The 288,358-nt window shown below is 42.8% G+C and overlaps 7 protein-coding genes across 19 annotated transcripts; 5 read left to right on the top strand and 2 right to left on the bottom strand.

Annotated features, from left to right (window-relative positions):
- The first annotated feature begins 71,946 nt into the window (after positions 1-71,946).
- On the top strand, positions 71,947-84,241 carry LOC129812763 (pre-mRNA-splicing factor syf2-like). The gene is made up of 7 exons (XM_055864609.1): positions 71,947-72,055; positions 72,449-72,544; positions 77,484-77,609; positions 78,396-78,513; positions 79,480-79,570; positions 80,078-80,176; positions 83,737-84,241. Exons 1-7 carry the CDS (start codon positions 72,038-72,040, stop codon positions 83,900-83,902), a joined length of 714 nt encoding a protein of 237 aa, XP_055720584.1. The 5' UTR covers positions 71,947-72,037; the 3' UTR covers positions 83,903-84,241.
- A 6,468-nt stretch (positions 84,242-90,709) lies between these two features.
- On the bottom strand, positions 90,710-95,778 carry rsrp1 (arginine/serine-rich protein 1). 5 transcript variants are annotated; one of them, XM_055864604.1, is made up of 6 exons: positions 95,503-95,776; positions 95,136-95,188; positions 94,433-95,024; positions 94,124-94,305; positions 92,987-93,067; positions 90,710-91,079 (listed from the first exon to the last, which is right to left on the bottom strand). In XM_055864604.1, exons 2-6 carry the CDS (start codon positions 95,163-95,165, stop codon positions 90,921-90,923), a joined length of 1,044 nt encoding a protein of 347 aa, XP_055720579.1. In that variant the 5' UTR covers positions 95,166-95,188; positions 95,503-95,776; the 3' UTR covers positions 90,710-90,920. The 5 variants fall into 5 exon arrangements, 3 of the variants coding, with proteins under 3 accessions (XP_055720579.1, XP_055720581.1, XP_055720580.1); XR_008753072.1 differs by having other exon boundaries at positions 91,058-91,079; positions 92,987-93,472; positions 93,675-94,305; positions 95,503-95,778; XR_008753073.1 differs by having other exon boundaries at positions 91,058-91,079; positions 92,987-93,469; positions 93,675-94,305; positions 95,503-95,778.
- Positions 95,779-95,845: 67 nt separating this feature from the next.
- On the top strand, positions 95,846-106,356 carry LOC129812762 (transmembrane protein 50A). 2 transcript variants are annotated; one of them, XM_055864607.1, is made up of 8 exons: positions 95,846-95,915; positions 99,712-99,784; positions 104,342-104,452; positions 104,551-104,663; positions 104,795-104,862; positions 105,135-105,227; positions 105,355-105,415; positions 105,515-106,356. In XM_055864607.1, the coding sequence occupies exons 2-8, from the start codon at positions 99,761-99,763 to the stop codon at positions 105,558-105,560; spliced, it is 516 nt and encodes a 171-aa protein (XP_055720582.1). In that variant the 5' UTR covers positions 95,846-95,915; positions 99,712-99,760; the 3' UTR covers positions 105,561-106,356. The 2 variants fall into 2 exon arrangements, with proteins under 2 accessions (XP_055720582.1, XP_055720583.1); XM_055864608.1 differs by lacking the exons at positions 95,846-95,915; positions 99,712-99,784 and adding an exon at positions 100,571-100,698.
- Positions 106,357-117,261: 10,905 nt separating this feature from the next.
- LOC129812760 (macoilin-2-like) lies at positions 117,262-142,747 on the top strand. The gene is made up of 11 exons (XM_055864603.1): positions 117,262-117,538; positions 131,439-131,580; positions 131,942-132,068; positions 134,689-134,812; positions 135,524-135,702; positions 137,454-137,991; positions 140,041-140,199; positions 141,377-141,559; positions 141,666-141,786; positions 141,949-142,123; positions 142,270-142,747. The coding sequence occupies exons 1-11, from the start codon at positions 117,459-117,461 to the stop codon at positions 142,470-142,472; spliced, it is 2,031 nt and encodes a 676-aa protein (XP_055720578.1). The 5' UTR covers positions 117,262-117,458; the 3' UTR covers positions 142,473-142,747.
- Positions 142,748-149,213: 6,466 nt separating this feature from the next.
- LOC129812759 (low density lipoprotein receptor adapter protein 1-B-like) lies at positions 149,214-206,987 on the top strand. 5 transcript variants are annotated; one of them, XM_055864601.1, is made up of 10 exons: positions 149,214-149,502; positions 189,108-189,250; positions 190,558-190,670; positions 192,654-192,768; positions 193,204-193,276; positions 198,325-198,420; positions 202,006-202,100; positions 202,925-202,959; positions 204,829-204,860; positions 205,782-205,923. In XM_055864601.1, exons 1-10 carry the CDS (start codon positions 149,418-149,420, stop codon positions 205,826-205,828), a joined length of 834 nt encoding a protein of 277 aa, XP_055720576.1. In that variant the 5' UTR covers positions 149,214-149,417; the 3' UTR covers positions 205,829-205,923. The 5 variants fall into 5 exon arrangements, with proteins under 5 accessions (XP_055720576.1, XP_055720575.1, XP_055720574.1 ...); XM_055864600.1 differs by having other exon boundaries at positions 149,215-149,502; positions 202,006-202,139; XM_055864599.1 differs by lacking the exon at positions 204,829-204,860 and having other exon boundaries at positions 149,218-149,502; positions 205,782-206,987.
- A 23,643-nt stretch (positions 206,988-230,630) lies between these two features.
- On the top strand, positions 230,631-240,658 carry LOC129812493 (uncharacterized). The gene is made up of 6 exons (XM_055864111.1): positions 230,631-231,046; positions 233,426-234,955; positions 235,194-235,918; positions 237,037-237,137; positions 239,064-239,163; positions 239,360-240,658. The coding sequence occupies exons 2-6, from the start codon at positions 233,498-233,500 to the stop codon at positions 239,487-239,489; spliced, it is 2,514 nt and encodes an 837-aa protein (XP_055720086.1). The 5' UTR covers positions 230,631-231,046; positions 233,426-233,497; the 3' UTR covers positions 239,490-240,658.
- Positions 240,659-247,137: 6,479 nt separating this feature from the next.
- On the bottom strand, positions 247,138-272,935 carry LOC129812758 (fibronectin type III domain-containing protein 5-like). Of its 4 annotated transcripts, none has more exons than XR_008753070.1 (6): positions 272,393-272,935; positions 260,515-260,630; positions 259,737-259,938; positions 251,995-252,102; positions 251,422-251,630; positions 247,138-250,957 (listed from the first exon to the last, which is right to left on the bottom strand). XR_008753070.1 is itself a non-coding variant. In XM_055864595.1 (6 exons), the coding sequence occupies exons 1-6, from the start codon at positions 272,463-272,465 to the stop codon at positions 250,898-250,900; spliced, it is 693 nt and encodes a 230-aa protein (XP_055720570.1). In that variant the 5' UTR covers positions 272,466-272,932; the 3' UTR covers positions 247,138-250,897. The 4 variants fall into 4 exon arrangements, 2 of the variants coding, with proteins under 2 accessions (XP_055720570.1, XP_055720571.1); XR_008753071.1 differs by having other exon boundaries at positions 252,019-252,102; positions 272,393-272,933; XM_055864595.1 differs by having other exon boundaries at positions 251,497-251,630; positions 272,393-272,932.
- Between the last annotated feature and the right edge of the window lie 15,423 nt (positions 272,936-288,358).

The raw sequence follows: 288,358 nt of genomic DNA, 5'->3' as shown, positions 1-288,358 counted from the left end.
AGGTGGGGATATGAAGAGACTTGGAAGAGGCACGAGAGGTGGGGAGATGAAGAGACTTGGAAGAGGCAGGAGAGGTGGGGATATGAAGAGACTTGGAAGAGGCAGTAGAGGTGGGGAAATGAAGAGACAGGAGAGGTGGGGTGATGAAGAGACTTGGAAGAGGCAGGAGAGGTGGGGAGATGAAGAGACTTGGAAGGGGCAGGAGAGGTGGGGAGATGAAGAGACTTGGAAGAGGCAGGAGAGGTGGGGAAATGAAGAGACAGGAGAGGTGGGGAGATGAAGAGACTTGGAAGAGGCAGGAGAGGTGGGGATATGAAGAGACTTGGAAGAGGCAGGAGAGGTGGGGATATGAAGAGACTTGGAAGAGGCAGGAGAGGTGGGGATATGAAGAGACTTGGAAGAGGCAGCAGAGGTGGGAATATGAAGAGACTTGGAAGAGTCAGGAGAGGTGGGGATATGAAGAGACTTGGAAGAGGCAGGAGAGGTGGGGATATGAAGAGACTTGGAAGAGGCAGGAGAGGTGGGGATATGAAGAGACTTGGAAGAGGCAGGAGAGGTGGGGATATGAAGAGACTTGGAAGAGGCAGGAGAGGTGGGGAGATGAAGAGACTTGGAAGAGGCAGGAGAGGTGGGGATATGAAGAGACTTGGAAGAGGCAGGAGAGGTGGGGATATGAAGAGACTTGGAAGAGGCAGGAGAGGTGGGGATATGAAGAGACTTGGAAGAGGCAGGAGAGGTGGGGATATGAAGAGACTTGGAAGAGGCAGGAGAGGTGGGGATATGAAGAGACTTGGAAGAGGCAGGAGAGGTGGGAATATGAAGAGACTTGGAAAAGTCAGGAGAGGTGGGGATATGAAGAGACTTGGAAGAGGCAGGAGAGGTGGGAGATGAAGAGACTTGGAAGAGGCAGGAGAGGTGGGGATATGAAGAGACTTGGAAGAGGCAGGAGAGGTGGGGATATGAAGAGACTTGGAAGAGGCAGGAGGGGTGGGGAGATGAAGAGACTTGGAAGAGGCAGGAGAGGTGGGGATATGAAGAGACTTGGAAGAGGCACGAGAGGTGGGGATATGAAGAGACTTGGATGAGGCATTAGAGGTGGGGATATGAAGAGACTTGGAAGAGGCAGGAGAGGTGGGGATATGAAGAGACTTGGAAGAGGCAGGAGAGGTGGGGAGATGAAGAGACTTGGAAGGGGCAGGAGAGGTGGGGAGATGAAGAGACTTGGAAGAGGCAGGAGAGGTGGGGATATGAAGAGACTTGGAAGAGGCAGGAGAGGTGGGGAAATGAAGAGACAGGAGAGGTGGGGAGATGAAGAGACTTGGAAGAGGCAGGAGAGGTGGGGAGATGAAGAGACTTGGAAGAGGCAGGAGAGGTGGGAATATGAAGAGACTTGGAAGAGGCAGGAGAGGTGGGGAAATGAAGAGACTTGGAAGAGGCAGGAATGGTGGGAATATGAAGAGACTTGGAAGAGGCACGAGAGGTGGGGAGATGAAGAGACTTGGAAGAGGCAGGAGAGGTGGGGATATGAAGAGACTTGGAAGAGGCACGAGAGGTGGGGAGATGAAGAGACTTGGAAGAGGCAGGAGAGGTGGGGATATGAAGAGACTTGGAAGAGGCAGGAGAGGTGGGGAAATGAAGAGACAGGAGAGGTGGGGAGATGAAGAGACTTGGAAGAGGCAGGAGAGGTGGGGAGATGAAGAGACTTGGAAGGGGCAGGAGAGATGGGGAGATGAAGAGACTTGGAAGAGGCAGGAGAGGTGGGGATATGAAGAGACTTGGAAGAGGCAGGAGAGGTGGGGAAATGAAGAGACAGGAGAGGTGGGGAGTTGAAGAGACTTGGAAGAGGCAGGAGAGGTGGGGAGATGAAGAGACTTGGAAGAGGCAGGAGAGGTGGGAATATGAAGAGACTTGGAAGAGGCAGGAGAGGTGGGGAAATTAAGAGACTTGGAAGAGGCAGGAATGGTGGGAATATGAAGAGACTTGGAAGAGGCACGAGAGGTGGGGAGATGAAGAGACTTGGAAGAGGCAGGAGAGGTGGGGATATGAAGAGACTTGGAAGAGGCACGAGAGGTGGGGAAATGAAGAGACTTGGAAGAGGCAGGAGAGGTGGGGATATGAAGAGACTTGGAAGAGGCAGGAGAGGTGGGGAGATGAAGAGACTTGGAAGAGGCAGGAGAGGTGGGAATATGAAGAGACTTGGAAGAGGCAGGAGAGGTGGGGAAATGAAGAGACTTGGAAGAGGCAGGAATGGTGGGAATATGAAGAGACTTGGAAGAGGCAGGAGAGGTGGGGATATGAAGAGGCTTGGAAGAGGCACGAGAGGTGGGGAAATGAAGAGACTTGGAAGAGGCACGAGAGGTGGGGATATGAAGCGACTTGGAAGAGGCAGGAGAGGTGGGAGATGAAGAGACATGGAAGAGGCAGGAGAGGTGGGGATATGAAGAGACTTGGAAGAGGCAGGAGAGGTGGGGATATGAAGAGACTTGGAAGAGGCAGGAGAGGTGGGGATATGAAGAGACTTGGAAGAGGCAGGAGAGGTGGGGATATGAAGAGACTTGGAAGAGGCAGGAGAGGTGGGGATATGAAGAGACTTGGAAGAGGCAGGAGAGGTGGGGAAATGAAGAGACAAGAGAGGTGGGGAGATGAAGAGACTTGGAAGAGGCAGGAGAGGTGGGGAGATGAAGAGACTTGGAAGAGGCAGGAGAGGTGGGGATATGAAGAGACTTGGAAGAGGCAGGAGAGGTGGGGAAATGAAGAGACTTGGAAGAGGCAGAAGAGGTGGGGATATGAAGAGACTTGGAAGAGGCAGGAGAGGTGGGGATATGAAGAGACTTGGAAGAGGCAGGAGAGGTGGGGATATGAAGAGACTTGTAAGAGGCAGGAGAGGTGGGAATATGAAGATACTTGGAAGAGGCAGGAGAGGTGGGAGATGAAGAGACTTGGAAGAGGCAGGAGAGGTGGGGATATGAAGAGACTTGGAAGAGGCAGGAGAGGTGGGGATATGAAGAGGCTTGGAAGAGGCAGGAGAGGTCGGGATATGAAGAGACTTGGAAGAGGCAGGAGAGGTCGGGATATGAAGAGACTTGGAAGAGGCAGGAGAGGTGGGGAGATGAAGAGACTTGGAAGAGGCAGGAGAGGTGGGGATATGAAGAGACTTGGAAGAGGCACGAGAGGTGGGGATATGAAGAGACTTGGATGAGGCATTAGAGGTGGGGATATGAAGAGACTTGGAAGAGGCAGGAGAGGTGGGGATATGAAGAGACTTGAAAGAGGCAGGAGAGGTGGGGATATGAAGAGACTTGGAAGAGGCAGGAGAGGTGGGAATATGAAGAGACTTGGAAGAGTCAGGAGAGGTGGGGATATGAAGAGACTTGGAAGAGGCAGGAGAGGTGGGGAGATGAAGAGACTTGGAAGAGGCAGGAGAGGTGGGGATATGACGAGACTTGGAAGAGGCAGGAGAGGTGGGGATATGAAGAGACTTGGAAGAGGCAGGAGAGGTGGGAATATGAAGAGACGTGGAAGAGGCAGGAGAGGTGGGAATATGAAGAGACTTGGAAGAGGCAGGAGAGGTGGGAGATGAATAGACTTGGAAGAGGCAGGAGAGGTGGGGATATGAAGAGACTTGGAAGAGGCAGGAGAGGTGGGGATATGAAGAGGCTTGGAAGAGGCAGGAGAGGTGGGGATATGAAGAGACTTGGAAGATGACCTGGCCTCCACAATCACCCAACCTCAACCCAATTGAGGTGGTTTGGGATGAGTTGGACCGCAGAGTGAAGGAAATGCAGCCAACAAGTGCTAAGCATATGTGGGAACTCTTTCAAGACTGTCTGAAAAGCATTCCAGGTGAAGCTGGTTGAGAGAATGCCAAGAGTGTGCAAAGTGCTCTTCAATATAAAGGGTGGCTACTTTGAAGAATGTAAAATATAAAATATATTTTGATTTGTATAACACTTTTTTTGGTTACTACATGATTCCATGTGTTGTTTCACAGTTTTGATGTCGTCACTATTATTCTGCAATGTAGAAAATAGTAAAAATAAAGAAAAAACCTCAAATGAGTACGTGTGTACAAACTTTTGACTGGTACTGTATAAACAACAGACAACGTAGGGCCTTTATTTTAATGGCAGCACTGATGGCAGGCTTCAATAGCCAAGTATTGATCCTGTATAACAGTCATAAGGAGAAGGTTATTTTACAAAGACAGAGTGAACATCGTGTTTTTCCCTCTGATGTAGATAATGAATCTAGTTGGGGAAAAACACTACATGACAAAGTGGCTCTGTCACCTCAGCACGAGTCGAGCGGCGCTGGCTTAGCTGGAGCTCCTCTTATTTCTTTATCAGGACCGGAGACGGGCTGAGCGCTTTCCCAGAATCTTTCAAGCTCCGGCGGGCTCAACGGCTCATCCATCACCAGAGCAGCTCCATGGATTTTTCATTTATGTCAGGAGTCAGACATCAGACCCCAGCCCCATTGAGTTTCAACATTCGTGTCCCAACACCTGTCAATCGCCTCACATAAACACAACGGCAGCGCCTCTCTCTCTCTCTCTCACTTTTCTCCTCTTTTTATGAGGAGTGAACTCGTTTTTGAAATTGTGACGTGATCTCGGGGTCAGGACTGCAAATCAAACACATGTTCCTGCACTCACCCAGACAAAAGGAGAGAGAACACACTGCCCTTCCAAAATGACACTGTGTGTGTGTGTGTGTGTGTGTGTGTGTGTGTGTGTGTGTGTGTGTGTGTGTGTGTGTGTGTGTGTGTGTGTGTGTGTGTGTGTGTGTGTGTGTGCGTGCGTGCGTGCGTGCGTGCGTGCGTGCGTGCGTGCGTGCGTGTGTGTGCGCCTACGAATGCTTGTGCATACTTGCTTTAATTCTCCTCCAGGCAGCTCCACGTAAACATCAATCCATGATTGTCCATTTATGGAGAATATAGCTCCCTTATGATAATGTCAATTAAAACCAAACCTGTCACATTAGACAGGCAAGATTACGGCTTTCTCCTTTGAAGGAAAACTTTTCTGAATTGGCTATAAACAATATCAGATACCTGCTATTACATTATTTTCGCACAGTCATGGACTGCAGTGTCATTTTGGAGTGCCCATTCAGGGGCTAATGTTGTTGACAGATTTACTTTTGGAAGAGATCTGATACGCTGATAATTTTTCTCTCAGTCTTTTCAGGCCATTTGAAAGTGGTTCTGGCACAACAGAGCATCATTCCACAAACATTTACTCTAATAAGAATCTGATGACTCAGGGCAATGTAGCCTCATTTCAAAGTTAGCTGAAGCTATTGTGCGGGCGTGTGGCTTGGCCATGACTAGAGCCATGTTCTGACAGCCTCTATGGATCCCCCCTCCACCTTCTTTACCAAGGCTACAACACCTAGGGGAGAGTGGGGTAAATTAAGCCAAAGGGGTAAGTTGACTCACCCTTGTTTTTAGGAAACCATACACAACATTTCTAATTTGACCAAATATTCAGGAAGATGTCATCATTTCATGAAATCTGTAGGAAGAAACCACATAGAAAAAGCGGTAAGCAAGTTATGCCCAAAAAAACGATTTTCACCAAGTCAAACGAATGTATTATGTTAGAGGTTTCATGGTGCTTGTATCTAAACCAAAGTTGATAATTTTAAGATTGTAACGGCTCTCTTTCGGTGAGTGAGTTGACCAAGGCGCAGCGGGTGATGAATACATAATGTTTTAATGACAAGACGGAAAAACACGAAACGAAATACACTTGAATGATTTACAAAAATAACAAAACGAACTAGACAGACCTAAACTATGAACTTACATGAAACGAGGAACACAATAAACAGGAACGACTGACCGAACGAACGAGACGAGACAGTCCCGTGTGGTGCAAAATACACAGACACAGCGACAATCACCCACAAACAAACAGTGAGAACCTCCTACCTTAATATGACTCTCAATTAGAGGAAAACGCAAAACACCTGCCTCTAATTAAGAGCCATACCAGGCAACCCAAAACCAACATAGAAACGGAAAACATAGACTGCCCACCCAAAACTCACGCCCTGACCATCACACACATACAAAACAACAGAAAACAGGTCAGGAACGTGACAAAGATTGTATATACTTCAGTTGGGGTCTCTATAAGCTTCAATATGAGGTCCTAAATCTAGCATGAAAGTGCATCCTTGTAGCTGTGTGGGATAATATAGTCAAAATGTTTGCCATGAGGTGAGTTGAGCCAATGGCAAGCTGAACATATTTAAGTATTTTCTTCACATGCGTAATGCAAGGCATTATCACTGGGATATGAGGTAACAACAGGGCCTGGCCTATATTAAAAGTGTTTCTAAAAAGTACAAAGTGTTTGTTAGGTTTAAAACCTGTGTTAAAAATAAGCTTAAAGGTTATTAAAAAGACTTGGCTCAAATCAAATGCATTTATAAAGACCTTATTACATCAGCAGATGTCACAAAGTGCTTAAAAAGAAACCCAGCCTAAAACCCCAAACAGCAAGCAATGCAGATGTAGAAGCACGGTGGCTAGGAAAAATTCCCAAGAAAGGGAGGAACCTAGTAAGAAACCTAGAGAGGAACCAGGCACTGAGGGGTGGCCAGTCCTCTTCTGGCTGTGCCGGGTGGAGAATATAAGAGTACATGGCCATTAAGGCCAGATCGTTCTTCAAACTGTTCAAACGTTCATATATGACCAGCGGGGTCAAATAATAATCACAGTGGTTGTAGAGGGTGCAACAGGTCAACACCTCAGGAGTAAATGTGAGTTGGCTTTTCATAGCTAAGCATTCAGAGGTAGTACAGCAGGTGCGGTAGAGAAGGAGAGAGAGAGGGAGGTATAGATAGAGAAAGGGTCGAAAACAGTAGGTCCGGGACAAGGTAGCACATCCGGTGAACAGGTCAGGGTTCCATCACCACAGGCAGAACAGCAGAAAATGGATCAGCAGCACAACCAGGTGGACTGGGGATTGGGACAGCCAGGAGTCATCAGGCCAGGTAGACCTGTGGCATGGTTCTAAGGCTCAACAGTCCACCAACTTAACTACCCTGAGACAAGGCTGAGTATAGCGCACAAAAGATCTTCTCCAACGCACAAGCCTGAGGGGGGCGCAAAACCGGACAGGAAGATTATGTCAGTGACTCAACCCACTCAAGGCGATTATAGCGGGAAAAACAGCCTGGACCGATGTAAAGCACCCCTCCTAGGGACGGCATGGAAGAGCACTAGTAAGCCAGTGACTCAGCCCCGTAATAGGGTCAGAGGCAGAGAAACCCAGTGGAGAGAGGAGGACCCGGCCAGGCAGAGAGCAGTGCCTTGCCGTTTACATTCGCACCCCTCGACCAGACCACACTCAATCATAGGACCTACTGAAGAGATGAGTTTTCAGTAAAGACTTAAAGTTCGAGACAGAGTCTGCGTCTCTCACGTGGATAGGCAGACCCTTCCATAAAAATGGAGCTCTATAAGAGAAAGCCTGTCCCCATACCAGTGAAAATTGACATTGTGTTTCTGAATGACATCACCAAGAGGTAGAATATAGTGAAAACAAAAGTCATCCTAAAACAGAGCCTTGAGGAACACCAAAACTTGCCATTGATTTGTCAGAGGACAAACCATCCACAGAGACGAACTGATATCTTTCCGACAGATAACATCTAAACCAGGCAAGAACTGACGTGGAGCTAATTCATGCTAATCACAACCACAGCTCCCAAGTCATTAAACAAGAACAGGCATGATTCCTGCCTGATTATCTAGGCAGCAACTTTCATGTTGGTTTTGGTGTTGTTGACTTGGCTTCGAGGAAAGTAGGCTTCTGTGAGAATGTTAGATCTGTGATAAAGCTTTATTTGCATATAAACGCTGTCAGCGCCAAACTCAGGTCTATACTACTATGCTGACTGGTGTCACGACTCCCAACGAAGGTGGCTCCCCTGCCTGTTCGGGCGGCGCTCGGCGGTCGTCGTTGCCGGTCTACTAGCCACCACCGATCCCTTTTTCCTTTTCGTTTCGTTTTGTCTTATTGGTTGCACCTGTTCCCTGTTTCGTTTCTTGATTTATGTCTATTTAAGCCAGTTAGGTCCGCCTAGGTTTGTGCGGGATTATTACTCTGTTGGTTGTGGATGTGTTTTCGTGTTTGTTTTCTCCGGACTGTTTGGTCCTGTGTTTGGGCTGGTTTGTTTTATGCGCCCTGTATTTTGGCATGACTATTTTGTGCCGGAGAATAAATTAGGATTTACCAAACCCTCTCCTCTCTGCGCCTGACTCCATCCCACCACTCCTAGTAAACTCTGACAACTGGTGATTCAAACAATGCGAAGGGGAGGTGTGTTTGTATGCATGTGTGTATTTCCTGTTATTCCTCTATAAATATTGATGAAATAATGGGTAGTTGGGAAATGGCAAAGCAAGTATTGATGACTCAGACTCCCTTATTTGGATGATTTATTTGTTTTCCTTTATCTATTCTCTGCATTTAGGGCCAATAAGTACACATGTTTCTGAAGAGCCCTACTGTTCACTTTTACACTTCACTCCTCTCTCTCATCCCATCCCTCACTCCCTTGGTACAAACGCACAGAAGAACAAGCCCTCACAACAGCCGGCGGGCCTTACCAGCTTAAATAGCCCTGATCAAAACCAAACTAGAAACAGGTGAAACCAATAAGACCAAACCAACTGAAAAGGGGATCGGTGGCAGCTAGTAGACAGGTGACGACGACCGCCGAGCGCCGCCCGAACAGGAAGAGGAACCGCCTTCGGTGTGATTCGTGACACTCTCTTAACTTTCTATTTTCCACTCCCTTTCTCCCGCCTCCCTATGAAGGTGTTAACATAATGAACATATTGAATTTGTTACTGAGGCCAAGTCTTATTTCCCTCCACTACGTGTAAATAAAATGATACCCCTTTTATTAAAACATATTTAGAAAAATGATATGATAATTAAACAAATTAGGAGTTGTTTATGGGGCTTGGGTTATGGTCACGTTTGAAGCGGTTTGGCTGTTTGGAGGGTCTTGTTAACCGAGACTTTTAAAAAGCTGAGTTTTGAAGCTCTGTCATTTGCCATGCACTCGAGCCCAATCCTCGGGCTCCTGGAAGGCTGAGGGGGACATGATCAAATTTAGCAGAAAAACATACATTCTCTTCTCTATTTTGTCAACCAAACTCCCCTCATAAATAGATAGACACACTTCCTTTTTTTCCGGAAGCTTCACTTTTCACTTATTCAACCCACTTGAACATCACCCAAATGTGTTTATCATGTGCATGGTCATATGTAGCTCTGCTGGCAGCAGTGGAGAGGTGTAGTTTATGTTTTTTAATGTATGCCCATTTATGAACCTGAATCAGTCCTTGGAATAATACAGGTTGAATAAAACCAGTATATATGAAACAATTATGAAATAAAACCAGTATATATGAAAGCATTATGAAATAAAACCAGTATATATGAAACCATTATGAAATACAACCAGTAAATATGAAACCATTATGAAATATAACCAGTATATATGAAAGCATTATGAAATAAAACCAGTATATATGAAAGCATTATGAAATAAAACCAGTATATATGAAACCATTATGAAATAAAACCAGTATATATGAAAGCATTATGAAATAAAACCAGTAAATATGAAACCATTATGAAATATAACCAGTATATATGAAAGCATTATGAAATAAAACCAGTATATATGAAACCATTATGAAATAAAACCAGTATATATGAAACCATTATGAAGTACAACCAGTATATATGAAACCATTATGAAATATAACCAGTATATAAGGCAATAGTGCCAAATAGTTTTGATGAGGAAGTTCATGACGTTTTCTTTGACATACAGTTTTAATCCTATTATGAACCTTTTATTCGGCATATCTTCAATATTTCCATTTATTTCCAGTTATTTCCTAAATTCAAAAAAATCGGAAATAAATAAACGTAAGTGTAAAAATAAAATAATTGGTGTTCTTTTTGTATCTATCCATATGTCTGCCATAGGTGAACAACCAATCAAAATTATTATCTGGCCCCAGGGCCCTAAGTGAGAACAGTAAGTTGAGACACCGACTGAGTACTTAAAAATTAAACAAAGCGTCCGCTTATGTCGCTTATGGCTGGAGCCGGCCCTGTCTGGCCCAGCTGTCACTCAGTGGCTAAATAGCATACTCCAGATGCATCAATTTTTTATTTTTTTATTTCACCTTTATTTAACCAGGTAGGCCAGTTGAAAACAAGTTCTCATATACAGCTGCGACCTGGCCAAGATAAAGCAAAGCAGTGCGACAAAAACAACAACACAGAGTTACACAAGGGATAAACAAACGTACAGTCAATAACACATTATAAAAATCTGTATACAGTGTGTGCAAATTAAGTAAGGGGGTAAGGCAATAAATAGGCCATAGTGGTGAAGTAATTACAATTTAGCAATTAACACTAGAGTGATAGATGTGCAGATGAGGATGTGCAGGTAGAAATACTGGAATAAATACTGATTTGCAAAAGAGCAGAAAAAACAAAAAGCAAATATGGGGATGAGGTAGGTAGTTTGTTGGATGGGCTATTTACTGATGGGCTGTGTACAGCTGCAGCGATCGGTAAGCTGCTCTGACAGCCGATGCTTGAAGTTAGTGAGGGAGATATAAGTTTCCAACTTAAATTAATTCCAGTCATTGGCCGCAGAGAACTGGAAGGAAAGGCAGCCAAAGAGGTGTTGGCTTTGGGGATGACCAGTGAAATATACCTCCAGTGAGCTGAGATAAGGTGGAGCTTTACCTAGCAAAGATTTGTAGATGACCTGTAGCCACTGGGTTTGGCGGTGAATATGTAGCGAGGACCAGCCAACGAGAGCATACAGGTCGCAATGGTGGGTAGTATATGGGGTTTTGGTAACATAACGGATGGCACTGTGATAGACTGCATCCAATTTGCTGAGTAGAGTGTTGGAGGCTATTTTGTAAATTAGGTCACCGAAGTCAAGGATCGGCATGATAGTCAGTTTTACAAGGTTATGTTTGGCAGCATGAATGAAGGAGGTTTTGTTGTGAAATAGGAAGCCGATTCTAGATTTAATTTTGGATTGGAGATGCTTAATATGAGTATGGAAAGAGAGTTCAGTCTAGCCAGACACCTAGATATTTGTAGTTGTCCACATATTTTAAGTCAGAACCGTCCAGATTAATGATGCTAGTCGGGCGGGTGCGGGCAACGATCGGTTGAAGAGCATGCACTTAGTTTTACTAGCATTTAAAAGCAGTTGGAGGCCATGGAAGGAGTGGTGTATGGCATCGAAGTTCGTTTGGAGGTTTGTTAACACCGTGTCCAAAGAAGGGCCAGAAGTATACAGTATGGTGTCGTCTGCGTAGAGGTGGATCAAAGAATCACCAGCAGCAAGAGCCACATCATTGATATATACAGAGAAATTATAACAGTGTGTGAAAACTGGGAACTTGACCATTCAGGCTCTCGACAACTTAACTTTTTATGGATTGAATATGAACTATGAGCTGGAATGATGCATAACGAGCAGCTCCTGTCCAGTATCATTCCTTTTACCCCTGTCAATTTCAAAGAATGCTTCACTGACCACTGCTGTAAAGGTGTCTCAAGTTAATGGGCTTCTATTCACACTTGAGACTGAACATAACGAACAAAAAGCACTCATCACAAACAACATCCTTCATTACATCCAAGAGAGACTGGTTTAATAACAGCAAATAACTCCCACACGTCATAAAGTTGTAGATCACAGTAATGTTATCATAAGCGAGTGGAAACAGATTTATACAGTATAATAAACAGACTAACAGCTTTCTACTGGCATCAGATAGAAATAGATTCACAATATATTATACAGTTTCGTAATGTTTATCAATATTCAGAACACAGAAAGCACATTGAAACGATTAAACAACTAAATTATTACAATCAACCTTCATGTACTGCTAACATTAGCATCCCAATTCAGTGATGAGGAATGACAGCCAAACATTTGTTGAAATTTGGTGGTTTTTGTAACGATAGAAAAAATCGATTTATACATTTTTCTTTGGCTTTTTTCCAACGGGTTCATCGTCGTCACTACTTTGTTCATCCTTATACATCTCAGACAGACATTGTTGATTGTTGGCACTTTTGTTATGGTCAAGCAATGCACATACAAAAGAGTTGTCATTGTAGTAGCAGCAATAAGTTGTCACGGGAATTTTTTTCAGAGAATTAAAAACGTTTTCTCTATTTTGACTTGTGTCATCACCATAAATATGGTCGAAGACGACTGCCTTATAACCGTTGTCTACTTTTCCGAAAACATTTTTCAGTGGTTGGATGATGTTTGACACTCTTCCTTCTAGGCATGACTCCCTACAAGGACTGTTGTGTGTGTAGAGTATCAAACACTTTTTATTAGACACTATGTTAAAATTGTATTTCAGTTCATTCAGTACGCGATATTCTGAATGCTCCTCTTCTTTTTGAGGTGCTATACCATCCTCTATATATGTGAATAGAGGAATAGCTGCAGTGACCCCACCTGTGTTGAACACATCGCTATTTGCCATGGCTTCCACAACCTCCTTAAAGTTAACATTGCTTCCCTCCATCTTCCCATTTTCACATTCATTTTCTGTTAGATGGAGTGCAATTGTGAACTGGCCGCCCCTGTATTAGAAACCCAAACATACAGTAAATCAAATGGTTGAATTGGAAACATTTAAAATTAGCATTTAAAAACTTCTTAGGGATCAGGCCCCTTTTTCTCCATTTCCGCCTGAATGACGTGCCCAAAGCAAACTGCCTGTAGCTCAGGCCCTGAAGCCAGGATATGCATATTATTGGTACCATTGGAAAGAAAACACTTTGAAGTTTGTAGAAATGTTAAAATAATGTAGGAGAATATAACACAATAGATATGGTAGGAGAAAATCCAAGAAAAACCAACCAGAATAAATGTTTTTGAGACCATCCTCTTAGAAATGCAAGAGAAAGCTCATATTGTAAAATAGCTCCCTGGATGGGTGTCAGCAGTCTATGTTCAAAGAGTTTAAGAGTTTTTGTGTGAGGACACAGTTTTGAAAATCCGTGTCTTCGCGCACCATGATGAAGTTGTGCACCTGCTAAAATCGGTTTCCTATTGAACATTCTTCTATCCGAAAGATATATTATAGTTTGATTACATTACATTGAGGAGTAAATACAAACATATTTTGACTTGTTGAAACAAAGTTTAGGGGTAGATTTTTGGATTCCTTTCTCTGCAAGTTGAACGAGTGGATTACTCATATCGATGGCGCCAACTATATGGACTTTTTGGCATATAAAAAATGATTTTATCTAACAAAATGACACTACATATTATAGCTGGGACCCTTTTGGATGACAAATCAGAGAAAGATTTTCAAAAAGTAAGTGAATATTTAATCTTTATATGTGAATGTCTGAAACCTGTGACGGTGGAAAAATATTTGGATGTGGGGCGCCATCCTCAAACAATCGCATGGCATGTTATCGTTGTAATAGCTACTGTAAATTGGACAGTGAAGTTAGATTAACAAGAATTTAAGCTTTCAGCCTATAAGACAATTATATGTACCTAAATGTTTAACTGCTATAATAACTATTTGAATTATGCGCCCTCCAGTTTCACTGGAAGTTACCCGCTAGCAGGACACTGAATTTGCGTTTCACCCAAACAGCGGCACTTAGTTTGCTATAAAGCTAGCTGAGGGGTGGGGCTGGGGAAATGTAACCACTCTCAAAATGAAAGTTGCAAGGACTTGACAGTCCATGAGACCAACCAAGATCGTTTAAAACATACTTTGAAGCTACACTGTACATTGTTTTTATAATGACTCAAATTACAACAAAAACCTGAACAATTAAATAAAACAACCTTATAGTTTGGGTTATAATAGGGTTATGTTATATTTAATAATCATTATTTAAAGTATCCGCTCACAAGATTGAGAATAATGTTATCTGTTATAATAAAGGTTATTTTAATTGTCACATCAGCAACAAAAAACCAAGAGCAATAAATGTAGATCCATGCAGAATTGTTATAATCCTAATACTGGGTAGGGTTATTATATTCCTAATACTGGGTAGAGTTGCATTAATCCTAACACTGAGTAGGATTGGTTAAACCATGGAGTTACATTGCAGATTGCAGTGTAAGAGGTTAACAGACTGTAAAGCCAAAAGAAAAGTCATTGTAAAAAGCCTTGTCAGATTATGAGATAGAAGCTCATGGTTGCTAAAAGTAGAAACAAACAAAAATTATATTACCTGGGCTGTTTTAGTTTTGCGTCTTCGTTCTTTTTCTTCATAAGGTTTTTCAAGTATTCATGATTGAACCTGAATAGGCAATATGGTTATTATCACCACCACAGCAGTAGGCAGACTATGTGTACTTCACAGTAAATTACTGTGTTGGCACTACACGAATCAACATGCGAACATTAAATAATATACATGACTTTATATGTTACCCACCTTGTGTGTATTACGTCTTCAATAATCTTTTTCACATTCTCTATTGATAAGTCTGACTGCCCTTTCTCCACAAAGACACTGATGAACACCAGTAAGAGAACGGAGATCTTGGCTTCTTTGATGAACATGATAGTATACATCTCTGCTGAATGACATCATTAGAAAAACAGACTCAAGCAGAGTTCAAGCAGGGTCAGGGTTTAAAAAAAATGAAAGCTACTGTCAGGGTGCAGTAGGTATTTGAGCTCTCTGAAGAGGTTGGCCGTGTTGTGTTAAACTCACCAGCTGCAGCTTCTACTTCAATTTGAATCTCAGTACAGTTGGTTAGATCTCAGACACCTGTCTGTCTCTGAGGTGAGGCACAGCTTTTATTCCTAACAGTGACAGTGTTCTCACCAACAAGGGCAGAATGTATGCCCAAACATGGACTCAGATGAAAATATGGAAAATATGACATGCCTATCTCAGTTATCCTTAATGGTAGCCTACCATCTGAGACTGTTAAAACATTTGCATACACTATTATTACCTTACACAAGACTACTGCCTCTACTTTCTTCATGTGTACTATAGTATAGTTCACAGAGGTCACAAAAGGGTAGAAAAGGAAGAAGAAAATGTAATCAGGGAAAGAGAATGCTAAATTATCTTCCTACAGGTGTAGGAACTTAATTTTTTCATCCTGTTGCAGAATAACTTTCCTATAATGAAGAACATTTCGAACTTGTAGTATATTTGAGGTTTAAAAAGGCTTCTGAAGATTATAATTTCCTCTTTGAAATTACAGACTTCATTTTCCCTTACGAAAAATGTATTAACCTCTACAGAAATGTCTATTAATTATAATCCACATAATAATTCACATTTCCTGTTGCTACTGGATTATTTTCCTGCTTTAGCAAACTGGCTCAAATTAAGGTCCTACATCTGTAGTTTATGCACATAGAACTTAATCATAACTTTAGAAATGCACGATTAACTCAGCCTTGACTCCATTGGATGTCATCCTGTAGTTTGTATGTCTACAATACATGACTGACAGTCCGTTTAAGACAGTTGCCGATCCACAGTCAACACATAACACATACATTGGAGAGACGTACCTTGGCTTTTTGAATATAAATTGTAATACTGACTCACTAAATATAGGGGATTATTTCTGTCTACACTCTCTTGTAGAGTCTCATTTGGTTATTGAGGTACAGTAATTGTACATTTATTGTGACAGACTTTCATAGCTAACGCAAGATTTGGTTATAGGTTCCACAATAAGGTCATTATCAACACAGCAGTGTAAGTCTATTGTACCAGCAACTTTACTGGTAAATGAGGATGGTGTGAGGGTCATTCTCTGTCATTGAGCAACATTACTGCGTCATATAAAGTGTTGTTTAGTTTCGAATAACAAACAGTTTTGTCTGTAACCATAGTGAAGTCGTCTTGTGTGGAGGATTTTTCTCCCTCATCTCATACATTTGGTTAACCTTTATCTTACATCAGGTTTGTTGTTACAGGCAACAGCCCAGATCAGGCCTGAAATAAGTGGTTCATGGGAAATGAGTGCAGCGAGCTGGTTTGGTTGGCTCCAGTCAGATGGCATTAGCTGAAACAGCCCCACTAGCACAGCTTGGGGGTATTTTAGTCTCCTATAGTCTATAGTCTCCTGTAAATGCCCCATTCAGGTCAGTATCCCCCCACCATCCTAGTAACATCAGCCAGAATTCCTTCACTTCTATGTACACAGGAGGACCACAGTCAAGCCTGCCAGCTGTTAACACGCAAGCACACACAAGTCTATATACAGTCATTCTTCACTCAGTTTGAAGAATATAAATATACGAGAACACACACATATCATATGATTTGGCACAGGGGTGTCTCTGTGTTGGCAGATGAGAGGAACGGAATGTGTCAGCATGGTGCCCACACGTAACGTTGTCGCCCAGGCTGGCATTCCTCTCAGCCGGGAAGTGTACCCAGTGAACAGCAGGAAAGGAATGTAGACAAATATCTGTCTTTATTAAACAATACTACTGCAATTAAAGTCTCTCTGTCTCAGACCGCTCTTTATACATCTCCCTCTAACACTCCTCCCCGTCCTTGTCCTCGTCCAATGCTGATCTGATCTGGGAGATAAAGGCTCATTAGTGGCAAGATCTGACGAGACAATGATTATCACACTGTTTCACAGGGGAATTAATCATAGTGAGGAGGCAGCTCTCTATATCTCTCTCTTTCTCTCTGGCAATGAATTTCGCACATGCAGAGCGCCATCACCAAGACTAACACAGAATATTTAAGCAAAACCCCTATCCGGATGTTTCTGGGATAAGACAAAACAACAATACTATATTTTTGGAGCAGTGTTTGTTTTGTGGAACATAAGGAACTTCACTGGAAATAGCCGCGGGAAGATAATTGGGGGTGGGGATGCTGTGATTCTTTTTGCGGTTGGGGGAGTGCAGAGGCTATGTCCATTCGCTAATACAGGACTAGTAAAGACCCTGTTTACTACTTTTGTGGGAAACATTTTTTCTACATTTTTATTTAAATGTAGAATTTTTTTTAGGGGATGCGTCTGCATCCTCAGCAACCTTTCTTCCCGTGGCTATGCAATTGGACCTGTTGAATGGAGAGAGAAAGGTTTCCCTCCAACCTTTTTATGCAAGTAAAGTACGTCAGATATAAAATGGCATGACAGTCCTGATGGAAAGAGAACATTTGTTGGTAAACTTTCCAAATGTTGACAAAACAAAAAACGCACAAAATATTCTTTGAGCAATATTAATATAATAACCATATTGAAGTAAACATGGAGTCACGCAATGAAATCTTGTGTGGTCCTCCTACTACGACTCATCAGGAAACCATGCAGTTTATTAGGCTACAGATGAAATAAGTTATGATGAACTTCACAGGGTGGTGAAAGTGCAATGTGATGAGCTTGATGCTCCTTTCCAATAAATATTGAGTGTCTTATTCTGGTGACATGATGATCGCTGCCGTTTGACAAATAAAAATAATCTCGCTCTTTTGTCCATAATAATCTCATCATGTAGACTATATCTGTATCTGCTAGCTGTTGGCTAGAGTGCACTTGCCAATACCAGAGTGGGCACACGCACTATATATCGCTGAGAAAACCATCAGTAGAGTTGAAAATGCGCTGGAGACCCATTTAACTTGTATTTTTTTACGCGGTACATGTGAATTTAATTGCTAAATAATTCGTTTTTTAAACCCCTTTTTCTCCCCAAATTAGTGATATCCAGTTGCGATCTTGTCTCATCTCTGCAACTCTTCAACGGGAGATGCGAAGGTCGAGTCATGCGACCTCTGAAACATTACTCGCCAAACCGCACTTCTTAATACCCGCCCGCTTAACCCGGAAGCCAGCCGCACCAAGATGTCGGAGGAAACACCGTTCAACTGGGGACTGAAGTCAGCCTGCAGGAGCCCGGCCTGCCTCAAGAAATCGCTAGAGTGCGATGAACCAAGTTAAGCCCCCCCGGCCGAACCCTCCCCTAGCCCGGACGACGCTTGGCCAATTGTGCACCACCCTTTTGGACTCCAGGTCACAGCCGGTTAAAACATAGCCTGGGATCAAACCCGGGTCTGTAGCGATGCCTGAAGCACTGCGATGCAGTGCCTTAGACCGCTCCGCCACTCGGGGGCCGCAAAAGGTATTTTTATGTGACCTACGTCCTCACGCACAGCCTTTTATCAGCAACAAGTCCATTTGATGGAAACACATATCTGGTAGGAAAATGCACATATTGTTTTTATGCAGATTCTTTTATATTTGCATGAAAATCTGTTGCTAATTGGATAGAAACCTAGCTAGTGACATACTTTCTGTGCATTAGCCCAAATGGTTTTTCAAGCTAAAGTTTGGAGCCATCAGGTTTGGAAAGGTTTGGAGCCATCAGGTTTGTAAAGGTGTGGAGCCATCAGGTTTGGAAAGGTGTGGAGCCATCAGGTTTGGAAAGGTGTGGAGCCATCAGATTTGGAAAGGTTTGGAGCCATCAGGTTTGGAAAGGTTTGGAGCCATCCGGTTTGGAAAGGTTCGGAGCCATCAGGTTTGGAAAGGTGTGGAGCCATCAGGTTTGGAAAGGTGTGGAGCCATCAGGTTTGGAAAGGTTTGGAGCCATCAGGTTTGGAAAGGTTTGGAGCCATCAAGTTTGGAAAGGTTTGGAGCCATCAGGTTTGGAAAGGTGTGGAGCCATCAGGTTTGGAAAGGTTTGGAGCCATCAGGTTTGGAAAGGTTTGGAGCCATCAAGTTTGGAAAGGTTTGGAGCCATCAGGTTTGGAAAGGTTTGGAGCCATCACGTTGGAGCCATCAGAAAAACAAGATGCACAATTACACCCAACCATTCTTTAATTCATATTGCCTACTTTCTCACTCTGGACCAGTACCACTCCAGATGTGAAAGTTTGATATAGGAGGTTGGCACCCTGACCCTGGCGTTGAACCCTACATATGAGCATTCTTCAAGATAGATCGCTCTCAAGGTCATGTATGGCATGAATGAAGCAATAACCATTAGCTGTTCCTGTTTTGTACAGTAATAGAGATAAATCGTCATAATTGTACAGTTATATTATTTTCCTCTTACTTCTGCGAATTTGTTGTATGAATCGTAATTATATCAATGATGACAAGTAATTTTTGTCCAACTATCCCATTTCTATTTCAGTTACCTCACTGATTGGAGCGATTTGCATGTTCCATGTAACAGGGATACAGCTTTCAGGGTATAATTCCTCCATTAATATTTAATTGCCATCAAAGTGTGTTTTCAAAGTCTAGGGTGACGTTCCAGCCTTCCAGCCCAGTCACCATAGAGCCAATTCCGGACCAGGACGCGGAACGTGGTGTGGTTCCAAAGAGCTGTGTTTTTAGTCATCTTATACCTCTCTCCTCCCATGCTGGCACCTGTAGCGCCTCTCCAGCAACAGTAAATCACGTGACCATTTCCTTGCGAGGAAATCCTAATCCCCGGGTAGATCCGCGGGGCGAGGGCCGCTGCACCAACTCAAGACATGTTGTAACCCGAGGCGACGGTATTAGGAAGGAAAAACGCTAGAAAGTGGTCCCCGTGCGCGATTTGTTTTGTCATCAATGCTCCATTAGTGTCACTTTATTTCGCGCTGCCCCTCCTTCTCCCCTCATTGTGTTTGAGTCAATATCGGGAAAGCCTGCCCGTTTCTGCCCAAATGGTTACAATATACCTTCTTCACACCTAAAGAGCTGACAAAGTTTATTAGGCTGACCTGCGCTTCAGGAGTAAGAGCCATACAGATAAATCGTATCTGCACCAGCTATGTAATGTCGAGCCCCAAGCCCAGGGAATAGGATGGGGGGTTATCAGATGAGGCAGGAAGTTAGGGAGCAGCCATCTTGACGTGCATGTATCACTCATAATAGACCATACACGCAAATAAGATAAATGCAACATCTTCGTAATTATTGGGACAGTAAAGCATTTTTCTTATTTTGGTGCTATTCTTCAAAAGTTTGGATTTGAAATCAAACAATGAATATGAGGTTAAAGTGCAGACTGTCAGCTTTAATTTCAGGGTATTTCCATCCACAGAAATTACCGCACTTTTTGTAAAAAGTCAAAAGCATTGGGACAAATTCACTTATACTGTATGTATATCAATGTCTTGGGGTAGAATATTTGTGCATCTGTAACTTTCTCACTCATCATTATTCACGATTCATTCAGGATGATCCGTAATCATGGTAGCATCCACATTAATGTAGAAGTGTTTAGAAACAGATTATTTTCTATTCCTATTTACAATAAAAGTGACTCCATCCATTTCTATTGGGCACAAAATAATCTGAAACACAACCAAAACAAACAGCAAATGCATCCAACAAATTTGTGGAGTCAAAGCTTGATGTAGTCATTGCGTGCTATGAATACTACTTTAATACACATAAGTGAATTTGTCCCAACAATTTTGCTCCCCTTAAATGGGTGACTATGTACAAAAGTGCTGTAATTTCTAAATGGTTCACCCGATATGGATGAAAATACCCTCAAATGAAAGTTGAGTGTACACTTTAACCTCATAGCCATTGTTTGATTTAAAATCAAAACTTCTGGATAGTATAGAGCCAAAAGAAGAAAAATAAATCCCTGTCCCAATAATTACGGAGGGAACTGTATGTCACAGGAGGTTGGTGGCACCTTAATTGGGGAGGGCGGGCTCATAGTAATGGTTGGAATTGAATAAATGAAACTCATCAAACACATGGTTTACATGTGAGCTGTCCTCCCCTCAGCAGCTCCCTGTGGTCTATGAACACCACACTACACACACACCCCCCCCCCCCCACACACACACACACACACACACACACACACACACACACACACACACACACACACACACACACACACACACACACACACACACACACACACACACACACACACACACACACACACACAGCAGGGGCAGTAATAGATCTCTATAATACCCAGCCCTAGAGCCATCTCAGTAGGTCAATAAATAAAGCAAATAGCATTAACAATAACTCAAACTATATGATTGGGGCTCTAATATGATGAAATTAGTATCAGTGTTTTAAGGTTTGGCTATTTAGGCGAAATCCTAAGCCAGAGAGGGAGTAATTTGGACGTAGGGAAATTGATTTTGACCATCAGCACTCTCTCATTTTCAAACAGTGCCTGCGGCTAACCAGGTTTATTTATGCTAAACACATTACACAGGTAGCTTCTCCTTTCCTCCACAATGATTATGTGTCTCGGTTGAGGAATTGATATTTCTTGCAAATAAGAAAATTATCATATTGCATGACTGGCCAGAGGAAATTAAGACTGGCAGGAGTCTTAAGACTGGCAGGAGGCAAGGAGTGAAACCTAGAAGTAGTTATTGTATTTTCATTTTTGTGAAAGGTGACGTGCAGGGATCAGATTTCTCCTGCTATATTGGAGAATGGCTCTCAGAACTCATCAATAAGAATACAGTGATACAGGCCACAGTAAGTGGTGCAGGAGGGACCTGGAGGCAAGAGGGAGTGGGCCATCCATTTCAAAGTGATAAAAAGTGCATGCCATTTTCTGAATATATTTATGATTCTATAAGAGAGTTAGGATCATTTTTGTTGCTCATTTGACCTTCTCTCATTTAGATATACTTTTCCAGAGCCTATTTGAATTGGAATTGGCCCTTTGCCTGCTGTTAAAGCGTGAGATAACCTGCACTGACCATTAGGTACTATCTTCACAATGAATGCTATATCTTAGCTGGGACTTTTATCTGCTTTTCTAGGCAAACAAGTCAATTTATGAGTAACTGTGATTTGGGCTAATCAGAGCAGGCTATGTAGCTTTTAAAATGTGTCATACCACCTTACAAGTAATTTACTGACTGTATTGTACCTGCAGAGAAACTTTATTTGCAGTATCATGTATAAATTTCAACCATGTTTAAAAGGGACACGAAAATACATATACATTAGAAAAGGTATTCTTTATGATGATATAAATTCATCAGTATGTACAGTAGGAGGATCAGCCTGCTGTTCTTGATGAGTGGGCAGAGCCATTCAAAGAAAGGATATCATACGTGGAACAAATGATAGTCTAGGTTTTCCTGCAAGCTGATGTCTACTTCAAATCAAATTGTATTTGTCACATACACATGGTTAGCAGATGTTAATGCGAGTGTAGCGAAATGCTTGTGCTTCTAGTTCCGACAATGCAGTAATAACCAACAAGTAATCTAACCTAACAATTCCACAACTACTACCTTATACACACAAGTGTAAAGGGATAAAGAATATGTACATAAAGATATATGAATGAGTGATGGTACAGAACGGCATAGGCAAGATGCAGTAGATGGTATAGTGTACAGTCTATACATATGAGATGAGTAATGTAGGGTATGTAAACATAAAGTGGCATAGTTTAAAGTGGCTAGTGATACATGTATTACATAAAGATGGCAAGATGCAGTGGATGATATACAGTACAGTATATACATATACTTTGGCCCTGATGGGAGTAGGTCAAATTCATGGGGATGGCTTGGGTCAGAAAATAATTTCTGGGCTTTGCTGAGGGCCCTAACCTTAAAGCTCTTATCCAAGCCTGTCTGTCAGACTCCCAGTACCTTTCCTGCTGTGGTGATCATTCTTCTCAGCATGTTCTTTTGAGTGAAAATTGCATTACCAAATCACCAGACAATGCAAACGGATACCCCATTCATCAACCGTCTCTCTTATCAGGCTCAGCCAGCCGACACACCACTGGAGAACAGTAATCATAACAGCAAGCCACCACGCCACTGGAGAACAGTAATCGTAACAGCCAGCCGCCACACCACTGGAGAACAGTAATGGTAACAGCTAGCCACCACACCACTGGAGAACAGTAATGGTAACAGCCAGCCGCCACGCCACTGGAGAACAGTAATGGTAACAGCCAACCGCCACGCCCATGGAGAACAGTAATGGTAACAGCCAGCCACCACGCCACTGGAGAACAGTAATGGTAACAGCCAGCCGACACACCACTGGAGAACAGTAATGGTAACAGCCAACCGCCACGCCCATGGAGAACAGTAATGGTAACAGCCAGCCGACACACCACTGGAGAACAGTAATGGTAACAGCCAACCGCCACGCCCATGGAGAACAGTAATGGTAACAGCCAGCCGACACAACACTGGAGAACAGTAATGGTAACAGCCAGCTATAACTTCTTACCATACTATTACCATGTTATTACCACTTTATTCCGTGCTGTAATGTAAAGTGCTTACAGTTTGTTATTCAGAATTTAAGTTGAAGTTGCTGTAGGCTACAACTTTCCAATTACATGAAGAAATATTTTTATTTACAATGATTCGCTACATTATATTCATGCCTTGGGATCCTTTTGAGCCACTCAACCCACACGGAAAAGGACATAACTTCATATCCGAAGTTGTACTCAAATATAATGCAAATATACTTACATCAGATTTCAAATGAGCTGATCTACTTACACAAAATAAGCAGCCAATAGAGTTGAATTGATTAAAATAATTAAAGCTCATTGTTCAGTGTGTGATTTGAAGGCGAGATATGTTTTGAATAACTGTTGAGGTGTCAAGGAATGAAATGAACAAAAAGGAAGAAGAGTGCCATCAGGACAACAAGTCATTATGAGGGGATGTGTTCTTCTGTTCATTTTACTCTTGGCTGGTAAGGATTTACTTATTTGAAATGTTTTGCGTTATTGTAGTTCAAAGAACCTTTGCCTTTCCAACGCATACTGTACATTCTTTACCCCTCCTTCCGTTCTCTTCTTTTCTCCCAGGTCTTACATCGGGTGATTCTCACAAGAGAATCCTTGGAGGGGAACCTTGCAATGACAATTATGCTAAGCACTATGTGAAACTCAAGGTCACTAGATGGATGGACGCTTTAGAAAATTGCTGTCACAAGAATGTGGTGGCTCTCTTATTCATAGGCAATGGATCCTTACAGCTGAGCACTGCTTTGGGAGGTAAAGTGACTGCTAAATGTGACCTACAGGAAGATGAATGTTATATATTGGCATAGCGTGATATGGGTTAATTATGTCGTCTTTTATGTCATTTGTTTTCATGGCAACTAGTTTTGATTTGGTATTCTGCTGATTACCTTAAAAGCTGTTTATGGATTCCTTAATTTATTTGTTTTTCTCAATCGCATACAAAGGTTTTTTGGAATGTCCCTACTGCAGAAAACAATGATCAAATGCTTAAATACATTTGCAGAATATCTGATAATTGATTGCATTTGTACCTTGATTGAATATCTTAGACTCCCTTGTTAAATAAAATTGTCATAAATGAATACAAAATTCAATGTAAAGTGTTCTGTTCACAGAATATGAACACATTGCTTTCATCAGAAGAGAAATGGTTACAAATGTGTTCACCGTTTCCGACAGTCAGTAAATACTGGTGCACAACATTTTAAATGGCTCTATCAGTGTGACATCAGGTACAATATAGGGAACGAACTAGGCAAAGAGGACTGTCAAAGTTTTACGATTTTTTTACAATATTGTGGACATGCATCTTTTGATGAATATATTTATGTTTTGAGAAAGCACCTACATTTTAAAAATGCGTTTACTGTTTTGCAAAAGACCAGAGTTCTGTGTCTTAAGAACAGGGTTTTGAAAATCAACATTGTTCCAAGAAATGCTTGTACACGATTGATAAAAACTGTAACTCATCATCTTCGACATTGTGACCTTCCATTACGAGCTTTGGTGTTGGTTGAGGCCTATCCATTCATATCAGCAGTTCTCCACTGTACTCACCTGTCCTCATTTCTACTGGGGATTGGCTTTCTGCTTGGTCTACAAACCTGTCAGCAGAGAAGCCTACATATTGAATACATTGGATTGTGATCATACCAATGAATGAATGCTGGATGAATGTATTTGCAATTTTGGCAGTATAGTTTTGATTATGTATTTGCTTTTTGAGAAGGCAACTACATTTTAAATGTGCATTTACTGTTTTGCTAAAGGCTACAGAGTTCTGTCTGTTTTGAAAATGTGCAACATTGTTCCAAAAAATGCTTGTACATGATTGAGAAACTCTAACTGATCTTTTATAACCCAAGGTAACAGTGATACACAAACTCTTTATACGTCTTCCCTTTAGTACAATATCAGCGACACTGGGTGCACATCCAGGTGGAACACCTAAACCAGAAGAGGTCCAGATTCCTGATGAAACATACGCCGTTATATAGAAAGACAAGTCAGTCATGACATCATGCTGCTGAAGCTGCCTAATGCATACCCTCAGTTCACTACCATTCAGCTTCCTCCCTCTACATGCAAGACACCTGAGTTGAAGGAGAATGTGAGAATTGCAGGCTGGAGTTACACAGAAGGTGAATTACACACAGAGTTGAGTGATGTACAAGAACCTATTTGCAGGTATTATATAATTTTCTCTAATCTAACTCCACAGATGGTACAAAGCCAGAGAAACTACAGTGTTAAAAATCAGGAGACTTCCAAGTCACTGAGTGTGACACCACAACGGATGCTGAGATTAATATTCAAATGTGATTCTGAGCAGCATGGAAGATAGACGCCTGCCATGTTAGACTGATTTCAATTCACACGCTTACAATTCCCTGCCTAGTTCCATATCATTTCTGCCCCAAAAATAACAGTGGCGGGTGACTAACTTATTACATTTTATTTACAGTAAAAGTCAATCGAACAACCTTCATAAGCTTTTATCATTACTTTATCAAATGAAGAGTTGATTACTGAATAATGTGATTAGTGCTGTTCGCATACAAACTGTTTTATTTCTTAATGTAGGCCCATCGCATTAAATAGACATTATTTGTGTTTATTCTTCTGTAACTCACACAGGGGGACTCTGGAGGAAGTCTGATGAACAAAGATGACCTCCTGTATGGTGTGAGCTCACGGGGTAGTAAAACAGAGTGTAAAGTTCCAATCACCTTCATGGATGTTTGCAAGTACCGAGAATGGATAATAGAACTCAAGAAAGATAATTAATTGGATAGTGAATAAACAAATGATGTACTCCAATTAAAAGGTGTTCTCAGATCTCCTTAAGAATGAGTGAATCCTGGAATATTCTTTGCCTCTTTGTATGTACACAGTCTAGCAGGATTGTAGTGTTTGGGCAGAAAGCCAGTAGTGATGCGTGGGTTAAAAAAAAGTAATATTCCAACCTCTGTGTTGTGATAATTGCGTTGTTTGCTCTATAACCTGTTAGTTCATATGCTTTCCGACCGTGATATATAAGCCTAAAGGCCGAGACAATAAGGAGACAGTGGCAGAATAAATTCAACCACACCTTTGTTTCATCACAAAACCGGAGAGCAACCTCTGTCTGGGGAACTCCACAAAGCATTTTGCATGTAACAAACGGTTACATGCCCTACAGCATGGTCAAGCAAGTTAATGTTTCCAACATTTTCACTAAACAACTATTGATTTGGAACCACGGAGAGTTACTGCAAGTCGCAAAGAAAACAGGAGCTGCCTCCAATGTTCCAGCACCACCAACTTCAACAATTCAACATAATCAAATCACCTCTGCTTAGTCTACTACAGTGACAACTAAAAGATACCAAAAACTATTTAGTCCAGTCAACGTAAGCTAAATATGATGTGTCTGTTAATGCTTGATTTGGATTTGTGGGTGTGTGCGTTTGTGCAAGTAGAAAAAACATGTTGACTCACCAAACCTGTAGAGAAACGCCAATGCCATCCTCCGCTCTTTCAAGTAGAAGAAACACTGACATACAGTACACACATTCATATTTTGTTGTCCTAGGCTACTTAACAAAAACTCTTGCTCGCTAGCCTAACTTCCTTTCATGGGTGTTACAAATCCCTTTTGCCCGGCAGTCTAGGGGGGATGGTAACGAGACCCGTAACATAACTCATGCAAAGTATAATAGTGAAAACATAACAGTGAGAACGAAAAACCACAGACAACTTAAATCTACCGTCAAACACTCATGGTTTATTTGTAAACACACGGTAATGGGGGAGCGGGAAAAGGGGCTGAGCTGGACCCAAGGAAAGAAATAATAAGCATTCAAAAACACCCCTAAGCTAGTCTACCTGCTTCAACAACAGCTAGCTAACTAACTAACTAGAAATACAGTGGGTGGTCCAACCAGTTCTAACTAGTGTATTTAGACAAAGTTTACCTACGGGTAGTGTATGCCCATGGGCAACTTGTCTTGGTACCCCCTTTCCCACCATCAAACAAACATTCAAACACCATAACAAAACAATATTCACAGGATAACGGACAAAGTGACATGTAGTTGCAAAAACAAAAGAGAGATCTCTGCATACAAAGAGAGATGGAGAGAGAGATTGAGAGATCGAGCTCCAGAAAAAAACTACTGAATGGGTTTTTAAACCAAGGGAAAGGGGATGTGATCGGGTAATGGAAACAGGAGGAGGTGTGTCTTCTGATTGATGACTGATTGTTGACTGATTGGGGAATGATGATTGCCACCTGTGAGGGGAGAAGGAGAGAAAAGAAATACACACAGGACACACTCACACAGGATACCTGTATCCGTAACAATGGGCAACGTTAGCTAGTTAACATTAGCCTTCTACATCTAGCTACATATTGAACTCCCATTCTCTCAGGCCAGGGGCACAATGTATGAATTTGTGGTTGGATCAGAATTGCCATTATAATCATTGGCTAGCATTGAGGATTATTTAAAACCACTAGTCCTGTCACGCCCTGACCATAGTTTGCTTTGTATGTTTCTATGTTTTGTTTGGTCAGGGTGTGATGTGGGTGGGCATTCTATGTTGTATGTCTAGGTTGTCTATTTCTGTGTTTGGCCTAGTATGGTTCCCAATCAGAGGCAGGTGTCAGTCGTTGTCTCTGATTGGGAGCCATATTTAGGTAGCCTGTTTTCCTTTGGGTTTGGTGGGTGGTTGTATCCTGTGTTAGTGTTTTCACCAAATGGGACTGTTTCGGGTTGTTTGTACTTTTGTTATTTTCGTTCAGTGTTCGTTTTGAATTATTAAATATATCATTATGGACACTTACCACGCTGCGCATTGGTCCTCCGATCCTTCCTACTACTCCTCGTCAGACGAAGAGGACGAAACCCGTTACAAGTCCAAATCCCTATCTCCACCATGGCCAATTTAGGAAAGGGATCATTTTAGCTAGCTAGCCACCAGAGGACAACAACACAACCAGTTTAGAGGAGTAATGCCAAATCAATCAATCAATCAAATGTATTTATAAAGCCCTTATTACATCAGCTGATGTCACAAAGTGCTGTACAGAAACCCAGCCTAATACCCCAAACAGCAAGCAATGTAGGTGTAGAAGCACGGTGGCAAGGAAAAACACCCTGGAAAGGCCGGAATCTAGGAAGAAACCTAGAGAGGAACCAGGCTAGGAGGGGTGGCCAGTCCTCTTCTGGCTGTGCCGGGGGAAGATTATAACAGAACATGGATAAGATGTTCAAATGTTCACAGATGACCAGCAGGGTCAAGTAATAATCACAGTGGTTGTAGAGGGTGCAACAGGTCAGCACCTCAGGAGTAAATGTCAGTTGGCTTTTCATAGCCGATCACTCAGAATATCTCTACCGCTCCTGTTGTCTCTATAGAGTTCAAAACAGCAGGTCTGGGACAGGTAGCAAGTCTGGTGAACAGGTCAGGGTTCCATAGCCGCAGGCAGAACAATTGAACCTGGAGCAGCAGCACGACCAGGTGGACTGGGGACAGCAAGGAGTCATCAGGCTAGGTAGTCCTGAGTTATGGTCCTAGGGCTTAGGTCCTCCAAGAGAGAGGAAGAAAGAAAGAAAGAAAGAAGGAAAGAAAGGAAGAGAGAAAGAAAGAAAGAGAGAAAGAAAGAAAGAAAGAAAGAAAGAGAGAGAAAGAGAGAGAAAAAAAGAGAGAGAATTAGAGAGAGCATACTTAAATTCACACAGGATAAGGATAAGACAGGAGAAATACTCCAGATATAACAGACTGACCCTAGCCCCCCGACACACAAACTATTGCAGCATAAATACTGGAGGCTGAGACAGGAGGGGTCGAGAGACACTGTGGCCCCGTCCGACGATACCCCCAGACAGGGCCAAACAGGCAGGATATTACCCCACCCACTTCGCCAAAGCACAGCCCCCACACCACTAGAGGGATATCTTCAACCACCAACTTACCATCCTGAGACAAGGCCGAGTATAGCCTACGAAGATCTCCCCCACAGCACAAAACCAAAGGGGGGGGGGGGGCGCAAAACCGGACAGGAAGAACACGTCAGTGACCCAACCCACTCAAGCGGTATGATGGCTGCGTGGTCCCATGGTGTTTATACTTGCGTACTATTGTTTGTACAGATGAACGTGGTACCTTCAGGCGTTTGGAATAGCAATTTCCAAACGCCTGAAGGTACCACGTTCATCTGTACAGAAAATAGTACGCAAGTATAAACACCATGGGACCACGCAGCCATCATACCGCTCAGAAAGGAGACGCGTTCTGTTTCCTGGAGATGAACGTACTTTGGTGCGAAAAGTGCAAATCAATCCCAGAACAACAGCAAAGGACCTTGTGAAGATGCTGGAGGAAACAGGTACAAAGGTATCTATATCCACAGTAAAACGAGTCCTATATCAACATAACCTGAAAGGCCTCTCAGCAAGGAAGAAGCCACTGCTCCAAAACCGCGATAAAAAAGCCAGACTACGGATTGCAACTGCACATGGGGACAAAGATCGTACATTTTGGAGAAATGTCCTTTGTTCTGATGAAACAAAAATAGCCATAAAGAGCATCGTTATGTTTGGAGGAAAAAGGGGGAAGCTTGCAAGCCGAAGAACACCATCCCAATCGTGAAGCACGGGGGTGGCAGCATCATGTTGTGGGGGTGCTTTGCTGCAAGAGGGACTGGTGCACTTCACAAAATAGATGGCATCATGAGGTAGGAAAATTATGTGGATATATTGAAGCAACATCTCAAGACATCAGTCAGGAAGCTAAAGCTTGGTCGCAAATGGGTCTTCCGAATGGACAATGACCATAAGCATACTTCCAATGTTGTGGCAAAATGGCTTGAGGACAACAAAGTCAAAGTATTGGAGTGGCCATCACAAAGCCCTGACCTCAATCCTATAGAACATTTGTGGGCAGAACTGAAAAAGTGTGTGCGAGCAAGGAGGCCTACAAACCTGACTCAGTTACACCAGCTCTGTCAGGAGGAATGGGCCAAAATTCAGCCAACTTATTGGAGGAAGCTTGTGGAAGACTACCTGAAACGTTTGACCCAAGTTAAAACCTGTTATGGCTGCAGCCCGACGCCGGTACACTTATGACAACATCCAGCTCAGGTGCAGGGCGCGAAATTCAAAATCTATTTTTTTTAAATATTTAACTTTCACACATTAACAAGTCCAATACAGCATTTGAAAGATAAACATCTTGTCAATCCAGCCAGCATGTCCGAAATGTTTTACAGAGAAAACACCACATATATTTATGTTAGCTCACCACCAAATAAAAAAGAGGACAGACATTTTTCACAGCACAAGTAGGATGCAAGTAGCATGCACAAGCCAAAAAACTACCTCAGATGACAGTCCTATAACATGTTAAACAATAAATCTATGTTTTTTTCAAAAAATGTGCATATTTTAGCTATAAATCAGTTTTACATTACTGCTCCAATCATAGCTACAGTCTGAAATCGCACGGGAGTAGCCAGAGAAAATACAGACACCAACGTCAACTACTAATTACACATCATAAAACATTTCAGAAAAATATATGGTGGATAGCTAATGAAAGACAAAGATCGTGTGAATAGAGCCAATATTTCCGATTTTTGAAGTGTTTTACAGCGAAAACACAATATATCGTTATATTAGCTTACTACATTAGCTAGCACACGGCAGCATTGATTCTAGTCAAACGGTAGCATAGCACAGTTCGACAGATATATGAAAAAGCATCCCAAATTGGGTCCTTATCTTTGTTGATCTTCCATCAGAATGTTGTAAAGGGGTCCATTGTCCAGTACAGTCTTTGTTTGGGATCCAGAACGAACTATTTCCCTCTTGAATTAGCAAGCACACTGGCCGTGCGGCGCTAACCTCTCCTTCTTCAAACAATTCTTCCAAAGCATCACGTCTAAAGTTCCGAATAAATTTCAATAATATAATTAAACTATATTGAAAAAACATACTTTAGGATGATATTGTGACATGTATCAAATAATATCGAAGCCAGAGATCATATTCACCTTTAACGAGCGTTTTCCAGGAGCCTAGTCCAGGTTCTACTTCGCGCCCAGAAAAATAAATAAAGTGCGCAAGTCTCACTCCAAGAGGTTGTGTTCAGTCCCTGGACAAGATATTCAAGTCCTTTCTGCTCTCACTTGCGCATGACACCCAGTGGAAGGCGTATGACGTGTTTCTACAGTCCTAAGTGACATTCCCTTTTATAGACAAGGTCTTGAAGAGAGACATTGATTTTGGAAAACTCACTTCCGGATAGGAAATGGGCTGTAAAAATAGTTCTGTTCCACTTAGAGAAATAATTCAAACGTTTTTAGAAACTAGAGACTGTTTTCTATCCAATAGTAGTAATAATATGCATATTGTAAGAGCAAAAATTGATTAAGAGGCCGTTTGAAAATGTGCACATATTTTCCAGTTTTTCAATACGCCCCCTACAGCCATAAGAAGTTAAACAATTTAAAGGAAATGCTACCAAATACTAATTGAGTGTATGTAAACTTCTGACCCACTGGGAATGTGATGAAAGAAATAAAAGCTGAAATAATTATTTCTCTCTACTATTATTCTGACATTTCACATTCTTAAAACAAATTGGTGAGCCTAACTGACCTAAGACAGGGAACTATTTCAGTAGTTTAGTTGGAATATGGTCCAGTATGCAGCTTGAATGTTTCGAGGCCATGATTATTTTCATCTTGAGTGTCTCCCTTGATCCTAGGTCCTGGCAGAGTTGTGCAGACTCAGGACAACTGAGCTTTGGAGGAAAATGCAGATTTAAAGAGGAGTCCGTAATTTGCTTTCTAATGATCATGATCTTTTCGTCAAAGAAGTTCATGAATTTATTACTGCTGAAGTGAAAGCCATCCTCTCTTGGGGAATGCTGCTTTTTAGTCAGCTTTGCGACAGTATCAAAAATACATTTTGGATTGTTCTTATTTTCCTCAATTAAGTTGGAAAAATAGGATGATCGAGCAGCAGTGAGTGTTCTTCGATACTGCACGGTACTGTCTTTCCAAGCTAGTTGGAAGACATCCAGTTAGGTGTAGCGCCATTTCCATTCCAATTTTCTGGAAGCTTGCTTCAGAGTTCTGGTATTTTCTGTATACCAGGGTGTCACGCCCTGACCTTAGAGAGCCTTTTTATTTCTCTATTTGGTTAGGTCAGGGTGTGATTTGTGTGGGCATTCAAGTTTTCTATTTCTTTGTTGGCCGGGTATGGTTCCCAATGAGAGGCAGCTGTCTATCGTTGTCTCTGATTGGGAATCATACTTAGGCAGCCTGTTTTCCACCCTAGTTTGTGGGATCTTGTTTTTGCACAGTTACTAGTTAGCCTCCAGAACATTACGTTCCTTTATATTTTGTTGTTTTGTCGGTATTTTCAGTATTAAATGTCATGAGCACTTTCCACGCTGCGCTTTGGTCTCATTCATTCAACGACGGACGTAACACAGGGAGCTAGTTTCTTATGACAAACGTTTTTGGTTTTTAGGGGTGCGACTGCATCTAGGGTATTACACAAGGTTAAATTGAGTTTCTCAGTTAGGTGGTTAACTGTACTCTGACGTCCATGGGTAGGTGGAGGGAGTCTGGAAGGGCATCTAGGAATCTTTGTATTGTACAAGAATTTATAGCTCTTTTGATGATCCTTGATTGGGGTCTGAGCAGATTATTTGTTGTGATTGCAAACGTAATAAAATGGTGGTCTGATTGTCCAGGATTATGAGGAAAAACATTAAGATCCACAATATTTTTTCTTAGGGACAAAACTAGGTCCAGAGTATGACTGTGGCAGTGAGTAGGTCCGGAGACATGTTGGACAAAACCCACTGAGTCGATGATGGCTCCGAAAGCTTTTTGGAGTGAGTCTGTGGACTTTTCCATGTGAATGTTACACCAAAAATGTGAATATTATCTGCCATGACTACAACGTACGATAGGAATTCAGGGAACTCAGTGAGGAAAGCTGTATTTTGCCAAGGAGGCCTGTAAACAGTAGCTATAAAAAGTGATTGAGTAGGCTGCATAGATTTCATGACTAGAAGCTCAAAAGATGAAAACGCAGCCTTTTTCTTTTTTGGAAATTGAAATGTGCTATGGTAAATGTTAGCAACACCTCCGCCTTTGCGGGATGCACGGGGGATATGGTCACTAGTGTAACCTGGAGGTGAAGCCTCATTTAAAGCAGTAAATACATCAGGCTTAAGACATGTTTCAGTCAGGCCAATCACATCAAGATTGTGATCAGTGATTAGTTAATTGACTATAACTGCTTTGGAAGTGAGGGATCTAACATTAAGTAGCCCTATTTTGAGATGTGAGATATTACAATCTCTTTCAATAATGACAGGAATGGAGAAGGTCTTTATTCCAGTGAGATTGCTAAGGTGAACACCGCCATGTTTAGTTTTGCCCAACCTAGATCGAGACACAGACACAGTCTCAATGGGAATAGCTGAGCTGACTACACTGACTGGGCTAGTGGCAGACTCCACTAAGCTCGCAGGGTGGCTAACAGCCTGCTGCCTGGCATGCACCCTATCTCATTGTGGAGCTAGGGGAGTTAGAGCCCTGTCTATGTTCGTAGATAAAATGAGAGTACCCCTCCAGCTAGCATGGAGTCCGTCACTCCTCAGCAGGCCAGGCTTGGTCCTGTTTGTGGGTGAGTCCCAGAAAGAGGGCCAATTATCTACAAATTATATATTTTGGGAGGGGCAGAAAACAGTTTTCAACCAGCGATTGAGTTGTGAGACTGCTGTAGAGCTCATCACTCCCCCTAGCTGGAAGGGGGCCAGAGACAATTACTCGATGCCGACACATCTTTCTAGCTGATTTACACGCTGAAGCTATGTTGCGCTTGGTGACCTCTGACTGTTTCATCATAACATCGTTGGTGCTTTCCCTTGGCGCTGCTTGAAACTGCTTTTTGGTGCCTCATGACCATTCATAGTTGAGCTCACTCAGTTTAGCTCAACGCTGATTGGCTATTATTTTATTTAAAAAATTATCAAGGGAGGCCAAATGCTTGCTGACTTCCCTTGCATTCAATGCTACGGGCGGCAACAACGTCATGCTCTTTTGGACCAGAAAGCATCAGATAGATGGTCTACACATACAGAGACCATACAGAGACAGAGAGGCGCTGTTTCACTCGCTCGGATGCCTTCTCTGGTCGCTCGGATGCCTTCTCTGGTGAGATACATTCAGCCTCTTGTGAATTGAAGGAAAATTATGAAAACAGAGAGACGAAAGATAAAATAATATATGTATTTTGGGGGGGGGGGGGGGGGTTTGACCATTTTTGGGGAAGCCTAGCTTCCCTTGGCATCCATGGATACACACCACTCAGGCAAGAAACAGCTTTTTGAAATAAATTCCACATTTTGCAAGTGTCTAAACCCTACAACCTATTGATCGGTAGTAATTTTGTGGTTTAAGGGATTTACAGAATGGTAACAGGATGACACACAATGACAGAGTGAACAGAGATGGATTCATATAATTTCATTTATTTTATGTTTAAAAAAATACATATACAGCCAAGAACAATCAGTGTATTAAAGAAAACTATCCAGGTTAAAAACAATAGTCTTTTAGTTATTCTATTTTCATTTTTGTGAAGGGTGACGTGCAGGGATCAGATTTCTCCTGCTATATTGGAGAATGGCTCTCAGGACTCATCAATAAGAATACAGTGATACAGGCCCACAGTAAGTGGTGCAGGAGGGACCTGGAGGCCAGAGGGAGTGGGCCATCTGTTTCAAACAGACGAAAACAGAAGTAATGTGCTGTGCATATTTGTGACTCTACGAAAGCTATGATCTTTTTAATATAATTTACTGCTACGTTGACTTGCTCTCATTCAGAGTTGTTTCTCCTGAGCCCATTTGAATTGTCTATTGCCTTGTCGTTAACAATGAGATTGTACATATTAAGTGTTGTTGTCAATTAGTTTACTCCAATTAGGGGAGAGGTGGTAGGGTTAGGGTAAAGATAATAAAGGATTTTTATTTTTTTTTTACAGCAGTACCAGTCAAAAGTTTGAATACAAGTTTTTTTTTTTTACTATTTTCTACATTGTAGAATAATAGTGAATACATCAAAACTATGAAATAACACATATGGAATCATGTAGTAACCAAAAAAGTGTTAAACAAATCTAAATATATTCTTCAAAGTAGCCACCCTTTGCCTTAATGACAGCTTTGCACACTCTTGGCATTCTCTCAACCAGCTTCATGAGGTAGTCACTTGGAATGAATTTCAATTAACAGGTGTGCCTTGTTAAAAGTTCATTTGTGGAATGTCTTTCTTAATGCGTTTGAGCCAATCAGTTGTGTTGTGACAAGGTATTTAAAAAATATATATATAACCTTAATTTAACTAGGCAAGTCAACAAATTATTTTTTACAATGACGGCCTACCCCGACCAAACCAGGACGATGCTGGACCAATTGTGCACCAATTGTACCCCCTGTATACAGGCTCACTATTGTTATTTTACTGATGCTCTTTAATTATTTATTACTTAATTTTTTTTCTTATCTAATTTTTACTCAACACTTATTTTATCTTAAATATGCATTGTTGGTTAAGGACTTGTAAGTAAGTATTTCACTGTAAGGTCTACACCTGTTGTATTCGGCGCATGTGACAAATACAATTTCATTTTGATTTGATTTGATTTGGAATTCAAGGCACACTTAACTAGCATGGCTACCACAGCATTCTGCAGCGATATGACATCCCATCTGGTTTGCGCTTAGTGAGACTACTGCAGCCCCATCAAAGTTGCCCAACCCTGGTCTAGGTCCTATTCATCCCAGCTGTGGCCTGTCTGCCCGTCTGTGGCCCAGCCAACAGTAGACAGATTGTAGCCGAAGCCCTGGCGGTATAAGTGGAACCACATGGAGGAAAGTGATACTGGTGATACTGGACCAGAGATGGAGTTAACCTGGCCAGCCAGCTATTGGCCTTATATGGATGGTGGTTACTGCCACTGATCCTAACCCTCCGCATACACACACACACACACACACACACACACACACACACACACACACACACACACACACACACACACACACACACACACACACACACACACACACACACACACACACACACACACACACACACACACACATATATCTCAGGGGTTTCTGTGGCCACAGTGCCTTCCAGAGTGGCTGACCAACGACGAGCATTTACCGTAGGCCAATCGGCATGCTAACAACCAAACACTAATGGGGGAAAGCGAAAGCCACAACCCACAGATATTCAGTAAATGCTTCCTGCTCCATTTGATAGTACAGGTACCCCTCACACAAACCAGGGTTGTGACTTTCTCAAGTCTTTGTGTATTACTGGCTGTGTGGCCGGCTGGCTGCTGTAACTTGAGTGTCTACAGAGCATCCAGGAGGAGAGCATCAGCTACTGTAGGATGATAACACAGTGACATTAACCTGGCTTCTCTGTAACACCCCTCTACCATGATGCATTGGGGCAACCGAGTGAGTTTTAGGGTTGGCCAACCTGTCATCTTCCATTAGGCTGTATGAATATTTTCCCGGGCCCCCACCCCCCTTCTCTTTCTCTGTGGTGGTGTGGCCGGAGGCCCCCTATCGGCTCTGAGAGAGATGGATCTGCTGAGGGTGGAGCCGGTGGCAGCAGGCGAAGCGGCCTCTCATATGTACACTGGGCCATGTGCTACCAGTTAAGGCAGCAGTCGGTCCTGAACAGGGGTTAAGTGAAACTACCTGCTCCTCTGTGTCTGCCGATTACTTGCTTTGTTCACTGTGGTACCAGATCATAAAACACTTGTGTCCACTTCTCCCCCTCTCTCCTAGTCCCTCAGGTCATTAGTGTGAGCAACAGGACATGCTTCTCTGTCATTCTGCATGACAGGGGAAAAGATTGTTTTCACTCACCTCTATCACCAACAATACATACTATATATAAACAATATTTCAACAAAATATTGTCACATCTTTAAAGATCATTCCAAAATATCTGATGATGGATGGGCTTTTCCTCTTCTACTATGGACACAATATTGATGAAGTTAGTTAGCTTTTATGAAGATAGTAAATAAAGAAAAATGAGGTTACTCTTGGAAAATGAAATGAGACATGAAAGCAGTCCTGAGCTCTGGTTCTAGTTTCCTGTCTGAATCGTTGATAATTCATTTCCCAGACAGAGCTCATAATCATTCACTGGCCTGCTGCTGCCGCCACTCAACCATCCTACAGGACTACTCATCATGGCCTTGGTTTGCCACTCCACCACTTCTTATGCCCTCGCTCTGTTTCTCTGTCTCTCTCATCTCTCTCACTCACTCAGTTCGCAGGGAAGGTACATCTCAGATCAAGCCATTTTCACCCCCTATCAGTTTTGAAAGCCAGTCGTTCTAAAAAGAAATTCTAAACCAGATGTGATTTATTTTTTCTTCCTCCTTATTTCATTTGTAGGATCTGAACATCAAAAGGGCATTGAGAACTTTTGAGATGAGCCCTAATCGCTTGAGCTCCAGTGCAGTCATTAAATGCAGTATAGTATGCGTGTCTCACCCTGGTGCAAACTCAAAAGGACCTCTCTGCATTTCTGCTCTCTTTAACAGACGCCACTCATGGGGAAACATTGGCGCCTCCCATAGACTGTGATTAAAGTAAATGAATGAAATAAGATACAAGGAAATTAAAATGATTCGTTTTATAGTAACCACGACTACTGGCAAGGCCCCACTGCCACAGAACAGTGAAGGCTGGGCCAATAAACCAACTGCATTCAACTGTAAAGAAGAATGAAAAAAAGAGAAGGATAAGAGCAGGATAGTAGAATAAGACAAAAATTACATTGTTATATATCTATGTATTTATCTTGGAAATATGGTAGGTTTTCAAACATGGTTGAATTTCAGCGGTAAAGTCAAAAATCTCCTAAACAATGTCTGGTTTAGATCATTGACAGACACTGACATTTCTGTCATGCAAGAATGTTATTCACTGCAGAACTGTACTTTGACGTCTCCTATTTCTGTCTAAATGTTTAGAAAGGTAGAACCTAAAATGTTTAATGAAGGAGGGAGAAATAAAACTGTGAATTAATGTTCTGAAAAGGTTGTAGCTCAATTGAATACTATAACAATACAATTTGAAATGCACCGTGTACTCCTAAAATACTGTATGTACTTTCAAGATCCTTGATTATACACAAGAGAGGATACATACTCAATACACAATTATTCCTATTCATTTCTAGTTCCTCCCTTATCCAACTGTATGTCATACTTAGAAAGATATAGTGATATCCATTCTCATGTGACTCAACTCTTCATAACTCAAATTACATTCAAGCCATTTCATAAAAATGTATTTCATGCCATTCAATTTTTGCAATGCCATCATTTTGGGACAGTGCCCTCTGTAAAAGTGAGATGTGCATTCTCTCTCCTATCTCATCCTCTCGACTCAATCCTCTCCCTCTTTCTCTCTGTCCCTCCCTCTGCCCCCCCCCCTTCCCTCACTCCTCCCTCCCTCTACTTTCCTCACTCTCTCTCCAGGCGTGGGTGGAAGGGGACGGTGTTCAGAGTGAGATCGTCACATAAGGAAGCGATCGGACTCTAAACTCCAAATCATCACCTTGTTCTCCTGCTTCCGGTATCTGACCCACTGAGAGGCTGGAAGTTTCTCCCAGTTTAACCACCTTTCTGGGGTTTGGTTTCCAACCCAGAAGCCACAGCCATGGCTGGGAGGCCTGTATAATCACACACTACTGAAGACAACAGGGGCATCTGCATACTGTCTCCATCCCAGAGATGTGCATCATGTACCAACAATGGCCGCAAGCGAAAACCCCAACTTTAGATATTGAAAACACTATTTCTGAATCCCACCTGCACTCGCTATATCATCTGCAGGCTCACAGGAGCACGTTGTGTAGGGTGGTGTTTAATGACGATCAAAACGTATGTCATTAATGAGATTCATATCATGGGAGGAAATTAAACACAGCAGCTAACAGCTTCAAAAATCAAACATTAATGACTTCAATAACCCTTCCCAGGCAGAGAACTGAGCACTGAGCAGCCCACAGTGGCAGTGGGTGGAAATACCTATAAAGAGAGAGGACAGCACAGGGGAATGGAATGGAGGGGGGTTTCTGGCATGATTCATCTGATCTGATTTAAAACTGTCCACTCAATTTACCCCCCCACCAGCAGCACTCCTCATTGCCTCTGCACTGTTTGATCCCAGCCCTGTGTCCACCCACCCCCGGCACAGGAAGAAAGGCTGTCTTAACAGAACCCAGAGTGACCCGGGCCAAGTGGGCCGCGTGCCACCTGTACATTTCCACATTCTCTCATCGCCAGCGCTGCATTTCCTCTCCAGAAGCCATCCATCACCCGCCACACGCCCACAGAGCGCCTGCCCCGCTCCGCCTCGCAACGCAACGATAAAGTCCTGGACTAAATTAGAGGGAAGGAAGAGGAGACGTAGGATGAAAGGTAGGAGGAGAGAGAGGAGGAGGAACAGCAATTAACTGAAACTGGGCATACATAATTCCGGACATACGGTATAAAGCTGCCCTCTGAAACGGAAATCATTGGGATGTGGGTTCCTTTGTGGACTGTAGTCGTTTCTGCAGTGGGCAGGGTGGTGGGTGGGGTTGGGGTGTAGATGCCTGGGCTGTGGTGGCTGGATGCCAGGTTGGCAGAAACCAGGCTTGCCAGAAGGGCACAAATTGTCCCAGCCATCGCTGGCAAAGCCGAAAGCACCATGAACGGGAGGAAGTGACATCATGCGCCATGGCTTGGTAAGCAGTGGTGGTGGTCTTATAATGGGGATGGTGTAGCAGAGGAGGAGAGAGTCAAGAGCCAGTTAACCACAGGGGGAAAGCCATGGGGGTATACTACATGACAAGCGAGGGAACGGCAGATTGCTCTTTTCTGTCGAGACGTGTGCCAGAGAAACAATCTACACATCCCCACCCCCAGCAGGATAAATAGTATAGTACTCTGCAGTTTGTTTCTCCAGATAAGGACACAGACCCGACTGATTCAGTCCATCCAACCATCACTGTGCAGGATGTAGTGAGATTTTGGGGGTCACTGTGGCGTACAACCTCACACTATGTACTATACATATTGCTTGTTAAAAAAGATAGATGGGCTGAGAGGCCCGCTTTAGGCCCTGTTTTCAGAACACTGAAGCTCTGCACAGAAAGCTGACACGTGTACTTAGATTATACTCCCAAACATCCTGAATGTGTGTTTAGAAACAAGGCTCAATAATATTGTGATCTCTGAGCTGAATCCGATAAATTCTTCCTCTGTCAGTTTAGCTTCCGCTGCAATATAATCTGAAATTACCTCCAGCAGCAAGAGGAGACGAGCACCTCTCTCTCTTTAGTTCACTTACTCTCCCTGTAACTTCATCATAAGAGCTGAACTGGGCTCACAAGGGGATGTGAGTCTGGAAACACCCCAGCCCATTATTCACTCCCAGTCTGGTCTGGAGAGAGTCTAGCCAGCCCGCTAGTTAGAACATGAAGCACGCACCTCCATAGTATAGAATACCCGCATGACCAACACAAGCCTCTCCCTCTGAGGCCTTAGGCTTTAAAGGACTCTGCTAAACACATTCTCTTCCTATATTACCTTGTGATTGGGGGGATATCTGGTTTCTATGCCCTGTTTACACAGTTCTTACACAGTTCTCCTTCTCTCTCTCATTCTCTTTCTCTCGCTCTCTCACATTCTTTGATGGCACTTTCCCCTCATGTATCAGGGGTTAAGAAAGAATTCACACAGACTACTTTACGTAGCGCTCCTTGAGCTCTCCCTAGGGGGCTGGGTTGTAACCCACTGTAGAGGAAACACCTCACACATGCACACACTGAACCAACAACCTCTACATCATGGGAGTGCTCAGAGAGGTGAGACAGTCCAACAGACCAGGTCAGTTACTCTGGGATGTCAGTCATTGTTCCCCCTGTCCTGCCCCACATGAATGGTAACATTTGGTAGTCATCGAAGACAAGAGTTCAGAGGGGCAGCTGCATGTTGCACATTAAACAAGTGGTCATGAGCCTCCTCAACGTGTGAAAAACTCAGTCAATAATTGATACCGTTCTTCTCAAAGAAAGATCTAATTTGCCACTTAAACATCAAAGAAGCACCCTGGCAGTAGCTTGTACATCACCAGATTCTATATTAGATCATTGGTGGTGGTGTGTCCTGGAGATAAAAGGACCCATATGTTTTTTACGCGTAGAGAGGTTTGTTAGTGCTCCAAAAGATCTGATGGAAGGAAGCTGGTTTGTGTGCCGTGGTCTGTTGGTTTGATGTTGGGCCTGATTTGCTGCATTGACCAAGGGACAGATAGGAAGGACTTTTCCCCACAAAACTGTATATCCAGGGACCGTTGGCAAGGCCAGGTCCCTATGCAGCCGTCCACAACAGAGGATTGTGTGGCCAGGTGAGAACTCTACTATCTAATTAAGGTTGTGGGGAAGTAGGATGGAAACTGAGATGTGGAAGCGCATGACACTCTTGGCCAAGCCAACGGGGGACACCCTTATTGAACTTGTGTGTTTATGATTTTGATTATTGCCTTTATCAATGCAGAGGCTTCAGATTTATCCGTGATTAAGCTTTGATGAGTTTGAAACATAAAAGTGGATTTGGGGGCTTATTTCTATGGAGCCGCACTACATGTCATATTTATGGTATACTGTATTTATTGACAATTGCTCTTTACAAGGGAGTCACGATAGGCATTGTTTTTCACATTGTGTGATATCAACTCTGTACAGGTTTTTTTTCCATTACAAAGTGTTACTCATAAATTGTGTTATTTGTCACCCTCTTGTGGTCATAGGCATCCCCCTACCCACCAAGGCCAATATGACAATTTCGCAACAGAAAAAACTAATGCCCACTCTTTGAGGACAACAATTACAGTGAGCACAGTACCCATCATTTCGTCCTTCGGAAGGATATATCTCCCGAACACTTATAACTCTCAAAGTCCATTTACTGGAAATACCCTAACTTTATTGCTGTCCTCAATATAAGCTGCTCTCTCACTTTAATTTTGATCAGTAATTATGATCATAAAGTTTGTGGATTAGTCTGAGTTTCTTTGGATAACAGCACAGGAGATATCAGTTTACACACAATGATGAGCCTGTGGTGCTGCTTGTGGTTGTTTCTAGTGGAACACCCATAATGGGCCTTAATTGGGACTTTAATTGTGTGTGGTGTGGAAAGAGCATTGATTACAAAACCAGTGGTATTTGAGTGTATACATTCATCTTTGTGTATGTATTACTCTCTAAACCCTCTTATATCGCACACTAAATCATTTCCACTCGTGGATAATAAAATGCTTCAAGAAGAATCAGAACAGTCATTTCCATGTCAAATCATACAATACATACATAATGTGAGGGTTAGTGTAGGGTTGGCTGAAATTAAGTTGTGTAAAGCATTCATCACCATGTACGTATGCAGATACAAAGATACAAACTTGTGACACATTTTACAAGGAGAGTCAGCTACGTATCCATGTGCAGCCTCCATTCATCGGTGCCCTTTGAATATGTCTGAAGGCAGTGGGAGCCGTGAAATCAATGGGACTGCTGAAGTTGATAATAACGTCCTGTAGGAGCTCATTTCAGTTGATAATTCTGTTTGTGACGTACAGTGCCTTCGGAAAGTATTCAGACCCCTTGACTTTTTCCTCATTTTAGTATGTTCCAGCCTTATTCTAAAATTGATTAAATAAAACAATTTCCTTAGCAATCTACACACAATACCCTAAAATGACAAACCCCAACAAAAAAAATGTTTTTAATTTAGCACATTTCTTAAAAACAAAATAAGTATTCAGACCATTTGCTATGAGACTCGGAATTGAGCTCAAGTGCATCCTGCTTCCATTGATCCTTGAGATGTTTCTACAACTTGATTTGAGTCCACCTGTGGTAAATTCAATTGATTGGACATGATTTGGAAAGGCACATAGCATTGTCAACTGTGGGACCTTATATAGACAGAGCAAAAACCAAAACATGAGGTCGAAGGAAGTGTACGTAGAGCTCCGTGACAGGATTGCGTCGAGGCACAGATATGGGGAAGGGTACCAAAAAATGTCTGCAGCATTAAATGTCCCCATGTCGCACCCTGACCATAGAGAGCCCTCGGTGTTCTCTATGGTGTTTAGATCAGGGCATGACTAGGGGGTTTTCTAGTTTTTATTTTCTATGTTGGTGTGAGTATGGTTCCCAATTGGAGGCAGCTGATGATCGTTGCCTCTAAATGGGGATCATACTTAGTGTGGTCCTTTTCCCACCTGCGTTGTGGGATATTGTTTTGTTTAGTGCTTATGTGCGTTACGTACTGCACGTTTGTTAATTCTTTGTTGTTTTGAAGGTTCACTTTAATAAATATGTGGAACTCTACACACGCTGCGCCTTGGTCCGCTCATTTCTACAATGAACGTGACAAACCAAGAACACAGTGGCGTCCAGTTTGGAACCACCAAGACTCTTTCTAGAGCTGACCGCCCGGCCAAACTGAGCAATCGGGGGAGAGGCCGATGGTCACTCTAACAGAGCTCCAGAGTTCCTCTGTGGAGATGGGAGAACCTTCCAGAAAGACAACCATCTCTGCAGCACTCCACCAATTAGACCTTTATGGTAGTGTGGCCAGACTGAAGCCACTCCTCAGTAAAAGACGCATGACAGCCCACTTGGAGTTTGCCAAAAGGCACCTAAAGACTCTCAAACCATGAGAAACGAGATTCTCTGGTCTGATGAAACCAAGATTGAACTCTTTGGCTGGGAATGCCAAGCGTCCTTTATACAACCGGAAAACAACTCTAAGCACACAGCCAAGACAACGCAGGAGTGGCTTCGGGACAAGTCTCTGATTGTCCTAGAGTGGCCCAGCCAAAGTCCGGACTTGAACCTGATCGAACATCTCTGGAGAGACCTGAAAACAGCTGTGCAGCAACTCTCCCTATCCAACCTGACAGAGCTTCAGAGAATCTGCAGAGAAAAATGGGAGGTGTGCCAAGCTTGTAGCGTCATACCCGTGCTCCTAGACCTTAGTGCTGCTTTTGATACCATCGATCACCACATTCTTTTGGAGATATTGGAAACCCAAATTGGTCTACACGGACAAGTTCTGGCCTGGTTTAGATCTTATCTGTCAGAAAGATATCAGTTTGTCTCTGTGGATGGTTTGTCCTCTGACAAATCAACTGTAAATGTCGGTGTTCCTCAAGGTTCCGTTTTAGGACCCCTATTGTTTTCACTATATATTTTACCTCTTGGGGATGTCATTCGAAAACATAATGTTAACTTTCACTGCTATGCGGATGACACACAGCTGTACATTTCGAGGAAACATAGTGAAGCTCCAAATTTGCTCTCGCTGGAAGCCTGTGTTTGGCTGCAAGTGTTCTACTTTTAAACTCGGACAAAACAGAGATGCTTGTTCTAGGTCCCAAGAAACAATGAGGTCTTCTCTTGAATCTGACAATTAATCTTGATGGTTGTAAAGTCTTCTCAAGTAAAACTGTGAAGGACCTCGGCGTTACTCTGGACCCTGATCTCTCTTTTGACGGGTTAGGGTTAGGGTTAGGGTCTCCCTTTTGACGAACATATCAAGACTGTTTCAAGGACAGCTTTTTTCCATCTACGTAACATTGCAAAAATCTGAAATTTTCTGTCCAAAAATGAGAAAGAAAAATTAATCCATGGTTTTGTCACTTCTAGGTTAGACTACTGCAATGCTCTACTACCTGGATAAAGCACTAAATAAACTTCAGTTAGTGCTAAATACGGCTGCTAGAATCCTGACTAAAACCCCAAAATTTGATCATATTACTCCAGTGCTAGCCTCCCTACACTGGCTTCCTGTTAAGGCAAGGGCTGATTTCAAGGTTTTACTGCTAACCAACAAAGCATTACATGGGCTTGCTCCTACCTATCTTTCCGATTTGGTCCTGCAGTACATACCTACACGTACGCTACGGTCACAAGACGCAGGCCTCCTAATTGTCCCTAGAATTTCTAAGCAAACAGCTGGAGGCAGGGCTTTCTCCTATAGAGCTCCATTTTTATGGAATGGTCTGCCTATCCATGTGAGAGACGCAGACTCGGTCTCAACCTTTAAGTCTTTACTGAAGACTCATCTCTTCAGTAGGTCCTATGATTGAGTGTAGTCTGGCCCAGGAGTGTGAAGGTGAACGGAAAGGCACTGGAGCAACGAACCGCCCTTGCTGTCTCTGCCTGGCTGGTTCCCCTCTCTCCACTGGGATTATCTGCCTATAACTCTATTACAGGGGCTGAGTCACTGGCTTACTGGTGCTCTTCCATGCCGTCCCTAGGAGGGGTGCGTCACTTGAGTGGGTTGAGTCACTGACGTGGTCTTCCTGTCTGGGTTGGCGCCCCCCCCTTGGGTTGTGCCGTGGCGGAGATCTTTGTGGGCTATACTCGGCCTTGTCTCAGGATGGTAAGTTGGTGGTTGAAGATATCCCTCTAGTGGTGTGGGGGCTGTGCTTTGGCGAAGTGGGTGGGGTTATATCCTGCCTGTTTGGCCCTGTCCGGGGGTATCATCGGATGGGGCCACGGTGTCCTGACCCCTCCTGTCTCAGCCTCCAGTATTTATGCTGCAGTAGTTTATGTGTCGGAGGGCTAGGATCAGTCTGTTATATCTGTAGTCCTGTGTGAATTTAAGTATGCTCTCTCTAATTCTCTCTTTCTCTCTTTCTTTCTTTCTTTCTCTCTCTTGGAGGACCTGAGCCCTAGGACCATGCCTCAGGACTACCTGGCATGATGACTCCTTGCTGTCCCCAGTCCACCTGGCCATGCTGCTGCTCCAGTTTCAACTGTTCTGCCTGCGGCTATGGAACCCTGACCTGTTCACCGGACGTGCTACCTGTCCCAGACCTGCTTTTTTACAACTCTCTAGAGACAGCAGGAGCGGTAGAGATACTCTCAATGATTGGCTATGAAAAGCCAACTGACATTTACTCCTGAGGTGCTGACCTGTTGCACCCTCGACAACTACTGTGATTATTATTATTTGACCATGCTGGTCATTTATGAACATTTTAACATCTTGGCCATGTTCTGTTATAATCTCTACCAGGCAGAAGAGGACTGGCCACCCCTCATAGCCTGGTTCCTCTCTAGGTTTTGGCCTTTCTAGGGAGTTTTTCCTAGCCACCGTGCTTCTACACCTGCATTGCTTGCTGTTTGGGGTTTTAGGCTGGGTTTCTGTACAGCACTTTGAGATATCAGCTGATCTAAGAAGAGCTATATAAATATATTTATTTGATACCCAAGAAGACGCTGCCAAAGGTGCTTCAAAAAGTACTGAGTAAAGGTTTTGAATATTTAATATTTAAGTTTTATATTTTTTATCAAATTCTTCTAACCCGTTTTTGCTTTGTCATTATGGGGTATTGTGTGTAGATTATGGGATATTGTGTGTAGATGAATACATTTTAGAATAAGGCTGTCACCTAACAACATGTGGAGAAAGTCAAGGGGTCTAAATACTTTCCGAAGGCACTATATGATAGTATGAGGGTATGTGCTGTGAGAAAATCACATACTCTCACACTATCATACAATTCCTTTGGCCACCAGGCTGGCCACCAGGCTGGCCACCAGGCTGGCCACCAGGCTGGCCACCAGGCAGGACTCCAGGCAGGATATCACCAGGCTGGTAACCACCAGGGCCCTGGCTGTCATCAACACAGAATCTCAGGCATGGGAGAAACACAGACAGTCAGAGTGTGTGAAAGAAATGAGTGAAAAAAATGTATTGAAGAAAAGCGAGCGGTACTGGGCTGGAGAGAGAAAAGCGGCAGGGCAGTCATTAAAGGCATGTGTTGAACATACTGAGAAGCAGTGAAAGAACAAGAGAGAGAAAGAGAGAGAGAGAGAGAGAGAGACAAAACGAGTGGTTGCGCCTGTCATGGTTTTACTGGCTTCAGTGGTGGATTTGGAGGGGATGGAAAACAAGACGCCATTTCGTGTTCTATTAAAATATGCTGCACTATGCCCCCACCCCACCCCACCCCCCACACACAGGGGGGGCAGAAACCTTGTTCCCTACATGTGGGGTTTCCAGCCCAGTGACAACGCCCTGTAGTCGGGGTGGCGCAGCTTCAGCTTCAGGAGTAGCTCCTCATATTGGAGGAACGTGTTTGTGTTGGCCCAGAATTAATAACTTTTCATTTAGTGCGGAAATGACAGGAATAGTAATTAAGGAAATGGAATGATTTTATTGGACATGATGTTTATATTAAATTCCAGATGTGAGGCAGCTGCTCATGCAGAGAGGCCCTGCCCACAGAGCGATATCACTGGGGTAGAGGAACAGGGGGTGGGTTATTAAAGGAAGATAACACAAGCCAAATGCATTTCCCCATGTAAAAAACATACAGTGCATTCGGAAAGTATTCAGACCCCTTTACTTTTTCCACATTTTGTTACGTTACAGCCTTATTCTAAAATGGATTTTAAAAAAAAATCCTCATCAATCTACACACAACACCCCATAATGACAAAGCAAAAACAGGTTTTTATACATTTTTGCAAATGTATAAAAAAAAAGTAAACTGATGTCACGTTTACATAAGTATTCAGACCCTTTACTCAGTACTTTGTTGAAGCACCTTTGGCAGCGATTACAGCCTTGAGTATTCTTGGGGATGACGCTACAAGTTTGGCACACCTGTATTTGGGGAGTTTCTCCCATTCTTCTCTGCAGATCCCCTCAAGAGCTGTCAGGTTGGATGGGGAGTGTTGCTGCACAGCTATTTTCAGGTCTCTCCAGAGATGTTCGATCAAGTTCAAGTCTGGGCTCTGGCTGGGCCACTCTAGGACATTCAGAGACTTGTCCCCAAGCCACTCCTGCGTTGTCTTGGCTGTGTGCTTAGGGTCGTTGTCCTGTTGGAAGGTGAACCTTCGCCTCAGCCTGAGGTCCTGAGCACTCTGGAGCAGGTTTTCTTTAAGGATCTCTCTGTACTTTGCTCCGTTCATCTTTCCCTCGATCCTGACTAGTCTCCCAGTCCTTGCAGCAGAAAAACATCCCAACAGCATGATGCTGCCACCACCATGCTTCACCGTAGGGATGGTGCCAGGTTTCCTCCAGACGTGACGCTTGGCATTCTGGCCAAAGAGTTCAATCTTGGTTTAATCTTACCAGATAATCTTGCTTCTCATGGTCTGAGAGTCCTTTACTTTCCTTTTGGCAAACTCCAAGCTGCCTGTCATGTACCTTTTACTGAGGACTGGCCATCTGGCCACTCTATCATAAGGGCCTGATTGGTGAAGTTCTGCAAAGATGGTTGTCAATCTGGAAGGTTCTCCCATCTCCACAGAGAAACTCTGGAGCTCTGTCAGAGTGACCATCGGGTTCTTGTTCACCTCCCTGACCAAGGCCATCTCCCCCCGATTGCTCAGTTTGGCTGGGTGGCCAGCTCTAGGAAGACTCTTGGTCGTTCCAAACTTTTTCCATTTAAGAATGATGGAGGCCACTGTGTTCTTGGGGACCATAAATGCTGCAGATATTTTTTGGTACCCTTCCCCAGATCTGTGCCTCAACACAATCCTGTCTCGACGCTCTACGGACAATTCCTTCAACCTCACAGCTTTTGGTTTTTGCTCTTTTGGTTTTTGCTCTGCTTCTGCACTGTTAACTGTGTTACCTTATATAGACAGGTGTGTGCCTTTCCAAATCATGTCCAATCAATTTAGTTTACCACAGGTGGACTCCAATCAAGTTGTAGAAACAGCTCAAGGATGATCAATGGAAACAGGATGCATCTGAGCTCAATTTCAAATACTTATGTAAATAAGGTAGTTCTGTTTTATTTATTTTTATAAATTTGCAACCATTTCTAAATACCTGTTTCCACTTTGTAGTTATGGGGTATTGTGTGTAGATTAATTAGGATTTTTTTTAAATCGTTTTAAAAATACGACTGTAATGAAACAAAATGTGGAAGAAGGGGTCTGAATAATTTTCCAAATGTACTGTATAACAGTGGTGGATAGCAAATTGGACCAATATCAAGTGCATTTTGATGAATGAGGAAAGATTCTAAAGTACTCTGAAGCCATATGACATATTCATAAACGTGCCCCTGTAGCATAACGTATTTGCACATATCACATTACCCTATTTCAGGCCTGATTTGCCTGACTGGAAAAGTTAATATTGAAGAGTGTTGGTTCAGCATTTTTTGGGTGGCCCAAACCATGGTCGTCCCATCTCCTACTGTTATGGGGGCTCAAAATACCTTAACAGGCAGTGACAGAACTGCTGATTCTTACTGTTGGAGGGCTGTGGGGTACAGGGCCAGCCAGGGTTCCTAATTTAAAGCCCATCAAATGTGAACCCTACTGGGCCCTATTCTCCTGTAAGGCCATAGAAATGACTGACACTGTTGGTTCTAGAATAAGCCATCTTTGTCCACCCTAACCCAGGCCTATTGGAGGTAGCATGCCTGGTAACTGCAACAGCCAGTATGCGTCAACGTGCCTTTTGTCCAGATGGATACTTGGAGTAAACACAATATGGGTGTCCTCCTGGCTCCTGGAGTAATTGTGTCTGATATATTTTTTCTAAAGCTGATCTCCAAACAGTGTGATTAGAGTAATGGTCCTGAATGTGCTGCTTTAATCAGCCTTTACAGCTCTGGAAGAGACAGTGATTTATTCAAGAAGGGCTGGAGGAGAAGCAGTCCAAAACATTGGAACATCTAAGGACTCTCTCTTTCTTCCATTGATTTGGGGTGTTCATGTAATGATGGGGCGGTGAGTCAGAAGCTGGTGTAGGTAGAGTAGGTGAAACTTTTTAATAAAACAACAAAACCAAGAACACGACACTAACATATGGCAGAAGGCCGATACACAAGAACAATACCAACTGGTGAGTGAACCTGGGAGAGTGACATAAAGGGGAGGAAATGATGAGGGTAATGGAGTCCAGGTGTGACTCATAATGATTCACAGGTCCACGTAATGATGAGTGCCAGGTGTGTGTAATGATGAATCCAAGGACCGGTGGATAGTACTCTGGAGACGTCGTATGCCGGAGGGGAGGAGCAGGAGCAGACGTGACAGTACCCCCCTCTGATGTGCAGCTCCAGCAGCAGGACGACGCCAACTAGGAGGACGAGGAGCGGGTCCGTCTGGGTGGCGAAGGTGGAAATCACGGATGATGCTGGGGTCCAGAATGTCCTCCACCGGAACCCAACACCGCTCCTCTGGGCCAAACCCCTCCCAGTCCACCAGATACTGGAGCCGACCCCCACGACGTCAGAAGTTCAGTAGGGATCTGACAGAGTACACCGGGCTCCCCACGATGTCCAGGGGGAGTGGAGGTGTGTGTAGTGGGGGACAGCATCAGCTAGGGGACCAGGAACCACCAGCATGAGAAGGGAGACAGGTAGCGCGGGTCTTGGAGAATACCTCCCTTAGATCCTGATATTACTCCTGGATATTGGGCTGGAGGTCAACCACAGGACTCTCAACCGACGTGGAACCACAGGGGACAGGAAGCAGGTCTTCCGGCATTCAGGTGACCAGTCGGTGATTCTCATCATTGACAATGAGATGGTAGGGTTATGGCGCTGAAGCCAAGGCAGGCCGAGGATGATCTTGTGAACTGGTGCACTGGTGATGAAGAAGGGATGTTTTCCTGGTGATTGGGCTCCACGGTGAGGGTGGGTGGTTAGGTAATGTGTGTGATGGTTCCGGATCCTAAAGGCTGACAGTTGAGACCTTGAACCGGAAAAGGAGAGGAGAGGGGGTAGGTAGTAATATTGAGAGAGAAGGCAAGGGTCTGATCAATAAAGTTCCCCGCGGCGCCGGACTGCAGGGCATGAGGGACAGTCAGCCAGAGTGATGAGTACTAAAAATAGTCTAAAAGGAAGAGCAGTAGACTCCTGGTCCAGGGGATGTAACATCACGTGACCGTCCCTCCTTTTATTTTTTTATTTAACCTTTATTTAACTAGGCAAGTCAGTTAAGAACAAATTCTTATTTACAATGATGGCCTACCAAAAGGCAATAGACCTCCGGCGGGGACGAGAGTTGGGATTAAAAATAAAATAAATAAAAAATAACATAAATGTAGGACAAAACACACATCATGACAAGAGAAACAACACAACACTACATAAAGACAGACCTAAGACAACAGCATAGCAAGGCAGCAACACATGACAACACAGCATGGTAGCAACACAACATAACAACAACAACATGATAGCAACACAACATGGTAGCAGCACAAAACATGGTACAAACATTATTGGGCACAGACAACAGCACAAAGGGCAATAAGGTAGAGACAACAATACATCACGCAAAGCAGCCACAACTGTCAGTAAGAGTGTCCATGATTGAGTCTTTGAATGAAGAGATTGAGATAAAACTGTCCAGTTTGAGTGTTTGTTGCAGCTCGTTCCAGTCGCTAGCTGCAGCGAACTGAAAAGAGGAGCGATCCAGGGATGTGTGTGCTTTGGGGACCTTGAACAGAATGTGACTGGCAGAACGGATGTTGTATGTGGAGGATGAGGGCTGCAGTAGATATCTCAGATAGGGGGGAGTGAGGCCTAAGAGGGTTTTATAAATAAGCATCAATGAGTGAGTCTTGCGACGGGTATACAGAGATGACCAGTTTACAGAAGAGTATAGAGTGCAGTGATGTGTCCTATGAGGAGCATTGGTGGAAAATCTGATGGGCGAACGGTAAAGAACATCTAGCCGCTCGAGGGCACCCTTACCTGCTGATATATACATGATGTCTCCGTAAGCTAGCATGGGTAGGATGGTTATCTAAATCAGGGTTAGTTTGGCAGTTGGGTTGAAAGAGGAGCGATTACGATAGAGGAAAGTCTAAATTTAACTTTAGCCTGCAGCTTTGATATGTGCTGAGAGAAGGACAGTGTACTGTCTAGCCATACTCCCAAGTACTTGTATGAGGTGACTACCTCAAGCTCTAAACCCTCAGAAGTAATAATCACACCTGTGGGGAGAGGGGATTTCTTCTTACCAAACCACATGACCTTTGTTTTGGAGGTGTTCAGAACAAGGTTAAGGGTAGAGAAATCTTGTTGGACACTAAGAAAGCTTTGTTGTAGAGCATTTAACACAAAATCCGGGAAGGGGCCAGCTGAGTATAAGACTGTATCATCTGCATATAAATGGATGAGAGAGGTTCCTACTGCCTGAGCTTTGTTGTTGATGTAAATTGAGAAGAGTGCGGGGCCTAGGATTGAGCCTTGGGGTACTCCCTTGGTGACAGGCAGTGGCTGAGAGCAGATTTTCTGACTTTATACACTGCACTCTTTGAGAGAGGTAGTTAGCAAAACTGTCCAAAGACCCCTCGGAGACACCAATACTCCTTATCCGGCCCACAAGAATGGAATGGTCTACTGTATCAAAATCTTTGGCCAAGTCAATAAAAATAGCAGCACAACATTGCTTAGAATCAAGGGCAATGGTGACATCACTGAGGACCTTTAAGGTTGCAGTGACACATCCATAACCTGAACGGAAACCAGATTGCATACCAGAGAGAATACTATAGACATCAAGATTGCCAGTCAGTTGATTATTGACAAGTTTTTCCAACACTTTCGATAAACAGGGCAAAATAGAAATAGGCCTAAAATAGTTAGGATCAGCTTGATCTCCCCCTTTAAATAAAGGACAAACCGTGGCTGCCTTCCAAGCAATGGGAACCTCCCCAGAAAGGAGAGACAGGTTAAAAAGGTCAGAGATAGGCTTGGCAATGATAGGGGCAGCAACCTTAAAGAAGAAAGGGTCTAAACAATCTGACTCAGATGGTTTTTTGGGGTCAAGTTTCAGGAGCTCCTCTAGCACCTCGGACTCAGTGACTGCCTGCAGGGAGAAACTTTGTAGCGGGGCAGGGGGAAAAGAGGGAGAAGCATCGGGGATAGTCGCATTCAAACGGGTTGGAGATGAGGAAATGTTGAACAGGCAAGGAGGCATCGCTGAGTCAAATAGGAATCCTGACTTAATGAAGTAGTGGTTAAAGAGCTCAGCCATTTGCCTCTTGTCAGTAACAACCACATGATCAACTTTAAGGGAAATGAGCAGCTGTGAGGAGGAGGGTTTATTCTCCAGGTCTTTAATCGTTTTCCAGAACTTCTTTGGGTTAGACACACAGAGAGAGAACTGCTCCTTAAAGCAACTAACTTTGGCCTTCCGGATAGCCTGAGGGCACTTATTTCTCATTTGCCTGAACGAGAGCCAGTTAGCCTGAGTATGCATGTGCCAAGCCTTTCTCAAAATGCAATTCTTGAGATGGAGTAACTCTGCAAGTTCACGGTCGAACCAGGGGCTGAACCTGTTTTTAAATATCATTTTCTTTATGGGGACGTGTTTGTTAACAATACCACTGAAAAAATCTAAAAAGAAGGTCCAAGTGTCTTGGACAGAGGGGATCAAGCTGATTCTATACCATTTTACAGAGGCCAGTTCATGAAGGAAGGCTTGCTCATAAACATTTTTTAGCAAGCGTCTATGACAAATCAGGACAGGTCGTTTCATTGAGCAGCCATTACGAACACAGGCTGTAAAACAGTGATCACTGAGGTCATTACAGAAAACACCAGACTGATGCCTATCAGGATTATTTGTGAGAATAACATCAAGAAGAGTAGCCTTTTCTGGGTGTTTGGAGTCATACCTTGTGGGATTGGTAATAATCTAAGAAAGATTTAGGGAGTCCCATTGTGCTGTCAAACTGCCTGGGAGCTCCTCAGTGGTGAAACTCCTCCTCCTTCAATCAGTGGTGAACCAGGTGGAACAAATCTTCCAGGCAATCTGGGCGTGCCAGCACCTGGCTCTGCTGTTGTCTTTAGACCGCAGTGAAAGGAGCATTTATAGCACCACAAGACCAAGGAAACTTCATCTATGTGATCAAGGTGACTGTGCAAGTCCAAGCCCTCCACAAAACTGTGAAAGACAGCCGGTAAGCGCCATATTGGCCATGTTTTGTTAGACTGACTTAAGCAGTGCACTGCTAATGATACTCTGGAAAACACAGACTTAACTCTTAACTTTGATAGGACTTTTGCAGTGGTATTTATAACTTCAAATGTTGTTTGTGGGGTATAAAGTAAGAAGAGCCAAATTCATTGTTGATAGAACTTGTTTGAAATGGTTAAAAGTAAGTTAAACTTTGTAGAAATCTTAGTAAACCAAGTTCTTAATTCAGTAACAAATGTTTAGTCTGGAAAATCTTTGGCTAAAAGATGTAGGATTTGTCTGCTTAACTGCTGATTAGAAAATAAGTGTGGTTTTTTGCTACTAGAGGTATTTTGAATGTGTTTGGCTAAAATGCAAATTTGGATAAAAGTGTACTGATTATGCTCATTTGATTAAAAATGGTGGGTTTCTATTTTGGGAAACATTTGCTTAACAGTGGAAACCTTGTATTTGATAATGGCAGAAATGTGTTTCTGAGGTGGATGTGGATAATTTTGTGTATTTAATTAGGCTGTCAACTCAAATAATCACTTGTATTTGTCATCTCTTTTTTGAGGTTTTTCACCTGTTTACTGCCAACCAAAGAATGGTAAATAAAAGACAAACAACTGATTCTATGGCTGTTTATTGAGTGAAATCCAGTTAAAATCTTCACGTGGAGGGATTGTCCTTTTCAAGTGGGGAATTGCACAAGAAAGAGGTCAGAACTTGACAGTGAAAAACCGTGGCTCAAGACTGGAAAAGGACCAGAAAAGTGACCACACGTGTCCAGAGAGACAAGTAAAGACTGTTCCCGCCTGCTGCTGTGATTGAAATGGCTGATTCATTACTGGTGGAGCAGCTAAAGACCGTAAGGACATCAGCAAAGCGTCAGTTTTCCCGTCTGGCCAATAATGTGCTACGAATGCATACAATTATGTCAGAAGAGGAGCTCAGAGACAATTTTAGGAAACTCACTGCAGAAGCTGGCAAAGTCCTGGAAGCCAACGATGATGTAGAGGGGCAATGTATTGAAGAAAACTCTGATGCAGAGGAGTTGAGCGAGCAGCAGAAGTCTGACTTGGTCAAAACAGCCAATGACTGTGAGAAACTGCAAGAGCTAAAGGACCTCATACAAAAGACATTGTGGGTCAATTTCGGGGAATATGAACTGACACAAGCAATTACAACAGCAGAGTCGCAAGCAGAAAACGTGGGAGCTGTGGACCCAAGTAAAAACCCAGATGCATATCTCTTCATGATCGGACAACTAGAGAAACTTGTGAAGGCTGCGAAAGAGGTGCATAAACATTGGAAGTGCTGGGCCCCCCCTGCAGAGCAACAACATTTCCAGAGTCGTATCAAAGACCTTGAAACTATCCTGCCAAATCTCACAATAAGACAAGCAGACTTTACAGGGGCACACGTTAGAGGAGAAACCAGCAGATTGAGTACTACTTCAAACAGTTCTGTGGCCACACCAGCAATTAAATTAAAGCCTGCTTCCCTCCCAAAGTTTTCTGGCATCCGCCGAGAGTTTCACCGGTGGAAAAAAGACTGGGAAGCGCTCCAGATGCAGGGAGAACCTACTGGATCCAGAGAGGTTAAAAAGTTCCAACTTCTCGACAGTGTGGATGAGAAGACCATACGAGACCTTCACCTGACAACTTACACAACTGCTGAGGAGGTTTTCCGGGTCTTGGAGAACCGCTTTGGAAATAAGACAACTATAGCCCTTGAGATAGTAGAAGAGCTCCAAAGACTCCCAGCAGTTAAAGGTAACCAGCCCAGGAGAATTGTTGAGCTCATCCAATCAGTAGAAAAAGCCCTGGTCGATCTGAACGAGCTTGGCAAGACCGGTGCTATAAAGAACCCTCTTGTAACAAGGACAATAGAGAGCAAACTTCCTGATGGCCTGAAGAAGGAATGGCTTCTTCATGTAGCTGGCAAAGGTGATGAAGCTGAAGAAGACAAGCGATTTGACTACCTACACAAGTTTCTTCAAGGTCAAGAAGCCATCTATGAGAAGCTGGACCAACTGAGAGAGGAGGAACCAAAACCGAAATCTGAACCTCGGCAAGCTCGAACCAGAATCTCCACCCAACTATGCGACCAGGCTCAAGGATGTGTGGTCTGCGGAGACTGCAAGCATAAGAAAAGGCTATATTTCTGCCAAAAGTTTCGCACGCTTAAGCTGTCAGAGAAAAGAGATGCTGTCAGGAAGCTGGGAGCCTGCAAAAGATGCCTGGAGATTCACAAGGAAGGTGACTATTGTAAATCAGAGTTTCTGTGCAGGAGGCCAGACTGCATAGAACAGCGTGCTGCAGAACACCACTATTACCGCTGCCCTAGAGCTGGTACATCCAAAGGGAATGTCGTCCAGAGGTCCAATAACAGCAAAGTGGGAGGTGACACAAGAGAGCGCTATACCCAAGCCCAAGAAGAGTTCGTTAAAAGTCTCTCACCTGAACTTGCAGAGAAGTGTTGCAATGCCTTTTGCAACACTATAGCCAGAACCTCTCTTGTGTCCAACCAACCCAGTCTTCTAGCAGAGAATGGAATAGTGGAGTGGCCCGTCATCATGATGCTCTTAGAGGTCACGGCCAATGCAGGACAAAAAGTTGGGACTTTGATCGACCTGGCATCGGATACAAACTATATAACTCATGATGCAGCTGATCGTTTGAACCTTAGAAGTGAAGCCATAACCCTTGTTGTCCATGGTGTGGGAGGAATGAAAGGTCAAGTCACCACAAAACGGTACCTCCTAAAGATCCGGGTCCGCACAGAGCAAGGCAATGTCAGATCCCACCAACTCCTCTGCTATGGTTTGGACAGCATTGCAGAGATTCACAAACATGTGACAGCCAAAAGACTCCAAAAATTATTCCCAGATGTCCCCCAAAATGAACTTGTTAGGCCAAGACAAATACAGCTTTTGATAAGCCATAAGGAAGGGCGACTGGTCCCACAGAAAATACGCACCGTTGGGGACCTTGTACTATGGGATGGGCCATTGGGAAAGACAATTGCAGGGACACACCCTGGTCTGTTTGAAGAGGCTACAGTTACAGCACACCAGTCCAGAGCGCACTTCGCCAGATCCATGAGAACAGCAGCATTGATGTATGAAGAACATATCTGCGCCAAACCTACCATCAGGTCTTCTTGTTCTGCTATTTCCACTCGGGATTTTATTGAGTGGTGGAGATGGGATAGCATTGGCGCCCCCTGCACCCCAAAATGTGGAGGATGTCGCTGCGGCAGTTGTCAACTTGGTGGCAAAGAAATGACTCTGGCTGAAGAAAGGGAGCTGGAAGTTAAGGGTGGCCTGACTTATGTTGGTGCTGATGACCACAGTGATAGTCCGCACTGGCATGCAAGGTATCCATGGCTCATTGACCCATCTACATTGCCAAACAACATAAAAGCAGTGGAGGCAACCTTTCTCAGAACAGAGAGACAGCTCGCCAAAGAACCGCAGTGGAAAAAAGCCTATGGTGCTCAAGTCCACGAAATGGTTGACCGCCGGGCTGCAAGAAAGCTGACCAAAGAGGATCTAACCAACTGGAATGGACCTGTCTGGTATAGTAGTCATCTTATCGCACCCAACCCCCTCTCTGTTACAACTCCGGTAAGACTTGTCTGGAACAGCAGTCAGAAGTACAAAGGCCAAAGTCTGAATGACCTTCTGATGAAAGGCCCTGACGTTCTCAATCCGATTCGAGCTGTCCTCCTCAAGTTCTGCCAAGGCTCCTACGCCGCTCTAGGAGACGTCAGAAAAATGTACAATTCTGTGTGGCTCGAGGAGAGGGAAGTCCATCTACACCGGTTCTTGTGGCGGGATTCAGAGGGCGATGAGGTGGAACAATACGCCATAACCAGAGTGAATATTGGGGACAAGCCAGCAGGGTGCATAGCACAACTGGCCATGAGGGAGACGGCTAACCTGCCTCAATTCAGCCACCTCACAGATGAATGCCAAGTATTACATGAGCACAGCTACGTCGATGACATCTTGACATCCCACAACTGCCGTGAAAAACTCGAAGTCATCACAAAGAATGTGGAGCTGATTCTAAAAGCAGGAGGGTTTGCACTGAAGCCTTGGGTCTTCTCAGGCCAAAATAAAGGAGAAAGAGAAAAGGCATCACCAAATATTGTTGTCCTGCCAAATCAGCTTAAGGAGGAAGACAACAAGGCGCTCGGTCTCAGCTACATTGTGGATGAAGACATGTTGCATGTCATGGTGAGGGTCAACTTCTCCAGGCGGAAGAAAAAGATGAGACTTGGGCAAGACTTACTGCTAGAAAAAGTACAAGCACAGACACCAGACCCGCTGACAAGACGTGAACTGCTGAGTCAAGTTGCTGGTTTGTACGACCCAGTTGGCCTGACAACGCCATCAAAGCAAAGAGGGGCTATCTTGGTCCGAAGGGCATTCCAAGAGGCAAAATCAAAGGGCAGCATGGTCAAGGACACATGGGACCTTCCCCTGTCGGATGAGCTCCGCAAAGATGCAATTGGAATTTTTGAGGAGTACGTCCAGCTAAGCAAAGTAATGTTCCCAAGAGCTCTTACTCCACCAAAGGCAACAACTGAACCAGTCGCTGTCACTTTTTCAGATGGCAGTGAAAGCTCCTATGGTGCTGTCCTCTACCTGCGGTGGAACTGCAACAAACAATTAACAATTCGACTAGTGGAGTCAAAAGCAAAGCTGACACCACTAGACCAGAATGGGGATGCAGTCAAAGCAGAACTTGGCGGTGCAGTCTTTGCAAGCCGCCTGAAAAAGTACGTTGAACAGCATACCCAGATCCAGATAAAAAGGTGGTACCATTTGTTAGACAGTCAGACTGTTCTTGGAGCTATCCAGCGAGAAAGCTATGGATTTCAGACTTTCTTCGCTAATAGAATTGGAGAGATCCAAGAGAGCACACGGCTACAGGACTGGTGGTGGATCCCTGGACCACTCAACATAGCCGACATTATCGCTCGAGGAGCTGGGCCAAAGGAACTTGATGCCCATTCAGAGTGGCAGCAAGGGCCAGAGTTTCTATATCTTCCAGAGAGCGAGTGGCCAATTATGTCGTCAAAAGATGTGTCTGTGACAGCTCGAGAGAGCATTAACAATATGCAAAAGAAGTAATTTGTGGCAGCACTCACCAGAGCCCAAGCGAGAAGAAGTCTTCCAAATCTGGTGGGACGATTTCCTGCTGGTGCAGCTGTCCTAAACTTGGTGGATGAGAGGCGCTTTAGTAGCCTAAAGTGTCTAGTCAAGACTGTTGCTTTGATCTGGAGAGCCGCCAAAAAGTTTAGATCTGCAACAAAATCCATTGAGACCCCAAAGTGGGAGGCGATTCCCACAAAAGGAGTTATCACCGCCACAGAACGTCAAGAGGCAATAAGAGACATCTATCTTGCTGCTCAAGAGGGGGTGACGTTCCCAACTACCACTACGGACCGCTTGGTTGTGTACAGAGAGCCAGAATCTGGGTTACTAGTCTGCGGTGGGAGAATCCCTGGCTTCAGGGAGGATGGTGCTGCAGTTCCCCTTCTGCCTTTCAATGCATGGGTCTCTACTTTATTGGCACGGGAGGTGCACGATGAGGGTCATGAAGGTGTGGCTGCAACCCTGCTGAAAATGAGGAGGAAAGCCTGGGTCATCCAAGGAAGGAAAATTTCCCAAAAAGTAGTGGATAACTGCCTTTTCTGCAAAAAGTCAAGAGCAAGAAGGTGCGAACAGGTAATGGCTGACTTACCTGCTGAAAGAGCCACACCTGCAGCTCCGTTCGAGTTCACTACAGTCGACCTCTTCGGACCGTACCTTGTCAAAGATGACATCAAGAAACGGGTCTCAATGAAAGTGTGGGGTGTCGTCTTCAGCTGTATGGCCAGCAGGGCAATTCATGCAGACCTGGTCAACACAATGTCGACAGAGAGCTTCTTGATGGCTTACAAACGCTTTACTGCAATTAGAGGGCACCCAAGAAAGATCTGGTCCGACCCGGGGACAAACTTCATCGGCGCCAAACCTGTCCTAAGAGAGCTGTACCAGTTCCTGGATGCTCAGAATAGGACTTCAATAGAAGAGATGTCGGCTCAAAAAGGTACCAAATGGGAGTGGACAATTCACCCTGCTGACTCACCTCACCGAAATGGGGCTGCTGAAGCCGCTGGTCGCCTTCTCAAGAAGGCACTGCAGAGCCTGGGCAACAACACTGGCCTTAGCTACAGTGAGCTTCAGACAACACTACAACTTGCTGCAAACCTTGCCAACGAATGCCCAATAGATGCCAGGGTGCAGAGTCAAGAAGAAAGCGTGCAGTATGTGTCACCCAACACACTTCTCCTGGGCCGGGCCTCTCCAAGCGGTGAGATCAGAACATTTGACTTTGCGAACTACCCTTACAAGAGACTCCGAGAGATGCAGAACCAGGTCAACAAATTCTGGAGGTCTTGGAGCCAGCTTGCCGGCCCAAACTTATTTCTGAGAAGTAAATGGCACACTTCATATCACAACGTTGCTGTCGGAGATATTGTCTGGTTGTGTGACCAAAATGCAATGAGGGGCCAATTCAAACTAGGACGGGTGATGAGCGTTAATCCAGATGCTAAGGGCATTGTTCGAGACGTGAACGTCAAAGTGGTCCAAAGCTCCTGCCTTCCTGTCACAAAACCCGCACTAAACCGACCATCGGCCAAAGTCCTGAAAGAAGCTACGCAAACAACAGTCCTGCACAGAGATGTTCGACGCTTGGTTGTCTTGCTACCAGTTGAGGATCAAACTCGGAGCTGACTGGCAGTATGTAGGTGCTGATTTACAATCTTTCCATCGGTTCCCGTGGGAAGATTGAGTGGGAGGTGTGCTGTCAAACTGCCTGGGAGCTCCTCAGTGGTGAAACTCCTCCTCCTTCAATCAGTGGTGAACCAGGTGGAACAAATCTTCCAGGCAATCTGGGCGTGCCAGCACCTGGCTCTGCTGTTGTCTTTAGACCGCAGTGAAAGGAGCATTTATAGCACCACAAGACCAAGGAAACTTCATCTATGTGATCAAGGTGACTGTGCAAGTCCAAGCCCTCCACAAAACTGTGAAAGACAGCCGGTAAGCGCCATATTGGCCATGTTTTGTTAGACTGACTTAAGCAGTGCACTGCTAATGATACTCTGGAAAACACAGACTTAACTCTTAACTTTGATAGGACTTTTGCAGTGGTATTTATAACTTCAAATGTTGTTTGTGGGGTATAAAGTAAGAAGAGCCAAATTCATTGTTGATAGAACTTGTTTGAAATGGTTAAAAGTAAGTTAAACTTTGTAGAAATCTTAGTAAACCAAGTTCTTAATTCAGTAACAAATGTTTAGTCTGGAAAATCTTTGGCTAAAAGATGTAGGATTTGTCTGCTTAACTGCTGATTAGAAAATAAGTGTGGTTTTTTGCTACTAGAGGTATTTTGAATGTGTTTGGCTAAAATGCAAATTTGGATAAAAGTGTACTGATTATGCTCATTTGATTAAAAATGGTGGGTTTCTATTTTGGGAAACATTTGCTTAACAGTGGAAACCTTGTATTTGATAATGGCAGAAATGTGTTTCTGAGGTGGATGTGGATAATTTTGTGTATTTAATTAGGCTGTCAACTCAAATAATCACTTGTATTTGTCATCTCTTTTTTGAGGTTTTTCACCTGTTTACTGCCAACCAAAGAATGGTAAATAAAAGACAAACAACTGATTCTATGGCTGTTTATTGAGTGAAATCCAGTTAAAATCTTCACGTGGAGGGATTGTCCTTTTCAAGTGGGGAATTGCACAAGAAAGAGGTCAACTTGACACCCATTGCTTTAGACCTTGGTCAGGTGGTTTAAGCATGTCCCCGTTTAGGTCACCTAGCAGGACCAATTTAGACTTGGTGTGAGGGGCCAGGAGAGAGCTTAGGACAGGTAGGGTACAGGCCGGTGGTGATGGAGAACGATAGCACCCAGCAACAGTCAACAAAGAGCTATTTGAAAGTTTAAAACCAGCAAATCAAATTGTTTGGGGAAAGACTTGGTGGAGACACCCGAGCACTGAAAGTGATCATTGGTAAAGATTGCCACTCCCCCACCTTTGGAAGATCTGTCTTGTCGTAAAAAGTTTATAACCAGAAAGATTAACATCAGTATTCAAAACACTCTTCCTTTACCTCTTGACGCTAGGGGTCAGATTTTTTTTTTAAATAACGTTCCCAAGGTAAACGGACTATTTCTCAGGTCCAGATCGTAGAATATGCATATCATTTACGGATTAAGATAGAAAACACTCCAAAGTTTCCAAAATTGTCAAAATATTGTCTGTGAGTATAACAAAACTGATTCTGCAGGCGAAAACCTGAGGAAATCCAACCCGGAAGTGATTTTTTATTTTTTTTGATCTGTTTCCTTGCTCGTCTTTCTTCCATTTAAATGGGTATCAACCAGATTCTTTTTCCAGTGGCTTCCTCAGGCTATGACCAGGCTTTAGACATAGTTTCAGGCTTTTATTTTGAAAAATGAGCGAGATTTTTCAAAAGTAGTCAGGTGTCCTTTGATTAGTTCCTGCACGTGAGAGGGGTAGCTCTCCATTTTCTTTCTCTCTTTTATTGAATAGGTTACGGTCCGGTTGAAATATTATCGATTATGTTTGTTAAAAACAACCTGAGGATTGATTTAAAAAAACATTTGACATGTTTCTACGAATATTACGGATACTTTTTGGAATTTTCATCGAACGGAACGAGGCTTTGGTTTTTCTGAAAAAAAAAAAAAGGCGCTTTTTTTGTTATAAAAGTAATATTTATCGAACAAAAAGAGCATTTATTGTGTAACTGGGAGTCTCGTGAGTGCAAACATCCGAAGATTATCAAAGGTAAGCGATTAATTGTATTGCTTTTCTGACTTTCGTGACCAAGCCAACCAAGCTAATATAAGGCTAACTGTTCTAGCATTGATTGATACACTCACAAAAGCTTGGATTGCTTTCGCTGCAAATCATATTTTCAAAATCTGACACGATAGGTGGATTAACAACAAGCTAAGCTGTGTTTTGGTATATTTCACTTGTGATTGCATGATTCTAAATATTTTTTGTAATATTTTGCGCCATGCAATTCAGCGGTTGTTTAGGAAAATGATCCGTAGCGCAGAGAAAAGGGATCCGTAGCGCAGAGAAGTTAACCACATCTCAGTAACGACCAACACATCTGGATTGGAGCTCTGAAACCACATTTTCAATTGATCAATTTTAGGTAATAAGCTTCTAGTGTAACGTGCAGAAAACCCAGGCATTTACGGGAGCAGAAATCAGTGAGGCAGATATCAGAGCACAAGTCAGAATTGGGGATAGCAACAGTAGATGGGCCAGGGTGTACGTGCACATTTCCAGATATCATCAACAGTAATACAATCAAGGCATGGCATAGGACAGGGAGAGCTCTGCAGTGCTGATTTATGACATCTGAATGTGCATCAAATGGCAACAAGATCATATTGTACAGCAATTTTCTCAGGTAACATGATCCGTGATCCACTCTGCTCTAGTGGATCCCGGATTCTGAAGTAACGAACACCACTGGTGCTTGTGCCCTCCCTGGCCACAGTACAGACAGAGCCCCAGCTGCATCCGTCTGCGTCTTTCCGCCGCGGGAAAGCATGTGACCCCTACCTCCATGGGTTCAGGCTCTGATCCCGAACACTCGCCAAAGGAGGGAGAGAAGTGATGTAGATGCCGACGCTCCCGGAGGAGGTTATCCAGATGGATGGCCATCGCAATGAGTGCGTCCAGGGTGAGGTTGTCATCTCGGCAGGCCAGTTCCGTCTGGACCTCCTTGTGCAGACCTCTTCTAAATAATGTGCTGAGCGCCGGCTCATTCCATCCACTGGAAGCTGCTATTGTCCCGGAAGGTAAGAGCATACTCAGCAGCCGTCTGATTCCCCTGCTGGAGCTGAAGCAGACGTCGTATGCCGGAGGGGAGGAGCTCGAGCAGACGTGACAGTTCACTACTTCAGGTTAGTTGTAATGGTGAACTCCTGAAGGAAGTTATTGGTTAAAGTGTCGTGAGTGGGAGTGTGTGTGTGTGCCTGTGTGAGTATGTGGATGATGTACAACTGAGAATATATCCAGTACCAGTCAAATGTTTTGACACACCTATTCATTCAAGGTGTTTTTCTTTATTTTTACTGTTTTCTACATTGTAGAATAATAGTGAAGACATCAAAACTATGAAATAACACATTTGGAATAACGTAGTAACCAGATTTCCACCGGTCTAATGTCAATTGCTCGTGTTTCTTGGCCCAAGCAAGTCTCTTCTTCTTATTGGTGTCCTTTAATAGTGGTTTCTTTGAAGCAATTCAACCATGAAGGCCTGATTCAAGCAGTCTCATCTGAACAGTTGATGTTGAGATGTGTTTATTACTTGAACTCTGTGAAGCATTTATTTGAGCTGCAATCTGAGGTGCAGTTAACTCTAATGATCTTCTCCTCTGCAGCAGAGGTAACTCTGGCTCCTCATGAGAGCACTTGTGTCACAATGGCGTGTATAGGTGGCAGAGGAAGTCAGGCGCAGGAGAGTCAAAATAGAGTGTAGCATGGAGTACTTTAATAATAGTCCCAGTAATTAGCTCCATAACACTCACGGAAAATTATAATACAAAAATCTGGGTATGAAGACCCATAGCACACCTATACACAGAACACACAACACTTGACAACGAACATAGAAACAGATAACATAGACTGCCCACCCAAAACACATGCCCTGACCATAAACACATAAAAACAACATAAAACAGGTCAGGACTGTTACAGTACCCCCCCCTCAAGATGCGCACGCCGGGCGCACCAGCACAAAGTCCAGGGGAGGGTCCGGGTGGGCAGTTGACCACGGTGGTGGTTCCGGCTCAGGACGCTGTCCCCATACCATCATAGTCACTCCCCTCTTCTGTCTACCCCTTCTAATGACCACCCTAACACTACCCTCCCCTAAATAAACGGCCAGCACCGGAACAAGGGGCAGCACCGGGACAATGGGCAGCACCGGGACAAGGGGTAGCACCGGGACAAGGGGCAGCACCGGAACAAGGGGCAGCACCGGAACAAGGGGCAGCACCAGGATAAGGGACAGCACCGGAATAAGGAACAGCACCGGGACAAGGGGCAGCACCGGGACAAGGGGCAGCACCGGGACAAGGGGCAGCACCGGGACAAGGGGCAGCACCGGGACAAGGGGCAGCACCGGGACAAGGGGCAGCACCGGGACAAGGGGCAGCACCGGGACAAGGGGCAGATCCCGGCTGAAGGACTCTGGCAGGTCCATGCAGGCTGACGGCTCTCGACACTTATGGCAGACTGACGGCTCTCTACGCTCATGGCAGGCTGACGGCTCTCGACGCTCATGGCAGGCTGACGGCTCTCGACGCTCATGGCAGGCTGACGGCTCTCGACGCTCATGGCAAGCTGACGGCTCTCGACGCTCATGGCAGGCTGACGGCTCTCGACGCTCCTGGCAGGCTGACGGCTCTCGACGCTCATGGCTCTCTGACGGCTCTGGCTGCTCATGGCTCTCTGACGGCTCTGGCTGCTCATGGCTCTCTGACGGCTCTGGCTGCTCATGGCTCTCTGACGGCTCTGGCTGCTCATGGCTCGCTGACGGCTCTGGCAGATCCTGTCTGGTTTGCAGCTCTGGCAGATCCTGTCTGGTTGGCGGCTCTGGCAGATCCTGTCTGGTTGGCGGCTCTGGCAGATCCTGTCTGGTTGGCGGCTCTGGCAGATCCTGTCTGGCGGGCGGCTCTAGCGGCTCCTGTCTGGCTGACGGCTCTAGCGGCTCCTGTCTGGCGGATGGCTCTGTAGGCTCATGGCAGACGGGCGGCTTTGCAGGTTCATGGCAGACGGGCGGCTTTGCAGGCTCCTGGCAGACGGATGGCTCAGATGGCGCTGGGGAGACGGATGGCTCAGATGGCGCTGGGGAGACGGATGGCTCAGATGGCGCTGGGGAGACGGATGGCTCAGATGGCGCTGGGGAGACGGATGGCTCAGATGGCGCTGGGGAGACGGATGGCTCTGGCCGGATACGGTACACTGTAGACCTGGTGCGTGGTGCCGGAACTGGAGGCACCGTGCTAAGGATAAGCACCTTCCTACTAGTGCGGGGAGCAGGAACAGGGCACACTGCCTTCTCAAAGCCTACTCTATCCCTGATGCGAGGTACCGGCACTGGTGACACCGGGCTGAGGACAAGCACATCAGGATTAGTAGGGGGAGAATATACAGTGTGTTCAGGGCTCTGGAGACGCACTGGTAGCTTAGTGCGTGGTGCCGGAACTGGAGGCACCGGGCTAGATACACGCACTACAGGGAGAGTGCGTGGAGGAGGAACAGGGCTCAGGATACGCACTGGTAGCCTAGTGCATAGTGTAGACACTGTAGGTACTAGGCTGGGGCGGGGAGGTGGTGCCGGAAATACCGGACCGTGGAGGCGTACTGGCACTCTTGAGCATTGAGCTTGCCCAACCTTACCTGGTTGAATACTCCCGGTTGCCCGACCAGTGCGGGGAGGTGGAATAACCCGCACCGGCCTATGTAGGCGAACCGGGGAAACCATGCGTAAGGCAGGTGCCATGTATGCCGTCCCGAGGAGACGCACTGGAGACCAGACGCGTTGAGCCGGCCTCATGACACCTGGCTCAATACTCAATCTAGCCCTACCAGTGCGGGGAGGTGGAATGACCCGCACTGGGCTATGCACTCGTACAGGAGACACCGTGCGCTCTACTGCGTAACACGCCGCCTGCCCGTACTCCCGCTCTCCACGGTAAGCCTGGGAAGTGGGCGCAGGTCTCCTACCTGCCCTTGGCCCACCATCTCCTAGCCCCCCCCCAAGAAATTTTTGGGAATTACTTACGGGCTTTTTCGGCTTCCATGCCAGACGCGTTCCCTCATAGCTCCGGTTCCTCTCTCCGGTAGCCTCCGCTCTCCTCAGTGCCTCCAGCTGTTCCCATGGGAGGCGATCTCTACCAGCTAGGATCTCCTCCCATGTGTAGACACCCTTTCCGTCCAAAACATCGTCCCATGTCCATTGTTCCTTTCTCTCCTGTCCCTTACTCCGTTTCGTTTTCCCATACCGCTTGGTCTCTGTTTGTTGGTGGGTGATTCTGTAAAGGCTGTCGCTCTCCTCATCCTCAGATGAGGTGAGGAGAGAAGGATCTTCTGACCAAAATGCGGAGTCAGGGAAATAAGCCATCTTTATTACAAATAAGACGTCGACTAAACAAAACAAAACACTTTCAAAACTTACAAAATAACAAAACGTAACGAACGGAACCTGAACATAAACTTACATAGACAAACGTAAACTCACGAACAGGAACGTTACATCAAAACACACGAACAGCCAAACAGCTCCGAAAGTGAATAACATCGACAACGACGAAGACATCACAGGAGACACAACACTTGACAACGAACATAGAAACAGATAACATAGACTGCCCACCCAAAACACATGCCCTGACCATAAACACATAAAAACAACATAAAACAGGTCAGGACTGTTACAACTTGATGGTTTTTGCGACTGCACTACAAGAAACTTTCAAAGTTCTTGAAGTTTTCCGGATTGACTGACCTTCATGTACTAAAGTAATGATGGACTGTTGTTTCTCTTTGTTTATATGAGCTGTTCCTGCCATAATATGGACTTGGTCTTTTACCAAATAGGGCTATCGTCTGTATACCCCCTACCTTGTCACAACACAACTGATTGGCTGAAACATATTAAGAAGGAACGAAATTCCACAAAGGAACTTTTAACAAGGCACACCTGTTAATTGAAATGCATTCCAGGTGACTACCTCATGAAGCTGGTTGAGACAATGCCAAGAGTGTGCAAAGCTGTCATCAAGGCAAAGGGTGGCTACTTTGAAGAATCTCAAATATAAAATATATTCTGATTTGTTTATCCCTTTTTTGGTTACTACATGATTCCATATGTGTTATTTCATAGTTTTGATGTATTCACTATTATTCTACAATGTAGAAAATAGTTTAAGAAAAGAAAAACCCTGGAATGAGTTGATGTGTCCAAACTTTTGACTGGTACTGTATGTGTCAAAATCTGGAAAGATTAGTGGCACTGGAGAGATGTATTGCTTTTGAGTAACAACAAAAAGGACATTCCACACGCTCATATTCAAAAGCGCAGATGCTCACATACATATCATCATTTGCCAGAGTATGAGGAAAACATGGAGTCAAAAGAAGAAATCCTACTAGCCTGAGTCAGGTTACTGTCTCCTTCACTATACCAAATAAATGTTCTCTAAGCCACCATTTTGTGTTCCGTTGCTATTGCTTTTTTCAAGCACTTTACCCTCTTTTTTATTTCCTGCAATGGCAGGGCCCTGCCCATTACATTAGTGTTGTTTTGCTTCGCTGTGACGTGCTCCCATCTGGTTCCCAGTGAAAATGCATCACTCCATTAACATTGCCTGTGATCTAGGATGCTTTAATCTAAGACTATAAACTACACTTAATTACATCCTAATTAAGTGGAGCTATATTAGTATAATGTAATCAAATAGGGAATACATACATTCTGGCAAGTCAAACATGCTAAAGTTGCAGTTGAAAAGGGTTTACTTCTGTCTTACGATCAGATCTTAAAATCATATTTAATACCTATATTCAGACCTAAGCCTACTGTATACTGTATTGAATTAGCAAAGAAATAGATGCATTGTTAATTGTTATGAGATTCCCTTTCTGTTCAGTGAAAGAGCATAACAACTGAGACTTCAAACAAATCAACAGTCACTGCCATGGTCTCTGGTCTCTGTCGGTGTGGAAATCTGACATCTGACTTTACGTGAAACTGATGTCTGACCTTTCATACTTTCTACTCTATTGCTTCCAGTCATATCTGTAATCACAATATGCGTGAGTGACGCTTATTTCCAATATTTTGTTTGATTAAACATCAAAAGAAAAAAGTAAAAGTCTGGTTTTAATTTCAACACAGATGTTATTATGAAACGCAAGATGCAAAGCAATTACTTTTTTCATGGTGTCACAATAAAAGATTTGGCTCGCACAGAATGACACAATTTGCTATAGTGGTATTTGGTATTTTATTAGGGTTCCCCTTAGCTGTTGAGAAAGCAGCAGCTACTCTTCCTGGGGTCCACACAAAACCTGAAACATTACATAATACAGAACATTAATAGACAAGGACTGAACTCCATTCATTTTAAAAAGGCACACGTAGCCTACATATCAATACACACACAAACTATCTAGGTCAAATAGGGGAGAGGCGTTGGGCTGTGAGGTGTTGCTTTCTGTTTTTTGAAACCAGTTTTGCTGTTCATTTGAGAAATATGAGATGAAAGGGAGTTCCATGCAATAATGGCTCTATATAATACTGTACGCTTTCTTGAATTTGTTCTGGATTTGGGAACTGTGAAAAGACCCTTGGTGGCATGTCTGGTGGGGTACGTGTGAGTGTCAGAGCTCTGTGTAAGTTAACTATGCAAACAGTTTGGAATTTAACACATTCATCTTTTTATAAAAATAAGAAGTGATGCAGTCAGTCTCTCCTCAGCTATTAGCCAAGCGAGACTGGCATGCATAGTATTTATATTAGTCCTCTGATTACAGTGAAGAGCAAGACCTGCCGCTCTGTTCTTTCCTTGCAGCACTCGGCCACACAACTAGACAATGATCAAGATAAGACAAAATTAGAGCCTGCGGGACTTGCTTTTTGGAGTGTGGTGTCATAAAAGCAGAGCATCTCTTAATTACGTACAGATCTCTCCCCATCTTTACAACCATTGAATCTATATGTTTTGACCCTGTTTACAATCTAAGGTAACACCAAGTAATTTAGTCTCCTCAACTTGTTCAACAGCCACACCATTCATTACCAGATTCAAATGAGGTCTACAACTTAGGGAATGATTTGTACCAAATACAATGCTCTTCGTTTTAGAGATGTTCAGGACCAGTTTATTACTGGCCACCCATTCCAAAACAGACTGCAACTCTATGGTAAGGGTGTCAATTACTTCATTAGTATATGGTTGAATCATCAGCATACATGGACATGCATGCTTTGTTTAATGCCAGTGGCAGGTCATTGGTAAAAATAGAAAAGAGTAGAGGGCCTACAGAGCTGCCCTGAGATACACCACACTTTACATGTTTGATATTAGAGAAGCTTCCATTAAAGAAAACCCTTCGATAGATAGTTCTAAATTCACGATATGACAGATGTTGAAGTCATAACACTTAAGTTCGCAACAACAGGTTATGGTCAATAATATCAAAGGCTGCACTGAAATCCAACAGTACAGCTCCCACAATCTTCTAATTATCATTTTATTTCAACCAATAATCAGACATTTGTGTCAGTGGAGTACATGTTGAGTGCCCTTCTCTATAAGCATGCTGAAAGTCTGTTGTTCATGTGTTTACAGATAAATAGCATTGTATTTGGTCAAACACAACTTTTTCCAACAGTTTACCACTCTTGGGTAGTAGAATGACTTTGACTTTCCTCTAGGCCTGAGGACAAAGACTTTCCTCTAGGCTCAGATTAATACTCAGATAGCTTTCTATCTGTTCATAATTTTACAGGTTTTTGTCATAGTTTGTGCAACTAATGGCTATGTCTCCCTTGAACCAGAATCTGGCCTTAAATTAGACTTTGATATGGGGAATCTCATTTGAGCCCAGGAAGCAGCCATTCAACTTGCCGTTCACCAGCGTTTCAAGCGTAATAATGTCAAAAATATGTTCCTTACTCTCCAAATATGGAGTTTCGATTAGCATCTGTCGTCATTTACTGCCGTCACGGCTGGTATGTACTTACAAAAAAAGTCTAAATAAAAATGTACAAACTGAAAAAAAAGCCTATTTGGCACTTTCAATCGCTCACGTTCCAATGATCCCGGATAGCACAGCACTAACCTTATTGCCATGCACAGGTCTTAATAGCTGAAAACATTGATAATGCCCGAAGAGGATTTTTTAAAAGTTGTATGTAACTATTTCATTTAGACCTTTTTTGGACCGTGACGGCAGGAAAGGACGATAGGTGCTAATCGAAACTCCATATTTTGTGAGTAACAAACTTATTTTGACATGATTAAACTTGACAAGCTGGTGAATACAAATGCTTAATGGGTTTAAAGGATATTCGCAATATTAAACGTCTCCTGTTAGGACGGATTCTGGTTCATGTCTCCCTGACATATCCAATGAGTCACTGTTCTTTGATCCTCAATACTTACAGAACATTTAAAAAAAAAAGCTCAGGTTAGTTGTAGTATCTTACCGGAAATAATTCATTAGTAAACCTATCAAAAATATGTGCACATCTGTGGTTGAAGTGGGCTATTCAATTGGGGGAAAGGATCACTTAACTTGTTGACATTTTTGTATCCACCTATCAATGAATTCCTGAATATGTTATTGACACCATGACAATATAGTAGCCCATTGACCCCCCCTTGCATCTAATTAAATCAAATATAAATAAGCAAAATAATATGAGCTCTTTGATTTTACAATATTTATATGATGACGGTCCTGTTTTGTTCATTGCGTAACATCCGACATTCAGGGTGAAGACTTCCTGACTGCCAGCTCAACGATGGCGTCCTGCGCTGAGGTTGGTGTTTTGACGAATTATAACCTGAAATAATAAAAAGGGGGTTCATTAGTTTTGACTAAGATATACAGTTACTGAAAATCAAACTGACATTTGAAATATATTAGTGTACCCAATGGAGAACCCATATCAGTACTTCTAATGTCTGTTTACAGTCTCATGGCTAGCGCTAACAGCCGTAGCTAGCTAACTTGCTAGCTTTTCAGACCATTCCCTTTTTACCTCTTAGCTAGATGTTTTTCGATTTGCTTTTAACCACTGATGTGTTTGTGGTATGGATTAGCATGATAACTTAGCTAACGTTACCTTGCTGTGTCTTGCCATTGTACCGCGTGGATCCAACATTCGAGTTAGTACTTATGTTAGCTAGCTAATGTTTATGCGATTTATTAGGGATCTGCTTCGGTCAGTTATGAGCCGACCGAAAGTGCTGCATCTCAGAAGAGAGAGGAGAACCTCCGAAAATTCCGGGAACTGCATTTCAAAAGGGTGAGTTTGTTCAAAGGTTCTCCTATTTCAGACACCTTCTAGTAACGTCTTGGCCCATTTAATGGACTAAAGGAGCCTAACGTTTCTCCTTAATAGACCAATAATCTAGCCCAAAAGCCAGCAGATGGCTATATTGAGTTAATTAATCTTACTGTCCAAAGCAAAAGTCAAAGGGAATCTATGCAAATCAAATGTTATTGGTCACATACACGTGTTTAGCAGATGTTATTCCAGGTGTAGCGAAATACTTGTCTTCCTAGCTCCAACAGTGCAGTAATATCTAACAAGTAATATCCAACAATTCCACAACAATACACACATATCTAAAGTAAAGGAATGAATTAAGAATATATACATGTTTGGTCAACAGCATAGACTAAGATACAGTAGAATAGAAGATGATATATACATATTAGATAAGTCATACAAAATATGTAAACATTATTCAAGTGACTAGTATTTTATTATTAGTGGCCAGTGATTTTAAAGTCTATGTATATAGGGCAGCAGCCTCTGATGTGCTAGTGATGGCTATTTAACAGTCTGATGGCCTTGAGATAGAAGCTGTTTTTCAGTCTCTCGGTCCCAGCTTTGATGCACCTGTACTGACCTCGCCTTCTGGATGATAGCGGGGTGAACAGGCAGTGGCTCGGGTGGTTGTTGACCTTGATGATCTTTTTGGTCTTCCTGTGACATCTCAGTCCCAGCCACTGCCTATTTGCATAAAGTCCAGTGAAGTTCTTTGAGGGCCGTCGTGGTATCAGCTTGAGGGTAGAGGTCGACCGATTTAATTGGCATGGCCAATTTTAATTTGGACGACTTTCAAGTTTTCATAACAATCAGTAATCGGCCTTTTTGGACGCTGATTACATTGCAATCCACAAGGAGACTGCGTGGCACCTGTTATGCGAGTGCAGCATCAAAAGGACCTTGTGGCTGCAAGGAGCCAAGGTAAGTTGCTAGCTAGCATTAAACTTATAAAAAAACAATCAATCTTCACTAGTTAACTACACATAGTTGATGATATTACTAGGTTAACTAGCTTGTCCTGCGTTGCATATAATCAATGCGGTGCCTGTTAATTTATTGTTGAATCACAGCCTACTTCGCCAAACAGGTGATTTAACAAAAGCACATTCGCGAAAAAAGCACAATCGGTGCACAAATGTAGCTAACCATAAACATCAATGCCATTCTTAAAATCAATACGCAGAAGTATATTTTTTTCAACCTGCATATTTAGTTAAACGAAAGTCATGTTAGCAGGCAATATTAACTAGGGAAATTGTCACTTCTTTTGCATTCAGTGCAAGCAGAGTAGTTTCTGGATTTGACCATATTAATGACCAAAGCCTTATATTTATGTGTGTTTATTATATTATAATTAAGTCTATGATTTGATAGAGCAGTCTGACTGAGCGGTGGTAGGCAGCAGCAGGCTCGTAAGCATTAATTCAAACAGCACTTTACTGCGTTTGCCAGCAGCTCTTAGCAATGCTTGAAGCACAGTGCTGTTTATGACTTCGAGCCTATCAACTCCCGAGATTAGGCTGGCAATACTAAAGTGCCTATAATAACATCCAATGGTCAAAGGTATATGAAGTACAAATGGTATAGAGAGAAATAGTTGATGTGTCATAATGCCTATAATAACTTGCGGCTTGAAGGGGTTCCTTCGTTATATTACTGTTCATGTCTTCCATAGGGAATGTCTTGATCTACTTCAAATAAGGTCTGTGTTTCGTGCAGGCTTAAACCGCTTCAGCGTTTTGATACTCGTGTAAATCTTGCTAGGGTAAGGTTTGTCAACATTTTCATAAATCCACTCTACAAAAAAAATATATCTTTGCTTATATTTAGCCGATATTGATCAGAGTTACCTTGTCCTATGGATATCTACACAGTTACCAAATTGGCAAGGTGGTGTAAGCCTACACGAAGTGAATCTAAAAATATCCTATGGAATTAATGATGGAACCGCTTTTCAGATTTTACTGGAAGGTGTCATGGGAATTATGACTCACACTTTGGTAGTCAATTCTTATCATGCCCGTTATTAAAATAGGATTCCCTGCATATAGAAATTTGTTTTTTTTTTCAACAATCATCACAGGTAACCTTAAACTCTAGTTTTATTATTCAAACAGTTGAGAGTATTTGTGTCTCCTAAGCATCTACTTTGTGCATGACACAAGTCATTTTCCCAACAATTGTTTACAGACAGATTATTTCACTTACAATTCACTGTATCACAATTCCAGTGGGTCAGAAGTTTACATACACCAAGTTGACTGCCATTAAACAGCTTGGAATATTCCAAAAAATGATGTCATGGCTTTAGAAGCTTCTGATAGGCTAATTGACATTGTTTGAGTCAATTGGAGATGTACCTGTGGATGTATTTCAAGGCCTACCTTCAAACTCAGTGCCTCTTTGGTTGACAAAAGTATCTATATCCATAGTAACATGAGTCCTATATCGACGTAACCTGAAAGGCCGCTCAGCAAGGAAGAAGCCACTGCTCCGAAACCGCCATTAAAAAAATGCCAGACTACAGTTTGCAACTGCACAATTGGACAAAGATTGTACTTTTTGGAGAAATGTCCTCTGGTCTGATGAAACAAAAATATAACTGTTTGGCCATAATGACCATCGTTATGTTTGGAGGAAAAAGGGGGATGCTTGCAAGCCGAAGAACACCATCCCAACCGTGAAGCATGGGGGTGGCAGCATCATGTTGTGGAGGTGCTTTGCTGCAGGAGGGACTGGTGCACTTCACAAAATAGATGGCGTCATGAGGAAGGAAAATTATGTAGATATATTGAAACAACATCTCAAGACATCAGTCAGGAAGTTAAAGCTTGGTCGCAAATGGGTCTTCCAAATGGACAATGACCCCAAGCATTCTTCCAATGTTGTGGCAAAATGGCTTAAGGGCAACAAAGTCAAGGTATTGGAGTGGCAATCACAAAGCCCTGACCTCAATCCTGTAGAAAATGTGTGGGCAGAACTGAAAAAGCGTGTGCGAGCAAAGAGGCCTACAAACCTGACTCAGTTACACCAGCTCTGTGAGGAGGAATGGGCCAAAATACACCCAACCTATTGTGGGAAGCTTGTGGAAGACTACCCAAACGTTTGACCCAAGTTATTAAACAATTTAAAGACAATGCTACCAAATACTAATTGAGTGTATGTAAACTTCTGACCCACTGGGAATGTGATGAAAGAAATTAAAGCCGAAATAAATAATTCTCTCTACTATTCTGACATTTCACACTCTTAAAATAATGTGGTGATCCTAACTGACCTATGACAGGGAATTTTAACTAGGATTAAATGTCAGGAATTGTGAAACTGAGTTTAAATGTATTTGGCTAAGGTGTATGTAAACTTCTGACTTCAACTGTATGGACGACGTGACACTGGAGATGAGCCACTCCAACTATACAGCTGCATGCATCATCCCCAGTGTGCTGATACTGTAGCAAGAGGGTTCTTCTACTCAAGGCATCAACTTTACGGAAGACCATGTTGGATAGTCTGACAAGGCGGTTCTCCAAGGCCGAGGTGACCGTACCTGGGGCTGGCAACTGTCCTGGATCCACGTTACAAGAGCTACGCCTTCACCTCAGGGACAGCACTAGAAAAAGTGCTGTCCCTGAGGAGGCTGAAGGAGGAGTCTGACCTACTAATGAAACCAGATCCCAGAGCCACAACAGTTGGGACGAGTGAAGAGGAGGACCCAGATCCAGGTGCAAAGATGGACAGCCTCTACGCTAGAATCCTTGGAAGCCAAGAGGGCAAGGATGAAGTCCAGTGCAGTGAGCTGGAGCGTTACCTCACAGAGCCCGTCATTGACAGAAAGAGCGGCTTGCCTTTGGAGTGGTGGAAGCAGAATGAGGACATACTTCAATCACTCACTCCACTGGCAAAGAGGTTTCTCTGTCCTCCACCTTCTTCAGTCCCAGGTGAGAGAGTGTTCAGTGAGATGGGAATCATTTATGATAAGCGGAGGAGCAGACTGATAGGGGAGCATGCAGACAAGCTCTGCTTTCTGCACTATTGAAGACTCATGTTAAAAGGAACCACCAGCTTTCATATGTTCTCATGTTCTGAGTGGGTAACTTAAACGCTATCTTTTTTACATGGCACATATTGCACTTGTACTTTCTTCTCCAACACTGTTTTTACGTTTTTTAAACCAAATTGAACATGTTTCATTATTTATTTGAGACTAAATCAATTTAAAGTTAAAATAAGTGTTCATTCAGTATTGTTGTACTTGTCATTATTACATATTAATCGGTATCGGCATTGAAAAATCATAATCGGTCAACCTCTACTTGGGGGGGGAATATGCACGGCTGTGACTAACCGAAGATAATTCTCTTTGGAGGTAATACGGTCGGCATTTGATTGTGAGGCATTCTAGGTCGTGTGAACAAAAGGACTTGAGTCTCTGTATGTTATCACAATCACACCATGAGTAGTTAATCATGAAACATACAACCCCGTCCTTCTTCCCGGAGAGACATTTATTCCTGTCTGCGCAATAAACTGAAAACCCAACTGGCTGTACGGACCCAAAGTATATCCCAAGAGAGCCATGCTTCCGTGAAACAGAGTATATTACAATCCCTGATGTCTCTGTGGAAGGAAATCCTCCCCCTGAGCTCGTCAACATTCCAAAACCATACCGCAAGCAATGAGTTTTAAGGTTCAGAATGAGCATCGGTGCTCATCACAATTTCCCCGGTCAGAACATACTATTGTCAATGGGTACTAAAGGTAGTTAGCATTTTATGAATGGGTTAGTAACATCTTAGTAGCCTACCCTCATTTGAGCTCACAAGTAGCTTGAGTTTATATGGTATAGCTTGGATCTGTGTTCTTTGTATTCAAGTTCTGGAATTTATGTATTTTGTGGTATCTGTTGCAGAATGAAGCACGCAAGCTCAATCACAAGGAGGTTGTGGAGGAGGACAAGAGACTGAAGCTTCCAACTAACTGGGAGGCTAAGAAAGCCCGTCTGGAGTGGGAACTCATGACCGATGAAAAGAAAAAGGTCTTTATCAACGTACATAGTTAACTGCTATGCATAAAGGGAAATTTCACCGAGGGTGACTTTGGGTTTGTTTTGATCATGTCTGAGGAATTGAGGTCAGTGAGATGTTTCACACACAATTGGCCACAAAGAAGGCAGGTCTGGGATTTGCTCGCCGAACGGTACACCAATGATTGATATGTAGTCCTGCTTTGTGGCATTTCGCGAAGCCTCTGTTATACCGATCATACTATACGTTTGTCGGCATGTAGATCTGGTTGTCCTTTTTCGATAGAGCCATTGGACGTCTTTCAGCGACGTTCTGATCGGCAGATTCCTTGCTAGATGTACAAGGTCACACATTTCTTTGCAACTTCTAAAAGACTACAGCTCGGTGTGGGGTGGAGCTTACTGCTCTGGCCCCATTGTGCATTCACTATGAATGCTGGACCTTGTGGTTCACAATGAGCAGACAAATACACGGGAAGTCGAAACTTGCTGATTCTAACGGTGAAATGAAGATGCGTGTTTTATCTTGCGGGGAGATTTTTGATGTTTATGACTCTACGTAATATTGTTAATGTAGTAATGACTATATACAGTGGCAGAACTAAGGTGAAATAATTATCACAGACACTGCTTGTTGGATGAACAGTAAAATGTTTTTTTGTTGGCTGGTCAAAAAGATGTCAAGTCCTGCAAGTTATGTACCTTAGGATAATAGATTAGTCATGTTATAAGTTTATCTAGTAATTGTATGTACTCTGTTGCTGTTTAGTGACTTGGTGTGTTTCTGTGTGATTTCAGGAGTGTGCGGCCAAAGGGGAGGACTATGACAGGGTGAAACTGCTAGAGATCAGTGCTGAGGATGCTGAGCGGTGGGAGAGAAAGAAGAAGAAGAAGAACCCTGACCCAGGATTCTCAGGTGAGAGATAGGACTCCTTTACTGAGCGAACAGGACTTCAATCCCTCAGCTGGTCACCTTTCCTGAACAAGAAAAACTCTGGTCCCTAGTTATAGGCTATTATATATATTATACTGAACAAAAATATAAACGCAACATGCAAAGTGTTGGTTTCATGAGCAAAACAAATTTGCAGACATTTCCATACGCATAAAAAGCTTATTTCTCAAACAAAAATGGGCACATATTTGTTTACATCACTGTTAGTGAGTTTTTGTCCTTTGCCACGAAAATCCAACCACCTGACAGGTGTGGCATATCAAGATGCTGATTAAACAGCATGATCATTACACAGGTGCACCAAGGAGACAATAAAAGGCCGCTTTAAAATGTGCAGTTTTGTCACACAACACAATGACACAGATTTTTTGAGGGCCATTCAATCGTGGGCTTGGAGAACACCTATCAGTATGTCGTGCTGTACATCCTCAATCTTTTTTTACATTTTTATCAAGCTATTACCTAAAATAAGATTTACGCCTGGAGAAACAAGTGGGAAAGAGTGACTTTTTAATGTTGTTCTGTAGAGCCTGGTTGTTTGTAAAGACCTCAGCTCCACAAAGACCAGCCTTTAAGGCAGCAGAAATTAGATTGCGGGATAGGGCTACTGGACGTGGTACAGTCACTCCAGTGCAGCCCTGTACAGAGCAATTCTGGGTGTGTGTAAAGACCCCTTGGGATAAATAATTTTTAACTGCCTCCAATTTAATTTGCCAAAAAGGATCGCTGCGTTCCCCAAATATGGCTGCCATCTGTTGCATCAAAACGTCTCTGAATTAAACCTCTGGGGAGAGAATTATCACCAGAGGGGCTTGAAAGGGCCTCATCTCCCTTAACCAGATGCAGGTTTTGTCGCAGGGCTTTGCGCCTGCTTGAAGTTAGTTCCGGTAATTATACCCCCTCTTGTTTGCTGCCATTGGCCCGCAGGTTACGCAGAGGCCCAGCTGCGACAGTACCAGCGCCTCACCAAGCAGATCAAACCAGACATGGATGGCTACGAGAGGCAGCGAGGGCAGTGGTGAGTTGGAGCCTCCTCATAAAACGCCTCTCTTCCTTTTCCATTACTGAGTGTGTCAGAGAAGACCGTATTTCCCCCATAAAATGAGTAGCATGACATATTTTTTTTTCGTTGGCCTTAAGCTTTCAGTTATTTTAGATAATCGATGCTGCCATCCCAGTTTTCACAGATCAGCGTGCCCCTCTCCTGCTCCTGGGTTCGTTTTGACATAGCCACAGACTCAGTCATTTCATGTCTTGAAAGCGTCAATGTGAGGCAAACACTCGAGAGGAACGGTATGGTTATAGTTATGGTGGGCTTTCTTGATCAGCCAAAGATGAGTTCAGTACCCACAGGTTTTTCCCCTTAATGGCTGCCACATGTGGAGCTGTGAAGGGTGAACTACACTACAGCATAATGTTCCCAGTCATAGAGATGACTGGTATTCAGTTTGGGGAGATGGATGGCGTAGAGGAGGATCATTATAATGCCTATTATGTTAACTGACTCTCCTGTTCTGCCTCACAGCGGTGAGGATTTCCACCCCACATCCAACAGTCTGATCCATGGGACCCACGTCCCTTCCAAGGAGGGCATCGACCGCATGGTGGAGGATGTGGAGAAACAGTAAGCGTAACACAGACTAAGATCCTATCCCTTTCTGACCTTGCATTCAACGCACTGGAGTCCAAAACAAGAATGAGAGCCCTTCGTGAATGGGGGCAGGCAGACCTTTGCGTGCATGAAACCTGCGGCATATCTAATACCTACTGAATAAGCCCCAGTGTTAAGCCTGATGGGGCTGGCTGATAAGGCTGTTAAGGTATCTCCCGCTGGGAAGGTGCTGGAAAACTCTTGTCTCTCTCACTTTCTATCTTAGTGGGGGACTGGGAGTGTCCTAGTTAATGAGCTCTCATCTCTGATTTTCAGTTGGCCGGATAGGCTGTCAGAAGAACGCATTTGCCCAATTCAATAATGCATGTCGTGCCTTTTGAAAGAATGGTCATGGAATAGACCAGTCAAGCTGCACACTGGACCTTCCATACCAGCTAAGGTCACAGGGGTTATAGTTCTCCATCAATGCGATGGATTTCTGTCATATGGGTCCTGGAGATAGTTTGGAAATGACTAGTGCTGAGCGATTAACCAAAATGTTGGTTATTTTTTAAACAACTGATTGACCGATGTCGGTAAAATAATTTTGAATTCCATTTTGTTAGCGTTTTTTTCTGAGAGCTCAATGTGCAGTTTCTGTAGAGATGAATCAAGCCTGAACTGTGCAATGTAAGGGAAAGAGGGATACCTAGTCAGTTGTACAACTGATTGCAATCAACTGAAATGTAGTAGGGAGTTGTAGTTTCCAAAAGGCCAATATTCTACATAGTTTAGCGCAGTAAACGTGGTAGTTAACAACAATGACCATAATTCATTGCGCGCCCGCTTAAACTTGTCCGGGTCTGTGAGGCGTAGACAAGTAGTCTGAGAGAATGAGAGAATACATGATCTAAGTGATTGATAGTTGGTATTCAGCAGTCATAAAAGTATGCCTTGTTTACTTTGAAGAACTACTAAAATAGTGATTTTTGTCAGACAGAATGGGCAGCAGCTCTATAGAGATGAGATGACTTGGAATGAAATAATAAAGCCATGTGAATAAATGATGATGGTTAATAAGTGACGAGCATTAATGGCCAGTCACTACCATCATGGGACTTTTATTGTTTTATCGAAAACTGTGATTCCTTTAAAAAAATATATATATATCGAACCGACCTCAAAAAGCAATAACCGCTCGGCATTAGAAATGACCCAGCCTAATGCAGAAGCATGTCTGTTCTACGAAATATGTCCTCTGAACTGACATGCGTGATTGTTGCAGACACTCCGATGTTCAGATGAAGGGAGTAGTCCCTAACAGTAGTCTATAAGACACAGAGCCCAACTCAAACGGCGGTGTCTAGCCTACTACTGATACTGCTGGCAAAGTCATTCAAAGCCTCTACTTTATCACTCAGGACGAAATCAAACAACCCCATAGTAGAATAGTTGACCTATTTACCTAGTCAGCTTGTTGCGTGTTCTATATGAGATAAATATTTATTTTGAGGCGCATTGAAGTTGCGAAGAGCCATAGGGAGGGAAATGTTTTCTGACAAGCAGTCAATGCACAACTATTCTTAATACAATTACAGGAAAACACTTTTGAAAGCAGTTTTGGCTTTTGTTAAAAAAGAGGGGGGTCCCAGTTTTTTATTTCTTTACTCTTTCGATAGACTGGTTGGTTGTTTAGCAACAAAACCGGCGCGTGTGCAACTCCGGGGCAAAACAGATGGGGTTGGCTTGGATTGTTGACATGTTTATTGAAAACATAAATACATTTGCACAATGAGCACTTTTTGTCTCCCAACTACATTGTAACAATTGTTGTTTAGCTTGTGAATTTCAACCATATAATCATAGACATGACATCAGTCAAAACACCTCAAAACAAGACGTGGTATCAAGAACAATATAAAACTAGCTGAAACGAGTCACCTACGATTCCCCAGATGGCAGTGTCTTGTCATTGTTGCTAGCAATCTGGCCACACGGCCTTCTGCCCCATTTGAAGCGTGCGTTGTCATCTAATCCGTCTATTGCGCGAAAGGCATTGATTTACAAATGCAGTTACAACCGGAGTTTCAAGCATGGTTTAGGTGCAGCTGTGCAACAGAGCTCTTAAAGGGGCAATGGCATCTTATAAGGTCAATAAAATAATTATTCATAATAATCAGGATGTTATGTCCAATGTGGCAGCGGTGGGAAAACGTACACAATTGTCATACTTGAGTGACAGTATAGATACCTTAATAGAAAATGACTCAAGTATCAAAAGTAAATGTGATTGCTAAAATATACTAAAGTATTGAAAGTAAAAGTATAAATAATTTAAAATTCCCTATATTACGCACACTCCAACACTCAGACATAATTTGCAAACAGTGTGTTTAGTGAGTCTGCCAGATCCGAGGCAGTAGGGATGACCAGGGATGTTCTCTTGATAAGTGCAATAATTGGACCTTTTTCCTGTCCTGCTAGGCATTCAAAATGTACTTTTGGGTGTCAGAAAATGTATGATGTTAAAGTACATTTTCTTTTGGAATGTAGTGAAGTAAAAGTTGTCAAAAATATAAATAGTAAAGTACAGATACCCCAAAAAACTACTTATGTAGTACTTAAAAGTATTTTTACTTAAGTACTTTACACCACTGCACTGTGGTAACTGCAGATAGGCTGAAGCATGGGGTTTGTCCATGTACATTTTATAGCCACTATGCTGCATCAGTCAGGATACAGGTGATGATGCTTATTGGCTATATGCCTGTTCCAATATGTTAACATAATTTTTTTTACATGTTAACCAATATGTTATTGGGCTCTTTTCTCTGGGTGGAAATTGTATTTTAGATGGTGTCATTTTATTTCATTTTGGAGTATTTCCTTTTAAAAAGTCACCACAACTGAGCTTCTCAGTTCTCCTACATAAAAATGATATTAGGGAGGACCCCGGGCCACCTAAGCAAGGGGACTGGAACTGGTCGAAGTCATACTGTACAAAATGATCCTCTTTCCCTAAAAGCATGATGGTCATTACTTTCTGACATGAAATGGGGGTTAACTTGGCCCCAGTCAATCTGAAATTGATGTAGGTTTCAGTCATTATTATTATTTTTTGTTGCTTCAACCCCTGAGGTCAAGTCCTCAAGTCCCACACACCTGACCAGCATATTCCTTGCCCTAGTGTCCCTGGGTTACATTAGACCTCATTCTCTCCTCTCTCAACACCCAGCTATATTTAGGGTGGCCTTGTGTTAGTGATGCTCCTGTGAGAGATGAGACTGGGCTGCCAGGGCATGACGCACATCTCTGCTTAGTAGACACTAACTAAAGGCTGTGAGTTAGCGAATTGACTCTGTGTGCCTGTGTGTTCGAGTAGAAGAGTAAGGTTGTTTATTGGTGCTTTGGCATATGAACGTGTACTGTCTTTGTTTAGGGATTGTTGCTTTTGTGTGATGGTGAGTCATTCTGGAGAGACTGGATTTTAAGTAACTGAATGAGGTTTTTCTACTATGATTGTTGTCCTTTTGGTTTGTAAGTTGTTTGTGTGTCCTTTTGGTTTCTTGACACTGATCCTTTGCTGTTCACAGGATCGAGAAGCGGGCCAAATACAGCCGGCGTAGGGCCTACAACGATGACGCAGACATTGACTACATCAACGAGAGGAACGCCAAGTTCAACAAGAAGGCAGAGCGGTTCTATGGCAAATACACAGCTGAGATCAAGCAGAATCTGGAGAGAGGCACAGCAGTCTAACTGGACTGGTGATTGTAATGGACACTTCCATTTCCTCTGCTTTGTTGTAACTGAAGCCCATAATTATTCGCTGGTTACAGGACTGGTCATGTACGTAGAAACCAAAATTGTTGTCCCTATGCTTACGTCTCAAGGATCAAGTTTGTATTTTGACGCTGACAATTCTTTAGAGGCATTTTATATTTAAATATGTGTTTCTGTGTTACTATAATCCTTTTGCTCAGTGGGAATGGTTAAGTGCAACCTGAATGATCTTATAATGCTATTCCTGCCTTTCTGTCAGTGTTTGTATCGTGTGTATGACCATGCATTTTCTTTAAATAAAACATCTTAAACGTTTTTGTTATCTAGCTATGTGTAAGTGTTGGCCTTGGTTTGTTGCGTGCGGTCTGGGCTGGATGGGGGGGCTTGTCATGAGCGTGAGAATAGAACACTTATTCTCAAGGCTATAGTGTGTTTTATGCCAGCAGAAGAATGTGTTAGTAAGTGCACGAGGAGATAAACAATTAAGCAATTTAATTTATCGACCACATCTCTGTTAAGCCGACTGCCCCCAAGCAAAATGATATGAGCTAGGAGAGGCTTGTGACCTAAGATGAGATCAAAGACCGTCAACAGATTCCCATGCTATCCTCACCCATCCCCCCCTGATTTAATTTTCTCTCATATTCTGAATCAATGTGTCCTCTGGGTTAATAGAAAACACGATGTGGGGATCCTACAAACACATTGAAAGGGATTTGATTCTCCTAATTTGAATCAGGCATCTGAGTAATGTTTCATCTGCATTAATGAATGTGTTCTGAATGAGCCTCATGGGGTATGTAAATAAGATGGGGAATGGGGGGTTTCAAAGGCTAGCATGCAAGAAAATAGTGACAAGTTGTTTATGATTTCCTGGTAGATGAGGACGAAGTGTGTGTGGGAGGGTATACAAATCACATCTTTGACATTTCTCTGCAGAGTTGTAGGGACTCGGTCTGGTTTGGTTCTAAGGTGAGGGTTGTTTCTATTGGATTGGCTGATCAGCCTGAGGATATTGGCTGAAGATGATGTAAAGGAAAGAAACACTACAAAACATTAACGATCAGCTTACAGTTTAGATTATATGACGATGATGGTGCTTTGACATTTTGCTTCATGGAGGGACAACTTTGGCAATTATCTTTAGTGTTCCTAAATGGGCAGCACCATTAATTTATAGATATTTCCTCTCCCTGTTTACTATTGGGCCTATCCACAATCATGTGCCTGATGGGTAGGCGTTGACCAACAGCGCTACGGTTTCATGTCTTTTCATCAGAGAGACCACATGAAATAACTTTTCCCTCAGTACAATGAGAAGAGAGTGACAGGTTAGCCAAACGGCTGTTGTTGGAAATTATTCTCTTTGGAGATTAATTAGATGAGAGCGTGTATAAATTGGAAACCTGTTACACAGTGATAGATAACTCAATTGTTTATGACAATCTAATTCATGTGATTCACCCAAATAGATGCTTGGTATCCCTGGTATTAGGATAAATTAAACATCAAATAAAGTTTGCCTGCGAGGGACGACTTGTAGCATTTTTCTCAGGCCAAACTGAAAAGGCATTCTGTGTTCCACACACAATGGAATCCTTTATGCCCTCTGTAAAACACTATGTTTTTTCTCTCCTAAAGATGTGTCAAGACTCTTGTGTTATTGCCAGAATGTTCCTGATTTAGAGACTGCAGCTCCCTTGTGGCCAGATCATACAAGCAGAGGAGAGGAAAATACTCATGTCATGTAAGAAGACAGGAGGGAGAAAATCTGTCCTGAGGTGTGACTGATTACATTACTCCTGTCTGAGCACTTGCTAGTGATGCAGAAATGAATGCTCATAAAAGTAATGATATAAGAAAATCATTGTGTGTGATGAAACTTCTAGACACACAAGGATGACAAAGCAGACCTGCCTTTCCTCCTCCCCATCTGTTTGCGACAATGCCTCAATGCCATTGATATTGACATCAAAGGTGTGGTGAATGTGATCATACTTGCATTTCATAGAGACAGGAAGACTGTTGCTAAGGATGTACTCTATTCAAGTGTGGGATCTTTGATTGTGTGGCATGACATGGGAATATCAGATTTAAACCTCAAGCCATCTATTACTCCCCCATTGATTGATAAACATTGAAAATCACAGTTGATGGTAAATTAATGTTAATTTTACACATACACCAAGATCTTGTCATAATAATAGGCTTACTGAGTCTCTGGTAAGATGCATCTGAAGGAAAGTATCTGACTACGAGTCAGTTTCACAAGCCATAATGACACTTTGGGTTAGCTCAGGCAAGTTCTCTACTTGAACAAAGAGTTTTCAGCTCACTTGCCACTTGCCAAAACCACCTTCACAAACACTGCTCTATGAGTGTGGCTGTGACTTCTGGATGATGTAAGTTTTTTACACTATGAAATCTGAGCCTGAGTAAATCATTCATTAAAACCACTGAACATGAGGTGGCCATGTTGCTCAACTGCTGAGGGGATGCAGGTAGGTCATATGACAAGCTAAGCTATGCAGTTGTTTTTGTACAGTGGGTCTAATTCAGACCTCAAATCACTAACATAGCAATTGTCCCCCAATAACTTACTTAAACTAGCTTGGCTTTAAAGGGGCAATCAGCAGTTGCTACATTTTTTTTTTTTTTACTTATAAATTAATAATATGTACCCATTGATTATTGACAAATATAACTTATAAATGCCTCATGAGCTTAGTTCAACTGTCATGCTCCATCAGAACCCAAAATATAAGCTTGTTTTACTCCAATGTTTGTAAACAAAGTAAATGTAAACAATTACTGTACAGCCTTAAAATATGGTTAAAACTATGATTTTGATATCATGGATGGTCAGTCCTTACAGCCACAGGTACATTTCTCCAGCCCCATCCCTCAGTTTTTTACCTAAACGATGGCGGGGAAAACACTTCGTTATTGTTTCTACAGCTGATTGCAGCTTTAACCACCAAAAGCAATTCCATCGCTAAACTAGTTGTCAGTGTCACTCATCTTTAGAAAAACCATTCCATCGCTAAACTAGTTGTCAGTGTCACTCATCTTTAGAAAAACCATTCCATCGCTAAACTAGTTGTCAGTGTCACTCATCTTTAGAAAAACCATTCCATCGCTAAACTAGTTGTCAGTGTCACTCATCTTTAGAAAAACCATTCCATCGCTAAACTAGTTGTCAGTGTCACTCATCTTTAGAAAAACCATTCCATCGCTAAACTAGTTGTCAGTGTCACTCATCTTTAGAAAAACCATTCCATCGCTAAACTAGTTGTCAGTGTCACTCATCTTTAGAAAAACCATTCCATCGCTAAACTAGTTGTCAGTGTCACTCATCTTTAGAAAAACCATTCCATCGCTAAACTAGTTGTCAGTGTCACTCATCTTTAGAAAAACCATTCCATCGCTAAACTAGTTGTCAGTGTCACTTATCTTTAGAAAAGCCATTCCATCGTTAAACTAGTTGTCAGTGTCATTGATCTTTAGAAAAACCATTCCATCGCTAAACTAGCTTTGTCAGTGTCACTCATTTCTTAGTGTTAAGGATTCACAAGTTCTGCAGCACTCTTCAGTGGTGAAACTATGACACTATGTGGTCAACGTTTGCAGTACAGCTGACTAATAACAGCAGGAGCACATCAAGACACTATTCATACTGGAGGAGACCTTGATTCGATTCTGCTATACTTTAAAATGTCATATTGCAGTATGGACACAGCCAGTGCCGTTTCTAGACATAAGGAAGTCAGACAGGGTCTCAACCAATGATTTATATAAACACCAAATGACTGACAGAAGCCACAGCACCTCCTTGGCACTGCCCCACCATTGTAAAAACTATTTAGGAAGCTATAGAAAAGCATTTATTAAAGTCTACATTTCTTTTTGCCACGTTTATTCTATTAGACACCTTAATGCACGTGTCAAACTCATTCCACAGACGACCGAGTGTCTGCAGGTTTTCACTCCTCCCTTGTACTTGATTAATTAAGGGCACTAATTAGTAAATAACTCCCCTCACCTGGTTCTTAATTGAAAGGAAAAAACTAAAACCAGGCAGTCCATGGAATGACTTTGACCATCCTGCCTTAATGCATTCTTTTAAATTATGTTACCTAAACTTACAAATTAAAAGATATAAAAATGTATACTAGAATTGATTTAATTTACTAATATTACCATCTCTACAAAAAAAAATACATGTACAGTAATTACATGAAACAATTAAATTAAATACTGTAGAATTCCATTCATTCCTGTGTGGAGGATTGCTTATCTGAGTGCCAGTATGGCACACCGGTGGGTTCAAAGCCTCTCATTGGCCAATACATAGCATCAGCAATCTATGGTTTATATACATCATTTGTCTCACCTTACGGTTATAGTTAGGACAGTAGAATACACAACGTGCAATGTCAAAAAATTTGGTAGTGCATCAGCAGTGTCCTCGCTATTTCAGTCACTGACACTCAATTACCCCATTCTATCGACTGCTAGGTTAGTCAAGCCAGCAATCTTAACCCTGCGGTAATCATGGCCGAATTACAGACTGGGCACGTGCCCAGGGAACCCCCCCATTGTTTTTGTTATTCACTCAATATATGAACATAGCATGTGTAGAATTGCAGGAAATTCATTTTAAAGAGCAACTGAACGCACCAAATCTATTTCCATGTTACTTGTTATGAAAAACAAGATTTCAGTCTTGAGGGTGTGGTTCGGTGGCAGTTACCAATGTTTGTCCCCCATGATACACCATAGGAACAAAGCCAGTATCGCTTCCTTAAAAGTCAGAATGAATCTAAGAACTCAAAATCTGTAATTAGTTGACATTTTGCTGAGGTTTTAGTCATGCAATTTTACTGGAAACTGTTCGCCATACCATTGCAAACTGTGTACAGTCAAGGCCAAAAGTTGAGAATGACAAATATTAATTTCCACAAAGTTTGCTGCTTCAGTGTCTTTAGATATTTTTGTCAGATGTTACTATGGAATACTGAAGTATAATTACAAGCGTTTCATAAGTGTCAAAGGCTTTTGACAATTACACGAAGTTGATGCAAAGTCAATATTTGCAATGTTGACCCTTCTTTTTCAAGACCTCTGCAATCCGCCCTGGCATGCTGTCAATTAACTTCTGGGCCACATCCTGACTGATGGCAGCCCATTCTTGCATAATCAATGCTTGGAGTTTGTCAGAATTATTATTTTTTGTCCACCCGCCTCTTGAGGATTGACCACAAGTACTAAATGGGATTAAAGTCTGGTGAGTTTCCTGGCCATGGACCCAAAATATTTAGGTTTTGTTCCCCGAGCCACTTATCACTTTTGCCTTATGGCAAGGTGCTCCATCATGCTGGAAAATGTATTGTTCGTCACCAAACTGTTCCTGGATGGTTGGGAGAAGTTGCTCTCGGAGGATGTGTTGGTACCATTCTTTACTCATGGCTGTGTTCTTAGGAAAAATTGAGAGTGAGCCCACTCCCTTGTCCAAGAAGCAACCCCACACATGAACGGTCTCAGGCTGCTTTACTGTTGGCATGACACAGGACTGATGGTAGTGCTCACCTTGTCTTCTCCGGACAAGCTTTTTTCCAGATGCCCCAAACAATCGGAAAGGGGATTCATCAGAGAAAATTACTTTACCCCAGGCCTCAGCAGTCTAATCACTGTACCTTTGGCAGAACATCAGTCTGTCCCTGATGTTTTTCCTGGAGAGAAGTGGCTTCTTTGCTGCACTTCTTGACACCAGGCCATCTTCCAAGTCTTCACCTCACTGTGCGTGCAGATGCACTCACACCTGCCTGCTGCCATTCCTGAGCAAACTGTACTGGTGGTGCCCCGATCCCGCAGCTGAATCAACTTTAGGAGACGGTCCTGGCGCTTGCTGGACTTTCTTGGGCGCCCTGAAGTCTTCTTCACAACAATTGAACCGCTCTCCTTGAATTTCTTGATGATCCGATAAATGGTTGATTTAGGTGCAATCTTAATGGCTGCAATATCCTTGCCTGTGATGCCCTTTTTGTGCAAAGCAATGATGACGACACATGTTTCCTTGCAGGTAACCATGGTTGACAGAGGAAGAACAATGAATCCAAGCACCACCCTCCTTTTGAAGGTTCCAGTCTGTTATTCGAACTCAATCAGCATGACAGAGTGATCTCCAGCCTTGTCCTCGTCAACACTCACACGTGTTAACGAGAAATCACTGACATGATGTCAGCTGGTCCTTCTGTGACAGGGCTGAAATGCAGTGGAAATGTTTTTTGGCGATTCAGTTCATTTGCATGGCAAAGAGAGACTTTACAATTAATTGCAATTCATCTGATCACTCTTCATAACATTCTGGAATATATGCAAATTGCCATCATACAAACTGAGGCAGATTGTGAAAATGTATATTTGTGTCATTCAAAACTTTTGGCCACGACTGTAGAACTGCAGGGAATTATCTTTAAGACTGCCAAGTTCTCCACCCCAGAGCAAAATTGGTTGAATCGCATGAAATGAATTTAAAAACTGCAAAATGCTCTCTACCCCATGGGAAAATGTGTAGAAATGTAAGTCGCTCTGGATAAGAGCGTCTGCTAAAATGACTTAAAAAAAAAAAAAACGCAGAAAATGTGCTTCAAAGCTGCAAATCTCTCCACCGCCAAGAAGGGGACCACTACAATGTTTTGCCTGTGGGACCAATGTCAAACATGAAGTAATTCCCGTATTGGTAATGACTGAGAAGACACAGTAAAGTCAATGAACAAGGAATTTAATTTCAAGTGTCTTTATTGAATCACTAACCAGCATTAGACACCAAAAAAGTAACACCATCTGTAATATTCTGTTCTTCCCATTTAACTCAAATTAAATCTGAAAGAAATCTACCATAAGATCAGATCGCCAAAACCTCCCCTGTAAAAATGATATACAGTATTTACATTGTCCATGTACTCTTAACACATTAGCGTGATGTGGCAAGTTAGTGTTTGCGCAAAGTGCGACAAAAGGAGGATTGGACCGTTTTTCTGACTGGGACCCAGTGACCAAAGGGGTTCCTGCTCGCTGTGTAGTTCTCCACTCTGTGTGCTACCTTTGATGTGGTGGAAGCAACAATGGCTGTGGGCTTGGCAACTGAATTCTGTGTGAACAAATGAAGGAGAAACACAGAATCCAAAAGAATTTAAGTGTGGCGCCCAAATACTTCAATGAAAATTCTAGGCATTGTCAAATACGCGTCTTCTGCTAAACTAAATACTAGAGGTCGACCGATTAATCGGAATGGCCGATTTCATAACAATAGGTATTTTTGGACACCGATTTGCCCTTTTAAAATGTTTTTTTTTTTTTTTTTAATACACATTTTTATTTAACTAGGCAAATCAGTTAAGGACACATTCTAATTTTCAATGACAGCCTAGGAACAGTGGGTTAACTGCCTTGTTCAGGGGCAAAACAACAGATTTTTACCTCGTCAGCTCGGGGATTTGTTTCTGCAATCTTCCGGTTACTAGTCCAACGCTCTAACCACCTGCCTTGCACTCCACGAGGAGCCTGCGTGGCAGGCTGACTACCTGTTACTCGAGGGCAGCAAGAAGCCAAGGTAAGTTGCTAGCTAGCATTAAACTTATCTTATCATAATCACTAGTTAAACTAGTAATATCATCAACCATGTGTAGTTATCTAGCGAGTCCTGCGTTGCATATAATCGATGCGTCTACTTCGACAAACGGTGATGATTTAACAAGCGCATTTGCAAAAAAAGCACTGTCGTTGCACCAATGTACCTAACCATAAACATCAATGCCTTTCTTTAAAATCAATACACAAGTATATATTTTTTAAACCGGCATATTCAGTTAATATTGCCTGCTAACATGAATTTCTTATAATTAGGGAAATTGTGTCACTTCTCTAGCGTTCCGTGCAAGCAGTCAGGGTATATGCAGCAGTTTGGGCCGCCTGGCTCATTGCGAACTGTGTGAAGTCATTGCATATAATCGATTTATTCCTAACAAAGGCCGTAATTAATTTGACAGAATTGTACATTATGACATAACATTGAAGGTTGTACAATGTAACAGCAATATTTAGACTTTGGGATGCCATCTGTTAGATAAAATAGAGAACGGTTCCGTATTTCACTGAAAGAATAAACGTTTTGTTTTCGAAATTATAGTTTACGGATTCGACCATTTAAATAACCAAAGGCTCGTATTTCTGTGTGTTACTATGTAATAATTAAGTCTATGATTTGATAGAGTAGTCTGACTGGGCGATGGTAGGCAGCAGCAGGCTCGTAAGCATTCATTCAAACAGCACTTTCGTGCGTTTTTCTAGCAGCTATTGCGCTGTTTATGACTTCAAGCCTATCAACTCCCGAGATTAGGCTGGTGTAAACAATGTGAAATGGCTAGCTAGTTAGCGGGGTGCGCGCTAATAGCGGTTCAAACGTCACTCGCTCTGAGACTTGGAGTAGTTGTTCCCCTTGGGTAACGCTGCTTCGAGGGTGGCTGTTGTCGATGTGTTCCTGGTTCGAGCCCAGGTAGGATCGAGGAGAGGGACGGAAGCTATACTGTTACGCTGGCAATACTAAAGTGCCTATAAGAACATCCAATAGTCAAAGGAATATGAAATACAAATCTTAGAGAGAAATAGTCCAATAACTACAACCTAAAACGTCTTACCTGGGAATATTGAAGAATCATGTTAAAAGGAACCACAAGCTTTCATATGTTGTCATGTTCTGAGCAAGGAACTTAAGTTAGCTTTTTTTACATGGCACATACTGCACTTTTACTTTCTTCTCCAACACTTTGTTTTTGCATTATTTAAACCAAATTGAACATGTTTCATTATTTATTTGAGGCTAAAATGATTTTATTGATATATTATATCAAGTTAAAATAAGTGTTCATTCAGTAGTTGTAATTGTCATTACAATTTTTTAAATAAATCGGCATCAGCTTATTTTGGTCCTCCAAGAATCTGTATCTGTGTTGAAAATTCATAATCGGTCGACCTCTACTAAATACTTGCATCACTTACATGAATACTGAATGAGATCATCTTTTTCTTGGGAGACATATTAGGGCTTGGTGCATCCTCAGGCTCTATGTCACTGTTCTGCTGCAAAGAGAAAACAGTTGAGTAAAAATCAGATCAGCTGTTTTCAGGTCTCCCCATCAACACAAATACATTCTCCTAGATGAGCAATAGCTCACTTGTCTATAGTTTCAACAAACTGCAGTTCCCATGCACCCTTGCTTCATTGATGTCAAAGCTAGGCATCTGTTCATTGTGATTTTTACAAGGGTAGTTTTAAGAACAAACACCATAGAAAGAAAAATCCTTTGAGTGGCATGATGGTGCAGTTTTCCAAACCCCATCCAGAACACCACTTGTGTATTACCAACTTATCTTTGGCATACGGACGGAGGGAGTTGGCCATCTGTTTAAAGTTCTCTTGTCAGGAATAGTCACAATAACGCAGTCCAAACGCCTGCGCTTCTTCAGAGTGGGAGGGAGACTCTGCTAAATAATAATGTTCTCATTTCAACTGTAAGTAAACACACATATTCAGAGTTCTAAAAATGTATTTCTATCAATGTGGAGTATTGTCAGTATGTTTTAATTGTATCTAACCATCTGTGTGAGAAAGTAGCATAGGTGATGAACTGGGACATTACAAAATGAATTGGTAAGCCATGAAGTCAGTGAGATAATTTAAGTGTACCATTGCTGGAAAAAACAATCCATTCCTGCTACTGGACTTGCATTGGCATTGTGAGCATGACAAGATTAATCAGATAACCTTCACGCAAATGCAATGACATCACCCAAGTCACATGACTGCCCTCTTATTCTCCTAATCCGAGGGGTCGTGGAGAGTAGACCACTGTCATGTGATCTACAAAAACAGGAATAAATACAAACAGAGCAAGTGTGTTCTCTGACAGGTGCAAGGTTAACAGACAAGCAGTTTCACAGAAGACAGAATCAGAAGTCCTGAAGTTCAGACTACATGGTAGGGAAAGATCTCCAGACTGTTTTAAAATGTCCTAGGTAGTGCGGTTATGACGTCAACAGCTGAACTTTGAGCAATTTCAATTGCTAGGCTTCTTCTGTGTGTGTCATGTTCATAGACGGTATGTTCAAAATGATCAAATCTCCCTGAACACCCACCTGTGATAGACTCTTTTGAGGGAGTGGCTCTGGTCTCACCCATTCCTCTGGTTCTGGTGTGGCTAGTCTGGTTTTCAGTTGCTGCTCCTCCAGGATGGGCTTCACACTCTCAGGAAGGTCCAGTTGCTCCATCCCCAGTACCTGGGTGGTATTGGCTTTCGTAGTCCTGAGTTCCCCCTTTTCTGAGGAAAGAAAACAGGACATATTTACATCAACACAAAGAGGTCTAATGCTGATTATAAGTCTATTAACTTCTAGCAAAAATGAAAAGTATATATATATATATATATATATAAACATAAGCCTTACCCTCTATACTGAGGCTGACGACTGAGCGTCCTGAAGATGTGGAGCGGCTCGTGTAGGTCTTGTGGCTTCTGTTGGGTGATCCAGAAAACCTGCACTTGTACCTGCCCACAAACCCCCTATGAACCCTGCTCCAGCTGGCTGACCTGGAGCGGGAACTGTGGCGGTGTGGCCTGTCTGGGGAAGAAGAAGGGCTGTAGGAGCGTGAGTGGGCCCTGTAACAGCGTGATGGTGAGCGGTGGCGCCTATGTCCATGGGCCTGTCGATGTTGACGGCAGCAGCGTGAGCTGGAGGAGGCTCTGTGGCAGCGCGGGTGTGATCGGGACCTGGGACGGGTTCGAGGACTGCTGTTGGATGAGTGGGATGATCTGGAGGACGAAGAACTGGTGGAGGACCTGTGACGTACCCTACGAGCATTATTTCGCTTAACTTGACGTCTAGAGCCAGAGGACTGGCTACTGGTATGACTATTTCTAGATGGGTAAGGAGAACAGGAAGAGCTGGATTGGGCATCCTGATCAAAGAACAAACTTATCCGTTCACTCTGAGGGGCCTGTGTCATTTGAACATGTGAATCCTTCCCATCGGTCTTCATCTATAATAAAAACATAAAATAAAAGTAAATGACTATCCAATTATGTTATGGGAAGGATTTAGCATATTAAACAAAATTGTGTACAATTGTTAGACATCTAACGATAATTACCATAAACATGCGTCTTGTGTAACTTCTCATCAATGTTTTTAAATAGGGTCTGCCTGAAATTGCATAACAAAGATTTGACACCTCTGACAAAATTGCGTAACTATACTGACAACTGTTGGGAGTAGGAATAACGTTAGCTAGTAGTACAACTGTGGAAAATTCCATGTAGGAAGAACTAACGTTAGCTACTGTAACTTACAACTGTAGCTGTTGTATTGCTAGTAGTTTGCTAGACGTTGTTGTAAACTTCCTATTATGCCCATTTCTGAATGTGGTTGGGCAGGATATAACGTTTTATCAAATAATTGCCTGTATGGTCTTCACAGTATTTCATAGTCTAATCGTAGCTTACTCGCATGCGACTTACCGTAATGCGAACTTACGTTGAATTCAGTCGACTCGGCCGTGGCGCTAGGAATCTGATTCTGCTAGTAAACTAGATAATGTAATGAAATTCAATCAATTACGAGATACAATTTTAATGTTTCAATGTAATATTCGTAGAGAAACCTAGCAAATGATTAAATTTAGATGAAAAAGTCGAGTTTTAAACTAGCTAGTTAAGTATCAACGGCTGAAATAAATCTGTCTGTTGCCTAACCAAACAACTAGCCAAACAAAATGCCTACGTCATCGAGTGTCGCTGTGGAAAATTCCACCCTCCCCCTCATCTTCCCCCTCCTAGTTTAAAAAGTTCCGCTTGTTCACGAGGGTCAGTTTGCTAGAGACACTGCGCATATTCTACGCTCTTTCCACAGGACGGCGAAGTGAGCTGAACAGGTGATTTTGTAAACCTTCAATACACTGGAGTTGCAGTAAAACATTATTTTGGCTGTGTTTACTGGCAAGCAAACCATATAGCAGTATAGATCAGTAGACTGTATAAAACATATGGAACGTACTACACAGGAGAAAATAATGTATCGCGAGAAAACAGCATACTACGTACCATTTTGATGTATTTATTTTTATTCAACCTTTATTTTGCATCAGCATAAGCAGGGCGGCAGATAGACTAGAGGCTTTGGGCCAGTAATCGAAAGGTTGCCAGATCAAATCCCCGAGATGAAAAATTAAAAATCTGTTCTGCCCCTGAACAAGGAAGTTAACCCACTGTTCCTATGCTGTCTTTGTAAATAAGAATTTGTTCTTAACTGACTTGCCTAGTTAAATAAAAGAAAAATGCGTTAACGTACTAGTCGGAACTGGGACATTCGGAAATGTCAGACTTGCTAACCGGTTGTAGTTTATACACGTGCCGCGTTAAACCAGTTAACAAGTCGGACATTTCTGAGTACTGTAGTTCCGACTCGCACTCAAACGCAGTTTACACACGGGGGTTAGTTGGGATTTTCATGTATTCTTTTGTAATGGAAATGCTAGAGCTGGTGCCATCAAGCTTCAGATATGTCATATTTACATAATTTTATAGCTGGATCATGTTGAGTTATCTCAGTAATAAAGTTGGAGCTGCCAGAAAGAAATACGATGTGGTAAGTAAATAAAATAACTGTCAAATGGTGCGAAAATTAAATAACTGCACTGCAATGCTATATACGTATATTTTAGCCCTGTAAACTGTCTGGAACATAGACCAATGATCCGAGGCTCCCGAGTGATACAGTGGTCTCTCAGCGCTAGAGGTGTCACTACAGACCCTGGTTCGATTCCAGGCTGTATCACAACCGGCCGTGATTGGGAGTCCCATAGGGCAGCGCACAAATTGCCCAGCGTTGTTAGGATTTGGCAGGGGTAGGCCATCATTGTAAATAAGAATTTGTTCTTAACTGACTTGCCTAGTTAAATATATACACTTTTTAAAAAAAAACTAATTCCAATCCTGCTCTAATTGGGAGCTTCATGCAATGTCAGTCAGTCACATCTTAGACATGAGTAGACTTGAATGGGGCAATGTGCTTGGGACTCAAGAAAAACGCATAGAAGTGAACTCGATAGTGCAGTATAAATACAGGACACCTGATGATGCATGTGGTATAGCTATATGTACATTTGATTCCCCTTATGTCAAGTATTACACTGTACCCAAACCGGCTGCCATCGTGCGCAAATAGATTTTGTGCCCCCACAAACATGATCAAGACACGCAGGTTAAAATATCAAAACTAACTCAGAACCAATTATATGAATTTGGGGACAGGCCAAAAAGCATTAAACATTTATGGAAATTTAGCTAGCTAGCTAACTTGTCCTATTTATCTAGCTTGCTGTTGCTAGCTAATTTGTCCTGGGATATAAACATTGAGTTGTTATTTTACCTGAAATGCACAAGGTCCTCTACTCCGACAATTAATCCACACATAAAACGGTCAACTGAATCATTTCTAGTCATCTCTCCAAAGTCCAGGCTTTTTCTTCTTTGAACTTAATATGGTGATTGGCATCTAAACTTTCATAGTATTACCACAACAACCGACAACACAGTTCGTCTTTCAATCACCCACGTGGGTATAACCAATGAGGAGATGGCACGTGGGTATCTGCTTCTATAAACCAATGAGGAGATGGGAGAGGCAGGACTTGTAGCGGGATCTGCGTCACAAATAGAACTGACTTCTATTTTAGCACTTGGCAACGCAGACACTCGTTGACACGCGTGAGCAGTGTGCGTGCAATAATTGAATAATACAGATATCTACATTTATTTTGCAATGCTCGCGCACGCGATGCCAGCAGTATAGTCAGGGTATAACGCTTCGAACACACCGACAGTGTCATTGCATTTTGGTACACCAGAATTACATTAATTTCCATTGAAACGCTGCGTTTGCCTTGCAGCATTGCGTTGCAGAGGCAGTGCGTTCGGTGTGGTGCATACGTTGGATTTATCGAACATATGCATTGTATGCGCAGACGGCTTGACAGAAATGGTAGCAGAAGGTGAATGTTGAACTTCTGTTGCATACATATCCAGATGATGCTTCATACTATTTTGCACAATTACGCTGTCGAAGCGTAACGATGATTATGCAGTTGTGGTACACAGATACTATACTATCCCTAATTTCTGGCACAAGAAGGAGCTCAGAGAAATATGGTACTTATCTTTGTCTTTGAATCTCCTCTTGGGCAGTACCCTACCATGTACAGTGACAAGGAGCAGGTGTTCAACTGCATCCAGAGGGCCCACCAGAACACACTAGAGGTGTAACCTCAGTGGCTTGTGTTCCAGACCATTGCAGCTCTTGTCTATCCAGTACATATCCACATTAACCAACATTACCAGGTTACATCACTTATACTGTCACACACATTGGTTTCACATACACTTTCAGAAACCTGTCTCGCATTTTGCATGCTACTGCCTCACAGAGCATCTCTACCTAGTTGAATATAATTATTTTGTCAACTCATACACAGTGCACTTTTGACCTTATTCCTGTGTTAATACTGATAGATATTAACACTTCTAATAGAAGGTTTATCACCACAGTGTCATTTTTTGATAATAAGCAGGGGTGAAAGTAGATGTAATTTCTTCCCAGTACGGGACCTCCTAGGTATGCACGTGCTTAATCATCAAATTACATGTAGAATCCCTATTAATTCAATAGGATCTCTGTGGGCCTTGTCATAAAGATTTGGATTTTAATTTAAAAAATGTATTACCTTTTTATTATGATGTATCACCCGGCTACCATCTAGAAGGCGGAGACAGTACAGGTGCATCAAAGCTGGGACGGAGAGACTAGAAGCTGTTTTTCCATCTCAATGCCATCAGACTGTTAAGTAGTCACCACTAGCCGGCCTCTGCCCAGTACCTTATCCTTTACTTAGATTTGTGTGTATTAGGTAGTTGTTGTGGAATTGTTAGATAGCTTTTAGATATTGCTGCTCTGTCGGAACTAGAAGCACAAGCATTTCGCTACACTCGCAATAACATCTGCTAACCATGTGTACTGTATGTGACCAATAACATTTTATTTTATGGCACAGGTAGGTCCCGTGTGGCTCAGTTGGTAGAGCATGGCGCTTGCAACGCCAGGGTTGTGGGTTCATTCCCCACGGGGGGACCAGGATGAATATGTATGAACTTTCCAATTTGTAAGTCGCTCTGGAAAAGAGCGTCTGCTAAATGACTTAAATGTAAATGGTACCAGCTGGCTACCACCCGGTACTCTACCCTGCACCTTAGAGACTGCTGCCCTATCTACATAGTCATTGAACACTGGTCACTTTAATAAAATGTACATACTGTTTTACCCACTTCATATGTATATGCTGTCTTCTAGCCAAGACTCATCCTATATAACTACTGCTGTACACACCTTTTCCATTCATATAATGTCTATACACATAAGTAAGCAATGTGGCTGTGGGAGTGCCATGCCATGTTCTCTGGATGATAATTGACAGCCCTGTCTGTGTTGCATTGATCTGTCCTCTTTACACACCCAACAGCACATACCAATAAGGGCCACATCTCACTGGCGTTGCAACAAAATGATTCAGCATCTTCTCAGTTGTACAGTTTATTGACTATTGCTCTCTGTCCTACTTCCCTCACTCTGTTTCCCCTTTATTCTGTTAACCAATCACTCATCCCTCCACCTCTCAGACTTCTGCAGCTGTGCTGGGAGCAATCTAGGTCACCAGCAGGTTCTCCTATGCCTGGGGTTACTACACTGGAGGTAAGACAATCTTTTGCAATGAGATTGCACATCATGACACCAACACCTCCCTTTGTTTATTACTTTTGAGACAGTTTCTGAGTCACAGGGCATGAGTGAAAATGGTTGGACTCCCAAGGCACTCCTTCTAGAGTTGATATGCTTTTCAGCAACTTAAGTATTTCAGCGATATCTGAATTTTATTGTTATTGTAAACAATGGTATACCATTATGGAAAGTACTACAGCTGTATGTTATGAAAATGTCATGCAAAAAGTTATGATTATCAGGCATTTGTTTTAACCTTCCATTCCATGTACTGACAACATGATCTTAATAAAGATTAATGTAAACATTGTCAGAAACGTTATTTATATCATATATCATGGTATACATTCTGATGCTCTAGTCATGATATATTTTTCCAAAGTGTAGAAAAATAAAGAAAAGAAAGCAAGTAATTTGACACTTGTGATCTCTCATGTGACTGTCTCATGGAAATGGAAAGTCATGGAACAATCCTCCAACCAATGGTTTCCCCTCTACTATGCCAGAGAGATGCAGACAGTGAGTGGTTACAGTAGCTTACACTGTATGCCCACTGGCCCATAGTGATTATCCTGACTTAACATAGCTCTATGAATTCTCTTTTCAAAATGTTTTACTATTATTATAAAATAGTGCAATTAAAACGTACGTTTTATTTAAGTATTGTATTTCATCTACTGAATTGATGAACATGGAACAATCTATGGTGAGTACAGTACTGTGCCGATCTACAAAAAAATGCGCAACTGATGCTGGCATTGGCGCATCCAACATCAAAGAGGCGTGGAAAGTGAACTGAGCAGGCGCGTGTCTCAGCTCTCTCAGAATCAAAGTATAGGCTTATAAACGGCGTCTAGGGGTTCCATAACGAACCCCAAAAAGAAAAGGTAAATAACTCTGAATATTAGGTGACAGTATAATTTCTAATGTGTGTTTGTTATTGCCGTTGAGATGTTGTAGTTCGAGCTCCTGGGTCGTGCGTTGCCTCCCAACACAAAGGATCCTTCAAGGAAGGAAATGCTTTGAACAATGGACTGCGATCAAACCCACACATGGGAATGTCGCAGTATCGATTTATTTGAAACAATAATTATCTATCGATATATATACGTAAGTTATCATAATTAGTGTGATTCCTGAAAACGTTTGTTCGGGTGATTCTTCGTGTTTGAGAGCGTCAACATTGCTCTTTGTTAAATCCGCTCGAACAGACTTAACACAGGGATACGGGTAAAAATCATGTATCGCGTGTTAAATAGGTGAATCCTTAGCACTGAAAGATCGGGTATACTGAGCCGGGATCCTTGTGCGGTCCCTACCTAAACCCTAACATCAGAGTTGGGACGGCCCAAGGATCGATAGCAGACCCTTTTCAATTTAACAATAGTTTCCGCTGTCGCAGTTTTAAGCTGTTGGAAATATAGCTAGACTACATGTCCCATGAAGTCCTTGTAGTCCTAAAATACGGGAAACGAGTTATCTGATCGTTCAGCCATCCCTATGGGGAAATTAATGGCGAAAGAATAGGGTTTTGGAATAAACGCCGAAAAAAAGGTTTGAGGTTAACACAGGTTTAGGAGATTTTATACGTTTTGTTATCTGGGATAACAACAGTAAATTAACATGCCCTTTATGAATGTCGTAGCCTTTTGTGATTTTATAAATTATTCAAAATGCACACAGTGACGTTAGCTGATGAATATGATCTCGCAGAACATAACGTCTAAGATCTCCTAAACCTGTGTTTGCCGCAGACCTTATGTTTCGCGTTTATCAAATTTTCGCCATAGGCTTGGTGCAACGAACCATGGCAGTTGGTGCTTACAAAAATACGCCATTACTATGTCGCTCTATTAGAGGTCTTCACGGGTCTAACAGACCAGATATTCCGAGAAACGACCTGGGAGCAGGTCCAGGTCCTACATTTAGATTTTTGTCTCAGGTCTGATATAAATGGCACTTGTCTGGGTAAAAGTTATTTACTGACTGGACCCGATTTGGATCCTACCTCTGTTAATTTCATTTGTGAGGTGATGCCAACTGCGCAAGCTTCTTACCTGTGTAAGCCAATTGCGACTCAATACAATTTATTAAGAGTATAATGAAAAAAAGCCGAAAATGGGAATGTCCTCCTTGGGGAAAAGTTTTAAAAGTTTTAATATTGTAGTGGACAAAGATGAGGATAACGTAATCGGGCCAAGTGTACTGTGTGCAACTCGCTATTCAGGTTTGATGCAATTTTTTACTTTTATTTATTTACATTTTTTATTATTGTATGTCATTATTTTAGTCCTATTTACAAATCTAAACCAGTTATTTAAATATCCAAAAATAGTTCTGTTTCATTTTGTTGAGACATTTTCTAAAATAAGTTTATACTGTTTTTATTTTGTGCTCTGTATTTATTTTAAAATAGGTTAAAAGAAGACCTGTTGTGAAATTAATATCATTATCCTATTTCTGTCGTTTGTTGGGTAGGCCTACGGTAGGAACTTGCCGCCTTTGGTAATTGCTGCAATTATAGGCCTAGCCTGTTGAAAACGTTTCTGAAGGTTTAACCAGTTCTTTAAATATGCAATAAGTGTGTTTCATTCTGTTGAGTATTTTCTTTGGCCAAATTAAGGTTCAACTGTAATGTTTTTGCTGCAATATAATATAATTACGGGTAGGCCTACTATAGGGTTACTTGCACTCAATGAAAAAGCAGAGGGCTAGATGCAAAACTTAATTTAATGCCGCAATATAATAACCTGTTTGCATTTTCCCTATAAACAATGACTTAACTTTATTAGGGTAATATCAAAAGTAAGTTAAGAAACTTTTGAAGTTTTGGTGTGGTATGGCTATTACTAGGCTTAGCTAGTACAGTATGAAGGCAGTGCACACTGGCGCTCCAACTGACTCTGACAGTTGAATTTGAGGGGAGGAAGAATGTTTTAGGCATAGCAGAGTTACTCCTTTTAATCTAACAATCAGAGTTGGGGAGTAACAGATTACATGTAATCTGTTACATGTAAGGGATTACAAAAATGGTAACTAATCCGTTACGTTACCAGCAAAAATATTGTAATCGGATACTTTTGAAAAACTAGATGATTCATTTGAGGATTACTTTTAAATTCAGAAAGGATGTTTGACAGAATGCATGTTGGTGTCAGGAACATGATGCTGGCATGTCTTTTATCATTCTCTTGGTTTCTCTAGGGCTAGGCCTAAGCTATGGCTAGGCCTTTTTATATTTTATATATTAGTATCATACAGTGGATGCATAGGCTGATAGGTCTGTATGCATGCAATGACCAAATCTCTGACAGCTGAACCGTGAGGTAGACAATTATTGTTTTAGGAAAGTAAAAACCAATAAAACAATAGGCTATAAAGTTTTGAATTTGTTACACATCGAAACGCAACAGTTTTTTGTAATGTGTTATTGGCAGTTAAGGACATGTCACTGTGGATAGTTTGGCCAATATTGCTCGTTGATTGATGGTGCACAGTCTGAGGTTTCTTTATACTCTCGGATCTGAAAGGGTCTTCGGATCCGAACCTGCACTGGTCTGTTTTTCCCTGGGCTTTTTCAGAACGGGTATGACTGTCCACAGGTCCATTGGGAACGGGTCTCCATTTTTTAAATAAATACATTTATTACTGTCGGGTGGGAAAGCCAAGGATAGATTTTGGAACGGGTCCAACTTGTGAATATTTTAGTTGATTATTGTTTTAGCACTTGGTAATAATCTGTATTAGTGAATTGTTTTAAACTTGAATTGAATCACCATTTTGTTTTTATTCTGCACAACTGCATCAATTGTCAGATGAACCCGGTCTGTCTTGAGTCCTCTCTGAAACCTTTTATTTTATTGGGATTTTATTTGTTTTGAAGACCTTTACTCTGTATGCGTGGAGTGGTGCCTGGCATTTGTCATCTCACAAACTAGTGTCTGTGTCACGTTCGTCCTAGCGATGAGACCAAAGCGCAGCGGGATTTGAATACATCTTATTTAATGAAGAACACTGAACGAACTATACAAAAACAACAAAACGAACGTGAAGCTATATAATAATAGTGCTGGCACAGGCAACTAAACATAGACAATCACCCACGAAATACTCAAGGAATATGGCTGCCTAAATATGGTTCCCAATCAGAGACAACGATAAACAGCTGCCTCTAATTGAGAACTAATCTAGGCAACCATAGACATACAAAACACCTAGACTAGTAACAACCCCATAAACATACAAAAACCCTAGACAGGACAAAAAACATATCACCCTTGTCACACCCTGACCTAACCACAAATAATAAAGAAAACAAAGAATACTAAGGTCAGGGCGTGACACTCTGTGCAACATTTTACCAATTGCTTGATCAGAGTTTAGAATATTTTCTTGATGGGAAAAGTTAATTTATTCACTGTGCAGGAATTATACATGAACTGTAATTAGCTACCCAGCTGTAATAGTCAACTCCATCCCTGCATGTGTCTGTTACTCTTTAACCCAGGTCCTTTTCCCTTCACTTTTCAGCTCAGAACCATGTCAGGGTTTTTGGACAGCGTCCGGTGCGGAGACTGCGAGTGCAATGTGGACTGGGGAGAGAGGCGAAACACCATGGCATCTATAGCTGCTGGAGTCTTGGTAGGTTCTACTCTGCTATTACATTTGAAAACTTTAGATCACTGTAAAGAGGAAAAAGCGGTGGCATATTGCCTAAATCTTAATCCATATTCTTGCAGTTTTTCACTGGTTGGTGGATAATCATTGATGCAGCTGTGAAATATCCAGATGAGGCGGTCTTCCATCATGCCTATCACACCTGTGGAGTCATCGCTACTGTGGCTTTTCTCATGTAAGTCATGCTGTGTTGGGAATGTGTCAGACAGGTTTGGGGTCAGTCCCATTTTAATTCAGGAATTATCTGTTCAAATCTTCCTTAAATACATTTAACTATTTCAACTTTTGTCTTTGGTACCTATCTAGGATCAATGCTGTCTCGAATGGCCAGGTGAGAGGGGACAGCTACAGTGAAGGTTGCATTGGGCAGACAGGTATGTGTATGAGAGAAAATAAGTTAGGATTTGGCTCTAAATGCAGATTGATATAGATAAGTTCAGCTCTGAGTGGTATTGCTCGCTGTATATGTTTGTATTTTTTTGACCTCTGCAGTAACATGATTTACCTAATTCTGGGGGCCCAGTTTTTGACTTCTTGCTATAAGAATACACACACAGATATATACACCCACCCACATACAGTTGAAATAAGATAGAGCTTCAGTCACGAATGAATCCCTCCCAACTCTTTGTATCACTGATTGCAGGAGCTCGTGTGTGGCTCTTCATTGGCTTCATGCTGGCGTTCGGCTCTCTCATCGCTTCCATGTGGATCCTGTTTGGAGGCTTCGTAGTGCCCAGTAAGTCCAGCATGCCCACTGAGCATCTGCTTGTTGTTATGTACCCCAAACAAACAGCTCATCGACATTGAACCGTCACTGTGCAAAACATTGTAAACAATGATAAAGGTATTTTTTATGTTTACAGAGAAACCTGTTGTATATCCTGGTATTGCGGTTTTCTTCCAAAATGCATTCATTTTCTTTGGGTAAGTATTACGTTTTATTTATGTTTGACCATATTATTATAGAACACAATGTCTACGCTAGTTATTTTCTCTAAATAAACCCCCAATCTTTTCCTCCAGGGGCTTGGTGTTTAAGTTTGGACGCACTGAAGACTTGTGGCAGTAATGGTTTCTGTCAACTGTCATACTATCTGTTCTCTTGTTGTATGAGACAGTAGTGTACGCTTTGGCCTGTCAAAACACTACCTTCCATCTTTCAAGTGTTAGAAAATATTAACTTTATATAATGACTTTATATTTTTGCTTTTTAGATTAACTTGTTTAATTTATAATTAGGTTGGTTGTTGCTGTACAAATGTACATTTTACTAAAGCATCATTTGCAGTTCATGTTTTAATTCAATGTTCTTTTCTTTTGAATTCTTGTAATGGGATCTCGGTGTCTTTTCACTCCAAATGTGTGGAGCCATTCTGTTACAATAATTTACTACCTTCCATTATTTATCTTGGAAACCGTGCAAAATAATAAATGAGCCGATTATTATTATAATTTTTTTTTTCAATACACATTTGTACACTAATAATGTTTAGAAATATTTTTCTTTCTGATGAGGGCATACATCAGAGGGGGGGAACATGACACATCTATGGGAGGGTTAGTCTTGTAAATAGCCTATTTTCTTACTATACATTTACTGATAATAAGAATTTAACCTTGAATGTGGGCAATTTGTCTTCCCTATTGTTGAGATGTGGGGTCTGTAATTAAGCCATTCTACTGAACCATAATCTGATGGTTCATAACTCAAGGTGGAGTTTAAAGGAGGAATTTGGTTTCGATGCTCTGACCACCATCTCTGTTTGACTGCAATGCGTATACATTTACAGTACTTGTATAGTAACCAAACTGAGATCACTGAACCTGAACAACTATGGCAGCATTAAATAGAAAATGTAAAACAAGTGTGAGATGAGTCTTTATGCACAGCTCTCACAGTTCAATTTCTCTTCTCTTTGCTAATATTTGAAGTTTGACTCACACAAAACAATCACAATGGTATATTACAGTGCAGTTTTCACATACTAAGAAATAACAAAAAAAAGTAATTTTGAGATTCATGGGAATATTGTATGGTTGAAATTATACATTGCATCTCTGGAGACCTTTTAGTCTCCTTGTTATCTTCCAACATCTCAATTTGGCACCGCTAGGTTGGGAAACTGCAAAATAATGATTTGGGTTAGACAGCATAACTTCAAGAGGCACAAATGTATTGCTTGATAATAAACTGCATGGATAAAAAAAAAAAACTAAATTAATTGTTTGATAAACAGAGCATTCACTCACCATTGATTACTTTGTTTATCAGTAACTTAATGCAGAGTTTTCCAAACTCCTCGGGAACCCAAGGGGTGCGTGGCTGACTCAAATATTCAACTAATCAAGTTTTGATCATTTGAATCAGCTGTGTAGTGTTAGGGCAAAAAACAAAACATCCACCCTTTGGGGTTCAGAGGACCGAGTTTGGGAAAAGTTGCCTTAATGTATCGGGATCCCAAGGTTGATATCAGTGCATACGCAAATCCAATTGTTATACTTACCCATTACAGAGAACGGTCTATTTTCTCATGCTGTTGCTTGGATCCCTGTCGGTACAGGACCCATGACATCAGTCCAAAGAAGGCCCTAAAGATGTGGAGCAGCATGATGGTATTCAAAAACCACACCTAAACAGACACCGGACCATCGGTGTACAGTCTAAAAACACAAATTATCAGCTGTAGGCTTACCTTTAGGAATGTCTGAAGTAGCCAGCTATGGAGCACAATCCCTGAGACCTCCAGCAGGGCAATACAGAGGAGATGGACAGGATTGGTATTCCTAAGGACAGCACCTATAGCAATGAGGGAGGATGCTGTGCACATCTCTACAACCAAGCTGGCCCAAACACAGAAAAGGGGTTCAATATCTATGATATCTGTTTCCAACATATAATGCATGAATATAGACGTTTTAACAAAAAATAAATTGGCAGGTAAAACAATCTGGGACCTTTAGGTAAATGTTTTCAAATCTCAAAATGTTTCTAATGTTCAGATGAGTCCATCTCCCACGAAATCTGTTTAGTTTAGATCCAACTACAGAGAATGCTGCAATGCCAGATGAATAAAAAGATAATGGGAAAAAAAGCTTATTTTAGATGTTGCCTATCTTTCCCATACACTTCAACTATGATTTATTTATTGACCTTATCATATTTATCCAGATCTTTCCTCTGTGATACAAAGACTCAACGCCGTACAGAATAATTACCCACTGGACAGCCATGGCTGCCACCAGGAGGGTAAATCCTGTGCCACTGAAGCTGTACTGCACCAGCAATGTGGCCAGAAAGTCAAAACCCAATAATACATCATAACGTTAACATCCTGGAACTTTTTGAGGAGAGAGGGGACACATAATGTCACAGAAAGGAAATAGTGTGTATCACTAGTCTTGTGAGCCTATAGCCTGCTCAATAAGCCCCTAATGCATTATGTTGATAAATAGAGCTTAATTGTCTTGTTACCCCACACAAAAAGTTTGTGTATTACTAACCACCGAAACGGTGTACAATGCAGCTAGCCATTATGTGGGAAGCCTTTGGGAGGCTTTACCGGCCTTAACAAGTCCACCTGCAACCTCGCTGTCCAAGTCAGAGAAAGCACTTATCACTTCTAACCAGTGTTGGCAGTCTCTCTCTCTCTCTCTCTCTCTCTCTCTCAACTAGCAGTGGCTTGGATGGTTGATGTCCTTGATGATCTTTTTGGCCTTCCTGTGACATCGGGTGCTGTAGGTGTCATGGAGGGCAGGTAGTTTGCCACTGGTGATGCGTTGTGCAGACCGCACCACCCACTGGAGAGCCTTGCGGTTGAAGGCGGTGCAGTTGCTGTACCAGGCTGTGATACAGCCCGACAGGATGCTCTCGATTGCGCATCTGTAAAAGTTTGTCAGGGTTTTGGGTGACAAGCCAAATTTCTTCAGCCTCCTGAGTTTGAAGAGGCGCTGTTCAGCCTTCCTCACCACGCTGTCTGTGTGGGTGGACCATTTCAGTTTGTCTGTGATGTGTACGCAGAGGAACTTACAACTTTCCACCTTCTCCACTGCTGTCCTTTCAATGTGGATAGGGGGGTGCTCCCTCTGCTGTTTCCTGAAGTCCCCGATCATCTCCTTTGTTTTGTTGACGTTGAGTGAGAGGTTGTTTTCCTGAAACCACACTCCGAGTGCCCTCACTTCCTCCGTGTAGGCTGTCTCGTCGTTGTTGGTAATCAAGCCCACTACTGTTGTGTCGTCTGCAAACTTGATGATTGAGTTGGAGGCGTGCATGGCCACGCAGTCGTGGGTGAACAGGGAGTACAGGATGGGGGCTGAGCACGCACCCTTGTGGGGCCCCAGTGTTGAGGGTCAGCGAAGTGGAGATGTTGTTTCCTACCTTCACCACCTGTGTGCGGCCCGTCAGAGTCCAGGACCTAATTGCACAGGGTGGGGTTGAGACCCAGGGCCTCCAGCTTGATGATGAGCTTGGAGGGTACTATGGTGTTAAATGCTGAGCTGTAGTCAATGAACAGCATTCTTACATAGGTATTCCTTTTGGCCAGATGGGATAGGGTAGTGTGATGGCGATTATGTCGTCTGCGGACCTGTTCGGGCGGTATGCAAACTGAAGTGGGTCTAGGGTGGCCGGTAAGGTGGAGGTGATATGATTCTTGACTAGTCTCTTAAAGCACTTCATGATGACAGAAGTGAGTGCTACGGGGTGGTAGTCATTTAGTTCAGTTATCTTTACCTTCTTTGGTACAGGAACAATGGTAGCAATCTTGAAGCATGTGGGGAGAACAGATTGGGATAGGGAGCGATTGAATATGTCCGTCTGGGCCCAGTGGGATGAGCTTTCAACTGTCTTACCCATCAGAACCTAAAAAAAAAGCTTGTTAATAATCCATTGTTTGTAAACAATGTAATTGTAAACACTATAGCCTCAAAACATGGTTCAAACTATCATTTTGATTTCATGGATGTTCAGTGCTTGCATCTATATCGCTGTCTATGAATTGGAGAGTGGTTACATTTCTCTAGCCTCATCCCTCAGCTGTTTACCAAAACAGTATTGGGAGACCGTTGTTGATGTTTGAAATGCATATTGCCCCTTAAAAACAAAGATATCCCCAAAGCATGTTTTAGTAAGACATTTATTGGTTTCATCAAAATGAATATTTCTCTCGAATTCTACTCCTGTCCACCATCTCTCCAAAACAGCACATTAGATTTGTTCCGCAACTCACTTTAGTAATAGTTGGTGAATGCATGTTGTTTAGTTTACATTTTGTTCAATGTAAACATAAAAAACAAATACTAGTTTTAATCCCGTCTGTAAGAAATAGAGCAGAGGCGGCAGTCGAGAGCAGAGACTCGATGCATATTGGGCAGCCATTGGGCGTGTCTAACTAAAAATGACCAAATGGTGCCAAAACAGAATTGTTTCTGCTGCCGCCGGGCAACCCTTTCTACGCACAACCAGAATGTCCGGTTGACGAGGAAGTGCAGCTACTATACCCGGGGGTCTGGCCAGGGGTGGGGACCCTCTGTTTTATTTTGTTTATGTTTACAAGTCATCTATGTAAAATGTCAACACTGCTGCAGGTGTTTGGGCCATCCATGTTTGGAAAGTAAATCCTGAGCCACTAAAACTGTACCGCACCAGCAATGTGGCTAGAAAGCCCAAACCCAGAATCACCATAACGTTAACATCCTGGAAAGAGGGGACACATAACATGTCACAGAAGGGAAAGTAAATATGGGAAACACATTGCGTATCACTAGTCTTGTGAGCCTGAGAACCTATCGCCTGCCCAATAAGCACCTATTACCTTTGCATTGTCTTGTGTTGCCCCACACAGTTTTTTGTTGTCCCACACAAAGTTTGTGTATCACTGACCACTAACCGTACACAATGACGCTACCCGTGTGGGAACCAAGCAAACCGGGAACATTCTCATTAATGTTTAGTTAGGGTTTTATCCAACATTAGAATTATAACATCCCAAAATGTTTGATGACAAAATGTTATTTAAATATCCTTAGAATGTTCTCCTTATATTTCTAAATATGTTCCCAGCAAACCAAAATTGGTGCTGTGAAAGTTCCCAGAACATTCGTTAGGTTGCGGCAAATCTTCATAACACAAAAACTGTCCAGTCGTTTCGATGATTATACAATGTTTGTATAAAACATTCGCTTGATGTTGCAAGAACGTTCCCAGAAGACATTTTGTCTGTTATTTAAAAGGTGCTCAGAATGTTTCATTAGGTCGTGGGAACAGTCTCGTGGGAACATTGTGGGGACAATGCGGATTGTCCAGTTGTGTGAATGATTTTATAATGTTTATTTTAGGGTGCAAAAAACATTCACCTGATGCTACAAGAACGTTCCCAGAACACATTTATGTTCCTAAAAAGTTCCTAAAACATTTCTTTAGGTTGTGGGAACAGTGTGGGGATATGACAAGAGATAGGTTCCCAAAACACTAAAACTGTCCAGTTGTGCTGACATTCAAATAATGTTTGTGTCAGGGGACACAAAAAATTGCTTTGATGATGCAAGAATGTTGACAGAACAGCCTTTTGGAGTTCTTTAAAGGTTCACAGATTATGTAATTAGGTTGTGGGAACAGTGTGGGTACATTACAAGAGATAGCTTCCCCAAACACAAAATATGAATGTGATGACATTCATACAATGTTTAAGTTAGGCTGCACAGGACATTCACTTAATGTTATAAGAATTTGGACAGGGCCTCCAGAGTGGCACAGGGGTCTAAGGCACTGCATTGAAGTGTTGCAGTATCACTACAGCCTGGGGTTCACAACCGGCCGTGACCAGGAGTCCCATAGGGTGGCGTACAATTGGCCCAGTGTCGTCCGGGTTAGGGGAGGGTTTGGCCGAGGGGGCTTTACTTGGCTCATCGCGCTCTAGCGACTCCTTGGGCTGGGCGCCTGCAGGCTGACCTTGGTCATAAGTTGAACTGTGGTTCCTCCGACACATAGGTGCAGCTGGCTTCCAGGTTAAACGAGCGAGTGTTAAGAAGCACGGCTTGGTGGGTCATGTTTCCGAGGATGCATGACTCGAACTTCACATCTCCCGAGCCCTTTGGGGAGTTGCAGCGACGAGACAAGATTGTAATTATGAAAAAGGGGGTAAAAAAATTATTACAAAAAATAGAAATGTTCACAGAACATTTAGTCGAAGTTCTTTAAAGATTCCAACATTTAATGAAGTTATGGGAGTTGTCTGGGATGTTGCAAGAATGTTCTTGTGATTTTCACATATTTTACTTACGAGGTTGCACAGAACAGTCCCACAATTTCCAAATAAGTCTGTTTGATGACATTTATAGCATATTTGTTAAAGGTTTAACATAATATTCCATTAATGTTCACACAATATACATTTGACCTTGTCTTGGTGGTTCTCAGAACATTTCAAGAACATGTTATATTTAAGTTGACCTAATATTACCACAACATTCGCAGCATGAACATTTCTAGTTCCTTAAAGCATAAGAAAGCAGATTGGATTACATCCAGATTTAATGGCAATTTCCATTTGAGGATTGTAGGCCCACTACAAAGTGATATACAGCAGACACACATGGCATTTCATTTTATTCATAGGACATTTGAACAACATTTAATCATAAAAACCCAACCACAAAGAAGGACACCTATTGGTAGATGGATAAAAAAAAGCAGGCATTGAATATCGCTTTGAACATGGTGAAGTTATTAATTACACTTTGGGTGGTGTATCAATACACCCAGTCACTACAGAGATACAGGCGTCCTTCCTAACTCAGTTGCCGGAGAGGAAGGAAACCGCTCAGGGATTTCACCATAAGGCCAATGGTGACTTTAAAAAAGTCACAGAGTTTAAAGGCTGTGATAGGAGAAAACTGAGGATGGATCAACAACCTTGTAGTTACTTCCCAATGCTAACCTAATTGACAGAGTTGATAGAAGGAAGCCTGTACAGAAAACAAATATTCCAAAACATGCATCCTGTTTGCAACAAGGCACTAAAGTAAAACTGCAAACAAACGTGGCAAAGCCATTAACTTTTTGTCCTGAATACAAAGTGTTATGTTTGGAGCAAATCCAACGCAACACATTACTGAGTACCACTCTCCATATTTTCAAGCATAGTGGTGGCTGCATCATGTTATGGGTATAATTTTAATCTTTAAGGACTGGGGAATTTTTCAGGATAAAAAGAAACGAGATGGAGCTAAGCACGGGAAAAATCCTAGAGGAAAACCTGGTTCAGTCAGCTTTCCACCAGACACCAGGAAATTTATTCATCTTTTAGCAGGACAATAACCTAAAACACAAGGCAAAAATGACACTGGAGGTGCTTACCAAGAAGACAGTGAATGTTCCTGAGTGGCCGAGTTACAGTTTTGACTTAAATCTACTTAAAAATCTATGGCAAGACATGAAAATGGTTGTCTAGCAATGATCAACAACCAATTTGACAGCTTTAGGAAAAAAAAAAAAAAAAAAAAAGGGCAAATGTTGCACATTCCAGTTGTAGAAAGCTCTGAGAGACTAACCCAGAAAGAATCACAGCTGTAATCACTGACAAAGGTGCTTCTACAAAGTATTGACTCAGGAGTGAGGCAACTACATTTGGAATACGTTATGGGGTATGAATACTTTCTGAAAGCACTGCGTGTATTAAAGTAATCAAACGTTTAGTACTTGGTCCCATATTCCTAGCAAAGGGTCAATTTAGCTAGCTACTGCAGGACACCAACACAAGCGAAACAGACAAATTTTTCTGCAAAATTATGTTTTGCTTAGGAAGTGATTTGATTGGTGTCAAGTCAAATCCAAAAACTGTCCGCCTTTGTGGGGCGTTTTACTGCACCAGGACAACCCACAGTTGAGCTCTGCCCAATGCTGTTTGGCTAATGCTATACTCTTTTGGTCCAGACAGCATCAGATTTTTCAGGGTTACATATACTGAGACAGAGGGGTACTGTTTCCCTCGCTCAGATGATTTCTCTGGTGAGATTCAGCCACTTGTGAATTGACGGAAAATTATGAAAACACAGAGAGACAAAAGAGTAATTATTTAATAATAAATACAAAAAATTGGTCAAATAATTGGGGAAGCCTGGCTGCCCTTGACATCCATTAATACACAACACTGCATCTGAATGGCAAACATGCACAATCCAAGTCTCAATCCTTCTTCAACATGTCTCCTCCCCTTCATCGACACTGATTGCAATTAATTCACCTGGTCAGTCTGTCATGGAAAAAGCTCATAATGTTTTGTACACTTAGTGTTTATCCTGCCTAGTGGTAAGCGCTGTTGATTTTTGCCATGAGAATAGTTTTTTGACTATTCAGCTAACCATCCTAAAATCTCATTAGAAATGGGGTGTTTTTGGTGTAACGTTATAGGCCTACTATGCTACGGTATTATATTCAGTTCTGTTATATAAAATGCTAATGAATCATTATGTGATCTTGCGAGACATTGATTCAGCTTTGATCTAACTTTACTAAACAAGCACCATTATGAGAAGTGATAATTGTCTACAATGAACAAAAATATAAAACACATGTAAAGTCCCATAAATATTTCATATGCATAAAAATCTTATTTCTCTCAAATATTGTGCACAAATTTGTTTACATCCCTGTTAGTGAGCATTTCTCGTTTGCCAAGATAATCCATCCACCTGACAGGTGTGGCATATCAAGAACCTGATTAAACAGCATGATCATTACACAAGTGCACCTTGTGCTGATGACAATAAAAGGCCACTCTAAAATGTGCTCTTTTGTCACACAACACAATGCCACAGATGTCAAGTTGAGGAAGTGTGTAATTGGCATGCTGACTGCAGAAATGTCAACCAGAGCTATTGCCAGAGAATTGAACGTTAATTTCGCTACCATAAAGCACCTCCAACGTCGTTTTAGACCAAGCAGACCACGTGTATGGCGTTGTGTGGGAAAGCGGTTTGCTGATGTAAACTCTATGAACAGAGCCCCCCTTGGTGGAGTTATGGTATCGGCAGGCATAAGCTACGGACAACGAACACAATTGCATTTTATTCGATGACAATTTGAATACACAAAGATACAGTGCATTCGGAAAGTATTCAGACCCCTTGACTTTTTCCACAGCTTAATTTTTTCTAGCCTTATTCTAAAATGTATTCAATAATTTTTTCCCCTCATCAATCTACACACAATACCCCATAATGGCAAAGCGGAAACAGATTTTTAGAGCCATGAGGTCAAAGGAATTGTCCTTAGAGCTTTGAGACAGGATTGTATCAAGTCACAGATCTGGAGAAGGGTAACAAAAAATGTCTGCAGCATTGAAGGTCCCCAAGAACACAGTGGCCTCCATCATTCTTAAATGGAAGAAGTTTGGAACCACCAAGACCTAGAGATGGCTGCCTGGCCAAACTGAGCATTCGGGGGAGAAGGGCCTTGGTAACCCAATGGTCATTCTGACAGAGCTCCAGAGTTCCTCTGTGGAGACGGGAGAACTTCCAGGACATCCCCCTCTGCAGCACTACACCAATCAGGCCTTTATGGTAGAGTGGCCAGACGGAAGTCACTCATCAGTAAAAGGCACATGGAGTTTGCCAAAAGCCACCTAAAGGAATCTCAGACCATGAGAAACAAGATTTTCTGGTCTGATGAAACCAAGATTGAACTCTTTGGCCTGAATGCCAAGCGTCACGTTCGGAGGAAACCTGGCACCATCCCTGCGGTGAAGCATGGCGGTGGCAGCATTATGCTGTGGGAATTCTTTCAGAGGTAGGGACTGGGAGACTAGTCAGGATCGAGGGAAAGATGAACGGAGCTAAGTACAGAGAGATCCTTGATGAAAACCTGCTCCAGAATACTCAGCACCTCAGACTGGGGTGAAGGGTCACCTTCCAACAGGACAACGACCTAATTTTTATACATTTTCTAACATTTCTAAAAACCAGTTTTTGCTTTGTCGTTATGGGGTATTGCGTGTAGATTGATGACGGAAAAAACTATTTTATCAATTTTAGAATAAGGCACCCCAGTCTGAGGTCCTAAAGTAACTAAATGTGGAAAAAGTCAAGGGGTCTGAATACTTTACGAATGCACTGTACATATAGCTTAATATCATTGCACTGTTTGTGAGGAGAGATTTATTGTAAAAAGGCATTTTATTGTATTGTGTAACGTACACGCTGTATCATAAATAAACTTTGATTTCATTATCTTGAACACATGGCTACAGTATACCCTATTACAGAATAAAAGAAAACAGAGGTGAACTATCAATTCATAGAATTTATTTGAATAGATGCTATCAAATCAATTGACCAAGTAGTGATCATAAATAGTTTCTATCGCAGGAAATTAAAAAGTAAATGTTTTCAAAAATATAAATAGTAAAGTACAGATACCCCCCAAAAATGTACTTAAGTAGTACTTTAAATTATTTTTACTTAAGTACTTTACACCACTGCCTAAATGCATTATTATCGCCAACTTGGCCCAATTCACATTTCCAAATGCCAACCTGACATACCAAGCTAGAACGGGCCCTGCGTCTCAACTCAACCAATGTAGGCTAAATATCCCAAGCAGGGCTACAGCAACATCCAAAGAGGCTCAGGTTCCTTGGGCTTTGCGGTGGCCACTCTGGTTTGGGTGTCCTAGGTAGAATGGTGTCTCCGTAACCGAGTGGACACATATCGTTCTGGCTTCGTTCACTTCCAAGAGGGGGTCCGTGGAGTTTTATGAACATCAAGGCACTGTGAATTTAGAATTTTTTTCAACGTTCTGATTGGCCAAAGTGGTCAAGCCTCCAACGGGCGTCCGCACAGCACACACATGTAGCTTATAGATGGTTTGGTTGTTTAGCAACAAAACAGATGTGCCCGCAACTATGGGGCAAAACAGATGGTGTTTGCTTAGATTGTTGACAACATGTAAACTATATTTCGTCTCCAATCTTTACTGAAAACATAAATACATTTGCACAATGAGCACCTGTCTGTCAAATACATTGTTACAGTTGTTGGTTTGCTAGCTAGCGAATTTTAGAATTCACATGAAATCTGTCAAAACAAGACATGGTATAAAGAACAAGATTAAACTAGCTGAAACGAGTCACTTACGATTCCCCAGATGGCAGTGTCTTGTCATTATAGATGGCTATCTGGCCATCCAGAATCACAACAACACCTGGACTGCTGCCTCATTGAAGCGCGTGCATCGTTTTTGCCCCAGAGATGACATGGAAGAAACCAAAATGTACCTACCTCTTGGTTGCAATACATATTTATTTGGTTTGTCATTCTATATTTTTTTATGGAATTCTAGTGGTAATTAGATATACTTTATTTAGAATTTATCGTAATACATTTGCCAGAAATAGTTTTAACAGCTCAGTGTATTCTCAAATTTAAAAAGTTGAGGGAGCTAAGGCAACACTACACCCCTGAGGTCTACACAAATCATGGCCAACAAGATTACCTGTGTCTCTCGTTCAGCGTCACGGTACGGAGTGTTCATTGGTTCCGCGGTAGGAAGTAAACCCGCCCCAGGGCTAACCGATAGGTCAATCAGAAATGCCTGTTTGTCCACAAATAATATAATTGGTCGAATGGCGAGACTCACGCTCGAGGTGCTGTCTGCCGTACATCTCTGGTGGACACGAGCAATATAAATGGCTCATCTTTGCATCAATCAAAAAATGAAAGGTTTTGGCAAATAAAGTGATTGGATTAAGCGACTGTCTCACAACCTGACAGACGTAAATTATAGCGCTAGCATGCGCTTTGAGAAAAGAGGAGGTTCTTGAATAGTATTTTATTTATTTCTTTGGTTCCAGTACAAAAAATAATAACAGTGTTATATTTCACAGGGACTTCATTTATTATCATTGTCCGCTCACGCAAGAAAACTGGATAAGATTACAGTAGGAATTCAAAAGCCAACGCGAAGGGGAGGAGGATGAAGCGGCGCAATGCGGACTGCAGCAAACTCCGGCGGCCGTTAAAACGGAACCGAATCACCGAGGGTATATACGGCAGGTATATGAAGGCTACTAGTGATGGGTTCTCACTGCTTTAAGGGTACTTGCTTCTAAGACTCCTTAATTGCAGGGTTGGGTTGTCAACTAGTATCTAGCTAACTAACGATAGCTACTGTGTCTCTCCTAATGTAAGATGTCACACTGACACTCACATTCAAGTAAATCCGCTAGGTAACAAGTTGCTAACTAGCTAGCTAGTGGATAGAATAGCATAACTGCATAGCTAGCTAGCTAAATGGAATGGTATAAATTCTCTTTGGTGTAACGTCGTTAGGTTATTAGCCAGGGATAGGCCCCAAGCCATAACATGGGGCTGGCTTTGACACCTGCTTCAATTAGCCATCTCAAATAAACGATATTTATCCCATATTGCGGTCTGAAGTAGTCGGTTCGCTAGGTAACTTGAACTTAACTACAACTGGAGGCAGCAGCGTTTTTTAGCCTCCTAGCTTGGCTGGGTACTTATGGAACAGTTAGCAGCAGTTAACCACCCCTTTTGTAGATTATTTGCCAACTCAGTTGGTCAAACAAACCTTGCCTGCATTGCGCCCTGTCATTCTGATAACACTCACTGTAATTCAGACAGCAAAAATGTCGATGTGCATTAAAGGGATAATTCACCCAAATTACAAAAGTATGCTTTCCTTTGTATGTGACCACATTTGTATTTATTTTGTATTTTTTTCGCATGTGGGTTACAGGTATAATATACACATTTATATAATCACTTCATATTCACCAGTGGTCTGCCACTCACAAATAAAAAACATCCTTATGATTATATTAGAGTAAAAAATATATACACTGACTGTACAAAACATTATGAATAGATATAGACTGACCAGGTGAAAGCTACGATCCTTTGAGGTCACTTGTTAAGTCCACTTCAATCAGTTTAGATGAAGGGGTAGAGGCAGGGTAAATAATGATTTTTTTAAAGCCTTGAGATCATTGAGACATGGATTGTGTATGTGTGCCAATCAGATGGGCAAGACAAAATATTGAAGTGCCTTTAAACAGAGTATGGTAGTAGGTGCCAGGCGCACTGGTTTGAATGTGTCAAGAACTGCAACGCTGCTGGGTTTTGTCACACTCTACAGTTTCCCGTGTGTATCAAGAGTGGTCCACCACTCAAAGGACATCCAGCCAACTTGACGTAACTGTGGGAAGCATTGAAGTTAATATGGGCCAGTATCCCTGTGGAATGCTGTCGACACCTTGTCGAGACCATGCCCCAAAGAATTAAGGCTGTTCTGAGGGCAAAAGGGGGTGCAACTCAATATTATTCCTAAGTTATTCCTAATGTTTTGTACAATCTTTGTGTGTGTGTGATATATATATATATATATCACACATGTGTGTATATATATCACACACAAATGGTGTCTTCAGAAAGTATTCATACCCCTAGACTTATTCCACATTTTGTTGTTACAGCCTGAATTAAAATTGATTCACTTTTTTTTCTCATCCTTCTACACACAATACACAAAAGTGAAAACTTGTTTGTAGAAATGTTAGGAAATTAATTGAAAATTAAATGCAAAAAATATTAAATTTTAGAATTCACACCCCTGACTCTATACTTCGTAGAAGCACCTTTGGCAGTGATTACAGCTGTGAGTCTTTCTGGGTAAGTCTCAGAGCTTTCCACACCTGGATTGTGCAACATTTGCCCATTTATTATTTTAAACATTTTTCAAGCTCTGTCAAATTTGCTGTTGATCATTGCTAGACAACCATTTTCAGGTCTTGCCATAGATCTTCAGGTAGATTTAGATCAAAACTGTAACTCGGCCACTCAGGAACATTCACTGTCTTCTTGGTAAGCAACTACAGTGTAGATTTGGCCTTAGGTTATTGTCCTGCTGAATAGTGAATGCATCGGTGTCTGGTGGTTTTCTAAGATGAACCAGGTTTTCTGAAAATATGGAGAGTTGTAGTCAGTAATGTGTTGTATTGGATTTGCCACAAACCTAGCACTTTGTATTCAGGACAAAAAGTTAGGGGCTTTACCACATTTTTTGCAATATTACTTTAGTGACTTGATGCATGTTTTGGAGTATTTTTATTCTGTAAAAGCTTCCTTCTTTTCAGTCTGTCAATTAGGTTAGTATTCTGGATAGGGATGCACATTTCGGTGCATTTTGCTGCCTGCAAAATGACCCTCATTAACTGTTAAAAAAAATACTATCAGAGATCTGTATATAATGACGAGATGCTTATGTTTCTGCCCCGTAATGTGAGTCATCCCAAGGTGGGAAGGTAGGCGATAAGCTTAGGCCTAAAATAAGCCGCTTAAAATGCAATGTGCTTTTTTTGGCGAGAGTGAAACCTCTCGCTTTGCCTCTTCCTCTCTGATACTATGCATGCATACAAGGACTGGACATTTTTCATTAAGAGCTTAATGGAAACATGCAACAATAGCAAGCCTATTGTCTTACAGTCAAAAGGCTATAACCTATTATTGAGCGTTCAACTTCTGTAATTTAGTAGTTAATAAAACGTTATTTTCAAAAATGTGCCAAAATGCAGTTAGCAGAAAACACCTTTCTGAACAGCGCACCGAATGCAAGTGGTTCCATATGTGATAGAGATTAAAATCTCAGTTAGAAACTTAGAGGGGAATCTAATAGCGAAAACTATGATGGGTTGGTAATATGATTAGGATTGTGCCTTTGGTATCTGGACAGCGAAAGAAAGTTGATATGAAAACCAATAGAGGAGGAGAGAAATGCTGCTTAATGGCATGAGGAAGTCTTCATAAAATATTTGCCTCCAAGTTTCTATGGCTGGATTTTCACAATGCTACTTTGAAGCAAGGTAAGACATGCCTCGTTATTTAAAGTGAAGGAAAACATTCAGGTTTCAAACCATTTATATTGCCTCAAGCTCACATTGCAAAGTGGTGGGTGATGTGCTGAAAGTCAACGGTCGGCAGGCTAAAGCCTATGCACCGGAATGCTCTGTGTGCTGTGCGCTCATAATAAATAAGATGCATGACGACTAACGAAAATACGTGTATGCCAATTTAATTCCACAAAATTATCCAAATTAACCCATAGACCGATAAGCATGACTGGTCAAATGTTAACATCCTTAATTGTGGAGTAACTACAACGGTAATCAAGCCTTAGTTTTCTATCACAGCCATTCAACTTTGTAACTGTTTTGAAGTCACTATCGGCCTCATTGTGAAATCCCTGAGTGGTTTCCTACGTCTCTGGCAACTGAGTTATGAAGGACGCCTGTATCTTTGTAGCGAGTGTGTTTATTGCTACACCATCCAACGTGTAATTAATAACTTCACCATGCTCAAAGGGATATTCAATGTCTGCTTTTTTTTAATTTTTTTCATCTACCAATAGCTGCCCTTTGAGGCATTGGAAAACCTCCCTGGTCTTTGTGGTTGAATCTGTGTTTGAAATGTTCTGCTCGACAGAGACCTTACACCAGGGCTGCCCAACCCTCTTTCTGGAGATCTGCTGTCCTGTAGATTTTCAGTCCAACCCTAATTTAGCGTATCTGATACATCTGTTAAGCTAGTCTTGTTGAGCAGCTAATTAGTAGAAGCAGGTATTTTAAATTAGGGTTGGACTGAAACCCCACAGGATGGTAGATCTCCAGGAAGAGGGTTGGGCAGCCCTGCCTTACACTATTATTGCACACAGCGAGTCCATGCAATTTATGTGACTTTTAAGCACATTTTTACTCCTGAATTATTTAGGCTTGCCATAACAAAGGTGTTGAGTACTTATTGACTCAAGACATTTCAGCTTTTAATTTTTAATTAATTTGTATACATTTTGAAAAACACAGTTCAGCTTTGACATTATGGGGTATTGTGTGTAGGCCAGTGACAAATCTCAATTTAATCAATTTTAAATTTCGGCTGTAACAACAAAATGTCAAGTGGTGTGAATATTTTCTGAAGTCTCTTTCTCTCTCTCCTCAGTTTTCTCCTATCATAGCTATTAAGCTCTGTAACTCTAAATAATAATCTTAACTAATGCACAACTTTAACTGAAATTAGTCTTTACAGAGTGAGGTATATTTGTTCCTTGACTAGCACCATTCATTCTCACTGTTGATAATTATGTTGCAACTTCTTATAGTAACTTTATCCACTGGCGCATTGGGAGAGAGTGAGGTGATTGCCATCTAAGCGCCAACATCATTTTTGCGGCAGTGCTGCCTGCCAGCAGTAATCGTCTCTGATTTAATAGAGCGATTTCAAAGAGCTATCATCGTTAACTAACACATAGTAGATAAAGACTTGAATATTTACATTCATGCACTTCGAAATGAATTGTACCAGAATTAATTAACTGCACTGCACTCCCACGTCCTATGAAAGAATGTGCCTACCTAATTTAGGGGACACAGTGAACAGTTGCGAGTTTTGGCCAATTTCATTGTGAAATGTTTCCTTGGTGTTAAATACAGTCTTGACATTTTTTAATATGGTTCAGATTACGAGATGCCAAGATCATATTTTTCCATATTCTGTTCCAATTAAAGGGTTGATGAGATTCACTTAGATCTGTGAACCATACTTTTTTAATGGCTAGCTCAGAATATGCGCTTTCCAAAAGTTCTTAATATATTATAAAGATCAGTTATTTCGGGAGTCCAGAATTTATTTATAAATCTTACATTGGGTGGTTTGGTAGTTGGGTATTTCATGGGACTCCATAAGCTTGCATAGCCGACTTAAGTTGTAAATATAGAAAAGGGGAGTTGCCTGGTAATGTCTTTCACACCTTGGAAGGTTCTCACACCCATGATATTGGCAGGGGTACGAATTCCACAAAAAGCCGCCCTCCAGATAGCAGGGCGTTATTGTGAAAAATTGGCATATTTGTATTTATTAAGGAGCTGCCAAGGCAGCAGCTACTCTTCCTGGGGTCCAAACCCATCAAGGCACTTACATCACACATAAAACAAAATATAAAACAGTATATCATATAACATTACACTACTACATATCTACAATACCAAATGTATAATAGAACAATATTACAATGTGCGTGTATGTGCGTCAATGCATGCTTTAAAATATGTCCAAACGGAGTACGTATTTGAGAAATGTCCTCCATGCTCCGTTTCGCATGCTTTGATTTGGACTCCTACTCCGACCCTCCTGGGCTCCAATTTGTGTGCTCGGAGCACTGTGGTATGCATTTTGAGAAACACCCATTGTCTTATGCTGAGGGCAGCATCATAGCCATAGACTAGGCTGGGTGATTGTGGATGGATAGCATACCTGAATATTAAGCCAGTCATAATGGGGTTATATCTGTTGACTCGTCCCCTTATGTTTTGGGTTTGATGTGATTCTCAAAAGTCTTGAGAACATCTATGCTGTTCTGGAAGGTCAAGAGTTGTTTTTCCGGGCAAATTAAACCGCATCTCAGATCTGGCTTGCGTAGCTGGGATCTCACCTCATTGTAGGTGGCCCTCGCCTTAGCAGTTCAGCACTCAGGTCTGGGTAGACTCTGATCTTCTGCTCCGTCTAGGTCCGAGCTCCCCGATTCTGCTGTAAGCCAAACCATTTGACTTCAAAACTGTATATTCATACAATCCTACAGCGAGAGCCATTCAGGAGAGGACAAGCTTCTCCTGACCGAACAGGTTTATTTTAATTTTATTTTAAATGTATTCATTTTATTTAACCTTTTTATTTAACTAGGCAAGTCAGTTATTAAGAACACATTCTTATTTACAATGATGGCCTACCAAAAGGCAAAAGGTCTCCTGCGGCATCAGGGACCTGGGATTAAAAAAAGAATAAATACAATATAAATATAGGACAAAACACACATCACAACAAGAGACACTACATAAATTGAGACCTAAGACAACAACATAGCAAGGCAGCAACACATGACAACACAGCATGGTAGCAACCCAACACAACAACAACATGGTACAAACATTATTGGGCACAGACAACAGCACAAAGGGCGAGAAGATAGAGACAACAATACATCACACAAAGCAGCCACAACTGTCAGTAAGAGTGTCCATGATTGAGTCTTTGAATGAAGAGATGGAGATAAATGTCCCGTTTGAGTGTTTGTTGCAGCTCGTTCCAGTCGCTAGCTGCAGCACACTGAAAAGAGGAGTGACCCAGGGATGTGTGTGTTTTGGTTACCTTTAACAGAACGTGAATGGCAGAATGGGTGTTGTATGTGGAAGATGAGGGCTGCAGTAGATATCTCAGCGGGGAGTGAGGCCTAAGAGGGTTTTATAAATAAGCATCAACCAGTGGGTCTTGTGACGGGTATACAGAGATGACCAGTTTACAGAGGAGTATAGAGTGCAGTGATGTGTCCTATAAGGAGCATTGGTGGGCAAATCTGATGGCCTAATGGTAAGGAACATCTAGCCGCTCGTGAGCACCCTTACCTGCCGATCTATAAATTATGTCTCCATAATCTAGCATGGGTAGGATTGTCATCTGAATCAGGGTTAGTTTGGCAGCTGGGGTGAAAGGGGAGCGATTAAAATAGAGGAAACCAAGTCTAGATTTAACTTTAGCCTGCAGCTTTCATAATTGCTTAGAGAAGGACAGTGCACCGTCTAGCCATACTCCCAAGTACTTGTATGCGGTGACTACCTTAAGCTCTAAACCCTCAGAGGTAGTAATCACACCTGTGGGAGGAGGGGCATTCTTCTTCCCAAACCACATTACCTTTGTTTTGGAGGTGTTCAGAACAAGGTTAAGGGTAGAGAAAGCTTGTTGGACACTAAAAGCTTTGTTGTAGAGCATTTAACACAAAATCCAGGGAGGGGCCAGCTGAGTATAAGACTGTATCATCTGCATATAAATGAATGAGATAACTTCCTGCTGCCTGAGCTATGTTGTTGATGTAAATTGAGAAGAGCGTGGGGCATAGGATCGAGCCTTGGGGTACTCCCCTGGTGACAGGCAGTGGCTGAGACAGGAGATTTCTTGACTTTATACACTGCACTCTTTGAGAGAGGTAGTTAGCAAACCAGCCCAAAGACCCCTCAGAGACACCAATACTCCTTGCCGGTCCACAAGAATGGAATGGTCTACTGTATCAAAATCTTTGGCCAAATCAATAAAGATAGCAGAACATTGCTTAGAATCAAGGGCAATGGTGACATCACTAAGGACCTTTAAGGTTGCAGTGACACATCCATAACCTGAGCGGAAACCAGATTGCATACCAGAGAGAATACTATAGACATCAAGAACACTTTTGATTAACAGGGCAAAATAGAAATAGGCCTATAACAGTTAGGATCAGCTTGATCTCCCCCTTTAAATAAAGGACGCACCGTGGCTGCCTTACCAGCAATGGGAACCTCCCCAGAAAGGAGAGACAGGCTTGGCGATGATAGGGGCAGCAACCTGAAAGAAGAAAGGGTCTAAACAATCTGAGCCAGATGGTTTTTTGGGGTCAAGTTTAAGGAGCTCCTTTAGCACCTCGGACTCAGTGACTGCCTGCAGGGAGAAACTTTGTAGCGGGGCAGAGGGAATAGAGGGAGAAGGATCGGGGATAGTCACATTAGAAGGGGAGGGAGATGAGGAAATGTTGTACGGGCAAGGAGGCATGGCTGAGTCAAATAGGAATCCTGACTTAATGAAGTGGTGGTTAAAGAGCTCAGCCATGTGCCTCTTGTCAGTAACAACCACATCAACATTAAAGGACATGGGCAGCTGTGAGGATGAGGGTTAATTCTCCAGGTCTATAACCGTTTCTCAGAACTTCTTTGGGTTAGACCCACAGAGAGAGAATTGCTCCTTAAAGTAACTAACTTTGACCTTCCGGATAGCCTGAGTGCACTTATTTCTCATTTTCCTGAACGAGATCCAGTTATCCTGAGCATGCGTGTGCCGAAGCCTTTCGCCAAATGCAATTCTTGAGGTGGAGTAACTCTGCAAGATCACGGTCGAACCAGGGGCTGAACCTGTTTTTTAGTTCTCATTTTCTTTATGGGGGGTGTTTTGTTAAAAATACCACCGAAAATATTTAAGAAAGAAGGTCCAAGCGTCTTGGATAGAGGGGATCAAGCTAATTCTATACCATTTTAAAGAGGCCAGTTCATGAAGGAAGGCTTGCTCATTAAAGTTTTTTTTAGCATGCGTCTATGACAAATCAGGACAGGTTGTTTCATTGAGCAGCCATTACGAACACAGGCTGTAAAACAGTGATCACTAAGGTCATTACAGAAAACACCAGACTGATACCTATCAGGATTATTTGTGAGGATAACATCGAGGAGAGTAGCCTTTTCTGGGTGTTTGGAGTCATACCTTGTGGGATTGGTAATAATCTGAAAAATATTTAGGGAGCCCCATTGCTTTAGGACTTGGTCAGGTGGTTTAAGCATGTCCCAGTTTAGGTAACCAAGCAGGACAAATTCAGACTTAGTGTAAGGGGCCAGAAGAGAGATTAGGAGAGGTAGGGTATAGGCCGGTGCTGATGTAGGACGATAGCACCCAGCAACAGTCAACAAAGAGCTATTTGAAAGTTTAAAACCAGCAAATCAAATTGTTTGGGGAAAGACTTGGTGGAGACAACCGAGCACTGAAGGTGATCCTTGGTAAAGATTGCCACTCCTCCACCTTTGGAAAATCTGAACACTCTTCATTAACCACGTCTCAGTAATGACCAACACATCTGGATTGGAGCTGTGAACCCACACTTTAAATTGATCCATTTTAGGTAATACGCTTCTAGTGTTCTAACGTGCAGAAAACCCAGGCTTTTACGAGAGCAGAAATTAGTGAAGCAGATATCAGAGCACAAGTCAGAATTGGGGATAGCAACAGTAGATGGGCCAGCGTGTTCATGCACATTTATAGATATCAGATATCATCAACAGTAATACAATCAAGACACGGCATAGGACAGGTAGAGCTCTGCAGTGCTGATTTATGACATCTGAATGTGCATCAGATGGCAACAAGATCATATTGTACAGCAATTTCATCAGGTAACATGAATACAAAGCCGGCGAGAGGTGGTTAGAATTGAATGGGAGGCCAAAAGTCTGTGTAACAGAGAGTCAGAGTCCCGAGTGTGGAAACAAACCGTCTGTCCCACGTTGGGTAAAGAAAGTTTGTAGTCAACAAAGTATGCAGGAGTCATGAGGCAAATAGCAAAATGCACAAGGAAAAATATATATATACATACACACACACAGTTGAAGTCGGATGTTTACATACACTTAGGTTGGAGTCATTAACTCGTTTTTCAACCACTCCACAAATTTCTTGTTCACAAACTATAGTTTTGGGAAGTCGGTTAGGACATCTACTTTGTGCATGACACAAGTCATTTTTCCAACAATTGTTTACAGACAGATTATTTCACTTATAATTCACTGTATCACATTTCCAGTGGGCCAGAAGTTTACATACACTAAGTTGACTGTGCCTTTAAACAGCTTGGAAAATTCCAGAAAATTATGTCATGGCTTCAGAAACTTCTGATATGCTAAATGACATCATTTGAGTCAATTGGAGGTGTACCTGTGGATGTATTTCAAAGCCTACCTTCAAACTCAGTGCTTCTTTGCTTGACATCATGGGAAAATCCCCAAAATATCTGCCAAGACCTCAGAAAAAAATGTAGACCTCCACAAGTCTGGTTCATCCTTGGGAGCAATTTCCAAACGCCCGAAGGTACCACGTTTATCTGTACAAACAATAGTACACAAGTATAAACACCATGGGACCGCGCAGCCGTCATACCGCTCAGGAAGGAGACGCATTCTGTCTCCTAGAGATGAACATACTTTTGTGCGAAAAGTACAAATCAATCACAGAACAACATCAAAGGACCTTGTGAAGATGCTGGAGGAAACCGGTACAAAAGTATCTATATCCACAGTAAAACGAGTCCTATATCGACATATCCTGATAGGCCGCTCAGCAAGGAAGAAGCCACTGCTCCAAAACCGCCATAAAAAAGCCAGATTACGGCTTGCAACTGCACATGGGGACAAAGATCGTACTTTTTGAGGAAATGTACTCTGGTCTGATGAAATAAAAATAGAACTGTTTGGCCATAATGACCATCGTTATGTTTGGAGGAAAAAGGGGGATGATTGCAAGCCGAAGAACACCATCCCAACCGTGAAGCACGGGGGTGGCAGCATCATGTTGTGTGGGTGCTTTGCTGCAGGATGGACTGGTGCACTTCACAAAAGATGGCATCATGAGGGAGGAAAATTGTGTGGATATATTGAAGCAACATCTCAAGACATCAGTCAGGAAGTTAAAGCTTGGTCGCAAATGGGTCTTCCGTATGGACAATGACCCCAAGCATACTTCCAAAGTTGTGGCAAAATGGCTTAAGGACAACAAAGTCAAGGTATTGGAGTGGCCATCACAAGGCCCTGACCTCAATCCTGTAGAAAATGTGTGTGCGAGCAAATAGGCCTACAAACCTGACTCAGTTACACCAGCTCTGTCAGGAGGAATGGGCCAACATTCAGCATACTTATTGTGGGAAGCTTGTGGAAGGCTACCCAAAACATTTGACCCAAGTTAAACAATTTAAAGGCAATGCTACCAAATACTAATTGAGTTTATGTAAACTTCTGACACACTGGGAATGTGATGAAATAAATAAAAGCTGAATAATTATTTCTCTCTCCTATTATTCTGACATTTCACATTCTTAAAATAAAGTGGTGATCCTAAGACAGAATTTTTACTAGGACTAAATGTCAGGAATTGTGAAAAACTGAGTTTAAATATATTTGGCTAAAGTGTATGTCAACTTCTGACTTCAACTGTATATATGGCCGATTTATAAAGCCAGGCACATTTAACAGTTAGGCTGTTGATTATAGACCTAATTAAGTTGGTTTCCTCTCATGTTTCTCAGACATTGAAGTCAAGGGCTGTTTTCTCATCTCGTAACTCCACTGCTGCCTCTGAATTGTTCTTAACACCAATATGCTGGGTAACATGGCTTTTATGCACATAGCAACATGGTTTAAGAAAAGGCTGCAATTCAACAGCACGATGTTTCAGAACCCCGGATAGCGACCACTATCCAATGCGGGTGAAAGCGCATTTGTTATAAACTCAGTAAAAAAAAGTCATTTTTCAGGACCCTCTTTCAAAGATAATTCGTAAAAATCCAAATAACTTCACAGATCTTCATTGTAAAGGGTTTAAACACTGTTTCCCATGCTTGTTCAATGAACCATAAACAATTAATGAACATGTACCTGTGGAATGGTCGTTAAGACAAAAACCGCTTACAGACGGTAGGCAATTAAGGTCACAGTTATGAAAGCTTAGGACGCTAAAGAGGCCTTTTTACTGACTCTGGACAAACACAAAAAGAAAGATGCCCAGGGTCCCTGCTCATCTGCGTGAACGTGCCTTAGGTATGCTGCAAGGAGGCATGAGGACGGCAGATGTGGCCAGGGAAATAAATTGCAGTGGCAGATCACGTGTAACAGCACCTGCACAGGAATGGTACATCCGAACATCACACCTGCGGGACAGGTACAGGATGTCAACAACGACTGCCTGAGTTATACCAGGAACGCACAATCCCTCCATCAGTGCTCAGACTGTCCGCAATAGGCTGAGAGGCTGGACTGAGGGCTTGCACAAACCCACCGTCAATGGACCAGACAGGAAGCAAAAAGTGCTCTTCACTGACAAGTAGTGGTTTTGTCTCATCAGGGGCGATGGTTGGATTCGCGTTTATCGTCTAAGGAATGAGCGTTACACCGAGGCCTGTACTCTGGAGCGGGATCGATTTGGAGGTGGAGGGTCCGTCATGGTCTGGGGCAGTGTGTCACAGCATCATTGGACTGAGCTTGTTGTCATTGCAGGCAATCTCAACGCCGTGCGTTACAGGGAAGACATCCTACTCCCTCATGTTGTACCCTTCCTGCAGGCACATCCTGACATGACCCTCCAGCATGACAATGCCACCAGCCATACTGCTCGTTCTGTGTGTGATTTCCTGCAAGACAGGAATGTCAGTGGTCTGCCATGGCCAGCGAAGAGTCCGGATCTCAATCCCATTGAGCACGTCAAGGGACCTGTTGGATCGGAGGGTGAGGGCTAGGGCCATATCCCCCAGAAATGTCCGGGAACTTGCAGGTGCCTTGGTGGAAGAGTGGGCTAACATCTCACAGCAAGACCTGGCAAATCTGGTGCAGTCCATGAGGAGGAGATGCACTGCAGTACTTAGTATCTGGTGTGGCCACCAGCTGCATTGACTGTTACTTTTGATTTTGACCCCCCCCCCCCCTTTTGTTCAGGAACACATTATTCCATTTCTGTTAGTCACATGTCTGTTGAACTTGTTCAGTTTATGTCTGTTGGATCTTGTTTTGTTCATACAAATATTTACACATGTTAAGTTTGCTGAAAATAAACACAGTTGACAGTGAGGGGATGTTTTTTTGTTGCTGAGTTTAAAATATTTTTATTAGTGTTGCACCGTCTGTTCTTATGTATATACAATATATACAACGTATACAATTTCAGCAGCACATGTCTTAAGCCCTGTTTCCATTGGCACTTTGAAGTCAACCCAGGTTGGGCTGGCCTTGGTGGGCTAGCTCAAATTGAATTTCCACTGCCCCCAGAAATGAGAAATTATGCTAGGTAGCCAATATGTGACTGCAGCTGGCTTCGCCAATGTTGCTAGCTAGCAAGATGTGGAATTTATTTCGCCCCATAGTCCTGCCAGTGCTATCCAGACTCAGAGCCATGTATTTAGCTTGCTGACGTTAGCTAGCTAAACGGTTAGCATCACTGCTAGCATAACAGGCTAGCCAGCTTTATTCCTACCTTGCTTACCATGGCATTAGCTATTAGCGAGCCGACCAAGCAAACCAGACAAGTTTGATATGATCTAGCTTTCAATATGACTGGCCAGCTGAAATTCCTGCTGGCTCACATTAGCTAGCTAGCTTGTTTCAACTCTGATTTGCTAGCTAGCATTCGAGGAATGACTTCTCATAAGTTTTTTTTGTGTAGTACAAAAATGAACGAAGGATCCAGCTATGGTGGTAATTTGTATCATGTCTGACTAATGCTGTACCGCTTGTCCATTTGTTAGCTAACAGTAACAAGCCAAGACAAGCTAGCTAACGTTGTGTTAGCATCCAGCAATGGTCAGCTGGGTGGTTGCATAGTAACTGCGTCACCACCCCAAATTCTAATTGAGCTGGCACCAGTTGTGAAACTGGGCTGCGTTGGCCCGAGTTTCCCTTGATCCAGCTCAAATTTGAGAATTCCATTTGAGCCAACTCTAATTTGCCCTAATTTTAAGTGAATGATGGACTGTGCCAACCCCACGACCTCCACAATGGATTAGTCCACTCAGACCGTCTTTAATCAGACAGGTGTCCTGTACACCATGGACAATTTTTTTTGTGGGGGTGGGATACTGCTCGACCTAAAGAATTCTTGGTCGACCAAACAATCGACCAGTTGACTAAATGGGGTCAGGCCTATAAAAGACACAAGAATTAAGCTATACTGTATATACAAGGAGTACCATTATCATATCAATGTGAAGGGATATGTGGTAATAGAGGTAGATGTGTACATGTAGGCAGATGTAAAGTGACTAGGCATCAGGATGCATAATACTAAGAGTACAACAACAACAAAAAGTAGCTGCTGTGTGTGTGTGTGTAGACGTTTGAGTGCATATAGCCAGTGCAGGTAGAGTCAATGCAAATAGTCCATACAGTCTGAGTTGCTATTGATTAGCTAAGTCTTAATTGCTTGGAGATGGATGCTGTCTCTGAGCCTGTTGGTCCAAGTCCTGATGCTCTGGTACCGGTTGCCTGACAGTAGCATAGAGAACAGTCTGTGGCTGGTTGTGGCATTGGACATGTTAAAACTCATACATTTCTTTCTTCTCCAGTACCTTCCTGTACCTGAAGTTCCTGGTGGTGTGGGCACTGGTGCTACTGGCAGACTTTGTGCTCGAGTTCAGGTTTGAGTACCTGTGGCCCTTCTGGCTGTTCATCAGAAGTGTGTATGACTCCTTCAGATACCAGGGGCTGGTGAGTTTGTCTGGCTGTGTTCTGGGTTGGCCTGACCGATCTGTGGTATAGACAAGGAGAGCAGGTCTATGGAGCCTCTGCAGAACAAGATCTGAGTCCTGCACTAGTGCGACTATGTTTTCAAAATATTTACATAATGTTATTCCCCTCCAATTCTCTAGAGGTGACTCTACTAAGTCATTGATTGGGCTTTGATGTCTTTTGCAGATATGTTGCATTTAATTGCCAATTTAATCATCACACAATGAAAAATTGTGATGTGGAGAATGTGACCCACATCTCTCTGGTTGTTTGGAGCAATGTGTTTTTCTGCCTTTTTGCAGAGCTCCTACTAACCCCACTCGTGTATTCATTCTTCCAGGCGTTTTCAGTGTTCTTTGTGTGTGTGGCGTTTACCTCCGACATCATATGCCTGCTCTTCATCCCCGTACAATGGCTGTTCTTTGCTGCCAGTACCTACGTGTGGGTGCAGTATGTATGGCATACAGGTAAGCTCTCCTCCTATTCACCTGCCTTTTAACAAGGAAAATACCTTAGTGATTACAGTGAATTAGTGTGTGGTTATGATCCAGCGGAAACTGTTGAGTAATGGATTAAATGCAATGGCATTTGATTTGATTGATATTTGATACCATTCCGATCCAGCCATTATCACGAGCCCGTCCTCCCCAATTAAGGTGCCACCAACCTCTTTTGGTATGATCCCTGTATTGCACTATTTAAGCCTAGCTGTAAAGAAATGGGACTGGGGACCCCAGAGTTTCACAGGAGGGTGACTCTCCTGTGTCATTTGGAGGAAGGATTAATGATATTTGACATTTTAATCTTAAAGCATAAATGAGAAATAATACATTATTTTGTCATTGGAGTATTAAAGCTGCAATATGTAACTTTTTGGGCGACCCACCAAATTCACATAAATGTGTGTTATGCATGTCATTCTCATTGAACGCAGAGCTAAGAAGCTGCAAATCTGTTCTTTGTGTGCCATTTCAATGCGTCTCGTTTTTAAGTTAAGTTTTTTTGTATTTTTTACTTTCCGTTTTGTACACCAGCTTCAAACAGTTGAAAATACAATATTTTTGGTTATTGAAAATATATTTCACAGCAGTTTAGATGGTACAATGATTCTCTACACCATACTTGCCTTTTTGTCACATCAATTGAAATTAGGTGAACTATTAGAATTTTTACAGCCGTGAAATGGTGGAGTGATTTCTGCATAGTGCATCTTTAATACACATTCATTATTCCCTACCCTGTGTTGGTGAATGTGCTTGTGGTTATTTCTGCCCAGGAGACAATGGACAGGGGCTATCTATTCTCTATCCACTGATTCTGTTTGTCCTGTTGCTGATGTAATTATAGTTGGCCCGGGACTTTTCCATAAAGCCAGTGGGTTGTTTGAATGTACTGTGAGGGATCAGACATGGTAAAGGGGGCTGACTTGCTGTCTCAGCCAACAATCACACATTGAGTCATGTTAGCTCTGGAGAGCTCTTTGTTTTTTTGTATGCCTCACTGAAAAGCTGTCCTTTTGTGGTTGTGTGTGTGTCTCACTTTGTACTTGTCACTCAAAAGCTGATCTACCCTGTTGCTGTTGTGATGTGTGTGTTCTTGTGGGAGGCTGCTTTGCTGACCACAATGTAAAACCTTGTTTCATGTTTGGAGGAAGTAGGTCTGCATGGATATTTTTCATGAGGACATGTGGTTATCCTGACCATGTACCGTACCTTCAGAAAGTATTCACACTCCTTGACTTTTCCCACATTTTGTTGTTACAAAGTGCGATTAAAATTTATGTGATTTTCATTTTTTGTCAATGATCTACTCAAAATACTCTGTCAAAGTGGAAGAAATTATAACATTTTGTAAAAAATGGATGCTGAATAAAACGCTAATAGCTGTATCTTGATTCGATAAGTTTTCAACCCCCTGAGTCAATACATGTTAGAATAACCTTTGGCAGCGATTACAGCTTTGAGTCTTTCTGGGTAAGTCTCGAAGTGCTTTCCACAACTGGATTGTGCTACATTTGCCAAATCTGCCATTCTTCAAGCTCTGTCGAATTGGTTATTAATCATTAATAGACAACCATTATCAGGTCTGGCAATAGATTTTCAAGCAGATTTAGGTCAAAACTGTAACTCAACCATTCAGGAACATTGACTGTCTTCTTGGTAAGCAACTACAGTGTAGATTTGGCCTTGTGTTTTAGGTTATTGTCCTGCTGAAAGGTGAATTAATCTCCCAGAGTCTGGTGGAAAGCAGACTGAACCACGTTTTCAATGTGCTTCGCTCAGTTTCTTTTTTTATCCTGAAAACCTCCCCAGTCCTTAACAATCACTCTGTCAATTAGTTAGTATTGTGGAGTAACTACAATGTTGTTCATCCATCCTCAGTTTTCTCCTATCACAGCCATTAAACTCTAACTGTATTAAACTCACCATTGTCCTCATGGTGAAATTCCTGAGCGGTTTCCCGTCTCTCCGGCAACTGAGTTAGAAAGGACAGCTGTATCTTTGTAGTGAATGTGTGTATAGATACAGCATCCAAAGTGTTAATAACTTCACCATGCTCAAAGGGATATTCAATGTCTACACCAATAGGTGCCCTAATTTGCTAGGCATTGGGAAAACCTCCCTGGTCTTTGTTTGAAATTCACTGCCCGACTGAGGGACCTTACAATTATCTGTATGTGTGGGGTACAGAGCAGCAGAGATGAGGTAGTCATGCAATAATTATTGCAGTTAGTCCATGCAACTTTTTACTCCTGAACTTTTTTACTCCTGAACTTATTTAGGCTTCCCATAACAAAGGGGTTGAATACTTATTGACTCAAGACGCTTCAGCTTTTCATTTTTAATTAATTTGTAAAAATGTATAAAACCTTATTCCACTTTGACATGATGGGGTATTGTGTGTGTAGGCCAGTGACAAATCTGAATTGAATCCATTTTCAATTCTGGCTGTAACGCAACAAAAAATGGAAAAAGTCAAGAGATGTGAATACATTCTGAAGGGACTGTATCTTGACGCATGTAGTTGTGTGGTTATCATGACCAGTAGTCTATTTTCTGTTCTCACACCTCCTTTTTTTGCTTTCAGAGAGAGGGGTCTGTCTCCCCACAGTGTCTCTTTGGATACTATTTGTGTACATAGAGGCAGCCATCAGATTCAAAGACCTGAAGAACTTCCATGTCGACTTGTGTCGCCCATTTGCTGCACATTGGTAAGTTGTTAAAGGAAATCTCCACCCAAAAATATTATTTTGTTATTTGTTTCATTATTCCATTGTTGATACAGTCCCAACATGTTTTGCATGTCAGCAATTAAGATTAAGATATGTAGCTTTCAAAATACAGAAATCTGGGTCAGATTGGTGGAATTTTCCTTTAAGTCAAGTTTTTGTCCAAGCTCTGGAGGCAGGTCTGTGTATAGGCTATCTGTGAGGAAGAATCCTTCTTAGACCCACAGGCCAAGCAGGGGATGGGATTGTTCTGCCCCATTGACTCTCAGAAAACAATATTTCTGCTTGTTAGGCATAATGTACAAGTAATGACTGCTGGATATCCCCCATGATCAAAAAGAGAACACGATTACATGCTGGTTTCATTCAGTGTGTAGAGTTATGAAGAATCTGATCTTCTAAGGTGGGTTTAGGGAATATTTCTGTCCCAGATCTGTAAGGTCATACACACCATTTATAATCAAAGTACTCTTAAAGACCTCTAAGTGGATTTAGATAGCATGTATTATGCGCTGTTATGTAGTAATGCAGGATATTAAGGCCTGTAATTCCTCTAGCTTTACATACGGCAGTGATGTTCATCAAGGCTTTTTTTCATAGTACCTATGCTTGTATCAACTTATGAACCAGTTTGTCTTGGATACATCAGGCAGGATGAGTTGTCTGAACTTTGTTCTCGATCGATCTCTCTAGCATTGGCTACCCGGTGGTGACGCTGGGCTTTGGCTTCAAGAGCTACGTCAGCTATAAAATGCGCTTAAGAAAGCAGAAGGAGGTGCAGAAGGAGAATGAGTTCTACATGCAGCTCCTGCAACAGGCCCTGCCCCCAGAGCAACAGATGCTACAGAGACAAGAGAGGGAAGCGGAGGAAGGTGAGATGCACGCATGCCTTGCAACAGATGCTCCAGATACCATTAGAAAAGGATGTGGTATAGTGATGATCCAAGTGATTGTCCAATTCCTAATAAATATGCACAGTTGAAGTCGGACGTTTACATACACTTAGGTTGGAGTCATTAAAACTAGTTTTTCAACCACTCCACAAATTTCTTGGTAACAAACTATATTTTTGGCAAGTCAGTTAGGACATCTACTTTGTGCATGATACAAGTTATTTTTCCAGCAGATGTTTACAAACAGATTATTTCACTTAATCACAATTCCAGTGGGTCAGAAGCTTACATACACTAAGTTGACTGTGCCTTTTAAACAGCTTGGAAAATTCCAGAAAATTATATCATGGCTTTAGAAGCTTCTGATATGCTAATTGACATCATTTGAGTCAATTGGAGGTGTACCTGTGGATGTATTTCAAGGCCTACCTTCAAACTCCGTGCCTCTTTGTTTGACATCATGGGAAAATCAAAAGAAATCAGCCAAGACCTCAGAAAAACAATTGTAGACCTCCACAAGTCTGGTTCATCCTTGGGAGCAATTTCCAAACGCCTGAAGGTACCACGTTCATCTGTACAAACAATAGTACGCAAGTATAAACACCATGGGACCACACAGCCGTTATACCTCTCAGGAAGGAGACGAGTTCTGTCTCCTAGAGATGAACATACTTTTGTGTGAAAAGTTCAAATCAATCCCAAAACAACAGCAAAGGACCTTGTGAAAATGCTGGAGGAAACAGGTACAAAAGTATCTATATCCTCAGTAAAACGACTCCTATATCGACAACCTGAGAGGGTGCTCCGCAAGGAAGAAGCCATTGCTCCAAAACCGCCATAAAAAAGCCAGACTACGGTTTGCAACTGCACATGGGGACAAAGATCGTACTTTTTGGAGAAATGTCCTCTGGCCTGATGAAACAAAAATAGAACTGTTTTGCCATAATGACCATCGTTATGTTTGGAGGAAAAAGGGGGATGCTTGCTTGCAAGCCGAAGAACACCATCCCAACCGTGAAGCACGGGGGTGGCAGCATCATGTTGTGTGGGTGCTTTGCTGCAGGATGGACTGGTGCACTTCACAAAATAGATGGCATCATGAGGGAGGAAAATTGTGTGGATATATTGAAGCAACATCTCAAGACATCAGTCAGGAAGTTAAAGCTTGGTCGCAAATGGGTCTTCCGTATGGACAATGACCCCAAGCATACTTCCAAAGTTGTGGCAAAATGGCTTAAGGACAACAAAGTCAAGGTATTGGAGTGGCCATCACAAGGCCCTGACCTCAATCCTGTAGAAAAAGTGTGTGCGAGCAAATAGGCCTACAAACCTGACTCAGTTACACCAGCTCTGTCAGGAGGAATGGGCCAACATTCAGCATACTTATTGTGGGAAGCTTGTGGAAGGCTACCCAAAACATTTGACCCAAGTTAAACAATTGAAAGGCAATGCTACCAAATACTAATTGAGTTTATGTAAACTTCTGACACACTGGGAATGTGATGAAATAAAAGCTGAAATAAATCATTCTCTGAACTATTATTGTAACATTTCACATTCTTAAAATAAATTGTTGATCCTAACTGACCTAAAACAGGGAATTTTTACTAGGATTAAATGTCAGGAATTGTGAAAAACTGAGTTGAAATGTATTTGGCTAAGGTGTATGTAAACTTCCGACTTCAACTGTACTTAATCTCTCTCCTTTTTGACTTTCACCCTCCATTCAGCTGCAGCAGCTAAAGGGATATCCGAGGTGGACTCCGCCCCAGTCTCACAGAATGGAGCACTTGTCGGTAAAAAGACGCCAGCACCGCTACCGGAGCTGGAGTACAGAGAAAAAGGGAAAGAGGGCCGTGACGCCAAAAAGCAACACAATAGCATCCTGCCGTCATCGGTAGACTCTAAACTCCAGGAGATGGAGTACATGGAGAACCATATGAACAACAAGAGACTGACCACAGAACTGGTGGGCAGCACGGAGAACCTGCTGCTGAAGGAGGAGAACTCTTCTTCCTCCTGCTCCTCCTCCTCATCCTCCTCCTCGAAAAACTACAAGAACGCTAGTGGCAACACTGCAATTAACTCCTCGCCCCGCGGACACAGTGCCACCAACGGCAGCATCCCCTTGGCCGCCCCTCCCTCCTCTTCCTCTGGGAAGAAGCAGAAGTGTGCAGTGGGGAAGGGTCCAGCAGCGGGCTCCCACAGGGACCCAACAGACAACTGCATCCCCAACAATCAGCTGAGCAAGCCTGAGGCGCTCGTACGGTAAGAGCACTAATATGCAGATGCATATACTGTATGCATCTGGTTGAGCTGGCTGAAGGTGCTCTTATGATAAGAGCACATTATATACACAGCACAGTATGTACAGCACACGCACCTGGTTAAACGAGTTTAACACGCACCCATTAGAGAAGCCTACGGCACTAGTACAGTAGAGAGAACACATCATCCATACACAAACAGCTGTGCTTGCTTGAGGCTACACACACACACACACACACACACACACTCATTAAGGCGTCCACGTGCTTCCCAGCCGGAACAGTTCATGCATATATTATGACATTTTAGTTTGTTTTGGTCTTCGGCAAGGGTTTCTTCTGTTGTTCGTGCACATGCAATTTTTTTAATCAAGGCAATCTAAAGTTGGTAGCCAAATTCTATGCCCCTTCGTCTGTGATTGGTCAACAGTAGGGATTCTTCAATGAAGTGTTCAATGAGAGACTAATTCATTTGTTTTCATGCAAATGCTTTCACTTGAAAAATACTATTGTACTATTGCTGTGTTTTTCAAGTGAAGGACTTTTTAAGGGAGTATGCGAGCACACTCGTTTGGTTCGTCTAGCCAAAGCATGTTGAATGTCACATCTGGATGTCACAGTTCTCATATTCTCAAAGTTTTAGTAACTTACTGATACATGGTGGCTGCATGGGATGCTTCCCCTTACCAGATGTCATGTGAGTGTGGAGCCAGTCCCTGACACCTCAAACTAACCCTGCTGCAGTGCAGGCTCCAGATAGATAGGTGTTAAGTAGAGCTGTTTCCACTGTGTGGGCTGGGGTGTGAGAAACTTGGACTGTTAAAATCTATGGTTTGCCACAAAATGATGCTGGCTGAAAAGGAGAACCTTGAGTTTAAGATGGCTGTGTCAGCCTGTTTGTGTCTGTAGTTGTTCAGCTGGGTATAGAATGTGAGAAGAAAGTCAAATTTGGTGTGGCAAGTTGTCATGGTGTTCAGGGTAATACACATTCATATGTACCCTGCATTTGCCACACTCTGACAAATGGATTCCCTGGCTTACATTATTGGTACACTGTGTTTTTGTTGTATACAAATATGGCTGAATAGACACTTGGCTAGCAGATGTTTCTTATTGGTCAGTTGTTGCTTTTTGCATTGATTGTACACTCATAATGATAACAAATCTGTGGATGTCTAGTATTTTTAGCCTTTGTTTTAAAGAACTTCTGACTCCAAAGGCAAAAGTAAACCGACCAAAGAACTGTAGGTTAAAGAAAAGCAAGCCATTTTGAAGCTGAAAGTGAGAACTTAAAGCAAGAACCGTAGTAAAGAAAACGGTTACAGTTAAAACAACAATTTGGAACATATTGAAAAAGAGAAACCACCAGTGACAATCAATCGGCAACTATCTGATCGGCCAAGGAAAACCACTCACAAATGACCGAAACTCTAAAACATCTGTCATTGAAATGGCCAACAGGCATAATCTACTATCATCAGGAGGCTTTGACAGCAGAATAACAGGCTACAGTCACAGCCAAATGCAAACCATTCAGCAGCAGCAGAACATAAGACAGGTTAGAAATTAGCTAAGAGGTACAAAGATTTCCCTACTGAAACAAAGTATTATGAGCAGATGAAACCAAAGACTGGAGAAATAAAGGAACTGTGGATGATACAAAGCTACTATATGCACTATGCAGAAACATCGTGTCCCGTGTGGCAGTAGCATCGAGGTGAGAGTAGCGGGCCAGCAACTGGAGGGTTGCCAGTTTGAATCCCAGCTCTAGCAGGGCAGACATTTTACGAACTCACTTGTTCGAAAGGTGGTATCCTATGATGGTTCCACGTTGAAAGTCACTGAGCTCTTCAGTAAGGCCATACTTTTGTGTGTGTCAGAGGGGTTGGGAGGGGAAAGCAGAAGAGACATTTCCATCTCATATGGACTAATAAAGTACATCTTATTTTCTTAGTGTTTCTCCATAAAATTGTCTAACTCCTCTCTCCTCCCTTTCCCCTCATCATCCCTTCTTTCTCCATTTATTTCCTTCCACCTTCCAACCCTGCAGGCTGGAGCAGGATGTGAAGAAGCTGAAGGCGGACCTGCAGGCCAGCAGACAGGTGGAGCAGGACTTGCGCAGTCAGATCGGCTCCCTGAGCAGCGCTGAGCGCTCCATCCGCTCTGAACTGGGCCAGCTGCGACAAGAGAACGAGCTGCTGCAGAACAAGTGAGTGGCACAGGTCAAAGGTCATACATGACTGGATCTGATCACCTGCTGGGACTAGGACCAGGAGCTTTTCCTTGTCAGGTCACGTAGTCAGGAAAAACTAGCTGGGACCAAAGGTCTTAAGGGTTATCATACAGCTTTTTTCATGTAAGCTCAAGAGGCTAAAAACACCTGGTTTAGCTTGGAATGCCCTCGTCGAAATGACTTTGTCCAGGGTCAGGAAGAGCTCGTTTGAAATTTAGTGATAACTCTGTGCTAAGACATTCAGGAGTGGGGGAGGACTGACAGGATGGATTTTCTTAAATCATAAATAATAGTGAAGCTTACCGATGAGGATCCAGTCTACTGCTCGTCTCAGTGCATGCTTGTGAAAGCTTCAGTCTGGCAGGCTTCAAATCACAGCAGTCCAGACTGGAGCAGAGGGAGCACTTAGGCATCAGGCTGCTTTAATTGTCCAATTAAGTCATTATTGACCAAATGGGATTCCTGGGTGTCCTAGGTGCAGAATCGCATTATTGGAAACCAAGACTGTTCTCAGGGCTTGCTTGGTTGTAGCTAGATATTTTCGAGTCACGTCGGGGACAATTCTATAATTTTAGCTAACTATTTTCCTAACCTTTATTATCCTAACCTGCTACAAAAGTCACTTCTGCTCGTCAAAACCGGCAGACCTGCCCTGAGAGCAATGTGAGTATCCACTAATGTGATACAGCTTCGTAAGTGAGGACCACCCTAATAGGGCAGTTATCATGTACTTACAGACACAAACTCCAGTTGTTATGGCCAGTTAATCATGTGACGCAATTAAAGGGGAGGTGACAGCCTACCCCTAATGACCAGCTGATTCCTATTCAATCTCATCAGAGCCTGATTCACTCACTCATTCATTCTGTCTGTTGGTAGAGACTGGAGCACAAGGCTCTGTTGGATTATGTTAGTCTAAGGATTACTGAAGTACTGCGAAATGGTTGGACTGTTGGCTTGGTTACCGAACTGACCAGCCAACCTGTCATCTAACTGACCATATTCCACAATGCATAGACTCAGTGGTTACTTACACTCATGAACATGGCTAGCTTTTAGCACTATTGTTCTCACATAGAAAGACACACACACACCCTGGGGTGGGATGGAGTCCCGCTGGCTCACATGGTCTGTGGCTGCTGTGTGTGTGCAGGCTCCATAACGCTGTCCAGGCCAAGCAAAAGGACAAACAGGCTGTGGGCCAACTGGAGAAGAGGCTGAAGGTTGAGCAGGAGGCCCGCACCAATGCAGAGAAACAGTTTTCAGATGAGAAGAAACGCAAAAAGCTGGAAGAGGCCACCACAGCTAGAGCTGTCGCACTAGCAGCAGCATCCAGGTAAAAGTTCCCCATAAATAAATAATCTGCTATCAGTTGTTAGCCAGTTTCAAGCTATTCCCTGCTGTTAGTATAGGTGTGATCCCTCTCTCTGTCTGCTCCACAGGGGGGAGTGCACAGATACGCTGAGGAGGCGGATCACGGAACTGGAGACTGAGTGTAAGAAGCTGACCATGGATATCAAGCTCAAAGAAGACCAGATCAGAGAGCTGGAGATGAAAGTACAGGTGAGGATCACTGTTCAGTTAAGACTCGGGTATGTTTTGTTGGCGGCCTTGAAGTCAACAACAGTTTTGGTTAAAGTAACGCAAAATGTTAACTCATGCACACCTGCTGTACACTGGCACACAGACAATGCCACTCGTACTGATGTTCTCTGCCTCTCTCAGGAGCTCCACAAGTATAAAGAGAATGAGAAGGACACAGAAGTGCTGATGTCAGCGCTGTCGGCCATGCAGGATAAGACCCAGCACCTGGAGAACAGCCTGTCTGCAGAGACCCGCATCAAACTGGACCTGTTCTCAGCACTGGGTGATGCTAAGAGACAGCTGGAGATCGCACAAGGTCAGTGTTCAGCCTGGGTCCAGCACCTTTGCAATACTGCCTCAGTCCCACCTATCTCCTACTGAATGTGATTGATGTAGAATAGATTGCATGACATTATGAATGTCTAATCTGAAAGTTTCTTGCTGGGTGTGTCTGTCTCCTAGGTCAGATCCTGCAGAAGGACCAGGAGATCAAGGACCTGAAGCAGAAGATAGCTGAGGTGATGGCTGTCATGCCCAGCATCTCCTACACAGCTGACAGCAGCAACATGACTCCTGTGGTCCCCCACTACTCCTCCAAGTTCATGGACACCAGTCCCTCCGGCCTGGACCCCAACGCCTCTGTCTACCAGCCCCTCAAAAAGTGAACGCTCCTTCCACCCTCTTCATTTCTTTTTTCAAGCCCACCTCCAGATTTGCTTGTCATGTCTGCGGCTGAGAACTTTATTTTTTTTTGGGGGGGGGGGTCTGAAGGATGTTGTATTGTGACTGTATTTGTTGTAGTTAAAACAAAAAAAGGTCTATGGGACATCTCATGTCGACTAGGAATTCACAGTTATTTTTCTTCTTGTAAATGTCTAGTGAAACCTCACAGAATTGGGCGTGTATCTTATCTAGGGCGTTTCAGCCCCCCCCCCCCCCCCCCCCCATCTACTCCACCTGCTACCAGTTACTTGGTCTCTGGCCTTGGGATTGGGTAATTCCGGTGTCGATTTCATTTATTTTAAAGCTGGGATGTGGATCTCTGGTAGCAGGAGTGCTTACCCTTATTTCTATGTAATGAATTCTGATCGCTGAGCACAGATATCAGTTTATTTTTAAGGTAAGAAGGTACCATCAGTATGCCCAGAGGAATGTAGCAAGAAAATAGGCATGGACTCTAGCCCTGTTTTGTCAATTATTATTTTTCATTTGTGAATATGAGACCAAATTGAAACTTCCATTGGCTGTTCTTGGGTTTTGTGGTATTGTTTTTTTTTATGTTAGAAAGTGGATTGTGTGGTCTCTCCTTTTTCACTTGTTTCACAAAAAGTTCACACAAAAAAATCACTTTGAGATGAGAACAGAGCTGTACCAAGACGTTATTTGTTTCAATAACAAGAGATGTCAAAGTAAACGATCCACAACAACCCCTAAATGTTGAGTATCAACTGCAAAATTACATTTATTTCCCTCAAAGCCCCCTAATTTCCACGATCCTGTCGAAAAGAGTGTTAAGCAAAGACAGTATTGCGAAGTTCATGTATAATATGCCTCATCTTTAAACCCAGAATAGTCTCTCACAAATTGTCATGATCACAGTGCCTTGAGACAGGGCCTCAGTGGTGGGAGTCAGTATCTGGCTATGCCAGAAAGGACTGAATTACAGGGGTTTCCAACCACAAATACAATTTTACCCCTTACCTGGACCCTAACCTTAGGTTCAGAACAGATAGCCCATCTACTTGCTCAACAGTTCTGACGATATGGCCATTTTGTCTTTTCTAGCATGGCCATGTTACTCCTTTACAGTGCGTTGATATGGTAATGTTAGCCACTACGAAGTCTACTGCAAACAGGTCCCAGGCTCCCAAAATGGCCTCTCCCCTGCATCCAACTATAACACATCTATCTCTCTGCTGTAAACTCTGGTTCTGTTGGTTGAACTATTGTCCCTACTTATGTTTTTTATTGATTTGGAAAAAAACTATTTGACAGGGAAAACTGTTGATGGATTTTGTGCAATGTGTACAAGAAACAAGACTCTGGAAATGCCAAACTAGAGTCATTTATTCCCAATGAATTTTGCATAGAAAATTCTTCATCGGGCTCCTTTTATTGCTGAATACTCAACTTCAGCCCATGTGCCAAGAAAGGATTGCTTGTTTTCTAGTAATATGTGCTACCCAGGAATGTACTGCAAATACATTGGCTGACGTGTTTGACAAACGTCCTCTTACTGACTTGTCTGAAGTATGTCAAGCAGGTGGCAAAACTGCTCACCTGTTTGTAGTAGACTGCTTACGTAGTTGAAAGTAAGGGACTTTATTTTTGTGAATGTTACAGTATTGGCAACTGCCTGGGCCATGGGTGTTAAGAACCGTCTACAGTTGTTTCCTTACTCCTCTTTTTGGTATTGTTATATCCTGCAGGGAGGAATAGCTTGAGTCTGATGTGGTTATGCAGTCATCTGAAATGGTGATTTTGTGTGTGTGGTTATGACCAACTGTATATGGAAAACGTTTTGCTCAGTGCTACGTATGTCATTGGCTCAACTGATGTTGAAAGTATAAAAGTTTTTGTTTTCTATGCCCGCCCGCAGTCACTGCTCTGTTTCTCCCCAGGTCTGACCGTGGCTGCGCTCTCGCTCTTTGAGGTTTACAAGGAATAAATTATTTTCTTGCAAATTTTCTCAGTCTGGACTTTCTTTCCTTGTCCTTTATGACGTACAGTTGAAGTCGGAAGTTTACATACACTTAGGTTGGAGTCATTAAAAAACATTTTTCAACCACTCCACAAATTTCTTGAATGATGTCATAGCTTTAGAAGCTTCTGATAGGCTAATTAACATAATTGGAGGTGTACCTGTGGATGTATTTCAAGGCCTACCTTCAAGCTCCGTGCCTCTTTGCTTGACATCATGGGAAAATCAAAAGAAATCAGCCAAGACCTCAAATTGTAGACCTCCACAAGTCTGGTTCATCCTTGGGAGCAATTGCCTGAAATGTGCCTGAATGTAGCACGTTCATCTGTACAAACAATAGTACATAAGTATAAACACCATGGGACCACGCAGCTGTCATACCGCTCAGGAAGGAGACGCGTTCTGTCTCCTAGAGATGAATGTACTTTGGTGCAAAAAGTGCAAATCAATCCCAGAACAACAGCAAAGGACCTTATGAAGATAATGGAGGAAACGGGTACAACAGTATCTATATCCACAGTAAAACGAGTCCTATATCGACATAACCTGAAAGGCCGCTCAGCAAGGAAGAAGCCACTGCTCCAAAACCGCCATAAAAAGCCAGACTAGGGTTTGCAACCGCACATGGGGACAAAGATCGTACTTTTTGGAGAAATGTCCTCTGGTCTGATGAAACAAAAATAGAACTGTTTTGCCATAATGACCATCGTTATGTTTGGAGGAAACAGGGGGATACTTGCAAGCCGAAGAACACCATCCCAACCGTGAAGCACAGGGGTGGCAGCATCATGTTGTAGGGGTGCTTTTCTGCAGGATGGACTGGTGCACTTCACAAAATAGATGGCATCGTGAGGTAGGAAAATTATGTGGATATATTGAAGCAACATCTCAAGACATCAGTCAGGAAGTCAAAGCTTGGTCGCAAATGGGTCTTCCAAATGGACAATGACCCCAAGCATACTTCCAAAGTTGTGGCAAAATGGTTTAAGGACAACAGAGTCAAAGTATTGGAGTGGCCATCACAAAGTCCTGACCTCAATCCTATAAAAAATGTGTGGGCAGAACTGAAAAAGTGTGTGCAAGCAAGGAGCCCTTACAAACCTGACTCCGTTACGCCAGCTCTGTTAGGAGGAATGGGCCAAAATTCACTCAACTTATTGTGGGAAGCTTGTGGAAGGTTACCCAAAACATTTGACCCAAGTTAAACAATTTAAAGGCAATGCTACCAAATACTAATTGAGTGTATGTTAACTTCTGACCCACTGGGAATGTGATGAAAGAAATAAAATCTGAAATATATCATTCTCTACTATTATTATGATATTCTACATTCTTAAAATAAAGTGGTGATCCTAACTGACCTAAAACAGGGAATATTTACTAGGATTAAATGTCAGGAATTGTGAAAACTGAGTTTAAATGTATTTGATTAAGGAGTATGTAAACTTCTGACTTCAACTGTACATAAACATCATCAGGCAGTAGAGTGATCTGTGACGTTTGAAAGGGCAATTAAATGTTACTGTAATCTCACCCCCACTAGGAGGCAGTGTCTATCCCTTTAGTGTTCAAAAGCTTCTGTAACCTCAACTCACATGTTCAGCTGAGAGGTTTCTCTATCTTAAACATGCATCAGTGTTTTTATTTGTACTTTTTTTTTTACAATCTCATCTGAGATGAAATCAAATCACATTAAATCATAGCTAATAAACTAGCTGCCTCTGTGCAATAGGCTGTTTAGCCAGGCTTGGTAGACATAAGGTAATTAGTGAAGGACGCAAGGCTAATATATTGATGGCCTTAATCCTCAGACCAGTCTGGGCACTTAAACCCACCACCCCTTTTATTCTGTCACCAACCCCTCTATGTATTCTCTATCCACATCTTTGGCTGTCTGAGAGCCACAGATAAATAGATGAGGCTTTAGAACAACCTCAAGGCCAATGATTTCTAAGTGATGGAACTCTAAATGGAAACAAATTATGTGCTGGCTGCATATTTTCATTTTGATCGTTCATATGCATTGGGGAAAATGTAAGAGAAGAGAAGGGAGTAGCTTTGCCAGTGACAGTCTTCCAATGGTAGAAAACAAGCTTGTGTGGCAAGTATCGGGTGCATTGCATTTCTGGTTCTTCAAAATGATACTCTAAATTAACCCTTTTAACATGATGCATTAAAGCACTTTACAAAGAGTTTCTTCACATGCTTTATATGCAACTATTTTTATGTGAGTATTGTTGTGGCTGTTTCTATACACCTGATCTGCATGGGCATTCCTCACTGTAAGGAATAGAGGCCTCAAACCATGCATATTTGACCACCTCACATAGAGGAACCTTATCAGGAATAAAACTGCAGCATTCTAATAATTAATTGCATGTCATATTTAATCCTGAGTGCGTTATAGCACTTGTTCCAAGTTAACATCTCCATTTGGCACATCTACCTATTCGGATTTGACACAGTAGATTATAATGGGTCTTTTCAAGCAATCCTAATCTGGCAAAGTATGCAGTAAACAAAGCATGAAGCCATTATGCAATGTAAATTTAGTCTCATCAGCATTTTGATTTGTTTAGATTATTTTGTCTGCTATGGCCAGACTGTGGAAATAAAGTTGAGGAATGACAGCATTACATTTTCTGTCTTTCGCTCTGCCTACCTAATAAACATATGCCAAAAAAGAAATTACCAGATTAAAAATATGCTCTCGGTTGCTCTGGTCATAAAATGTTGCCTTTGGAAATGAGAGCAATGCGAAACAATTACATCGATATCCTCTACTGTGCTGCCAATGATGTGAAATAGTGGAGGCCATTGGTGTGAATAATGTGGGCAGACCCAGCGGAAGAAGGGTAGGTCTATTTCTCCATGAGGGGACAACCAGTACTCTCGTGGATAGACTTGCTGCTCACAACATATTAAGACAATGGCAGAGTTATACTGTCAAACTGTATATATTAAACAAACAGGATAAGTAGTAACTACATTATACGTGAATGCCATTACACATGAATAATTATATTTTACAGTCCCCTGCCAGCAGAGCAGGATTTGGCTACATTAGCATCTTATATCAAATATCTGCCTTCAGTGACTGCCTACCTACTCACCTGAACCTGTCCTGATCCACTGTGTCTCTCTCTTTCTGCTAAATTCATTGATTCTAAAAAATATAAATTCCATTCATCTTTTTGCTGGGTGTTTCTGCTATATTCAAACTTTGAACAGGGTCTTGCTCTGGAGTTGAGATTTATTGGCAGTACAAAATAACTTTTAGAACATTCCAGGCTTTCATCAAATGATGGGTTTAAGCACAAATCATGAAACTGTTCATCTGAAGGAGATGTATGTGTTATTGCAAGAGATATATCTATTGAATCTGGGTTTTGATTTGGTTTAGTCATCACCAGAGTGAACAGAGTCCCTTGGTATTAGATGCTAGTTTTATTGATCATACAGGGGTAAAGCTTGGTTTGTTCTGTAGCGTGTGATTTATGTCAAATGAGCTCTTTGTCATTTGTACTGTACTGTACATACTGTAACTCAGCTATGCTTATGCACTTAGGAAAACAATACATTGTAGTACTCTTACTATATCTGTGGCCTGTCATCTCCCCTAGAAATCTGGAAGTGCCAGATTTTTTACATTCCAAACCCCTGAGTGCACAATGTGAATAGACAATGACTGTTGATTTAAACTCAAGGAAATCCAATGTGGAAAGTTCACCTTGTGCTGAGGTACAACCTAAGGATGTTTTCCATTATGGATGTTGGTTGATGAAAGATATTAGAAAAATGGAAACAGTCATCATATACTCATGTGTGGGAATCACAGTTTCATTACTCAGATTTAACTACAACCAACATTTAAATATGTATATTGATGAAAAACAGTCACCTTTCCTTCATGAATCTAGGGAAGAAGAAAGAGCTTTTGTTATGGCCTGGGAGGGAGATGTATGAGTGAATGTGACACCCATGAGTCCTATCTACATAGCTCTGCCTCCAGACTGGTGAACATGTCACCCAGAGCATGCCAGGGAGGGACAGAGTAGTCTGGAGGGACCAGCTGAGGTGAGCTGGGGTCTATGGTGATGGAGCAGAGGCCCACTGACACTGTCCTGAGGAACTGGTTTGACTGTTTTTTTCACCAGCAGCTGTGGAGCTTGGGCAGAATATATGGTAGAAATATATATTAAATAAATGTCTAACTTGAGAGAAAATCTAAAGATTTGAAATATGTATCAAATGAATGTGTAACTTGAGATGAAAGCCGTCACCTGTGTGCAGTGCACATCATCTCTTGATGACAAATATTGTAGCCCATCTATGATCTTTCTCCATGACAGGAGTCATGTCAATTCAGTCTTTAATAAATAAATATAATTGATAACAAAATAATATAAGGCGACTGGGAATTAATTAATCTAGTCTACATATTTATCATGCCCATAACCTCATTATTTAACCACACTTCGTTAATGCAAATTATATTAACCCATGAAAACACATACATTTATATATTTCCCCCTAAATTCTGTTCCACGGAACATAATTTGTTGATATTTTGACAAACTATCCGGTTTAAAAGAATAACTATGAATATTATTTCAGATGTATACATTTTATTCACTGTTAAGGCTTCGTCTGTGCAAGCCACGAGGGCAGCGACCTCGCTCGTGCGATACCACAAATACACGTCATATACATTATCCGGTTAATTTACATATAACACCGCCCAGAGTGGGGATGAACATCATAATCCATTTATTCTGGGCTGTCTCTGAAGTAGAAGACAAAAAACAGCTGGAAAAGTTTGGGAGCGTGTGTGACAAACAGGGCCAAGTGCTTCGAGAGACAAGAACCGAAGCTTGTTGGGCTCTTTGCCCCAATTTTGGATTACGGTATGGACGCTTTGAAGTCGGCTGGAAGGGCAATAATTCGGAGCCCCAGTCTCGCTAAACAGTCATGGGGTGTAGGCAGACATAAAAGTAAGTATTGGAAGCGAGTTGACTAGCTAACAAGTGGATAAAAGGTTAGCGAAAATGGCTGATGACTAGTCTTTTCTATGTAGCTACTACTAATGCTAATAACCTAGGATCCACCTAGCTAATGTTATATACTAACGTTACTCCGTTTCCTGTATCCCCCCTCTGTAAAGTTAAGTACGTTACCTACTTGATCGTGGGAATCGTAGCTAACAGACGACTGAATGTATGTTATGCATTTCCGTTTTCCATGACTGCCAATTGATAATTTGTTAGGAAGTGTGTTTAAACGTGACAATTTTTGTCAGGGAGCGTCTCCCGTGTTGGCTTGTCAAGAACCTGACAGACCGTCAAATGCGTTGCCAAAATGGCCATGCATGCCAACTTTGTGTACCGGTGTTACGATACTGTTTGGTAGTAACTAACTAACAAGCTCAATATCTGACTTCGAAACACTAGTAATTTGATATTCAACTGATGATGGCAGATTATGTAATAGTCATGTAAACACCTTACTCTGCGTATCTTAATCTTCAAAATTGAAGTAAACATACGCTGGTTAAAACACCTGGTTTTCTGAACAATCTTTCAAATATTACTTGGACACCTCAATCGACGTTCCAGCGGTGTATTTGATCTGCGCATGTGCTTGCAACAACCGAGCGAGCATCCCTATTTAGCGCGAGTGAAGTGAGTTCGGAACAACAATGTATTGGACGTTTTAATCGAATTATTATATGAATCTGTCAATCCACAATCCTATTGTTGTGTGCATGTAACTGTATTCATTTTGAGTTGCTTTTCTTTCGGTTTAAATAATGGTAGGTAACAAACTAGTTAAGTATTTTTTTCACAGACGTGAAGAACGTCTATTCCGCCACGTCACCGTGGAGTGGAACTAGCATGCATAGTTCTGCTATTTTAGACTGGTCTCGATCATTGAATACTCTTGGAATCAGCAGGGGGTACCTGTTATCGCGCTGGTGCATACCTGCTACATTCACTTAGATTTTGGAAATCGAGAAAGTTTAGGGCTTGAAAGGTATGAGAGCTAGAAGTGCACCGACCGCGAAAGTGACTCAAAACAAACCTGGCAACACGCTGTTGCTATGTGCTAAAAAAATGTGTGAAGCAGTGGTGGTGGGGGTCTTAAAGGGGGCTCGATTTAGTTTCAGTTGTGGGTAACATTATGTAGCCTAAAAACACACCAACCAAAGTGACACCTTTTAAACACATAGGATCAACACTTGGTAAATTGTCTGAAATAATTACTTATTTTATTAGACAAATCATCTTCATTTTCCAAGTCTCTTCATCAGGGCTCTAACCAGGGTTTTAGTGAGGTCCGTAAGGGGTGGGATTAATTTACTGCATTTCAATACAGTTGAAATACTTTTTAATGCTATTAGAGAACAGCAAAAATGACTCCAGCCCAGCCATTGTCACATTGGCTGATGTAGGTTCGTTCACATCAGTCGCTCTACAAATACACAGCCTATTAGCTATACAATTGTAATGATATTGCCCTGAAGGGGGGGAAATATAACAAATTATTCACACTGACAAGTAGCATCCGTGACTGTTCAGTCAGTTTGTAATGATGAATTGCCTAAAATGAACAACTCTTTACATATCTCTTTTCTCAAATGACATAGCATTCATATTTGTATTCCTCAGCATTACTAATCAAGCTCCACAAAAAAAACGGCATCAATAGAGCACATAGATGATCGATCAGATTATGACATTCACATGAATTATTAGAATATTACTTACTATTCTGTTTTATCAGTGATGTAGTGGTAAACTAAGAGCCAGTAGGTGATCGTGATAAGACAACCACTAATATAAATTAAAACATGACTTTTCTAAAACTGTATTGTTTGCGTTTTAAGATGTGGAGATGTTCATATTGAAACATATCATATTTTTGTAGTTCCTAACTTGTTTGATACAATTTGTACAGATTCTCTCAGGAGGCCCCAGATGGGGCCTGACCCAAAGTGTGGTAACTAGTGACAACCCCCAAAGTCACAAAGTCAAAATGGGCTATAACCTATTGTAAAAATTCATATAAACAAACATTTGCTTTTTGGTCATAATTTAATGTTAGCAGTATGGTTAATGTTTAAAATCAGATTTTAAGAAGATACATTGTAGAAATGGGTAGGTTTTAGTCATAACTTTGTGGCTGTGGTAACTAGGGACTACCGAAGTTTGGGAACCACTTTTATTTTTATTTATTTATTTCACCTTTATTTAACCAGGTAGGCAAATTGAGAACACGTTCTCATTTACAATTGCGACCTGGCCAAGATAAAGCAAAGCAGTTCGACACATACAACAACACATAGTTACACATGGAGTAAAAAAAACATACAGTCAATAATACAGTGAAAAATAAGTCTATATACAATATGAGCAAGTGAGGTGAGATAAGGGAGGTGAAGGCAAACAAAATATATATATATAAATAAAAATATAAAAAGGCCATGGTGGCGAAGTAAATACAATATAGCAAGTAAAAAATAACACTGGAATGGTTGGTTTGCAGTGAATGAAGGTGCAAAGTAGAGATAGAAATAATGGGGTGCAAAGGAGCAAAATAAATAAATACAGTAGGTAAAGAGGTAGTTGTTTGGGCTAAATTATAGATGGGCTATGTACAGTTGCAGTAATCTATGAGCTGCTCTGACAGCTGGTGCTTAAAGCTAGTGAGGGAGATAAGTGTTTCCAGTTTCAGAGATTTTTGTAGTTCGTTCCAGTCATTGGCAGCAGAGAACTGGAAGGAGAGGCGGCCAAAGGAAGAATTGGTTTTGGGGGTGACCAGAGATATACCTGCTGAAGCGCGTGCTACGGGTGGGCGTTGCACTGTACCAGTGGTGGGAAAAGTACCCAATTGTCATACTTTAGTAAAAGTAAACATACCTTTTTAATAGAAAATGACTCAAGTAAATGTCACCCAGTAGAATACTACTAGAGTAAAAGTATTTGGGTTTTAAATATACTTGAGTATCAAAAGTGTAAATCATTTAAAATTCCTTATATTAACCTAACCAGACAGCACCATTATCTTGTTTATATAAAACAAATGTATTTACGGATAGCCAGGGGCACACTCCAACACTCAGGCATAATTTACAAACGAAACATGTGTGTTTAGTGAGTCCGCCAGATCAGAGGCAGTAGGGATGACCAGTGATGTCTTGATAAGTGTGTGAATTGGACCATTTTCCTGCTAAGCATTCAAAATGTAACAAGTACTTATGGGTGTCAGGGAAAATGTATGGAGTAAAAGTATATTGTTTTTAGGAATGTTGTATAAAATGTAAAGTACAGATACCCCCCCAAAGGCCTGCACTGTACTAATCTCTTTGCTTGCTTCCTTTCTCTCTCCAACTCCTCTGCTTCTTCTTGCATGCATTGCAGCCTCACCACTGAGCGACCAACCACATCCCTGTCTCTTAGTAGCCTACTCTCTTTAAAGCAAAGTTGTTATGAGAACTTAGTAGCCTTTTGATTTGCTCCTGTTGAGGTAGACTGTTTTAACTTTAGCTTTGTATTTCATCTTTCTAGCTGGCTAAATAATACTAGCAAGAGCCTTAAATGTTACTGCTATATAATTATCTGCCAACAGCTAGCCACCTGACTGACATATCTAATAGCCACTATTTGCCTGTTGTGAACTCAACCTCCGAGAGTCTGTTTTTTTTGTTTGGGGGATGTCTGTAGACACGGCAGGAGCCGCGGGGCGGTTTTAAAATTGCCTTTTGTCCGGCATCTCGCAAACATACTGTCCGCAGCGTCTAGTTGCCTACTTGAGCTGCCTCCAAGCTGGGGTAGTTCATTTTACGTAAGGTTATGGCTATGCCATCGGCCTGTGCTGCGAGAGGGCGAAGTAAAAAGGTGAATCCGGGGGACGTAGGCGAACATAACAAACAAATCACTGTTCATGATTCCATTCATTCAAAAGAGGCAGGCGTGATTAGAACTGTCAGATCAAGACTTTAAGCCTTCTGAGTAGTGATGCACCGATATTACATTTTTGGCTGATACCAATATCCAAAATATTCCTTGCCCAAAAAAAACTATACCGATATTTAACATTTTAGCGGCCTTTTAATTATTCTAGTACAGTTAAATAGTTAACACGCATGGACACAGCGGTCTAAGGCACTGCATCTTAGTGCAAGAGGCGTCACTACAGTCCCTTTTTCGAATCCAGGCTGTATCACATCTGGCCGTGTTTGGGAGTTCCATAGGGCTGTGCACAATTGGCCGGGGTGGGCCGTCATTGTAAATAATTTGTTCTTAACGGGCTTGCCTAGTTAAATGTTACACACACACAAACAAACACTGACCAAAAAGTTATTCTGTTGGCATTTACGTATGTCCCCATTACCAGTAAAACAATAATCAAAACCTTTTTTCTTTCACTGACTTGCTGTTTCATTCATTTGTTCAGTCGTTTCATTCTCAACCAGGATTTTATCATGCATGTCAAGCAGTGAAGTTTCAGCTCTGCTGTCCGTGGCCTCTCTTCCTCGTGCGCACTGTCACTATGTCAGTTTCCAACTTGTCCAGCTCTGTATGTAACATTTCACGTAAACCCTATTTCTTGTCTGCATCGAAGTAGCGGTCCTTGTACATTGCATCGAGCATGGTGGTGACACAGTAAAGACAGAATGCCACCGAATCGCTTGTTCCCAGCCTGTGTCGGCAGTTTTGTTGAGCGGGATTTTCAATGCCATGACAGAGGGTATCACGTCTGCTGCAGGTGCAGTTGATGAGCTAATTTCTCGAGTCAGTTGTTTGAATGGAGCTAGTTAGTGTGTTCATGTTTCAAACATGTTCTCACATGCCATTGAAATGGCAGCAGCGGTATGACAACCAGCACATTCATGAGCGTGAAATACGACTTTCCTCAGTACGAAATCCTTGTTGACCCACTGTGCTGTCAGACTCAGCATGCTCATGGGGCTGATATCGCTTGTCCAAATGTCAGTCGTGCAGCTAATGGCAGTTACACTTTTACTGTGGGCAACATCTGGAAAGATAGTGCACTTGGTAGTGTGTACCGGTGCTCTACCAGTCGGCGAAAGCCAACATCACCCACGACAGAGAACAGTTGACTGTCAAGGGCAATGAATGCCATTATCTTGGCGTTAATGGATTTTGCCTTTTGATTTGTCTCACTGAAATTTTCGTACTCTTTCAAATGACTGCTCGACTTGTTGATTGCTCGATCCACACAGCAGACATTGTGGGCTAGGTTAGGAATGCTGTGTTGCACGTGTAGCTCAACATTTTACATGGCATCATTACGTCATGTACTTACGTTATATAGGTGTGCACGTCAGCTTTGATATCGGGTGTGCACGTCAGCGTTAAACTAGATTTTGGGCCGATACCGATGTTGGCATTTTTAGCTAATATCGTCCGATTCCGATATCTTCACTGGAATATTGTGCATCCCTACTTCTGTGTACAAAAAAAAAATATATATATATATATACACACACACACACACACACACACACAGTGCATTCGGAAAGTATTCAGACCCCTTGACTCTTAACACATTTTGTAACATTACAGCATTATTCTAAAATTGAATCAATTGCTTTTTTCCCTCAATCTACATACAATACACCATAATGACAAAGTAAAAGCTGGTTTTTAGACATTTTTACAAATAAAATAAAAAAGCAGACCTTATTTACATAAGTCTTCAGACTCTTTGCATTGACACTCAAAATGGAGCTCAGGTGCATCCTGTTTCCATTGGTCGTCCTTGATGTTTCTACAACTTGATTGGAGGCCACCTGTGGTAAATTCAATTGATTGGACATGATTTGGAAAGAAGCCCACCTATCTATATAAGGTCCCACAGTTGACAGTGCATGTCAAAGCAGAAACCAAGCCATGAGGTTGAAGGAATTGTCAATAGAGCTCCGAGACAGAATTGTGTCAAGGCACAGATCTGGGGGAAGGGTATCAACAAATTTCTGCAGCATTAAAGGTTTCCAGGAATACAGTGGCCTCCGTCATTCTTAAATGGAAGAAGTTTGGAACCACCAAGACTCTTCCTAGAGCTGGCCGCCCGCCCAAACTGAGCAATCGGGGGAGAAGGGCCTTGGTCAGGAAGATGACCAAGAACCAGATGGTCACTTTGACAGAGCTCCAGAGTTCCTCTGTGGAGATGGTTGACCTTCTGGAAGGTTCCCCCATCTCTGCAGCACTCCACCAATCAGGCCTTTATGGTAGAGTGGCCAGACGGAAGCCACTCCTCAGTAAAAGGCACATGACAGCCCACTTGGAGGTTGCCAAAAGGCACCTAAAGGACTTTAACCATGAGAAATGACATTCTCTGGTCTGATGAAACCAAGATTGAACTCTTTGGCCTGAATGCCAAGGGTCACATCTGGAGGAAACTTGGTCACTTTTCCCTCAATCCTAACTAGTCTCCCAGTCCCTGCCTCTGAAAACCATCGCCACAACCATGCTTCACTGTAGGCATGTTTTTCAGCGGCAAGGACTGGGGGACCAGTCAGGATCGAGGGGAAAGATGAACAGAGCAAAGTACAGAGAGAGATCTGTGATAACCTGCTCAGGACCTCAGACGGGTGAAGGTTCACCTTCCAACTGGACAACGACCCTAAGCACACAGCCCAGACAATGCAGGAGTGGCTTCGGGACAAGCCTCTGAATGTCCTTGAGTGGATCAGCCAGAGCCCAGACTTGAACCCGATCAAACATTTCTGGAGAGACCTGAAAATAGCTGTGCAGCAACGCTCCCCATCCAACCTGAGCTTAACAAAGTACTGAGTAAAGGGTCTGAATACTTATGTAAATGTGCTAATGTAATTTTTATTTATAATACTTTTGCCAATGTATTTTACCTGTTTTTGCTTTGTCATTTTGGGGTGTAGATTGATTAGGGTAGGAGAAAACAATTTAATACATTTTCGAATAAGGCTGTAACATAACAAAATGTAGAAAAGTCAAGTGGTCTAAATATTTTCCGAATGCACTATTATATTGTTTTTGTACACAATGAATGTCAATTACGGGTCAACATGTAAGTAATGCTCCCAGCGTTGAGCAAAGCTGCAGGATTCTCACAATGGCTTTGATCTCTGGCTTCAGTGGGTTGTCATACAGACAGCAATGCAATGTTGGCGATGCGCAGTCACCCGGGCGGGTGCACATGATCACACTACTGTAGTATGGCTTGTCAAAGAAGAGGCATAGCCTTGGTTTCACAGAGGGACCGCCCCCCTCGTCTCGCCTTCCTTCCTAGACCATTGCGTCGTTGGCAGACTTTGCAGCATGATGCCACATGTGCCATGCTGAGCCATCAATTCTTTGTTTTGGTCTACTTTCTCTGGGGGAATAACGAGGCTTTCTAGAGGCCTGGTCCCAGTCCCCGATCTCTCCTGGCAGGGATGACTTGTGGAAGATGATAATACCCATGGTTACAGATATATGGCAACGTTGCATCTTCATATTTTCTGTTGACCTCTCAACACACGTGTCATGTGGGTCCTGGCCTGTGATGGCCTCTGGTTTAGACCTGCATTTCCTCTCACCCACACACTCTCTTCACAGCAAGGTCAGGTAGTGCTTATGGCCATAACACTGAACCACTCATTATAACTGCCTCTTGTTTCCATGTGGTTATTTCAATACAGCATGGCTAGATCAGAGTACACAGGTAGCTGCCGTCAGCTGTTGATAGAAAACAACTTGTTTCAGCTTGTCGTGACAGGAAACAGAACCACTGCTGCAAGACAGTCTGTTTCGTTGTGAAAGTGATGCATGCTGCTTTCAATGCTGAGACCACGAAACAGAAGTATTCAGGGCGTTGTTATTGAGATGTCTGGAGTCCATGCAAAGTACCTACCAGTCCAAACACACCTGGATTAGATGTTAGTGTCCTCTACCCCTACATGATGTATGCTAGATATGTGGGATTCTAACGAAAACATTCTGACAACTCTTGGCGCTCATGCTTTGGTCTTGCCCTTGTAGATGCATGCCTCGTTTTCTTTTGGCATCCATGCAAAGAGCATTCCCCCCCACATTCTGTCCTTTTGGTAACTTTGCCTTTATTTGTTCATAATTTATTGATCCCATTTGAGATCAAGTGTTGTTTTCAAGGGAGACCTCTCAAATCTGCAGCAATTATACAATGTCACAAAAAGCATTAACCACATTGAGCATAATTCAAGGCATTCATAGTCGCAAGGAATACAAATGTGGTCTAAAAACAATTCCAATCCCTGTAACAATTCTGGAGAATGTATTTTATTATTATAATAGCACATTTCGTCATAGATTGCGCAGTCAAGCTAACATCCTCTAAAACCACAAGTCAGTTGTGTCTTCTGTTTTCCATCCCCTGCCTGACTTCAGCATAGAATAAAATGTGACACCCATGTCATTTCCCGCTGGCTTCAAACAGCTCGTGTGATTTTGAAAGTGCTGCTGACAAAGGCTTACACTGCACAGCTCACCATGTGTCTGAATTGCTTTCGTTTGTCAAATTATATCTCACATCAACAATTACCATCTCTTCAGGCCAATACATTTGGTTTCTTTTCTTAATACTTTCTTTACAATTCTATATTTTACGTTTGTCTGCGCTTCGGACACATTGCCTAAGTGCTGGCCTAGGACCGGTATCTGCTACCTCCCTGGAGCCATTCCTACATTGGAAATACTGGACTTAGAAGCTTGACCAGTTGATCCAGGACATGCACAGATGGAGGCCTGGGGAAATCCCCAAGTGAATGTAACCTGAGGTCAAGGTGAAGCGCAAAAACCATTGGCTCTTTATGGCTCAGTTAGTTCATTTACCATGGTAGAGTTTTTTTTCTGGTGGTTGCTGAAACATCATGATCATGGTGTTATGTTGAAGAGTGTGGCCTGTGTGACCAGAATATTTATAGGTGACATCATGGGGAGAGCCATATAACAATAGAGAAGTAAAAGTCTGTAGGCTCTACTTTTGGTGCCCTACTACTGGCACAGGGACTGTCTTTTAAAACGGACATAAAATACACTACATGGCCAAAAGTTTGACGGACATCTCATTCCAAAATCATGGGCATTAATATGAAGTTGGTCCTCCCCTTTTGCTGCTATAACAGCCTCCATCCACTCTTCCGGAAGGCTTTTCACTAGATGTTGGAACATTGCTGCGGGGACTTGCTTCCATTCCGTCACAAAATCATTAGTGAGCTCGGGCGCTGATGTTGGGTTATTAGGCGTGGCTCGCAGTTGGCGTTCCAATTCATCCCATGGGTGTTCAATGAGGTTGAGATCAGTGCTCTGTGCAAGTACTTCAACACTGATCTCGACTAACCATTTCTGTATGAACCTCGTTTTATGCACGGGGGCATTGTCATGCTGTAACAGGAAAGGGTTTCCCCAACTGTTGCCACAAAGTTGGAAGCACAGAATCGTCTAGAATGTCATGGTGTACTGTAGCATTAAGATTTACTTTCACTGGAACCCAGGGTGCCTAGCCCGAACCATGGAAAAACAGCCCCAGACCATTATTCCTCCTTACCAAACTTTACAGTTGGCACTAGGCATTGGGACAGGTGGCATTCTCCTGGCTTCCGCCAAACCCAGATTTGTACATTGGACTGCCACATGGTGAAGCATGAAGTTTCCACTGCTCCAGAGTTCAATCGCGGTGAGTTTTACTCCACTCCAGCCAATGCTTGGCATAGCGCCTGGTGATTTTAGGCTTATGTGCGGCTGCTTGGCCATGGAAACCCATTTCATGAAGCTCCAGACGAACAGTTCTTGTGCTGACGTTGCTTCCAGAGGCAGTTTGTACCTCGGTAGTGAGTGTTGCAACTGAGAACAGACGATTTTTACACACTTCAGCACTCGGCGGACTCCTTCTGTGAGCTTGTGTGTCCTATCACTTCAAGGTTGAGCCATTGTTGCTCCTAGACGTTTTCACTTCACAATAACAGCACTTACAGTTTCCCGGGGCAGCTCTAGCAGGGCAGAAATTTGATGAACTGACTTGTTGGAAAGGCGTCATTCTATGACGGTGCCAGGTTGAAAGTTACTGAGCTCTTCAGTAAGGCCATTCTACTGCCAATGTTTGTCTATGGAGATTGCATGGCTGTTTGCTCGATTTTAAAACATTAAAAAAATATACACCTGTCAGCAATGGATGTGGCTGAAATGGCCAAATCCACTAATTTGATGTAGTGTACTAGAGCTGTAGTTTCCTCTGCTCTGCCCTGGCCAGTTTTTTTTTTCTTATTTTTTTCTCATCTACCTCTGGCCAGTGCAGTTGAATTGTGTCCCCTGAACAGTCATTCAAAAAGCACTGCCAGGTTGAAATGGAGATTGTTTCCAGCAGGATTCCATTATGGAGTTGTAAAGTCCCCAGTGATTTTATAGCCCTGTTACACTATCGCTGGAGTCTGCTTGCTTAGGGAGCCACACGTACTGTGTTTGTGGATGGGACTGCATGATCATGCTGTGTCACTGTTTTTTTTTTTTTTTCAGATTTGGCTTATCCCTCACAGGGTTGAGTCTGTTTTTGTTAAATCATTTTCTGTTTTGTTGTCTTTGAAGAGCAGGTAGCCTAGCGGTTAGCATTGGGCCAGTAACCAAAAGGTGACAACAACACAACATTTGATATATATATATATATATATATATATATATATATATATATATATATATATATATATATATATATATATATATATATATAGTACCAGTCAAAGTTTGGACACCTACTTATTCAAGGGTTTAATTTATTTTTACTATTTTCTACATTGTAGAATAATAGTGACGACATCAAAACTATGAAATGACACATATGGAATCATGTAGTAACCAGAAAAGTGTTAAACGAATCAAAATATATTTTAGATTCTTCAATGTAGCCACCCTTTGCTTTGATTACATCTTTGCACACTCTTGGCATTCTCTCAACCAGCTTCACCTGCAATGCTTTTCCAACAGTCTTGAAGCAGTTCCCACATGCTGAGCACTTGTTGCCTGCTTTTCCTTCATTCTGCGGTCCAACTCATCCAAAACCATCTCAATTGGGTTGAGGTCGGGTGATTGTGGAGGCCAGGTCATCTGATGCAGCACTACATCACTCTCCTCCTTGGTCAAATAGCCTTTACACAGCCTGGAGGTTGTGTTGGGACGTTGTCCTGTTAAAAAACAAATGATAGTCCCACTAAGAGCAAACTAGATGGGATGGCGTTTCGCTGCAGAAAGCTGTGGTAGCCATGCTGGTTAAGTGTGCCTTGAATTCAAAATACATCACTGACAGTGTCACCAGCAAAGCACCATTACACCACCTCCATGTTTCACGGTGGGATCCACACATGTGGAGATCATTTATTCACCTACTCTGCGTCACAAAGACACAGCGGTTGGAACCAAAAATCTCAAATTTGGACTCATCAGACCAAAGGACAAATGCCCAACGGTCTAATGTCCATTGCTTGTGTTTCTTGGCCCAAGCAAGTCTACTCTTCTTATTGGTGTCCTTTAGTAGTTGTTTCTTTGCAGCAATTTGACCATGAAGGCCTGATTCACACAGTCTCCTCTGAACAGTTGTTGACATTGTCGTTATTTGAACTCTGTGAAGCATTTAATTGGGCTACAATTTCTGAGGCTGGTAACTCTAATGAACTTATCCTCTGCAGCAGAGGTAACTCTGGGTCTTCCTTTCCTGTGGCGGTCCTCATGAGAGCCAGTTTCATCATAGCGCTTGATGGTTTTTGCGACTGCACTTGAAGAAACGTTAAAACTTTATTAATTTTCGAGATTGACTGACCTTCGTTTCTCTTTGCTTATTTGAGCTGTTCTTGCCACAATATGGACTTGGTCTTTTACCAAATAGGGCTATAATCTATCTTCTCTATACCACACCTACCACGTCACAACACAAATGATTGGCTCAAACGCATTTAAAAAGGAAAGAAATTCCTCAAATTAACAACGCTGTTAATTGAAATGCATTCCAGGTCACTGCCTCATGAAGCTGGATGAGTGACTGCCAAGAGTGTGCAAAGCTGTCAAAGCAAAGGGTGGATACTTTGAAGAATATCAAATATAAAATATATTTTGATTTAAGACTTTTTTTTGTTTACTAAATGATTCCATGTGTTAATATATAGTATTGATGTCTCACTATTATTCTACAATATAAAGAAAAACCCTTGAATGAGTAGGTGCCCAAACTTTTGACTGTGTGTGTGTGATACCAGTATGGTTAAGCAAGTGTTAGGCTATACAGTAGACAGTTTGGCTTTCGGAGCTCTGAAAGCCAATGCATTGTTCATGGCGTCTGAGGCTATTTACAGCAAGTTGAAGGCCTTCAAATCCAATTAAAGTACGAGTTTATTTATGTAGCCTCCTGGATGAGGTGTCCCAGCTGTGGCACTGGGACTTTATCTACTTCTCTGTTCTGAGGGCTGTCAATCGAAGAATAATGTGCGAAGGGCTGTATGTGTAAAGAATGTCACGCTGCTTGCTTAGCAAGTACCACTTCCTCACGATTTGACTCATACTTGGCGTGAACTCGGGACCTCTGCCTTGCTAGCACACACGACTGACCTGAAGCGTCTTAACAGTCGGCTGGCTATTCGCTGGCGCAAGTGGGGGCACTTCAGGCTGAGGAGTTAGTTTCACACATCCCCATGTTGTACATATGCATCATTACTGAACGTGAGCCTCTGAACTCTCCAGATTGCCCTATCATCACTGTCTAGCCCTTATGCTATTTCTGTTGTCTAACCTGTCAGCAGGGCCATAAAGGCAATCTGAGGAATCTCTCAAAGGGTTTTTGGCAGACAGGCAGGTTATTAAGGAAAGTTGTCCTGCTGATGCTGCACATATTACCTGTCCTCATGTACATTGTGGTGGTGGACGTGCACGAAATTCAGGTAAGACTGTTCCTTCCAGTCTGAGCCGATCTCTGCTATTGACGTTGGGTAGCTTTGGCTAAGGGGTAGGACTTTGCTACACTCATGTTCTGATATTGCCATAGGAAGTATTCTATTTGTTTTGAGTGGTAGTTCTGGTTAGATCACTGGCCCTACTCATGATGACCCATGCCTGGACAGCCCTGTAATGTGTTCTGTGACTGTATTGTAGTCTAGATAATCAACGATGAGCACATGTTAACAGCACAGGCCCTAGCTGACCACTGGTTTTTATCCCTAACGGCTGGGACAATTCCCCTCCTCCCCCCTCTTCCTCACTTTCCCAGTGGGTTTGATCAGTGCCGCACAGCACGTGTCTCACTGTTGGGACTTACAGGCCAGCGATTAGAGTCTTATCTGATCTGTTAATCCCTTCCTCCAGTCAGCTGGAATTGTTTTGGAAGCACACCAAATCAAACGCTGATAACTACTCTGTGTTATGCAACAATCTAGTACTTTCTCCTGTACCATTTTAAAGTAGGGTGGTTGGTCGTGTGTATAACACGAACGTCTAGCAACCCGAAGGTTGAGAGTTCAAATCTCATTACAGGCAACTCTATTTTGGGGTGGCATGTAGCATAGTGGTTAGAGCATTGGGCCAGTTACCGAAAGGTTGCTGGATCAAATCCCCGAGCTGACAAGGTAAAAATCTGTCTTTCTGCCCCTGAACAAGACAGTCTACCGGGGAACAACTGCCATTGTAAATAAGAATTTAAATCTGTAAGCCTGTAACTGCTGCTGTTGACAGAATATTATTTTATACGGGCTGACATTAATTTCAGAAAGCATGTTGATCATTTTTGTCAGAATCTGCTCAAGTTGGATGCTATTTGTTAGTTCATAGTTTTCACCTGATTTGGCATAGTTTGTGGACACAGATGGCCCCAGACAATAGTCAATGAGTTATGAAGGGCAATTCTGGAGAAACAAAACATTGACATCAGGACAGAAGTGCACTGCTTAACTAACTTAATTTTCCTGGTTCCTGGAGGAACATAGGGGCCTGTGCTAAAGTTTTCCAACATTGCAGGTCTTGGGTTGCTTTCTGCATCTAGACACCTGCGCCAGGTCATTGTTGGACATCCTCCTCTTTGCTTTTTTTGTTGAGTCCAATCCAGGGAATGTTTTGCAATGTTCTCCGGGCCGTGTGACCAACCCATTTCCACTTAGGCCTCAACAGAGAAGAGGCAGTGGAAGCGGCGCAACAGAGGGAGATGACACCTAACAGGTGCCGTACGGTCCTTGAAGATGAAGAGCCAGAACAATTTAGGTTTAAACCCAAACGACCTGAAGGCCCACAGTTGGTTAGTGATGAAACATACACTCCCTTATAGCTGTTTCTACTTTACCACCTCTTTACTGGGAACACTAATTAGAAATACCAACAAGTATGGGGACAAGAAGCAGCAGGGGGAAGGAAGATGTCCTGGAAACCTGTCACCATGGGTGACATGCTCAACTACATTTCCTTGGGGATTTACTTGGGACTGGTAAATGCTCCAGTTGTCAATTAGTCTTGATACAAGTCCCCACTATCAGTTCGAGTTCCCCATTCATCATGAGTGAAAACCGATTCTTGGCCATCAATCGTACTTTTCACATGAGTGACCCACAAAAGGATCAGGAGAATGACCAGACGGGGACTGCAGGGTATGATCGTCTTGCATGAGTCAAGCTCCTTTATCGTGACATGGTGGAGGCATGCAAATCTTACTTCCAGCCTGCGCAAAATATATCTATAGATTAGCGCATGGTTGCCTCAAATGCTCGAATTGGCTTGAAGCAATATATGAAAAATAAGCCGACCCAAATGGGGCTACAAGCTCTTTGTGCTAGCTGATTCTGCCTACACGTGGAACTTTTTCATCTATGAAGGCAAGGCGATCACACCCACTGGGAAGGCCTTAGTTATGACTTTGTCATGCAGCTGATGGACTTCCCCTTACTTGGCAGTGGGTACAAGTTCTTTGTGGACAATTTTTATACTAGTCCCATGCTTTTCATAAACCTTGAAAAAGAAAATAGGAGTTTGTCACCATTTGTCCTAACAGAATCGGTTTCCCCAAGACCAAGGTAAATGACATGACAAACACAGGGGAGAGGGGGACCATACGTTGGATCAGGACCAACAAGCTGCTTTTTGTGAAATGGAAGGACACTAGGGAAGTAACCATGCTCACCACACAGCATAAGGCATTCATTAACGACCATTTCTCAAGGAGGTGTAAAAATGCCAATGGGTCAGGAAGAATGTTTCTATGAACTACTACCATGCCAGCATGGGGGGTGTCGACCTATCTGATGCTCTGATAGCCTACTACCAGGTCCTCCACAAGACCAGGAAGTGGTATAAGACTTTTTTTTGTGGACATTGCTACAGTAAATGCTTTCATTCTCCACAAGCAGATGGCCAAAGCAAAAGGTCGAACCCCTCTCTCCTAGTTGGCCTTCCGAGAGCAGCTGGTGGTGGAAATGGCTGAATTGGGGGCCCAAAGCAACCTCCAAACCATCAAGACCCCCCCCACTCAAGGGGTTGAAAAAACACTGAACAAATAGCATTTTGGGATTGCAAATATGTAATAGCACTGGAGTATCTAATAATATGCCACTTTGGAGAGGTTTAGGGACACTTGGAAAAGCCCCGTGTTCCCACCTGGCACCACTTACTAAAACATCTGCCCATTTCTAGTTGTTAGGTCTATCAATCCCATTTGTGTTTCTAATATTGTTCACATGTTGTGGAAGCCATCGAATGTGGTTCCAGCTCTAGTAATCAATAATTCACTTAAAGCTTGTCAATAAAAGATGACTTTACAAAACAAAACGTTATTTTGTGTGTGCTTGATCTTGTGTATTCTGAAGTATGTAACTCCTATCTTCTGATCATTTCCTCAATCTCCCAGATGTCTTTCCAAATCTATGAAGATTTTGCTTGTCAGAATTATGTAATTACACATGAACAGCAGTTACTTTTGGGTATGTCTATTTAGGTGGAAATCTACATTTTGCCATTACATTTAAGAGGTTAACAGGGTTTGATACTGTGACCAAAACGTCGCATTTGCGACCGTTTGACTTGGCAGTGCTACATACTTTTTTGGGTTCACAATCATGATTTATTCAAACATTTGCAATTGCTAAAAAATGAACGGGAAGGCCCCTGTCTGTTTGTCGTCTTGACATACAGGGGTGGTTTTGAAAACCCTCCGGGCCAGTAGATCATCCCCGTCAGTTTCCCGCTTGGGCCAGTGAATTTTTTTGTTGTAATAATGCTATTTTCATCTAGGCTATACATTAGAACACATTCCTAATATTGAGTTGCACCCTCTTTTGCCACCAGAACAGCCTCAATTCGATGGGACATGGACTTTACAAGGTGTCGAAAGTATTCCTCAGGGATGCTGGTCCATGTTGACTCCAATGCATCCCACAGTTGTCAAGTTTGCTGGATGTCCTTTGGGTGGTGGACCCTTCTAAATACACATGCGAAACTGTTGAGTGTGTGAAATCCAGCAGCGTTTCAGTTCTTGACACACTCAAACCGGTGCTCCTGGAACCTACTACCATATACCCTGTTCAAAGACACTTAAACATTTTGTCTTGCCCATTCACCCTCTGAATGACACACACAAACACACATGTCTAAATTGTATTAAGGCTTAAAAAGCCTTTAACTGTTCTTCTCCCCTTCATATAAACTGATTTGAAGTGAATTTAACAGGTGAGTTCATAGTTTTCACCTGGTCAGTCTGTCATGGAAAGAGCAGGTGTTTCTAATGTTTTGTACACTCAGTGTATAATTGATTAAAAAACAGATTGATTCCCGAAGCTGTTTGTTCCTTATGTCGATTTTATTTATCACGCGCGCTGAACACATATAGCCTATAGATAATGTCGGGCAGAGAGAGGGCGCAACTCTCAAATAGCTGGTTGTTGCTTGGAGCAAAGAGCGGTAGGAAAGATGTTCCAAGTTATATCTACCAGTAAATGCTAAGGCCAGAATGGGTATTTAAAAAGTTCAGTCTTGGTTGATTATTTGTGACGCACAATTCAGTCATGGAATAGTCTACATTGTAAATCTATGCTCTATGCTCTTTCATCCTTAAAGTCAGTAAGTTATGGTATCAAATTTAGACGTTTGACTGCTCCAATATAATTATTCCGTGATTTCATTTCTGATCAGTTTTGTTGATGTTGGCGCTTTAGTTTGTTTCCTGCTGTTTCAATTTAAGGGTGTTGCACAACAGCCTGTTGTGGTTTTTATGAGCAAGCAAACATTGAATGTTGGCTTCAACTTGGTTTTCCATACAAAGCGTTCCATTACGAAGGGAGCAGTTTTTGGTCGCATTCACATTTTAAAACCTGTTTCAGAATCACCTTTTTATTTGCCAAGTACATTTACACATACTCAGATTTTTACTTGGTTATATGTTGCTGCTAGTGAGACAACATTTAGAGACCGAATACAGACAGCGGAGTTTAAACAAAGTTTACGTACACTACCGTTCTAAAGTTTGGGGTCACTTAGAAATGTCCTTATTTTTTAAAGAAAAGCTTTTTTTTTTTGGTACATTTTTATATCAGAATGTCATAGTGTAGACATTGTTAATGTTGTAAATGACTATTGTAGCTGGAAATGGCTGATTTTGTTTGTGGAATATCTACATAGGTGTACAGAGGCCCATTATCAGCAACCAACACTCCTGTGTTCCAATGGCATGTTGCATTAACTAATAAAAGTTCATAATTTTAAAAGGCTAATTTGATTACTAGAAAACGCTTTTGCAATTGTTAGCACAGCTGAAAACTGTTGTCCTGATTTAATATTAAATCTAGAATCGGCCTATTTCGCAACAAAGCTTCCTTTACTCACGCTGTCAAACATACCCTCGTAAAACTGACTATCCTACCGATCCTTGACTTCGGCAATGTCATTTACCGAATAGCTTCCAATACTCTACTCAGCAAACTGGATGCAGTCTATCACAGTGCCATCCGTTTTCTCACCAAAGCCCCTTAAACCACCCACCACTGCGACCTGTACGCTCTAGTCGGCTGGCCCTCGCTACATATTCGTCGCCAGACCCACTGTCTTCAGTTCGTCTATGCTAGGTAAAGCTCTGCCTTATCTCAGCTCACTGGTCACGATAACAACACCCACCCATAGCACGCGCTCCAGCAGGTATATCTCACTGGTCATCCCCAAAGCCAACACCTTCTTTGGCCACCTTTCCTTCCAGTTCTCTGCTGCCAATGACTGGAATGATTTGCAAAAATCGGTGAAGTTGGAGACTTATATTTCCCTCACTAACTTTAAACATCAGCTAACCGATCGCTGAAGCTGTACATAGCCCATCTGTAAATAGCCCACCCAATCTACCTACCTCATCCCCATTTTATTTACTTTTCTGCTTTTTTGCACACCAGTATTTCTACTTGCACATCATCATCTGCTTATCTATCAGTGTTAATTTGCTAAATTGTAATTACTTCGCTACTATGGCCTATTTATTGCCTTACCACCTCACGCCGTTTGCACACACTGTATACAGACTTTCTTTTTTTCTATTGTGTTATTGACTACGCTTGTTTATTCCATGTGTTACTCTGTGTCGCTTTGCTTTATCTTGGCCAGTTCGCAGTTGTAAATGAGAACTTGTTCTCAACTAGCTTACCTGGTTAAATAAAGGTGAAATAAAAAGCAATAAAACTGGCCTTTAGACAAGTTGAGTATCTGGAACGTCAGCATTTGTGGGTTCGATTACAGGCTCTAAATTGGCCAGAAACAAAGACTTTCTACTGAAACTCGTCAGTCTATTCTTGTTTTGAGAAATGAAGGCTATTCTATGTGAGAAATTGCCAAGAAACTGAAGATCTCGTACAATGCTGTGTACTACTCCCTTCACGGAACAGTGCAAACTGTCTCTTACCAGAATAGAAAGAGGAGTGGGAGGCCCCGGTGCACAACTGAGCAAGAGGACAAGTACTGTACATTAGTGTCTAGTTTGAGAAACAGACGCATCAAGTCTTCAACTGGCAGCTTCATTAAATAGTACCGCAAAACACCAGTCTCAACATCAACAGTGAAGAGGCGACACCGGCCTTCTAGGCAGAGTTCCTCTGTCCAGTGTCTGTGTTCTTTTGCCCATCTTAATCTTTTCTTTTTTTTATTGCCCAGTCTGAGATACGGCTCTTTGCAACTCTGCTTGGAAGGCCAGCATCCCGGGGTCGAAGTTGCAGCCCAAATACATGCTTCACAAAGTTCAAGTAACAGACACATCTCAACATCAGCTGTTCAGAGGAGACGGTTAATCAGGCCTTCATGGTTGAATTACTGAAAAGAAGCCACTACTAAAGGACACCAATAAGAAGGAGAGACTTGCCTGGGCCAAGAAACATGAGGAATGGACATTTTAGACCGGTGGAAATGTGTCCTTTTGGTCTGATGAGTCCAAATGTGAGATTTTTGGTTCAAACCACTGTGTCTTTGTGAGACGGAGAGTAGGTGAACAGATATCTGCATGTGTGGTTCCCACCATGAAGCATGGAGGTGGGGATGCATTGCTAGTGACACTGTCTGTGATTTTATTTATTTACAATTCAAGGCACACTTAACCAGCATGGCTACCACAGCATTCTGCAGCGATACGCCATCCCATCTGGTTTGCGCTTAGTCCCACTATCATTTTGTTTTTCAACAGGACAATGACCCAACACACCTCCAGGCTGTGTAAAGGCTATTTGACCAAGAAGGAGAGTGATGTAGTGCTGCATCAGATGACCTGGCCTCCACAATCACCCGACCTCAACCCAATTGAGATGGTTTGGGATAAATTGGACCGCAGTGTGAAGGAAAAGCAGGCAACAAGTGCTCCGCATATGTGGGAAGACTGTTGGAAAAGCATTCCAGGTGAAGCTGGCTGAGAGAATGCCAAGAGTGTGCAAAGATGTCATCAAGACAAAGGGTGGCTACTTTGAAGAATCTAAAATATATTTTGATTTGTTTAACACTTTTCTTGGTTACTACACGATTCCATATGTGTTATTTCATAGTTTTGATGTCTTCACTATTATTCTACAATGTAGAAAATAGTTTTAAAAAATTAAGAAAAACCCTTGAATGAATAGGTGTCAACTTTTGATTGGTACTGTATATGAGTGCAAGAAGTGGAGGACAACTGGAAATAAATCCACTCTTATTTCTATGTGGTGTGAGTAGGTGGTATACAGGTGGGCAGAGCTAAGTGTTTTTATTTTATTTATTTTACCTTTATTTAACCAGGTAGGCTATTTGAGAACAAGTTCTCATTTACAACTGACCTGGCCAAGATAAAGCAAAGCAGTTCGACACATACAACAACAGTTACACATGGAATAAACAAACATACTGTAGAAAAAGTTTATATACAGTGTGTGCAAATGAGATAAGATAAGGGAGGTAAGGCAGAAAATAGGCCATGGTGGTGAAGTAATTACAATATAGCAATTAAACACTGGAGTGATGGATGTGCAAAAGATGAATGTGCAAGTAGAGCTACTGGGGTGCAAAGGAGCAAGATAAATACAGTATGGGGATGAAGTAGTTGGATGGGCTGTTTACAGATTGGCTATGTACAGTGATTTGTGAGCTGCTCTGACAGCTGGTTCTTAAAGTTAGTGAGGGAGATATGAGTCTCCAGCTTCAGTGATTCTTTTTTTTTTTTTTTTTGCAGTTAGTTCCAGTCATTGGCAGCAGAGAACTGGAAGGAAAGATGGCCAAAGGAGGAATTAGCTTTGGGGGTGACCAGTGAAATATACCTGCTGGAGTGCGTTGGGCTTGCTCTAGTCTAAACAATGCCTCTTTGACAGGTCTGCATTCTGCTGGGGATCAGAGTGCTTAGTTACTGCATGGAAAAGTAACTCTATGCAGGGTCATTCATTCAGCTTCAACCAGCCAGGCAGCATTCAGCTCTGCTCAACAAGACACTGTGCAGGGAGCTCTCAACTGTCAGAAGCTTGTTCAGGCTCTACAAAGGCAAAACTGTTGATACAGCAGGCTTGACTTGCTGGAGATGCAGGGGTTGTTAATAATTGACCTGAAGGTGTTTGTTTGTATGTAAACTGGAGCAGCAGAGCAGAGTACAGCTAGCAGAAGTCATTCAGCCAGCCTGCCAATGGAATGAGGAAATGTAACTAACGGACTATTATTGACTAACTGATTTAAAACATTATTTTTATTTGTTTTAACTCATGTCCATGTGGCTTTACAGTTACTTGATTTGGCGTTGTTGCAATGATGGAGAACTTGAGAGGCTATTTTAGGTGACATGTTTGTCTCTGCCCATGTGTAAATTGAGTAGGTTAACCCACGTCAGCTAGCACTCTGCTACACTCGCTAAAGACATAGTAACCTGATCCGCCTTGTCACCACATAGCCTACATGGTGTAGAGTAGGTGGATCTCTGAGAGGGGCGGGTTTGTTTTTTATTTATTTTCTATTTTAATGCTCTTATGGGGGGACAGCGTACCCCTATCAACTAGTGAAGATTCTGTCTTGAGATTCTTAACGCCCATGTCTAGAACACCAAAATAGAAACGATAACCATCCTCTAGGCTGTCACACTGTGGAAATGCACAGCCATGATATGCGTTTTCATTCTCTATCATTGAATGCTTATGTCATTCACTCGCTCTGTGTCTTACTCTCGCTGCATTCGCTGAGAGCCAGTGCACATTTCCACAGTCATTACATTTGGGATGTATTCAGACCCTTGACTTTTTCCTCACTTTGTTATGTTAAAGTCTTATTCCAAAATTGCTGAGGATTTTTCTCCATCCGTCTACACACAATACCCCATAATGACAAAGCGAAAACAGGTGCTCAAATGTTTGCAAATGTATTAACAATCAAAACAGATGCCTTATTTACATAGCTATTTAGACCCTTTGCTATGAGACTCAAAATTGAGCACAGGTGCATCCTGTTTCCATTGATCATCCTTGAGATGGTTCTACAGCGTGATTGGAGTCCACCTGTGGTAAATTCAATTGATTGGACATGATTTGGAAAGGCACACACCTGTCTATGATCCCACAGTTGACGGTGTCTGTAGAGCTCCGAGACAGGATTTTGTCAAGGCGCAGATCTGGGGAAGGGTACCAAAAAATGTCTGCTGCATTTAAAGGTCCCCAAGAACACAGTGGCCTCCATTCTTAAATGAAAAGTTTGGAAACACCAAGACTCTTCCTAGAGCTGGCCGCCTGGCCAAACTGAGCAATTGTGGGAGAAGTGTATTGGTCAGGGAGGTGACCAAGAACCCGATGATCATTCTGGCAGTGCTCCAGACTTTCTCTGTGGAGATGGTGAACCTTCCAGAAGGAAAACCAGACGGAAGCCACTCCTCAGTGAAAGGCACATGACAGCCCTCTTGGAGTTTGCCAAAAGGCATCTAATGGACTCCCAGACCATGAGAAACAAGATTCTACGGTGAAGCGTGGTGGTGGCTGCATCATGTTGTGGGGATGTTTTCAGTGGCGGGGACTGGGAGACTAGTCAGGATCGAGGAAAAGAAGAACGGAGCAAAGTACAGAGATCCTTGACGAAACCTGCTCCAGAGCGCTCAGGTTCACCTTCCAACAGGACAACGACCCTAAGCACACAGCCAAGACAATGCAGGAGTGGCTTCGGGAAAAGTCTCAATGTCCTTAGTGGCCTAGCCAGAGCCCGGACTTGAACCCAATCGAACATCTCTAGAGAGACCTGAAAATAGTTGTGCAGCGACGCTCCTCATCCAACCTGACAGAGCATGAGAAGATCTGCAGAGAAGAATGGGAGAAACTCCCCAAATACAGGTGTGCCAAGCTTGTCGTGTCATACCCAAAAAGATTCGAGGCTGTAATCTCTGCCAACAAAGTACTGAGTGAAGGGTGTGAATTCTTATGTAAATGTGATATTTCCGTTTTTAATACATTTGCAAAAATGTTTTTGCTTCTTAATTTTGTGGTATTGTGTGTAGATCGAGGGAAACTATTTAATCAATTTTTAGAATAAGGTTGTAACAAAATGTGGAAAAAGTCAAGTGGTCTGAATACTTTCCGAATGCACTGTATCTGAATAACATGCAATGGCCTGTCAAGACTGGCTGTGTTATGTCTCCTCCTGGCTGAGTGTGTGTGCCTCCCTCTCTTTCGGTCTTTCTCTGTTTGACTGTCTTTTTCTCTCTCATTTCTCTCATTTTTCTCTCATTGTCTAACACTTCAGCTCTATTATATAGCTCCATGTCACACGAGATCCACATAGCACGTTGGGGGCGACGAAACAACAGAAGCCCATTCATTTTCAATAAAGAAGAGAAGTGGACGTGGGTGACGGACGAGAACAGGGCTGGACCATAGTTGGAGTAAGCTGAACTTTATTGAAATACTCTGCGACATCGTGTTGTGATTGACCAATCGAAGCGGACTATAATATCCAGACCCTACTGGATTGACTGTTTATCTGGCCTGCTTGCTAGCACCAACATGAGGGCGACGTGAGCGCATCTATCCGAATTTCTGTGTTAAAAGGATCTCATCCATGTGAAGTACTACCTGCTACACAGCACGCATTGTTTTGAGAGCTGAGAGGAGCATAGGGAAGAGTGTCTATCTTTTCCCCTACTGTACCATATTCATCGATTTTATTTAAAATATATACATTTATGTCTAAATACAATAGCTTTGGTCCAGTTCTTCACAACTACTAATTAAATTGTTGCTAGTGGTACTAAATGATCCTCTAATTACACAAGTTGCTTTTGTTAGTTTATTGACTTCATAAATCTTAGTACAATAACCAGTGGTGTATAGTTGAGGCCATATGCAACCAAAATCAACTTTATTTCTCATTATTTAAATTCACAAGATGGAATGAACGCGCACATCAGCCATCGAGACGTGATCTTTGGTGATTCTTGAGCTTGGACACTGCCATTGGACGGGATGCAACGTTATGAGCGCAACATGGGCAGTATAGCAGCTTTCACTGATTTCAAAGGAAGCATTTCCTCTGGCTGATGGCAATAGTATTTGTCTGTAAGTCTTTGTCTTTCCCTCTCTCACCCCCTCATCTAGTTCCAGTGCAGAGGGTAGACTATGCTGAGACTAGAGGGATGGATTCCTTTCCTCCTTATCTGCTGTAACTACAGGTTGTTGACGGAGTAGACGGCCGTGATCTGACGTGACCCTTTGTCTCCCGTCTCTAAATCTCCAGCCTTATTTCCTCTGTTGGCACAGCACCTGGCAGTGTCTGCTTAACTACTGCCACCGTCTGTCCTCTCAATGGGGTCAAGCCTACAATGCTTTGGATTCCAATCCCCCTGTAAAAAGAAAATTGGCATCTCTTTGTGTCAGAGGTTGATGGTCTCTGTGCCATACTGAATTTGGTATTCTTCAAATTTCTCTTCAGAAAATGTAGCCTCAATTTAATATAACTGTAAGGCAGGCTAATGGGTTTCCAAGGCAGTGATCCTCTGAACTCCTAACGCCCATTGGTCAATGCTACAAGGGAGGGAACGGCCGCTGTGTGTTTGGATGAACCCAGGGTCTCCATGCTGTTATTGATGTTCAGAAGCAGTGCATTTGGAGTCTCTGTGGCACGTGCAGCTGAGGTCAGGAGCGATGTGAGGACAAATGACCTGACTGAACTGCGAGGAGTATTGGCAGATGCTGTCAGTGTTGCTGCTGCTCTAAACACTAGATCTCTGCCCTGTTCTCCGGTCCCACATCAAAGGTGTGTTACAGCTACAGAAGCTCAAAGGGCGGCTAAGGGCACTTATCGCTGATGCTTCCCACTAGTACTGCGAGACCTCCGATGGGTGGAATTTCCACACACTGTCAATCAACCACCGACTGACACACAGGCCTACCGGTAGACCGTTTGCAGCCGCTGGCAAAAACATCTGTTTTGATATTCAGAGCCATTCACTGGTTTTCTCTCAATGCTGCCAAAACGCCAGCATCTTCCACACGATCCAGGTACCAGACAAGCTCTACTTCTGCTGTGACAGGAGACACTCTGGAATTGGTTCAGACTTCTAGCAGCTATGACATGCACTTAGTGTACAGAACGTTAACTTTCCATGACGTAAACTGACCAGGTGAATTCAGGTGAAAGCTATATGATCATTTACTAATGTCACTTGTTAAATCCACTTCAATCAGTGTAGTTGAAGGGGAGGAGACTGGTTAAGTATTTTTAAGCGACGATACAATTGAGACATGGATTGTGTATGTGTGCCATTCAGAGGGAGACAAAAGAGTTAAGTGCCTTTTTAATGGGGTATGGTAGTAGGTGCCAGGCGCACCGGTTTGAGTGTCAAGAACTGCAATGCTGCTTTTCACGTTCAACAGTTTCCTGTGTGTATAAAGAATGGTCTACCACCCAAAGGACATCCAGCCAACTTGACACAACAGTGGGAAGCTTTGGAGTCAACATGGGCCAGCATCCCTGTGGAACGCTTTTGACATTTTGTAAAGTCCATGCCCAGATGAATTGAGGCTGTTCTGAGGGCAAAGGGGGGAGGTGCAATTCAATATTAGGAAGGTGGTTTTGTTTTGTACACGCAGTGTAGACTGAGTCTTTGGGAAGGGAAAGGGGGATGCCTAGTCAGTTGCACAACTGAATGCATTCAACTGAAATGTGTCTTCAGCATTTAACTAAACTCAGAGAATCAGAGCGGTGGACTGCCTTAATCGGCTCCTGGGGAGCAGTTGTTGTTTTGGGGTTAACTGCCTTGCAGATTTTTCCACCTTGCTGGCTTGGAGAACCTTTTCGCTTACTGGCCCAACGCTCTTAACCGCTAGGCTACCTGCAACCCTACTGTTTGAAGAATGTCTGTACATTCAGTAGGGTTCTATATTTTGTATTCCTGCAACTGTTTCATTGTTAATTCATGATGGTGGTGCCTGGTAATTCAAGTAGGGCCTAGTTTTAAATTTTTTCAGAGGAGCATATGGTGTATCGCCTCGGGTTTGCACACAGGAATGTATCTTGGTTGCTTTAGGGGAATTTATTCTCCTCCTTTTTGTTTTGCCTGTTCAATGGGGTTTCCTCCATTCTGCCCATTTCCCTTGCAGAGTGAACATGCCTCGGGCAAGTCATGTGCGTGCACTGTGCAGCGGCTGGCTTTGGTGTGAGATTTTTGGACTGTTCTTAATCAAGCCCCCATCACCTCTGTCTCTTGTCTGTGTAGACCAAGGTTTGATGTGGCCTGTTCTTAATGTCGTCCCATGAGAGCAGAGGTAGACACCTACCCCACCAGTGCCTGAGAGCAGCTCCATATATACACCGACATCTACTGTTTCATTATCCAGGCTTGGCTTTGAAGATCACGGGCCGAGTCTACTGTTTTTATGGCCCCTGCTCTGGGAGCAGCTGTGGTCCTCTGTTGCTGCCACACGGCATGAGCCTCCCAGCACGCAGCAGTGTTCCAGCGCTCTGCTCATTTACAGGCAGTGCTGCTGACCAGACAGCGTAGACAGCCTTTTGAAGAAAGCACTAATCACCGTGAGGAGAATGTGGAGCTCTGGTACAATATGGAAAGGGATAATTATCCATACGAAGCAGCTCTTTGAGTATAGGCTAGTGTATAAAAATAGAACCAGCTCACTCACTACCCCGCTCTCATGAACATTGAGTTTGGCTTCAAAGGGTAGATGTACTTTAATGTAGCTATTTCAGGAGTAATTGGCACACGTGGAAAATTGCCCCTCCATTACTCTGTTGCTTTTAAGCATGAACATTTTAATTTATTTTTGTGGTACATCATTTTGCTAGATAGTTGATTTATCTCCTGCAGTTTTCTATAAGAAGTATGGAGAGTGTGAGGGGAAGAGCGAGGGAGGGATGGAGCAAGAGCAGAGCCATGTAAATGTATGGTTCTGGGGGGAGGACCATGAGAAAAGGATTACACTGAGGTTCTGTATGGAGAGTGAACTGTTGGTCAACCCCCCATGGCCTCTACTAGGAATTGGAGATTTATAAAAAAAAAAAAAAAATATGTAAAAGGAAGAAATGCCCCTAAGGTCTTAACTGAACCTCAACTGGTTGAGTCTTCATTGCATGTTTTTTTTGGTCTGACCTGACAGCTGCCTGAGTAGGAAGAAACAGCTGGTGGAAATGTCTTCTTTAGGAGGATATTTGTAATTTCAGACGGCTTGATGCCCTTTCAGGGACTAGCTTTTAGGACCCTTGTGGTCGGATCAATGCGTAATTGTAATGTAGCTTTACCTATCTTGGAAACCATAGCCATTGCCTTGCCCAATGAGCAGTGGTGCAGTGAATTCAGCCTACTGTATAAAATAACATTTACATTTTAATAAGTTTGCAGATGATCTTATGCAGATCTACGTACTGTAGCAATTAGTGTTAAATGCCTTGCTCAAGGGCACATCTACTTTTTTTTTTTTTACCTGGTCGGCTCGGTGATTCGAACCAGTGACCTTCCGGTTACTGGCACGACGCTCTTAACCGCTAGGATACCTGCCACCATTTAAAGTTCACATATCAGCTGTCAAATTCCTATCATGTATGAGACTCGACTGGCATTTCACCTATAATACACTAATAAGCCTAAGTGACTATACCTCTGCTTGTAAAACTGAAAGCATCACTCCCACAATGGCCATATCCGTCTGCTTAGCAACCTAATAAGGGAGCATAATTAGCTTTTAGTGGTTTCATGCTGTAATGTCTAGGAACATAGTCTCTTTATGTTCCTAGTGTAAAGTGCATTGCCGGATCAGTGGAGGACCCACGGTCAGATTCGCGTTCACCAGCCCGGTGGTTGTGGGTTCTTGACCTCAAACATGGGCGTTTACCAGACTCTCCTATAAGGTAAGTCTAGGTTCACATTAAGACCATTACAGACCATTAAACCTCCCTTAGTCACTTAGAAGCCCTGGTTACAGTTAGCTGGACTGCAAAGGCTGGGTTTATGATGAGGTTAGGTTAGCATAAAATGGAGATATGGATGGAGGAGGTTGAAAAGGACGAAGCCTGTGTTTACTGAGGTCTGGTCGCCAAGGGTGGGGACTAAAGAGATGGGTATTATAGATTGCCTTTTTGAAATGTTAGTTTCCAGTTACTACACCTCCCCCACATTCAGAACAGGGAGTACTGTACATGTGAAGATTTATGCACTCACATTTTGTTCCGTTTTAAAGGAAAGTCACGTTGTTGCACTTTTCAAATCAGTGACCTTGAGTGCGTGTGGTCTCAGTTGGGAAGCTATTGGCTCTGAAAAAAGTAAAACTGGCATTACCTTGAGAGTGTTCTGTTCTGAGTAGCAAGCTAGACCTTAAGGCATTTTACATTGCTAGAATATAGGGCTGACCCCCATTTTAGTCGATTGTTTGGTCGATAGGCTGTTGGTCGACCAAGATTTCTTTGTTGAGCAGTAGAAAAAATATACACATTTTCCATGGTCTACAAGACACCTGTATGATTTGCTCCTGTGGACTAATCCATTGTGGATGCCGTAGCGATGGCAGTCCATCACTGACGTGCCACTGAAATTGTGTATGGTTGAAGACAATGGCGCAACACTAATAATTAAAATGTTATTTTATAACAAATGTGCTTTCTCCAGAGTTTGATAGCGGTCGCTGTCCGCGGGTCTGAAACATCAGTGCGTTGTTGAATTGGCACCTTTGCCTAGACCATGTTGCTATGTGCATAATAGCAAAGTTAACCAGGTTATTGGTGTTGCGAACAATAAGGTGGAGGCAGAGTTAGGAGACGAGAAAACAGCCCTTGCTTTAATTGTCTAAGAAAGGTGACTGGAAGCCCCAACTTAATTATGGCTGTAATCAATTTCCTAACTGTTAAATGTGCCTAAATCACCCATATATATCTACAGACATGAGACATATCCTGCTTCTGTTGCCGGTTTGAGTGTTTAATAGCCTACTGATTCCGTGCACACTAAGCCTCGCAACCACATGTCGGATAAACAATTTAACTAATTTGTCTGTTTTTAATCTTTGCTATGCTGTAATAAAAGCTTTACACTTTTTTTTCTTGTTAGAACAGCCTCTCATATTACTTATAATTAATTTAGTGTTGTTTATACTGTTCCAAATACTGTTGATGTTCTGTGGTGGTACAGTGGTTCCTCCTTTAAAAGTTGCGAGCTTGCACCTCTGGACCCAGCGTCACGGCTTCATTACTCCAGACCACCACCAGGGGGAGTTAGAGCACCCATTATGCATTTGGGTCCCAAGGTTTTTATATTACCAATCATATCTAGTGGTTACAATGACACATTTTGACGCGAGCCACCCGTCCCTGGGTGAAGATGGCTGACAAAATGTACAATTAAGAGGAATACGTTAGTTAATGGAGAGACAAACGTTTGTGCATATTTTTGCCATAAAGTTAATTTACGAAAATCACTATTTAGCAAGTTATCTGACTAGCTAACATTAGCCAGCTAGCTTGTGTTGGGAGAATTAATTTGTAATGTGTGTTTTAATGTTTTAGGGACCCCTGAGAACATGCTGTTGTCTTGTGAAACAGTGGATGTAAAGAATCCAGCTAGCTAAAGCATTTACTGCAAATGTAATTGTACAATTGTGTAAGCTTGTCTTGCAATGCAGCTGAAATAACATAGCTAACTATTTACTTGCTTATTGTGTAGCGGAGGATAAAAATAACTGTATGCCTATGGATGTGTAGCAAGCTACAGTATGTAGCCGATCTGTGTATGGACCCTAAAACGTTAGATTGGTATGAATATTAGTTCAGAACCTATGAACCTCAGCTATCATAGTTGTTGTTTCAACTTCAAGTCTGAATGGCATTAATGAAGCCTATGTGTAAACGGTGTGAAATGGCTAGCTAGTTAGCGGGGTGCGCGCTAATGGCGTTTCAATCGGTGACATCACTCGCGCTGAGACCTTGAAGTAGTTGTTCCCCTTGCTCTGCAAAAGCCGCTGCTTTTGTGGAGCGATGGGTAACGATGCTTCGAGGGTGGCTGTTGTTGATGTGTGCAGAGGCTCCCTGGTTCGAGCCCAGGTACGGATGAGGAGAGGGACGGAAGCTATACTGTTACAAATGGATAGAGTAGAATATAATAACTTTATTGTGCCAAGGATGCAAGTCCTATATACAGTTGAAGTCGGAAGTTTACATACACTTAGGTTAGAGTCATTAAAACTCGTTTTTCAACCACTCCACAAATTTATTGTTAACAAACTATAGTTTTGGCAAGTCGGTTAGGACATCTACTTTGTGCATGACACAAGTAATTTTCCCAACAATTGTTTACAGACTTATTATTTCACTGTATCACAATTCCAGTGGGTCAGAAGTTTACATACACTAAGTTGACTGTGCCTTTAAACAGCTTGGAAAATTCCAGAAAATGTCATGGCTTTAGAAGCTTCTGATAGGCTAATTGATATAATTTGAGTCAATTGGAGTTGTACCTGTGGATGTATTTCAAGGCCTACCTTCAAACTCAGTGCCTCTTTGCTTGACATCATGGGAAAATCAAAAGAAATCAGCCAAGACCTCAGAAAAAAAATAGTAGACCTCCAAATCTTTTATCCTTGGGAGCAATTTCCAAACGCCTGAAGGTACCACGTACATCTGTACAAACAATAGTACGCAAGTACAAACACCATAGGACTACACAGTTGTCATACCGCTCAGGAAGTAGACGCGTTCTGTCTTCTAGAGATTAACGTAATTTGGTGCAAGAAGTGCAAATCAATCCCAGAACAACAGCAAAGGACCTTGTGAAGATGCTGGAGGAAACGAGTACAAAAGTATCTATATCCACAGTAAAACGAGTCCTATATCGACATAACCTGAAAGGCCGCTCAGCAAGGAAGAAGCCACTGCTCCAAAGCCTCCATTAAAAAAAGCCAGACTACGGTTTGCAACTGCACATGGGACAAAGATCATACTTTTTGGAGACATGGTCTGATGAAACACAAATAGAACTGTTTGGCCATAATGACCATTGTTATGTTTGGAGGAAAAAGGGGGATGCTTGCAAGCCGAAGAACACCATCCCAACCGTGAAGTACGGGCCAAGCTAGGTAGCTGAGCTAGGTGTGAACCCCCCCCCCCCCCCCCCCCCCCCCCTCCTATCACAGACCAGATTTGCCCTAACGACCAAGGGGTAGCTTGCTACTCAATGTAATAAAGTAATGACTTTTCAAATAAGTTACGTTACACGTTATGTTGGCTGACAATTTGTTAGCTATGCTGTCCTTACGAACCACATAGCTTATCATTACAGCAGTATGTACCGGTATGTTAGCTACCTAACGTTAGTAGTTATACATCAAACTTGCCAGTATATTATCTATAGGCTATCTAACTACCCAACGTTTATTGACTTGATTATTCTCATCATTCTTAACTTAGCTAAATGGTGTAGTTGTTGTGCTTTCTCAATGGACATTTGGGGGCTTTTCGTAAATTCGCTCTGGCTATCTATAGGCTGGACAATAGGAGTCAAAATTCACCCAAGGCTGAAAAACGGCTAAGAACGTTGGCTAAACTGGAACACTAGCACGAGCCCATAGCAAATGAATGGAATCGAACATTTGCAGAGTCTGTTTTGACTGGAGTGACGCTTAGAATTCTATTAAATGTATCCCTTTTTATTTTACTACTACAATCTGTTCGTCGGATTAAACTGGGGAAAAAACAACTTGTGTAGAAAGTAAACATCCGCACCTCGATGGCGTCAACTGTGCTTATGTCTGCGTAATGAACAAGTAGGGAAAAAATAAATGTATATTTCTGGTCTAGCGATCAATGACAAACGAGCTCACTGCCCAGACTTGCATAATTACAAAGAATAGATTCTCCTGATTTTAAAATGGTGCCAGTATAACAGTTTTGCTTCCATCCCTCTCATCGCCCCTACCTGGGCTCGAACCAGGGACTCTCTGCACACATCGACAACAGCGACCCTCGAAGAATCATTACCCATCGCTCCACCAAAGCCGCGGCCCTTGCAGAGCAAGGGGAACAACTACTTCCAGGTCTCAGCGCGAGTGACGTCACCGATTTGAAACGCTATTAGCTTGCACCTCGCTAACTATCTAGCCATTTCACACCGGTTACACCCGACTTGAAAAAAAACTAAATATACACAGTGAGATATTTGGCGAAATAGACAGGCAGGCCTCTCTGTAGGAAAACAATAAGGGGGAGCTCAGCATTCCAAGGGCAAAAAGTATTTTGGGGCTGGCATTTGATGACAACCGAGCTAGCTGCCCAGGCTTACATAATTAAAAAAAGGAGATTCTCGTGATTTTAAAATGGCGTCCGACTTGAAAAAAATCTAAATATACACATTGCGAGATATTTGGCGAAATAGACCGACATGCCTATATTTCCCCCATAGGAAACAATGGGAAGACTGCAGAGTTCCAATATTATTTTTGTTTACATTTTAACTGTAAACAAGGTGAGCAGGTCTCATTGCCAACCATAGCGAAGCAGGCATTGTGACGTTGAACAATAAGCTGGGAATAGAACGTTCGGAAGGCGAGTTGGTGCCACGGTGCTCAATAGAACGAATAGGTGCTGGCAGGATGAAAAATGTACTAAAATAAGGCCTGTTTTTTTGCGATTACTTCAAAACAACGGCAAGCAGCTGGAAAATATGGTTTATTATTATGAAACTGGGCTCCACGGCGGATGCAATGAACTAGATTTCATCAGAAAAGAACGTTGTTAAAAATGTAATGCGTCTAGCCTACTATCTACACGGATTTCAGAGCACTCTCGTCTGAGTGTACCAGTGCGCAGAATACCAGAGCACAGTAGCCTAATAAACAAATAACCACGTTTCGCTAATAAAATAAAGATTCAAAAATAATCTTTCAAAATGCACATGTTGATTTAGTTATGGATCCATAATGAATTACTATGGGAATAAATATCACTGATTTACAGAAATATTGGAACAAAGTTGTCTAATGAAGGCAAACAATTTAGAATCCTCCAATCCTGTAGCCTACTCCCGACAATCAAGTTGTACAGCGCCATATTTTATTTTCCATCTTAACGGAAACCCTTAAGGTTTCTGTTTTCTCTGAATGGAAACACCATAATATTAATCTAATTAATTAAGCCAAATTTCTTGAAATCAATCGCATATACTATGTTATTACAAAAAAGGTTTTAAATTTTCTGATAATGCCAATATGGAATATTATCAAATGCAGAGCGTCACTGCTATTGGCTTCATGACATAATATGGAACACTGTTTGGGTCTTTGCATGTCAAAAAAGATGCATGTCAAATAACACTATTTTACCATAACACTATTTGACGCGTTAAATAAGCTTTTAATTTGTCACTTCAAATAACAGTTCTATTATAGAATGTTGTGTGTAATGAATTTGCACATGCAAGCCAAGCGCCACCACAACTATCAGTAGCACTGTCAAAGCTGTACAAAAAAGTCTGCAAAGGCCACGAACAATGTTTACAATACCGCGTTGGTAATAAAGCATTATTTGTTCGACCGCAATTTCTGGGGTAGATAGCTAGCTTTTAGTTTGGTACCTAGCTAGCACCAATACAACCAGCCTGAAAACAATGACCAGTAGAAACTGCAGTCATTTTCATTATTCTTAGCAATGATTTAGGAATCCTTGTGAGTAAGTACTGTTTGTTTGCCTATTGAAGTTGAACTTCAGTTCATGAAAATAAATAGCTAGCCAGCTACTTAACCCTGTTGCCCAAAGCTAACGTTAGAAGCAGCCAGCTAGCTTCATGTGGAACGTGAGGCTAGCCACAATAAGGATTAGGCACAATAGTGGAATTTGCGGTTTGCCTTCAAAATAAAAGTACCGAATTTAAAAGTGATGCAGAAGGTTACAATTGGTGGAATCATGCCATATTTAGATTAGATCATGTTAAACCAGGTTGGAATGTGAAGCAACGAAATGGGGTATGTCTACTCTGTGACACCCACAGAACAACTGTGAAGAGTTTACGCAAATATTAGCGTTGTCGCTCTTATCGCGGACTGTGACTGTGTGAAATTACCTCCCCAGTCAGCCTATTTGTATTGACATTCATATTGCACTGTACAGCTTTACCTAAGGTTTGGGGATCAATGAAATGGGGTATCAGTCTACTCAATACCCAAGAATTTTTTTCCCAACGTCTTTCTCAACGTTATCAGACTCAAACATCCACACATTATTGTTTTTCCTCGGGAGTAGTGTTCAGTACACACAGGTTGACAATAAATGTGGCTCAATTCAGTTTCAGAGTCCCCCAATAAGAGCTACAACGCTAATGTTCTCTGGGTGTCACTGAGTAGACTGATACCCCATGTCATTGATCCAGAATCCATAGGTAAGGCTGTACAGTGAATTAAGTACACCCCCAATGCAATTCTAAAGTACACTGCTCAAAAAAATAAAGGGAACACTTAAACAACACAATGTAACTCCAAGTCAATCACACTTCTGTGAAATCAAACTGTCCACTTAGGAAGCAACACTGATTGACAATACATTTCACGGCCTCCCGGGTGGCGCAGTGGTCTAGGGCACTGCATCGCAGTGCTAACTGCGCCACCAGAGTCTCTGGGTTCGCGCCCAGGCTCTGTCGCAGCCGGCCGCGACCGGGAGGTCCGTGGGGCGACGCACAATTGGCATAGCGTTGTCCGGGGTAGGGAGGGTTTGGCCGGTAGGGATATCCTTGTCTCATCGCGCTCCAGCGACTCCTGTGGCGGGCCGGGCGCAGTGCGCGCCAACCAAGGGGGCCAGGTACACAGTGTTTCCTCCGACACATTGGTGCGGCTGGCTTCCGGGTTGGAGGCGCGCTGTGTTAAGAAGCAGTACGGCTGGTTGGGTTGTGCTTCGGAGGACGCATGGCTTTCGACCTTCGTCTCTCCCGAGCCCGTACGGGAGTTGTAGCGATGAGACAAGGTAGTAATTACTAGCGATTGGATACCACGAAAATTGGGGAGAAAATGGGATAAAAAATAAATAAATAAAAATAAAAAAGACAATACATTTCACATGCTGTTGTGCAAATGGAATAGACAAAAGGTGGAAATTATAGGCAATTAGCAAGACACCCCCAAAAAAGGAGTGATTCTGCAGGTGGTGACCACAGACCACTTCTCAGTTCCTATGTTTCCTGGCTGATGTTTTGGTCACTTTTGAATGCTGGCGGTGCTCTCACTCTAGTGGTAGCATGAGACGGAGTCTACAAACCACACAAGTGGCTCAGGTAGTGCAGTTAATCCAGGATGGCACATCAATGCGAGCTGTGGCAAAAAGGTTTGCTGTGTCTGTCAGCGTAGTGTCCAGAGCATGGAGGCGCTACCTGGAGACAGGCCAGTACATCAGGAGACGTGGAGGAGGCCGTAGGAGGGCAACAACCCAGCAGCAGGACCGCTACCTCCGCCTTTGTGCAAGGAGGTGCACTGCCAGAGCCCTGCAAAATGACCTCCAGCAGGCCACAAATGTGCATGTGTCAGCATATGGTCTCACAAGGGGTCTGAGGATCTCATCTCGGTACCGAATGGCAGTCAGGCTACCTCTGGCGAGCACATGGAGGGCTGTGCGGCCCCACAAAGAAATGCCACCCCACACCATGACTGACCCATCGCCAAACCGGTCATGCTGGAGGATGTTGCAGGCAGCAGAACGTTCTCCACGGCATCTCCAGACTCTGTCACGTCTGTCACATGTGCTCAGTGTGAACCTGCTTTCATCTGTGAAGAGCACAGGGCGCCAGTGGCGAGTTTGCCAAACTTGGTGTTCTCTGGCAAATGCCAAACGTCCTGCACGGTGTTGGGCTGTAAGCACAACCCCCACCTGTGGACGTCGGGCCCTCATACCACCCTCAGGGAGTCTGTTTCTGACCGTTTGAGCAGACACATGCACATTTGTGGCCTGCTGGACGTCATTTTGCAGGGCTCTGGCAGTGCACCTCCTTGCACAAAGGCGGAGGTAGCGGTCCTGCTGCTGGGTTGTTGCCCTCCTACGGCCTCCTCCACGTCTCCTGATGTACTGGCCTGTCTCCTGGTAGCGCCTCCATGCTCTGGACACTACGCTGACAGACACAGCAAACCTTTTTGCCACAGCTCGCATTGATGTGCCATCCTGGATTAACTGCACTACCTGAGCCACTTGTGTGGTTTGTAGACTCCGTCTCATGCTACCACTAGAGTGAGAGCACCGCCAGCATTCAAAAGTGACCAAAACATCAGCCAGGAAGCATAGGAACTGAGAAGTGGTCTGTGGTCACCACCTGCAGAATCACTCCTTTTTTGGGGGTGTCTTGCTAATTGCCTATAATTTCCACCTTTTGTCTATTCCATTTGCACAACAGCATGTGAAATTTATTGTCAATCAGTGTTGCTTCCTAGGTGGACAGTTTGATTTCACAGAAGTGTGATTGAGTTGGAGTTACATTGTGTTGTTTAAGTGTTCCCTTTATTTTTTTGAGCAGTGTATAATACATCCAGTGTGATTTCAACAGATTTGTCAAATTAACAAATAGTCTTTTGTTGATTTTATATAACATTCCAACCTCCTTTTACTATGATCTATTCATTTATGGCATAATTCTACTATTTGTTTTCATTTGCATCACTGTCAATGACATACTTTTATTTTGAAGGCTAACCGCAAAGTTATTGTGGCTAGCTTCACATAGATGGTCCGACCACCATTAATCAAATAAGAACTGTCTTATAAATTAGGGTTATTTTAGATGATGACACCGAGCTATATAGTTAGCTTGCTAACTATAGCTACTGAAACAGATTGTTGCTTTGCTGTGTTTTTGGGGAAGAACATTGTTTGCATCCATGAGCTAGCTTTTGTTTTTAATGACCAGCACTGTAGGTGCACGAGGCAACTTTACCAGCATCATAGCATATGAATCGTTGTGACATATGAAATACGAGTGAGTGTAATCATTGTGTAATAACTGTAAAAAAATATATATATTAAAAAAATATATATATATATGATCGCATTCAATTATGTGACTTGCAGTCATATTCGGGTCCTGATTGGTCAACAAGCTTATTTGACACTTCAAAGACCCAAACGGCATTCCATAGAAATCCTGGTTGAGAATGAAACGACTGAACAACGAAACAGCACAGCAAGTAAGTGAAAGAAATAGGTTTTGATTATGTTTTACTGCTAATGGGGACATACGTAAATGCCAACAAAATAACTTTTTTGGTGTGTGTGTGTGTGTAACCTTTTATTTAACTAGGCAAGTCAGTGAAGAACAAATTTTTGTTTACAATGACGGTCAAACCCGGACGATGCTGGGCCAATTGTGCACCACCCTATGGGACTCCCAATCACGGCCGGATGTGATACAGCCTGGATTTGAACCATGGACTGTAGTGACGCCTCCTGCACTGAGATGAAGTGCCTTAGACGTGTGTGTGTGTGTAACTATTTAACTGTACTAGAATGCTTAAAATGCCGCAAAACATTTAAATATCGGGTATCAGGGGGGTTTTTTGGCAAGGAAAATATCGATATCGGCCCAAAAAATGTCATAACGGTGCATCACTAATTAAAACACCTATGATTTTTCTAAATATGGAAAAATACACGTTTCAAACTGTAGACCAATCGATTGGTCGAAAGAACAGAACTCTCGGTCGACCAAGATTTTTTTTTAGTCTGGGACAGCCCTAGTAGAATGTGACTTTGGCTCAATAAGGGTGAAAGCATAACAATCTGAACCTTTTACCTTTTGCATTGAAGAATATAGCCTACATGGATTCCAATCCTTGGGTTTACCTTTGAAGGTCTGACCATGATTTTAACCTAGTGACTTTTTCCAGTTGGCTGAATGGCTCTGTAAGAACATGGCAGCTGTAAAAACAGGATTCTCTGGCCAGATGACCTCAAGATCAACAGGAAATATCACTGACCGCCAGAGACCCGCCGTGGCCATGTTTCATGGTTGTCTCTGACAGAATGGAGCACCCCTGGTGCTTGTGAATTCTCCTCAGAGAACACTGTCACGATCAACTGTAATTTTCTTCCATTTCTTTTCTGATACAGATCTTTTTCATGTTAAAATGTTACTGATTTGAGGAAGGAAGTGCAGGATGATTAAAAAAAAAAGTGATAATGAAAGCTGTGCAAAACAACCCCTGTCATTCCTCTTTCGTCTCTGAAACATGAATTGGGCTATTTTAGATACAGCGTACCGTCCAGTCTTGCAGAACTAGGCCTGTAAGACTGCTCATTAAGTCAAAGTGTAGTTGAACATGGTGCGCTTAAAAGCATTTTGTGAATACGAAGCCTGTTAAGTCCTGCACAGCTACTCTGTAGTGAAGCCAGAGGGGGAGGGGTGTGCCGTGCCCCTCTATTGCTGGGCTATTGCGGTGGTCCCTCATGGCCTTGGCTGATACTGAGGTCTCATGGGAGAGGGGGAGTATGGGTACTAGTAGTCCTGTGTTCTGCTCCGCGCCATCGCTGCTGTAACTAACTGTTGTTCTGTGCTGTGACTAAATGCCTCTGGCTATCTGGCGTTATACAGAGACTGAGAGAGAAATCGCTCTTGTACTGCTCACAGCGCATTCTGGAGATAAAAGATGAAAGAAATGAAATTGCAGGGCTCCTATTCAACTCACAATGTTATATTTGATTTACTGAATGTCATCGTTATGCGGAGCGGAACCCACATTGATAAAAAAAATAATAAAAAAAAACGTTTTGAAGGGAACAGCTACAGTATACGCAGTGTGTACAAAACATTAGGAGCACCTTCCTAATATTGAGTTGCACCCACTTTTGCCCTCAGAGCAGCCTCAATTCACCGGAGCATGGACTCTACAAGGTGTCGAAAGCATTCAACAGGAATGTTGGCCGATCTTGACTCCAATGCTTCCCTCCGTGGTCAAGTTGGCTGGATGCCCTTTGGGTGGTGGACCGTTCTTGATACACACTGGAAACTGTTGAGTAGTTCTTGACAACCTCAAACCGGTGCGCCTGGCACCTACTACTATACCCTGTTCAAAGGCACTTAAATCTTTTGTCTTGCCCATTCACCCTCTGAATGGCACACATACACAATCCATGTCTCAATTGTGTTAAGGCTTAAAAAGAAAATCCCCTGTTTCCACCCCTTCATCTACACTGATTTGAAGTGGATTTAACAGGTAAAATCAATAAGGGATAATAGCTTTCACCTTTATTCACCTGGTCTGTCATGGAAAGAGCAGCTGTTCCTAATGTTTTGTACACTCAGTGTATGTAGGGAGAGCAGCCTTTTGACAAATTACTCTGATTCTTACTGTTTTGATAAGGTTATTAAATAGAGAAGACAAGCTTGTCCTGTTGTATTTGCCCAATTTCTGGATACATGACTGGTTTGGTAGACACTCACATTAAGGTGACTTTACAAAGGCTGTATGATAAACCTTGGTCAGAGACAGTCTGCTTCTCTACTACTACCCCCCCCCCCCCATCTAACAAAAAGGTCAAGCAAATTATAGTGCAGTTCAAGGGCCTTTTGTTGTTACCTTTCAGCTATGTTGTAGATTGAAGAGTGTTGGGCCATCTGTTTGACCTGTCACCTGTACCGGTCTCCTCTGACCTGTGCCCTCTCCTCTCCATAGAGCTGCCAGAGAACTGGACAGACACGCGGGAGACCCTGCTGGAGGGCATGGTGTTCCAGCTCAAGTACCTGGGCGTCACGCTGGTAGAGCAACCCAAAGGAGAGGAGCTCTCCGCAGCCGCCGTCAAGAGGATCGTGGCCACGGTCAGCACCACACACACTTGACCTTCTACACACTTGACCTTCCCAGGCGTTCTACACCCTATCCCCCCCAAAAAACACAAACCTCCCCTTCTAAAGGGTCTTTTGACAACTTTCCCTAACAGAGTGGATTGTGATCTATTCCGATACCCGTACCACCACAGTATAAAACTGTCCCATTTACTTTCCCATTAAGTTGTCGCCTTCATGAAAGCCAACCTTCTGCAACAGCCATTTAACCCAGATGCAATTAGTTGTGATGCATCTGAGGGTTGCTCTGGCCAGGTGTATTGTACAGTAACAGGAAGGTTTACTGTTATTAACTCTGGCAGCTCCACAGTAATTAAATTTGGGAGAGTATATACTGCCCAGAGCACACAGTACAGAGTCTCAGAGGTGACTGACACTTATTTCTTTCCAATTTTGTGCATGCATTTGTTTACATCCCTGTTAGTGATGATTTCTCCTTTGCCAAGTTAATCCATCCACCTGACAGGTGGGGAATATCAAGAAGCTGATTAAACATCATGATCATTACACAGGTGCACCTTGTGCTGGGGACAATAAAAGGCCACTCTAAAATGTGCAGTTGTGTCACTCAGCACAATGCCACAGATGTCAAGTTTTGAGGGAGCGGCAATTGGCATGCTGACTGCAGGAATGTCCACCAGAGCTGAATTTAATGTCTACCATATGCCAAACTCCAACGTAATTGTTGAGAATTTTACAGTATGTGCAACTGGCCTCACAACTGCAGACCACGTGTGTGGCTGAGGGGTTTGCTGACATCAACGTTGTGAACAGAGTGCCCCATGGTTGCGGTGGGGTTATGGTATGGGTAGGCATAAACTATGGACAACAAACACACATGCATTTTATTTTTTGGCAATTTTAATGCACAGAGATACCATGATGAGATCCTGAGGCCCATTGTCGTGCCATTCATCCGCCGCCATCACCTCATGTTTCAGCATGATAATGCACGGCCCCATGTCACAGGGATCTGTACACAATTCCTGTAATCTGAAAATATCCCAGTTCTTCCATGGCCTGCATACTCACCAGACATGTCACTCATTGAGCATATTTGGAATGCTCTGAATCGACGTGTACGACAGCGTGTTCCAGCTCCCTCCATTGAAGAGGAGTGGGACAACGTTCCACAGGCCACAATCAATATATTTTAGTTCACTATAGATGTGTACTTTTAGCACATACTTGCACACTGGCAAAAGTCACACAGGTTTGAGATTGCATGAGTATCATTAACCTATTCGGCCTCTCACGCTCTCACCCTCTCTTTCTTCTAGGCCAAAGCCAGCGGCAAGAAACTCCAGAAAGTGACATTAAAAGTGTCCCCTCGAGGAATCATCCTCTATGACTATGCCTCTAACCAGCTGATCGAGAACATATCCATTTACAGGTTAGTCTCACTCGCAGAGAAGGGGTGCCCAAATTTCAAATTCTATCAGGCCAAGGTCTTCATTTTCAACTTACAATAAAACAAAAGTTGTTTTCCCCCCAGAATCCCCCTTCCAAACCCTCTCATCCATCACTTTGAGACAGTGTTGGGATTTGCGGTGATGAAAAAGGTTGGAGGGTTGGATAGAGCTTTCCATCAATGTCCTCTCCAACAACAGCTGTGTGTCTGAGCTTTAACCTGGGGTGTGAGCGCTCAGAAACAGGCATGCGGGATAGCACACACCCTCAATTTCACCTTTCAAAAACAGTGTGACTTGTTATTGCTTAGGCCAACAATCACTTGTTTAATATTCCACATTTATGAGAAGTGGAGGCTTCCAAGCACTCCATCTCGAAATGAAACGAAGGGGGCGGCAGGTAGCCTAGTGGTTAGAGCGTTGGACTACTAACCGAAAGGTTGCAAGATCGAATCCCCGAGCTGACAAGGTAAAAATGTGTTGTTCTGCCCCTGAACAAGGCAGTTAACCCACTGTTCCTAGGCCGTCATTGGAAATAAGAATTTGTTCTTAACTGACTTGCCTAGTTAAATTAATGTAAAATAAAAAGACCAGAACTTGGATCACTCTCACAGCAACCGAGGAGGGGGTTGGATCACTCTCACAGCAACCGAGGAGGGGGTTGGATCACTCTCACAGCAACCGAGGAGGGGGTTGGATCACTCTCACAACAACCGAGGAGGGGGTTGGATCACTCTCACAACAACCGAGGAGGGGGTTGGATCACTCTCACAACAACCGAGGAGGGGGTTGGATCACTCTCACAACGACCGAGGAGGGGGTTGGATCACTCTCACAACGACCGAGGAGGGGGTTGGATCACTCTCACAACGACCGAGGAGGGGGTTGGATCACTCTCACAACGACCGAGGAGGGGGTTGGATCACTCTCACAACGACCGAGGAGGGGGTTGGATCACTCTCACAACGACCGAGGAGGGGGTTGGATCACTCTCACAACGACCGAGGAGGGGGTTGGATCACTCTCACAACGACCGAGGAGGGGTTGGTACATTGAGGACAAAATCACAATCATGTCGCTTAACTCTCCATCACACTGGAGTACAACAGTTTTCTCTAAGGCTGTGTGATCTTCAACACTAACTATTTAGCTGTGACTCAATGTAAGGATGTTGGTTAAATTTAAAGCAAACATTGTCATTCACTGGGGTCCTCCTCTCCAGTCATCTGCTAGAGAAGATGGATGAGCAGTAAATTAAATGTATTTACCTAGACGCCCAATTTCACAATGCTCTCACTCTTAACATCTGTCGTAAATCTCACAACGTCGCACCGTGCAGCTGTTGGCTCTTATAGCAGAGAAATGTTTTTTTACATGTTGCATTTTATATCACTGAGTCATTAGTTAACTAGACGTGTGATCTCTGCAGAGTGATGTTCACAGTTTGAGCAGCAGGGTGCTGGTGTAGAGGAACAGGGAGGGCAGATTGCGGTCATTCATTACCCAACCCACCTGTCAATCAGGTCTCGGGGTGATATGATGTCATGTCTCAGAACATTTGCAGAACAAAGCATGTTCCAACGTTAGAGTAGACCTGCAGTTAAGAGGCAAGGTCCGATCCAATAATACTAAAACACCACAGGGCTGGGCGGACAGACACAGCAGGGATCACACAGTCGTCTTGGCTAAAACTAATGGAGCCGAGGTACACTGGGGACATACCACAGACGAATGTCCTTAAGTTAAAATTCAAAGCCTGGATCTTTTGATTGGGTCTCCGCCTGCACGCTAGTGTGTGTGTGTGAAATGTGATGGGTTTATTTAATGTGGAAATGAAAGATTTAAGTGTTTAAATCTGATTGTGGTGGGCTTAAAGGCTTAGTGAAGATGAAGTTGCGTGATAGCCCTGCCCAATCCGCAGGGACACTTTTTATTAAAACTAGTTTGTCTCTGTGACTCCCCCTCAGGATATCCTACTGCACAGCAGACAAGATGCACGACAAAGTGTTTGCCTACATCGCCCAGAGCCAACAGAATGAAACCCTGGAGTGTCACGCCTACCTCTGCACCAAGAGAAAAGTGGTGAGTCTGTCTCTGTGTGTGTGTGTCTGTGGCCCCTCTTCCAAATAGTATCTCTCCCAGGGGGTGGCTTTGTGAATGAGTGTGCCACTCCCTCTCTTTCCTTCCCCTTGCTAATTTAGCTCTGGTCCAACGGCCACACTTCCTCCCAGCTACATAAACAACTAGTAAGGAAGAGGAAGTTGATCTGAGTAGTAGGGACCAACACGGTCACGTGGGTTAATGTTCCCTTATTAAGTGTTAGTTGAGGAGTTTCCTCAGGAGGCCGGCGACCCCTCCCTCTGTTAGTCTCTAGTTCTGCTCTTATCTGTCTTCAATGGGTTTTCCTCTCCCATCTTAAAACACTTAGCCAACATCTTGTATGTCATACTTACTGTGCTTATTTTCCTCTCGCTCGCTCTCTCTCTCTCTCCCTCCCGCTCTCTCCCCCTCCCTCAGGCCCAGGCAGTGACGTTAACAGTGGCCCAAGCCTTCAGAGTGGCGTTTGAGTTCTGGCAGGCCGCCAAAGAAGGTACGCGTGGTCACCCCGGATGACTGGAGAAGTGTGACGAATGTCTCATTCTTTGAGTGTAACCGTTCTTATCCTCCTCTTCTCTCTCTCACCTCCCCCTTACTCTTTCATTATTTCACTCTGTTGCCTCTCGGCCTATGTTCTCTCTCAGTACACACTTAAAGGGAAACTTTGAGATTTAGGTAGTTTTTCTACTGACCCAGAGTAAAACGAATCCATGGATACCATTTGTGTGTCTCTGCAAGCAGTTTGGAGATTATTGAAGTTAACATATCGTTAGCTCAGTGCAATTGCTGGAAGTCTCTCGGTACAATGGCCATCTCCTCTCAAAATCAGGGAAATAGACACAACTACTCCAACTACTGGTCATTTCAACATTGTATCGGTCTCAATGGCGCTGCCCGTGTGCTCAGATGCCACAATGACCAAATTACCATCCACCCAGCTTCAAAGTAGTTAGGTCTATTTCCCTGATTTTGAGAGGAGCTGGCTACTGTACCTGGAGACTTCAAGCAATTACGCTAGGATAACGATATGCTAACTTCAATAATCTCCAAACCGCATGCAGAGACATACAAATGGTGTCCATGAGTTTGTCTGACTGGGTAACTACAAAAACAACCTAAATCTCAATCTCGCAGTATCCCTTTAAGTCCCTCCTGTTCCCACGCACTGCATGTAGATGTTCTGTACAGCAGCTGAATGAGGAAGGATAGAGTGCGTTTGCTCAATCCCACCATAGTTCCTCTACAATGTAGCAACATAAATTCCCCTGTCCTCCCCGGCCTTGGCCCTGACCCCTCAGAGGCATGTGAAATGGTGGATCTCTGCTAGGCCGCTCCCACCTTTCAGTTAGCTCCCCAACAGGAATGTCCACATTGATTAAAACAGTTCCTCTGTGGGAACAACCAGGCCAGAAAGGGAAACGTTGTTTTGTTCAGTAAACCCACTTTATTTAGGGCAGAATACTCTGGTTAAAGGCTAATATAGATATTGACAGGAGCTCAGTGAGTTGTAGCCTGAGGCCTAGTTGAGAAGGCTTGTCAATCTGCCGTGTTTCTGGTGTTTTTACTGTGAAAACATGAGGGCAGAAAAGGAAGTCACCAAATAGATGAAGTCTACTCCTTAAAACTGACTGGAAATATTTAGATTCAAGTAAATTTTAAATTATTTACTAAGTACACCGTTTTTTTTTTGTTGTTGAACACACACACACACACACACACACACACACAGAGATTACTGTAAAGACAGACATACAGCCCCTAGGGTACTCGCTCAGGCTAAATGGATGAACACTGAAAGTGCTGTGTAAGGAAGGTTGTCACACCCATGTATGGTTCTCACAGGTCAGCAGAACATGTCTGTCATTTACTGCATGTATGACTTGTATGTAAATGAAAACTCCTGGGGGTATACTATACATGTGGGTGTCAGTATAATTCTCCCTCTTCAGTCCTCCATATAACGCACCCTCTCTAACTGTTGTCTTCTGAACATAGCACCTTAGAATCAGTTCTCGTTTGATACAAAATAATGGCTCATTATGAGGATTTAGTTGCAACAAGCAGTTTTTTTTTGTTGCTAGATTCTTTTTTTTGTGACTATCTGGTCTGGCACCTAGATCCTTGTAAAGTTTCTGCTTTCTTTTTTGTCAAAGCTCTCCACCCATTCCCCTCTTTCTGTTTGTCACTGTCGGAGAGGAGGAGGGAGAGAGAAGGAGAGGGGAGGAAGGACAGAGTCTGTGACAACAGTAGGTCAGTCCTGTCTGTGACAACTGGATCCCTGTGCAATTGATCCAGTCTCACTGAGAGTGAAGGAGAGGTTATCTATTCATTCCTTTACACCTCCCACACTTTCATTTACGCCCCCGTTTTTGTGGTTTTGGACAGGTTGTTTACGGCAGAGCCTTTTGATAGAGTTTTAATTCAGATGCATTTCCATTTGATTGTATTATTTTCCAGAGATCAAGGCAGGGGAGTATTTCCTCTTTTTTGTGTTCCGTTCCACATTTGAGAAATGAATATTAAAGCTGAAAATGAGGAGTGCAGGCTTTCCCTCGCTCGCTGCCCTCGTGCCTCGTCAGAGTTCAGACTCAGAGCCATAAGGACTGCTAACCCCTCTGATTTCCTGGGCTGCCTTTTTGTCTTGTTCTACACAATGTGGCTGATGAGGGAGTGGAGTAGAAAGAAGTGATGCTTTGGGGAGCTATCAAAGGGAGTAGTCGTGCTCTCTTGTGGCAGAAGGAGAGCGAACTAACAATCATAGTCTGCTCTGTGAGTTACATGTCCCCTGAGGATTGTGGGTAGGAACATCAGGGTGGTTGTCTCTTTGCTGTTCATCACTGCATCCATTCCTCTGCCCCAACCGACCACACTCAACCCCACCATATTTCTCCAAACTGCATCTGTGACCCACATCCTTATAAGATCTCATCTCTATGCATGAGAAGCAATAATTTGAAGTGTATTTACAGTAGACACAACTAGCTAGTATAGCTTTGATATTGACTGTGAAGTCTCTCAATATTTTTGGGCGTTGTTTCAATGCCTGATGGCATTCTCTCACACCCTGTCTGGGGGTTATCCCGTGCAGTGTTGCCACCGGAGGGGAAAGAGGGCACAGCCACCCAGGGAATAGTTTGGAACCCAGCCACCACTCAGCCACCTTGGCTCTCCTGGGGAATGGGACTCACAGGGGGGGGCTGCATGTTTTTTTTTGTGCTTCTGCTGGACAATGTCTAAGGAGTCCTAAAAGGGACTTAATGTAACCATTGCCCTTGGGGGACAAGCTGACATGTGCTTTTAATTGCCACAGAAGTTAATGGAAGCATGAGTTACAGTAGGTCAGCAGCCAGGCCTTTTGACGAATGATCAGACCTGCAGACAGACTGTGTATGGTCAGACCTGCAGACAGACTGTGTAGGGTCAGACGTGCAGACAGACTGTGTAGGGTCAGACGTGCAGACAGACTGTGTAGGGTCAGACGTGCAGACAGACTGTGTAGGGTCAGACGTGCAGACAGACTGTGTAGGGTCAGACGTGCAGACAGACTGTGTAGGGTCAGACGTGCAGACAGACTGTGTAGGGTCAGACGTGCAGACAGACTGTGTAGGGTCAGACGTGCAGACAGACTGTGTAGGGTCAGACGTGCAGACAGACTGTGTAGGGTCAGACGTGCAGACAGACTGTGTAGGGTCAGACGTGCAGACAGACTGTGTAGGGTCAGACGTGCAGACAGACTGTGTAGGGTCAGACGTGCAGACAGACTGTGTAGGGTCAGACGTGCAGACAGACTGTGTAGGGTCAGACGTGCAGACAGACTGTGTAGGGTCAGACGTGCAGACAGACTGTGTAGGGTCAGACGTGCAGACAGACTGTGTAGGGTCAGACGTGCAGACAGACTGTGTAGGGTCAGACGTGCAGACAGACTGTGTAGGGTCAGACGTGCAGACAGACTGTGTAGGGTCAGACGTGCAGACAGACTGTGTAGGGTCAGACCTGCAGACAGACTGTGTAGGGTCAGACGTGCAGACAGACTGTGTAGGGTCAGACGTGCAGACAGACTGTGTAGGGTCAGACGTGCAGACAGACTGTGTAGGGTTTGCTTGAGAGCATCAGAAGTATGTGTGTATGCTTGAGTAAGAACCTCCCCTTTCACCATGGGGGCAAGAAAACATGCATGCAATGCATAAACATAGTGCATACTGAGGTGTGTGTGTGTGTGTGTGTGTAGAGACCCACCTAATGTGAACATGTAGACCAGTGTTTCCCAACTCCAGTCCTCCAGTACCTCCAACAGCAGCACAGACTTATTTGTAGCCCCAGACAAACTCACCCGATTCGACTCATTGAAGGCTGGATGATTAGTTGACAAGTTGAATAAGGTGTGTTTGTCCGGGACTACAACAAAAATGTGTGGTTTTGGGAGGACTGGAGTTGGGGTGTTGGGAGGACTGGAGTTGGGGTGTTGGGAGGACTGGAGTTGGGGTGTTGGGAGGACTGGAGTTGGGGTGTGGGGAGGACTGGAGTTGAGAAACAATTATTCTCCAGGAAAGCTCTGTCTCTTTGGGTCAGTGCCTCACGCTGCAACCTGAGCCCTGCTCCCGTTCAGGTAAGGATGTTAGGAGAGGAGACAGGCTTTATCCACGTGACCCAGATGCTCCTTATTAAAGCAGATGAGGAACTGCCTGCCTGATTGACTGGTTCCTGAAGCTACAGACCTGACCACTGTTTGGTTCTACTCGATTTAAATCTCCTGGCCCAAGGCCACTGACTGGCATGTTTAAGTGTAGCCGCTACAGAAGCTTTTGGTCCTTGTGGCGTCTTCAACCCCTCATGTCTAAATTTTTAGTTGCATTCGTAAATTCAGTCTGGCTATTTACTCTGATTTCAGAGCACTCTCGTCTGAGTGTGCCAGAGTGCAGAATAACTGATGAATTTACGAACCAGTGTTAGTTGAATATTACCGGCGTTAGTGAACATTGGCACAAAAAAAACATAATTCAATTGTTTCCAGCAGCACAGTTAGCCACCGACGCTCTAGATAACATGAAAACAGCCTAACCAGCTCTGCTAGGGTGATTAAAATAGTCAGAGGTTCTCTCATTTGTGTCTGAAAGTAGCTAGCAAATTTAGCCAGTTGGCTTGAACACTTGACTCCCGCTGTGAGGTCAGAACACTTGGATCAACGCTACTCATCGGCCTGAGTGTCCAGTGTGCGCTCTGAAGAATCTCAAATATTTGAGACGCTCCGAATTTACGAGCGGACAATCTGACAATGCTCTGCATTTACGAATGCCCAGAGCGCACTCCAGAGTGAATTTACGAATGCCCAGAGCGCACTCCAGAGTGAATTTACGAATGCCCAGAGCGCACTCCAGAGTGAATTTACGAACACATCCATAGTGTTGTTTGGTCAAGTGCCCGATATCTGCTGAGAATGATGAACAATGGTTTACAGACATTACAAACATGATCAGCTAGACATGAATATTCTAGATGATTGTCCCTCTTTTCCCTCGGTCTTTCTATCTCTCTCCTCCACAGACAAGGAGAAGCGTGTGAAGTCTGGGTCGGATGGGGAAGGAGCCAGTAGTAGCCAGTCGGAGAGCTCGGCCAGCCTGGGCAGTCTGAAGGGAGGAGGTGAGTCACCAACCATAACGTCTCTCTGCCTCAGGGATGGAAAGATATTCCAAAGGCAAGATATTCATATAGCCCAGGGGCAGGTGATGATAATCTTGTGCTTGTTGAGTCCTTTGTCTAGGAGTCCATTTTAGCCTAAATCCACCATCACGCACTCATGCTGGTTACTGTCTTTGTTCTTCTGTAGATACTGGCTTGATCAATTCTTCCTTGAGAACTAATGGGGTCTGTTTTTCTCAGAATCTTGTCTCTCTGGTTTTTTATATTTTAAAGATATTTGGCACAGAGGAATGTTAAGGAGAAAGGTGAACTCTGGCATGTAAGCTTGAGTCCAACAACAGGAAGCCGTTTGTTTGAAAAGCTTGAGGGATCTACATTCTTTGTGGCTGTTCGGTTCCTTGTCCATGGAATTCTGTGAGCCAAGAGATTCTAGTCCCTGTGACCGTTTCCTCAAATCCTGCTGGTGAGGCATATTTAGCTTTAGACCCTGAAGTGCTGTGTTGCCCTCTCTTCTGAGGGACCTGAGTTCATATCCGTTTGGACCTAGTATCTAGGTGTATGGCAATAATAAACTATAAACTATGTAAGCAGGCAGTATGTGAAAATGAGTGTGTGGACTGGGGGGGCCAACCATAAATAGTGCAGAGCCTCCACCTAGTGGGAATATACCCCTAAAGTGTGTGTGTGAGTGTGTACAGTACAGGTCAAAAGTTTGGACACACTTACTTATTCGAGGGACGTTCTTTATTTTTTTACAATTTTCTACATTGTGGAATACTAGTGAAGACATCAAAACTATAAAATAACACATATGGAATCATGTAGTAACCAAAAATGTGTTAAACAAATATTTTAGATTCTTCAAAGTAGCCACCATTTGCCTTGATGACAGCATCAGATATCTATACATCTATCTATATATATATATATATATATATATAAACAGCACAATGTAACTCCAAGTCAATCACACTTCTGTGAAATCAAACTGTCCACTTAGGAAGCAACACTGATTGACAATACATTTCACATGCTGTTGTGCAAATGGAATAGACAAAAGGTGGAAATGATAGGCAATTAGCAAGACACCCCCAATAAAGGAGTGATTCTGCAGGTGGTGACCACAGACCACTTCTCAGTTCCTATGCTTCCTGGCTGATGTTTTGGTCACTTTTGAATGCTGGCTATATATGCTATATATGCTATATATATACTAATTAGTAAAGATCTGGTACCAGGGTTTAGTGCCTCAGAGTGCTCAAAGCTACTTTAAAATGTGGATCCCTTCCCTTCAACACAATAAAAGAAACAAGAAAACTGCTCAGTCCCAAATAAACGTAAGGTCCTGTGTCCAAGAATCTGTTCCAAGCTTTACTGGCGCCTGACTTGAGGCGCAGCGCGCGAATGAAAACGGTCAATGGACCTGTGGCTGTCCCAATAAAACACCCTGGAACAGCTCGACACAGTTCCTTTTGTGAAAACACAAACTAAATAGTGCTCTTTCATTTAAACGGGACCACTCGAACTATTAACTCCTCTCACTTTTACCACAACCAATGGCAACTCACGACCGTGGCAAAGCTGTCTCAGTATATCGGTTGAGAGAGAGAGAGATTAAGAGTAGCCTGTTGATGACAGTTGATTCTCTGTCGGAAAAAGTACCACCTACAAATCCCTCACTGTCCTCACGGTGATCAAATAAATGTTTGTCATATTTAGTACTTTTATTTTCACTGGTGAACGAGTTACACAACTTTACACTGCTTGAAACAACTAATTAGCAAACGTTGATAGTTTTCAATAGTCTTCCCTCACTCGCGTTGCACAGTTCCCTAGCAACCGCTCAGTCTCCCAAATATGTCCCACATGCAATAATACCAGTACATACTTAAGGAATAAGGCATGAGGGGTGTGGTATATGGCCAATATACCATGGCCAAGGGCTGTTCTTATGTACGACGCAATGCAGAGTGCCTGGATACAGACCTTAGCCGTGGTATATTGGCCACATACCACAAACCCCCGAGGTGCCTTATTGCTATTATAAACTGGTGACCAACGTAATTACAGCAGTTAAAACAAATGTTTTGTCATACCCGCGGTATGCGGTCTGATATACCACGGCTGTCAGCCAATCAGCATTCAGGGCTCAACCCACCCAGTTTATAATAAGTAATACAGTCTGTGCAAAAAAACAACAAAGTAACCAGGGGGGTTACAGCTGCATTCCAGATCCAGAGCCTGAGAGGGAATGACGCTGACCCTACACCATACAGTACCTCTGGCACTCTGACTTCTCCCTCTTCTCCCCTACTCTGGGATCATGGGGATCAGTCACTGTGTGACACGTACAGAGCATCCTTAAAACATCAGCTTGGCCAGTTGGACCCCAGCCAGACAGAGTGGGATCCCTCAGCTGACACTGTTAACATGGGCCGGGACTGGATCAGCTCGAGATTACAAAAGGATCAGGGCCATTTGGGTTCAGAGATTTATAGATCCTCTCTAGAGAGGAGGGTAAAACCCTTGACCTGGAAATTATATTTTTGTAACAGAGGGGCTTTGGTGTAAGGGGATTGCAGCCCTGTCACTTTATTTTTGGCAGTACTTGAGCTATGACTCACAGAGGGATGTGTGGGTTAGACCCATAATGAAGTGGTATTGACAGAGATGCAACGTGCTCACAGTAAGTATACACCACCTGGGAGCCTCAGGAAGGCGTGTTGCTGGAGCCCCTCCCTCTCTGATAGTTTCCTGCTCATCACACAAACTAATGTTTGTGTGCTGACGTGTGCATCTCTATGCACATGCTCCCGTGTCCCCTCTACTTGGAGATGTAGTTTCTTAGAGGCCTGTAACATGATACTCCTGTTTGCCGCTCACTCCCTGGGTCAAGCCTGCCAGACGATGCCCAGACCCCAGCCACACTCCAAAGCATGCAAACATTTAAAAATGATATGTTGCTTATGCTTTTTATCTATCAAATGTATTGCACAACTAGCTACATTTAGTTTTTTTTATCACGTTATACATTTATTTGGGGATTCCACCCTGTAATTTGCCTGATGATACGCGATTGGAGAAGGAGTCTCATTTCATATATGGCCGTTTGTCTACATTCCCTCTTCTCGGTTACCTTTGACCTTTTTCGAAAGAAGGACAGAGAGGACCCAACAGTTGAGCAAATCTAATTAAGAAAAGGCCATGGTCTTCTAAGGATAAAGAAGGAAATGAGGTGCTTAATGGAGCCAAGTACAACTTTGAGACGGGTTTAGAGAACTGAGATTTCATCTTCTCTTCTCAAGGGACCAGCGACAGTTAGTCTGACCAGACAATCAATGCTCAGAGAATTAGGCCTTGGTCCTAAAGATTCCCATAATGGCCTTTGTGTGCATGATTCCGGTTAATGTTATGTTTGCATATGATGATTATAAGTGTGCATGAGTATTGGTGCAAGTATGCTATGATAAATTACTTGGTAGACGTCTCACTTGTACAGCTTGTAATGTCATTTAGGCAATACTTTTCAGGTTTGTATATGTCTCTGAGTTCCATTAAGTATGTTTGCTTTCCATTGTTTTACAGAAGTGGCCACAGGAAACCTTCTAGACTTGGCAGAGGGGGCTAACATTGCGCTGGTCCACTCGGGGACAAAGGAGAGCGAACCGGACCCCTTCATGGTGCGCAACCACTCCACAGAGAACAACAATACTGTATGGGTAAGAGAATGGGGGCTAGAATAGTACTACTGGAGCTGCACAGGCTTGATAAGAGGGGCAATGCTTTATGGATGACAACCAAAGGCTTGGAGGGCATATGTTTTGCTACAACTAGCTGTATGGGTTAGATAAAATGGACGGAACAGCAACAGTACACTGTACGGGTAAGATGGAAACAATACAGTATTGGCAATAGCTCCTAGCATACACGCTTTATTCAAAGGCAGGGTATTTATACTAGAGCAGTGTTTCCCAACCCTGGTCCTCCAGTACCCCCAACAGTACACCGTTTAGTTTTATCCCTGGACAAACACACCTCATTGAGACCTTGATGATTAGTTGACAAGTTGAATCAAGTGTGCTTGTCCAGAGTTGCAATAAAAATGTGTACAGTAAGGGGGGTACTGGATGTGTACAGTAAGTGGGGTACTGGAGGACCAGGGTTGGGAAACACTGTACTAGAGTATATGTATGGGTTGAGTTAAGCTCAGGGCAATACTTGTCAGATGGTTCCCATAACAGGGGAGGGTGTGAGGTTGTTACTCTACAATTATATACTTATTTGGATAGAGGTGTGTGTGTTAACTTTAGCTGCTCATAACTCAAAGCTATCTTTTTAAATCTACTGTAAAACCATAAGAGCCGTTTGATGCCATTTATCTTTATTGGAGATCACTTCCTGTAGTGTACCTACTTGTAAACCTTTTTCTAAATGTTTTTAACAGTATTTAAATTACTTTGACATTGTCTTCTTTCACTGACCTTGTCTGTTTTTTTTCTGGTAGGAGCTTGAGGATGGTCTGGATGAAGCTTTCTCAAGGTGGGTGATGTTACTGTACCTCGTCCAGTCCTCCTCTGCAGTAACCCACCACACACACACACACACTGTTCTGGAAATAGCCGGTGGTTAGGGCTCGTCTCATAAATGCTGCCACTCCCTCCTCCTGGCTCGTTGCGCTTATATCTAAGAAACAGGCTGTGTTTTCAGTTTACTGGCGTCAACACCACACTTAGTCGTCATCTGCTTTCTCAGCCTCTCTTTCTTTTGGCCCCCACATGCAGTGATTTAACAGTAAGTTTTCAAGTTGGGATAGATTGAATCTGGCAGACAAGAATGGTTGTGGTTGAGGGATAAATAGAGAGCATTGGTTTTTGGTCACACAACTAGCAGGTTCAATGTTGACTGGACATGTCCTTCAGTGTATTCCTTGTGCTTTTGCACAGACGGGGATTACTCAAGGGCTAATTTTAAGCTAACCCAACTCATGCAGAGCTCAAAGGACGCCATTTTGTTTCAATCAACCCTGATGGGGTTTTGAGGCCTACTGTGGAGTTTGGGGAGCTGAATCACAATTCCCAATATTTATTTGTTTTTATATTTATTTGTTTTCTAATGTCTACCACAAAGTAAGAGTCTAATTCCAGTCTTGTCAGTGCTTTAATTTCCCCCAGGACTCTTTTAATTTTCTCAGTTGAAACTGACAGTGGCCGCCTCTGTCTGTCTGGAGGTAGGGACAGTTTGCTTCATCGACTGGTAATCAAGCCATCTAACGCTGTTATCAGATAATTATTTGTCTGCGCACACAGTAATTACTCACTAAGCTGTTAATATCTGCTGCAGTGTCTGTTGCTGTGATTAACGAGGGGACTCTGGAGAAGTGATTGTCTTAATTGAGGGAAATTTAGGAGGTTCAAGCCTTTGAGGAGGCAGAGGATCTGGTGCAAGCCTTTGAGGAGGAGTTGAGCCAATGGTGAAACGAAGTGTCATATGGACTGACCTGGATGTCCAGCCAGACATGACCTGGACGATCTGCTGATGTCAGTACTTGTAGACTCATTTCTCTTTTTTATTTTTTTAGTTCCATGCCTGTTGCTGATATGTGTATGGAGAGTTTTTCATTACATAGGCTGCCACTTCAAAGTCTCTGTCACTGGACTCAAACAAGCTAGCTCTTTAGTATGGATTTTCTAAAAAAGACCCAGTGATGACAGAAACATTAGATTCTGTCTGTGAGACCTTAGTCTTCCTCAAGACTGGGCTGTTTGGCCACACGCAGGGAGTTTATAATCAGGTATATTTTGTTGTTGCTAATGCTTGTTCTTTCACCCCATTCTCAAGGAAAATAAAGGGAGTGAGGTCAGACTTTTCCTCTGTGTTTGAGGAAAGAGCTTTCAGTAAAAGGCACCTAATTGGCAGTAGGGCTTTGGTTCCTCCAAACATGCTGTGGGTGGTAGAATGGGGTAGCAGAACTCTGGAAGTCAAAGGACGCATGTAATGTAGACAGTGGTTTTCCTTCTTCGGGACTTCTTCTGAATCCAAGAACAGTTTTAGTGTCAATCCTCCATCCTTGTATGTTAGGTTTTAGAACTAGTAAAACACTATAGTGTTGACATTTCTTCCCTTCATTCTCTGCGTGAGTGATTTTAAGTTCAGCTGTATGGTCATGTAAACCTCTCCCTGTACATCCCTTTAAACAATGGTATGTAGCAAAGTTGAGCCCAGGGCTTTTTCTCAATACTGATACTGACCTTGGACTGATGAGCCATTGCTCTATCTCGAGGGATTACAGTGACACCTTCTGGCAGTTCCTCATTATGACTATAGGGGACATGATTTTCTCATCTTTTAGTACTGGTATGAGGTTCTAAACAGCTGTCTGACATTTTACATTTCCTTTGCACCCCTCAGCCGCAGTCTGGATAGCTTTGAATCATACTCAGGTAATGACGTCATCCATTGGATGTGCCGTGTCGCCCCCCCCATTACTTCCCCCAGTCACCACCACTCTCATCCAAACTGTGACCCCTTCTGTCACTCTCTTGTCCTCACCGAACCCAGCCCATCTGTCTGAGCGTGGATGTGTACATTACTGACACCATGTAGTTGCATATCTCGATGTAGGAGTATTCCATTACCACAGCTCGGAACCCTGTCCTATTGATTTTCCCTGTTGACGATGCTGAGGTAACGAAGGGCTCAAACCGAGAAGTACCCATCTGATTTAAGTTTGGACTAGAGGATCCTACTTAAAAGCAGCAAAGTGCACAGAGGCTGGGAAGGCTGTGCTGTGTGTGCAAGGCAGGGTTTTATGCTAAAGTGTTGATTTGTTATTTATTCTCATTTTGTCCGTGTTTCGGATTTGTGTTTTTCTTCTTTATAATCATCAGCCATTTCACCGTTGTTGCCACATCACTAAATGAGTGATGACATGGTGAGCCAAGTGGTTACTGTGGTAGCAGTGAAGTGTTGAAAGTGTTTGGCGTGTGTTGAAACATTGTCTAGTGTCAGGTCAGAGCTGTAGAGATGACCATACCTCACTGTTTGATAATTTCACACAACATGCCTCTACTGTTTAGTTCTGGATACTGTAACACGAGACCAACACAGTATTTGTAGTTACACTTACTCAAATTTGACACATTTGTGTATAGTATATTTAATGTAATGTTCAACAATGTTTGCTAGTAGACAATACACACATTTGACAATTTAAATTGTACTACTGCACAATGCTTTTCAATGTTAATGCTACCACATCTCCATTCATTTCAATGTATTGAGTGTTCACATCCCATCTGTTATATGGTGTCTTTTGCCTGATGAATGTGATAAGTGAAATGTCTTTCCTTCTCCCCGTCTAGACTCGCTGAGTCTCGCAATAACCCCCAGGTCCTGGACATTGGGGTAAACCCTCAGGACTTCAACACCGAAGAGTGCCTGTCCCCAACTAACTGGGACAAAACAGACGCAGACAACACCGAGAAAGACGATATGTTTGGGTTCTAAGGGTGGAGCCACTGCGGACGCAAGGCGTCGAGGAAGGGAGAGAAAGATGGAGGGTTTTGAGTGAAAGCAGTAGAGGCAGTAACGATGTCTGTGACATAGTAGTGCCAAGGAGTTTGAACCTGATTCTCCCTGAAAGTCCACTCAGTGGCGCCATCTTGAGGGATGTGACTGTTTGTGCATCTAGCTGACCAACCAGGTGAGACCTTCCTGAGCAGAGAGCCTCCAGAACTCATACCAAAGCAATGTAACCATTTTGTTTCTTTTAATTAAATGTTAAACATGCAGTCATCTGGTGTTTGTTAAATTCAACTGTGCATTAATTTTTTATTTTTCTATTTGCCCACTGTATATGTATCTACTGGTATATTTGAACTGTGTGTGTGTGTGTACCAAATGTAAGTATGTATCTACTTTATACATAAGCTGATAGAAAGAGCTATATTTGATCATTTTTTTAGCATTTGGTGAAGGCGCAGTTAAGCATTTAGAGGCAGAAAATAGATAAAATGGGTTAACACCCATGGTCAGTGTTTGATGTGGAGTCAGGGAACATAGCCATGGCATTAGCCCTATGTTAACCTGTGGATGGAGGGGAAACTTCACAAGTGATGGATTGAAAGCCACCAGCTGAACTCCAGCCCTGATGCCAAATATAAGTATAAAGAGTGCGGGTGACTCACCTCTGTGCTCTAATAATTGGGCAAACAGGCTTGATCAAAATTGACTTGCATATATAATGTGTGTGTGTATATGGATTCATCTTTTATTTTATTGCTAGATCTATTTTTGCACTACTCATCCCTCTCCAAAGCACATACTTTCATGTTGGGGATTGTTATAACATCAAACTCTTACATATACCACTGTAATGTTGTCTATGACCTTGTTTGTGCTAATAAAGATTTTGATAGTTTACTCATCAGCTTGGGGATGGGGTATGAGGATTTGAGGTCAAGTCTCAGTGTTAATGTCTGACATTTTTCTTAGTTTTAATGTATTTAAATCATTTCCGGTATTATGTTACTCCTATTGAATTCAATAAAATGTATGTATCAATGTGAGGCTGTTTTAATAATATAGTGTACATGTACGTACACACACACACACACAAGTTACAAATATTACAGCTCAGCTTTCTCTCATAGGCCACCTGTGGTTACATTCAAGTAACTCATGAGTCATAACATTGGCATTAAGCATGTTATTTGTGGGTAAAACCATTATCCAACGCCATATTAAACAAATTCAATGGTATCCAAATAATTTTTTTGGGGTGCATTTGTCAAATTTACCTGATTCATAACGTGATTGAACTCATTGACCTTTCTTGAGCATGCACCTGCTAAACCCCAAGTTTTTTTGGGGCCGTGCAGTGGCTAATTTGGCAAAAGTGGTGAGTTGGCTAGCTAGCTATGTTTAACACCGTTCAGCTAGTTATTAAAAAAATATCAAACCATACAAACAACTATTTTGCGTTAGATCGATAAACATTTTTCTGGTGGGAGGGTGAGGCGAAGTGCTAACGCGGTAACTTAGCTAACTAGCTTTAACATTTCACTTCTTTTCCCCCAACTTGGAAAACATAAATGATGCTAACTAGCTAAGGTCATTTTTGAAGCAGGTCACCTCTTTCGATAACAGTGAATAAGATTTAAAATGTTAGTGTGAGATGCATAGGCATGATGTGATATAGTTTTTTACCTCGCTACTCTAATACCTAAGGGATGGATCGAAATTTACAGAATCGGTGCATGCTTTTAATTTCTGTCAAGGGGAGAGTTTCGTATTTTTAAAATCTAGTCTAGGGAAGGGTCACGTAATTGATGTAATTTCAATATTTCTGTGTTTTAGAATGAGTTGCGTATTAGGCTATATATCTGTGTGCCCAATGCAGCCCCTCGTCTCTGGTTCTCTGCTGGGCATGCAATATCAAATGCATCTATAGGCTATTTAGTATGGTCTCAATCAAATGATCCATAGGCTACGAATTGCATGCTTGGAGAAGCACAGAGCAAAGTTATATTTCTAAGATAGCTGCTGGGATGGTGTAAATAAAACTAGGCTGCATTACACACGGCAATGGATATTCCAACCCTGAGCCTGTTTTGATCTTGCTGATCCAAATATTTTTTTGTGCTGCCTAACCAATGCTGTGCTGGGTGTAGTGCTACAGTGGCAGGTCACGAGGAGAGTCAAAGAATTATTCTGAAAATAATTTTTGATTAGGCCTAGTCCAAAAATATGCCATATCTCGCACACGGACTAGCTTATGTTCTGCTCAGTTTGAGAAGGAGGGCGAAGATGAGGTCAAAGAGGTCAAATTTGATAGCTTGCTACTACTATAATTAATTTGAATAAAAACAGTTTTTTGCCATTATGTATTTATGAGAGTTATTGACCTCACAATAAGCCAGATTCTAGTTACTTACATTGTGGTGCTGAAACTTGAACCAGCATCCAGTTTGCTGAGTAGAGTGTTGGGGGCTATTTTGTAAATTACATCGCCGAAGTCAAGGATCGGTAGGTTAGTCAGTTTTATGAAGGTAAGTTTGGTGGCATGAGTGAAGGAGGCTTTGTTGCGAAATAGGTTGCTGGTTCTAGATTTAATTTTGGATTGGAGATGTTTAATGTGAGTCTGGAAGGAGAGTTTACAGTCTAACCACACACCTAGGTACTTGTAGTTGTCCACATACAGTATTTTAGTTCAGAACCGTCCAGAGTAGTGATGCTAGTTGGGCAGGAGGGTGCGGGCAGCCATCGGTTGAAGAGAATGCACTTAGTTTTACTAGCATTCAAAAGCAGTTGGAGGCCACGGAAGGAGTGTTGTATGGCATTGAAGCTCATTTGGAGGTTTGTTAGCACAGTGTCCAAAGAAGGGCCAGATGTATACAGAATGGTGTCGTCTGCGTAGAGGTGGATCAGAGCAGCAAGAACGACATCATTGGTATACAGTGGTCTCCAAAATGACTGGCACCCCTGACTGGCAATGCACAAACAATACTTAAAAAAATATAAACAATATAATTATAGAGATAAACTCAAAATACCAACATGTGAAAGATACTGTACTTTATTAATGTTTCAATGGAACCCATCAAAATTATTTATTGATTTAATTAAAAATCAATGTCCTCCAAATCAAGGTTTCACAATTAATGGCACCCTTAAATATTATTGTAAATAACATCTACCAAAATTAAACCAGGAATTAAATTCCACTTATTTAAGTTTATCTAAGTGTTAAAGAACTATATTGAGCCATTACATCACTTCCTTTGTCACTAGGGTATAAAAATGAGGTAACAGGCATGCAATATCTCTTTGTCATCAAACACCACGAAGAAAAGAAAAGAACTGGCAGTTCAAAAGGGACAGATGGTCGTAGACCTTCATAAATCTGGTAATGGCTACAAGAAGATCCACAAACGATTGAATATACCACTGAGCACTGTCAGGGCAATTATTAAAACATTCAAAAGATATGGAACAGTTGAAAACCTCACGGGTAGAGGACGCAAATGCATTTTGGCCCACAGGATAGGAAGGAGGATCGTGAGATAAGCAATAAAACCCCCAAGAATCACTGTGAAAGAATTGCAGGCCTTGGTGGCATCTTGGGGTCACCAGGTTTAAAAAAGTACCATCAGACGCCACCTCCACAACCAAAGGCTCTTTGGAAGGGTTGCCAGAAGAAAGCCCTTAATGACCCCAAGACACAGACGCAAGCGCTTGGAGTTTGCCAAACGTCATTTAAATTATGATTGGAAGAAGGTGCTCTGGTCAAATGAGACCAAAATTGAACGTTTTGGTCAGATACAGCATCTGCATGTTTGGCGTCGAAACAGAGATGCATACAAGGAGAGGCACCTCATACCCACGGTGAAATATGGTGGTGGGTCAGTGATATTTTGGGGCTGTTTTAATTCCAGAGGTCCAAAGGCACTGGTTAAGATTGATGGCATAATGAATTCCACCAAGTACCAGGCAATTTTGGCTGACAATCTGGTTGCCTCTGCCAGAAGGCTGGGACTTGGCCGTATGTGGACTTACCAACAAGACAATGACCCAAAACATACCTCAAGATCCACACAGAAATGGTTCTGTGACAACAAAATCAATGTTCTGCCATGGTCATCTCAGTCGCCGGACTTCAATCCAATCGAAAACCTGTGGGCTGAGTTGAAGAGGGCAGTTGATAAGCGCAAACCCAAGAATGTGAAGGATCTTGAAAGGATCTGCATAGAGGAATGGTCCAAAATCCCTCCAAATGTGTTCCTTAACCTTGTCAAACATTACAGGAAAAGACCATGCTGTTATCCTTGCCAGGGATGGTGGCACTAAGTACTAAATGAGGAGTGCCAATAATTATGAAACCTTGATTTTGGTGAAATGTATTTTGTAGTAAATAATTGTATGATTTTGGTGGGTTCCATTGAAACGTTAATAAAGTACAGTATTTCTCAAATGTTGGTATTTTGAGTTTCTCTATAATTATATTGTTTATATATTTTTAAGTGGTGTTTGTGCATTGCCAGTCAGGGGTGCCAGTAATTTTTGAGCCCACTGTATACAGAGAAAAGAGTCAGCCCGAGAATTGAACCCTGTGGCACCCCCATAGAGACTGCCAGAGGTCTGGACAACAGGCCCTCCGATTTGACACACTGAACTCTATCTGAGAAGTACTTGGTGAACCAGGCGAGGCAGTAATTTGAGAAGCCAAGGCTATTGAGTCTGCCGATAAGAATGCGGTGATTGACAGAGTCGAAAGCCTTGGCCAGGTCGATGAAAACGGCTCCACAGTACTGTCTTTTATCAATGACGGTTATGATATCGTTTAGGACCTTGAGCGTGGCTGAGCTGCACCCATGACCAGCTCGGAAACCAGATTGCATAATGGAGATGGTACGGTGGGATTCGAAATGGTCGGTGATCTGTTGATTAACTTCTACTTCATCACAATCCCGGATCCGAGAGCACCCCCATCAGTAAAAAAGCTGACTAGCATAGCCTAGCATAGCATCACAAGTAAATACTAGCATCTAAATATCATTAAATCACAAGTCCAAGACACCAGATGAAAGATACACATCTTGTGAATCCAGCCATCGTTTCTGATTTTTAAAATGTTTTACAGGGAATACACAATATGTATTTCTATTAGCTAACCACGATAGCAAAAGACACAACTTTTTTTCCCACCATTTTTTTCCTGCATAGGTAGCTATCACAATTTCGACCAAATAAAGATATAAATAGTCACTAACCAAGAAACAACTTCATCAGATGACAGTCTGATAACATATTTATTGTATAGCATATGTTTTGTTAGAAACATTTGCATATTTCAGGTATAAATCATAGTTTTACATTGCAGCCACCATCACAACTCTCACCAAAGCAACTAGAATAACTACAGAGACCAACGTGAATTACCTAAATACTCATCATAAAACATTTATGAAAAATACACAGCGTACAGCAAATGAAAGACAAAGATCTTGTGAATCCAGACAATATTTCAGATTTTTTAAGTGTTTTACAGCGAAAACACAATATAGCATTATATTAGCTTACTACAATAGCCAACCACACAACAGCATTGATTCAAGCCAACAATAGCGATAACGAATAAACCAGCAAAAGATATAAATTTTTTCACTAACCTTCTCAAACTTCTTCAGATGACAGTCCTATAACATCATATTACACAATACATATAGAGTTTGTTTGAAAATGTGCATATTTAGCGGCACAAATCGTGGTTATACAATGAGAATAGTAGCCAACCTGCCAACAAAATGTCGGGAGAAATCTTGGGAGAGGCACCTAATCTAATCATTAACTAATCATAAACTTGACAAAAAAATACAGGTTGGACAGCAAATGAAAGATACATTAGTTCTTAATGCAACCGCTGTGTTAGATTTTTAAAATTAATGTTACTACGACATACAGCGTGCGTTAAAGCGAGACCGCACCGAAATTAATGGCGGAATAGGAGTTTTACATTTTTCAACAGAACAACGAATTAACATCATAAATAGTTCTTACTTTTTGATGAGCTTTCATCAGAATCTTGGGCAAGTTGTCCTTTGTCCAAAAGAATCGTTGCTCGGTTGTAGATTGTCGCCTTCAACTTTGGAATTAGCAGTAAACATTAGCCATGTGGCCCAGACGTGCCCAACTCACTATAACGCAGCACAAAGAAATATCCGAAAATCGCAATATACTGATATAAACTGATATAACTCGTTTTAAAATAACAACATTATGATGTCTTTAACACCTATATCGAATAAAATCAGAGCCGGATATATCTAAGGCCTATAACGGGAGCTTTCCAGAACGCCATCCTGAGGTCTGTCTTGCGTCATGGCGAATATTGAAAAGACTGCACCCCACGTTCCAAGACCCTTTATATGGCCTCAGATCTGCCTAGCAACTCCATTCCAATTCTCACTATTTGTGACATCTAGGGGAAGGCGTATGCAGTGCATGTCCACCAATAGAAGACATGCAAATTAATAAACTGACCCCAGAACAGCCTGCCTGATTTCAGATTTCTCACTTCCTCACAGGAAGTTTGCTCCAACTTGAGTTCTGTTTTACTCACAGATATAATTCAAACGGTTTTAGAAACTAGAGAGTGTTTTCTATCCAATAGTAATAATAATATGCATATTGTACGAGCAAGAATTGAGTACGAGGCAGTTTAATTTGGGAACAAAATTTTTACAAAGTGAAAACAGAAAAGGTTTTAACTTGACTTTCGAAGATTTTAGAAAGACAGGGCAGGATGGATATAAGTCTATAACAATTTGGGTCTATAGTGTCCCCCTTTGAAGAGGGGGATGACCGCGGCAGCTTTCCAATCTTTGGGGATCTCAGACGATACGAAAGAGAGGTTGAATAGGCTAGTAACAGGATTTAGAACCGTTTCTAAAATCACATTTATTTATAAAGCCCTTTTTACATCAGTCGATGTCACAAAGTGCTGTACAGAAACCCAGCCTAAAACCCCAAACAATGCAGATGTAGAAGCATGGTGGCTAGGAAAAACTCCCTAGAAAGGCAGGAACCTTGGAAGAAACTTAGAGAGGAACTAGGCTCTGAGGTGTGGCCAGTCCTCTTCTGGCTGTGCCGGGTGGAGATTATAACAGAACATGGCCAAGATGTTCAAACGTTCATAGATGACCAGCAGGGTCAGATAATAAAAATGGCATATCAGAGGCTCTGATCTGTCCAAGAAGTGAGGGTAAACAGTAAGGATGTTCTGTGCTATACACTATGTTTTAATTATTATTTTGGGTATAGAGGAGGGTCACTTTTTTTTTTCAAGCGTTTAGGGAGGGTTTAGGTAAAATATATTTTGCTAAAAAGAGGTACGATTTTCTCCATGTAACCCTTATTATAAATAACGTTCAATCCCTAACGTTAGTAAAAAAAAAAATATAGCTAATTGTCATTTTGTGATTCTTAAGGTTAGCCAACTCAAATATCTAGGGCTACTGCCTTTAAGGAAGTAAAATGTTCAGCCTGCTGTATAGACCCTATGGATTGTGTTTCGGAGCATTTTTAACTCTCCATGGTTAAAGTAGGAACAAAAATATGTATGAGTGTGCTACATTTACTATCATCATACATTGCCTTCAGGAAGTATTCAGACCACTTTACTTTTTCCACATTTTGTTACATTACAGCCTAAAATTGATTAAACCGTTTCCCCCCCTCATCAATCTACACACAATACCCCATAATGACAAAGGAACAAAACGTTTGGACATTTTTGCTAATTTATTGAAAATAAAAACTGAAATATCACATTTTTATAAGTATTCAGATCCTTTACTCAGTACTTTGTTTTAGCACCTTTGGCTGTGATTACATCCTCGAGTCTTCTTGGGTATGACGCTACAAGCTTGGCACACCTGTATTTGGGGAGTTTCTCCCATTCTTCTCTGCAGATCCTTTCAAGCTCTGTCAGGTTGGATTGGGAGTGTTGCTGCACAGCTATTTTCATGTCTCTCCAGAGATGTTTCATCGGGTTCAAGTTCGGGCTCTGACTGGGCCACTCAAGGACATTCAGAGACTTGTCCCGAAACCACTCCTGCGTTGTCTTGGCTGTGGGCTTAGGGTCGTTATCCTGTTGGAAGGTGAACCTTCAAATCAAATTAAATCACATTTTATTTGTCACATACACATGGTTAGCAGATGTTAATGCGAGTGTAGCGAAATGCTTGTGCTTCTAGTTCCGACAATGCAGTAATAACCTAACAATTCCACAACTACTACCTTATACACACAAGTGTAAAGGGTAAAGAATATGTACATAAAGATATATGAATGAGTGATGGTACACAACGGCATAGGCAAGATGCAGTAGATGGTATCGAGTACAGTATATACATATGAGATGAGTAATGTAGGGTATGTCTGAAGTCCTGAGTCTGAGGTTCTGAGTGCTCTGGAGTAGGTTTTCATCAAGGATCTCTCTGTACTTTGCTCCGTTCATCTTTGCCTCGATCCTGACTAGTCTCCCAGTCCCTGGCGCTGAAAAACATCCCCACAGCATGATGCTGCCACCTCCATTGCATCACCGTAGGGATGGTGCCAGGTTTCCTCCAGACGTGACGCTTGCCATTCAGGCCAAAGAGTTTAATCTTGGTTTCATCAGCCCAGAGAATCTTATTTCTCATGGTCTGAGAGTAGGTTCTCTGGTCTGAGAGTCTTTAGGTGCCTTTTGAGAAACTCCAAGCGGGCTGTCATGTGCCTTTTACTGAGGAGTGGCTTCCGTCTGGCCACTCTACCATAAAGGCCTGATTGGTGGAGTTCTGCAGAGATAGTTGTCCTTCTGGAAGGTTTTCCCATCTCCACAGAGGAACTCTAGAGCTCTGTCAGAGTGATCATGAGGTTCTAGTTCACCTCCCTGACCAAGGCCTTCTCCCCCGATTGCTCAGTTAGCCGGGCGGACAGCTCTAGGAAGAGTCTGGGTGGTTCCAAACAACCTTCTATTTAAGAATGATGGAGGCCACTGTGTTCTTGGGGACTTTCAATGCTGCAAAAATGTTTTGGTATCCATCCCCATATCTGTGCCTCGACACAATCCTGTCTAAGAGCAATTTTTTCAACCTCACGGCTCGGTTTTTGCTCTGACATGCACTGTCAACTGTGGGATCTTGTATAGACAGGTGTGTGCCTTTCCCAATCATCTCCAATCAATTGAATTTACCACAGTTGGACTCCGATCAAGTTGTAGAAACATCTCAAGAATGATCAATGGAAACAGGATGCACCAGTGTGTAGATTGATGAGAATTTTTTTTATAAAAATGATAGAATAAGGCTGTAACGTAACAAAATGTGGAAAAAGTCTAGAGGTCTGAATACTTTCAGAATATTTAGTTAGGTATGTTATATTATGTTAATTTCTCTGTGGTGAACAAAACATGTTACTATAGTATACAAGTTTGCATTTTCAGCACATTATATTGAATGGAATTACACACTTTTTGCTTTAGATTGTTTAGTCATCACGAATACATTACCTCGATTGCTTTAAACATATTAATATATTTGGTTTGGTACCATTGATTTTGTTATATGCGCCTGTCTGTGGCAGGATTTAGAACGCCATTAGCTATAATTTTTTAACTCATGGCACAGATAATGCTGGGCGCTCTGTATAAAGGTCGATGGCCGCACACCAATAAAAACTATCACTTAAATAACATCCAACCCTTCAGTGTTGATATCCTATGCCAGGTCGTGATTCGTTGAAGTTAAATAACAAAGTCACTGATTTGTTTCTGCCCAACCTGGTCTGAGCATTTCATATTATTCTGTACATAAATCTGATACTCTCCATTTAGTATGATATGTTACATTTCGTATTGTATGTATCAATTTGTGGATGTCCATCATCCATTTTGTATAATATGTTACGAATTGCAATTTGTACAATATGTTGCGATTTGCAAACGTACAATATGTTACAAATTCCAACTTGTTGTGGCTAGCTAGGTGGCTAAAGCTAAAGTCAGCTAGCTGGCTAACATTAGCTAGGCTATGGGTTAGGGTTAAGGTTAGGTTAAATGGTAAAAGTTAGGGAAAAGGTTAGCTAAAAGGGTTAAGGTTACGGGAAGGGTTAGCTAACATGCTAAGTAGTTGTAATGTAACTAAAAAGCATTAAGTAGTGGCAAAGTTGCTAATTAGCTAAAATTGTCTGTGATGAGATTCGAACACACAACCTTTGGATTGCTAGATGTTGGCGTTATACACCTACCCATCCCCCCCACCAACTGCCCTACTTTCATTTTTGCCTTATCATTTTTGCCTTAGTTAACCTTCTGTCTTATGTAACCATACCAAACGTAACATATCAAACTAATTCAAGTGTTCTGGATGTACATTTACTATGTTACATCTAGTCTATGCGACCAGGCCTGAAGGTCTGCTCAATGACCACCCTCCCACGGCTCACACAGGCATTCTGCTCTAGGTCTGCAGCTTGCAGGGAACCATTATCTAATTTGGAGGAGAACTGAATAGAATGACTTCCAATTAATGTAGTTATCGCAACTTATCTTTGGCCTCTGGATCTTGATGTGGCAGCCGTCGAATGCTCCAATGACGTCGTCTATGGCAGACTCTGTGGAAAAGCCAGATGTTGACCTCTTCTCGCAGTCTGTAGGCCAGGTGATGTAAACCGGTGCAAGTTTGCATACCAATGTCAGGACCTACATGATGGCACTGAGGGCTGCTCCTTGGGAAACATCAAATTTGTCTGACATCTCCAGGAAACAGTTCTGATTGGCAAGGTACCATACAAACATCAGCACTTTCTTGATCAGAGGAACTTTAGGGAAACCTCCAGGCTAATGTGCTTTATCCCTGCTGCTTCAGTTGGATGGTAAGATTGTCAAACTGGGTGTGGGTAACTCAGAGATGTCTCCTGAAAGTGTGGTTATCCATTTGCAGCATGATAGAATGATAGATCCCAGTTGGAAGGCTATTGCATTCCTAAGGGAAATTAAATGCAGTTTCAGTGATGACATGAATTTTGAGACATTGTTTTTTAGCTAAAATGTATGAATTTTAATTGTTTTGTTATTACAAGTACACGTAACATGTCAGAGAATGACAGTAATCATGACGAAATATGAATGATACAGATGTAGCCTAATCCTATGAATGTCACTGCAGTAGGCTGTAAGCTGTAGCCTGTAAGCAGTAGGCTGTTAGCAGTAGGCTGTAAGCAGTAGACCTGCGAGTGGCTGCAATAGAGGCAGCCCCAAGGGCCAGCCGAGGGCGCTATTATTCCGTTTATATATTTTTCTTCCAACAAAGTAGCTTGGTTTCCATCCAATTGGCGAGAGATTTCCATGCGAATATTCGAAAATCAGCATAAATAAAATATACACATTTTCCCACCAGAGATGTTTCATCAAATTGACTTGTTGACTTGTGCACATAAAAATAGATTTTGGGGTTAAATTCCCATGTACTAAATCAAAAATGCAAATGAAATGGGTTTCCATTGCATTTTCACCTCTACTGATGGTTTTGACACAAAAGCAATTGCGTTATTTGGTGAATGTGCCCACTCTTGTATCGGCACCTGCGCTCTGGCCAATAACTGGCAGATACATATAGCCTACATGATGAGATTATTTTAATTTGTCAAACGGCAGGCAATCATCGACCATCATGTCACCAGAATAAGACCCTCGATATATATTGGAAAGGAGCACCAAGCTCATCACATGGCACTTTCACCCCCCTGTGAAGTTCATTATTTATTTCCTCTGTAGCCTAATAAACTGCATGTTTTCCCGAGTCGTAGTGGGATGACCACACATGTCATCGCGTGACGGAAATCACATTTACTTTGATATGAAATCACATTTACTCTTGTCCTGTCAAATGTTCCCCCGTACGGTCCTGATCATGCAACAGTTATATAAACCCGGAACGTTCCTGCCCCATCCCTATAAAATTTACTCTCGGCCCGTCCTCATTTTTACGCGCAGAAATCAGAAATAATTACCTTCATTAGCTGCTAGTCTGTCTGTCCCCGCTTTGCGGCAGCATCGCATTAGAAACCAAGCCTGATTGTAGCTAGCTAGCTAGATAAACTCAGCAAAAAAAGAAACGTCGTTTCACTGCCATCTGCATTTATTTTCAGCAAACTTAACATGTGCAAATATTTGTATGAACACAACAAGATTCAACAACTGAGACATAAACTGAACAAGTTCCACAGAATTGTGACAAACAGAAATTCAATAATGTGTCCCTTAACAAAGAGAGGGGTGGGGTGAGGAGAGGGGTGTCAAAATCAAATGTAACAGTCAGTATCTGGTGTGGCCACCAGCTGCATTAAGTACTGCAGTGCATCTCCTCCTCATGGACTGCACAAGATTTGCCAGTTCTTGCTGTGAGATGTTACCCCACTCTTCCACCAAGGCACCTGCAAGTTCCCAGACATTTCTTGGGGGGAATATTCCTAGCCCTCACCCTCCGATCCAACAGGTCCCAGACGCTCAATGGGTTTGAGATCCGGACTCTGCTGGCCATGGCAGAACACTGACATTCCTGTCTTGCAGGAAATCACGCACAGAACGAGCAGTATGGCTGGTGGCATTGTCATGCTGGAGGGTCATGTCAGGATGAGCCTGCAGGAAGAGTACCACAGCGTTGAGATTGCCTGCAATGACAAGAAGCTCAGTCCGATGATGCTGTGACACACCGCCCCAGACCATGACGGACCCTCCACCTCGATCCCGCTCCAGAGTACAGGCCTCGGTGTAACGCTCATTCCTTCGACGATAAACGCAAATCCGACCATCATCCCTGGTGAGACAAAACCGCAACTCGTCAGTGGAGAGCACTTTTTGCCAGTCCTGTCTGGTCCAGCGACGGTGGGTTTGTGCCCATAGGCGACGTTGTTGCCGGTGATGTCTGGAGAGGACCTGCCTTACAACAGGCCTACAAGCCCTCAGTCCAGCCTCTCTCAGCCTATTGCGGACAGTCTGATCACTGATGGAGGCATTGTGCGTTCCTGGTGTAACTCGAGCAATTGTTATTGCCATCCTGTACCTGTCCCGCAGGTGTGATGTTCGGATGTACCGATCCTGTGGAGGTGTTGTTACACGTGGTCTGCCACTGTGAGGATGATCAGCTGTCCATCCTGTCTCCCTGTAGCGCTGTCTTAGGCGTCTCACAATACGGACATCGCAATTTATTGACCTGGCCACATCTGCAGTTCTCATGCCTCCTTGCAGCATGCCTAAGGCACGTTCACGCAGATAAGCAGGGACCCTGGGCATCTTTCTTTTGGTGTTTTCATAGTAAGTAGAAAGGCCTCATGTTCATTAATTGTTTATGGTTCATTGAACAAGCATGGAAAACAGTGTTTAAACCCTTTACAATTAAGATCTGTTTGGATTTTAATGAATCATCTTTGAAAGACAGTGTCCTGAAAAAGGGACGTTTATTTTTTTGCTGAGTTTATGTTCGAGTCCGGTCGGTTACAACTGTAGCTAACCTCAACCTATTTATCCTAACCTACCACGTAAATTCTCCTAACCTGCTACGAAAAGTCGGCAGATGTGCCCTGAGAACAGTCATGGTTTCCACTAATGCGATTCAGCCGCTCTGCGTGTGAGTAGCCATAACAACTGCTCCGTTTGGCTGCTGTGCTGCTCAGAACTCACGAGACATTTGCTACACAGCTAATAACAACATTACGAGATGTAATCAATGAAGGCAGCGGTTGTATTTACCAGAGCCGGATGAATGCATGAATAATTGGCGCGTTGAAAACAACTGGGAACTCGAAAAAATTCGAGCGCCGACTGGGAAAATCGATTTGAACGGTCATCCAACTCGGAATTCCAACTCGGGGCTCTTTCGAGAGCTCATTTTTTCTTCTTCTGTGACCATTTTTTTTTTAAATGTATTATTCATAATACAAAAATCAACTTACATTGCTTGATTGCTTGTCAAACATGTCTAACAAAACAAAACTGGTATTAACAAGAAAATACTCAAACATACTTTAATGGCATGGAACATATGTTTCCTCCACAATTTTTCCCCACATAAAACTCTTTTGTGGAATAATTCAGACATAACTATAAGGAATAACTCATTGTTCTACCCCAGCTGGTGTAGCGTGGTTCGTTCTGCGTTGTGTAATTCTTAATGAAGACGCTGCCACAACTGATGGTCTGCTCGTTGAAATCTTTTTATTTGCCCTGCACACGAAGAGACAACACACACGTTACCCTTGGTGCAGTCACAGCTCTCCGGCACCTTGCTAGCCGAGGGTCAGGCAAAAGAGCGCCAAAAGGAATTAACAGGTGCTGCGTGCACACACTCGCTGCACAACAGCATATACAAGTAAAACTATACAGAACATAATTCTGACAAAATAAAAGACATACCTGCACACGAAGAGACAACACACACGTTACCCTTGGTGCAGTCACAGCTATCCGGCACCTGCGCGAGCACATGTACACTCACTCAACCACTGTCACAAGTACTTAGAAGTTACAACAGATACCCCAGTCAGTGAGCTCTGTGAAACTTGTTAACATAAATTCCTACACTGTCCACACTATAACAAACGTATGGTTGCAAAACAGTACATTGTATAACCTTATGACGGTTTTATATTAAACAGTTTCGGAGCCAAGGACAACATACCTTGCTAGCCGAGGGTCAGGCAAAAGAGAATGATAAAGTGGTATGGGGATACAGATAACCCGCGATGGGCCAAACCAAAATATACAAAACTTTTACAATCACTTGTATGTACAATATTGGTATGAAAAAGTGTTTGTACACCAAATAAAAACATTAGCTATGCAGCTGTAATTAAATAAAAAAATACACTGAATTATTATTATTATTATCAGATTATTAACATCCCCTCTTGACCTGGCCTATTTGAATTGGTCCTTGTGTGCAATTTGGTGCGTAATCTAGGGGAACAACATCACACTGCTACATTCACCCCCACTGTTTTACACTAGATTATAGACCCAAAACAAAACACATTACCTCAAAGGTAACAAAGCAAAGAAAGAAAAAAAAATTCACACCCACAGGGCGACAGAGTAACCCAGTGTAGTCCCTTAATTCTAGACCCACAAATGGTCGATCAGCTGAAAAGCTATCCCGCGAAGGATTAGGAAAAATAAGGGGTAGCTAATCCCTTATTCAACCGTATACGAAAAATGCCATATACATTTTATGCCGATGGACTACACACAAAGTTACATGAATTGTCAAATATATTAGACAAACCCACAAATCATTCTAAGACATGCTTAGATTTCCTACATTCCTACAAAAGAAAAGGTAGGCAATATCCTACCGTCACTGAGAAACCAAGAACTGTTTCATTTCCTGTGTAGACATAGTTTGGATTAACCTATCCACTGGCTTAATAAGTCTACCCAGTCTAGTCCGAACACCCTCACCCACAAACCTAGCAGGAATGTCACAGACAGCACTAACCCTGCTCAGAGGTCTAACCTCAGGATGGGGAGTACTACGGATCCGCATCTCCGGAGCCAGCACACTTTCAGTTACCGACTCAACACTAGTAGTGTCAGACGACTGATCAGAATCCTGGTAGATTGTCACAGACCACACTGACGAAGCATCTTCAACCAAGGTAACATCATCCACACTGAATGGAGTTTCGCAATCAGAACTCTTGTAGGCTTCGGGGATATCTCTCTGGTCCACTTCTGCTGAGCACACCTCACTTAAGGGGACTTCATACGGTTGTTCCACCTCACTTCCATCAGCCGGGACTTCACCATCCTCTTGGAGTATCCTCCCAGAAGACTCAGGAAGGCCTGCTACCCAGTGGACAGTCCTGGCGTCACTCCCATCCATTTGGCTGGACATTGCAGACATCTCAGAGATCACGTCACCACTCGATAGAGATCCGTGACCCTCAGGTTCCTCCCACGAAGGTAAAGGCAGAAAGTTGACTGGCATAATCAGGTTCCTATGCACAGTTTTGATGCGTCCAGTGGTAGGGTGTTGGATACGATATGTGTTCAGTGAGCTGTTCTTTGCAACCACTATGTACACCACACTCTCCCAGCGATCAGCCAGTTTCTTCTTGCCCCTCTCCCCCTTGTTAGCAAGTAGAACTCTATCTCCCTTCTGCACCGAGTGACCCTTAGACCGTCTGTTGTAGACCTCGGCTTGTCTCTTTTGTTGCTTACTGGCATGCTGCTGGGCCAATGTCATGGCCTCTCTCAGATCCTCACCCAGAGACTGGACATACTTATCCACATCTACTGTGTCCCCATCCAACAGCACACTTTCAAACATAACATCTACCGGCAACCTAGGGGTGCGTCCGAACATCAAGAAGAAGGGTGGAAACCCAGTAGTCTCATGAACAGTGCAGTTATAGGAGAATGTCAATGTGTTCAACATCTGAGGCCATTTAGCCTTAGACCTAGCTGGCAGAGCTCTAATCATCCCACCCAGTGTGCGATTCAGACGTTCTGCTTGACCGTTACCCATGGGATGATAAGGTGTGGTGTGGGACTTTTCAACACCAGATAACTGAAGTAATTCTGCAATAAGTAAACTCTCGAAGTTTGCACCCCTGTCAGAATGGATGCAATCAGCGAACCCATAAATGCAGAAGAAATTATTCCAGAGAACACGAGCAACAGTCTTAGCAGACTGGTTTGGACATGGATACGCACAGGCCAGCTTAGTAAAGTGATCAGTCACTACTAACACATCAATAGACTTGTTGTTTGAATCTTCGGCAGTCCAGAAATCAATACACACAAGTTCTAAAGGTGCCGTTGTCACAATGGAGACAAGTGGGGCTCTTGCTTCAGGCTCAGGTGCTTTACTCAACACACATCTCTTACAGTGGGCCACATATTCCTTGACATCCTTCTCCATAGATTCCCAGTAAAACCGCTGTCTCGTGAGCCACAATGTGCGCTGCTGACCCTGATGACCAGCATCATCATGAACTCCCTTCAACACAAGGCCTCTCAAAGACACAGGTACGACATACTGGAATATTTTCTTCTTACTCACTGGGTGTTTTGAGACACGATACAGAATCCCTAACCGCGTGGTGAGTTTCCCCCACTGTCTTAGAGTATAAACTGTTTCTTTAGCTTCAAAGACTCGCTCTCTCCTAGATGGGCGCCGGCCTCTATCTACAAAGAACATTACTCTGCTGATGATAGGATCCAGTGACTGGTTATCATACAGCTCCTTGTGTGTAAGGACAGGTAAAGGGCTCTGACCCATGGACATCAACTTCTCAAGGTGCTGCACATGTGAAACGGACCTCACTGTGGCACCATCATCCCATCGGCGATGGGCTTGGAGGACAGCAGACACCTCTTCACAGGAAACCAACCCACTGACATCGTCTCCAGCTCTACTCAACTCACTCCCAGGAGCCATAGACGTTCCACAGCCAGCCTCGGGCTGCTCACAGGAGAGACGGAACATGTCTTGTACATCATCCAGTCGAAGACCTCTGGCTTCCTCCAGCAGGACATCATATGGAATTCTTGTCAGTCGGTGCAGAACTTTGGGGCGGACAAATGGCTCTCTGCTCAAAGCATCAGCAACGACATTCTTGGGCCCTGGTATGTACTGGATATCAAAATCAAAAGGTGCCAGCTTTGCAACCCATCTCTGCTCACATGCATCAAGTCTCGGCTTTGTAAGAATATATTTGAGTGGATTGTTGTCGGTCCACACCGTAAACTTATGCCCTCGCAGCCAATGGCTGAACTTATCATGAATGGCCCATTTCATGGCTAGAAATTCCAGCCGGTGAGCAGGATACTTGGATTGTGCATGATTAAGAGATTTACTAGCAAAAGCTATTGGCCTGGCTATGGCCTTCCCATCTTGCACTTGGGATAGTACCGCTCCCAAACCACTAGTAGATGCATCAACAGAAAGCAAAAATGGCTGAGAAAAATCTGGATGAGCCAGCAGTGCCTGGTCAACTAGTGCTGCTTTCAAAGCTTCAAAAGCGAGTTGACACTCGGCAGTCCAGTCTGCAGCAGTGAGCCTGCGAGAGGGACCAGGCCTCTTTCTGCCCTTGCCTCTCCTAGGCTTCTTCTGACCTGTAGTCAGCTGAAACAATGGCCTAGCAACCATGGAACAATTCTCAATGTAGTGTTGATAGTATACTACCATACCAAGGAAAGAACGGATTTTGCTAGGAGACGGAGTGACACCATCAGCTTCCATCATCTCACTCTCAGTCACATTCAAAATGGTTTGAATCTTAGCAGGATCAGTGGCTACGCCCTCCTGAGAAATGATGTGGCCCAAAAACTTAACAGACCTCCTCAAAAACTTGCACTTAGACGGAGACAGTTTAAGATTGTGCTCCTGCAACCGCTGGAAAACCATCTCAAGTCTCTGCAGACTCTCTTCCTCCGTCTTAGCAAAAACCATCAGATCATCCAAATAGCAAAGGAGACTTAGAAAGTTTTGGTCCCCAAAGATGGTCAGCATCATTCTCATAAACGTAGCCGGGCTGTTGCAAAGGCCCTGAGGCAAACGATTGTACTCGTGCAGACCTAAAGGAGAGGAAAAGGCAGTGTATTTCTTATCCTCTTCATGCAGTGGCACATTGTAGTACCCTGATGTCAAGTCCATTGTGCTGAAGAAGGCATTACCTCCCAGCGCCGCCAGTACATCAGCCTGATGAGGCAGGGGATGAGCATCCTTCACTGTGCGGGCGTTTAACCACCTAAAGTCAGTACATAGACGCAAGTCCCCATTCTTTTTCCATACCAGCACCAATGGTGAGGCATACTCGCTGCTGGATTTTCTGACGATTTCCTTTTCCTCCATATCATCCAGTGTTTCCCTGAGTTTTTGGTAATCAGCTGGAGAAAGCCTACGATAAGGTAATCGAAATGGGCGGTCATCAGTCAGCCGTATGCGATGGCAGAACTCTTTTGCCTCTCCACAATCCAGGCTATGTCTAGAGAACACCGTGTCATACTTCTCAATTAAACCGACAAGTTTGTCTTTCCAGAACTGTGAGACTGGACACTCCTCAACCGACAGGCCTTGAAGTCCAAGATTGCTCAGTGTACTGTTTCCATTAACTACACTGCCATCAACTGAACTCTTGGCTGTAAGACTGCCATGTGAGCTGTCACATTGTGCTTTTGCCACGTTCTGGTAAGCAGCTTTCTGCTTGACATCATCAAAATCCTCCAATGCAATACAAGGGTACACATCTGCCACTTTAGCATTTCGTCTCAGGGTAACTGGCGAAGTTGTTGGATTCACAATCTTCACAGGGAGCCATCCATCCCCCCACAGAGGCGTAACTACTCTCCCTACTAGTATGTGTCGATTCACACAACGAGACGTGCTGGGTTCGACAACAACAGTACTGCCCACAGAGAGTTTTGTCTTTGGGGGTAAGCGGCCCCACACAAGATGCTCACTCATGGGTTGGAGCGTTACTGCCCTCTTCAACTTAATGGTGCCCACTTTATCTGGGATGGAGTCTCCTCTCCATCTCTCCAGATTTGATAGGAGACGCAGGAACTGGCTGTCCTCACACTGTCCAGAGGGACCTGGCGTACCCACCACCTGCCAGTAGCTGTCATTTGATTTGAACTGTCTAATCAGAGACTTCAACACGTTAGTGCCAACAATGAGTTCATCAACCTGCCCATCTACAATCAGCACTGGGACTACATACTTGAAGCCATAAAGCTGTAGTTTCAAGTCACACATGCCCACTGGGCTAGTTTGCGTCCCACCACAACCCACCAGTATGATGTCTGAAGGAGCTAGAAAGTTCCCCTCTACCACTCCTGCCTCCCTCAACCGAGGTACAATATCTGCGCGCAGAGTAGTAGCCATGGACCCACTATCTAACATCCCCTTCAGCTCAACTTTATCCTGTACTAGCACGGTGGTGTAAAACAAACTGTCATTCTGAGAAATTCTCATTGTGTTCTGAAAAATTACTGTGTTGTTCTTGGGTACTGACTCACAAAAATAAGAATAAACAGATTGGATATCATCATCAGTGGAGGAAAAATTAGACTGCCTCACATTGCCCTCCTCAGAATGGAGGCTTTCTAGTTTTCCTGAGACCTGCCAGTCTGCCCACATACAGGGCTCTTTCGCTTCCCAGTCTCACTACAGTCAAAGCTCATGTGGCCAGGAGAGAAGCACTTGAAACACAGCTGGTGCATCTGACAGTGAGCTTTGGTCCAGTGATTAGTGCTTCCACAGACAGCGCACTCACGCTCACGTTTGGGGAACTGTTTACGGGGCCCTCTGTTCACAGACTGAGTATTGCTGACAAGAGCCTTCTCTAGCATAATCAAAACCTTCTCTAATGTCCCACCCTCAGATACAGACTGGGCCTGTTCTGGTTCACGGCCACATCGAGAAAAAGATGACACATTAGGTCTGCTCTCAGGATCCACTTCCTCCTGGGGGGAGTCGAAGACAGCAGCCACCTGCTGTGAAAGTTGTGTTCTACATGCTTTACGCTCCCTTAACAGTTCATCCAAACGATCCTGTACCTCACTGGCTGTCCAGTCACGAAGGGGTTTGCATTTGAACACTTGGGCCAACTCTTTATCAGGACAGTTACGTACAAACATGACTGCCAACTCTGAGCACTGATTGGGCAAGGTTCTACCCTCACTTACAAGGTACTGTTCAGCTGCTTCTGCAGCTTTGTTAAGCCTAATCCAGAAATCTAGTGGACCCTCATTAGCATATGGTCTCATTGAATAGAAGTCAGCTAATGGCATACCTGAGTAGACAGTATCCCCAAAGTGTTGCTTGAGAACACTGAACACTGCCTTAACATCTGTGACAACAGGGTTGTTACGCATCCAGACTTTGGTCACATCCCGTGCCCTCCCCATGAGCCTAGACATCACCTCCCCAACATTCTCAGACCCAGTGTAACCCCTCTTCTCTAGGTAGACTCCCATTAGCTCCTCCCACTCCAGGACAGAGTACTTATCTGAGCCATCACCCCTGAAGAAAGGTGGAGCACTAACCTCTGACTTCACAACCAGATTCAGCTTGGACGCATCAATAAAAGTTGACCCACATTGTTCAGGCCGGGGAAACTGCTGTGATTGGTCAGGGGAATGGGCAGGAGAAAGACTTGAAGCCCCAGGCTGCAGTAAACTCGCCCTGATAGATTCTCCTATCTCTGAACCAATCTGCTTTATAAGGTCACTAAGCTGACTCGGTGTCCCATTATTACTGAGGACTGGGGACAATGGTACATCAAGAGACAGAGGTGGGATACCCTGGTCAGGTGGAGTAAACAGCCTACCCCTCCCAGTGCTTGTAAACTCAGGACTAGCAGCCACTCTACTCCCAGGAGCTGACTGTACCAATGGTGTAAATGCATGGACACCCCTCCCTCTACCCACACTAACCACACCAAAATCCCCAGCATAACTCATCTTATGGACTTGAGAGTCTTCCATGGCTCAATAGAGAACTAAACTACAATGTAATTTACTGCATACAAATACAAAAAAAAAATGCAATAAACAAATTCCCTCAAAACATGCAAATAAACGCCAATACAATTATCTAGTGAATATGCTACATTCACCTTCACTATTTACAGTATACATTCACTTATAGCAAACCATCAACAAGTGCGCATGCGCGGGTCGCACATCTCCTCCACATGCACAGCTCCGGTGGTCAGCTTGAGCTAACCAGTCGGCAGGTCGCGGCACCAGTTTGTAGCGTGGTTCGTTCTGCGTTGTGTAATTCTTAATGAAGACGCTGCCACAACTGATGGTCTGCTCGTTGAAATCTTTTTATTTGCCCTGCACACGAAGAGACAACACACACGTTACCCTTGGTGCAGTCACAGCTCTCCGGCACCTTGCTAGCCGAGGGTCAGGCAAAAGAGCGCCAAAAGGAATTAACAGGTGCTGCGTGCACACACTCGCTGCACAACAGCATATACAAGTAAAACTATACAGAACATAATTCTGACAAAATAAAAGACATACCTGCACACGAAGAGACAACACACACGTTACCCTTGGTGCAGTCACAGCTATCCGGCACCTGCGCGAGCACATGTACACTCACTCAACCACTGTCACAAGTACTTAGAAGTTACAACAGATACCCCAGTCAGTGAGCTCTGTGAAACTTGTTAACATAAATTCCTACACTGTCCACACTATAACAAACGTATGGTTGCAAAACAGTACATTGTATAACCTTATGACGGTTTTATATTAAACAGTTTCGGAGCCAAGGACAACATACCTTGCTAGCCGAGGGTCAGGCAAAAGAGAATGATAAAGTGGTATGGGGATACAGATAACCCGCGATGGGCCAAACCAAAATATACAAAACTTTTACAATCACTTGTATGTACAATATTGGTATGAAAAAGTGTTTGTACACCAAATAAAAACATTAGCTATGCAGCTGTAATTAAATAAAAAAATACACTGAATTATTATTATTATTATCAGATTATTAACATCCCCTCTTGACCTGGCCTATTTGAATTGGTCCTTGTGTGCAATTTGGTGCGTAATCTAGGGGAACAACATCACACTGCTACACTGGCATGAGAGGAATATTGACTTTGTTCTTGATATTTTCGACAACAAGGGGAATATTCTCACATATGAACAATTTATAACATTGAAAGAGTTTCCAATTCCTTTCAGAGAGTTTATTTATGTGATCAAAGCCGTTCCCAGTGGTCTAACTACACTAATGAAAACTCATCTTGGCTTTGGTAATGATCACAAAGTTTATCCAGAACTCAGATTGGAAGGCGTGGGCTTACTTGAGAGATCTTGTTAGGGGCCTCCCAGGTGGCGCAGTTTATTAAACAAATTATTTGGAATGAAATACCATATTGAATCAGTATTGATCAAACATTTTTTCAACCAGTTTATCTTGAAAGTGTTATTTATGTCAACAAAATCCAACACTTCTAGACCGCCTTCAGCTCTTTTGTTAGAAAGGACAGATTTTTTTAGTTAGTGAGACTTATTTTTCCAGATGAAGTCAAGAAAGGTCTTTTTGATCTCTTTACAAGTAGCAGGATTTACACATAACGATAATGAGGGTTACACAAAACGAGACAGTCCCTCTGCCTTGGACAGAAGTACTCTCCAAAGTATAGAAAGATCTCTTTGTAGCCAATTATTACATATATTTTTAGTTCTCTTGATTTTAGGAGAGAAATTCAAATGTTGTCTGACTTAGTGTTTTTTTTGACAGATATATTCCTAAATATTTAACACAGTTCTTTACAGGAATATTTTCTATTTCTTTATCATCAGAGTCAAATAAACATAAGATTTCACATTTAGAAACATTCAGTACTAATCCTGATGCAATAGAAAATGCAGTTATAGCATTAAGGGCATGTGCGACCTGGTCTTTGCCTCATAAGAAAAGAGTAGTATCATCAGCCAGTTGGGAAATGTGGATTTCTTTGTTAAAAATGGTTAAGCCATTCACATTTGCATTATTCAGAATATCTAGAGATAGAAGTTCCACAACCAAAATGAATAAAAATGGCGAAATTGGGCCTCCCTGTCGTACACTTCTGTTGATACCGAATCTTTTGGAAGTATTAAGGTTTAGTAGCACAGGATTATTTATATCTTTGTAAAACATGCGAATTACTTTCATAAAATTTTCACCAAATCCAAAAAGTTTAAGAGACCTAAAGATAAATTCATGTTTAATTGTGTCAAAGGCTTTACAGAAGTCCAAAAATAGGACAACCGCATCTGAGTCAATTGCATCTGAATAATCTATAAGGTCCAAGACTAAACGAATGTTAGAGTTTATGTGACGGCCCTTCATAAATCCTGTTTGAGTCTCATTTATAATGGTATTTATTCCTTTTCCGACTGGGAAAATCGATTTGAACGGTCATTCAACTCGGAATTCCAACTCCGGGCTCTTTCTAGAGCTCTGACTTTCCGACCTGAAGATCACTGACGTCATGATGTAAAGCAATGTAACCTCGTAATTTCAGAGTTTCCAGTTGTTTTGAACGCGGCAATAGACATGTGTCATTGTGGATTCCACCGCGTGCATCTCACCCTGCTAAATTGAGGCGCCAATTACCACAAGTGGTTTTGGCTGTGCAGTGGCTGATTTGACAATACAAGTGGTGAGTTTATGAACATTAGCTACTGTTCAGTTAGCTAGTTATACAACTAACTATCAAACTCTTGTGTTGGACCGATAAACATTTTTCTGATGAGGGGGAAGCGACGCGCTAACGTCGTTAGCTAGCTGTCAGTATCTTTGTCAACGGTTAACGTTAGCATGTTTTTAAAACTTTAACTTGCGTAAAACAATACCTATCTAAGATCATTATTGAGGCATGGCTCCTTCACATAACAGGGAATGAGACGAAATATGCCAACTTGAGTTAGCTAGCTAACACATGTTTTTGTGTGAGATGTGTCGTGATGAATCGCATTTCCTAGCGAGCTACAGTAAATTGGCTAGGTAACGTTGGTAGAAAAATCAACATAATGGTAATTTTGTGAGGTTAGCCAACTGCATGTTTAACAGTATACAGTAAGTACGTATTTGTGTTTCTAGAACCGTATCATATCGATAATCTATTCACGTTTAGATGGTGTTCTGACAGAGCCAGTCTACCTCAAAGTAACACACGGTCCTTAGGCTAACTGTAACGTTCGGCTCCTTAAGAGTACATCTTGGGTTAGGACAGGGTCTGAAGTGCATCTATAACTGGAGAAGCTTCATAGGGTGGTGCGGCATGCTCCAGGTCATCAGACTGGGCCCAGAGTATGTGAGCGGTGTGAGGAATTGCGGGTGCCCAATTTGACTGAAGCGTGGAGCAAGTTACCCAAAGGCTTTTTTCATAATATTTTCATAAAGAAACGGACAAAACACACAGGTGCAAAATCAATTTGATTTATAAAGAGCAAGAGAGGGAGTGCGGTGACGTAGTGTCCACAACTAAAGAGTCATTGTGGAATCTGAGAAGACACGCCTCCCGAAACATGATGGTGTACTACATGCTAACAGAAAGGAACGAGGTGGGTAGCTAGCTAAGTGTATCATTGTTGCAAATTATTTAGAAACAAAAAATCAGATCGCTTAAAAGTTCAGTTAATTTTTGTTCTATTGTCTATGCAATAGACTATCATTGATTTTGGTCCAATAGGCCTGACATATTACCTCTTCCAAGGAGCTTATTGTTTTGATGGGGTTATTTTGCCAAAAAAACTTTGAGGAACTATAGATTTAATATATCATTTGAAATGGATGTTTAAAAAAAAAAAAAAAAAAACTTTCGTACATTTCCTGCGCAGCAGGCCAGGTTCTTCTATATGTGAGCTCCCTCAACATTATCAGGACAGAGAAACCAGACACATGCTCACATGGAGCACTCCAAACAAAAGACAATGAAAAAATATACTAAACTCATACATGATTGTTATGAAATGAAGCAAAACTTATTTCTCACTACTTTCATAACACATGGAATCATGTAGTAACCAAAAAAAGTGTCTTTGATACATTACAGCTTTATTCTAAAATTGATTAAATCGTTTCCCCCCCCTCAGAAATCTACACACTACCCCATAATGACAAAGCAAAAACTGTTTTTTAGAACTGTGCATATATATATATATATATTTTTTTTTTTACAAAAACTGAAATATCACATTTACATAAGTATTCAGAACCTTTACTCAGTACTCCTTTACTCCTTCCGGAGACACCTGAAACCCCACCTCTTCAAGGAATACCTAGGATAGGATAAAGCAATCCTTCTGCCCCCCCCCCCCCCCTAAAAGATTTAGATGCACTATTGTAAAGTGGCTGTTCCACTGGATGTCATAAGGTGAATGCACCAATTTGTAAGTCGCTCTGGATAAGAGCATCTGCTAAATGACTTAAATGTAAATGTAATGTACTTTCTTGAAGCACCTTTGGCAGCGATTACAGCCTTGAGTCTTCTTGGGTATTACGCTACAAGCTTGGCGCACCTGTATTTGGGGAGTTTCTCCCATTCCCCACTCTCAGGTTGGATGGGGAGTGTCGCTGCACAGCTATTTTCAGGTCTCTCCAGGGATGTTCGATTGGGTTCAAGTCCGGGCTCTGGCTGGGCCACTTAAGGACAATCAGAGACTTGTCCCAAAGCCACTCCTGCTTGTCTTGGCTGTGTGCTTTGGGTCGTTGTTCTGTTGGAAGGTGAACCTTCGCCCCAGTCTGAGAACCTGCTCCAGAGCACTCAGGACTTCATCAAGGATCTCTCTGTACTTTGCTCTGTGCATCTTTGCCTCGATCCTGACTGGTCTCCCAGTCCCTGCCGCTGAAAAACATCCCCACAGCATGATGCTACCACCACCATGCTTCACCGTAGGGATGGTGCCAGGTTTCCTCCAGACGTGACGCTTGGCAATGCTGCAGACATTTTTTGGTACCCTTCCCCAGATCTGTGCCTTGACACAATCCTGTCTCGGAGCTCTACGGGCAATTCCTTCAACCTCACAGGTGGACTCCAATCAAGTTGTAGAAACATCTCAAGGATGATCAATGGAAACCAGATATACCTGAGCTCAATTTTGAGTCTCATAGCAAAGGGTATGTAAATAAGATATTTTTGTTTTTATTTTTAATACAATTGCAAAATTTCTAGAAACCTGTTTTCGCTTTGTCATTATGGTGTATTGTGTGTAGATTGGTGACCAATTATTATTTTTAAAATATAAATTTAGAATAAGGCTGTAACGTAACAATGTGGAAAAAGTAAAGTAGTTGGGAATACTTCCCGAAGGCACTGTATATGTATGTTACTCCTCGACTAAAACAATCTCGGTCAACCAATAGCCTAACGACCAAATAATCGATCCGTCGACTAATTGGGGTCAGGCGTAATTCTTTTGCAACAGCTATGGTGGATATTCCTGCAGTCAGCATGCCAATTGCACACTCCCTCAACTTGAAACATCTGACAATGTGTTGCCTGACACAACTGCACATTTTAGTGGCCTTTTATTGTCTCCAGGACAAGGTGCACCTGTGTAATGATCATGCTGTTTAATCAGCTTCTTGATATGCCTCACCTGTCAGGTTGATGGATTATCTTGACAAACACTAACAGGGATGTAAATACATTTGTGCCTAGAATTTGAGAGAAAAAAGCTTTTTGTGCGGATGGAACATTTCTGGGGTCTTTAATTTCAACTCATGAAACATGGGACTAACACTTTACATGTTGCGTTTTATGCTTTTGTTGTTTTTACCAAGTGTACAGGACGTGACTCTTATTCTGAAGGATTCCAAAAATCTGTGATCCAGAAGTACTTAGTTATTCTTTCCTGCTTCACAACTGTAGCTCAGAGGGTCTGAATTGGAATTGAAGCAAAATAGTTGTAGAATTATTATTATTATTTTTCTACCCTTAGGAAACGTTCTAGAAGAGTTCCTGATCCTGGTATCTGTTTAGCCCCAGCTGGTTGACCACTGTATCAGGGGCAATGGAGAGGCCTAACCAGCCTCTGAAGACAATATTTCATAGGCTAAGTAGTGTACAACCAAGAGGAGATAATAAGAGTTTTGGGCACTTGAGACCGCTCTCTGTTTATTCTAGAATGATAACTTGTGAAAACGGTAGGGTTAGTCCTAGCGGCACTAACCAGTCATGGAATTCATCCAATCCATTCTGCAACTTGAAAATAGAGATTGTGAACAGCAATGCCCCTACAAGACACAAGAGGCGATTGGATGACTCCTGCCTTGATGACATGTACGAGACTACGTACAAAAAGCCCTGCAGTTCTAAGGCCATCTCCCCAGACCTGGCTTGTGTTGTAGTTTCATGTAACACCCTTCCAGATGTAGCCACTGTCTCCCCTACCACTGACCTCCAAAAAGTGCCACCTAGTGTTGAAAATACAGTCAAAGATAAAGGTACATCAGAAGCTGTGATATGTGTGCCAAACTCTGATCATATCCAGTGTGGCCAAGCAGGAGAGGCTGGAAGTAGACAAGGTGGTGCTACAGCTCCAGGCGGCCCCGTATCAAACGTGTCTGAGGCCTGGTCTGAGATCCTGAGCCATGAGCCTGAGAAAGTCTCGATGGACCTTGGTCCTGTTTTTGACTTTGACGTTGACGACATCATGTGCCTGAGCCCCATTGACAGCGACAGGGAGAGCGATGAGGGCATTGAAGCCTTTGTCGATAGCTGTAAAAGTTTTTACGACGACCGCACCCGTAACCCCAGTGACGGCGACACCCAGCAAACTAAGCCTTTCTTCGCTCATAGTCCAACACAGGACCAGGTTTTAAGGGAGGGATATGACGTAGGAGAGAGGGAGGAGGGGAAAGGAGAGAAGATGGTGGGAGAAGGAGAAAGGGGTAAAGAGGGCAATGAGGAGATAAACCATCAGGAGGAAGAGGAGGTTGGAAGCATTGAGGGGTTTTTCTCCAGGTCCTACCTTGAGGCACTTAAAGCAGGAAAGGATGTGTCTCAGGCTGTGCCACCCCTGCAGCCCCGCATCTCGTCCTGCCCTTTGTTTAGGGGGAGGGAGGTGATGCAGAGGCTGCAGGTGGCTGTGTCAGATGAGGGGGAGCCTCCATGTCCTCCAGGGTTCCCTGATCCCAATGGGGACCAGGCTATGGTTTGCCAGCCGCACTACTCTTTCACTTCGAAGGATGTAGCTTATGGGTTATATGGGGCACCTCTGGTCCCAGTGGAGGGTGCAGATGAGGGCTTGGCGGGCACGGCAGAGGACGATTGGAGTATCGGTGCCCCGATACTGGAGTCCTCATTGTGTCACATTGCCCCAGTGGAGTTCAATGCGGGTTGTGAGGGAAATGTGGTGGAGGGGCGGGGGGGTGGGCTTGATTCAGTTCAGGAGTGCCAGGTCACACTCCTGGCCGAAGAGGTAACCGTGGAGACCAGGTACGAGAACGCCTTTCCTCTCCAAGTCCAGGTAAGCGGTCCGAACGATTACTTTTTTGTTTTCTTAATGTAGCTGTTTAGTTAAATCAATCATATTTCATCATTAACAAACAAAAAATCCTGTATTTTGTGTCCATATAGCCATATTTAGAAATGTATTTTTTTTGCCTGTTTCAACTGTTAGGATAGCTTAGATTTGGTTGTGACTGTATAGTGCTTGTGTGGATTTCTCTGGTCATATTGCTGTAAGACCTTTCTGCTGTGTCCAGGTGAGGTCAGTATTGGTGGTTCCCAGCGTGCAGCAGAGCAGCACCAGCCAATCCTCAACGCCGCCTGAGCAGAAAGTGTCTGAGACCAGGTCTGTGCAGAAACCTTCTCCGGAGAAGAATGTTGTCAAGACAACAAGACCTGTCCAGAAACCTTCACCTGGACAGAACATTATCAAGAACACAACTGTCCATAAACCTTCGCTTGGGCAGAAAGTGACAAAGATAAAACCTGTCCATGCAGCTTCAACTTCGTCTGACCAGAAAGTGGTCAATACAAGACCTGTCCAGAAACCTTCACCTGGACAGAACATTATCAAGAACACAATTGTCCATAAACCTTCGCTTGGGCAGAAAGTGACGAAGATAAAACCTGTCCAGGCAGCTTCAACTTCGTCTGACCAGAAAGTGGTCAATACAAGACCTGTCCAGAAATCTTCCCCTGGACAGAACATTATCAAGAACACAATTGTCCATAAACCTTCGCTTGGGCAGAAAGTGACGAAGATAAAACCTGTCCAGGCAGCTTCAACTTCGTCTGACCAGAAAGTGGTCAATACAAGACCTGTCCAGAAATCTTCCCCTGGACAGAACATTATCAAGAACACAATTGTCCATAAACCTTCGCTTGGGCAGAAAGGGACGAAGATAAAACCTGTCCAGGCAGCTTCAACTTCGTCTGACCAGAAAGTGGTCAATACAAGACCTGTCCAGAAAACTGCACCAAGGTACATTTCAGAGTCCTTGATGTTTTCTAAATCTCCTTTAGAGGGAGCAATTTGATGATTTTCTTCCCTATCTGGCAGGGCCTAAAATGAACACCCGCCAAATGCGGGCAGATTTTGGCATTGTCAGTAAGATGTCAATTTCACCAGCCATGTTGGCGGGTGGTCAAGGCTCCACAGTGCTAGCATTTCACTTGCATTTATGAATTAAAATAGTATGATTTATAGCAAAATAAATGCATCAGCAGTATTTCTGCCGTTTGTTTCATAGTTGGTAAATGAATCGCACAAAGTCAAAGAAATATTAATCCTATAGCCTATCCCACCTCGCGCAGCAACATTGCCAGGCTGGGGGCTGTGCTGACGTGAAAGATTCATTTTTAGAAGTGCTACGCATAGGCATAACGAAAGTTGACAAGTGAAACTGTCCTTGTGTTTCATGGCTATTTACTTTGTTTTGTTCACAAGCTAGGTTGTTTTTCAATGTTTGAGTTTCAACTGCTAGGGAGGAGAAGAAGTTGGCTACTAGTCAGACTCAATCTTACAGGCACAAACATGACTCAACTGGCATTACCACAGTAACCTCACGCCCTGAAAGGGGCAGGTGAACATTTTTGTCTCATCTGATATTTTGATTTAAAGACTTGGTCACAAAAGATCAAATTTAACACTATACCTCATTACATCTTACTAGTAATACAATTATTGATTTAGAAACATGACAAAGGATGCTCATCCCTTTTTTTTGTGTCGGTGTAATTCTATCAGACAAAAATATTTTGGCTGGTAAAAATAATCTGAGTGGTGGGTAAATTTTTAAATCTACATGCCATAGTGGCTGTTGGACCAGAAAGTGAGCTTCAGGCCCTGCTGACTGGTATTATTTCCAGAGAGACTGGTTTATTTTTCTTCTCTGAATGTAGACAGACGGTCTGGTTATTTTCCCACTCAACCACTTCACAAATGCATCTTTATTTAATCAATGCTTTTACATGACTTGAATGGTCAAAGCATCAATAAAGCATTACTTATTCAATTCTGTCAGATCTGAGGTCTTGTGAGAGTGGAAGGAAGCAGAATAGACTTCTTGAGTGTTTGAATTGGGTGAATGTCTTTTCCAGGCCAGTGGTCTATGACAGGGAGGAGGACTGGCAGCGTGAGAAGTGGCTCTATGTGGACTCAGTCACCAGACACATAAGGGAGAACATTGGTGCAGGAGAAGGTAAGAGGTGTATCTCATTATTTGGGATGTTGGGGGTCTGGTGCTAACCGGGTGCTTCAATTGGTGAGTTTAATGAAATGTTCTTGTTTTCACAACAAATAAGTTATTTAGACAAATTTCTTGTTCTCTTGAAGTCTATTTATCGCCCCAAAACCTTACCCCATTTCCACACCAAGTCCTTATCTTATGTTGTCGTGAATCCTCTGGTTGGCTCTAATGTGTAAGGCTTTGTCTGAAATCCCGTTCTAAGTCAGACTTAATTCATGCCAGTCCTAATAACCTTGAATCCCAACCTACCTATGAATTTTGTTGTGCAGTGCATAAAGGAAAAGTCCAGTCATTTAGAAATGTTAGCAAATGTGTGTGTGTGTGTGTGTGTGTGTGTGTGTGTATATATATATACACTGCTCAAAAAAATAAAGGGAACACTTAAACAACACAATGTAACTCCAAGTCAATCACACTTCTGTGAAATCAAACTGTCCACTTAGGAAGCAACACTGATTGACAATAAATTTCAAATGCTGTTGTGCAAATGGAATAGACAAAAGGTGGAAATTATAGGCAATTAGCAAGACACCCCCAATAAAGGAGTGATTCTGCAGGTGGTGACCACAGACCACTTCTCAGTTCCTATGCTTCCTGGCTGATGTTTTGGTCACTTTTGAATGCTGGCGGTGCTTTCACTCTAGTGGTAGCATGAGACGGAGTCTACAACCCACACAAGTGGCTCAGGTAGTGCAGCTCATCCAGGATGGCACATCAATGCGAGCTGTGGCAAAAAGGTTTGCTGTGTCTGTCAGCGTAGTGTCCAGAGCATGGAGGCGCTACCAGGAGACAGGCCAGTACATCAGGAGACGTGGAGGAGGCCGTAGGAGGGCAACAACCCAGCAGCAGGACCGCTAGCTCCGCCTTTGTGCAAGGAGGAGCACTGCCAGAGCCCTGCAAAATGACCTCCAGCAGGCCACAAATGTGCATGTGTCAGCATATGGTATCACAAGGGCTCTGAGGATCTCATCTCGGTACCTAATGGCAGTCATGCTACCTCTGGCGAGCACATGGAGGGCTGTGCGGCCCCACAAAGAAATGCCACCCCACACCATGACTGACCCACCGCCAAACCGGTCATGCTGGAGGGTGTTGCAGGCAGCAGAACGTTCTCCACGGGGTAAAATTGTAGACCTGCACAAGGCTGGGATGGGCTACAGGACAATAGGCAAGCAGCTTGGTGAGAAGGCAACAACTGTTGGCGCAATTATTAGAAAATGGAAGAAGTTCAAGATGAAGGTCAATCACCCTCGGTCTGGGGCTCCATGCAAGATCTCACCTCGTGGGGCATCAATGATCATGAGGAAGGTGAGGGATCAGCCCAGAACTACACGGCAGGACCTGGTCAATGACCTGAAGAGAGCTGGGACCACAGTCTCAAAGAAAACCATTAGTAACACACTACGCCGTCATAGATTAAAATCTTGCAGCGCACGCAAGGTCCCCCTGCTCAAGCCAGTGCATGTCCAGGCCCGTCTGAAGTTTGCCAATCACCCTCACTAGGAAGTTGTCTTGGATTTCCTTTTTTCATTGATAGTTTGACTTTTTTCGCAGAAATACAGTTATTAGGACTTGCTCACTGACTGGCCAGGTTTTTTTTCTTGTCTATTTTGTGCCCTGATTACATCCTTTTTGTTATGGACACCAGCTTAATCTAATATTATTAATAAAACTAATAATGGTCATTTAGCAGACACTTATCTGAAGCCACTTGTTCTAGATTTCTGAATAATGCTTGTAATGACCCTCAAATGGCATTATAATTCCCAGGTTTTTTGTGCCGTTGACGCTGTATATTCTTGCTGTCCTGTATCTTCTTCATAGTACTTGTTCAGCTTGTAGTGTGTGTGTGTGCTACCTGTATGGGTTTGTCTCCAGGGGTGATGACTGAGCTGCTGAACCTGATGAACCATGTGGCTGAACAGGGACCAGGCACCAACGGCAGGCAGTGGCAGCACCCCTCGGATCTCACCCGCAGGTACAGGCATCTACATATTTGTTTATCTACTGCTGCCCTCTGTAGAGGACATTTCAGTCTTAAGATGCAATCAATTCTCCAATTTTCTAATGCAGTCACATACTCATTTCTGAGTAATGATTTCACTACCCCATACGCTTTTTATAAACAAGAAAAAATGTGTATCTTTTATTTTTTTCAAATTTTTGTTCATCAGAAATTACCAAAGAAGATTTGGAAATGACAAAACAAATTACACTCTGGACGAATGGCAGAACCAGAACTACAGGAACCACCAGCGCTTTGCCAATCTCCCACAGATCTTTGAGAGAAGTCCGGTTCTGTAAATCCAAGCAACAAAGCGTCTTACCAGAGGAACGTATAGGGCAGTACATTTTTAAATTTGGCAAATGACATCACTCAGGTCATTAGGTGTCTGTGAGATTTGAGCTCTTATATTGTAAGCCTAGAACCACGGTTAAAACTTGAATTAATCCTCTACTTCTGCTCATCTTTTAACAATGTCTTTCACCTATTGTTTTTTGTTTGTGAAATTAATTTATCCTCGCTCAAGATTGTATGTTTATTGTTAAAGTGTCTTGAAGCCCAGAGATGTTTTTCTTTTCATTGTTTTTTTATTTGATCGATCTGAGACATTGTGGATTCTCGTGTGATTTATCTCTTTTTTTGTTATACTTGAATTTTTAAATTATGTTCCTTTCAGCTTACCATCCAGTATAATCATAACATTGATGACAGAAAAGGAACAAAAATAACATAACAGCCAATCGTTTTGCCTGCCTGTCTCTTGTCTGCACTTATTTTCTTTTTGTACTGTCACTCCTAGTTTGTGCTAGGCACCTTGTTTGCACAGGCTTCTTTTTTTAAATGTTTTAAAGAACTCCTTTTTGAATATTGTGCACATTTCCCTGCCTAAACTCTTATTTGTGCAGTTGAATTTCTTTCCCCATGTTGCATTCTTGCTGTTGAAGTATAAACAAATCATCTAACACTTTGTTAGTACTTGGTTCTGATTAGCCCCTTGGTTCAGTTGGAACACTTTGAAGGGACAATCAAATCATTACTGATCTACACCATTTCCAAGGTGTGGTGCCATATGTATTGTTCCAGATGCTCTTCACTTACTGCCTCTAATGGCCTGTCATTTGTTTATTAGCATATGCCTGAGTATTTGAGGTCATGTTATGGTTGCTTGAAGTTTTTGTTCCATCTTAGATTTCTTGTCTAACAAACTTAAGGGAGTTAGTTTGTCAGATGGATTAGGTCAACTCTTAAAATTCTCTACTTTATCATCTGTATTCTGTGCAGCGAAGTGATATAGATTGGCCTTGTATTGATGCTTGTTGGAGAGACATCTGTAAACAGAATCTAGTGTGGGAATTTGGTGAGAAACCCGATTTGTAGGGATCTGTTATGTTCTATTTTCTTTGACATTGTGAATCTCGGCACATTTCTTGCACAGGTTTCTGATTTCACATTAAAAGCAGTTGCCTGAAACCCTGAGTGAACTTTTACAAGGATGAATGTTTAGCCATCAGAATACCATATGAGTGCACTCGATGACTGAGGAGATATTGCATATGGCTCACTGATGCTAATAGAATAGAGGCTTCATTTATAAGAGAAAATAAATGGAGCACTTTGGTAGTTTACAGTAAAGACGACGGAATTGCAGTGCAGCCTACCTATGACCATTTCAATATGAACTACCCCATCTAAGCTTGCTTACTAATTTACTTTATCTTTTAGGTTCGTTTAGGTATAATACGCTATTCAACCTCTGATTTAAACTTATTGCTAACGACTTTAAATAGCATATGATTAAATACCTACTATACAGTGGGGCAAAAAAGTATTTAGTCAGCCACCAATTGTGCAAGTTCTCTCACTTAAAAAGATGAGAGGCCTGTAATTTTCATTAAAAGTGTATACTTCAACTATGACAGACAAAATTAGAGAATAAGTCCAGAAAATCACATTGTAAGATTTTTAATGAATTTATTTGCAAATTATGGTGGAAAATAAGTATTTGGTCACCTAAAAGCAAGATTTCTGGCTCTCACAGACCTGTAACTTCTTTTTTAAGAGGCTCCTCTGTCCTCCACTCGTTACCTGTATTAATGGCACCTGTTTGAACTTGTTATCAGTATAAAAGACACCTGTCCACAACCTCAAACAGTCACACTCCAAACTCCACTATGGCCAAGACCAAAGAGCTGTCAAAGGACACCAGAAACAAAATTGTAGACCTGCACCAGGCTGGGAAGACTGAATCTGCAATAGGTAAGCAGCTTGGTTTGAAGAAATCAACTGTGGGAGCAATTATTAGGAAATGGAAGACATACAAGACCACTGATCCCTCGATCTGGGGCTCCACGCAAGATCTCAGCCCGTGGGGTCAAAATGATCACAAGAACGGTGAGCAAAAATCCCAGAACCACACGGGGGGACCTAGTGAATGACCTGCAGAGAGCTGGGACCAAAGTAACAAAGCCTACCATCAGTAACACACTACGCCGCCAGGGACTCCTGCAGTGCCAGACGTAGACGTGTCCCCCTGCTTAAGCCAGTACATGTCCAGACCCGTCTGAAGTTTGCTAGAGAGCATTTGGATGATCCAGAAGAAGATTGGGAGAATGTCAAATGGTCAGATGAAACCAAAATAGAACCTTTTGGTAAAAACTCAACTCGTCGTGTTTGGAGGACAAAGAATGCTGAGTTGCATCCAAAGAACACCATACCTACTGTGAAGCATGGGGGTGTAAACATCATGCTTTGGGGCTGTTTTTCTGCAAAGGGACCAGGACGACTGATCCGTGTAAAGGAAAGAATGAATGGGGCCATGTATCGTGAGATTTTGAGTGAAAACCTCCTTCCATCAGCAAGGGCATTGAAGATGAAACGTGGCTGGGTCTTTCAGCATGACAATGATCCCAAACACACCGCCCGGGCAACGAAGGAGTGTCTTCGTAAGAAGCATTTCAAGGTCCTGGAGTGGCCTAGCCAGTCTCCAGATCTCAACCCCATAGAACATCTTTGGAGGGAGTTGAAAGTCTGTGTTGCTCAGCAACAGCCCCAAAACATCACTGCTCTAGAGGAGATCTGCATGGAGGAATGGACCAAAATACCAGCAACAGTGTGTGAAAACCTTGTGAAGACTTACAGAAAACATTTGACCTCTGTCATTGCCAACAAAGGGTATATAACAAAGTATTGAGATAAACTTTTGTTATTGACCAAATACTTATTTTCCACCATAATTTGCAAATTCATTAAAAATCCTACAATGTGATTTTTCTGGATTTTTTCCCCCTCATTTTGTCTGTCATAGTTGAAGTGTACCTATGATGAAAATTACAGGCCTCTCATCTTTTTAAGTGGGAGAACTTGCACAATTGGTGGCTGACTAAATACTTTTTTACCCCACTGTATATGTGGATATGGTAGGCCGTCATTGTAAATAAGAATTTGTTCTGAACTGACTTGCCTAGTTAAATTTAAAAAAAAAAAAAAATACAAAAAATTACAAAAATTGGATATGAACACTAAGCTCAAGTTCATCCCTCTCAATTACCATTGTTGGAATCCTGGAAGAAAAATATTTGACATGGTCTATTGGTACTGTAGTATTTTGAATCCAGCTGGGAGAAAAGGAGCAAATTAAAATAACTTTATTTAATAATGTTAAATCACTTATTTTATTAACCGTACACAAGTAAGCATACACCATAATCCACATTATAGACAGTGTGACCATGCTATCCCTCATTAAAGAGCAACATGCACTTTCTGATTTGGCCTTGTTTTAGATTTGGTTCATGAAGAAATGCTAGATGCTGTGACTGAATTCAAATGTGAGTTGGTTTCTGGGTGCGGTTTAGATGCTGTGACTGAATTCAAATGTGAGTTGGTTTCTGGGTGCGGTTTGATGTGGATGTCTTGTGTGTTTGCAGGTGGAAATTATTTAGCCAATTAGCTTCAGCTGGCTGGTGTGCAACTGGCAATATTGGTTGGACTTTGGATAGCCTATCTCCGGGGCTAGTTAGAGACCGTCAATTAATTACACAATGAAAATTAGAATTTTCATGTTGCAAACATTCTTAGTTTTCTCATTAAATGCTTTCAATATTTGTGTATACATTTATACAATTTATAGTTTGGTTTGAGTCATTTAAATTTGGAGCTACAGTACCAGTCAGAAGTTGACACCTACTCATTCCAGGGTTTTTCTTTATTTTTACAATTTTCTACATTTGTAGAATAATAGTGAAGACATCAGAACTATGACATAACACATGGAATCATGTAGTAACCAAAAAATTGTGAAACAAATCAAAATGTATTTGAGATTCTTCAAAGTAGCCACCTTTGGGAAAGTATTCAAACCCCTTGACTTTTTCCACGATTTGTTACGTTACAGCATTATTCTTAAATGGATTAAATAAATACAAATATTCAGAAATCTACACACAATATCCCATAACGACAAAGAGAAAACAGATTTTTAGAAATGTTTGCTAATTTCTATACATCCTTGAGATGTTTCTACAACTTGATGGGAGTCCACCGGATGATAAATTCAATTGATTGGACATGATTTGGTAAGGCACACACCTGTCTATATAGGGTCCCACAGTTTACAGTGCCTGTCGGAGCAAAAATCAAGCCATGAGGTTGAAGGAATTGTCCGTAGAGCTTCGAGACAGGATTGTGTCGAGGCACAGATCTGGGGAAGGGTACCAAGACATGTCTGCAGCATTGAAGCTCCCCATGAACACAGTGGCCTTCATCATTCTTAAATGGAAGAAGTTTGGAACCACCAAGACTCGTCCTAGAGCTGGCAACAATCAAGGGAGAAGGGCCTTGGTCAGGGAGGTGACCTAGAACCCAATGGTCACTCTGACAGAGCTCAAGATTTCCTCTGTGGAGATGGGAGAACCTTCCAGAAGGACAACCATCTCTGCAGCAGTCCACTAATCAGGCCTTTATGATAAAGTGGTCAGGCGGAAGACACTCCTCGGTAAAAGACACAACTGCTTGGAGTTTGCCGAAAGGCACCTAAGACTCTGACCATGAGAAACAAGATTCTCTGGTCAGATGAAACCAAGATGGAACTTTTTGGGCTGAATGTCAAGTGTCACATTTGGAGGAAAGCTAGCATCATCCCTACGGTGAAGCATGGTGGTGGCAGCATCATGCTGTGGGGATGTTTTTCAGCAGCAGGGACTGGGAGACTAGTCAGGATCGAGGCAGAGATGTGCGGCGCAAAGTACAGAGAGATCCTTGAGGAAAACCTGCTGCAGAGCGCTCTGGACCTCAAACTGGGGCGAAGGTTCACCTTCCAACAGGACAATGACCCTAAGCACACAGCCAAGACAATGCAGGAGTGGCTTCGGGAAAAGACTCAGAATGTCCTTGAGGGGTCCAGCCAGAGCCCGGACTTGAACCTGATTGAACATCTCTGGAGAGACCTGCAAATTGCTGTGCACTAACGCTCCACATCCAACCTGACAGAGCTTGAGAGGCTCTGCAGAGAAACTCCCCAAATACAGGTGTGCTAAGCTTGTAGCGTATTACCCAAGAAGACTCGAGGCTGTAACCACTGCCAAAGGTGCTTCAACAAAGTACTGAGTGAAGGGTCTGAATACTTATGTAAATATTATATTTTGAGGGGAGCGATTTTTGTATACTTTTGCAAACATTTCTAAAAAACAGTTTTTGCTTTGTCATTATGGGGGTATTGTGTGTAGTTTGAGGGGGGGGGGGGGGGATTGACAATTTAATAGATTTTAGAATATGGCTGTAACGTAAGATGTGGAAAAGTCAAGGGGTCTGAAAACGAATGCACTGTGCATTGTGTAATTTACTGATGGTCCCTAACTAGCCCCATAGCTATAACCCAAATTTGCCACGGACAATATGACTGGGTCGCGTGCTGCTGCACTCCGAATTGATGATTACCTGCGTGCTGCCAGCTGTGGGCAGGATTGAAACAAACCCAACCTTCATTTACGTTGTGATGAAGTCACGACCTCAAGTCTCACACAACTCTGTTTTGGACGAGACTGACTTCATGACGCAATGTTCCTATTTACACTTTTGTCAATTTTGACATTAGATAAATGTTTTTTATCGATTCATCATAGGCTGTTTTTTAAATGAGAATTTGTTTTTTAAGGGCAGTTGCTCTTTAAACAATGACTTGTATCATTTATACATGGAATATAAATATGATGGCATTGATAAAGCATTTCATATTTTCTTAACAATGCTTCTTTGTACATCCCTTTGCTGTATTACAAAGAACCAAAGTAAAACTAAATGGGCTGAAAACAACTACATTTAGAATGACATTATTTTTCTAATTTTCCTTGCCTGATATTATCATTAGATTAAACCTCAAGTTCTATCCCCAACTTTTCATCCAATGAAGAGAGCAAATCAACCCTCCCAAGCAAGCAAACATCATTTGTCAGCATTCTAAAAAAGTGTGGGTTCCCACAAGACCTAAGTAGAATGTTGTTCTTACAGTAAGTATGAAGAAAAAGCTAATTTCCCCCTCAGTAATTCCAGCTGGGATCTATTAGGCCCATCTGAATACTGTACTTTTTAATCTTTTTTGTATTTCCACTAATTGGTCTTTTGACCAATGATATCAGATCTTTTCACATCAGATCTTTTTCAGAGCTGATCTGATTGGTCAAAAGACCAATTAGTGAAAAAAATATCAGAATTGGTCTTCCTGGATATTGAAATCTCTGACAGTAGTTATTTTACAACTTTAAAGAGCCCCTATCTTCCAAGGCACTAAGATCCAAAGAAACCAAAAGGTTACAGAGAACTGTTGGCCATAGAAATATAATTATTTCTATGCTTTGCTGTTGGCCTTGCGCGGATGACTCATCAATCCCACTGTATCCTTCCTATGACACGAGGGCATGTTGATACTGGAGACAGAGAGCCAAGTGTCAGGCTAAGCTCCTCCACAAAGCCCCCCCTCCTGTCTGACAGTAAAAGGCTGTTCGCTTTTGATATGTCTTGGTCACAGCCGCCTCTGATGTTTATTCAAATAACACAGCAACAGTCATGTTTACAGCCAGCCTCCGACTGCAGGGAGCTGCTCCCAGAGCCAGTCAAGCAGATGATAATGCATCAATGCAGAACTGCAACCGTAGACTCTTCAAAGCATGGTTGAACTACAACTTGGCAACATAACAGCTTGCTTTACAGTACATTAGCCCTAAAATGCATTAATATTATTGAAACCGGAATTTAAAAAAATTGTATTGACATTGGCAACATTGGGTAAATGGTGTGCCATAATGAAAAGTTATGGTACGCTTAATTGAAAAACTTTAAGCAATTTTTAATAAGACTTGAACACTGTATTGATTATGTTTGGCCCTGACTATTAATCTCAGCGTAACAAAGTTTAGAGTTGCCCAATCTAATGCGGACAGTAAAATGCCCATTTTAAAAACTGCAAGGAGGTAGGTGAATGAGAAATAAGCAATGCTTGGGTGCCTTTGAGAAATGTAGTGCTGGCACACTGCAAACAGACAAGGCCCCAGTTCAAAGAAATCATCCAGGGAGATGATCATCGTTATCCGTTACTGAGTCAACGGATACCTATCGATTGCAATGAGCTACCAGTTCCAACAGTCTTAAGGACAGATGGTTTCAACCTTCAGCATAGAAACTTTTGTGAGAAGTGCTGATGGGGTAATGCAGCAGCACAACGTTTGGAGACCTCGCCAGAAAGTTTGTTCTCCGAACATCCATATGTCTGTGTTAATCCATCAGATGGGCCTCCTCCTTTCTCCGTCTCCCTCCTTTTTTCTCTCTCTCTCTTTCCTCCATCTCTGCTTAAAGCCTGCTCTTGTCCCTGACACGAATCACTGTTTATTGGAGAAATGGAAGCTGAGTTCTGCTCCCCTCTTTCTCATTAACGGTGGAAGTAAGGAGAAAGAGAAAAACCTTTTATATTTTATTAGTCATCAGTCAACCCTCTCCCCCCTATTTATACATCGCTGTGCTCTGCCTGTCATTAGTCTGCCACTCCCCCACAGCCAAGGTTAATCACCTGCAGAGAGGTCTGTTCACCGTGACAGGTACAGGCGAAATTACTGTGTGTGTTATTTCGGTGTGTGTGTGTGTGCTTGCGTGCAGTGGGAAAGTGGAGAGTAACAGAAGGTTGTTTGATGTGTTTTACAGTGACAGTTCATTAAGGGCTAGTCTGACACAATGTGATGCGTCATAACAGAACTGGAGTAATCAGTGAGAGTAAAATACAGAATAGTCTACCTTCCTGCCTCCTCCCTTGGCTGTAAATTTACCTTTCTCTATTCCTCTATATGCACATTTTAACAAGATTCTTGTACATTGGATATAGGTTAAATAGGACAGCCATAGAATGTTAGAAAGACATTGAAAGCAAAGTGTCATGAACAAATGTTCAGTCTCTCCAATAACATTTACATTGCCCGTAAGACTTCAAAAATCTTTTCCTGAAGACACATTTCTTTTACCAATACCACTCTTTACAGAATGTGAAAAGGTTGACACATTTCTCAAATAATAATACTTTTATGTAGCATTTCTAGAAACCACATAACTGATGAGAAAACGTATGTACACATTTCTGTCATGCTCTTTATTTAGCATTACATTCGCCCATCCCTTAGAAAATAAATCAAATTCTAGTTTTCCTCCTATACCATCTCATAATGGATACAGACAGACCACAGATGTTTAACATAACATACTGCAGCCTCCATGGGCCAAGTGGCAGGGAAATACTAGATGGAAAAGGTGGAACAAATTGGACCCTTACCATTCCATCCTATCAAACAAAATGGAATATTTAGGTGTTTAAGGCAGTGCTTTTTTAAATCAGACCTTAAACACATTACCACAGCAATGTCCCCTTCATGGGGATGTGGAGGAGGTTGTTTGGCCCATTTGAGAATCTCCACAGCATAGTCTCTTCATACAGCATGTCAACACCTGCCTGTGATACAGTACATGGGGTGGGGAGGATGGACTCTCACACTGAAGATGATTCAGTGGAAGCCCTTCTGTGAAGATGACTACTAATGATGATGTCAGATGGGACTGAATCAAAGGGGTCAAAGTTTAGAACGAATATATGGAGCTCATTAGTGATGGGGGAAAGATCGATACAGTTACATATCGGGATATTATTTTTGACGATGTATCGTTTTGACTATCGCAATATTATATTTGCGCCCGTTGGCTGTACCTGCAGCAAAACTTGTTTTCCATTATCTTTTTAAATAGGGAGACAATTTGTTTTCAGCATTTTTATTTCCATGACTGATCAAAACTTGTTTTCTCATGGCTATCTTTTGTTCCTCTGCAGCATATATATGGTGAGCAATATGTTTGGAACATCGAATCGTAAAAAAATCAAAGTCGAATTGGAATACATATAGAATCGTGAGAATGGCAATGCATATCGTATCGGCACCAAAGTATCGTGATAATATCGTATTGTGAGGTCTCTGGCACTTCCCAGCCCTATAGCTTGTGATCACGTCGTTGATTAGATCTGGGAAAGTTGGGGGTGGCAGGTGTTTCATAGAAAGGTCTTTTCATAAACAAGGTTACTCATAAAATAGGACTTTAAACTTATTTAATCACCTTTTAAAGTCCCCCTGCATTAAGTGTGGCTGGGAGGTTGAGTGTAGGTGGACAGGGGCTTCATGACCTGCCGGTGTGTGAGATGCTCCACTCAGGGCTGTTATTGCTGTCATGGAGAGGCCTGTTTAGCCCTTCCTCAGTGGCCTGCTGGAGGTCATTTTGCAGGGCTCTAGCAGTGCACCTCCTTGCACAAAGGCGGAGCTAGCGGTCCTGCTGCAGGGTTGTTGCCCTCCTACGGCCTCCTCCACGTCTCCTGATGTACTGGCCTGTCTCCTGGTAGCGCCTCCATGCTCTGGACACTACGCTGACAGACACAGCAAACCTTTTTGCCACAGCTCGCATTGATGTGCCATCCTGGATGAGCTGCACTACCTGAGCCACTTGTGTGGGTTGTAGACTCCGTCTCATGCTACCACTAGAGTGAGAGCACCGCCAGCATTCAAAAGTGACCAAAACATCAGCCAGGAAGCATAGGAACTGAAAAGTGGTCTGTGGTCACCACCTGCAGAACCATTCCTTTATTGTGGGTGTCTTGCTAATTGCCTATCATTTCCACCTTTTGTCTATTCCATTTGCACAACAGCATGTGAAATTTATTGTCAATCAGTGTTGCTTCCTAAGTGGACAGTTTGATTTCACAGAAGTGTGATTGACTTGGAGTTACATTGTGTTGTTTAAGTGTTCCCTTTATTTTTTTGAGCAGTGTATATTTGCACACTGAGATTGGAATAATACTGTGTAATTGTGAAAATTTGGATAAAGCCCTTTTATTGTAAGAGCAGTTTGAAAAGACTGCCTGAAATTTCAGCCATTTTGGTGGAATGGAGCTTTGGGCTTTCCATGGTGACATCATCATATGGTAACTTAATAGTCCAATAAGAAAGATAGTTCCAAACCTCTCTGCCAATAACAGCTAGTTTTCAGTTTACCCCTCCCCACTCAGACCACTCCCAGATGGTCCTAGCATAATTCTTGCTTGAGAAATTGCTCTTTGCTAAGAAGCAAATGTTTTCTTCTTTTTGATCATTTTAACCGAAAACAAACACAGTAGCATTGTTGCCCAGAGATGATTTGATATTGAGGTAAAAAAAATGGCTGCATTGGACCTTTAAAGGAAATGGTTATATTTAAGGTAAATCAATGATAAATGTAGAGACCAGATTTGTTTATAAATGACAACGTTATTTTCTGCTGTCAGATCTAACAAGCTTTAATTCTCCAGATAAATGGAGAATTCTGCCGCACGGGTGTCTTGAGTGCTCCTTTTGATCTTGCTCTGACGTCATAGCCACCAGCTTGCTTCAGAAAGGCCTCCAAAATTAGCCTTGTATTGTCTGGATTCCCTGAGAGGGGAACTAACTAGCTCTCTGATCGAATGAAAACACATCTCAGAGGAGGTTTCAGGGAGTTTAGCCAGAAGGAGATCTATAGAACTGGTACTTTAGCAATAAGAAGTTGTCGTGAATAGATTGATAAAAAATGAAACAGATACAGTGATATATAATTTGAATAAGAGGTATAATATGTCAAAGGAGGTAAACAATAGTAAGGAGTACAGTATGTGCCTTACAGCAAATGAGCATAATAGGAGGCAAATAAATAAACACTGTAAGAGAGGAGATGCAGTAGGGGGAGTTCATTTTCACACGGTGCACAGTGCTCAAGCCTTGGTTGCAGTATGGGGAACAGGGGCCGGGACAGTGTGTTTCAGTTCATTAACAACAAGCTGAGAGAGAGGGTCTCTGGCCCTGGCTATATGCAGTCCCCTTGCCATGTTAATTTCTCCTCTCTCTCAACTCATAGCTGAACCCATTTGGCCCTTATCTCCTTGACCTTCTGGCAATAATTAGAGCAGTGACAGCCACAGTCCTGCTACCACATCTAGAGCCTCTCCTCTGAGACCTGGACCCTGGAGTCCTGAGGGCCCAGTTCACACCCAGGCCCCATGCCAAAGGGCTGGCCACGACCCACAGTCCCAGCCTCATCCTAACAAGCAGATGGGCATAAAGGGCCCTTTGGTTGCTCTGTTTAGAATACACTCAATCCTTTGGATTAGAGAGTGTTCTGGCCGTCACACCTCAATGATGTTCACAGATGGCGCCCGGTTGTTGTTGTTGTTGTTCTTGGGGAACTGGAGGGGAAGAAGGGAAACAGCAGTGATGAAAAAGATGAAGGCCAGTCTCTAAACCTGGAATAAAGTATAATTCTGCTAGTGTATGAGCATGGAGCGCCTGGACAGAATGGGTGGGTTATGATGCTTTCTCTCTGGAAGGGAGATGGGGTATTTTGATAATTTTAGTGTCAATTGGTTTAGTTGGCAGAGGGCATTAGCCAGTTGTTGAGGGAGATGGAGAGGAGCGAATGGACATGGGACAATCATGCCAGCGTATGGGCTGTCTATGCATTGATTTGAAAGGCTTTGGATTTAAAGCATTGTCATAATTTATGGCCTGGAGATGCATGTTTTGCATTTTAACAGTTTATTTTTTGGATGAAGTGCTGTCATAAATGCTAGTAAATCAATGCATATTCTGTTATGTGGTGGGCGTAGCTCTAATGGTGTTATGGGAGTGTTAACTGCTGGAGAAAGTGGACCTTTTTTAAGTCGCTGGGACGATTCACCTGCCCGGTGACGGTGGGGACTCAGTGGGGAGGAGAAGGGGGTTATACCTTACTGCGCAACAGCCCCCCCGTCGGGTGCTCTGGAGTACTGCACTCTGATGAGGTCTTGGCTTTGTCCTTGTTGGTGTTGGGCTCGTTGTCTTTGATGATGTCATACTGACGGCAGAAGAGAGCGATCACACCTGACAGAGATAGGAGAAAAGGGCATACACATAAAGATCGTAAATAACAACCACATTACCGCAGAGAAAAGCAGACGGAAATAATTTAGCATGGACAAATTACATCAAATTGTGGACCATATTTGTTTAAAAATACCTTTTCTTTTTTTCTACATTCATGAGGGTGTGTGTGTGGTAGGGTTGCAAAATTCCAGTAACTTTTCCCAAATTACCATGTTTTCAAGAAATCCTGGTTGGAAGTTCTCGGAATCAGAAGGGAATAAACAGGAAATCCAGATTCCTGCAACCAGGATTTCTGGAATACCTGGGAATTGGTGAAACTTACTGGAATTTTGCAACCCTAGTGTGTGGGTAGCACTCTGACCTTTTGAAACATTCCACCCCTCACCTGCCCACATGATCAGCACCACCACGATAATGATGAACTCCCCTGCCCTCAGCTGAGCTCCCACTTCCTCCATGGTCACCTCGTCTGGAGTGTCAAATACAGCAGCACAATCAGTTCATCACCATGGCAACATTATCATCAGAGTTATTATTGGTAACTGGCAGCTTATTAAACCCAGGTTCTCCTGACAGGTCAGTCTAATGATGGGGGAGTGTTGGGGTGAAAGCCGTCATCTGCTAAGGGAATATGCCGGGCAGAACTTCAGTCCAGTAGACCTCGTCTCTACAGCAGGAGGTTGGTAGCACCTTAATTGGGGAGAACGGGCTCGTGTTAATGACTGGAATCAGTGGAATGGTATCAAATACACCAAATGCATGCTTTCAAGGTGTTTGGTGCCATTTCATTTGCTCCGTTCGGGCAATTAATGTGAGCCGTCGTTCTCCCCTCAGCAGCCTCCACTGGTCTCTACTGTAATTATACATAATCAGGAGTAGGTCTGCTCTGTGTCAGCTGGATAGAACCATTAGCTCCTGACACCCCCTATTGTGTAGACTGATCTCTCTATTCTTCTTCAGTCCCAGGATGGCGCCACTCACCACTGTCTTTCTGTCAGCTAGCACTGCTTTAAACAGGCCACGTTTTTCATGATTCCAGGTGACTCTGACTCAACCCTAACAACTTGTGCACAGCCTCCACAATTATCTCCTCGTTGAAGAGCGCTGCTATGTGGGAACCGCACAGCACAATGCCTCAATTTGCCCACTTTCTGAGAGAGGCTGATGGTGTCAAAGGATTCAGTAGAAGCTGGGCATAAAGAAAATACATAGCCTGAGACAGGGTCAGTGGGGATCCCCACTCTGAAGGGGTTGGAGAGAGTTAATCACAGCAGCCACAATCGATTGAGTTGGGCATAAATATAACTCAATAATCATTATTAATGTCCTAAGGGCCAAAAAAGATCAGAGAAGTGTGTGTTTGTGTGTGTGTTCAATGTCCACTCATACAAAGCAACATGTTTATGAATTCAGTAGAGAGCTGGCTAAAGTTCAGCACACAAGTGCCCCCCATTTAAAGACCAAACAGAAGTAGGCAGAGACACTGAATTGGGTTCTTGGCCTTGATCAGGGAGGTGGCCAAGAACCCGATGGTCACTGACAGAGCTCCAGAGTTCCTCTAGGGCACATATGTCAGAGTCAAGGCCCGCGGGCCACATCCGGCCCGCGAGAAGGTTTTTTACGGCCCCTGGGATGATCTTGATTTATTATTAGAACCGGCCCGCAGACCGCAGCAAGCCGGCAGCCCGCAGATCTTTTACACGCACCAATACTACATTTCCCACAATGCAACGGTGACGCACCGAGCAGTAGGCTGCTTCATTTCAATATTTATTGGCACAGCAGTCGTCAGCATCACAGTAAAATTAACTTTCAGATACCCATCAAAAATGGCAAAACGGAAGGTGGACACTGAGAACCGGGGGTTTCAAACAAGGTGGGAGTCGGAGTATATGTTCACGGAGGTAGCTGGAAAACCTGTGTGTCTTCTGTGTGGAGAAAGTGTGGCGGTACTGAAAGAGTATAATCTGAGACGACATTATGAAACGAAACACGCGGACAAAAACAAGAATATGGACATGGAACAAAGGCTACAAAAGGCAGAGGAATTAAAACGAGGCCTCAAATCTCGACAGGCTCTGTTCAAAAAAGCCAAATCACAAGGCCAGGCTGCTGTCAAGGCCAGTTTTATTTTGGCAGAAGAGATCGCTAAATCAGCCCGGCCATTTACGGAGGGGGATTTCATCAAAAACTGCATGATTAAAGTTTGTGACGAAGTTTGCCCAGAAAAAAGGCAACTCTTTTTAAATGTGAGTCTGAGCAGAAACACCATTGCCGAGAGAGTAGACCAGTTGTCCATCAATCTAAAAGAGCAGCTTGTGAAAAAGGGAAAAGATTTCATTGCATATTCCTTGGCTGTGGATGAGAGCACCGACATTTCTGACATTGCCCAGTTGTCAATTTTCATCCGCGGAGTGGACTCCAGCCTAAGCGTGACAGAGGAGTTTTTGGCTTTACGTCCTATGCATGGCACAACTACGGGGCATGATTTGTATGAAGAGGTGTCAAGATGTGTAAATGAGATGGAGCTGCCTTGGGAAAAACTCGTGGGTTTGACAACCGACGGAGCACCTGCGATGTGTGGACACAGGAGCGGACTGGTGGCGAAGATACGGGAAAAGATGCAAGAGGAAAACGCGACAGGTGAGCTGACAGCTTATCATTGTATCATACACCAGGAAGCGTTGTGCGGTAAAGCCTTGAAAATGGAGCATGTAATGAGCATCATCACGCGCACAGTTAACTTTATCAGAGCCAAAGGTTTGAATCACCGCCAGTTCAAGGCATTTCTGACGGAGTTAGAAACGGAGCATGGTGATTTGCCTTATCACACAGAGGTGCGATGGCTAAGCCAGGGAAAGGTGCTTCAAAGATGTTTCGAGCTTCGTGAGGAGATTTGTCTGTTCTTGGACAGCAAAGGGAAAGACACAACACAACTCCGAGATGAAATGTTTCTGTGTGAAATGGCTTTTCTGTGTGACAATACGAGTCATCTGAATGCAATGAACTTGCAGCTGCAGGGTCGGGATCATGTCATCTCTGATATGTACAGTACAGTGAAGGCATTTAAAACCAAACTGACTCTGTGGGAGACGCAGATGCGGAAAGAAAATTTGAGCCACTTTCCCAGCTGCCAGACCATGAAAGAGAAGCTCTCTACCAGTGCGTTCCCGAGCGCACAGTTGGCTGATAAAATAGGTATGCTTGCCGCTGACTTTCGACGCCGATTTGCTGACTTTGAAGCACAAAAAAGCAGGTTGGAACTGCTCGGTAACCCATTTGCTGTTGACGTGGAAAGCTCACCACCAAACCTCCAAATGGAGTTGATTGACCTCCAATGCAATGATGCACTGAGGGCAAAATATGCGGCAGTGGGTGCTGCGGAGTTCGCCCGTTTCCTCCCCGACACAATGCCCCAGCTGCGCATCCAGGCTGCTCAAACGTTGTCTATGTTTGGCAGCACATACCTGTGTGAACAACTGTTTTCTTTGATGAACCTGAACAAAACATCACACAGAAGTCGACTTACTGCTGAACACCTCCACTCAATTCTGAGGATTTCCTCAGCTCAGAGCCTTACCCCGAACATTGATGAACTTGTGGAAAAGATGGGACACCACCAAGTATCACCCTCAACCTCAAACAAGTGAACATTACTGTGCAATCACATATTTAGAGTTTTTACTCAGTTCAAGTTTAAAAGTTAAAGTTTAATATTTGTTTTCACTGCATGTTACTTCTCCTTAAACAAAGTGTTGTTTTTGATTAATAGATTTTTGCACTTTATTTTATTGTATTTCAATCCAATTATATTTTAAAAATATTTCAGTTGAGTGGATGATAGAAAATTGCTATTATTGTTTTTTTCTTTGAAGTAAATTTAGCCCACTTTTGCTAAAATAGAAAATATAGGCTACTGATGGTGCCTTGAATACCGGTTTCTTTCATTTAATGTTCATGTTATGGGGATTTTTATATAAAGGAAATTTGTCTTTTGTGTCTGTTGAAAATTAAAGATTACTGACAGAGCCATAAGAAAATATTGCTTTATTTATCTGATCATATTGGAATATATTTGTTAGGTTTTCAGTAGGTTCAATTAGGTTCACTAGACTATATGCGTCATTTAAAAAATTTTCAATGAACATTCGAACAGTCCGGCCCTCGGCTTGTAGCTAAATTTTTTATTTGGCCCTCCGTCCATTTGACTTTGACACCCCTGCTCTAGGGAGATGGGAGAACCTTCCAGAAGGACAACCACCTCTGCAGCACTCCACCAATCAGGCCTTTATGGTAGAGTGGCCAGATGGAAACCACCCTTCAGTAAAAGGCACATGACAGCCCACTTGGAGGTTGCCAAAAGGCACCTAAAGGACTCTAAGACCATGAGAAACAAGATTCTCTGGTCTGATGAAACCAAAATTGAACTCTTTGGCCTGAATGCCAATCATCACGCCTGGAGGAAACTTGGCACCATCCCTATGGTGAAGCATGGTGGTGGCAGCATCATGCTGTGGGGATGTTTTCAGTGACAGGGACTGGGAGACTAGTCAGGATCAAGGAAAAGATGAACGGTGCAAAGTACAGAGATCCTTGATGAAAACCTGCTCCAGAGTGTTCGGGACCTCAGACAGGGGTGAAGGGTCACCTTCCAACAGGACAACAACCCTAAGCACACAGCCAAGACAACGCAGGAGTGGCTTCGGGATAAGTCTCAATGTCCTTGAGTGGCCCAGCCAGAGCCCAGACTTGAACTAGATCGAACATCTCTGGAGAGACCTGTGTAGCGACGCTCCCCATCCAACCTGACTGAGCTTGAGAGGATCTACAGAGAAGAATGTGAGAAACTCCCCAAATATAGGTGTGCCAAGCTTGTAGCATCATACCAAAGAAGACTTGAGTCTGTCATCGCTGCCAAGGGCACTTCAACAAAGTACTGAGTAAAGGGTCTGAATATTTGATATTTCAGTATAAAATATATATATATATTTAAATCTAAATAACGTTTTAATGTTTTTTTTCAGTGACAGAACACTGAGCCAATCATGGCGCAACTAGAGAACATTAACAACCGCTCCGTATATTCCGCTGGCTGCCCCACCACCACAGAAATCTCTGAGCTAGGTTGAAACACGTGCATTTTGGAACTGCCTTACTCAAGAAAACGAAAAACAGGCCATATTTGTGTGGCTTTATTAACTCAATTATTATTATTTATTTTTTTACATTGTTTGCAAACTGATATGTGACACGTATTAATGCCAAAATAACATGCAAAACAGGCAAAAATAATTACACTTTGGATGGTGTATCAATACACCCAGTCACTACAAACATACAGGCGTCCTTTCTAACTAATTTGCCAGAGAAGGAAACCGCTCAGGGATTTCACCATGAGGCCAATGGAGACATTAAAACAGTTAGAAAGTTGAATGGCTGTGATAGGAGAAAACTGAGGATGAATCAACAACATTGTAGCTACTCCACAATACTAACCTAATTGACAGAGTGAAAATTTCCAAAACTGTTTGCAACAAGGCACTAAACTAATACTGCAAAAAATGGGGCAATGGATTTCACTTTTTGTCCTGAATTCAAAGTGTTATGTTTGGGACAAATCCAATACATCACATTACTGAGTACCACTCTCCATATTTTCATCCTGCTAAACACAGGCAAAATCCTACAGGAAAACCTGCTTTAGTCTGCTTTCCACCAGACACTGGGATATGAATTCACCTTTCAGCAGGACAATAACCTAAAACACAAGGCCAAATCTTAACTGGAGTTGCTTACCAAGAAGACAGTGAATGCTCCTGAGTAGCTGAGTTACGGTTTTGACATAAATCTACTTGAAAATCTATGGCAAGACTTGAAAAGACTTGAGCCACACGGGTGGTCCCGTGTGGCTCAGTTGGTAGAGCATGGCGCTTGCAACGCCAGGGTTGTGGGTTCAATTCCCACGGGGGGACCAGGATGAATATGTATGAACTTTCCAATTCGTAAGTCGCTCTGGATAAGAGCGTCTGCTAAATGACTTAAATGTAAATGTAAATGTAAAATGGTTGTCTAGCAATGATCAACATCCAATTTGGCAGAGATTGAAGAATTTGGGGTGTGAATACTTATGTCAAATAGTTATTTCTATATTTAATTTGGAATAAATTAGCTAAAATGTCTAAAAACGTGTTTTCTCTTCGTCATTATGGGGTATTGTGTGTAGATGGGTGATAAAAAAAAAGTCAAGGGGTGTCAATACGCTTTTGAGAAAGATAATTACAAAACATATAATTTTATTCAGTAAATATATTTATTTGTTTCTTCATTTTGATAAGAGATAAATGTAATGAATTTACGGTTATTTGTAGCTGTAAAAATCAAAATGTACCGATTTTAAGGTTCTGTCATTATATTTAGGGTGGGGTTGTGTGAAGTTCTTGTGAAAAAAATGGGGTCCTGAGAAATTATTGCAGAAAAAATGGGGTGCCCATTGAAAAAGTTTGAATACCACTGATGTAGAGGGATAGAGAGGGATATGGAGGCTGCATCATTATGCGACCGGCGCTGAGTCATGCCTTAATACTGTAGCCATTTATCACAGTGGCTGCCTGGCTGTACACAAGGAAACAAACACTTCTCTGAGACCCGCACATTTATCTCACCTCAGCCCAGCCATCACTCACACACTAACACCACTTTCGCTGCACAGGTTCTCGTCTCATCTCATCCACCTATAGGGATCTAGCTCTGGGTTGGTCTGAGCCTAGGGACGGTAGGTCTGTATGTGTCTGATGAGGCTGTTTGTAGCATTCTGTATCCCTTTGTGCTAGTTTCTCCTAGCTGAGATTCCTGACAATATCCCAACTAAATTACCTGGGATTAGTTTGTGTGCCCAAAGAGCCTTTGCTACTGTGACTGTGAAATGTTCCCAGAACCACAAGCCCCCTGCCTCTGCTTCCTGTGAGTGTCTGTGAGGAGTCAGTGAGTGAAGGAGCCAGGGTGTGAGTGTCTGTGAGGAGTCAGTGAGTGAAGGAGCAAGGCTGTGAGTGTCTGTGAGGAGTCTGTGAGTGAAGAAGCAAGGCTGTGAGTGTCTGTGAGGAGTCTGTGAGTGAAGGAGCAAGGCTGTGAGTGTCTGTGAGGAGTCTGTGAGTGAAGGAGCAAGGCTGTGAGTGTCTGTGAGGAGTCTGTGAGTGAAGAAGCAAGGCTGTGAGTGTCTGTGAGGAGTCTGTGAGTGAAGAAGCAAGGCTGTGAGTGTCTGTGAGGAGTCTGTGAGTGAAGGAGCCAGGGTGTGAGTGTCTATGAGGAGTCAGTGAGTGAAGGAGCAAGGCTGTGAGTGTCTGTGAGGAGTCAGTGAGTGAAGGAGTCAGTGAGTGAAGGAGCCAGGGTGTGAGTGTCTGTGAGGAGTCTGTGAGTGAAGGAACCAGGGTGTGAGTGTCTATGAGGAGTCAGTGAGTGAAGGAGAAAGGCTGTGAGTGTCTGTGAGGAGTCAGTGAGTGAAGGAGTCAGTGAGTGAAGGAGCCAGGGTGTTAGTGTCTGTGAGTGAAGGAGTCAGGCTGTGAGTGTCTGTGAGGAGTAAAGGAGCGAGGGAGTGAGGGAAGGGTGCGAGCCAAAAGCACATCGATTTGCATCACGCTGCCCTGAATATCTCATCACCACTTTGACAAATGCATTACCCTTACTGTAGATAGAGCACAGGGCAGGCCCGGGGGGCAGTTGGGGGTGAATGCATAGAGGCACATCAATATACCACAAACTATACCCTGAAGGTGTTATATTCATAAATTGTTGTAAGAGCGCTTGATGTTTAAGAGCATTCTGTTGTGAAACTTAATTTCACGCTTTGTGTCCCCATTGATTTGTATTGGCCTTTATGGAATCAGTCAAAAGTTGTCAACAGTCCAACTGCAAGCCTTACTCTCGGCACTGTATGTGTACATACTGCTGTGCACAGGGTTTCCTCTGCCTTTTTTGGCACTGTACCTGTATTACAGCAAGGTACGGGAACCTGGAGAAGTGCTTCGAACTTTGTTTTCTCCATAGATACTTTATGTATTAGCTTCAGTCTTATCCTAAAGTTGTGTGTGAGATTCTAGAGTTGTTTACCTTTACTCTTCGAGGCCTGTGTCTCAGACTCCTTGGGCGTGCGGAAGCGCAGGGGTTCGCTGTGCTGACTCATGGGCCCACTCATGCTGATGGACTGCACGTGCACAATGTAGTCGGTCTCCTCCTCCAAGTCCCATAATGCACAGGAGCGGGTGGTGGTGTTCACTTCCTGGATGAAGCGCAGCATGCGCACGTCCTTCTTCTGTTGGCACATCATCACAGAGGTGCGTTTAGTGAGCAGTGGAACACAAAACTATTCACTGATGTTGAGTAGAAGTCTCACACACAGCATTGAGCCCTGGTGAACTGCAATCCCAGTTATCACATACTGTACAGTAATAGTAGACAGAAATAGACTGTGTGGAGGAGTGGAGAGAGGGAGCAGCAGTCAGGAGATGGGCAGAACCGGGGCTCTTAGCTGGGCCTCTGGGACCAGGAAATCATCTGCTGATTGGCTAGAATGGAGCCTAACCATTGTACAGGGTCGAGTGACTGTGTGCAAGTGGGAAATGTTATTGCTTTCCCTCTTTACACAGCTGCCATCTTCCACTGCTGTTGTCGAGGAGACAGGCGCTCTGACGGAATCGTCCTGGCAACACAGCGTTCCGTGACACAACGGTTCCGCAAAACAAGTTGCTGGCCAGCAACGCAGGGACGCAATGGAGAGACGGTGAGTAGGGATTGGTGACAGATACTATTTGATCTCCTATTGGCGAGAGTGTTTGTGTGTGCGGTTGGGTCTCCTCCCCCCCCGCACTGCCCTCCCTCTTGCTCTCACCTGCTGTGTGATGGCAAAGCCGATGACAAGGTCCCCCTCGGGGATGTCCCATGTCACCACGGCAGAGTTGGACTTCAGAGCCTTGATGGTCACATTGACAGGAGCCGCCAAACTGTCTGCAAACACAGACAGGGAGAGAGAGAGAAAAGATACACATGAAGCAAATGAAGTTTACTGTCTAGTGGGTACCGGGTAGGACACAGTAGGTACGGTAATGGGTACATGTATTATTTACATGGACTCAATATAGTACTTCAAACAGTCCCTACAATCACAGAGCGGTTAATAAGCTACTCCACAGGAGAGCTTGGCTATTCTAGACAGTGTGATCTACAGATTGGCCATCAGACTGTGGAGCCTGGTGCTTACTACAAACGGAGGCCTCTGATCACTGCAACCCCCCACAGCTGGTTTCACTGTTCACTGTTACTCACCCAGGAAGAGCTGTGGCCTGATTCAGTATTCACATCCATTCAGCATAATTAGGACTCATAAGAAATACAAGTGCAATCAAATCTAGAGTGGAGCGGTTTGTAGGGGTTGAATTTTAAATGTCCCCGCAATTAAGGGTTGAAATTTTGAATAGGTTCACATTTAGAGTCAGTTGAATATTCAGTGAAATTACACTCAACTCAAAATAATGTACATGTACACTGAGCGTACAAAACATTAGGAACACCTTCCTAACGTTTAGTTGCACCCATTTTTGCCCTCAGAACATCCTCAATTCATCGGGGCATGGACTCTACAAGGTGTCGAAAGCATTCTACAGGGATGCTGGCCCATGTTGTCTCCAATGCTTCCCACAGTTGTGTCAAGTTGGCTGGATGTCCTTTGGGTGGTGGACCATTCTTGATACACAGGGAAACTGTTGAGCGTGAAAAAAACAGCAGCTTTGCAGTTCTTGACACACTCAAACTGATGCGCCTGACACCTACTACCATACCCCGTTCAAAGGCACTTAAATATTTTGTCTTGCCCATTCATCCTCTGAATGGCACACATACACAATCTCATGCCTCAAGGCTTAAAGATCCTTCTTTAACCTGTCTCCTCCCTTTCATCTAAACTAATTAAAGTGTATTTTACAAGTGACATCAATAGGGGATCATAGCTTTCACCTGGATTCACCTGGTCAGTCTATGTCATGGAAAGAGCAGGTGTTCTTAATGTTTTGTACACTCCAGTGTATATAGAGTTGGGTTACTTTTTATTATTCAGTGTAAAGATATGTTGTGCGTGCTGCAAACCATTGACAGTTTAATCAGGGCTTGTGCTACATCACTTCAAAGTAATGATTTGTTGCTGTGCAATACATTTACAGTTTTGTGTGTGTGCATGCTAGTTGTGTGTGTGTGTGTGTGTGTGTGTGTGTGTGTGTGTGTGTGTGTGTGTGTGTGTGTGTGTGTGTGTGTGTGTGTGTGTGTGTGTGTGTGTGTGTGTGTGTGTGTGTGTGTGTGTGTGTGTGTGTGTGTGTGTGTGTACTGTATTCAGATGTTTACACCTGGCAGCATACTTAATCGAATAAGTGAGCATATGACGCTGTGATTACAAATGAATGAGATATCCAAACTCTGCTGGAGCAAGGACATGCCAACTGTTCTTCAATGACACTTTCAATTCATACATTCCAGATAGTGAATGGGAGAATCATTATCAGGGCTTACCTGAATGATCAGAGGGCTTTGGTGGTGATGACTCATGTGATGGGGGAGTGTCTGCAGAGTAAATGAACATGCAATCTTCCATGTTCCTTCACTGTCAGAGGGAGGGCGCCCTGTCTCTTAGCCCCTCCGTGTCACACGTACACTTCAGTATGGTAAACAGTCTGAGACATTGAGGATTGATGGGTTTGTGTGATGAGACACAGGAGGGACGGGAACAGATAAATGAGAGTGGACACTCATAATCATGTTACGTTATTCCGACACATAAATCTATTTAGTGCTGCAGATGTATTCAGATGAGTTATTGAGCGTGTTAGCGCTCACTCTTGTTTTTAGCTAGGCAGTGTAAATCATGGCCTAGTAATTGGGGGATGTACTCCTTGGCGGACGGTGGCCAAGACAGGAAGCTCTCATATATCCCCATGACGTGAAGTGTGAGTCAGGACTAATGAAACAGCAGACAGATGTCTCCATAAACTCTCTCACTCACACACCGTCAGGACCACAGGATGAGAGATGGGGATGACTTTGACTCAGAACTCTGTGTGTGTGTGTGTGTGTGTGTGTGTGTGTGTGTGTGTGTGTGTGTGTGTGTGTGTGTGTGTGTGTGTGTGTGTGTGTGTGTGTGTGTGTGTGTGTGTGTGTGTGTGTGTGTGTGTGTGTGTGTGTGTGTGTGTACTGTATTCAGATGTTTACACCTGGCAGCATACTTAATCGAATAAGTGAGCATATGACGCTGTGATTACAAATGAATGAGATATCCAAACTCTGCTGGAGCAAGGACATGCCAACTGTTCTTCAATGACACTTTCAATTCATACATTCCAGATAGTGAATGGGAGAATCATTATCAGGGCTTACCTGAATGATCAGAGGGCTTTGGTGGTGATGACTCATGTGATGGGGGAGTGTCTGCAGAGTAAATGAACATGCAATCTTCCATGTTCCTTCACTGTCAGAGGGAGGGCGCCCTGTCTCTTAGCCCCTCCGTGTCACACGTACACTTCAGTATGGTAAACAGTCTGAGACATTGAGGATTGATGGGTTTGTGTGATGAGACACAGGAGGGACGGGAACAGATAAATGAGAGTGGACACTCATAATCATGTTACGTTATTCCGACACATAAATCTATTTAGTGCTGCAGATGTATTCAGATGAGTTATTGAGCGTGTTAGCGCTCACTCTTGTTTTTAGCTAGGCAGTGTAAATCATGGCCTAGTAATTGGGGGATGTACTCCTTGGCGGACGGTGGCCAAGACAGGAAGCTCTCATATATCCCCATGACGTGAAGTGTGAGTCAGGACTAATGAAACAGCAGACAGATGTCTCCATAAACTCTCTCACTCACACACCGTCAGGACCACAGGATGAGAGATGGGGATGACTTTGACTCAGAACTCTGTGTGTGTGTGTGTGTGTGTGTGTGTGTGTGTGTGTGTGTGTGTGTGTGTGTGTGTGTGTGTGTGTGTGTGTGTGTGTGTGTGTTTGTGTGTGTGTGTGTGTGTGTGTGTGTGTGTGTGTGTGTGTGTGTGTGTGTGTGTGTGTGTGTGAGGGAGCAGACACCAGCATGTCTTTGTTAGCGGAGTCATCAGAGGGACAGGAGGTAGTGTGTGGCGTGCTGGGCCGTGTCATGAGGATGACAGTGTTCAGTGGGTGACAGCTCGGCAGTCTTTCAAGGAGAGAGGGGGTATATAAAGAGAGGCAGTATGTTTGCATGGGTGTCTGTGTGTGTTTGCTAGTAAACCAATTGTACAGTGCACATTAAATTAGATTTTGTCCAGCCTACAGACAACAAACAAATAAAACACTGAAACTGTTGGCTTGCAGTTTGCACGTACTATTTCCCCTCGCCATTTTAAGAGCCTTTACTAACTCGCAAGCACGCACACACAAACCCTGTCTTCTGCTTAGTCTTATTGTCACAGTACTCCAGCTGCCCTTGATCAATAAAGCCTATGATTATTTAATGAACGTTCTTCTCTGGCCTCCACAGGCCCTTCTCTCTCGACTCATACCAGCCCCCCCCCAGACCACCAAACCCTCTGACCTGGGAAAGACAGTAGTACTCCCCCCTCAACCTGTGAACTGTATCTCTGTATAGCTGCTCTCTCTGAGTGTTGAACGCAGGCTGATGTCTGACTGAGTTGCTTTGCCTCTGCCTGATCTAAGACCCTGGTCTGGTCCTGCAGCATTTCATCCTTTCATGCCTCTGTGCTCATAGAGCACTTACTGCCCAGCAATCAAAGACACCCTTCTCATCTCATGGGTAAATATCCCACAGACAGACATATAGTCTGCATGCTGGCAGTAATGGCCCGAGGGGAGTAGAATATTAAAGTGGGCCAATACTGTGGTGCTTCTCTCTGGCATTAGCAATGAGAGACCATAAATAGACAAATGAAGTGAACCTTGGGTTGCTGTCTCTAAGCGATAGCCGACCCTGCTGGACAATAAATTAGCACATGTTCATTAACACGTCTTCACCTGACGCTAACGAGCATGCTGGGGGAATCACAAGTGGCTTTTCAATACCCCCCCCCCCCCCCCCACCACCAAACGTGTCATTGAGATTGCAAGGGCAACCACTTCTCCCTTTGTGCTTTCAGGTCATTCCTACTCTTCCTCAGGTTTACTGTACTGTGCAGTACACGCACACACACACACACACACACACACACACACACACACACACACACACACACACACACACACACACACACACACACACATGCATATGCATGCAGACACACACTGATTTGCAGGCATATATTCATGTTGTCATTCTCACACCCACAGCAGTTAAAGAAACAGCAGTAAAGCCTAAAGGAGAGTTGGAACAATAGAGTTAATGTGTTTCATTTGGCATCTTAAACAGCTGTTGAAAAATGAATGTCTGCGTTAGGTGTACAGGGCGAGACTGGGAGCCATAACACGATGCCATGTTCAATTATGAATGCACTATCACCTGTTTCATTACAGCCTTTATCGAGCCTCAGTCTATTTTTCACTGCTTATTGTCCCTGGATGGACGCAGAGAAACAAAACATTTTCCTGTTCTCTTGGTCACTCTTTCTCTTCCTCTTTCCATCTTTCTTATAGTCTTTCTCTCTCTCTCTCTGCTTTTGTTCAGCCATTCTCTCTTTCATTCTCTAGCTGACTCTTTCAAATCTCTGAAACGCTCTCTCTCGTCATCTCTACCTGTCTCCGATCTATCTGGTTGTGTGGACATTCTCCAGTAGAGCCTCTCCTGACAGGTGGGCTGCAAACAGTCTCCTAGTCCTCCGGAGTGTAAACAGTCTCCTAGTCCTCCGGAGTGTAAACGCTGCTCTGGCTGACTGACACTTCTTTTTTTTTCTTTTCTTAAATTTTGTTTTATCCCCTTTTCTCCCCAATTTTCGTGGTATCCAATCGCTAATAATTACTATCTTGTCTCATCGCTACAACTCCCGTACGGGCTCGGGAGAGACGAAGGTCGAAAGCCATGCGTCCTCCGAAGCACAACCCAACCAAGCCGCACTGCTTCTTAACACAGCGCGCCTCCAACCCGGAAGCCAGCCGCACTAATGTGTCGGAGGAAACACCGTGTACCTGGCCCCCTTGGTTAGCGCGTACTGCGCCCGGCCCGCCACAGGAGTCGCTGGAGCGCGATGAGACAAGGATATCCCTACCGGCCAAACCCTCCCTAACCTGGACGACGCTAAGCCAATTGTGCGTCGCCCCACGGACCTCCCGGTCGCGGCCGGCTACGACAGAGCCTGGGCGCGAACCCAGAGACTCTGGTGGCACAGCTAGCACTGCGATGCAGTGCTCTAGACCACTGCGCCACCCGGGAGGCCTGACTGACACTTCTGTGGGAGCTGCTCACTGCCTCCTCCACTTCAGACAATAGAAGGAAAGAGTTCAGGCTTGGCACCCCCTATCCCTACCCCACCCTCTCATCATCTCTGCATCATCTCCCGCCAACACCTCCATATCAATCCACAGCCTCTACACTACAGCACGCTATGACTCACTTCATACTGTTAGCGCGGTTTGTACTATGCACTCTCTGGTTTTGATTGGCAGAACAAGTACAGTATGGGTAGAGATACAGTCCAGGTTTACCCTACATTTATAGTTCTAGGGGCACAGAGGGGGTTGACATCTCCCATAAACAACAAAGTGTACTGGTTTCGCACTCAAAAAGATGTTGCATAAAGCTTACTTCATTATTCCATTCACTTGTATTATTTTTTACTGCATCAGGAATAGCGTACACAGACGTTTCGGCTTTACCGCCCTCCTCAGTTGGTAGGTACAGTTTTATTTTAATTCAAAACAGCATTTGTAGAGAACAACCGGTGAGCAGCAGGTGCTTCTAATCAGGGTTGCCACTCATCCCAACCAGGAGCTCATTAGGGCCTGGTTTAACATAGAAAATGTTACTGTCTATAGTTTACTGTGGAAATGTACAACCCAGAAAGCGAACCACTGGAGTGTGGCTTCCAGCCCCTTTCCCAAAGCCCCAGAGAACAGTGTGTGTGTCTTTTCCATGGCTTTTCACTCGCCATGCTCCATGATAAACATACCTCCAGGGCTTTCCTCTTTTGAGGAGACATTAGTTATTTACTTTTGACAAAATAATTCTCCAACCCGCTGGCCTAAAGAGCTGCAAAGATGCGAGCGCCGAAATAGCCTCTCACTTTCACTCTCTCACCCACTCACTCTCCCCCTCACTTGTGTAATTAAATGTAAAAAGGCAGAGTATGAAAATCAATGCTGCGTTGTGTAGTATCGCATCTGAGAATGCAGCTAATTCAAAAGCAAAGGAGCACGGGTGGCAGTGTTGATTATTTGACAAGCCGCCGTACTGCTTGTCTGTTAACTACAAATGAAATCTAGTTCCTATCCAAGTTCCTCGGGCCAGGAAACCAAGGTAATATCTACACAATCAATATCCCAGTAGAGCTGGGCACATTATACACACAGCACTTAAATATGATGGGGTTTTCACTATTCTCCCCTTCTCCTTGTTTCACTGTCTTCTACTCACCCCTTTCTCTCCCTGTTACCTACTCCACTCTCTCTTTCTCTCATCATCTTTCTCTCCATCCCCGTTTTATTCTCTCTCCTCATCCCTCGTTTCCTGTCTGTTTCATTCTCTCTCTTTTTCTCATCCCTCTCTTCCTGTAGAGTGTTAGCCAGTCTGTTGAGAAGTGAAGCAGCTGGTGGGGTAATGCCTAGCTGCCTTCTCGGAAGGATGGCACTGGGAGGGAGATGATGGAGAGAGAGAGAGAGGTCGGCATTGGCTCTCTATGGTGCTTTCTCTCCATCTCTCTCTCACTTTCCTTCTCTCAGTATTTCTGCATTTTTCGCTCACTTTTTTTCTCTTTCACACTCTTGGTCTCCTTACTCCCTCTCTTGCCCACTGGGCACACACTGGTTGAATCAGTGTTGTTTCCACGTCTATTCCACATCTACTCCACGTTCAGCCAATGTGGAAAAGACGTTGAATTCACGTATGTGCCCAGTTGGTGTTTTCTCTTGATCTGTGCATCTTCTCTCTCTCTCTCTCTCTCTCTCTGGATTAGCACTGGGACTAGTGAAGCAAAGCTCTGGCAGAGAGGAGAGAGAGAGAGAGAGAGAGAGAGAGAGAGAGAGAGAGAGAGAGAGAGAGAGAGAGNTCTGCATGTTGGTAAGTAAGCATTTCACTGTTAGTCTACACCTGTTGTTTCCTGAAGCACGTGATACATACGATTTGATTTGAATAATGTGTGTTCCCAATGACAGCAACAAGGCCCCTCAGACAAGCACATCCATTAATTTCCATGGATCTCAGCTCTCTGAGAGATCACAAGTGGAGTAGACATGGAGTATGACAAAAAGTGACCAATTGACTATATCAATCACACATGGTCTGGTTGGAAAATAAGCTGCTAAGATGAGTTCCACTGTGAAAAGATGTTGAACAGATGCTGTTTGGTTGAGTTGTATTTCAGTCAACCTTACTCAACAGAAGCCAGCAGGAACGCAAACAAGGCTTAGTCCTTTGTCTTAATCTGTGCATTCTAGCGCTGTGAGTCATGTGCAGGAGCAGGCAACAGAGCATCAGGAGCCCTGTGTGTATCTGGTCTAAGGCCCCTCTGTCTACAGTGTCTGAGTTCAGGCAAAACCAACCACACTCATTCTGAGGAAGATTCCACTTGTCTCTTTTGCTGCTGTTGGCTGGTGCTGCAGCACTTCTCATGCTCGCTGACATTTTGCCTTGTCTCTATTGTGTTTGCCTACTGTGTTTGAAAATACCATCAGCCTGTCATTAAGGCTGTTCTTTTTGATTAACAGGGGGAACATGGCTTTATTAGTGTGTGTTAGTGCTGGTAATGGCTGTAATGTATGTGTGTGCTGAGCTGCAAGTGCCATTTTGAGAGAATTCTGTGCCTTCGTCTGTTCTCTCCTTTTGTCTACAGATCTACTGCCAAATAACTAATTGAATACTTCAATAATACAGCCAGCCAATGAATGAATACTATTAATCTGTTTCCACTCACACATAAACACACTGACACACAAACACACACACACATGCACGTAATACAAACCCATATGAACATACACAAGCACACACTCCATTACTTATATCATAATGTTCTGCTTCCAAACACCCATTTCTCTTTGCCGCTCCGGTCGGAGCAGACCTCATACATGTGTTAAGTGGAAGATATCCAGCCTCTGCTGTGTAACCCCATGCATGTTCTGTTTCCTGCTCCATTGGTTGTGTCTGTCTGCGGGGTAAACTATCTAAATCCAAACAGACTGTTCTTTTGAAATTGGGATGATTCATCCAACAATAAGTGGCTGGCCTACATAACAACCAGGCTTTTAGAGAAAGCACTTAAGCCAGGTGACATCCAAAACAGGTAGCTGTGGGCTGTATTTGTTATCACGTATTATTTCAAAAGATTCACAGAATCTAACAGATGAAAAATGTCTATTTCGCATAAAGGAGAACAACGGGAGACTAAAGTGAAGAAAGAAAAGGTGGCATCAAGGAAATACTGTTGTTCCATGAATACAGACCTTCAGGAACCACAGTGTATGTCCCCCTAGTTTGTTTAACATACTGTAAAATGATGTGTTTTTCTGATGAAACCACCTCCCAGTAAATATTCCACAAAGAGCTTTTGAGCAAGCTAGCGATTTGGCAGTAGACTGGAGTTGATGAGTCTGTTTAACGACCTTTGGCTCCTCTGTCTGGTTGCTGTAACTCCTACGGGTGGGATGGTGTGATGACTTGACACTTGACAGTTAATATACTGCTGCTACTGAGAATCTGTGGCAGGGTTGGGGAGTGGCAGGACTCCTCTGGCTGGCCAGCGTTAGAACCCTCATAGTGGGAGTGTAATAGTCATGCTGTGTTTTACAGTAAAAACAAAACAAGGCTTTTTAGAATAGTTACTCGTTTCATCAGAACTTGAAAGGGTCTCCAAGGTTACGCTGGGCTTTTCTATTGGTTACTGTTTAACTACTTGATTGATTGGTTGATTTGATGGGTTGACTGACTGATTTATTGTGTTTCATGGCGAGTCTGTCGAGGAGCAGGGACTGGCTGGTGGAATGTACCACCTCGTTAAGATGGTGTTGAAGGTCATTTACATTTTAAATGGAAACATTAGCTTTACATTCCTCGTCCAGGGTGACAGATACTTCATGACTCACCATAAACAGAAACGCATTAAAGGACGTCACAAATGTAAAGTTTACAGCGTGTTAACACACACCCACACGCTTCTGTCAATCTATCCATCCTACTCAGGACCAAGCTGCGCTCCTCTGATCACTTGTCATGCTTTCCTTTGTTTCTGTGTTCTCTATGTTGGCTTTCTAAAGATGTTTCAGAAGTAACACATTCTTAAGAGTATCTTAGACAAGTGCAATGTCTACTTCAATCAAATATCCATCCACAAGTTCCCTTGACTCTCTCCAGTCAACACTTCTACTAAGGAGATGGAAGAGGAAGAGGTTTAATGGTCTCTCTGATTGTCTGAGTGTTCTTCAACCTGGTCCTGGACAACCACAGGGTGTTAGTACTGGGCTGGAACAAAAGCCTGCACACACTGTATATCCCTAGGCCCAGTGGATTGACGAACACCATTAGATCCACGATCTGGCTGCATTGATACAGTATGTGTGTTAGCTCTCTAGTACAGTACTGTCTAGTGAGATGACATCATACACTAGGTATATGTTGCTGTGGCTATAAGGAGATTGATGTAGATGGAGGAGGGATTAGAAGAACATTCTCTCTGCACTGCCAGCAGGACTGGCTCATTAATCAATGTTTTATTCAATCGCCCTCGCACAATCAGAATATATGAAACAATTATGAGCCCACAGAACCCATATGTGCACCCCACTTTCGGCGAAACGTGATTTGCTGACACGGTAAGGGTGTGTGTTGCCTACGTGCAAGTGTGCATGCATGTGTGTCTGTGTCTAGACTATGTCTAAGGCTGTGTCTAGACGTGACAGTTCATGCAGCTTTAGAATTCTGATCATAGCGTTCTGTTCATGGAATTCCGAACGTGTCATGCATCTACACCTACAGAAATGTGTCTACCGTGTCCACAGTGTGTCCAGATTCCCCATTCCCGTGCTATATTTAAATGCCAGTAAACATTTTACAAATGGTGGAATAGGCAAAATATGATAACACCACAACAACTGATGGCTGTAGCTAACAGGCCAGCTAATCGCTGTAGCTAGCACTCAATGCTAAAGGGATTGCAAACAGGTTAGCATAACTCTAGTATTTTTCTAAATATTAGCTAGCTGGCTACCATTTGTGAGGCCAGCAAACACGTTCTTCACATGCTAGGAGCGTATTTCCTCCCAACGTTATAATGAAAAGTTGCCTCTCGGTCTCAAAACACATGTTTTCTGGAGACATGTGGGAGGACTGTTGATGACATTGCCCCCTGGTCAGCCAGATCGGAAACAGTCAGACCACAAAGCGTTTTTTGTATTCTGATAGCAGATGTCACATGTAGGTGTCAAGTGTAGACACGTCCTAAGTGTCTGTGTGTATTTATTTATGAGCGAGGGAGAGAGAGAGATGGAGAGAGAGAGATGCAATCCAGCTGAAATGTAAACACTGTAGAGGAGGTGGATTCTGATTGCAGTAGTGTGTCAGTATGGTGTGCAGCGCTCCATCACGCTGAGCAGTGAAAGCTACAGCACTCAAGTGTTTAGGGAACGTACATTACGGGGTGATAGATTCCGCTGGGGTTCTCTTCAGTCTATTCCCAGGGTTCACTCTCACCTCACGCATAGATCATTCAGCAGCCTTCCGAGGAACAATTTGAAATGGTTGTTTTCCTCCTCAAATGTTACAGCAAGCTGTGCCAATAGTACATTCACTGTAATGCCATGATCCTAATGGATATTAGTTTGGTCCCTGCTGTATAGATATCACATATTACTTTGAAAATGTGTGTAGATGAAATACATATTTGTTATCCTCCATCATTCTGTGATAACAGTTAATTACAGATTTTTAAGTAAAACATAAATTAAAAAAAAACATTAAAGCTATTTCATTTTCAGAGACATTGGGGTTGTACCTGTACCATGTACTACTTAATTAAATGCAAAGGTCAGCTTTACTTGGAACACACACACATCTATAAACCTGTTTTGGGTAAGTCAGTTTAACGTCATATCAGTCTAAATCTTATGAATGTAAGCACTTAACAACTGCTTGGATCAAAGGCTAGTGTTATTCTTGCTGATACGGTAGTAAATATAACTAGGCTACAGTAATAAAACATACTGAAACGTAACGTAGGCAATAAAACTGGTGCTGAATTATTGCAAAAGCATTTGTTTAGCCTTTAAATCCCGAAACATAACTGCTCATGTTCCATGGCCTGTTTAGAGTGTTTCAGTATAGATCAGTACCAGTAGAATGTCTGGAGCATTGTATCAATACAGATTCTTACACACACACACGATTCCTCATTCATCGCACAGAATATAGACCAAATGCCAATTAGAAACAAATTAGCACAAACATTCACTTTTTCCCATTGTTTTATTTGCACGGATACCAATGCAGTCCCCTTAATGCTCACACATTAACCCTAGAGTTCCCACTACAAGGCAAATACGTGAATGCATGGTTGAGTAATTGCTGACAAATAAATATTTTCAGTACATAAACATTAACTTACCCGCAAAGACGCGAGAGACACCTAGACAGCTGAGAATTAGCAGTGGCACGGTTGACAGGAAAAATCTCTTCATCCTTTAAACATTAGAGGACGTGAGATCCATTTACTCTGACTAGAGCTATGTTAACTGCCTTGCTATTGTTCAGCATTCACATCAGTCCATGCATATTGTCTCGATCAAAAACCGTTTACTGTCTCGTTGGCTTGCCGCAGATTGACTGACGAGCGCTTTCAGCACCTGGGACAGCGACAGTGCTCCCCCACCGACATGCAACAGTAGCTTAACATGCGGCCGACCTTGTGTGTCGCCCACGAACGCTCTTCATTGCTCCACCTCAGCTACGAGAGATATTTATAGACATTAAACTCGACGACCATACATAAATGAAGTCCTGGTGATGAGTGTTGGTCCGTGGCTGTGGCTGTGGCCGAGTTTCGCACCGTGTACATATGTGCCCCTGAAGTCGGGTGGTGCTTAGGGGCACTCAACAGAAACGTGATCGCGCTGCTCTCACAGCCCGTGGCACACTGCAATTGACACTCGCGTGCGTATAGTCATGGGAGAGATGCACACACACACAGGCATACAGTCTATGCTACAATTATTATTCATATGCGCTGCAATTATACCTTTATGCACACATAATGTCCACATGGAGAGTTTATTAATTATGATGAAATGAGGTATGAAAGCATCTCACAGACTGATATTGGCTACACTAAACCGGATAACTTTGACTTTTGCTCAAAGTGCATGTATATTTTTCTCAGCTATAGACAGTGTCTCTGGTATATTTCGGCTATGAAATTATTTATAAAGTTTGATCTTGAGTACAGTTGTTGAAGCTTGAATATTCAGACATTTCAGACTTGCATTTGGTATACAGCAGTGGGTGGGGTAAGCTATGTGGCATATGTCAAGTTTGCATAAGAGCACCAACAGTAGCCTAGTTATTACTCTATAGACAATTGTCATGGTACATTAAAGGCTAGGACAAAATACCAGGCCAGTAGAATATAATAAAAAATGCATTCCAATGAAGTGTAAAGTTTGGATTTTATAATTTCCATTTGTATAGTTACACATGGGCTGAATCTATCTATCTGACTTCCCATTTGTCTCTGACCATTGGTCAAGTTCAAGGTCCTGAGCCTACATGTCACTCCTCCGTCATTTGTTTGAGTGCACTCTGTCACCGACACCCGGTCACATCCATTTACCATACTTGGTAAGACAGTTCTCAGAATGATTTTCGACCACACCACTATCAAATATTCATGTACAATTCCATGCAAAAAAACTGCCGCCTGTGCATAGATTCGCGTCATAAATTATTTTGTCCTCGAACACCACTTTGAACCGCAAATATCCGTCCATACAGTATAGTTTAAGCAACCACATCACCACACCCTCTGACTATTTGAATAGATCGTTTACTGCATCAAAAGAAAACTGCAGATAATTATTTTATACATAAATAGTACAAGATAGTCTCTCTTACCTGAGCTGCCTGTATGTAGCCTACCTATATCAGTCGGCGCTGCAAAATGTGTACGGTCATGGCCGGGATGGTTCACTTTAAGAAAGCTTCGTCACGAGTTTAGAGCGCGCCCGTCCGGAGTCGGGCTACCGTCCCAACTGAGAAGCAACGTTAGCGAATGCCCTCTGTGTCCCCAAAAACTGTTTCCGCTCCGCAACGACACTACACCCACTACTTCAGCTTCACAGCATCTGGCTGGGTGATGGCGTGTGTGTGAGAGAGAATGAGTGAATTAAGGGGAGCTTGCGAGTGTGTGTGCGTGAGTCATTGTCCTTTGCAGCTCTGCAGTCATGAAATTAGGTGTTTCCTAGCCAATTCCCTATATGTTTTTACCTCACACATTTAAGGCAAGAAGGAAGAAATTAGCTGCATTTATTTGCATTTATTTGCAACATTAAAATGTAAAACTCTGTCACTTGTTGCCAAGATTTTAAGATGTACAATGTACACAAGTGCAAATATGCAAACATTGCTCTGGCGCAAAGGCCTCAGTATGTCACTTGTGTGTAGGGTTGCAAAGGGGTGTAAAACTTTCGAAGTTTACCAGTAAACTACCAGAGTTTAGATCACTTTCAAGTTTAATCTAGTGGCCATTTTGGGCACGTCAGATTATCACAGGTGCCTGTAATTAACGCTGGCCCTCTGTGTGGCCTTATCACACGTTAAATATATAAAATAATCAAATAAAACGATTTCAACATTTAAAAAATGATGACAAAATGTATCCTAAATATTAAACATCAATTTAGTGAATACCATTGATGTTTAATATGAGAGTTTCAGCATGACATATCCTATATATTTTTATTTACACACTCGTTTTTTTTAATGTCCATGTCTTTTTTGTAAATGTTTTGGTGCCAAACTGTTGGCATTTGTGAAAAAAGTCAATAGTTGGAAGAGTTGCAGAGTTAATTGAAAATTATGCCATTGTTGATAAGAGCCTTTTTTATTAATTAGGCTATTTTCTCTTGATCCATATGGTCTACCCAATAGGAAGTCATGGACAATATGGACACAGATAATTATTTATTTATACTATATATATATACATTTTTAAAAATTAAGTGAGCAAAATGTTTATAAATTACCAAAGTTACCATAGATTGCCATAGAATACCTGTTCATTTCCAAAATGACTGAAGATTCTGGTAACTTTAGTAAATTACCGGTAGCTTTGCAACCCTACTCGTGTTTATACTGTCTGATACTCAATCCAGCACTGGTCAGGTGTGTTGCATTCTAACAATCCCATTAGCAAAACACTGCTCCACAGCCATAGTTGACTGAGATGTATTTCATTCAATAGAAGCGTGGGCAGCACAAAGACAGCACAGTGGATTGTTGACCCGACCCAAACAGAGGAATTGCAAAGGTATCTCTCAAGTCTACGGCCAATAGAATATTAATGGGCTTTAAATTCAACACTCTGCAAACACATAAAGGACTCAGCCCAAGCGCGTAATTTGCTTTTGGAAAGGGCTTCACTGATACCTCACAGTCCACCACATTAAACACAGATCAAGCAGAAAATCACTAATAAATCAGAGCTGTTTTTATGGAAGTTGTGGTGTATCCATCCTCTCAGAGGTTCCACTTTGACAGTGTGTGTGTGTGTGTTTGTGTGTGTGTGTGTGTGTGTGTGTGTGTGTGTGTGTGTGTGTGTGTGTGTGTGTGTGTGTGTGTGTGTGTGTGTGTGTGTGTGTGTGTGTGTGTGTGTGTGTGTGTGTGTGTGTGTGTGTGTGTGTGTGTGTGTGAGAGGATTGATGTGGTCGCTGTAATCATCTCACAGTGAGAAGAGGGCCGTAGAGTGGACCATTAGACATGGAGTTACTGAAGATACAGTGTGGATTTTCCCACCCTTTGAAGTTTTCCAATCTGCTAGGACCCAAGCTGCCCCTGTCCATGTGGCTGTGGAGGCTGTTGAAGCCAATGCCTCTGTGTTTGCATACAGAATGAATTGGCTCAGTCATTCCTGACAGATAGCAATATTGTAGGGACATTTAAAATAACAGTTGAGGGACTATTGATTTGGTGACATGGCTGTTTTTCTCTGGGTGGATCAGAGATCTTGATTTTGATTATCATTAGTAGGTGGATATAGATCAGTGCATTTACCCTGGTAAAAACCTGCAGACATTTTCAGTTGTTGAGGCAGAAGTCATATTTTGAGGACAAAAAGTTCTATTTACAGTAAAGGTATCTATCTGTTCTGAATGAACATGTGTCATGATGACCATGTGATGTAAGGGATGGATTATAAATCCCCCAGCACACTTGATTACCAAACTTTATGTTGAAATTCATAACCTGAATCAGCATTTTACAACGATGGGGAAAGCAAACAAGTAACCTGAGCATGAATATATAACACACAAGTATCTCCTGATATTACATTTTGACTTACCTGGGACTATCCTGCAGTTCAAAATGAGTTTTGGATGAGCTGTAAAATCTAATCTCCTGGAGGTCATGGGGAGGTGAGGGTTGAGCCAGTAGTCCTGGGGGGATTGGAGAGCTGGTGGTGGGGTGCTGGAGGGGAGACGGGGCAGGGCTTCTGTGGTTGGAGGTCCAGCGGAGGCAGCAGCAGAACAGGAGGCCTTTGTTCCTATCCTAGGCTGACAGGATTGGGATGCTGGCCCAGGAGATATGAGGCTAGCTGGCCAGAGCACCAGGAGAAAATGGTCTGGGAGATAAGGCCATGACAGGACAGGAGAGGAGAGGAGAGGGAAGAGGGTAGGAGGAGAAGGGCCGATAGTGAAGGAAAAAACTAGGAAGGGAAAAGGGTAGACGATTGCCAGCTTCTGGGTCAATAAAACAGATGTATGGGTTTGGTGTGGTGGTGACGATGATGTTGACGACAATGACTCAAACAAAGAAAGGAGTTCACAGGAAGGTAGCCTAAATTACCTCAAATCATTGTGTCACACTTTGAACCAAGTCATAAAAATATGAATCAATGGATTTTAGATTTCGAATTTTGGTTTTATCTCTCTAAGAACAGCTCTGAACAGTTTCAAAATAACACCTGCAAGTGTATAATATGAGCTGAAATAATGTTTACGCAGCGCTCTCATGTTATCATTCAGCGCTCTCATGTTCTCATTCAGCGCTCTCATGTTCTCATTCAGCGCTCTCATGTTCTCATTCAGCGCTCCTGTGCCGTGTGTTTTCTTGGCCCGGACAATGTTTTTGCACAAATGGATGAGCTCGCCTCTGCTCACATGTAAAGTGGTCCTCTGAATAGTTGACTTCCCGGTCTTAATCTTATTACGACTCCGTTGAATTCAGAGTTCATTTGCCGCTTTGTGCTGAGACATGCTCCCGTCTGAATAGTGGAAAATCTGAGCTGGCAGTCGCACACCGACTCAAAGCCTCGGATGGCAGAACACGAGAGATGAGGCCGTTTTATAGATTGTTAACACTATTAGAAATGATATCTACTTTCACCCCGGATGTCATTGATGGCAGAAATTAAATCACATGCTTGGGAATACAACATAAGAACCAAGCAAGCCAGCAGCACACTTTCCTTGCATAAGGTCATGGTCTTGTTCTTGAAATTGACTGTGTAAAGGCGAACATAATGACCTTTTTCTGCGCAGGGTCACTCAAGTGCATCAGTTTAGTGTGAGCATGATTGAATACAGTGGATCCACTACACTCTGTGTGTGCGTGGTTGTGTGCATTTGTGCGTGCGTGTGGTTGTGCCAGTGTGTGAGTGTGTGCCGACACCAGATGCTCTGGATGAGGGTTAAGGCTGGTGGACCCTAAATCTGTGGAGGCAGGCAGCAGATATGACCCTTCTTTTATGGAGGAGACTGCATCCCATGGGACAGATGGAGCCTCGCCATGAATAGAACCAGAGTTATCTGCTCTGTGATGGGTAGCCCACCTCAGCTCCCAGCCACCCTCACTCTCCCACCCTATATCTCCCCCACCACTAGGCCTACATCCAGAGCAATTGATTTTTCACACTTTGAGAAATGACCGGTAAATTAATGAATTTCAATGTTTTTCTAATTCTCTCCTTGACCATTTGCAGGGCATTCTAAGACTAATCTCTCTCTCGGTTTGTTTATATCCAGTGTATATGCTACCTACTATAGAGTGGCAGACGCAATCTCAGTAGTCTTTATGGATGTCCATACTTGGTCCCACAATGGGAAGGGTCTCAATGCAGTAGAATTTAGAGCTATCCCTCAGTCAGAGCTAATTCAGCCAGGCAAGGAGACAGTCCACCTGAATAATTGCACCCATGAATCAGGTAATGATTGAGCCACTTTGGTGTGACCGTGCATTTTTACAACTGAATGTGACAAAACCCAAAGATGTCTGTTCATTTCAGGCATCAACCCCCTACCCCTCAGAACACTGTCATCAAGGGCCAGGTGGTAGACACGGTAGACAACTACAAGTATCTTTGCACAATGATTGAGAATACATTGAAATTTGAGTGTAACAGTGACATGTTGTGGAAGAGGGGCCAGCAACACTTTTGTCTCAGGAAACTGGCAAAGTTCCAGGTAGACAGGATCTTGATTACTCTCTTTTATAAGTCGTACATAGAGTCTGCCTTAACATTGTCTTTGATTTGCTGGTACGGCAACCTTGGTGTAAAAGCAAACAATGCACTAGCTAGAATAGTGATGTGGTCAGTAAGATCATAGGAGTAGTCTGTCTGACCGGTACAACAGACAAGTGGTGAGGAAGACAGAATCCATCCTGTCTGACTGACCCACCCCCTACACCATGAGTTCCAGGTCCTACCCTCTGGCTCCCAGTGTAGATTCCCCACTGTTAAGTCTAACAGGTACAAGCACTCCTTCACCCCTATGTCCGTTGTCCTTTTGATTACAGGGAAGAGAAGGAGGTAGGCTAGGGATGATGATGATGTTGCGGATGATGATGGTAATATATTGATGATGGTCATTTTAGTTTTGCCAGCACACTGATGATATGTTGTTGACGAGATAATCTAGGAATGCAGAGAGCACTTTACTTATTAGACAACTTTGCTATACTTTTGTGCTGCTGCTAATATCGATCACTAGTAGGCCTACTGTATATATTCGTATTGATGGCTGTTAGCCCTATGCTCATTGTATTCACTATAACTCAATCAATGAAATGTATTTATAAAACCCTTTTTACATCAACAGATGCCACAAAGTGCTTATACAGAAACCCAGCCTAAAAGCCCAAACAGCAAGCAATGCAGATGTACTGTAGAAGGTCTGTGTCATTGTGATCCATGTCTATTTTATATGTTCAATGTTGTTCTTTATGCTCCTTTGCTGCAAAACCACTGTATGGGACAATGACGTTGAAACTTGAAGAGATTCAGGACCATGGATAATGTCCCTAGTTGTAGTCAACATTCAGGACCACAGACAGAGCTTCTAGTTGTAGTCTATGCAGTTTTATTCAATGTCAATCATAGTGTGGGCCCTGTTTTCTAATGTATGATCAAATAGGATATTTTCAGGGGTAACAGAGAACATTTTCAATCAACATTTAAAGCACTTTATTTTAACCAGTTCCATGGTTATAGTGTGATGGGACATTTGCCACTTGAGTGGAAAAGTAAATTTAATCAGAATGTTTCCGCATAACAGAGCGCGGTTCTATTCCGTCGTTTATGAGAGCGTTTTGCAGACCTCGTAGGAATACGGTACCACAATTTATCTACAGTTTAATATCCAACCTAATTGTGAAGAAGTAATGTTAATTTTATGAAACAATTATGAAATGATGCAGGAGGAACAATGATCTGCTCACAACGCATCAGAGTAGAGGAAAAATCACAACTAAGTGTGTGTCACGGCCATTGGAAAAAGAGGACCAAGGTGCAGCGTGGTGAGTGTACATTTTCTCTTTATTTTAGAAATGATGCCGTCAAAACAATAAACAATACAAAACAAACAGTGAAGCTCAACAGGTATGTGCCCTAAACAAAGTCAACTTCCTACAAAGAACGGTGGGGAAAAAAGCTACCTAAGTATTGTTCCCAATCAGAGACAACGATAGACAGTTGTCCCTGATTGAGAACCATACCCGGCCAAAACATAGAAATAGAAAATCATAGAAACACAAAACATAGAATGCCCACCCCAACTCACGCCCTGACCAAACCAAAATAGAAACATAAAAAGGATCTCTAAGGTCAGGGCGTGAAAGTGTGACTAAGTTATGAAAGAAGGCGAATGCATTGGTTGTGCCTAAATTCAAAGGATGCCCTTTTCGTACCGAATGAAAGGCAGTGCTTTGTAGCAGATGGTCAGGGGACATCAGAAAAGCTTAGTGCTGCTTTGCATGAAATGCCCAGTTTATCTCAATCAATCACAGTATGTGAGTGCTATTCCATTTTTGTTTTTTCAATCATAAATGCCTCCTTTTAGTTCCAAGATGGAGCAATTCCTTAAGAACATCAGAAGCTGGCACAGGAATGCATTGTGTTAGAATACCTCACTGAAATCCCTGAAATAACACAAATCCATAAAAGAGCAAAGGAATCTGCTCTAGGGGGTTGAATGTGGTGAGAGGTGCGATTCCTCGATTATTTACTGTCAAACTTGCTCAGTCAGTTTATCAAGACAGTCTCTTCTTTTTCCCAGCCTTGGTGGATCTCTTCCACTATACCGCACGCGCGCCTTATTTTGACAAGTTTCCTATATTTTTCTGCATCAGTCATCAAAGCAGAAAGCTCTAAATCCACCTCCTCTAAGACCTCATTGCAAAATGTGTATAGATCAATTCAGATGAATAAGAGCGATTGATTTAGAGAGAAATCCCAGGGCTACAATGTCATTGATGTTCAGGCCTGCAATGTCATTGAAGTTCCATGCATCGCTCCAGGAAACCACTGTGGAAAACCACTGCAGGGAAAACGGCTGACACCACCTTTCTCAGACCCATGAATATTCATGATGCGGTTGTGATGCTGCATGGTGCCGGTGACCTCGTTGTTGGACATGGTGTCCGAGAGGTGGGCGGTCATGCATGTCCTCTCTGCAGTGGGATGACCTTTTTCTCCTTGTGCCTTTAGAGAGAGAGAGAGACCAGGAGATCAGGGTAGGGAGGGGATGGGGGAGGGGAGAGTAGAGGGGAGAAAGGAGATGTGCTAGGGGAGGAGTGCACATTTCACAAGTTGTACACACATTGGCACAGTGACAGAGGTCACCTCCTTGGCACAGAGAGGGCTGTCAAAATCGCTGTGGCAGAAGGAGTACGGACTAACGTAGCCTTGCAGGGGAGATGACACACAGTTGTTATGTGGGAGGACTGATTTGCTGATAAAATTTTCTATTTGCATACATCTGCGCTCATTGGCCTGTCTCATACTGTAGCTTTAAAAAAGAGTTAAACGTTTTGTAGACAGGATGTGTGAGTTTTCCTTATATGATACTCTGCCTCTTCCCAATCAAAAGTGACCAGCACCACTGATAGAGCAGTAGCGTGTGTTGCTGTCTGATAAAAATAGCTGTTTTATGGTAAGCCCAAGGACAGGCTTGGGCCGTATTCAAATTGTCTTACTGTACCTTCATACCGACCTTGTGCCTTACCGGTAAATACGGTAATACCGGCACTGAACACAAGGGGCAAAACGCCACTCTGTAATCCGAAGGTTAGCAATGCTACCATGTTGCTACCATTTTCATGTAAAATCCCATAGAGAATGCTAACTAAATGCTAATGAGCACATTGCAAACATTTTATACAGTTTCTGACCTAAACTTTTTTCAGGACTGACATCCTAGCTCATAACGTTATACAAGTAACTCAGACATGCTACTCACAGTTTGCTGCACTCACACAAAACAAATATTAGACAGCAAGGCTCTTGATCCAAGAGTGGATTCTCTGCTGTTACCAAGCAAAGCTTGATTTTGGAAGAAGCTAGCCACTTAGCTAGATTAAGAGATGAAGATCACTTTATTGGTCAATTGCACACAAGGGCCACCCAAAATGTTACTTCCGCTTTTAACCCAACCCCTCCAAAAGACACACATACATATACAGGCTTTTGGAGAGGTGCGGGGAGCTGCTGCTGTGGGGGGTTAAGTGCCTTGCTCAAGGGCACAACTGCAGGCAATGCATCTAGGATTTGATACCAGCAACCCTCCAGTTTCCAGCTCATTTCCCGACAGATTTCTCCAGTCAGACCTGGGATTCAAACTGGCAACCCTTCGGTTGCTGGCTCGCATCTCTAACCACTAGCTACCTGTCGCTACTAAATTAGAAAACCAAATGCACAACTGCAGCGCATTTAGCACATTTTAGACAGTTAACTTAATAGTTATAAGATATCTAGCTGGCAAACATTTAGTTGTGAATTCCATACTCTAATTAGATCACCTGGCACGTGCTGAACAACAGTGAGTGACTCACAAGGCTCCAGTCTCTGGTAAACAAACACCACATGACTGGGAACTACCGGTAAGCTTCATAATGAAAAATTATGTGACAGGTGAAATGAAGAACACAATCTTCTTAATCTCCTAAAGTATTGCTCAAGTTTACTTCAGGTATTTACTTAAAAAGTAGCAAAACATTTTCAAACATCTTTAAACGGTATTGACGCTATTGAAAAATCCTCCCGTGGCTATTTCCAAATACCCCTGTATATGGTATATACTATATACCGCCCAAGTCTAGTGACAGACCAGTAAATTGAGTGCATTTATCCAGTACAGCAATCCCACATATCCACTGTGGCTTGGCAGGAGCCTCTCCATCATCCTTTTCACCTACCACTCACTACCTCTCTCAATTAAATGGCCCACTAACCACAACTATTAATATCCAAGGAGAGATTTCCTGCCAGCGGCCATTGGGCCGAAGGCCCAACTGAGAAACTTTGCACCGGGCTGTAATAAACTCTATTTCTGGGGGAGATGGAAAAGGACGACGGGGCTCTGACAGCTTTGTGTTTCTGTTACCAGCTACTGCCGACTGCTGAGCAGCCCCATATGTGCAGCTCTGGCTGCCTGGTTGGCTGCCTGGCTGGTTGGCACAGGGGGAAACAGTGTGTTTTTTGTCAACAGGACAGAGAAATATATGTTATGTCTTGTCATGAATGTTCCTTTAGAATTGGCTGTGTATTTGATGCCGAAACAACATTTAAGTTGTCTATGCGCACTCTTGCAATAGGCTTGGCACTGCTTCAAGTAATATTTTTGCATGATCTGTGTGTGAGAAGAAAGCAGCCTAATATTCTAGGAACCAATCCAGCAGGAAGGGTCTGTGGGCAAAGCAATAATGCATATTTAAGTGTGACGTTTGCTCTGCCCTTTGGTCATAAGGCTGTCTTTCTACTCACCAATGTGTCCTTCCTTCATATGAATGTAATGGCTCCTTTCACACACACACCCTTTCACACTTCCATCTTACTGGCATAATGTATACAGTACAGTGACTTGCGAAATTATTCACCCCCTTGGCATTTTTACTATTTTGTTGCCTTACAAGCTAGAATTAAAATAGATTTTGGGGGTGTTTGTATCATTTGATTTACACAACATGCCTACCACTTGAAGATGCTAAATATTTTTTATTGTGAAACAAAAAATAAAAGAGAACTTGAGCGTTCATAACTATTCACCCCCCCAAAGTCAATGCTTTGTAGAGACACCTTTTGCAGCAATCACAGCTGCAAGTCTCTTGGGGTATGTCTCTATAAGCTTGGCACATCTAGCCACTGGGATTTTTGCCATTCTTCAAGGCAAAACTGCTCCAGCGCCTTCAAGTCGGATGGGTTCCGCTGGTGTACAGCAATCTTTAAGTCATACCACAGATTCTCAATTTGATTGAGGTCTGGGCTTTGACTAGGCCATTCCAAGACATTTAAACATTTACATTTTTTCTTTATGCAATGTTTTTTTTTCTGGCCACTCTTCCGTAAAGCCAAGCTCTGTGGATTGTACGTCTTGAAGTGGTCCTATGGACAGATACTCCAATCGCCGCTGTGGAGCTTTGCAGCTCCTTCAGGGATATCTTTGTGTTGCCTCTGATTAATGCCCTTCTTGCCTGTTCCGTGAGTTTTGGTGGGGTTTGTTCCCCTCTCTTGGCAGGTTTGTTGTGGTGCCATATTCTTTACATTTTTTAATCATGGATTTAATGGTGCTCCGTGGGATGTTCAACGTTTCGGATATGTTTTATAACCCAACCCTGATCTGTACTTCTCCACAACTTTGTCCCTGACCTGTTTGGAGAGCTCCTTGGTCTTCATGGTGCCGCTTGCTTGGTGGTGCCCCTTGCATTGTGGTGTTGCAGACTCTGAGGCCTTACAGAACAGGTGTATATATACTGAGATCATGTGACAGATCATGTGACACTTAGATTGCACACAGTTGGACTTTATTTAACTAATTATGTGACATCTGAAGGTAATTGGTTGCACCAGATCGTATTTAGGGGCTTCATAGTAAAGGGGGTGAATACATATGCACGCACCACTTTTCCATTTTGTATTATTTAGAAAAAAAAATTTTTGATTTTTTTTTCATTTCACTTCACCAATTTGGACAATTTCGTATATGTCCATTACTTGAAATCCAAATATAAATCAATTTAAATTACAGGTTGTAATGCAACAAAATAGGGAAACCGCCAAGGGAAAAATGTTTTCCCTTAGAAAAGTGTGTGTGCTTATCAAATTATGGGAAGTGATCTCAACAATAATGCAAAGTAAAATAGAATTAGACCCCTGGCCATGATAATGTGTCAGGAAGTTTTATGGCTACCCAGAGGTAGAGTCATTAATCACTGTGACTAGTAAGAATCCCTCATGGTGAATGGTCCCTGATATTTATTATAACACTTGTATTATCCGACTTCATTATTTATGTATGTGAATTAATAGGGAACATTTGCAAGCCATCTGTACTCTCTGTAATCTGTCAGTAAATCACTGAGGTCTGTCCTCTTAGTCTATTTCACACTATTGATATATCTCTGTGTGGAGAGGAATTTATTAGAAAACACAATTGTGTTTTCATGATTAGATTACCTTCCCCAAGCCTGAACAGTATAGTGTACAACTATGGTTATAAATGACCATTCATACCAAACTTAGTGTCACTCTGTAAAAATGGCTTTGTCCAAGACAGCCTAAAAGGTTTGGAATGGGGAAAACACCCGCACCTCATCTCACTCACTTTCTCTCTCCTTCTTTATCCCTCTCTTCTCCTTGGGCGCGGGTCATTCCTATTAACCATCATTCAGCATGGGGCCGACACAGGTCTGCCTGCTTAATGCTGATACAGGTAGAGAGCAATGTTCATAGGACCAGCCTTAGCCACAGTACTCTAATACAACTCATGCACACACACACGCACAAATGCACTGAAGCATGCACACACACACACACACACACACACACACACACACACACACACACACACACACACACACACACACACACACACACACACACACACACACACACACACACACACACACACACACACACACACACACTTTGTCACACAAAAACCACTTGCTTGCACACACAGTCAATCAATGCTGCTGGTAAATTTAGAAAGAGAGTAAGAGAGGGAAGGAGAGAAGAACAGTATGGATGCAGAGAGATGGAGCAATAGAAAGAGGAGGGGGCGTGTTGATATAAGGCTCTGGAATGAAGGGGGGACAGAGGAGGGACAGAGTTGCAGTGAACTGAAGAACAATCGAACAGATTGACGATGGGCAAAAAGAGATTGCATCTATTCAAAGGAAGAGGAGCGGACAGTGATGGATGTACAGGAGGGAGGGATGACTTTGAAAAATGAGAGGAAGGGAATTGTTCTTGGGGGACACATACTGAAGGGGATGGCTAGGGAGCAGGGGATGAATGGAAGAATAGAAAAGCACCTGAACCTGACTTCAGCACGGTCAGCTGCAGTGTGTTTTGTACGCCTCACATGGCCTGTCAGTCTATTCTGTGTCCAGTTGTGTCTCCCTCAGGGCTTAACCCTCCTGGCTCACAGGGGTTTCTGTGTCTCCCTCAGGGCTTAACCCTCCTGGCTCACAGGGGTTTCTGTGTCTCCCTCAGGGCTTAACCCTCCTGGCTCACAGGGGTTTCTGTGTCTCCCTCAGGGCTTAACCCTCCTGGCTCACAGGGGTTTCTGTGTCTCCCTCAGGGCTTAACCCTCCTGGCTCACAGGGGTTTCTGTGTCTCCCTCAGCACTAATAGAACAGACAGCAGGAGAGGAGGACGGCTACATAGTCAGACCCAGCTATCTCCAAAGAAAGAGGAAGAGCGGGAGGAAGAAAGATGTAGAATCACGTAGTTACTGCATAGATGAAGCATAGCATGACAGGAAAGAGTATGAGAAATGTATGATAAAGAGGCAGAAAATACAAATTGAGAAACGAAGAGAAAGTGGAAAGTCAAAAAGGTAGCAGAGAGAAAGAAAGAGAGCGGGTCAGAGAAAATGGGAGATGAAGGGACAGAAATGGCACAAGCAGCCAACTAACACCTTCTCCTTCCTACAGTAGAGTAGCACATGACTGTTGATGAGAAGATCAAATCAAATGTTATTTGTCACATGTGCCGAATACAACAGGTGTAACCTTACAGTGAAATGCTTACTTACAACACACAATGCCCCTAACCAACGATGCAGTTTTAAGAAAAATAAGTGTTAAGTAAGAATAGATAAGTAAAAAAGAACAAATAACAAATTGTTAAAGAGCAGCAGTAAAATAACAGTAGTGAGGCTAATAACAGGCGGTACCGGTACAGAGTCAATGTGCGGGGGCAGAGGTTAGTCGAGGTAATTGAGGTAATATGTGCATGTATGTAGAGTTAAAGTGACTATGCATAGATAATAACAGAGAGTAGCAGCAGCATAAAAGAGGGGGTGGGGGGGGGGACAATGCAAATAGTCTGGGTAGCCATTTGATTAGATGTTCAGGAGTCTTATGACTTGGGGGTAGAAGCTGTTAAGAAGCTTTTTGTACCTAGACTTGGTTCTCTGGTACCGCTTGCTGTGCGGTAGCAGAGAGACCAGTCTATGACTAGGGTGGCTGGAGTCTTTGACACATTTTTGAGCCTTCCTCTGACACCGCCTGGTATAGAGGTCCTGGATGGCAGGAAGCTTGGCCCCAGTGATGTACTTGGCCGTACGCACTACCCCCTGTAGTGTCTTGCGGTCATAGGCCGAGCAGTTGCCATACCAGGCAGTGATGCAGCCAGTCAGGATGCTCTCGATGGTGTAGCTGAATGGCTTTTTGAGGATCTGAGGACCCATGCCAAATCTTTTCAGTCTCCTGAGGGGAGGGAGAGAGGGAGAGAAGGAGAGCACATGATCTGTGATTAAACACAATTACATTTCTATGCTTTGCAGAAGATTGAGTTTCTCGCACTAATGGTCCATAAACCAGCGACTTAGTTCCATTACACTGCCTGCCCTCCAGGACATCTACAGCACCCGGTGTCACAGGAAGGCCAATAAGATCATCAAGGACCTCAGCCACCCGAGATGCGGTCTATTCACTCCTCCATCATCTAGAAGGTGGAAAATGTACAGGTGCATCAAAGCTGGGGCCGAGAGACAGAGAAACCGCTTCTACCTCCAGGCCATCAGACTGTTAAACAGTCACCACTAGCCTTAGTCACTGTTCTAGCCAGCTACCAACAAGTACTCTACCTTAGAGACTGCTGCCCTATGTACCTAGTCATTAAACACTGGTCACTTTAATAATGTTTGCATACAGTTTTACCCACTTAATATGTACTGTTGAAGTCGGAAGTTTACATACACCTTAGCCAAATACATTTAAACTCAGTTTTTCACAATTCCTGACATTTAATCCTAGTAAAAATGCCCTGTCTTAGGTCAGTTAGATCATTCTTAAAATAAAGTGGTGATCCTATTTCAGCTATTATTTCTTTCATCACATTCCCAGTGGGTCAGAAGTTCACATACACTCAATTAGTATTTGGTAGCATTGCCTTTAAATTGTTTAACTTGGGTCAAACGTTTCGGGTAGCCTTCCACAAGCTTCCCACAATAAGTTGGGTGACAGAGCTGGTGTAACTGAGTCAGGTTTGTAGGCTTCCTTTCTCGCACATGTTTTTTCACTTCTGCTGTAACGGTCCTGACCTGTTTTATGTTGTTTTTGTATGTGTTTATGGTCAGGGCGTGTGTTTTGGGTGGGCAGTCTATGTTTTCTGTTTCTATGTTGGTTTTGGGTTGCCTGGTATGGCTCTTAATTAGAGGCAGGTGGTTTGCGTTTTCCTCTAATTAAGAGTCATATTTAGGTAGGGTGTTCTCACTGTTTGTTTGTGGGTGATTGTCTTCCGTATCTGTGTTATGGTTTGCACCATACGGGACTGTTTGGATGTTCGTTTCGTTTTGATGTAGTCTGTTCCTGTCCGTGAGTTTTACGTTAGTTATGTAAGTTCATGTTCAGGTTTTTT

The sequence above is a fragment of the Salvelinus fontinalis genome, chromosome 16 (assembly GCF_029448725.1).
Source record: "Salvelinus fontinalis isolate EN_2023a chromosome 16, ASM2944872v1, whole genome shotgun sequence".
Lineage (NCBI taxonomy): Eukaryota > Metazoa > Chordata > Actinopteri > Salmoniformes > Salmonidae > Salvelinus > Salvelinus fontinalis.
Note: the sequence above shows the minus strand (reverse complement) of the source record. Positions and strands in the feature narration are given on the sequence as shown.

Excerpts from the sequence above, each read along its gene's own strand:
- LOC129812762 (XM_055864607.1), top strand. The coding sequence starts at position 99,761 with ATGCCTGGGGTTACTACACTGGAG. Across the intron at positions 105,228-105,354 it reads TGGAGGCTTCGTAGTGCCCA|AGAAACCTGTTGTATATCCT; the intron begins GTAAGTCCAGCA and ends TTATGTTTACAG. Across the intron at positions 105,416-105,514 it reads AATGCATTCATTTTCTTTGG|GGGCTTGGTGTTTAAGTTTG; the intron begins GTAAGTATTACG and ends CTTTTCCTCCAG.
- LOC129812758 (XM_055864595.1), bottom strand. The coding sequence starts at position 272,465 with ATGAAGAGATTTTTCCTGTCAACCGTGCCACTGCTAATTCTCAGCTGT. Across the intron at positions 260,631-272,392 it reads TGTCTCTCGCGTCTTTGCGG|ACAGTTTGGCGGCTCCTGTC; the intron begins GTAAGTTAATGT and ends CTGTGTTTGCAG. Across the intron at positions 251,631-251,994 it reads GGGGTGGAATGTTTCAAAAG|GTGTGATCGCTCTCTTCTGC; the intron begins GTCAGAGTGCTA and ends TATCTCTGTCAG.
- LOC129812760 (XM_055864603.1), top strand. The coding sequence starts at position 117,459 with ATGAAGCGGCGCAATGCGGACTGCAGCAAACTCCGGCGGCCGTTAAAA. Across the intron at positions 135,703-137,453 it reads AGAGAGGGAAGCGGAGGAAG|CTGCAGCAGCTAAAGGGATA; the intron begins GTGAGATGCACG and ends CCCTCCATTCAG. Across the intron at positions 141,787-141,948 it reads AGCTGGAGATGAAAGTACAG|GAGCTCCACAAGTATAAAGA; the intron begins GTGAGGATCACT and ends TGCCTCTCTCAG.
- rsrp1 (XM_055864604.1), bottom strand. The coding sequence starts at position 95,165 with ATGAGAAGTTACACAAGACGCATGTTTATG. Across the intron at positions 95,025-95,135 it reads ACACAAGACGCATGTTTATG|ATGAAGACCGATGGGAAGGA; the intron begins GTAATTATCGTT and ends TTTTTATTATAG. Across the intron at positions 93,068-94,123 it reads CTCAAAAGAGTCTATCACAG|CAGAACAGTGACATAGAGCC; the intron begins GTGGGTGTTCAG and ends TTCTCTTTGCAG.
- LOC129812763 (XM_055864609.1), top strand. Across the intron at positions 72,545-77,483 it reads GGGAACTGCATTTCAAAAGG|AATGAAGCACGCAAGCTCAA; the intron begins GTGAGTTTGTTC and ends TATCTGTTGCAG. Across the intron at positions 80,177-83,736 it reads GTGGAGGATGTGGAGAAACA|GATCGAGAAGCGGGCCAAAT; the intron begins GTAAGCGTAACA and ends TGCTGTTCACAG.
- LOC129812493 (XM_055864111.1), top strand. The coding sequence starts at position 233,498 with ATGGAGAGGCCTAACCAGCCTCTGAAGACAATATTTCATAGGCTAAGT. Across the intron at positions 234,956-235,193 it reads CCTTTCCTCTCCAAGTCCAG|GTGAGGTCAGTATTGGTGGT; the intron begins GTAAGCGGTCCG and ends TGCTGTGTCCAG. Across the intron at positions 239,164-239,359 it reads CCCTCGGATCTCACCCGCAG|AAATTACCAAAGAAGATTTG; the intron begins GTACAGGCATCT and ends TTTGTTCATCAG.
- LOC129812759 (XM_055864598.1), top strand. The coding sequence starts at position 149,418 with ATGGACGCTTTGAAGTCGGCTGGAAGGGCAATAATTCGGAGCCCCAGT. Across the intron at positions 198,421-202,005 it reads GGGCAGTCTGAAGGGAGGAG|AAGTGGCCACAGGAAACCTT; the intron begins GTGAGTCACCAA and ends ATTGTTTTACAG. Across the intron at positions 202,960-205,781 it reads CTGGATGAAGCTTTCTCAAG|ACTCGCTGAGTCTCGCAATA; the intron begins GTGGGTGATGTT and ends CTCCCCGTCTAG.